The sequence below is a fragment of the Mustela putorius genome, unplaced genomic scaffold (assembly GCF_011764305.1).
Source record: "Mustela putorius furo isolate JIRA1106 unplaced genomic scaffold, ASM1176430v1.1 tig00000874_pilon_pilon_pilon, whole genome shotgun sequence".
NCBI classification, from domain to species: Eukaryota; Metazoa; Chordata; class Mammalia; order Carnivora; family Mustelidae; genus Mustela; species Mustela putorius.
In genome coordinates, this window is record NW_025421505.1 from 6,012,717 (window position 1) to 6,250,618 (window position 237,902).

Below are 237,902 nucleotides of genomic sequence, written 5' to 3' on the forward strand. Positions count from 1 at the left end.
GTAGACATGCTCCAAAGCCAAAAGAAAAGACAGAATAAAAACACTAGAAGAATTTGAAGCCTCTGGCTACAACAAATATAAAACACAGTCCAAATCCTCACCCAATTAACATAAAATCTCATGCTAAAGATCTTTTTACTTTAGTTCCTCTTCCCCAATACATGTCCAGCTTTCAATAAAAAGTACAATGCATTCAAAACACAAGAAAAAACAGTCCAAAGAGACACAGAAATCATGAGAACCAGACTCAGATAAAACACAGATGCTGGAATTACCAAGCAGGGAATTTTAAATAACTATGATTGATAATTTAAGGGCTTTAAATTAAAAAAAAAAAAGAAGAAGAAGAAGAAGAGGGGCACCTGAGTGGCTCAGTGGGTTAAGCCTCTGCCTTCAGCTCAGGTCATGATCTCATAGTCCTGGGATCAAGCCCTGCATACTCTCTGCTCAGCAGGTAACCTGCTTCCCCCTCTCTCTCTGCCTTCTTGTGATCTCTCTGTCAAAGAAATAAATAAAATCTTAAAAAAAGAAGAAGAAGAAGAAGAAGAAGAAAACAATATGCAAAGATGGGTCAGGTAAGCAGAGGGATGGAAACTCTTATGAAAAAGTCAAAAGAAAATGCTAAAAATTAAAAACATGGTCAAAGAAATGAAGAATGTCTCTCAACAACATAAAAGTATCAACTGGGACAAGAATTGAACATAGATCAATCAAAACTTCTCAAACTGAAATGCAAAGAGAAAAAAATGGAAAAAAAAAAGGACAAAACATCCAAGGACTATGGGACAATTTCAACAGGTATAACATAAACATAATTGGAATGGTCGTCCAACTCTGTATGAAGGAGAAGAAAAAGAGAGTGGAGCAGAAGAAATGTCTGAAGTTATAACAGCCACAAACTATCCAAATTAATGACAGACAAAACCACAGCTCTAGGAAGCTCAGAGAATGCCACATGAGATAAACAGAAAATAAAAACTGTATTATTATGTTATAGTATATGATCTTCAAACTGAAAAATAAAACAAAGACAAAAAGAAAATCTTGAATGAAGACAGAAGGGGAAAAAAACCTAACCTACAGAAGAATACAGATAAGAATTACTATAGACTTCCCATCAGAAATCAGACATTCAAGAACAGAGTGAAATCTTTAAGTCTGGGGGAAAAGAACACCAACCTAAAATTCTATATCCAGCAAAACTATCCTTCTAAGCAAAGAGAAATGAAGACTTTTTCATACCAAAAAAAAAGAAAGAAAGAAAACAGAAAACTGAGAAAACCTATTCTTGTCAGAACTTCCCTGCAAGAAATGTTAACAAAAGAATTCTTCAGGCAAAGGAAAAATTATGTCAGTCAGAAATTGCATAAAGAAAGAAAGAGTGGGGGTGCCTGGGTGGCTCAGTGGGTTAAAGCCTCTGCCTTCGGCTCAGGTCATGATCCCAGGGTCCTGGGATCGAGCCCCACATCGGGCTCTCTGTTCGGCTGGGAGCCTGCTTCCTCCTCTCTCTCTGCCTGCCTCTCTACCTACTTGTGATCTCTGCCTGTCAAAAAAAAAAAAAAAGAATCTCCTCCCTTTAAAAAAAAAAAAGAAAGAAAGAAAGAAAGAGGGGGCGCCTGGGTGGCTCAGTGGATTGAGCATCCAACTCTTGATTTCAGGTCAGATCCTGATCTCAAGGTTCTGAGACTGAGCCCTGCACTGGGCTCCTTGCTGAGAGGGGAGCCTGCTTAAGATTCTCTGTCCCTCTTCCTTTGCTCCTCCCCTCTGTTTGCTCTGTCATACTCTAGATAGATAGATAGATAGATAGAAAGAAAGAAAGAAAGAAAGAAAGAAAAAAAGAGTGAGTTGGAGAAGGAATAAAGTAAAATATTTTATTTGTTTCATTCTTAATTGATCTAAAATATAGCTGCTTATTTAAATCAATAATAGTAACAACATATTTGGAAATTATAGCTTATAGATAAAAGAAATGAATGACAGCAATGGCACAAGAGATAGAGAATGAAATTGGAATACTCTAAGGTACTTGCAATACCTGTGAAGCAGGATAATGCTATTTGAAAATGTACTTAAATTATCTAAAACTATATACCATAAACTCCAGGGCAACTACTAGAAATATAAAAGATATGCTAAGAAAGATCAAATGGAATCACCTAAAATGCTCAGCTAAAACTAGAGAAGGCAAAAGGACAGGAAAAGAAACAAAAACCAAATGTAATTAATAGAAGACATTACAAAGATTATAGATATGAAACAACAATCATTTTATTGTGAGTGGTATAAAAACACAAGCCAACTCTATGTTTTCCACAAGAAACCCACTTTAAACACAAAGTCAGATAGTATATAAACAGTAAAGGCTTAGAGAAAAATCTACCATACTATCACTATCAAAAGAAAGCTGGACTCACCTTATTAATTTCAAACAATGCAGGATTTAAAACAAGGAAGAGTATCAAGGATAAAGAGGGATATTACACTGTGATAAAGAAATCAATTCTTGGGGCACCTGGGTGGCTCAGTGGATAAAGCCTCTGCCTTCAGCTCAGGTCATGATTTCAGGGTCCTGGGATAGAGCCCTGCATCAGGCTCTCTGCTTGGCAGGGAGCCTGCTTCCCCCTCTCTCTGCCTGCCTCTCTGCCTACTTGTGATTTCTCTATCAAATAAATAAATAAAATTTTTTAAAAAATCAATTCTCCAAGAAGACAAAACAATCCTGAATATGTATGTACCCACCAAAGGAGCATCAAAACACACGAGGCCAAAACTGATAGAACTGGGGCACCTGGATGGCTCAGTGGATTAAGCCTCTGCTTTCGGCTCAGGTCATGATCTCAGGGTCCTGAGATCGAGCCCCACGTTGGTTTCTCTACTCAGTGGGAAGCCTGTTTTTCCCTCTCTCTCTGCTTGCCTCTCTGCCTACTTGTGAACTCTCTCTCTTTCAAGTGAATAAATAAAATCTTTACCAAAAAAAAAGAATTATTAAAAAAATGATAGAATTGGAAGGAGAAAGAAATAAATCCCAAGTTTTAATTGGAGACATCAATATCTCAACAACTGTTACATCAAGCAGGTGGGAAGTCAGTAAGACTACAGATGACCCAAATAACACTACCAAACAACTTGGACTAATTGACATTTGTAGAATACTGTGCCCAACAACAGCAAAGTACACATTCTTCCCAAGCTCACATGGAACATTCTGGGCCAAAAACACACCTTAACAGATTAAAAAAAAAAAGAAGAAAGAAAGAAAGTCAGACAAAATAGGATCTCATACCACACTGGCATTAAATTAGAAAACAATTACAGAAAGAGAGCCAGAAAATCCCCTACCTATTTGAAAATTAAACAACATACTTCTAAATAACTCATGAGCCAAATCAGTCGTTCGTCTCAAGAGACGTTTTTCGAATACGATCAACTGAAAATTAAACTGCAATTTCTCAAAATTTGTTGCTGCAGCTAAAGCAGAGCTTAGAAGGAAATTTACAGCATTAAATGCACATTGTAGAAAAGCTGACCAATCTAATACAAATAGCCTAAGTTTCCACCTTAAAAACTAGAAAAAGAAGAGCCGATTAAAATTAAAGCAAATAAAAACAAAGAAATAATTTTAAAAATTGGAGCAAAAGTCAACAAAACTGAAAACAGGAAAATAGAAAAGAAAATCAACAAACCAAAGACTAGTTATCAGTATCAGAAATTAAGAGGGAATCATCTTTATAGACAGATCCCATGGATTTAGAAGGAGAATAAGGAATTCTATAAACAACTCTGCTCACAAGTTCGATAAATCAAATGACCTGATTCCTTAATGAGCCCACAAGTCCTCTATGCATCTTGTTTAAATAAAAAATTAGGATTAAAAAAAAAAATTAGGATTCATGGGGTGCCTGGGTGGCTCAGTGGGTTAAGTCTCTGCCTTCAGCTCAGGTCATGATCTCAGCTTCCCCCACTCTCTCTGCCTGCCTCTCTGTCTACTTGTGATCTCTCTCTGTCAAATAAATAAATAAAATCTTTAAGTAAAAATTAGGATTCAGAAGATTTAGGATGGGGCCTCAAACTCTGCATCTCTAAGGCCTTCCCGGGTGACTCTGATGCTGTTAGTCCGGGAATTACACTTTGAATAGCAGTGATTTAGAAGACCAAAGAGAATGCATTGCTTCATTACACAATGCCAAAGTGATGTGAATACAATCAACTTCAGGAGAAGTTTATTTAAATTGATCACATATTCAGGGTCATGTCTTTCCGGGTCTTTTTTTTTCTGCTTTTCCTGGCTTTCTTTCTGACTTTTTAGAACCTCACCAACAGTAATGCCTGAAAGACAAGGAAGATGGAAGGCAGCCTTACCTTTCATGAAAGCCATACTACCTCTACAGACTGGGGTAGGAGAGGGAGGCTAAAACACTTCGAAGCCGGGGCGCCTGGGTGGCTCAGTGGGTTAAGCCTCTGCCTTCGGCTCAGGTCATGATCCCAGGGTCCTGGGATTGAGCCCCACATTGGGCTCTCTGCTGGGCAGGGAGCCTGCTTCCTGCCTCTCTGCCTACTTGTGATCTCTGTCTGTCAAATAAATAAATTCTTTAAAAAAAGGGAAAAATTAAATGCCTCTAGCTTATAGTCTTACATGCTATTTAAATGCGTCATAATCTGCCTTTAATGACTGTGAACATAACTTTGAGACTACTGCAGAAAAGATCTGTGTCCCATCCATATCTAGTGTTAGTTCACTACCTCAGCAGCCCCTTGGAGGGAAATCTGGAACTGGCCCTCAAACCAGGACAAGGAGACTGGCAGACCCTCCAGATCAGGAAGCCGCAGGTTAGAAGAGAAAGGAACCTTGTCGGGCTTGGTTAGGCAGCCCCAAGAAGAGTAGATAACCCGCACTAGCTACCAGAATCTTGGAAATTTATACAGAAGTCTTACCTTGGTTCAGTCACAGACGTGGTCCTGATGTCCTCAACAGCGCATTGCTCTCAAAGCTGTGGCCCGGGGGGCACCTGGGTGACTCAGTCACTAGGCGTCTGTCTTCAGCTCAGGTCTTGATCCCAGGGGCCTGGAATCCAGTCCCATCAGGGGCTTTCTGCTCCGAAAAGAATCTGCTTTTCCCTCTAGCTCTCACCGGACTCCTGCGTGTGTCTGGGCGCGCGCATGCGCTCTCTTCCTCTCAAACCAAAATCTTAAAAAGAAAAGAAAAAAAAGTTGCGCCCTGGAAAATGGATCCCCCTGTGAGCAAGACATACGTTCCAGGATAGGGGCAGGGACAAAGAGCCTCCAATTCTCCAGGTTCCCAGGGTGAACCCCTCCATGAGTCCTCCAAAACTATACCCCTGGCGACAGGCTCTTACAAACTCAGATGCTCCCCGGTTCCATGGTGCCCTGAGGGTCAGAGAGGGGTTTCATTAGCATGGAGGGGGTTCATTCGGCACAGTGATTTGGCTGCACAGGAAGCGGATACTCCAGCAACAATACAGGCAGGTGCAAGAAAAAACACAGGTTATCATAATGGTTCCTAAAATAAGTAACAATGTGCCACCAAGTGCCCCATGATCTGAACCACTCATTCAGTAGGTCCCCTGGGCTGGGGATTGGATCACTCAGACTGTACACTTGTGTTCTCATGTGATTTAATAAAGATGATACACCAGCAGACTCATCAGGTATGAACACACAAAGTTCTATTTCGATAATGGCACACGTGCCTCTCAAGGCAATAATAACATCCAAGGTCATTCCATTTTGGAGGACAGCTTTTCTCAGCAGACACATTTCAGTGTTCAATCAAGACAGACTTTGCTGACTACCAAATACATGGCTCTCTCAAGACCGTGTCCTTGAAAACCAGCTCCAACCTTGAGAGCGGTGGGCAGAACATACAATTTACAATTTTAGTCATCATTGTATTCACCCCTGAATACCCCTGGAGCTCCATTCGGGTCCAAGTTAAGAAAAGAAAAACTCTAAATAACCCCTTCATTGTTCAGAAGGGAAGGCAGATGGATTTTTCCAAGGCCACACAGTATGTAATGGGCACAGCTGAGGAGAGTACATTCACTCAAGCTCCAAGGATTAAACCAGCACCAGTATTCTCCAACAAAATGGTAAATGAAACAATTCAACCAAGGAAAACTGACTAGAATAATCAAGAGCTGAAAAAGTACATTAAAAAGTACTTACCCAAGCTGGGCTAGGTAGGGAGAGACAGGGGGCCACATGATCAGGCTCACAGAAATCCCAAAAATTTCTGGGGAAAGCAGAGATAAAGGGACAAATCAACCACCCTGCCCTAGGTGTGCGGAGTGGAGACCATCCTGCCCTAGGCATCTGTGGTGGGCCCTGTGGGGTGGGTGTCTTTATGGTAATCACCTGTGACCAACAAAGTATAACCAGACCCTAAAAAGGAAGTAAGCCATTGAAGGTGTTATGTTATCAAGATATTAAAGGATTGAAGTTCCCTGGTTAGCTTTCCATAAAAGACCAACCCTAAAGGCCCTTGCTGGCAATGCTGTCGAGACCCCTTTCACTCTTGATAGCTTTTTATTTATTTTTTTTAAAGATTTTATTTATTCATTTGATAGAGATCACAAGTAGGCAGAGAAGCAGGCAGAGGGGGTTGGGAAGGGGGCGGGGAAGAAGGCTCCCCGCTGAGCAGAAAGCCCGATGCTGGGCTCCATCCCAGGACCCTGGGATCATGACCCAAGCCGAAGGCAGAGACTTTAACCCACTGAGCCACCCAGGCGCCCCTTGAGAGCTTTTTCTATATCTTCACTTAATAAACTTCAATCACTTTACTCAAAAAAAAAAGTACTTACCAATGAATTCTGAGTAATCAGATTTGTGAAATACAATCACAAAAGGCAAAGACTTCTCTCTCATCACTTGTCCCCTAGAAGCTACAAGGGCATCCAGAGAAGTCACAAAATCCTAGCGCTTTGTCATTGGAAAAGCCTTTAGAGATCTGGCAGACCATTTACAGATGAGGACAAAAAGGTTCATTGGGGGCGGGGGGTGCAGGTTTGCCAGGCGTGCCTGGGTGGCTCAATTGGTTAAGCATCTATCTGCCTTTAGCTCAGGTCATGACCCAGGGTCCTGGGATTGAGCTCTGCTTTCGACTCCTTGTTCAGCAGAGAGCTTGGGCTTCTCCCTCTCCCTCTGCCTGCAGCTCCCCCTGCTTGAGCTCTCTCTTTATGTGTCAAACAAATAAAATCTTAAAAAAAAAAAAAAAAAAAAAGTTCATAAAGGCAGTCAGATGGAGACTAGAGGGAAAGATTTCCAGGCAGAGGCAGAGCCCAGAGTCAAGTGTGGGGCTGGTATGCTCAGAGAAAAGCAAGGAAGCCAGGATGGGCTACATTGGAGTGAACTCCAGGGGAGATGGCAGGAGAGTTCAGAAAGGTTCAAAAATTGTCTTAATAGCCAATAAAGGCTGGAGGGACATTGCATTAGTTTTCCAGGTCTTTCCTACACCACATTATTTTGCTATTGCAATTTATTTTACTTTTTTGTTGTTCTTATAATTTAAGATACTAAAAAAGAAATTTTGCTCAAGTATTTTTCAAGGGGAAGTTTAGTTAAAACCTTCTCAGCAAGATCAGTTTTCAAAAGGGAAATTTTAAAAATACACAATAAGTTCATAAACCAAAACTTTGAAAGGCATAGGAAAAATTGTCAGTTGTGTAAGTTGTGTTTTATATTTACTATTTATGTTATATTTATTTACTATGAAGTTCCTATACTTCATCCTGGACAAAAAGCATTTCTTTATAAAAAGGAGAGGAGAGGGGTGCCTGGATGGCTCACTGGGTTAAAGCCTCTGCCTTCGGCTCAGGTCACGGTCTCAGGGTCCTGGGATCGAGCCCCACATCGGGCTCTCTGCTCAGCAGGGAGCCTACTTCCTCCTCTCTCTCTGCCTGCCTCTCTGCCTACTTGTGATCTCTGTCTGTCAAATAAATAAATAAAATTTTAAAAAATATATGAAAAAAAAGGAGAGGAGATTAGAATTAGGACATCAAATACTAAGTTAACCTAATACATTTCTAAAAATTAAGATTTGAGGGGTCCCTGGGTGGCTCAGTCAGTTAAACATTTGCCTTCAGCTCAGGTAATGATCTCAGCATCCTGGGATGAGCCCCCTGAAGGGCTCCCTGCTCAGCGGGGAGTCTGTTCCCTCTCCCTCTGATTTCTGCATGCTCTCTCTCTCTCTCAAATAAATAAATAAAATCTTGAAAATCAGTAATCAAGTAAGCAGTCTTGAAAGCCTTCTCAGGAAAGCTCGATAAAACCGTCATGTACCTATTCACTTGTGACAAGTGAAGTTGAACATTAAGATGTGACTTTCAGTCTGATAAAAAATCTTTTGTCTATTTATGTGGACTTTCTTAAGTTTATTATGCTATCTTGAGGAAATAGATTCCTTCTATACTTCAAGTGCTTTTCAAGGAAGACTTAATGTACGTATAGTCTCCTCCTTTTTTGGTGAAAGATATTAAGCTTTAACATGAAGCCTCTGCATTTCATTTCTCTCTACTTGCAAACCACTAAAAATGCCTATGAACAACACAGCAGTTGGTGATCACTGCAGCTACTGTGGCTTGCTTTAGAGACCTTCCTAAGAGGCAAGGCAAAGCTCCTTCCCAGGGTTTTACAAATTTATGTCAAAGGTTTAAAACCCCAAATCCAGGGGCACCTGTGTAGTTCAGTGGGTTAAGCCTCTGCCTTCGGCTCAGGTCATGATCTCACAGTCCTGGGATTGAGCCCCACATCAGGCTCTCTGCTCAGCAAGGAGCCTGCTTCCTCCTCTCTCTCTACCTGCCTCTCTGCCTCCTTGTGATCTCTGTCAAATAAATAAATATCTTAAAAACAAAACAAAACCCAAATTCATTAGTGTTTGAAACTCTTCCCTGCCATATGACCAATCCATAGTAGCTGTATTTCTCAGGGTAGGCTAATGGCTGTAACAAATAACCCTAAAGATCAGTGTCTGAACACAAGAGAAGTATCTCTCGTTTATGTAAACTCCAAAACAAGTGTTTCCTATCATCAAGCATCTCTACTCCAGGTAATCAGTCCTGGGCAGGGGAGAGGTGGGAGGTAGGCATAGTCATCTCTGTCATCTTCAATATCCAGTTATTTGGGGGTGGTCGCCACTCCAGCCAGCTTACTAGAAGGAAAAAAACAAAAACAAAAAAACCCATGGTATTACATAAAAGGTGTAGACGTATCTCCAATTGGCTTCTCCATCAAATTCTTTCCTACAAGACCTTCATCTGAGTGACTCCTCTGTTGAAACCCCTTCAGTTGCTCCCCATTTCCCACAGGAAAGAGAAAAGTCCACATTCCCCACCACAGCCTATGAGTCTGGCTCCTGGCCCAGCTCCTGGCCCAGCTCCTGGCCATTCACACCTCACACAGGGCAGCTCGCCTTCGCTAAAGCTCCCCAGCTGATACACATCCCCTCAGCAAGGATCATGCCATCACCCCTCTTCCTCAAAACCCTACTTCCTATCCAGTGGCCCTTCTTCCACCAACACCCCTCCATTCTTCAAGACTCAATCCAGGTCACTTGGGCAGGAGCCCTTATAATCCTCCCCAAACACTAATGGGGATTTTGCACATCCCATGTTGTATAGGAAGGGTCTTCTGGGCCAGATTACCTCACAAAATGTCTGAGTTAGCAACAGTAATGATAGAAACAATAGAAATAGCTACCCCCAAATGGCTAACGTGCCAAATATCATCCAAAGTACTTTACGTAAATGGATTTGTTTAATCATCACAACATTCCTATGATGGAACATCATTCCCGTTTTACAGATGAGGAAACGGAGGTCATGAAGGAAAATATGATGAGACCCTCAGCCAGTAAATAATACGGGCACGATTCAAAGCCAAATCCATCTCCAGAGTTCCTGTCCTCTTCATCATACCTACTTGGCTTTGTAGCCATTTCTAAAAGGTCTGGTACCAGGAGGATACCAGAGACACATGGAAGAAACTGACCCAAAAATGTACCGCTCAGAGAAAAAGGCATTAAGTAAAAACAAAGGAAATCCAAAACAAAAACAAACCATAGACTTTAGTTACTAATAGTATTGAACCAATAGAACCAATATTGGTTCCTTAGTTATGACAGATGGACCTTAGTAATGTAAGATACTAACAATAGAGGAAACTGCGTGCAAGGTATACAAGATCTCTCTGTGCTATCTTGGCAACTTTTCTGTGATTGTAGAACTATCCCGAAAGAGGGGTGCCTGGGTGGCTCAGACGTTAAGCATCTGCCTTTGGTTTAGTCATGCTCCCAGAACCCCGGGATCAGTCCTGCATGGGGCTCTCTGCTCCCCGGGAAGGCTGCTTCTCCCTCTCCCACTCCATCTGCTGTGTTCCCTCTCTCGCTATGTCTCTCTCTGTCAAATAAATAAATAAAATCTTAAAAAAAAAAACTTGCCAAGTTAAGTTGGTAATCGCAGAATTTCTACAAAGGAAGGACACTATTTCTTTGGCTTAAGACTTCAACCATTAATATGATTAAAAGAGGGCTTGAATGAATGAAATTAAAAATAAAATTATCAATAATGGTCTTGTCTGTCACTGACTCTCCTTCTCCCAATTTTCTTGGTTTCAGCTCTTGATATGAATCTGTTTATAGACGTTTTCAAAAGGAAGAAAGAGACAGAAATAGTATGATAGTTCAAAATGAGTCTACAGATTCTTTGATCCTTGAGATGGAGCTCATTCCTTTCCCTTCATTTCTAAGAAATATATGTGACAGATGCGATGGTGTGACTTCAGAGATCAGATTGTAAACGGCATGTGGCTTCTCCTTTTCTCTCCCTCTCTCTTAAGTCACCCATTCTCAGGGAAGCCAGCCGCCATGTTGGGAGGATCCTCCAGAGGCCCCATGACCAGGTCCACGCTGCAAGGAACTTAGGCCTCCCATGCACATCAATGTGAGCGCACCATCTTAGAAGACTTCCCAGTTCAGCCCTCAGCTAACTACAGCCCCTGCCAACATCTCGACCACAGATTCATGAAAGTCTCAGAACCAGAACCACCTGGCTAAGTCACCCCCAAATTCCTGACCCACAGAAACTCTAAGATAATAAATGTGTATTGTTTAAGCTGCTATGGTTTGGGTAATTTGCTATACAGCCACAAACATCTCCTTATTCACCACGGACCTCCACCAAAGGTAGAACTGTCCTTAAGTGATCCTTAGTCTTGACACAAGGTCTCATAGATTTGTTTGTGCCATAGACCTCTTTTTCCCTATATTCGCTTCCTATTGCTGCTATTAACAAATGACCACAAACCTAAACCCTTAAAACAACACAAATGTATTGTCTTACAGCCTCTGCAGGTCAAAAGTTCATACGGAACTCACAAGGCTAAAACCAAGGTGTTGGCAGGGTTGTTTCCTTCTACAGGCTCCAGGGGAGAATCTGTTTCCTTGCCTTTTCCAGTTGCTAGAGGCTGTTCACATTCTTCAGTTTGGGGCCTCTTCCATCTTCAAAGCAATCCCTTTCCTATGTTTTGATCATCACAAAGTCATTAACCCTCTGACTCTGATTCCAACTCTGACTCCCTCTTTCACTTACAAAAACCTTTGTGATTACTTTGGGTTCATCCGGACTCTCTAGGATGTTCTTCCTATTAAGGTTAGATGATTAGCCACGTTAATTCTACCTGCAACCTTAATTCCCTCTTTGCCATGTTGCATGACATTTCACAGGTTCTAAGGAGTAGGTTGTGAATGTCTTTGGGGAGCCATTTTTCTGCCTACCATTAGTCAGTCTGGTGGAATCCATAGAACCCCTCTCAGGATGATGTTTTTAAAGGCATTCCATAATATGCATACGACTACCAAAGAAACCAACCCCACTAAATATGATTATCAAAATCCTTTCAAAGTAAATGTGTGATACAGAAATATATGCACTTCTCTTCTAACACATGATAAGATCTAACAGTGAATCTAGTAACAATGAAGTATATATGCTACTTCAAAATCTACAATCGTGTATTATAAAAACTGTGATTTCTATTGGTGACAGAGTCCTAGGAAGTACAACTACTACCTACATTTATACCTACATTTATACTCAAAGGTAATGCTACTTTTCTGTTGGGGTTAGTGATTTTTTTTTCCCTACTCAAATTCACACCAAATTTGGATTAAGCTCTGGTTGAGAACCTGGTAGAATCAAGGAATTTACTTAATTTAAAAGAAATAAATAGGGGGGCACCTGGGTGGCTCGGTTGGTTAAGCATCTGACTCTTAATTTTGGCTCAGGTAATGATTTCAGCATCCTTGGATCGAGACCCTCATGGGCTCTAAGCTCAGCACGGAGTCTGCTTGTCCCTCTCCCTCTGCTTCTCCCCTGCCCCTCATAACTAAATAAATAAAATTGTTTTATTACAAAAATAGTACTTCAGAAAATTAAAGTACTAGGACACTATCTCCTCAAATTTCTGGAAACTGTCCCTTCCAATTCAATCCAAATTTTATTTAGTACCTACTTTGCACAGAGACCTCCACATACCCACTACGAGCAAAAAAAAAAAAAAAAACAACCACAAACGTAATGGAAAGTCAGTGACAATATACAAACAAAGCAAGGATTCTGATAATTTATTGAGACAAATCTGCCTTCTAACTTAAAAATGGGCATATTTGGGTTCTCAATCTAATGAAATCAAACCAGGGTGGGGGAGGGGTGGGAGGACTCAGGAGGTAGAGGATTAATGAACATGACAACAGTGACATCTAGTGGGCTTCATGTGCTAAGGCACCTCAAGTACCTACCAAGAAATGCTACAGATTTTGAAAGCAAGAACAGAGAGCCACTCTTTAAACATTTATTGAGCACCTATTATAGATTAATATCTCATTTGGGCCAGGCCATCAGCCTACTTGTGTTCTTTTCCAGCCCCTGGCTCTATTCCACACCATAATAGCCTCACGTATACATACCTCAGCCAAGTCCCAGACACAAGGTAGGTAAAGAAAATGATTCTGGCTATTCTTAACCTTCTAAAATGAACTGACTGTAGAGTCAGTGCCAAAGCAAAAACTCATGTGGGTTATGAGACTACCAAATCTAGGCAAGGGATATTTGTTCATGGGGACAAAGAAAAACATGTGCACTCAGGTCGATTATAATATTGACCCTAGGGGTGGGGTCATTCACTACTCCACAAACTACTTCCATGCTCTGTTCCCTGTGATCATTCCTGTGTTCTTCCTCCAACAAACACAAAGCACCCTACAGACAATACAAGGGCTGTGAGAGAAGAAAGGAAGGGGAAGAAGTAAACAGACAGGGTTTGGAGGAAAGGGAGGTCCTTTGGCCCTTGGACCTAAAGGTGCACACCCTTGTGACAGATCCACTCTGCAGAGAAAGGGGAGCCCCAGGCACTGTTCCTCTTGTGCTGAGGTCCTACACCTCACAGTGGGCTGGAGACCCATTGGAAGCTGGGTGTTCAGAGTCTAATGGCTGGAGGAGAGGCCCATGCAGAGATATGCTTGGGACCATCTGTGCAAGGAATTCCTGAGTCTCAGGTACCCAAAACAAGGTCTACAAGGGCAGGGGTGGGCTCCAAGTGGACACTCCTCTTAGCCTTCATGGACTCCTCAGACAGTGAGAAGCCAAAGGAGAACCATGGGGGAGGAAAGGGAGCTCTTGCCAAGACTTAAGGGTACTACTGCTCTTACAGTGAGAGTTCCCAGCTGGGACCATTACCATGACTGCAACAACTGTTTACACATTCATCTAGGCACTGCAGAAGAGGAGTGGGAGAGAGTAACCACACCTCTCTTTCTAAAAGCCCTCTGGAGTACAGCTCTTCTCATACATCACTGGGTTCAGGAATCACCCGGAATCTTGTCAGAACACAGATCCTGATTCAGTGGGTCAGCAGGGGCAGCAAGAACACGCATTTCTAACAACTCCCAGGTGCTGAGGCTGCTGCTCTTCTGTGGGCCACACTGCAAGTAGCAAGGCTGTAGGAGAGAGACATCATTTTCGTCTGCCTGGCACTGCATTTTCTTGGAGAACCCATTTCACTCCCATTCCATAGGAATCTGCCTCATTCCAAGTGATTCACTTAAGGCTGGTTCTGCCCTCCCCAAAACAGGCACATGCCCCAAGCCAGGCTTATGGGCAGCCTTCCCAGGACACTGTCAGAACTACTCAGCATTGCCAACTGTGCATTTGTAATGAACACAGTGAAGGTCATCCTCTCGCCAGGTTGAGTCAGCCTGAGAATGACACCATTGCAGAAGAAAACATAGCCAAGACATGATGAGAAAGAGGCAGGACTCTGCTGAAATTCTGCATCTAGCGATGCCTCTAAGCTTCTCAGTTGCTAAGTCTTCCTTAGATGCCTAGTCAAGACAAGAGCTAAACTGCCTGAGTTCAAATCCTACCTTCGCCACTTCTTAGCTGTATGATGTTGGGCCAGTTACTTAACTTCCCTGTGCTTCCATTTCCTCATCTGTAAGTGGGGATAATTATAGTTCCTTACTCCCGGGGCTGCTGTGATGTTTGGTTGATTAACGTATGTTAAATTCTGAGTACAGTGTCCAGCCCATGGTAGTTTCCATAGAAGCATCTACTATTACCACGACTATCATTATTTTTCTTATTATTTTTTCCCCAAGACAACCTGCCAGGGAAGGTATGACTTTTATCTTCATCCCCATTTTGTAGATGAGGAGAAAGAAAATGATTGTGAGGCATAATCATTTACTGGGCAACAGTGCTGAGATAATGTCAACATTCTTCCTCAAACTGTACTGTGGACTCTTCTAATGCTATCTTGTATTATTTAGCTATTTCATTGCAATGCCAACGCAAAACAGTGTTTATATATGAAGTTCTGTTGTCAAAAATACTTTTCTGTGTACACCTTTCTACAGGTAGACAAGAAAATAATGACTGCAGAAATTTATATCCAAATGTTAACAAGGTTATCATTGCTGAATAGAAGCTTATAGCTAACCTTTGTGCGTGTGTCTGGGATTTTAATTAAGAGACTTCCAAAGACTCAGTAGTTGACAGATGTGGGGTGTTGACAGAGTTCTCCCCCCCATCCTCCCCTACTGCTACCTGAGAGCTGTCAGGCTCCTAGGAGTCACCTCAGCTGAAAATGGACTGAGGGAATCTTCTTGAATCTAGAAACAACATTAGTTAATACCCTCTTGGTGTGGCCACCTGTCCCAGTTTTCCCAGTGGGTCCTAAGCTGCTAGAGTGAAGCCTCCCAGAGGTGCCATCAAATTCCCTCTCACTTCCATTTGGTGTCTCCTCAGTCAAGTGTTGTCAGAGGGGCACTCACAGCTTGGCACTCTCTTGGGATCTCTTCCATGTGAAAGAGCCCATGTGGTCCTTTGAGGTGGAAAGAGTGAGGTTCCACACAGGGGCTCTCCTTTCTACATCTTCTACCATCATCATGCATCTTATAATAGAGAAAAATGCATTTTTAAAGGCAAATGTTTGTTCCACCAAAGCATTAAACATATGTTGGAAATATACTCAAAGAAGTGGTTTGCATCCTGTCAAGCTTCATAGTGCTGAGAATATTTTTTCCCTAGCATTTGTTTTTGCTCTTTGGGATCCTTCGAATTCAATCAGCTTTGGATCATCTATTCAGGATTCTTTAGTCCACACATCCTCTCAGTTTCCTGGCTGCTTTCCTACCTCCACAATGGCTGGCACAGAACAGTTGTGAAATTTATAAAGTTAGTACTAAGATCTTCCCTAATTTCTTTTTAAAAAAGAGTCTTTAAACATTCCGATGGGTCAAAACTCAAGTCTGATCCCTCTTTATCATTTAGCGACTATTTGCTCAGTGCCTTCTACATGACAGACCCTGGGGGTAAAGTGATTAATTAAAACCACTCTTCCTGCCTTAAGGGACCTTAGAACATAGTGGAGTTAAATCTCACTCACCTCTAGAAATTATTTCCTTTTGTCATCTTTCTATGCTAAATGCTCTGCAAATGTTCCAAAATCAAAGCTTCCCACACTGAAGAGAGAGAGGCACCAGGGGGAAAGGCATTAGGAGAAGAGAAGTTGTTTCGTATTTTATCTTCCTAATTATTGGTCTAAAATCTACCTTTGCAAGTATATGTCAAGCTCCATGAGAACAGGGGTCATGTCTTTTAATTCACTGCTTTATCTGCAGCACCTAGAACAGTGCCTGGCACCTAGGCGGCACTCAACAAAGATTAACTTACTGAATGAATGAATAAACAAATGAACCTAGAAATATTGCCTGGTAGAAGGTAGGCGCTGGTTTGTGGAAGTTAGATGGATGAACAGGTGGTGGATAGAGGAGTGGATGGATATGTATATGGGTGAGTTAATGGCGGGTGGACAAGGAGAAGGTAGGGAAGGTTAATGTGACATGAATGAGCGGGTGAATAGATGTGTGGTTGGGTTGGTGCTTATGTGGGTTGGGTGATATTAAAAAAACAGCAAAGTTTCAGTAGAGTGGCCATGATACTTATGATAATGTTCAGTTTGTAGAGTTTTTAATTTGCTCCAATCACAGAAACACCATCAGAGTTTGGAGCAGCCCATGGCCAGGAAGTGACCTGCACATTGCTGAACTGTCATCCCAGGTCATGGGGCTCCAGCAGCACACATGGGTCAGTGTCAAGAGTACCTCCTGTTTTTGCTCTCCTCACCATTTTCCCTACTCCTCACAATAGCATCTCTTTACCATTGGAAGAATTACTTCCTCCTCCCAATATGATCTCCTGAGAGGTCACATGATATAAGCTAAGCTACCCAGATGTTTGTCTCTTGGGATTTGAACTTGGAGCAGAAGAACACTAATCATTTCCTAGAGCTGCCATAAGCAAGCACTACAAACAGGTGGCTTAAAGCAACAGAAACTTTTAATCTCACAATTCTGGAAGCTACAATTCCAAAATCAAGTAGCTGGCAGAGCCCACCTGCTCCCTTGGAGATCTATAGGGGAGAACACTTCTTTGTCTCTCCTAGCATCTGGTGTTTGCTGGCAGTCCTCATTGTATTTTGGGTTTTGGATGTATCAACCCAGTCTCTGCCCCATTGTCACATCATCATGCCCTTGCATGTCAATGTCACTCCTCTTATATGGACACCAGGATTGCTGTATCTACTGGATCGCTACCCTACTGGCTCACCACTGGATGAGCAGGACCTCATCTTGAGTACATCTACCAATATTCTTCTTCCCAATTAGATCCCATTCACAGGAATGGAGGGCCAAAATGTCAACATATATTTTGGGGGGGACACAATCCAACCCATAGTAGACATGAAGTCTAAAACCATATGGAACTCATTCATCCAGAGAGGGGAGCCTGAAGAGACTTCCTGGATCCCTGGTGTGCCTTGGTCTTTCTGTTTTCCAAAGTCTAATGGGGAGATTTTCCTTGATTCAATGAACTATACCTTCATATCCTTACCATAAACTCCTTTCAATTTTGTCTTTTTACCCTTTTAAGACAGAATTGGTTCATGCTGCCTAAAGCCAAAGTCCCTTAACAGCTAAACCCAGTCCTCCAAGACAAAAGGGCTAAGTGTGCTACACACATGCACAGTGTTATTGCTCCCACCTCCCTTCCCTTTGGACTTTGAAAAGTAACCTTGGCAAGAAGAGGCCAAGGGGTTCCTTTGTCAACTTAAATGAAAACAAAAGGATGGGGTGCCTGGCTGGCTCAGTCAGAGGAGCATACAACTGTTAATCTCGGGGTCATGAGTTCTAGCCCCATCTTGGGCATAGAGATTACTTAAATAAATTTAAAAACGTAAAGAAAAAGAAGAAAACAGGGGTGCCTGGGTGGCTCAGTTGGTTAAGCAGCTGCCTTTGGCTCAGGTCATGATCCCAGAGTCCTGGGATCGAGACCCACATCGGGCCCCTTGCTCAGCGGGGAGCCTGCTTCTCCCTCTCCCTCTGCCTGCAGCTCCCCCTGCTTGTTTTCTCTCTCTCTTTCTCTCTCTCTGCCAAATAAATAAATAATCTTAAAAAAAGGGACGCCTGGGTGGCTCAGTCAGTTAAGCTGCTGCCTTCTGCTCAGGTCATAATCCCAGGGTGCTGGGATCGAGTCCCGCATCAGGCTCCTTGTCCAGCAGGGAGCCTGCTTTCCCTCTCTGCCTCTGCCTGTGACTCTGCCTGCTTGTGCTCTCTCTCTGACAATAAATTAAAAAATCTTAAAAAAAAAAAAAAAGAAAGAAAGAAAGAAAAAGAAAACAGAAGGACTTGCCAAGTGACTTTTTTTTTTAATTTATTTGACAGAGAGAAATCCCAAGTAGATGGAGAGGCAGGCAGAGAGAGAGAGGGAAGCAGGCTCCCTGCTGAGCAGAGAGCCCGATGCGGGACTCGATCCCAGGACTCTGAGATCAAGACCTGAGCCGAAGGCAGCGGCTTAATCCACTGAGCCACCCAGGCGCCCACCAAGTGACTTTTTATTTAACAAGGGTACCTCTTTCCCTCTGTATTTTAGTTCAAGAAGCTTGGATGGCTCACCAGCTAGATTGTGTTGAATTCTTGCCTAAGCTTATCACAGGGCTATTGTGACAATTAAACAGGGGAAACAGATTTCAAAGAAAAACATGGGCTACAAGGTGTTACACAATAATGAAGGCCCATATCTTCAAATGAGGAGGCTCAAGCAATACACTTTAGATTGAAAAGACCCCTTCAGTTAAAAATCAATCCCTTATCCTGCTTTATTTTCCTCTATAACCTGAAAGTACACTTTATCTGTATTTATTTACTTACCCACTGTCAGTCTTCTCTACTAGAAGATGAGTTCCACAAAGGCAAGGGCTTGGTTTCATTCACTGCTGAACCCACAGTACCAGAAGGAATAAATGAGAGAATGAAGAAATGAATAAAAGCCACAAGCTTCGAAGCAGCTATACTGTTAGCACTGCAAACAAATTCCTTTATCTGAGCTTTAATTTCCTCATTGCTAAAACGGGAATGCTAAAACCTACTTTGTTAGGTAATTACAGGAATTAAGATGAAGTAAGGCTAACTATTCAAAATGTAGTCTGGAAATTATGGCACTCACACAAAAATGGACACATCCATCCCTGGAACAGAATAGAAAACCCAGAAACGGACCCTCAACTCTACAGTCAACTAATCTTCAACAAAGCAGGAAAGACTTGTCAATGGATAAAGACAGCCTTTTCAACAAATGGTGTTGGGAAAACTGGACAGCCACATGCAGAAGAATGAAACTGGACCGCTTTCTTATACCACACACAAAAATAAATCCAAAATGGATGAAACACCTAAAAGTCAGACAGGAAACCATCAAAATCCTACAAGAGAACACAGACAGCAACCTCACTGACAGAACACTGACAGCAACCCCTCACTGGGCCCCAGCAAATTCTTACTAGATATGATGTCAGAGGCAAAGGCAACAAAAGCAAAAATGAACTATTGGGACTTCATCAGGACCAAAACATTTTGCACAGTGAAGGAAAAAATTAACAAAACTAAAAGGCAGGGGCACCTGGGTGGCTCAGTGGATTAAGCCTCTGCCTTCAGCTCAGGTCATGATCTCAGGATCCTGGGATCCAGCCCTGCATTGGGTTCTCTGGTTCAGTTGGGAGCCTGCTTCCCCTTCCCTCTCTCTGCCTGCCTCTCTGCCTGCTTCTGATTACTCTCTCTGTCAAAGAAATAAATAGAATCATTAAAAAAAAAAAAAAAACCTAAAACGTCTATGGAATGGGAGAAAATATTTGCAAATGACATATCTGATAAAAGTTTAGTATCCAAAATCTATAAAGAACTAAACAAACTCAATACCCAAATATTAAATAATCCAGTTAAGAAATGGTCAGAAGACATGACCAGACACTTCTAAGGAAGATATCCAGATGGCTAACAGACACATGACAAGATGCTCAACATCACTTACCATCAGGGAAACACAAATCAAAAGCATGATGAGCTATCACTTCACACCTGTCAGAATGGCAAAAATTAACAACACAAGAAACAACAGGTGTTGGCAAGGATGTGGAGAAAGAGGATCCCTCTTGCACTGTTGGTGGAAGTGCAAACTCGTGCAGCTACCCTGGAGAGCAGTATGGAGTTTCCTCAAAAAGTTAATAGAGGCACCTGGGTGGCTTAGTCAGTTAAGCCTCTGACTCTTGGTTTCGGCCCTGGTCACAATTTCATGGGTTGTGAGATTAAGCCCCACTTAGGCTCTGCACTCAGCAGGAGCCTCTCCCTCTGCCCACCCCCCTCACACATGTACTCTCTCTCAAACTGATAAATAAATCTTTTTCAAGAAAAGTTAAAAATAGAACTACCTACAATCCAGCAACTGCACTACTAGGTATTTAACCAAAGGATACAAAAATACAGATTCAAAGGGGTACATGCACCCTGATGTTTATAGCACCATTATCAACAATAATCAAACTACGGATGGAACCCAAATGTCCCCTGACTGATGAATGGATGAAGATGTGGAATATATATATAATGGAATATTACTCAGCCATCAAAAAGAATGACATCTTGCCATTTGCAGTGATGTAAATGGAGCTAGAGGGTGTTATGCTAAGTGAAATAAGTCAGTCAGAAAGACAAATACCATATGACTTCACTCGTGTGTGGAATTCAAGAAACGAAGCAGATGAACACATGGGAGGAGGAAAAACAGACAAAAGAGAGAGGGAAACAAACCATAAGAGACTCTTAAAGATAGAGAATAAACTGAGGGATAGTGGAGGGAGGAGGGTGGGGGATGGGCTAATGGGCGATGGGTATTAAAGAGGACACTTGTGACGAGCACTAGATCTTATGTGTAAGTGATGCATCACTGAATTCTGCTCCTGAAACCAATACTGCACGGTATGTTAACTAACTAGAATTTAAATAAAAATTTGAAAAGGAAAAAAAACCATAGTCTGGAGACAACAGCATCAGCATCACTTGGCAGTTTGCTAGAATGCAGATTCTCAGGCTCCAACCCAGACCCACTGAACCAGAGTCTGCGTTTTAACAAGAAACCCAAATGACATGTAGGCACATTATAGTTTGAGAAGTCTTGAACAAAGGTATATAAAAATGCTTTATAAACTATATAGCAATAAGCACATATTATTATGACTGTACAGCTGTTTGCGATAAGTACCTTCGCTATTTCACCTACGTGTCAACAGCAGGTTTCCCAAGGCCCTGGTAGAGCACTTAGCACAGTTTAAATATTTAACACAAGGCACTGCCTGATAACAATAAATAATAATCTTAGAGGAGTTCTGATATATTGCTTAGAGTCTATTTATGGGTGCAATCTCTCTGGAAAAAATACTCTTTAAATTTTTGTGTGCATGCACTACACTTTACCAAAATGTCCAGGACAGCTTTAAGTTAGGGAAAGGACAATTCAAAACAGTAAGTTTACAGGATTAAAATAAATTATGTATATACAGATAACAGCATGTGGCTGTTCAGATATCAGATATCACAAAGTTTACTGAACAGAAAGTCCTGTTCAGTATTATGGAAACATATGTATCTCTACTCCATTAACTAAGCAAGATTTATGCAGTGTAATTTTTTAAAAATTATCTTATTTGTTTCCCATTCTGCCTATTGGCATGGGAGGAAGGGTCCCTATTCAGATGCCATTTGCAAGAATTGTGTCCCCAGGGTACCTATACTCTGATTTGGCCACAAAACCAGGGGTTGCCTAACCCTCGAGGCTTGATAATTTGCTGGAATAACTCACAGAACTCAGAATAATGCTGTATTTATTCTATGAGTTACTTATAAAGGAAACAAATGAACAAAAAGATGAAAGAGGTAGTTTAGAGTGTAGTTTTAGATGGATCCCAAAGATAGGGACATTTGTCCCCTTGGGGTTAGGGTGCACACTCCTTCTGGCATGTGGATGTGCTCACCAATTCAGAATACTCCAAAACCCACATTTAAAGGTTTTTATGGGGGTTTCTTACCATAGGCAGGATTATAGCAGTTAGTGATTAACTCAATGACACACCCCTCTTCCCTCCCCGGAGATTAGACAGAGGTGCCGAAAGTTCCAAGATTTTAATCAAGGTCTGGTCTTCTGGCCACCAAACCCCCTTCCTGAAGCTATCTAGAGCCCCACCAAGAGTCACCACCTTAGAACAAGAGACACTCCTGTCATTTGTATCATATGGGAAATTCCAAGGGTTTTCAGAGTTGTGTGTCAAGAACAGCGGAAGACCAATATCTTCCTTATTATACCATGACAATGTTTACACTGTTTCATAACTATAATCCGTATTTGCTTTGTTTATAGATTACTTTTTTGAAATTGAAAGAGTTATCATTTTGTATCCTTTTCTTACAGCCTTTTGCTTTCCTGAATTTGCTGACTGACTTTATTATTTTTTTGCTGTATTTTCCTTTCACCATATCCCAGGTTTTTTCCCTAACTTCTCATAATGCCAGATTTTCTTTGAGGTCTTCATTTGCCTGGGAGACCTCTCCCCAGGGCCTTTGATTCTCCCTCTCTCCTCATTTTGGATTGGATTTACTATTTCCTGCATCCTGAGTTTTCCCCTTTCTTGATTCACTTGCTTGTTTTTGAAGATGTTTTAGAAAACATTGCTTGTTTTCTAGGGCAGGTTATGTGGGAATTGAATTTTCTGAGTCCTTGCATGTCTGAAAAATATCTTGACTGATCATCTGGGTACAGGATGTTGACTTGTGTTCTTTTGTAAGTAACCTGATTTTTCTTACTTAAAGTTTTTGAATTTTTATTTTTTTTTCCCATGGTGAGCTTACGTTTCACAATTCTGTCCTTTGGTGTAGCTGCTTATTCATTTGTTGGGTATCCAGTAAACTCTTTAAACTGAGGTTCATGTTCCTTATCTCTGGGCAGTTTCTCATATTAATTCTGTGATAATTTATTCCACTCTGTTTTTGTCTCTTGTATTAATCTTCCAGGTTTCTTATCTTTTTATTCATTTATTTCTAGGTTAAATTTTGTCATGTTAATTTTACTTCATAAAACCAGAAAAAAAGTAAAGCAAGGATTCAAAAGAATTTTTTTGTCTCTCTTGCATATTGGAGGATTTCGTTAAATGTTTGATAATGTTTGAGGATGGGGAATTTTTTTTTTTAATCTGTTTGGAAGTTCAGTGTCCAAGGCTCTACCGATAAGGTATGCTTTAGAGTAAATGAGAGGAGAGTTAGCCTTTAAACCAGGTAACCCTTCCAAAGAGATATTTAACTTCTATTGAGTAGAGCCCCCTGGATTTGGGCTAGCAGGGTGGAGTTCTAGCATTCACACACTTAGCCTATATGTGATAGTGGGGGATTGACTGTCTTGTAGAGAGACATTCTATTCATTCCCTTTTTTTTTTTTTTTTTTTTTTTTTTTGGCAACATATTTCACTTCCACTGTCTGCCTTACCCGGCATTTCCAAGTCCTGAGTTTCTCTGAAAATATTCTGGAAAACCTCAGGGACATCCCCATTTTCATAAACTCCTAGCCTATAGATTGTACTACCCTTCTTCATTGCCAAACGCTTCTTCTTCAATTTTCTATCCTATAGAAAATCTTTGAAATCTCTCACTGACTGATGACCTTTCTCCTGTTAACCTTTGTCATGGTAGATTTAGACCTTCTTATTCCGATTTTTCTTTTAAGATTTTATTTGTTTATTTGAGAGAGAGAGTGAGAGAGAATGACAGAGAGGGAGAGCATGAGAAGGGAGATGTCGAGGGAGAAGCAGACTCCCCGCCAAGCAGGGAGCCCAATGTGGGACTCAATCCCGGGACTCCAGGATCATGACCTGAGCCGAAGGCAGTTGCTTAACCAACTGAGCTACCCAGGTGCCCCGAGACTATTATTTTAACAGAGAACTCAATAGGGAGAAACAATAAATAGGAGTAGCCTATCAACCATCTTTAACCAAAAATCAATCAGATTAAGTTAGATTCGGAAAAATAAAGATGACCATTCTCACACTCAGCATTCTAGATTTTTTTCAAAATCATGCCCGCTACCATATAAATAACCAGTGTTTACTGAACATCCATTGCCAGGAAGTAACATAGAAGTCATTCCCACATTTCTGGAGCACCCTGCAACTGCACTGGGATTTGGAAAGAGTTCACTGTGACCCTTTGCTACTAACCTGGATGTAATCTCTCAGTTTCCCTGTGGTGCACTCTACACAGGTTCACCTGAATGCCAGGTCCTCCCCTTCTTTGATCCATTACATGTGAGCAAGAAAAGAGGAGAGGTGAGTACAGTCCTACCTCCCTGAGAACACCCTCACTCCTTCTTATTTTTTGACTTCTCTAAATTAATTATTGAACATTTGCCATGTTTCAGGCTCTGTGCTCAGTGCTTTACACACATTCTCTCATCTCATGGCACCCAACAAAGTAGGTATTACTATGCCCAATTTTACAGAAACTGAAGGTTTCAGAGAAACTAAAATATGCCCAAGCCCTCTGATCTATTTAAAGTCAGCAGTACAAGTAGGTAAACTCAGACTGGTCCGTTTCCAAAAGTCTGATATTCTCTCTCTGCTCCAGCATTCAGTCCAGGGTCTTGTGTGGCATTCAGTTCCCATCTCTCCTCAGTCTCTTCTGATCTGAGAAAGTTCTTCAAGTTGTCTACTCTCAGGAGCCTGATACTTCTGGAGAGTATTAGCAACTGTCCTCCCATTTGGGCTGGATCATTTCTCACGGTTAAATTGAAGTTATATATTTTGGACAAGAATACCACGGAAATGATGCTGTGTCCTTCTCAGTGTATCCTATCAGGAGATGGGGGAGGTCAATTAGCATCATCACCAAAGATGTTCATTTTGATCACTTGGTTAAGGGGATAGCTACCAGTTTTTTCCATGCTGGTGTTACTATCTTTCTATAGGTCATTGACATTTTGTAGGAAGATATCTTGAAACTGCCAATATCCTGTTTCTCATCATATTTTTATTCACTAATTTTTAAATCTATCAATGATTCTGGGCTGCGATGACTGGGTGGAAACCACAAATGCATCCTGTCTCCACATCTCACTCACTTCCAAATTAAAGTCTAACTGTATCTGAGGGACAGAGTCCAGGTTATAGGCCTGTGCCCCAGCTGCAGGGGAGGTTGGGAATGTGAGTTCCAATTTCTAGATGGGGATGCTAACATAAGGATTTCTACAAACATAAAGAGGACTTTCCAAGGATGGTCGGTAGTCACGATGCCCACGATACTCACCAAGCTATTTTAAAATGAGAAAAACAAGAACACAGAACCGTATATATAGAATACAGTCACTTGTATAAAAAGCAAAAATAATCTACATGCATAGACTATCTCTAGAAGGTTCTAGAAGAAATAGGTAACCATTTTCTCTGGGCAAGAGAACTTTATTATCAAAGAGGAGGAAGATTTGATTATCAGTGTATACTCTTTTGTACCCATTGATTGAGATGGATGTAAAGGAAGAAAAGTGAAAGAAGGGAGAAGAAGGGACAGAACAAGGGAGACATTGACCATCTTCCTTGCTCCTCTCATCCTTGATAGTCGGATCTATTGTGGCCTCCAGCAAGGCCTGCTTACTTTTCTTTCTCCATCTAGTGCCTGGAGATACATCAGGACACACCCTCTCCACCCTCGCAAAGAGAAAATTACAGAACTTGCCTGGGCATAGAAAGTGCTCATTATCCATCCAGCTGGAAAGGAGGCACATTTGGATTCTTTGCGCTGAACGGAAGATGTTCGCCACAAACATGAACGTAGCTCCTGAGTCCCAAGGACTGGGTGAAAATAAAAACACATTTTAAGGACCCATTGTCATTTCTTAGTGGCTGGACATTTAGCCCGTTGATAATATTTAATTAAGAAGTTTATGTTGGACAACATCCTGTCTGGTCAAATAAAACCATCAATCCAGAGAAACCCCGCCCCTTTTCTCCTCCCAGCAGCTTTTTCTCATTCTCTCTCAATTATATATAATTTTTTAAAGCTCTGAGGGCTCATTTAGTGGAAGTGGAAAGGTGCTGGAGGAGGGAAGTTGCTAGTATTTAACAAGACAACTAGGACCTTCAGAGGTCCTCTACTTGTTTACTTCCCCTTCCTGCTCAGTGAATAAGAACAGGGTCACAGCTCTTACCCAGTCCAATCCACTCATATCCCATATGATAAAGTAGACGTGACTAACTTACAACTGGAGGACACTAATCCCAACGTCAGTTTTTCAGCATACGGGTGTCTGATAACAGTTATTGTTTCAATATTTATTTGTACCGTGAACACGTAACATTTTGAGGTCAGGAGACCTCCTCTTTATCCTCCATATTTTGCCAATGAAGCTAACAAGAACTATTTGCTAACTTAAAAACATCTTAAAACAGGGTGCCTGGGTGGCTCAGTTGTTTAAGCAACTGCCTTCGGCTCAGGTCATGATCCCAGGGTCCTGGGACTGGGGCCCACATCAGCTCCCTCTGCCCCACCCCGGCTTGTACTCTCTCTCACTTGCTCACTCACATTCTCTCTCTCAAATAAATAAAATCTTTTTAAAAATCTTAAAACAGTTTTCTAGAGACTACAGGTTATTATAGGCAACTATCAAGCTTTTATCCAATGCTTCAAAATCCATCTCAAAAATCATCTCCTTTCCGAAATATTTTCTCACACTTCTCCCAACTCTGCAAAGTTGATTGTAGTAGATATCCCTCTTCTGAATTCCCTGGCATCATAACTGTGATCTGAAGATAAAGTTTCTGTGCCTCGATAATCTGAGTATTTTCAGCACATGTCACAGCATCTAGCCCAAAGGAACACAATGACTGAATGATTTATTAAACTAATTCATTACTTGATCAGGATGTGTAAATTAATTAAATAACTGATTCAAAGTGTTGATTCTGCTTGTTTTTTAAGAGACAGAAAGGGTGAGTATTGCTTGTTCATATATATATATATATATATATATATATATATATATATATATATCTTGTTCATACATATATGTGTATTCTGTATTAATTCATTTCTGACCCAGGACCTTAGGGATGTGTTAAACCTGTGTCTCGAGAATCGAGAATGATGATGACCAGGGGTTCCAGGGTGGCTCAGTTGGTTAAGGGTCAGATTCTTGCTTTTCACTTGGTTTATGATCTAAGGGTTGTGGGATCAAGCTCCATGTTGGGCTCTGTGCTGACCATGGAGTCTGCTTGGGATTCTCTCTCCCTCTGCCCCTCCCCTACCTACTACTCTCACACTCTCTCTCTCTCTCTACACACACACACATGCACAAGAATGATAATAACCAGATAGTAAAAAAAAAAAAAAAAGCAAGCTTAGGACACACAATTGGATGAAACTCAAAAACATAATATAGAACAAAAGAAACCAGACATTAAATAGTACATACCATCTGGTACCATGTATATACAGTATAAAGATTAACAAAACCCAAGTAAGGAGTTACAAGTCAGGACAATGTTTATGTTGGTGGGGGGTGCTAGTAACTAAAAAGGGGGACTAGGGAACTTCTGGGGACTGGTAAGTTTTGTTTCTTGACGAGGATGCTCATACACAGGTGTAATCAGTATGTGAAAACTCATCAGCTATATAATCATAATTTGTGCTCTTGCATATATAGTATTTTAGTTAAAAGCTGAAAAAATAACGTAGACCAAGCGTAAAGCTTAATGCCAGTTAAATTCTTCAGTAAACTCCAGATATTTTCAACTAATATGAGACACCAATTTGGTATAAATAAAGCCGTTAGTACTTCAAGTTCACACAGGAGATCTTAAAGAATGTCTGTGTTCTAAGCAGCCACGAACAGTCTCCACAAAGCAAGGCTTTAGACACTTTCTAACTAAGATAACATAATTGTGCTGTTGGTATTGGGCCCATAGGGAAGTGGGACCAGATGATAGTTGACACCCTTCCCATAGGTGACAAAATTTACCAAATCAGGAAATTCAGTTTTGTGTTTTAATTATTTTGGTTTAATTTTAAAATCCCACATTTGCTAACAATTATTCAACTTATCCTTTTATTTTAAAAACTTTTTAAAAGATTTTATTTAGTTGAGAGAGACAGAGAGAGGGAGAGAAAGCAGTCTCATGAGCAGGTGGGAAGGGTAGAGGGAGAAACAGACTCCCTGCTGGGGAGGGAGTCCGATGAGGTTCTCCATCCCAGACCCTGGCATCATGACCTGCCCTGAAGACAGATGCTTAACCCATTGAACCATCCAGGAGCCCCTCAACTGATCTTTTTAAGGATGTTATTATTTTCTTTTAAGTAACTTGTACACCCAAACAGAGGCTCGAAATTACAACCCTGAAATCAAACTCAACTAACCTTTTTTAAAATTAAATGTAAAATATTTTAAAACCATTATAATGGCTGACTATGGTAATGTGCAAGAAATACAAGGATTCCATTTCTAAATTTGATAGCATTTTAAATTATCACACGCCTTATGTACTTGGTGTAAATCGCTAAAGTCTATATTATATTGCAGGAAGTTCTGCCATGGACTAAATGAAATCTCACACTGGTTGATGGTGGACATTCCACCTCTACCCATTTCACAGATGAGGAAGATTATCAAGGCCCTGACTGTCTCATTAAACCACTGAATCCATAGAACTCAGCCCGATGCCTGGCATGTAGTAAACACTCCACAGAGGTGTGTAATATGAACCAAAGAGGCTTGGACAGGTTGTGTACATTGGCCAGAGTCACCCACCCTTCCAGGGTGGTCCAGCCTTCTTTGGGAGGAAATCCGACAGGAAGGTGACCCGCGAGACCAGACGGTGAATCTGAGGCAGGCCGCCCAGTTCCGGACTGGGGTGTGTCCTTGAGTTGCCCTGGTCTCACATTGTACATATTTTGGGCCGGTCTCACATTCTACGTATTTCGGGCGCCTCGCCCTTGTCGGGGGTTTACATCACCCTCTTACTCAGAGATGAGCAGCTCTCCTTTCTTCCACCCCGCGCTCGCAGGTCCCCCAGGCTCTTTAAAGGGGAGAAGGGAGTCTCCGGACCCGGACGCACACGGGGGTGGGAGTGATGGGTATACCTGGAGGGCAGGGCACGGAGCCGGACCTCAGCCACCTGGGCTAGGCCCCGCAGGGTCTCGGGAACCCCAAAACAGGAGGCGGCCTGCGAGGGGCCGGGGGAGAGTTCGCTCGAGGGGCGCAGGCTACGGGCATCCGCCCCGGTTCTCCCCGCCCTCCCGCCGCGCCGCAGCCCTGCGGGCACCCTCAGCCGTCCCGACTCTGCCGCCGAGCGCTTCCCCTCCCCGCGAGCGAGACCCAGCAGGCCCGGGGCTGGGCGTGCCCTCACCTGCCCCGCCGCGCGCCCGGCCTCGGCCGGGCCTCCGGGGTCTGCGCAGGGCAAAGACCGCGCACCCCGCGCCCAGCGTGCTGCGGGGGGCGGGCGCCGAGCGTCGGCGGGAGGTCCCAGGCGGCTTCCCCGCGGGCCCAGCCTTAACCTCGAGCGGCCGCCGCGAGCGCCCACCCCCGCCCTCCACTTCGCGCGCCCGCCCGCCCGGCCTGGGGCGCCTCCGCCTGGACTCCGGGGGCGCAGGCGTCCACGTGCGCGTCCGCAAAACTGCGCGCTACCCGCGCCCGGAAAGCAGGTGGGTGCGGAGGGCTGGGGCTGGGGTTCGGGGCGCGGGGAGGCTGAGACAGGCGCCGCCCTGGCTGGAGACCCCTTGCTTTCCTTTCTTCAGCCCCCCTTGCACGTAAATAGCTGCGGAATTAAAAATACCGTCGGTGTGGCCACTTTGTCTGGCGTTGTGTATCTGGCCCGGCAACGTAAACTCTCCGTTTAGCCGCGGGGGCCGCCCTATGGGTAAAGGGGCAGGTTTCTGTCCACCCACCTCACCCGCTCTGGCCCCCAGGACCCTGCAGGACTGGCAACCGACAGGTGGAGTGGCCTTTGGACAGGCACACTCTCTGATCTTCCAGGAGAAGCATAGGGGCTATTATATCCCTCATCTTTCTGTCTGCCTGGCTGGCTGTCCTTCGTTGCATTTTCTGCAGACAAGGAGGACAGGAGGAGGTGGACTGCAGGGCTTCACCCAGGGAAGGCAGGTCAACTGGCACTCTTGGCTTTCTGTTCTGGGCTCCTTCGATTTGTTTTCCCAGTTGGAGTTTGCTGCTCCCCTCAACAAGTAGCAGCTTGTTGCGAATGAGAAGTTCACTCAAAACTGAAGGTGCAGAAAGATAGGAGAGGAATGCGGGGAAACCAGATCGTCCAATTTAAGCCTGAATTTCGCTGTAAGGGAATCACCGTATATTATTACCTGCGTGAGAAGTGGGTTTTCTTTTTTGTTGTTGTTTTTGTTGGAGAAGGGTTTTGATTGCCCAAGTTAGGAAGAGACCAATGTGGAATACTGCAGAAACAAGCAGTAAAGAGTCACTTTAAAGTACAAATGTTTAAAATAACTACACATTGAACCGTAGCAGTTTAGAAATTGTGAGGGTCTTAAAGTCAAATAGTTCAATGCCACGTAATGGAGTTATCTTTATTGCTTCCTCACTGGGAAGGATATTAGTAGAAATGCTTAGTGAAGCCTCCTGAGAGTTTAACTAACGTGGTTTTAAGAGTTTTATTTCATACTGGTGTTTCAATTTTATGAAGGACCTGCCCCAGGGTAGAGGCTAAGAGTTTAGAGTTGGAAAGACTTGGATTTCTGTCTGGGTGCCGCCATCTAATTTGCTGTGTGGCTTCCCACAAGTTGCCTAACCTCTCTGAGCCTGAGTTTCCTCCTTTCCAAGGGGACTGCTGAGCCGATGAAAGAGATAACACAAAATAGTGGTTCAAACAGAGTATATCACACAGTGATACTTGAGCCTGATGATGACAGTGATGCAAGTGGTTAGGCCCAATACAGTCATTATGTAGCCTTCACTTGGCCATGCAGGAGATCTGTGCATGGGGAGGTACAAGCATTACATCCCTTTTGGTCATACAAACACACAAGGAGTTACTTCTGAACTCTCGAATGCGACTTGGACAAATAAAATCTGTCCTAAACCCATTCAGATTTGCAGTGTATTTTTTGTGTATTTTGAGATTCTCTTATGGTTTCTTTCTTTCTTTTTTTTTTTCCATAAAGATTTTACTTATTTATTTGACACAGAGTGAGTGAGAGAGACACAGAGCAAGCGTAAGCAGGGTGAACGGCAGGCAGGGGAGAAACAGGCAGGCAGGGGAGAAGCAGGCAGGCAGGGGAGAAGCAGGCCCCCTGCTGAGCAAGGATCGTGGTGTGGGACTTATCCCAGGGTCCTGGGATTATGACCTGAGCCAAAGGCAGAGAGGCTTAATGGACTGAGCCACCCAGGTGGCCCCCTCTTATGCTTTCAAATGTGAATGGTTTCAAATGCAAACAACACTGGTATACCACTGGGGGTGAAATTAATATTAAACATAATGTGCCTGGGGTGCCTGGGTGGCTCAGTGGGTTAAGCTTCTGCCTTTGGCTCAGGTCATGATCTCAGGGTTCTGGGATCAAGCCCCACATCGGGCTCTCTGCTCAGCAGGGAGCCTGCCTCCCCCTCTCTCTCTGCCTATCTCTCTGCCTACTTGTGATCTCTCTGTGTCAAATAAATAAATAAAAATCTTTAAAAAAAAACAAATAATGTTCCTCAGGTGTCACCACAGTCCCTGGCTTAATATTGATTTGGGTAGATTGAAGGGCAGAACGGAGTCCTGAAGCTAATTTTTCATGTGGCTGTTTGGACTCAAAACTGTGAGCCACAGACCAGTAGTACCTGGTGCTTCTTATAAATTCTTATAAATAAAAAATTTAGGTGCACCGCATATTTGCTGAACAGAATCTGGGGTGAGGAAGACCCCAGGGGACTCATGCACTTTCCCTTGGAGAAGTCCCTTTTTAGGAGTTTGAGTGCACTGATGTTTCTCAAAAATAGGCCTTATGAAAACATGGGCATCTCATAAGATGTCTTTACGTAGTGAAGTGAAAAAGATGTGTTACCGTTTAAATGACTGATTTTTTTAAATATTAAAATAGTCAGGAGTGGTAGTATCATTTGTTTTCTGTTTAGAAGTAAGAGCCCTCATTTTAATTCTGCCAATTTCAGATTCCAGTGTTCCTATTACCCCCGACACATTTCAGTCTTGATTCTGTGTAGCTTATTTTATTCTTGTTCCTCCACTAAGAGGAAAACTCTGATTTTGAAGTTCTCACCCCATCTGTATTTTGAAGAGTGGGCTTTGTATGTCTCTCACTCCTGTTTTAAATATTTTGCCGGAGCTATGTCCACAATTTTAATTGATGCACTTAATTTATTAACTTTTATATATCATAAATTGGTAGCTCAAGTAAGTCAAATACATGACAATAATTATTAATGACCTTTATCTTTATATGCATTTAAGGTAAAACTACTGAAATAGAAACTATTTACCTATATTTCCATTTTTTGAATTTTCATAGCAGAAGATGTCATCAGTATTTATCGGAGGAGGAGTGCCTGGGTGGCTCAGTGGGTTAAGCTTCTGCCTTTGGCTCAGGTCACGATCTCAGGGTCCTGAGGTCTTGCCCTGTGTCTACTCAGTGGGGAGCCTGCTTCCCTCTCTCTCTCTACCTGCCTCTCTGCCTACTTGTGATCTCTCTCTCTCTCTCTGCCAAATAAATAAATAGAATCTTTAATATATATATATATATATATATATTTATAGGAGGAATATAATAATGTAGATAGAGGAGGATTTTAATGGCATCCTTTTCTAAAATAAACCTTATTAAGGCATAATTTGCATCAAACTGCAATCAAATTATACATTTAAAATCTGTGCATTTTTGTGATGAACACAGCATAACATATGGAGTTGTTGAATCATTATACTGTACACCTGAAACTAATGTAACATTGTATATCAACTATACTCACAAAAGAATCTGAGCAGGGGTGCCTGGGTGGCTCAATTGGTTGAGCATCTGACTCTTGATCCCAGCTCAGGTCTTGATCTGAGGGTTGTGAGTTCAAGCCCTATGTTTGGCTCCATGTTGGGCATGGAACATGCTTTAAAAAAAAAAAAAAAGTCTATGCATTTTGTCATATGCAAATTACACTTCAATGAAGTTGATTTTTTTTTAAGATATGAAGGATTCCCATGATTTATTGCCTATTGCCACAATAAGTCAGAGAACTATTCAAAATAGTTCAGAGAAAGTCAAGAGAAGTCAATGGAGACAGCAAGTGAAGATTGATGCATTGGGCAGGCACAGAAAATAAATAGTCAAGTCCCTGCGGAAAGACAAAGTTACATAAATTTAGAGACTTGAGACCATTTTGTCTTTAAAGTTAAGATGTTGAATAAGGGGTGCCTGGGTGGCTCAGTGGGTTAGGCCTCTGCCTTTGGCTCAGGTCGTGGTCTCAGGGTCATGGTCTCAGGGTCTTGGAATCGAGTCCCACAATCACCTCCCTGCTCAACAGGGAGCCTCCTTCCCCCTCTCTCTCTGTCTGCTGCTCTGACTGCTTGTGACCCCTCTCTCTCTGTGTCAAATAAATAAATAAAATTAAACTAAAAAAGATGTTGAATCAAATATGGAGCACTGGACACCCTGCTGAGTTTCTGAAGAAGAGGCTAACATGAGAAAAAGTTTTGCCCTGCAGAATCTACTAACAAGCTCCAGCATCCTTCTCACATTCTGATCCGTGTCCTCCTTTTTCTGTGGCAGACGCCTGCATTTGCCATGATGCTCTCATCCAGCGACTTTGCGTCTGCTTCTTGGGAGCTCATCGTCAGAGTTGACCATCCAAACGAGGAGAAGCCCAAAGAGGTCACACTGAGAGTGTCTGGAGACCTGCATGTTGGGGGGTTGATGCTCAAGTTAGTAGAACAGATCAGTAAGTTATTGTTTCTTTATGGTTTCCCTGTATTTGAAACCCTTTCTCTTGCATCAACAGTCAATGGCTGATCTAGGTTGTCTGATTGTCAAAGTTTTTCTACTTATTTATCTTACCAATCAGAGAACAAGCTCCTTCCCACAGGAAGAAGAGGAATAGAGGATCCTGCAAAAGCCATAAACGGAACCCTTCGGCCACCCTCATAAAAAGTTGAGTCTGGTGGCAAACTAAAGCTCCCCAGTGGGTATGAAACCATGTCCCCACAGGCTCATCCCACTGGTGGCATCTCAGGTGACTTTAGGTAGCATGACTTTAGATGACTGTGTTGATTCTGTTTGTTAAAGTTTGATTGCTCAGGGAGAAAGTCATCTCAGTGCTAATGTGTCTTCTAATACATATCCACCATTTGCTACTCTCCCTGTTTAAATAGAGGAAGAGAAGTCTTAAGTGACAGTCTTCACATCAGGAATCAACATGATCGACCTAAAACTTAACAGTGTTTTTCTTTTCTCTTATTTGTTTTTACCTTCTATCCAAAATTGTCCAGATGCTGACTTTTCATTTACACTAATGAGCTGGAGATTTTTTTTTTAAATAAGTCTTCATTTAAGTATAATACGTACAGAGAAAAGTGCACTTATCATTCAGTGTACTGCTCAATGAAATTTCAGTCATGTAGCATCCGTGCAGATCAAGAAATAGAATATTACTGACTTCCCCCACCCAAGTATCACATCAGACACCCCCCTCCCCAAGTCACTGCCCCACGAAGGGAAACCACTATCCTGACTTCTAACACCATGGGAATAATTTTACTTGTTTTAAAACTGTATATAGGTGCACTTACATAGAACATACTTTAATGCATCTGCTTTCTTTCACTTAACGTTATATCTGTGAGATTTACCCATATTGTTGCATATAGTTTGGTTCATTTACTCTCATTGTTGTGTGATATTGCATCATGTGATTAGGCCACAATTTATCCATTTACCTATTGGTGGGCATTTGGGTTGTTTCCATTTTCGGGGTCTTTGGTGAGTAGATAGAGGCATTTTCATTGGGGTATAGCTCAGAGAGGAATTACTGCACAACAGGACTTTCTAAAATAGTTACAGAATTTATACTTCTACCAACAGCATTGAAAGAAAAGTTTTCTAACAAAGTGAGAGAATAAGAGAAAGAGAAACATGTTTTAAAAAACAAATAAAGGATGGACTGTTGGCTCCAACATTGACAAAGGAAGAAGATTCAACTTTGATGTCAGCATTGAAGGAGGGGAAAGAGTCCACACTGATGCTGACTTTGAGAGAGAGAAAATACTCAGTTGATCTCAGTGTAGACACTTCAGAAACTGGGAATCTGGTGGCAGTGCTAAGAGAGCTGACATTATGGGGGCGGGGAATGTTGGCTTTATAGTCCTTCTGTGCAGATTTTGGGAGATATTGATGTTCCTCTGCAGAGCAGTGATGTAAGGATTCATTTCTAGTAGGGAAATAATCTTGGTTGAAGTCGAAAACTCCTGGCTTTCCCAAAAAGGACCATGCCCCTAAAGGACTTTAGGGAAAAGAACTCCAGCTTTTTTATCAAGAACAAAATGTGTATGTTTCCGTTCTTTCACTGTGTTCACATGTAATCAGGATAAGGTTCAGTCTCTGTTTTCTACCTGCCCCACCTTAGAGACTTTGAAGACTGTCCAAGGCTTGTTTGAGCCTCGGGTTGTAAAAGGAGATGGGGAGCTGAAGACCATTTGTAGGTTTCAGCTCTCACATACAATGAAGACTCTAGAGTTCTCTCTCATTTCACTTCATGGTATTTTCCATTTTTGCAGACGTAGCCCAAGACTGGTCAGACTTTGCCCTCTGGTGGGAACAGAAACATTGCTGGCTTCTGAAAACACACTGGACTCTGGACAAATGTGGGGTCCAGGCAGACGCAAAGCTTCTCTTCACCCCTCAGCACAAAATGCTTCGCCTCCGCCTGCCAAACGCAAAGACAGTGAGGTTGCGAGTCAGTTTCTCCGCTGTGGTTTTTAAAGCTGTCAGTGATATCTGCAAAATCCTGAGTGAGTACCCTAGAGGGGCCCTGTGCCCTTTGGACTGTTGGTGAAGGAGGACAGAGAAATTATGTGTGCTTACTGCCTACAAGCGGTTGGCTTTACAGAACACTTCCTTTACTAGGAAGCATACTTTTCAAGTTTTTTCTGGGGACTTTCGCCGTGCAAGTAGAGTTAAACCAAATGGAACATTATTGGAGTAAATCAGATTCATTTCCACAAAGCTTAACACTATTTCAAAAGAGATCTGTAAACAGAAGAAACAAACCCATTAAGATTATCCCCCCCCCAAAAAAATTAATTATTTTAAGCTGTGCTAATATCATCATTATTTTTAAGGCAAACCAGGAAGTTCCATTCAATCATCATCACCATAGAGCTGATGTATCTTTATTGTTTTTGAGATAATGGTGTTTCAGTGTCTTAATTGCTTTACTAACACTTCACTACAGCAAATACTCCATCCACAAAAATTATCTGTGTAATTTATTTAAAGCCAGAAGTTATACTTCATTATGGATTGAAAACTAATCCTTACAGTTTTAACAGTCTTTAGGGACAACACCGCACAAACCATGTATTTGGGGAACTTCTATAATGGAAGTGAACCCTACATCCTTGTTTAATATTTTCTTGTTTAATATTTTTCTTGTTTTCTTGTTTAATATTTTTTTAAAGTGTATAGGTGCATTCTTTGGTTCTAAGGCTAAGATTTGGCATTTGAATACAGTATTTATGATATATGAGTGAGTGATCTCTCTTCCCCATTAAACTATAAACTGCTCATTCATTCATTCCTTCAACAAATATATCCTGATTAGGCAGGCATTGTGGTGAGTGCTAGGGATTGGTGAACAATAAAAACAGTACCAAACCCCTTCCCTTCTTGAGCTGATATGCTAAGATGAAGAGACAAGAAAGAATGAATGTAAAAGTAATTTAAAAATAAGATGTTAAAAGGAGATATTTGGTAGAGAAAAAAAGAAAAGTTCTAACAGTGTATGCAGGATTGGGAGTTCCAATGTTGGGCAGTTGGGACTACTATGGTATTAAATAGGGTGAAGACAGAAACCATTACTTGAGCATGCCCGAGTTCCTAACACCTAGCACAACACCGGGCACACGTTTGCTGCTCATTAACTATTAAGTGAACAAGTGAATGGAACCTTCCATTTCAGAGCCTTCCATTTCACAGCAGTGCCTCTGGTACATGGTGGGAAAATGGCGAGCACCAGGGCATGTTGTTTCCAGCAATATTCCAATGAGGATTGGAAAACAAAGGAAATGATAAAGCCCAGTCCACAGTAGATGAGAAAGACACATCGTGGCTGGGGCCAAAAACTTGAGGTTGCCACATATATAGATCTGGAAAAGAGAAGAAGTCAGACATTCTTCTCTTTTCCAGAATATATCTTCATAGTCGTTCTAAAGGGCTCAACCTGGCATTTCTGATTATTGTCTTTTGTATCCATTCAACTGAAGCTAAATAATATTTAGCAACATGATGGGTGTTCTCACAAAGAAAAGGCAAGATGCAAATCTTGGCCTTAGAGATGCAGGTTTGGTTTGGTTTGGTTGTTTTGTTTCTAATGCTCCTACTGGAAATTCTGATTCATCTCCTGGTCTTATCTATAAATTATGCATTTGGAATGGGCACATGTGTGGGTTGCAACCTGACAATCAAGCATCCTTGGTTACAGGGGAAGAGGATGAAGCTGAACTGCTAGCCTCAGCCTCAGCACGAAGCAGTGTTTGAACTGAAAAATGGCAGGACCTGTGGAGTGGGTGCATCCGCCTCCAGGAAAGCTGCTTTCAGATTCTAACCTGCACATTCCCTGGCTTTTACTTGGAATCACAAAGCAGCTCAGTGTGGTTAATGGTCATCAGGTGTTCTGATTGGCAATGGCAATTATAAATATATTTGACTAATGGAGAAAACTGGGAATCCTCTTGGTTTGAGTGCTCCAGAAGCAGACCCTGAGACAAGAATTCAAGGACAAACAATTATTTGGGTGAGAGGGAGGAAGATGATTCCAGAAGACACTGGTTGGGGGTGAGGACATAAGACTGGAAAGAGAATGCCATCCATAAGAGAGTGTCACCAACCCAGTCGCATTTGGGGCAGTTGGGGGCTCCTGGGAGACAATGTAACATGCCTCGAGCTGGCCTGCCAAGGGGTGAGGGACCGGGAGGGTTAATATACCACCCCTAGTCAGTCATTGAGGGCTGCCCTCGGGGAATGTTAATTCCCTGAACTCGTGCGGCCTCTGCACTCATATGTAGACTATGGCACCTCCGTGGCGCAGACACACTTGTCCTAGCACCCACCGGAAGTTGCGTCAGAGCGCGCAGAAGTGGTGAGGGCGGCGAAGAGATGCGCAGGGCACCCGGGCTTCCTGCCATAGGGATGAAATTAGTGATCGGGCACAGTGTAAGAGAAGGGCTTTCAGGATCTATGTTCTGTAAAGAAAAAGGGGAGTTCTTGGTTGTTATTTTAGAAGAAAACACTGAAAAAAGAGACAAAAGAGAAGGAGGGAAAAATTGGTAGTGAACAGATAATGCGAGAACTGCCAAGTGCTGATGATGGTTGAAGCTGGCTGATAAAAACACAAGAGGCCTATTATACTATTCCCTTTATCTTTGAAATATTTTCATAATATACTAAAAAACAACTAGGACTTTTATTAGACTAAATCTCCCTCCTCTTGGACATTCCCCTCCCCCACACACACGTGCCTGCACCTGTTTTAGGAGTCTCTGGTCCCCTTCTGTTTCTTCCAAAGAGGTGTAATTTAGTTCCATTGACTTCTCAGGAATTTCCTGAGAAATGATTTCAGATGCCCAGCATGACTCTGAGTCTTAGAAGGAATTTCATTTTACTTTTTTTTTTTTTTTTAAGTTTTATTTTATTTCTTTTTAGTAATCTCGATGCCCATTGTGGGGCTTGAACTCACAGTTCTGAGGTCAGGAGTCACCTTCCCCTCCAACTGAGCCAGCCAGGCACCCCCTCTTTTTCCTTTTTGATAGTTTTTCATTTTTCTTTATATTTATTTGTTTGTTAGATATCAGAAGATCAGAAGAACTTTCCTTGTTAAAGCCATCTGGTGACTATTTTAAAAAGAAGAAAAAAAAAGACAAAAGTAACAGGGAGCCCATAATTGAAGATATTTTGAACCTGGAGGGTTCTCCAACGACTTCAGGTCCACCGGGTATGATTCGTGTCAGCTGTTTTATTGTTGTGTTTCATTCTTAAATACAAAGATTTCTTAAATCCCAAGACATTTCCCTCCCTCTGCTCCTCTTTCCCTCGTCTGCCCATCCCTCCCCTCCCTTGCCCCCAAAGAAAGAAAGAAAGACTAAAATTTCAGGATTCCTGTGATGAAGAAAGGATATGCAATTAATCTTAGAACTCACAGAATATTTTTAATCAGGTTTGTTTTATGGCTCGTTACTTTTTGAAGTGAGCTCTACACCCAGCGTGGAGCTTGAACTCACGACCCTGAGATGAAGACGTGCTCTACCCACTGTATACATTATTGGCTTCACTGTGTATATTAAGTTGTTGATGAATGCAAAACTTTAGGGGAATTGGCTGTGTGTGAATCTGGGGGAAAATAGATTAGTTGGATCACTCAAATAATACTTTCCCTGATTCTATCTTCATGTGACTCTTTCCTGAATTCAGTTTAAATTTTGCATTGGGCGTTTAACAAGTGGGCAGGTAAAAATTCTGGAAAGACACTATCCTTGTCTTTTTACATAGTCATAAATCAATCTCTATCTTGCTTGCAATAAAGGTCTTCTTGCATAGTATATCCCAATGCAAAGAATAAAAACATTCTTTGCGTTTTCCTTACACAGACCATATGATTTATAAACCATCAACTAGCTGGATTCTTAAAATTGGCAGGTACTATTATTTGCCTAAAGGATTTGCCCAAAAATAAAGTCTGTACATGCACTTTTGGGGGACCTTCTGTTCTCTGATGATGCCAAAACTCACTGCTGAAATAAGATTTTGAACTGACAAAGAGAGAGTCCCCAACATTTGCCTGGGTTGGTTTTAGGCGTTTTTATGGACTATGAGTTCTCTGCCTTTTCAGGAGCTAAAGTGGTACAAACATTTAAATTCAAAATCCATTTGGGTATAAGCAATGTCAGCACCTATTTTTCTAAAGACCCTTCCTCCTGAATCTCGTATCACAGTGCATGCTTCCCTTTGCCTTGCAGTAAGTCCTGGCTTATACAGTAAAACCATGACTCCCACGTACGACCCCATCAGTGGAACGCCCGCATCCTCCACCATGACTTGGTTCAGCGACAGCCCTTTGACAGAACAAAACTGCAGCGTCCTGGCATTCAGCCAACCCCCCCAGTCACCAGAAGCACTGGCAGATATGTACCAGCCTCGGTCTCTGGTTGACAAAGCCAGGCTTAACGCAGGGTAAGGACATGGCTCCATTTCGTTTCTCGGTCACCACGTTCGTCTGTTATGAGAGTCCCTCTCCCCCACTGGGCCTCACTCCCCCACGACACCGGAGATTGCATCTCAGCCATCCTTATTGCCTCCCAAGACCTGATAGAACAGACATTCAGGCCATCTTCACTCCATGGGACTGGATGGCATTCATCCCCATCTCATTCTGTTGCTCACTTTTATTCTCCACCTCTCCACCCCTTACCATGACCCAGTATTTATTTTTCAGCTCTAGAACTGTGCCATCCAGACAGGAGTCACTAGCCACAGGTGGATACTTACATTTCACTTTGAATTTTATTAAAATTAAAGTGTGGCACTAGCTACACTTAAATCTTCATTAGCCACATGTGACTAGTGGGCAGTCTGTCAGGGCAATACAGAATATTTACATTGTTATAGAAAGTTCTAGCCAATAAGATAGACCCAGCGTTGAGTCAGACCAGACAGAGGAGAAGCAGTGCGGGAAGTCAGCAAGTAGAGATTTTCATTCTGGCTCCACAACAAAGCACATGACCTTGAACATAGCACTTAATGTCACTAAGACTCCATTTTCCCACCCATAACACTGAGAAAATAGAAACTGCCTTGGCTTCTTCACTGGGTTACTTTAAAGTATCAGTGTAAACAAAATATGCATACAAAAAAACACTTGGAAAGTTATTAAAAGCTATAAAATAAAATGTAGATATAAGATATTATCAAGTCCTCTCCCTTACAGATTTTTGGTTATATTACTTACTCAGACATTGTTCAGGGAAATACATACACACGTATGTGTATATCTACATCTATGTGTATATAAATGGAAATGCATGTATATAAATGTAAATATGTATAGAAACATATTAGGTAATGCTATAATAGGTGTGTGTAAAATTGATTGACTATTAAACTCATCCTAACTCATCCCACTCTTTTCCAGTTGGCTGGACTCCTCACGTTCCCTTATGGAGCAAGGCATCCAGGAGGATGAGCAGCTGCTGTTACGATTTAAATACTACACTTTCTTTGACTTGAATCCCAAAGTAAGATACTGTTTATCTTCTTCATTTTTTTAAAGATTTTATTTATTTATTTGAGAGAGAGAGAGAGAATGAGCAGGGGGCACGAGGGTAGAGGCAGAGGGAGAAGCAGACTCCCCATCAAGCTGGGAGCCAGACGTGGGACTCGATCCCAGAACCCCAGGATCATGACCTGAGCCCAAGGCAGACGCTTGGTCAACTAAGCCACCCAGGTGCCTCTTCTCCCTCTCCCTTTTTCAATGTGAAGGCCTAGAAGTGGAAGATCCAGTCATTTAGTTCTCCAAATTAGGGTTAATTTGTATAATCTTCTGTTTAGCTCTGCTAAACTCTCTAGTCTTTTTACATAAAAGCAATGATGTGACCAGCTGCCCCTGAGTTAATGGAAGCCTCTCGGGGCCTTCCCTCCCAGTGTGGTGTGCGCTGCCCCTCTCCATCCCCACGAACGGAGGAACAAGAGGAGAGTGGCTCACAGAGCTGGACTCTCCTTCTAGGAAGGAAGGAGCATCTGAGCAAGGTTAAGAGCCGGTTCTCATGAACAAGCCAGGACCCCATGATGGTGCACACCACACTCCCCACTGCAGGGCCAGATAAGACTTTGGTGATGAGAAAGAGAGATCATCTGTATGAATAAAGACCCCAGCTGGTCAGCGACTCCCATTAAGTGTCCATCTGCCTCCCGACGTTTACTAGGACAACTGAGGGGTGAAATAAATCCTCTGAATTTCTGCCCCTTCCTTGGCCTGCTTGGCCTGTTTGTGGAGTTGTAAGTCAGCACTTAACCTATCACATGTCAAGAATATAAACGGGCCCTCCAAGTGCACAGGGTGATTTTATCCCAGGTTGGTGCTTGTTGCTTTCTTCCATTCACTGGCAGGCCCTTCTCACCCACAATAGTGATTCTGCTTCTCATGGCACTGTCTTCTCCTGGATCCTGATGTTAAGTCTGGTCTTCAAAGGTGCAACTTGGGTCCTAGTGCTTCCTTAACTGGCATCTTCTTCAAAATAAGTCAATCCTTGGTTTAGATCCAACTTAATGCCCCTGGACCTCGCTTGTGTCTGGAGCGCCTAACTTCCACTGAATCATGGCAAACAAGCAAATTTTGGCTCTTTGATAAAACCTTCAGGAGAAACTACTCTACAGCTTCTTCCAAAATAGAGGGGGTTTTTTGGTTTTGATTTTTTTTAAGGGTGCTTTGAATGATCAGATTTGCTTAATTGCTAAGGAGTTCTCTCCACATGGCTCATGAAGGAAACCTGTTTGAATCTAACAGACAAATAGAAGCTGTCAACCCAAACATGGCCAGAAGACTCGGGCTTTGGGGATATGGCTTTGGGGCACAGGAAAAACCACTTCAGAGTTCCCTTCTCCCCTCTTCTAAAGTATGAAATGTTATAAATATAACCACGTTTAGTTCCAACTTTCTACTAGATACTGAGTAGATAGAGGAATACAGAAACTTAAGATGCAGTTCATGTTTTTATAGAATCTACAATCAAAGCAAGAAGAGCAAAGATAGCACCCATGAAACCAGGTAAAACAGACAGGACACCCCACAGAAGAGAACAAGACTGTATAGTAGAATGAAGGAGCTTCTCCTCTCCAGCTTTCAGAGGAGAGATGTAGGCAGGCAGTTGCACTAGGGTTACAAGTACTGATTAAAATCTCAGATACACAAAAATACTAGGATATACAAAATTTCAAAAATAATATACTTTAAAAATACAAAATCCAGAATCCATAAAAGATTGATACATTTTCATAAATTAAAATTTTATGCATGACAAAAAACTATATACACAGTGAAAAAATCAGTCTTTGCAACACATGCGACAAACAAAAGGCTAATTTCCCTAATAAAGAGCTCCTGAAAATCAATTTAAAAAAAGAAGAACAGGGAACTTGCTTCTCTCTCTCTCTCTCTCTACCTACTGGTGATCTCTCTCTCTCTCTCTCTCTCTCTTTCTCTGTCAAATAAATAAATAAAATCTTTAAAAAAAAAAAAAAAGAAGAAGAAGAAGAAGAAGAACAGCAACCACCCAGTAAGCTAATGAGCAAAGGATGTGAACATGTAGTTCATAGAAAAGGAACTAGACTGACTTTTAGCCTTATACTAGCAAAGATCAAAAAGTTTCATATACCGTCTTAGCAAGAGTTTGGGGGAAATGGCTCTCATACCCTGCTTGTAGTCCAAAGTATAAATTAATCTGATCCTTATGGAAGGTAATTTGGCAATATCTATCAGAATTACAATTCTACATAGCTTTGACCCAGCAAATCCACTGCACTGTATATATGCCACAGTTATACTCAAATATGTCCTTTGATATGTCTGTATACGAGAACAGTTATTACCAAAATTTGCTCATTTGCCATGATTCAGTGGAAGTGAGGCACTCCAGACACAAGCTAGGTCCAGGGGCATTAAGTTGGATCTAAACCAAAAACTGACCAGAAATAAGGCTTGAGGAAGAAAATTGGAAACTACCTAACCATCCATCAATAGGGAAGTGGTTAAGTATATTATGATATATCCATATAGTGTTGTTGCTAAGAAGAATGAATCAGCTTTCTTTTGATGTGGAACCCATTCAAGGCATATTATAGAATGAAAAAGAACAAGGTACAAAACAGTCCATAGAGAAACTATCATTTGTAGGGAACAAGGAAGAGAAAGAGACTTTTTGTTGTCCGTTCTTTTGTCCCTTTAGAATTCATGCAAACCAAATTCCTTCATTATCTATTCATTTGCCCCATTTCAGTTGTGAAGAAAAAAACTGTTACAACTCTAGTAATTCATAGTATTTTTTTTAATGTTCAGTAGAGAAAAGGTGCACATCAGTTTTAATAAGAGTCCTAGAGGGCACTGAAAGTTCCTCCCAGCTAACTGGGAACCCTTTGTGAGGAGATCTCTATAATGAGCCTTTCTTGAGGGAGTGAATCTCTGGGAAACAGGTCTTGGTACTTGTTTGTATTGGTGGCTGGTAGATGGAGTGAGGCGTTAACTGAATTGTCTGGATGAGAAGAAACAGGGATTCAGGCAATGGAGGTGGCAGAAACCATGTGCTTCCCAGTCTAGGATTTCTGTTTTCACTAAACCAGAAGACAAAGGAAATCAAGAGCCAAGGAAGGGTAAGAACAGCCAATCCCCACCAAGGGAAGAAAATTTGTCTCTTGCATCAGGGAAACCACTGACAGAGTTCTCAGAGAGAGAAAGATCTGTTAGGGTGCCTGTTAATAAATGACCCACCAAAACCTGGGAACTTTCGATGTTCTAGAGCCTCAGGGGGAACATGAACAAGACTCCAGAGAAGGAAATCCGGAGCTCTGCTGGCTGTCAAAGAGCAATCCAGTGTTCCTCAGTGGGAGCCAGGGCTCATCCTGTCCATCATAACATCTTGTACTAGAGCCTGTTCTCCTACTGCCAGTCTGCAAATGTGGGCCAACTTCTGTTTGGCCAATGTTCTTCCACCATATTGTTTTATTTGGTTTTGTGGGGGGGGTGGGTAGGGGAATTAGGTTTGTTCGGGTGTGGAAGCTCTGATTCATTTTTGTAAGTCTTTACTGACTGCATTTGAGAGAAAAACCTGATCGGGTGATTTGACTTACTCTCACCAAAACTCCTACAGCATTAGGATTGAAGACACTGTGACTGACTGGGGGACAGACCGAGACAGACAGACAGTCCAATTCAAATTTTAGTAGCCGCACATACTATTTGGATTTTGCCTATAAACTGTTCATGAAGCAAGGGTCTTTTTGTTAGGGAGAGGGGCAGGGGTTGCCTCATTTTTGGTGTGCATGGTATGTGCTTTTTCAGTTGTTTTTATCTTGATTGCCGTGTCATTTACATGCCATAAAATTCTATTATAATGATTGTAGTGCATTCATATGGTTGTGCAACCGTCACCACAGTCCAGTTGTAAAACACTTGGCATCACCCAAAAAAAGTTTTCTCATATCCCATCTATGGTCAGTCCTGGCTCCTAGCCCCAGCCCACCACTTGGTCCACCTTCTGTCTCCAGGTTTGCCTTTTCTGGACGTTTCCTATGGATGGACTCATACAGTATGTATGAGTCTTGTGCCTGTGGATCTGAGCCCCCTCTGTGTTTTCACTTGTATCCATAGCACATTCCTTCTTACTGCCAAGTGGTGTCCCCTTGTTCACGAGGCCCACATGTTTAGCCTTTCACCAGTCGAGGGACCCCCCTGGAACCTTTCTGGTTCAGAGCTGTTATAAGCAACGCTGTTGTGAATATTCTCACGTGTGTTCTGTTTTGGTTTGTTTGGGGCAAGTCCTGGGCCCAGCTCCTGAGGGGTGTCCCACAAAGTTCACAAAGCAAAGACAGACTTTCTTAATGTTCTCAGTCCTCCAGCTTCCCAAGGGCTACACGTGTGGGCTCGTGTTTGTCTTGCCCTGCCGGCAGCTTCAGCACTGCCAGGAAGGACTGTGCCTCTACGGTGGGTTCCATTTCCGGCTGACCTGATAGCAATGCTCTTTGCTGGTTTGGGCTCGCTGTGGATTTTTAGATCCCCTATCATCTTTTTTCCTAGTGTGTACAAGGTTAATGCAAAAGGAAAAATAAACTAGTGTTAATCACCCTGTGATAAATCTGTTTAGGCACTCTATCTTTCTATTCCTCCTCCATATTTTCCTCACCTTTTTTCTTTAAGGAAACAGTAAACTGTATACCGTGGCGGGGGGTGGGGGCAGAGTAGGAGTTATGGTTTAATGGGTACAGAGTTGCAGTTTTGTTAGTTGAAGAGAGTCCTGTAGGTAGGTGGTGACAGTGATTTTTCCTATCAGTGGAAGTGTGATAAAAGAGAGGGAGAAATAATGCAATCAGAGATGGGTCAATTTGGCCCCTTGAAGAAGCTCTAGAAAATATTTTGACAAAGCAGTTTCTAAGTTCAGAAGTAAAAGGAGCTGGGGCAGTGGAAAGAGAAGTATTTCTTTCACTTACCTGAGCACAAGTTTTCTGCGTTAACAAGGAATGGCCTCCATGTTTCCAGTGTTTTCGTACTGAGGAATATAAATATGTCCCCTCCCCAACACATACACACCTACCTGTTTCTTCCCTTAGTACGATGCTGTTCGAATCAACCAACTCTATGAACAAGCCAGGTGGGCCATCCTCTTGGAAGAAATTGACTGCACGGAAGAAGAAATGTTGATCTTTGCAGCACTGCAAGTATGGGACCTTCAGTACCTTCTCTCTGCAAGAAAACAAAGCAAATTTGTTTTCTTAAAGTTTCCTTTTCCTCATACTGTTTCTTTTCTTTCAAGAAAGAACTGAAAGTGAGGGGAACCCATTTCAATTTAAAATATTCCTCATAACCCACACATGCGCCCATCTTCTATAAGGCGTTAGTCTCGTAATTTTTATCTCATCCCTACTACAAGCTCAACCAGTGCTGGAGAAGAACCAAGTTTGAACATGACTAAGCATCCTTCTCAAAATAATTCAGATGAAAATGTCATTTTCCCTTCAGAGGAGGGAGACCTCCTTCTAGGAGACGTTCAGAAGAGATTGTCTTCAAAAAGAGGAAAGTGCTGAGGGATGCATGTGTGTTTATAACGTTGCTGAAACCTCTGTTTATATCCTAGTATCACATTAGCAAACTCTCGCTGTCAGCTGACACACAGGATTTTGCAAATGAGTCTGAGGTCGACGAAGTAGAAGCTGCACTCTCTAATTTGGAAGTGACCCTAGAAGGTGGAAAAGCAGACAACGCTTTGGTATGAACTTTTCTGGTAACTCAGAACCGTGGCTGCGTTCTCATGGGCTGACACATCTAAATGAGCTCTTTTTTATGAGAAATAAGAGAATCTTGTGTCTGATTTTGAAAAAAGAAAACATACTTTTCACCAGCTTAAAGCTAGCAAGACCTGACTGGCTTTTCTCAGGTCAGTTCCGGAAGGGACTATGAGATATGTTCGGTGCTGTTAAGGGCAGTACTTTTATATGTATTTCTTAGGGAGAAGCTGGGGAGTAGGAGGCAAAGACTGCCACCGCCAAGGACTTTTCTTTACTGAGGCAGTCCCTCCCCTCAGATGTGGAGAGAACCACCCAGTCTGTTGTACAGCTAGCTGTGAGAATGGAGAAGATGCTTCACAGATACAAAGCCTATTATCTACTGACCTAGCCATGCACTGCAACTGGGCAAGGTTGACACAGTGAGGGCGTTTATTCTGGGACACTCGAAAAAGCTCCTAAACCCTTTTGACTTCAGGAAATAGACAAAAACCTTCCAGTGAGACATAAAGTAATACAAGTATTTTATCATCTCCTTATCCATGAAACGTGGCAGAATGGTGGCTTTATAATCGGAATATCTCTCCTGTTTGATTCACCTGTTGAGTTCCACCCTTTTGTTTAACTAAGTACCTCAGTCATGGGAGTAATTATTGGTTTAATGCACACTGAATCAGAGGTGGATCTATTGTCATTGGATATAAATAGTAAGAGATAAAAATGAGTCACTATATTCTTGTGGATTTAATGCATGTTTCCCTGTAATTGATTTCCTTAAAATGGGAAGTTGGTATTATGCAAAAGCAAATACTTCACACAAACTAAATGCCAAGATTCTGTGGAGATTCAGAGCCCTGTCTCAGGTTTATAGGAGACACAGGACTCATTGTTTTGACTTCTCTTTTGTCAGCTTCCTTCACTGAATAGGTAGACCGTGATCCTTCTCAGAATAAATGAAAAATTCCCTCCTCCCACTCTGAATATTTTCACGTGATGCTAAACAATAGGCTTTTCATTTAGAAAGTAGGCACCGGCCTACACCGCAGAATGAACTCTGAACCAGGTTCCTTTTGAGAAGTTAATCAGTGAACTAGATGTAACTAGATTTACCCTTTCTGAGGTAAAACTTGCAAAATATTTTGCTAAAAGTAGCAATTTCTAACTCATATTTTTACCTTGAATGGTAGTGTTTGGTCAGGTTTTTTAATCTCTTTTCATTTTTATGACCCATGACCCATACAGAAAGTGGGGGAGGAAATGTACGACTTAACAAACTTGTATTGTCATCCAAGTCACCATCCAGATCAAGAATTAGAACTTTGTCAGCCACCCAGAAACCCATGTTGTGCCCCTTCCCACCCCCCTCTCTTGCCCACTCCCCATCTGCTGGGGTCACTACTAGAAATGTGGCTCATGTGACTGAGGAACTGAGTTTCTCATTAGTTTAATTTTGATTAATTCACATTTTCATCACCCCATGTGGTGAGTGGCTACAGTATTAGATGGTGCAGATATAGAGGATCAACGCCACCTAATTAACCACTTATGAAATGTTATCTGTTTTTCCTTAGGAGGACATTACTGATATCCCTAAACTTGCAGATCATCTCAAATTATTTAGGTAAGTCACCCTTAACGGGGAAAGGGATTTCTCCTAACAAAGCCTCACAGGTCAACTGTGCAGGAATTTAAATTGAACCTGCCGCACTAAGCAAGTTCCTGGTTCAAAGGTGGAGCTCGAGCTTTGGCATCAGACAGACAATGGGCTGAATCCTAGCTCGACAACCTGTACTAGCTGGGTCCCCTCGGGCATTGTCATGTGTCTGAGCCTCAGTCTCCTGATCTATAAAATGGGGACATACCTCTTCTTGGGTTTATTGGGGAGGTTGAAGAAGATAACATATATGAAGCATTGAGCATGGTCCCTGCTCATAGTATGTGCTCAATAAATGGTGTAAACATGGCCTGTGTCTGCGACTAGTGAACGCCTATGCTAGACTGGTCATCCGCAAGGCTCAGGACTGGGCATCATTCGAAGGTTCTTTCGTGGTTGAAAAGTCAGTTGTCTCTAGAACTTTGGTCCTGGGCTTATACAGAAGTAGTCTCCTTGGTTTATCAACCTTTGCCTATGACAGTGTTTCTGAGAAACTCCCCAGTCACCTCAGATCTGAGACTTAAAAAGACAGAGGAGTTTTTTATTTCATGGAAAGAAAAAAAACATTTGTGATGGTGCCAGGGTGTGTTAAGATGAAAAGAATAAGGCCCCTTTGAAGTTCTATCAATTACTCATGTCACTTTATGGTTCGTTGACTTTTCTTAACACACCGACACTTCAGCGGGTCAATGACTTGAAAAGAAACACGAGTTGTTTGGGGAACATATGATGCAAAGAAAGACTTAGAAAGAGAGAACAGCGAATCAGGTATAAGTGAGAAGCATCTAAAGGTAACGATTTTTATCACTGGGTTTCTATAAGTTGCTTTTTTCTTTTTTTTTTTTTTTTAATGTTATCTCAGACAATGGGTGGCTCAGTCATTAAGCATCTGCCTTTGGCTCAGGTCATCATCCCAGGGTCCAGGGATCAAACCCCGCTTTGGGCTCCCTTCTCGGCGGGAAGCCTGCTTGTCCCTCTCCCACTCCCTTTGCTTGTGTTTCCTCTCTCGCTATTTCTCTCTGTGTCAAATAAATACATAAAATCTTTAACAAAAATTTAAAAAATAAAAGGGATGCCCAGGTGGCTCAGTCAGTTAATGGGCTGCCTTCGGCTCAGGTCGTGATCCCAGAGTCCTGGGATCAAGCCCTGCATTGGACTCCATGCTTAGTGGAGAAACTGCTTCTCCCTCTCCCTCTGCTTGCCGCTCTGCCTACTTGTGCCATCTATCTATCTGTCAAATAAAGAAATAAATAAAATATTTTTATAAAATAAAAAATTAAAAAAACAGAAATGCCCATTTTTTAAAATTAAGTCAATTTCATTAATTCTTATTAATTAAATTTAACTTTTGTGGCATACATGGTTGCAACCACATATATTGTTACAGTCGGAGCTATAGTAGTAATTTGAATCCACAAATACATCTTTATAATTTTTAATAATCATTCTATGAAGAAAGTAAGTTGCCATATTCTCTGTCTAGAGCAAATGCAGCGCTTCACAAACCAAAAGGTGACCTTTTCCTTCCTCTAGATGTTTCCAGAGAAGGAGAGAACATTCCGGGGTTAAGCCCTCCATCCACTTCACTTTAATGTGATTGCTTTGCTCAAACACACAGAACTGTCTTCTGTTTCATAGCAGTCACTGTATCTACCAAAGGTCTAAAGAGGTTGACTTTAATAGATAATACAGTTCATGGAAGGGAGAGATGAAGGAGGAAGGGAAGGAAGAAGGAAGCAAAGAAGAAAGGAGACAGGAAGGCAGGAGAGTCGAGCTGCACCCCTCCTACTTTTTAGCGTGTGACCCTTAAAGACCCTTCATTTCACTTCCTTGGGCTTCCTTTCCTTATCAGTAGACCAACAGTAGAATGAGCAATAGAACGAGCCGTGCAACTTCAGTCTTGCTCTGAATATGCATGAGTGCTAGATAAAGTGAAAATAAAAGCATTGTGAATACAAAATTGAGGTGAGACGGGGAGGTCCAGCTTGCAGGCGATGCAGAGGGAATCTGATTCTACAAATGAAACCTCAGACACACAGAGGGATTTGGGCCAAGACCACATTCCCATGAGAATCTGGGATTTTAATCCCCGGGAGAGACAGGAGAGGACCCTATAGGCCTATATGCTGGCCCGAAGCCCATGCCCAATGGCAGAAACTTGCTAAAGGTGGCCTTCTCTGTTTAGCCGGGGGTAGAAAAGCTGTCCATCTGCCCCAGGAAGCAAGGAGGAAGTTCTTCCCGAGTGGGGTCCTACTTGGGGAAATGAAAAGTCTCTGGAGAAACAAGAGTCAAACCCTATGTCCCACATGGAGGTAGATCTAAATTTAAATGTCTTATATGAGAAGTGAATTCTGAAAAAAAAATAAAGAAAATAGAAATGGGCCCAGGACCACAAAACCCATGAAGCCCTGGCAAATGAAATTACAAAAATACCTGGAGGGAAATATCCACAATCTAGCATGCATGGGCCTTCCAGAGGAAATAGTAACCCCCTAAAAACTGACCTCCCGGGACGCCTGGGTGGCTCAGTTAGTTAAGCAGCTGCCTTCGGCTCAGGTCATGATCCCAGCGTCCTGGGATCGAGTCCCACATCGGGCTCCTTGCTCCACAGGGAGCCTGCTTCTCCCTCTGACTCTGCCTGCCACTCTGTCTGCCTGTGCTCGTTCTCGCTCGCTCTCTCTCTGACAAATAAATAAATAAAATCTTTAAAAAAATAAAAATTAAAATAAAAATAAATAAAACCACTCAATTATTCAAAAAAAAAAAAAAAAACTTACCTCCCTGTAAAAATGACTAGCCACGTGAGCTCATGAACCACCATAAAGGAAAGACAACAGACCCAGCAAACAAGAAGATTAGCAGTTTCAGTAAGTTTAGATAATAGAACAATCTGAAAAAACAGTAAAATGAATATGCTTAGAATCCTTAAGGAAACTAACAGATAAAAATCCTCATGAAAGAGAAGAGATAATATTGAAAAGGACCCAAATAGAAACTCTGGAAATGAAAAATTTAGTCATAGGAATTTAAAATTGAATAGGTGCTCTGAATATCAAGTTTAAAAGCACAGTTAAGGGGCACCTGAGTGGCTCAGTCGGTTAAGCCTCTGACTCCTGATTCCAGCTCAAGTCATCATCTCAGGGTTGTGAGATCGAGCCCTGTCTCAGGCTCCACACTGAGCGTGGAGCCTGCTTAAGATTCTGTCTTTCCCTCTCTCTCTGCCTTCCCCTCCCCCACCACTCACACATGTGTGCACTCTCTCTCTCTAAAAAGATAGTAATAATAATTAAAATAATTAATAAAAATGAAAACACAGTTAAATAGAGAACACAGGTAGAAATGGAAAATGTTATAGGTAGAATGAAAAGTTTCAATATACACCTACTAGGAGTTCTAGAATATATGGGGAAGAGGCAAGTATTCAAAACAGAAAGCTTGAGAGTGTTCCATAATTGTTGAAGCCAAAAATCCTTAAGTTCAGGAATCATAAATTCCAATCAAAATAAATCACTGTAAATGTACATCTTAGTAAGGCCAATAATTGATAAGAGAAAGTCTTTAAATCAGAGAGAAAAGACAGATTTCCTAGCAAGGAAAAACAGTTAAGTGGGCAAGACAGATTTCCTAGCAAGGAAAAACAGTTAAGTGGGCAGCAGACTTCTTGTTGGCTAGAAAATCTCTTGAAAGTGCTAAGAGAAAATAACAGTCAATCTAGAACTTCGTGCCCAACCAGGCTTTCAAGATTCTACTTTATGCAAACCCCTAAGTACAGATCAGACAAGTTATAATCCTACTGCTAAGTTACATACTTGATAAAAACAGTTATTTATGTCCAAACTATAAGGTGCGACCACTGTTGCAGAGATTACTTTGGAATAAATAAAATGGCTCCTCTAGAGGATTACAGAGAGAGGAGCACATGTAAAATTCATTCATTGCCTCATTCACAGACAAGTTTACTGTAGGTGAATAGGCAAACTCTACTGGACCAAAGAAGTTCCAGGCTGACTTACACAATGTCCATGGGAGATTATCAGTGAGATTCTTGATAAATAAAAGACACCTAAAATACAGTGGAAACTTCATAAAGAGGGAGTGACCATTAAAATCTTTAGTCCCACTAAGACACCCTGGTTATCACATGGAAAAATACCTTTAAGAGGAGTCGTGCACTCTTGTTTTTTCAAAAGAATGTGTTCCGAATTTATGACCTCTCTGTGATGACAAGTGGCTGTCCGTGGTCAGCCTGCAGATGCTTTCAAAATAATGAATACACTTCACCTCTCCTTCAAGAAAAAGGTGAGTGTGAAATAAGTGAGAACACAATTGGTATTCTAAAGAGATTAGTGCTGCGAAGAGAGCGTTTTGGAAAGCACTTATTTGGAAATGTTTCCATTGTCACACTGTTGCCAATAATGATACCGCCTATTAAAACTATATTCTCTTGCCCTGAATTTTGATCATATCTCTCAGTAAAGCTGAGAGTCTGTTCAAAATGGGAGAACTGCAAAAAAGAAAATCACAAGCTCAAAACAGCATCACTTAGATCCCATCTCCAAACTAGGACTTAACACCTAACCTAGTTGCAATTTCAGCTTCCCCCAGAAATGAGTCCTAACCAATCAGAAGGGAATTTTCTGATCAGCACCAATGAGGTCATCTGTCACATGGGCCCTCCATCTCCCAAAAGATGAGGTAATCACCTAGTAAGACCTCCTGCCCTTCCCCACAAGGAAGGTGGCCTTGCCTGGGATGGTCCTTTCTTTTACTAATAACTTTCTCACCCCACCTTCCTTCCTATGGCAACCTTCCATTTTGTACCCCTCCCCATAGCTTCTCTCTGCTTGCCAGGTGGGATGCTGCCCAATTTATGAATCACTTAATAAAGCCAATTAGAATAAAACCAATTTTTAGTTTAAAAAATAATAAAACAATGTTATCTGCACACCTTTAAACCTGGAAACAGAGTTTTAAACTCTGTTAAACGTCATCTAAATGAAGTTCTAGTGTGTTTGAAACCCACTTACTAAATACATAAAAATGCAGCCTCTTCTGATTAATTTGCATAAGTGAGTGATTGAGATCAGGGAAGATGGAACTCAGTAGCTTTGTTGTAACAGAAACCTTTAAAATGAGGTAGATGGCATTCTACCATGGACACTGTGATTTAGTGAGCATAGCCAATAGTGTATTTCCTCAACTGGGATTTATGTCACTGAGTAACGACCTCCCTTTTTGAAACAAATTGAACTTTCCATGTTCATTTTTAATTTATTTGTATAGGATTACAATGTACATATATTATAAATATTACACATAAATATAAATATGTTAAGGGATGGGTATTTATTATATTCACCTAACATATATTGGTAACATTATATTAAATATTAAAAATATTTTAAAGTTTGAGTGTACCCAGTTTTAGTTTGGAGATTACTGGCCTAGACTCGCATTTCTCAAACTTGGAAATCACCACAGGAAAGCTTACTTAAAATGCAGAACCCTGGGTCCTAACCTGGACCTGCTGACTATGAGTCTCTGGGATTAGGGCCCATGCTCAGGTACCTTTAACAAGCTCCCTTCTAATTCTGATGGACACCAGATGTCTCCAGATCCCTAGATGTTTCTCTAATAATAAATAATTTATCATTGTTTATTTATTATATTACTTATATTATATATCATTATTATTATTTATTGAATTATGCTAAGCCCTGTGATAAGCACCCTCAGAGATTACCTCTTCCCACTCTCACAGAAGCCCTATGAGCTGGAGGCTGGTACTGTCCCCATCACACAGAGGCAGGACATGTGGGCAGGCAGAGCAAGTGTCTTCCTCAGGGACACATGTCAGGAGTAGCAAAGCCAAAGTGGTCGAAACCCTGAGATTCTGAAGTAACTACCACGTCTATTAAAAACCCCATTTTCAGTTTTTAGATATGAGTTAGTAATATGAAATTTATTTTCAACAATACAGACTGTGTTATTTGAACAGGTTTCCAGAACATCTCGAGCCACGTGAAATTTGCATTGTGTCCCTCCATTTCTGGATAGCTGTTAAAATGCTTAATTTACTTTAATTTGCAGGCCCAAGAAGCTGATCTTAAAGGCTTTCAAACAATATTGGTTCATCTTTAAAGACACATCTATAGCCTACTTTAAAAATAAGGAACTTGAGCAAGGAGAACCAGTAGAAAAACTAAATCTTAGAGGTAAGAAAGTATTATATCTGGGTATGGCTTGTCATCACCCAGCCAGGAAAGACCAACTCTTACCCCCTGAAGGAGGGGAGCCCCTCTATTTCACTGGTTCTCACATGGCAGCCTGCCTTCAGCTTCACTTCATGGAGCATGGGCCTGAAATGTGGAGCGATAAATGGGATTATTTCCATTCTGCTGTCCCTTCTTCCCCGGCGTGTCCAAGTCCCTGAAGTGGTGACAGTTGGTGCCATCCGCATAGTACATGAGGGACTGTAGGGTCCTGAAAAGCTTCCTGCATTCCAGAAGGGTTATGTTTAATTCAATGTCACTTTAGTTTCTGTCCTAATTTCTGAAAATGGCCATGATTGTGCTGGTAACTCCATGAACTGAAATATTTAATTAACCGGGGCACTCAGTTCCCTTAGCATTGTGACAGTAAGAGAATTCCCTCTATGTGGGTTTATTTAAAAGTTCATATTCATAACTCCATGTTACAATGAGTTAGCATAGCCAAATTGACCTGGAAAATGAATTCAATTGATGACATATTTAGGAAAATCATAACGGAAGATTTTTTTTTTTTGTTATCCACATGCATTGTTCATGAGTCTTATTTAGTTCCTCTTTAATTAATGTTGTCTGCTTGTCCTCAATTTTTCAGAAAAGAAGCAAATGCCAAGGGCTTATGTTCAAAGTGTTTCTTTTAGATGCACATCTGATTTACAGACCACATTTCTCCGAACTCAGTTTTGTTCCTGCCTTTTATCATTCAGGCTGTGAAGTTGTGCCAGACGTCAACGTAGCAGGGAGAAAATTTGGAATCAAGTTACTAATCCCTGTTGCCGATGGTATGAATGAAGTGTATCTGAGATGTGACCATGTAAGTAAATTAAAAAAAAAAAAAAATGCTAAGTCCCTTTACTTTTCTTCAGCCTAAGGACAAACCAGCTGAGATGTTTTTTTCCAATCAGAGCACTCATCAGTCAGTTACTGCCTTGTAACAACCAACCCCAAAATCAAAACGTCATATACCAATAAACATTTGCCTCTGAACCGAGGGCGAGTAGGCTAAGGCTTCAGTGATCCAGCCACACGTCCCCTGGACAGATCTGCTTCTAGCTGTAGGCCTGGCTAGGCTTGGCTCCTTGCTGGAAGTGAAACTCCCTTGTATTTATGCTGGAAGTGCCAGGCTGCCTGGGGAGGCTCTGCTCATAATGATGGCAGAAATGCAAGAGAGGAATTACAAACATGGCAGATGACCTAAAGCTTAGGCCGGCAGGTAGTACTCTGTTATTTCCACCCACGTTTTGTTGGCTAAAGCATGTCCAAAGACAAGAGGTGGGAAATTACACTCTGTCTCTAATGAGACAGACTGTAAAATTCCATGGCAAAAAGTACGGATACTAGGAGGATGAAGACTGAGGTCAGTAATTCAGTGCACCACAGCGACTGTTGCTCTGAAGACTTCCTCTCTCCAGTTACATCCCCTCAGCTTCTAGAACCACGCCCCTTGGCTCCCTGAGGTAAAAAATTACACAAACGTTCAAGAGCAATAGATACCACCACTGACTGGTTCAGAGCCCAGCAGTGGACCTGATTCCTCCCTTGAGATCAGAATCTTTACTAAGGATAGGCCAGGGTAGACAAAATATGGGAAATCAGTTCATTTTTTTTCTCCTCCTTTCCTTCTGTCACAGATATCCGACATGATATGAAAATGGAAACAGGTATCAAGGAAGGCTGTCAGGTAGCTTGGGTTTTCACCTGCCTGTCTTCCATGGTACACCTGTGTCCTGGGTTCATCTTTCAATGCAAAATTCTCTGTGTGGAATGGGTCACAACTGACATTCCTATTCTCTAGCCCCTTAGCATAGAGAAACTCCACAGAGGACTCAAAACACCCAATTCCTGTTGGGTATTAAAGTAGGTGATTGACAGCCACTCAGAACATGGGGCACTTCACCTCTTGCCTCACTCAGTAGCTGACAGTTTTGTGTACTGTAGAGCTGAGAGCTCACGTCCTGGTCGGTTCCCAGCAGGGGGGCACTTTGCACTTGAATTTGTGTCTCAGCCCTCTGATGTTTGCTTCAGGAGAACCAGTATGCGCAATGGATGGCTGCCTGCATCCTGGCATCGAAGGGCAAAACCATGGCAGACAGCTCCTACCAGCCAGAGGTCCTCAACATCCTTTCATTCCTGAGAATGAAAAATCGGAACTCGGCATCTCAGGTGGCTTCCAATAACGAAACCATGGAAATGAACCCTGAAAGTTTTGTGTCACCTCGGTGTGCAAAAAAACACAAGTCAAAGCAGGTACCGCCAATCTTGTTGGAGCAGACTGTTTGCAGTAAATGCTGTATTTTCTGAGATAAAATGAGGAATTAAAATGATTGAGGCCATCAGCATGAAAAACCGGCTGATGGGGATTTCTGCCTATGGACTGGGTATTAGATGATGTTAAGAAATTATTTTTCCCAGAGCACCTGGGTGGCTCAGTGGGTTGGGCCGCTGCCTTCGGCTCGGGTCATGGTCTCGGGGTCCTGGGATCGAGTCCTGCATCAGGGTCCCTGCTCAGCGGGGAGCCTGCTTCCCTCTCTCTCTCTGCCTCCCTCCCTGTCTACTGTGATCTCTCTCTGTCAAATAAATAAATAGAATCTTTAAAAAAAAAAAAAAAGAAATTATTTTTCCCTTTGGTAGAGCTGATTACTGCTAACTGAACATGGCAGCATTCCCAGATTTCATTAAAATCATTGAGTCCCCACAAGTTAAAAATTTAAATGATGCTTCCATGAGAGGGGGTTAAAAGTTATACAGATAAACTGATTCAAGAGAAACCATTGTCCATGGACACCATACAGAAGGAGGGAGCCAGAACCCTCCATCCCCATGAACCTCAGGGTTTATGTGTTGGCTGATGCTATTCCTTCTTCTCCCCAGTGAATTACAGAGGATGAATGAATGGGAATTAATTGTAGAGTTGCAGTTGGGCCTTGCATTTATGTTTCTCCCTGGGGACCTGAGGTAAAAGGATGATTACAGAACAGTGAGGGTATGCTAAGAACGGTTCAATGTTCTCCACTTCTGCTCAGCTGGCAGCCAGGATTCTAGAAGCCCACCAGAACGTGGCCCAGATGCCGCTGGTCGAAGCCAAGCTGCGGTTCATTCAGGCGTGGCAGTCTCTTCCGGAATTTGGCCTCACCTACTACCTTGTCAGGTATCACACTGTTCACCAGCCCCTCTCACTTCCTGTTTGTCTCCAGGTGCCTTTCTCAGAGCCCAGTTTATTCTCAGTCTAGAATGTAGAACTCTTTGTAATTTTAGAACACTGTCCTCTCGGGTGCCTGGCTCAGTCGGATAAGGATCTGCCTTTGGCTGGGGTGATGATCCCATGGTCCTAGGATCCAGCCCCATATCCGACTTCCTGCAGGGAGCCTGCTTCTCCCTCTCTCTCTGCTCCTCCCTACAGCTTGTGCTCTCTCTCTCTCTCTCTCTCAAATAAATAAATAATAAAATTTAAAAAAAAATAAATAAATAAAAGAAGGAAAGGAAAGAATACTGTCCTCTCACAAATGGCCCCAACACATCATCTGCTCGTAACGATCTTCCATACCTTCTCTTCACAGTACTTACCCGGGCTCCCTACTTCTCTCCTTGTCCCCCTGAGTTTCCAGGTTGGCTGCTAGAGTGATCCTTTTAAGACCTGTGTCAAACCACAGCAGGCATCTGCCCAGAACCATCTGAAGGCCTTCTGGCTTACTTGGCACACAAGCCAAATCCTTAACAATGGCCCTGTAAGACCTTAGCTCTGGGGATTTCACATCCTCTGCCCCTCCCTCACTGTGCCCAGCCACAGTGGCCTCCTGGCAGGTTCATGAGCATCCCCCCACCGCACCCCCCCCCCAAAAAAAGAAAGCTGCCGCCTTGCACTGGTTGGGCCCTCTGCCCCCCAGTCCTCTTCCCCCGACACCCATGTGGCTCGTTCCCTGACAGACATCTTTAATCAAATGTCCTTGCTCACGGCCGTCTTAAAATGGTAACCCCCTCATTGCCAATATTGCCTGTCCCCCTCCTATGCTTTATTTGCCTTCGTGATCTAACCTGCCATATCTTTTTCCCTTATTCATGACCCGCTCGCCCCTAGAATACAAGCTCCAGAAGTGAGACACTGTCTATCCAGTTAGGTCGCTAAATGTATTCCCTGTGCCTAGAAGGGTGCCTGGCAGACACGGTGGATTTCAAATTCATTGACTTGACCCTCTCTTACTTTGCTTCCCTCTGACGTCAGTTTCACATAAAGGGTGTCTGCAGGACAGCCTTAATTCTCTCCACTCTTCATATTCTCTTCCTATCACAATAAAAATGCTCTTACTGTGGAAGAGTTAAAAACCCTCACTGTCCATTCTTCGGATGTCATTTAGAAATGTTCCTGTTATCTTTAAGTTGTGTATGAATGAACCTCATGTAGCAGTTGCTTTTCATTCACTTTTTTTTTTTTTTTTTTTTAGATTTAAAGGAAGCAAGAAAGATGATATCCTGGGAGTTTCATATAACAGGCTGATTAGAATTGATGCAGCCACCGGGATTCCAATGACAACATGGAGATTCACAAATATGAAACAGTGGAACGTAAACTGGGAAATCCGGCAGGTATAACGTTTTCGGTGTATTCAGTGTCGAGGCTATAAATGTGTCTTCCATCCGAATTGTAGATTACTCTGTTCATATATTTAGAACTCAGAAACCACAAGCCTGTGCTCATTGTCTGCTAAACTAATCACATGCAGGTCTGGGCAGTTTGCTAATAAGCACAGGCCAAATGGTCTCAGAATCAACACCGCGAGTTGGTTTAGTCTCCATCCAGACTTTCCATACAGACTCTAAACCGCCGAGCAGTTCAATTAGTTTCCTTCCACTCAGCACAGGCTTATATAAGACACTGAAAAGTGCTTCACAGATATCACCAGAGTCAGCGCTGTCACCCAAAAGGAGTCCAAAGAGGCTGCACTGACTGGCTGCCTGGAGGTCTAACCGGTTGAGGACTGAGAGGCTCAACTGCCCACCTGAGGAGCATTCCAGTCCCCACAGGGATAGGCTGCCAGAGAAGCAAGTGAGGGGAGCAGGGATGACTGAGAAGAACTTTGCCTCCTGAGTTAAGTAGCCTGCAAGCTCTCTGTCTCCCATCCATTGCACTTGCACCCGGGGAGCTAAGTCCAAGCCAAGGCTATAGCATGGGAAATTCTAGATCAAGTCAGAGGCACCTGAGCGTCCAGCTGATTTAAGACATTCTGATGTTGCTGATCTAGAATCCGTCCTCCTTCGTTTTCTCGTTTTCCCAGTAGAAAGCCATCCACCTTAGAAGGAGGGGAATGGACTCCCACCTTTTTTTTTAAACCGTGGAATCCTCTCAGCAGGGCTGTTAACTCATTTATAGAATAAAAGTTTGAGATTAGGTGACCTCTAAGGCAGTGGCTCTAAAACCTTGCATATTAGGATTGCACAGGGAGCTTTAACACACGGGCCCAGGCCACACCCTAGACCCCTCAAATCCCAGTCTTTGGGAGTGGGCACCTGGCAGCAATTTTTAAAGGTCCACCGGTGATTCCACTGGGCAACCAGGGTTGAGAAGCAGGGAAATCTGTTTCTTCTAGAGTTTAGAGTTTACGACTTTCAGCTGGAAAGTGGTGCAGGGCTGTTGGGGGAGAGGGATAGGAAAATTCAGGTGAGACTTTTTATTCCATTCAAAAGTCTGCAGAGCACCCCGCCCCTTGACAGAGGGCATGCTTAGGAAGTTCTTTTTTTTTTTTTTAATTTAATTTCTTTTCAGTGTAACAGAATTCACTGTTTATGCACCATACCCAATGCTTCATGCAATACATGCCCTCCGTAATACTTACCACCAGGCTCCCACACCCTCCCACTCCCCACCCCTTCAGAACCCTCAGATTGTTTTTCAGAGTCCATAGTCTCTCATGGTTCATCTCCCCCTCCAATTTCCCTCAACTCCCTTCTCCTCTCCATCTCCCCATGTCCTCAGTGTTATTTGTTATGCCCCACAAATAAGCGAAACCATATGATACTTGACTCTCTCTGCTTGACTTATTTCACTCAGCATAATCTCTTCCAGTCCCATCCATGTTGCTACAAAAGCTGGGTGTTCGTCCTTTCTGATGGAGGCATAATACTCCGTAGTGTATATGGACCACATCTTCCTTATCCATTTGTCTGTTAAAGGGCATCTGAGTTCTTTCCACAGTTTGGCGACTGTGGCCATTGCTGCTATAAACATTGGGGTACAGATGGCCCTTCTTTTCACTACATCTGTATCTTTGGGGTAAATACCCAGTAGTGCAATTGCAGGGTCATAGGGAAGCTCTATTTTTAATTTCTTAAGGAATCTCCACACTGTTCTTCAAATTGGCTGCACCAACTTGCATTCCCACCAACAGTGCAAGAGGGTTCCCCTTTCTCCACATCCCCTCCAACACACATTGTTTCCTGTCTTGCTAATTTTGGCCATTCTAACTGGTGAAAGGTGGTATCTCAATGTGGTTTTGATTTGAATCTCCCTGATGGCTAGTGATGATGAACATTTTTTCATGTGTCTGATAGCCATTTGTATGTCTTCATTGGAGAAGTGTCTGTTCATGTCTTCTGCCCATTTTTTGACATGATTATCTGTTTTATGTGTGTTGAGTTTGAGAAGTTCTTTATAGGTCCTGGATATCAGCCTTTTGTCTGTACTGTCATTTGCAAATATCTTCTCCCAGTCCGTGGGTTGCCTCTTTGTTTTGTTGACTGTTTCCTTGGCTGTGCAGAAGCTTTGATCTTGATGAAGTCCCAAAAGTTCATCTTCACTTTTGCTTCCTTTGCCTTTGGAGACATATCTTGAAAAAAGTTGCTATGGCTGATATCGAAGAGGTTACTGCCTATGTTCTCCTCTAGGAATCTGATGGATTCCTGTCTTACATTGAGGTCTTTTATCCATTTTGAGTTTATCTTTGTGTACGGTGTAAGAGAATGGTCGAATTTCATTCTTCTACATATAGCTGTCCAATTTTCCCAGCACTGTTTTTGAAGAGACTTTTTTCCACTGTATATTTTTTCCTGCTTTGTTGAAGATTATTTGACCATAGAGTTGAGGATCCATATCTGGGCTCTCTACTCTGTTCCACCGGTCTATGTGTCTGTTTTTATGCCAGTACCATGCTGTCTTGGTGATTACAGCTTTGTAGTAAACAAGAGCAACCAAAAATACCTCTGCGTGCTGGGAGTTAGAATGTTTTGCCTGCTGTATGGCATAGTTGACACAAGAGGGCGCGCAAAGAGCAAAGACTTGTTTGCTGGAAGCGTTCAATGGAAGAGATGCGGGTGTGTGTGTGTGTGTCTGTGTGTGTGTGTGTGTTTGTGTCTGTGTGTGTGTGTCTGTGTCTGTGTGTGTCTGTGTGTGTGTGTGTGTCTGTGTGTGTGTTGGTTGTTTTTTTGTGCAAATTTTGGGGGCCAGGAGGGGGACGGAAATCAACTGTAAGTCACCTAAGCAGTCCTCAGCTCTGGGGGCCATCCCAAGGCAGTTTTTCCCTCATTTTCTTTGAAATGTTTAAGCTTACCTTAAAGCTCAGAGTTCAGGCTCACCTGTGCCTTCCTCTTCCAGGTGGCAATCGAATTTGACCAGAACGTCTCCATTGCGTTCACCTGCCTGAGTGCAGATTGCAAGATCGTGCATGAGTACATCGGTGGATATATTTTCTTGTCTACTCGGTCTAAGGACCAGAATGAAACCCTTGACGAGGACCTGTTCCACAAGCTGACTGGCGGTCAGGAATGAAGCAAAACTGACCTGCCCACACACAGACGGTGAGCCAAGGATGGTCCTCCCTGAACAGATGGGCTCCTTGGCTCGCACAGTGTGCACTGCAGCCTGACGGACAGCACGTACTCACCACTGGTCCGTCAGATGAGGACCTCATCTCATTCCAGATACCCTGCCCGCTACCTCCTTTTCCTTACTTTCCTCTATCCTACCAGTGACGGAAGGGCCCTCAGTTGCCTTTTCTGCAAAATGGGTGGGTGGGAGACAGGCTAGAACTCAAAAGATTACTCTATGGCCCAGCCTGCAGCCACTGTTCTCTGACTTGCAGAACCTGCAGGTCTATGGCTAGAAGCCACCATTGTGCTTCTCCGCTTCATTGCTAAATCAGCAAAAGACAGAAAGGTCGAAAGCATGGGTGGCCAAGGACAGATCTTATTCCATAACTGAGGTATAAAAAGTAATTAGTCTTTCCTAACAGAACTGCTTTTAGCTCCCATCCTCTGAAAATGACAGAGGGAGTCCTCACGTACACACAGACTTGTTCCCTATAGGTCAAGGCCTGGGGGTGGGGAAGGGAGAGGTGGAGTTACCTCGCGCTGGTTGGTGACAAGGCGTCAGAGCAGTGGCCTTCAAGGTCATCAGCTCACAGTGATTTCTGCAGAGGTGACTACAGACCCATCTGGCCTTGGACATTGGCCCCCTCAGGTTATACCGCGAGTCCTATTCCATTCCTGGAAGGTCCCTCAGCCACCTTCATGCCTTTCTTGATGATGGGGTGACTCAAAGGCACAGGGAAATCCATTCCTCAACCCAGCTGCAGATCTCAACTGCTGCTCCTTGGAGCGGGATGGGTCCAGTTTTCTCTGTTCCTAAGAAGCACGGCCCCACATCTGGGGTTACTGTGGGGTCTTTCTCCCAGCTGGTCAGGAAGAGAAGGACAAGCCCATTCTCAAAAACCACCAAGTTCAAGGGCTGGTGGCTTCCCTTCTGGCTTCTGCGTGTATTTTGTAAATCAGGAGCCGATAACAGACTTCTGTTTTCTCTGCTTTTCGCTCTGTCATCTCTGCCTCAAGCCACGGGCATGAGCCAGGTAACCGCTGCCTCAGTTGTCATTTTCTGCTTTGGTTTGTCACCTACGAGAGGAGGGGATTTTGAGAAGGAAAGAATCGATATCCAGGATAGAGGGAAATACCAGACAGTATTTAATTATGTTTTGATAAATGTTCTGTCCCAGAAAGGACTTTGGCTGCAGGAGTAAAGCACAGGCTCCATTTCCATTTTTAATTCTTTTATGATGCAAAACTCTGGAGGCCTGGCCAGGGCTCTGATGCCCCAAAATGTCACCTGTTGCTTTCTTTTGAGAAACTGAGATCTTCCACCGCTCTGGGAGCCGCATTAGGACAGCCTGGTCTAGGGAACCCCGGGCCCTGGGCTGGAAGATGTCCCTGGAAATTCCTCTTTTCAGCCTCTCCTTAGAGGCGCAGGTTCATGAAAACCCAATGAATTTCCGAGGCACCAAATGAATTTCCGAGGCCTCACTTAAACTCGGAGGCGGCTTAGGGCACTTGGCAGATCTGGTCCACATCATAAAGACCTTCGTTTGAAATGTTTGTATAGAAACTAGTGCTGAGCCTACTGTTCATCTCGGTGTTGGTCATTTGGGTATCGCCTTGGGCTCTACTATTTTAGAACCTAAGTCAGGTCTTTAAGAGAACATCAGGGGGCACCTGGGTGGCTCAGTGGGTTAAGCCTCTGCCTTCAGCTCAGGTCATGATCCCAGGGTCCTGGGATCGAGCCCCACATTGGGCTCTCTGCTCAGCAGGGAGCCTGCTTCCTCCTGCCTCTCTGTCTGCCTCTCTGCCTACTTGTAATCTCTGTCTGTCAAATAAATAAAATCTTAAAAAAAAAGAGAATATCAGGCCCTACATGAAAGTGATGCTCCTGGACATCACACTTTACCTGTCTGCTGCCCGGGACAGCTCTGCCTCATTTACCAAAGCTAGACCTTCGGTGGGACCCTCGTCCTTAGCTCTTCACGGGTGTCTGACAGTTCAATGAAAACACTCAAAGGAGTGGACTGGTTTTAACCAAACTTTCCGAGGAACGTTTCTCCCTGAACACACCACCACATCCCAAAGGAATAAACAAATGGGACAAGAAAACCTTAAATGCTGCTATTCCAAAGAGCAACTAAGGACTTTTTTTTTTTTTTAACATTGGTTGCAAAAGGTCATCTGACTCCCTATGATGAAATTTTAAATTAATGTGTGCCTTTCAACCTCCTATTTTTTCTTAGCTACAATAGATGGGGAAATCTGCATTTATTATTTTATAGGACTTTTTTAAATAAAAGTTTTATATGGATTTGAGTACGGTCTGGTCATGTCCTCTCTACTTTGCTATCTCTGAAAAGGTGAATGTTTTCTCCCCCTATGAAAAAGGATTGCAACTTTCAGGTTTAGGGCATACTTACCCTCACAATTCCAAGATCTGAGCTCATTCTTCTCAGTGAGATGGACTTAGAAACCTCACTTAAATGCTGGCTTCAACTCCTTTCCCATTGAAGGTCCCTAGATTTCCTGACATCATGAGTTGTTTTTTCCCAGGTCTACCTTTTGGAAAAAGCACCAGAAATCAAAGAAATAGCCAGAGGCAGGGGAGCATCAGAGGGCCTCCGATTTGATGGACGGATGTCTAGGACAGTTCTTTGATTTAGTGGTAGAGGATCTGTAACAGATAGTGACGTACACTTTATAGATGTCCCTTCACAATTCTCACAACAACCCATGGGGGGACAGGAAGGGCTTGCCTTCTCATTCCACAAAGGAGAAAACAGGCTCAGAAGGTGAACCACGTGCGTAAGGTCACACCGCCAGGAAGCAGCAGAACCAGAATTCGAAGCCAGCTTCATCTTATTAATACTATCCAAAGACACACATTGTTGGCATTTTGGGTTGTGTTGTGTCTTTCCAGCCTTTATACCATCTCATGTACTGGTTTTTGTTTTTATGTTTTAAGATGACATCCAGTAAGTCATTCCATATTCATGGAAATTGGCTAATTCATGAGACAGTCAGTAAGAAAAAAAAAAAAAAAGGTAGCTATTTAAGCTGGCTGAATGCAAAGTATGGGGCTATGATGCTGCCCAAAGGCAGCTTAAAACTTCTAATGTGGAACATGATGCATCCTCTTAAGACATTTTTTCCCCCACCTTCACCCATTTCCTCTACCCTCCATCTTCCACATCTGGCAACCATCAATCTATTCTATTTCTAGGACTTTGTTTCTTTTAGATTTCACATATAAGTAAGATAATACAGTATTTGTCTTTTTCTGCCTAACTTACTTCACTTAGCATAATGCCCTCAAGGTCCATCCACGTTGTTGCAAATGGCAGCATTTCCCTTTTGTGGCTGAATAATATTCCACTGTGTATATACACATATATTTTATCTTTATCCATTTACCCATCAAAAGACAGGTTGTTTCCATATCTCGGCTATTATGAACAATGTTGCAGTGAACATGGGGATACAGATATCTCTTCCAGACAGTGTTGCATTAGCCTGGTCAAAAAGGAAACTGGAAGTGTACCTGGGTGACTCAGTCCATCAAGCATCCAACTCTTGGTTTCAGCTCAGGTCATAATCCTAGGTTGTGGGACTGAGCCCCATGTTGGGTTCCACACTCAACATAGAATCTGTTTGGGGGGACGCCTGGGTGGCTCAGTTGGTTAAGCAGCTGCCTTCGGCTCAGGTCATGATCGCAGCGTCCTGGGATCGAGTCCCACATCAGGCTCCTTGCTCGGCGGGGAGCCTGCTTCTCCCTCTGCCTCTGCCTTCCACTCTGTCTGCCTGTGCTCGCTCTCTCCCCCTCTCTCTCTCTCTGATAAATAAATAAAATCTTTAAAAAAAAAAAAAAAAAAAAAAAAAAAAAAAAAAAAAAAAAAAAAGAATCTGTTTGGGATTCTCTCTCTCCCTCTGCCCCTTTTCTTGCCCTTTCCCACTGTATGATCTCTAAAATAAATAAATCTTGGGTGGCTCAGTGGGTTAAAGCCTCTGCCTTCGGCTCGGGTCATGATCCCAGGGTCCTGGGATCAAGTCCCGCATTGGGCTCTCTGTTCAGCAGGGAGCCTGCTTCCTCCTCTCTCTCTGCCTGCCTCTCCACTTACTTGTGATCTCTGCCTGTCAAATAAATAAATAAAATCTTTTTTAAAATAAATAAATAAATCTTAAAAAAAAAAAAAAAAAAAGAAGGGATGCCTGAGTGGCTCAGTTAATTGTGTCTGCCTTCCACCCAGGTCATTAATGCTGGTGTCCTGGGATCAAGCCCAGGGTCGGGCTCCCTGCTCAGTGGGGAATCTGCTTCTCCCTCTCCTTCTGTCCCCCTCCACTCATGCATGCTTGTTCTCTTTCAAATTAACAAAACCAGGAAGGAAGGAAGGAATGAAAGAGTGGGTGTGTGGGTGGAAGGAAGGAAGGGAGAAAAGGGAACCTGGAGCAGCAATAGCGGAAGAAAAGCCAAGCCCTCATCTGAGAGTGTATGTCTCCTCATCTATAGAACAAGGGTTTGGACTGTGTGGTCTCTTATAGCCCCTTGTACTCCAGCACTCTCTCGCTGTGGTCCCTCTTCCCCACAGTCGGGTTGAGGCACATCCCCCCTCCTACGCACCATGCACATACTTTCCCTCCGAAACTCTGGCCTCACTCTGCCACCATTGGCCCATTATCTGAGTCGGTTCACATAGTTCTAGAACTCGAATTTCTGAGGTTAACAGGCTGTCATCACAGTTGAGCCCCAGTGGCCAGACACCAGGAGGCTAAATGGTTGTGTCAACCAGTGTGAGAGCAAGTCAAATCTTGCGCCTGTGCCACCCTCCCCAAAGAATATTCTCAATAGTAATAGAGCTGTTATTACATGGCTTAAAGAATTAGAACACCAGGGGCACCTGGGTGGCTCAGTGGTTTAAGCCTCTGCCTTCGGCTCAGGTCATGATCTCAGGGTCCTGGGATCGAGTCCCACATCGGGCTCTCTGCTCGGCGGGGAGCCTGCTTCTCTCTCACTCTTTCTGCTTGCGTCTCTGCCTACTTGTGATCTCTGTCAAATAAATAAATAAAATCTTAAAAAAAAAAAAAGAATTAGAACATCAACGTGTATTAGGGACTCTCACGTGTGCTTTCCAGGAGTCCTTTCAATTCAACCTCAGGGTGCGATGGGTGTTGTCAACTTCACTGCACAAATGAGGAAACATGAAGCGGTTGCTGGTAAAGGTTTAATGCTCTGTGTGTAAGGGTCAGCAATGGGAGACTTGGTTTGCCAATCTTCCTGGTGTAAAAACTCCCACCATAGCCAGTGTGGCATCAGTGAACACAACTGGGAAGACACCCGAACACCCAGCCCTCTGCCAGGGACAACCCAGCTCCAGGACACAGCAGATCTACTGTGGACGGAGAAGTCAAGCAGCTTGTCAAGGTCACCCAGCCAGAGTGTAGGCAGTTGGGATTCGAACCCAGACCCTCCCAACTTGAGCTGTGCTCTTCAGCACTGCTCTTGATAATTCCGTGTGAATGGCAAGGCCTCTTGAGCCATGAGCCCTAGACTGTCTTTACTTCTAATAATTCTGCTGAGGTGACTTCCGCCCCCTCAACCCCAGTATATTTGGGCAAGGGCTACAGAACTCCATAGACAGTTTGTCCTTCATTTATAATATACCAGATCTCTTAAGTCAAAATAATGACAATTTCTACTAAGAAAATCTTCAGACCCCAACTGCTGGCCCCCTGTCCAATATGACATTTGACTGCAAATCTGGGTCAGAGGTGGCACTCAGGAGGGTGGGAAAGAGTTCTGCCCTCGTGAACTCCAACGAGTTAGACTTGAATAGTTCCAAAAATTGAACCCCCATGAAAGTAATGAAGATTCATCAGCAGTAAGGATATCCCCAATAAGATGAACCAGGCTTGGGGCACCTGGGTGGCTCAGTGGATTAAGCCGCTGCCTCCGGCTCAGGTCATGATCTCAGGGTCCTGGGATCAAGTCTTGAATCGGGCTCTCTGCTCAGTAGGGAGCCTGCTTCTCTCTCTCTCTCTCTGCCTGCCTCTCTGCCTACTTGTGATCTCTCTCTGTCAAATAAATAAATAAAATATTAAAAAAAAAAAAAAAGAACAAGTGGCTACAAATGCTAAAGTGCTTGGGTGGGTCCTGTACGCAGGCACATTCAGCCAGCTGTGCAACCACGAGGATGAAGGAGGCATGCCCTGCCGAGCAGTCACATATCTTAACATATATGAATACATAGCGAATATGTCTGAGAACCTAATGTAGCCTATGGGCCTACAGTTGTCAAGCCATGCTAAGTTTCAGCCAACTGTATTTCAACCAATTCAGTTAAAAACACATATAGAGGGGTGTCTGGGTGGCTCAGTCGGTTAAGTGTTTGTCTTCGGCTCAGGTCATGACCCCGGTGTCCTGAGATTGGCTCCCTGCTCAGTGGGGAAACTGCTTCTCCCTCTCTCTGCTCGTGCTCTCTCTCGCTATCTCTGTTGCTGTCTCTCTCTCAATCTCAAATAAAATTTTTTAAATTAATAATAAAAATAAAAATACATATACACACATATATTTTTTATTTTATATAAGCTATATGACATATAAATATATAGTTGATATAATTTGTTACATTTATTTACTATTTACATATTTTATGTGAACATTATTTTGTACTATTTACATATTATATAAATTATATATGTATCTATATCTATTTCTTCTATCAGTTAGAATTGCTTAGCTACAAGTGACAGAAAATTGAAAATAATAGTGGCTCAAACAAGAGAAGTTTTTCTCTTTTCCACCAGAAACTCCAAAGGCAAGCCCAGGCCAATTAAGCATTATATCCCATGTCAATGACCCAGGTCCTTTCACTGTTTCCATCCCCATTTACAGCTTCAATTCACAAAGTCATCTCATGATCCAACATGGCTGCTGTAGCTCAAGGCATTAAGTTTCATGGCTTCAATGAACTACAAGGCAGACTAAAGTATTTGGTCTTTGATCAAAGTCACCATGGGTTCAATTAAAAATCAGAGTTCCTTTACTGATAAAGAGGGTGAGAATAGATATTAGGAAACAAGTAGCTTTCTCTGCCCATAAACACTTGCTGTGTGCTAGGTACTATGCTACCTGCTAAGGATAATACAATCTAGCAAGAGACAAACCTCTGAGAAAATAACATTGTATATAACAGGCATTATTCTTGACATGTTAAAAAGATATAGAGCAAATGGGAGGGAGTTGTTTTATTAGAGCCAAGAGCAAAAGGCGAAGGATTTCCCAGACAAAGGGACATTTAGACTTGGTCCTAAGGGATGAGTGAGAGTTTTCAGAGTAGGGAGAAGGACAGGAAATGAGGTCAAGCCTAGGAGAGGGGCCATTAGAAGAGAGAGAGCCAGGGAAAGTACTCATCCACGGGGTGCCATGATCAGACTTGCATTTTAGGAGTGTCAGTCTGGCAACAGATGGAGAATGGCTGGAGGAGGGTCACACCAGAAGTTGATGGGTCATTTCAGAGGCTGCCTCTGGTAGTCAAATTAAAAGACCCTGAGGACCAGAGCTAAGCCAAGGGAAAGAGAGGTAGGGAAAAACTGAGGGCTGTTTCAGAAGTAAAACTGGCACGCTGCAATTGTGAGCAACACTATAAATTACCTACCAAAACATTTTCCCTTCTTCCTTGCTAACAGAACCTGATTTTGGCTGACCCAATGTGGCCGCCTCCAATGATGGATCTTAATGATCCACACCTATTGTGACAATCTTATTGCCCAGCTTCTCAGTTTCCTGTGCAGGTAGGGGTGGCCATGTGACCAGTTCTAATCAATGAGTCCTGAGGAAAAATTTGCCATGGAGGTTTCTGGGGAAGATTTTCTGTCCTGAGAGAAGGGAGAGGCAGCTGGCTTCACCTTCCCCCTTCCCTGTTCCCCGTTCTGCTTGCCTTGAATGTCTGGATATGATGCCTGGAGGTACAGAATCATCTTGCAACCAGAAGGCAACAAGATTGAGGATAAAGGAAATGCACGAAAGATGGGAAAGCCTACAAACAGAAGACGTCTGTGTCATTATGAAGTGGCTGAAGGGATACCATCAGCCCCCTAATTCTAGACTCTTTGTTATAGAAGAAAAATAAACAGATGTGTGTAAGCCACTATTAATTGGGCTTTCCATAACTTGCAGCTGAACATATTCCTGATTGTGGTGAACAGTAAAGAAGTGAATTTGTGGAGTAATGGAAAAGAAGCTCAAGTTGATCAGCAGTGGATAAATGGTAAATAATTCTAAAGGTAATTCCAAATGGTAAATAATTCTAAAGGATACCAGGGAGAGGGGAAGTCAGTGGGCACAGCTAGTAAGTTCGGTTTGGGGGACCCTAAGATCTCAATCTCTCCTAACAGTATGACCCTGAAGTGTGTGTGGACCTTTGCAACAGTGCTTCTTTCTAAAGATCCTCAGAACTCCCCTTTGGAAATTCTCAGCAAAGCCTGGTTCATCTTTTTTTTTTTTTTTTTTTAAAGATTTTATTTATTTATTTGGCACAGAGAGAGATCACAAGTAGGCAGAGAGTCAGGCAGAGAGAGAGAGAGAGAAGCAGGCTCCCTGCTGAGCAAAGAGCCTGATGCAGGGCTTGATCCCAGGACACTGAGATCATGACCTGAGCCGGAGGCAGCGGCTTAATCCACTGAGCCACCCAGGTGCCCCAAGCCTGGTTCATCTTATTGGGGATATCCTTACTGCTGATGAATCTTCATTACTTTCATGGGGGTTCAATTTTTGGAACTATCCAAGTCTAAATAAGGTGAGTTACGAGATTGTGACTAATAAAATATTTTGGTGAACAACTGAACAAACAAAAGTAACCCTGGTGATTGGTGTGTGTGTGTGTGTGTGTGTGTGAAAAACTCATTCTGAAAGCAATTTCAGAACAAAGAATTACAAACATATTTTCAACACTTAAAAGCTTCCTTTGCAAAATGACATCATCTACCAAATAAATTTGTTCAAGACCAACCCTTGCCAGATACTTTTTTTTTTTAATTAGTCTCAAGAGTTGATTCAAATATCTTCCTCAAGTAAAACAAACAGGTATTTTCCATATTCTCTCTTCTCCTAAAAAAAGAAATGACCTCAAGAGTTCTAATCTTGGGTTCTTTCTCAGATTTACTTTATGAGATTAATACTAGTTTCTCCAGCAACAAAATGGAAATATAATATCATGTGGCTCCCGCCTAAAAGAATTGCTCAGCAAATTCCTAGAATTTACAGATAGGTTCCATAAACACTCAGCATAATTAATAAACACCAAAAAGCAATTTTGTTATTAATGTGTTATTAAAGATTAATAATCATGTACTTACAATCTATACTATTTTTGGCAATGACAAAAAGCCATCACTGTTAGAATACTTAACATACCAAGTCTCTGAAATTACTATTTTGTACCTTCTTTTCTTCTCAACCCACCTCACCACCTACCCTCAGCTGATGATTTGTAACCTGTACAAATTTGTGACCTGTACATTATAGAGCACAGTGATGTCATCAGATGGGAAGAGCCTCATCTTTTCACTCTTCACCTGTCTTCACAAACGTCTTTCTTCCCTCCTGCCCCAGTTGTAAAAGCGCCTAATCCCCAGCCTTCTGGGTATTGTCCCCTCATGACCTCCAAAGGACTTGATTCCTGAAGTTTTTCTTCTCTCTTTGGCATCATTCACTTCTCTCCGTCTCCTGGTACATACCCATCCAGATTGCAAACACCTTTTGTATCTGTGGAGCTTTTAAAACATAGCTACAAATTCTTTGAGTGTCTTCCCATCAAGAGATGGGATCTATGTCCCCCTCCTCTTAAATCTGAGTAGGCTTATGGCCTTATTGGCTGATAGAGTACAGCTAAAGTAATGCTATGTGACTTATAACCTTAGGTCATAAAAAGCCATGTAGCTTCTATTTTGTTCACAGGATACTCCCTCTTGGAGCCCTGAGGCCACCATGCTAGGGAGGACACGTGTAGGCACTCCAACTGACCGTCTCAACAGAGCCCAGTCCTCTAGTCAGCCGCACCCAGGTGCCAGACCCATGAGTAAAGCCATCCTGAAGCCTCAAAACCAGCCCATTCAACAGCTGAATATTACCAGGGATGCCAGTCAATGCATTTGGAACAAAGGAATCATCCAGCCACAGTATGACCAAATTCCTAACCCTCAAAAATCATGGAATAGAATATAATAATCTTTTCTTTAAGCCACTAAGTTTCGGAGGTACTGATTGGGTAGCCATAGATAACTACAACAATATTTTCCACATTATAAAAGGTTCACACTCTACTTTTCCCCATTTTCTGCTCCCGCTCACAGCAAAAGTTCTCCAAATACTTAGGAAGGCTAGTACCTATTTTCTCGTGCTCTTAATTCACTCCTTTCTGGCTTCTGTCCCTCCCCCCATTAAACCCTACTCTTGTCCCCATCATAAATGTCCTCCATTACTCACTCTGTCAAAACCTGGTTGGCTGGGGTGCCTGGGTGGCTCCATAGTTAGGTGTCTGCCTTCAGCTCAAGTCATGATCCCAGCGTCCTGGGATCGAGCCCCGCATTGGGGGGGGGGGGTCCTTGCTCAGCAGGAGCCCTGCTTTTTCCTCTCCCACTCCCCTGCTTGTGTTCCCTCTCGCAATGTGTGTCTCTCTGTCAAATAAATAAATAAAATCTTTAAAAACAAAACAAAACAAACAAACAAACAAAAAAACCAACAACAGCCTGGGTAGCTGTGCTGTCCTTAATACAATATTGTTCTCTCCCAACTTTCATGGTTCCAAATTCTCCTGATTTGCCTCCCACCTCCCTGGCTGCTACTTCTCAGCCTGCTAGGCTGACTCCTCTTCCTCTGTTTCACCTTCAGATGCCGGTTTGGTCCTCTTCTCTTCTCTCTCTGCACACCTGCCTGAGTCTCAACCAGTCTGCTGGCTTTAAGCACCATCTCTGTGGGGATGCCTTCCAAATGTCACTCCCCCGTGCTAACCTCTGCCCAGAATTCCACAGTTGGATGTCCTGTTATCTCCCTCAGCATCTCCCTAGGTCTCACAGACATCTCAAACTTCACATGACCAAGACAGAGTCTGTGATTTTCCTCCCCCAAATCTGTTGCTCTCTTAGGCTTCCCTTTCCAAAGAAATGGCATCTCAATCCATCCAGTCCTCAGCTCGGAGAGCCTAGGGATCATCCTTGATAGCTTTTCTCTCATCCTTCATGTATTAGTTTCCTACGGCCGCTATAACTAATCACCACAAATTTGGTGGCTTAAAACAACAAACGATATTATTCAGCCTTAAAAAGGAATGAGATTTTGATAAATGCTACATGTTGGACCTTGGCATAAACATCAAACCTAATGAAATAAGCCAACCCAGGACAAATACTACACAATTCCCCTGACAGGAAGTATCTAGAATAGATAAATATAGAGACAGAAAGTAGAAAAGAGGTTAGCAAGGGGCACCGGGGTGGCTCAGTGGGTTAAATCCTCTGCCTTCAGCTCAGGTCATGATCCCAGGGTTCTGGGTTCAAGCCCCACATCGGGCTCTCTGCTCAGCAGGGAGCCTGCTTCCTCCTCTCTCTGCCTGCCTCTCTGCCTACTTGTGATCCCTGTCTGTCAAATAAATAAAATCTTAAAAAAAAAAAAAAGAGGTTAGCGGGAGTTGGGGAGGGGTATTATTATTAGTTAATGGGTTATTATTTAATGGGTAGAGTTTTTGTTGTGATGACGAAAATGTTTCAGGCATAGATAACAGTGATGCTTACACAACATTATGAATGTATTTAATGTCACTGAATAGTTCACCTAAGAAGTGGTTCAAGTAATACGGTCATTCTTTATGTTTTACCACAATAAAAACACCAACGATGTACCCATTTATTCTCTCAGAGTTCTGGAGGTGAGAATTCTGAAATCAGTTTCCCTGAGCCAACTACAAAGTGCCAGGAGAGCCATACTAACTCGGGAGGGGTTGGGGACAACCCATGCGCTTGCCTTTCCAGCTTCCACACTGCATTCCTTGCATTCCCAGGCCCCTTCCTCTATCTTCAAATCCAACGACATAGCATCTTCCTACAGTCTCCACATGGCCTTCTCTGTTGTAAACTCTCCCTCTGCCTTCATCTCATAAAGATACCTGTTGTTCTAGCCGGGGGCCCAACCAGATAATCCAGGATAATCTCCCCATCTCAAGATCCTCACCTTAATCCCATATGCAAATTCCTTTTGCCATATAGTTTCTAGGAATTGAACTATGTGTATCTCTGGGGGCCCTGATTCAGCCTACCACACCTCACTTCCAATCCATTAACAAGTCTTACAGATTCCACTTTCACAACATGTTTCAGATGTGAACGCTTATCTACACTTTCACCATCATCACTCTTTAACTGGCATCATCTCCTCCCCCAGGGACACTTTCAACATCTCCCTCATGGAGCAGTCTAGCTTTGCTCTGGCCTACAACAGACAAAGAAACTAGAGTGACCTTTAACACAACCCACTTGTGTAATCACGTCCCTGCCCTGCTATCCTCCAGCCACAAAGATCTGCTTCGTGGCTCTTTCCCTTCCAAACCTTTGCTCATGCTATTCCCTGGAACATCAGTCCCCTGGCCCTTTGCATGGCCCCCATGGCTCCATCTCATCCTCAGGCCTCGGTGCAAATGAAGCAACCCTTCTCCAACACCACCCCTACACTCCTCCCCAAGTCCTTTATATGACATCAGCCTTTTGATTTCTTTTATAATTCTTTTTTTTAAAGATTTTTTATTTACTTATTTGACAGAGAAATCACAAGTAGGCAAAGAGGCAGGCAGAGAGAGAGGGAGAAGCAGGCTCCCTGCCAAGGAGAGAGCCCCACGTGAGGCTCTAGGACCCTGGGATCATGACTCAAGCTGAAGGCAAAGGCCCAACCCACTAAGCCACCCAGGCACCCAGGCACCCCTGATTTCTTTTATAATTCTTTTTATAATTCTTTTTTTTAAGATTTTATTTATTTATTTGACAGAGAGAGATCACAAGTAGGCAGAGAGGCAGGCAGAGAGAGAGGAAGGGAAGCAGGCTCCCTGCTGAGCAGAGATCCCGATGCGGGACTCGATCCCAGGACCCTGAGATCATGACCTGAGCTGAAGGCAGCGGCTTAACCCACTGAGCCACCCAGGCGCCCTCTTTTATAATTCTTAATTGCAATATGTAATTATCTTATTCACTGACTTCTTGTCCATTTCCCCATACAGGCACAGCAGCAACAAGGGAGCTCCAGTCTTCCCAGGGAGCCAGGCTGATACAGCAACCACTTTCCCAAATATTTCCAATGCCCAAGGGGATTGCCCTGGAAGGTCTCACACCAGCAATTAAATGCATTGTTTGGAAGTGACAAACATAGCTTCCTGTTACCACTCATTGAGCAGAACAAAATATGGAAACATTCAACAATAAGGAATTAGGAAGCACAATTCTGAGTGACCAGAGAGAGAAATGTTGACATATGTGGCAGATAGCTCTAATAACCACCACAGGGTCTTTCACAAAATAAGCCCAAGTAATGTTTCCAATGTCTTCTCCCTACACTACTCCACCATGGCCCCCACTAGCCTCCTGCCATATTGAACTGCCTGTTCCTTCAATCCACCATGTCTTGTCATACCTGCAATTCACATCTACTGGACCATTGTACTTGGGATGCTCTTCAAAAATAACCACTGTTCTGACCATGGATTAGTTTTGCCTGTTCTTGAACTTCACATAAATGGAACCATACAGAATGTATTCTTGCGCCTGCCTTCTGTTGTCCGTGAGATTCATCTGGCTGGTGGTGGTTGTTGCTTTGTGACTGTGTAGTAGTCCATTGTGTGACTCTGCCACACTTTTTGTATTCATTTTCCTATTTACAGCCCTTTGGGTTATTTTCAGTTTGGGGCTTTTTTGAATGGTTGTTACAAACATTCTTTCGGTGGATTATACGCTCCTTTCTCTTGACTATAAAGAGTGCATCTGGGGCACCTGGGTGGCTCCGCGGGTTAAAGCCTCTGGCTTCGGCTCAGGTCATGATCCCAGAATCCTGGGATCAAGCCCAGAACCGGGCTCTCTGCTCAGTGGGAAGCCTGCTTCCTCTTCTCTCTCTCTGCCTACCTCTCTGCCTATTTGTGATCTCTGTCTGTCAAATAAATAAGTGAAATCTTTAAAAAAAAAAAAAAAAAAAAAGAGTGCATCTGCTGAGTCATTACATAGACATATGCTTAGACATATGCTTTGGAAAACGGACAGTTTTCCAAAGTAGTTGTACCATTTGACACTCCCACCAGCCCTGTAGTTGCTCCACACCCTTCCCAAAACTTGGTACAGTCAGTCTTTTTAATTTTGGCCATTCTGGCAGGTGCATAGCAGTGTTTCACTGTGGTTTGAATTTACGTTTCCACGGTAAGTAGCGCATGCCCATACACTCATTGGACAGCAGGCATTTTCCTTTTCAACAAAGTCTTACCATGTGTGTAGGTCACTGCGGCAATGGGAAATAAACATCACCCAAGCTCTGCAAGATTAACTTGAACGCTTTTGCTTTGGGAAGGATTTTCTTTTCTTTTCTTTTTTTTTTTTTTTTGTTTTTTTTTTTCAAAGATATATATATATATATTTTTAAATTTTTTATTTTTTATAAACATATATTTTTATCTCCAGGGAGGATTTTCTTTAACGTACTAAAAATCTACATAAATATGCAGGCAAACCGTTGCTGCTCTGTGCAAAACCCCGATCAAGGAAATATAGCTGATCAGAAACCAAAGAAGGGGAGGACACAGTTAATAAACACTCATTCACTCAGCAAATATTTCTTAAAAACACGCGTTGTATCTAGGCACTGCCAGGCGCTGAGGTTCAGCAGAGAACAAGCTAGACACTGAGTCAGCCTAGGCCAGAGCTTGCATCTCAGCCTCTCAGGACAAGACAGCATGCTCACGCTGCTGGTGGCTCTTCTCTGTCTTCTGCCCGTCCTAGCCTGAGAACTGCCCCTTCTAGTCCAGGTCCCATTCATCTCTGAGTCCCCATTTCAACACTGCTCACCTGGGGCATGCTCGGTAGCTGAACCCATCTGTTGACTTTATAGATGAAAAATAGGAGATAGAAGCTTCAGAGTACAGATACTGTACCCGATTTTAAAAGTGAAATGCTAACCTGGCATCTTGTCCCAGTTTCAGGACCTTTCCCCTCATGTGCTGCCTCAGGCTGTAATAAATTCCAGAATGTGTTTTATAATAAAGCCCAGGTACTGTCTTGTTCCACGTGCTACCTGCCAAATAAAGCGGCAGATTCAAGTCTGACCTCTCATTTCAGGCGGGATTTTATCACTGTGGATTTTTCCAGAATTGCAAATGATATATATATTTCTAATTCTAAGCATTCTACTAGTCGTTATGCTAAAAACCTAACTGCTCTTGAGGGTTGCCTCGATAGGAAACTACCATGAGTCTCAACCCATGACTATTTTATTCCCTGAAGATCATTTCCTCATAGGCAGGTGGGCCACGTCAGCGGAGTCCACACGGACGTCTTGGTCCCTACCACCTGAAGGCCTCTTTTCTGCATACCATTCCCTGAGAGCTGGCTGCCCCGAGACTCCATAACCTGGTACCGACTCCTCCCTCAAGCCCCCTCCCATTCCTCCAGCTTATCTCTGCTGTCAGAGAAGAATGCAGCCTCCGGCGCTCTTACACTTTTACATTCCGGCTCCAGCACTCAGGGGAAGGGCCCTCAGCAGAGCCGTCTGGCATCTGGAAAGCAGGGCAAGGGTGGCTGGCTGAACCTGCCGCCCAGACCAGCCCCCCTCGGGCCATCCCAGGCTGCTGCCGCTGCGAACAGAGCTGGACAGGACCCCTGGGAAAGCACCAGTTCTGAATCTCAGGGCCAACATATATTATTGGGCTTTATTTCTGGAGTTCTGGGGATGGGAAAGGGGAGAGTAGGATCAGAACGTCCAGAGACTTTGCCTAGCAACTCATCAGGTGTGTCCACTTAGCCATACCTTTGAAAAGGTGAGAAAGACCCACAGTGCTAATGCCAGTGCTGATGAGACCTGGTCCACTATGCAAATGAGCCCAGAGCCCGGTCTAGAATAATGAGAATCAGGCCACCCCTCCTTCTCACTGGATTACTGGGATTCACCTCTGTGACCTCAGGCAATTCAATTGTCCTCCCTAGGGCCCAGCTTCCTCCCTCTAAAATGGACAGGGAAGAGTGGAACCAGACAAGTTGTAAAAGCACTTTTAAGGCCAAAAATCCACATGTCTGATTTTGAACTAAGCCCAGAAAACAAGTGTAGCCAAGTGTATAATTAATTGCTGGCTCTTTTCTTTTTTTTTCCCCCTGCAGGATTTGGTTTCACTAACACTCTGACCTTGTGATCTACTTCCATGAGATCTTTCCTCCCCAAATCCATAAGCGTGTGGGGAATCTGGATTGGAAAAATCTTTATGACTCAGTTCTCTCCCTCCACCCCCATCCCACCCACCAGACCCCTTGTCCACCCTAACCTGAGCTCTTTTGATGCTGGGATGCTGGGGGGGCCTGGGGATTCGGTGTTTAATGTTTGGAGTCCTGTCCCTTCCTCTCCTGGTCACTGCGGAGGACACTGTGACTCGCTGAGTAGTCTTCCTACGCATTTGTGCAATGTTTCTCACACGTGCCAGGTTCAACCCTGGGCACCAGGGCTACTGAGAACAACAACGTGGCTCAAGTCTCAGGAAGTTTAATGCCTATATTAAGGAGACTTGCCAACCCACCTGATGGCAGTTAGCCTGGGTCACCTGGGAGAGGCCCACCAAGGGAGAGCCTGCCTGGGCAAAATCATGAAGGGTGCTGTTGCTGACGTTGTAGACGCTCACTCCTATCAGATTTGTTCGACTCGTGCTCAGGACAAACTAGGAGTGTCAGGGACTTAAAGCCACAAGAAAGAACCCTTGAGCCAACAAGAAGCAGAAGCTAGTGAGTAAATAGCCCCAATTTCTCACCACTTCCTCCTGCGGGGTGCTTCCCCTCATGTTTCTCGGGGGGTCCCAGTGGGATTGACTGAGCTGTTCGTTAACACAGCTACAGTGCTTTCCCTTCCCTGTCTCACTTCCTGCTCCCCTCCATGCTCCTCCGGGTCACCTCCCAAATAAACTACCTGCCCCTAGGTCCTTATCTCAAAAATCAACTCTTTTCTCTCTCTTTTTGGAAGATTTTATTTATTTATTTGAGAGAAAGAGAGAGGGAGCAAGCACTGAGGGAGAAGGAGAAGCAAACTCCCCTCGGAACAGAGAGCCCCTACATGGGGCTCAATCCTAGGACCCTGCGATCATGACCTGAGCCAAAGGCAAACACTCAACTGACTGAGCCACCCAGGTGCCGCTCAAGGTCAACTCTCAAGAGAACCCACAGTAGATATAGAAGAGTAAGCTTATACGGGGAGTCAGGTGGTCAAGGCGGAGAGCATCTCGGCAGAGGGAGCCACCTGGGTAAAGTGATGGAGGGCAGGACATTGCGTGGCATTTGGCATGGCATGGCAAACTTGTTGGTCTCAGGACTTTGTTTGGGACCTTAGCATCCTTGTCCGGGGGGGAGGAACTCTTCAGTCATCTTTTCCTAACCTCCCAGAGGTGTTAGAAGAGAAGGGGTTGAAGAAGAAGGCCGGGGCATCCTGAGAGGTACCCAGAGGCCCTGGCCAGATGTCTGCCTCTGTCCTGGGCCCTCAAGGGTGCAAGAATCTGGCTCTGTTTCTTCTGAAAATGAGCTGCTCACCTATGAAAAGGAATTTCCCACCTGTCCTGGCTTCTTGCATGATTTGGGGCTATCTAAATATTTGGAAAATGTTCTCTTGTGCTTACAGGGCATATTACATGGTCAAATGCTGAGGCCTATGGAAGTCAATATAAAGCAGTGGTTAAGCCAGACAGACTAGGTAGTTGTGTGCTCCAGAACCTAGGCAGCACCTGTGAACCTCAGTTTCCTTATCTGTACCATGGGAATAATAGTACACGCATATGGCACTAGGCTCTGACTATAGTAGATGCCGGATTTTTTTTTTTTTTTTTTTAGATGCTGGATTTTTAAAATATGGCTGTGGTGACAAGCTGAGTGTACCCACTGGGGCAAAGCCAACTGGCTACCTGGGCAAGACCAGGAAGCAAATTCTGCCATGAAGAGTCTGCCACCAACCTCGCCAGCCCACCAAGGGTGTGTTTGCTTGGGTTGGCTATGACAAGAGCAAACCAGATGGCCAAGCTCAGACATCAAGTCATCCTGCCCAGGCCGGGCCTTTGCCACCATGGGTGAGCTAGCCAGCAAGCAGCAGGGAGAAGACATTGGCTCAGAAGGCCTGGGGTTCTGGGCAGTACAGGGAAATTACCTCAGTGGGGTTCCTCAGCCCCCTTGCCCCACTGGTGTGCAGAGGACCCAGCATTGCTCCCTGGGATCCTCTTCTATAGGCTTATGGGAGGGGGGCAGCTTCTTTTCTCTTCAGGGTCTCTGTTTCAGGGTCTCAGTTTGACCCCTCTCGTCTCTCATCTGAGAGCCTTGCCTGTGCTCCCCAAACCCCTGCTGGCCTAGAGGGTTGACCTGGCTGGTTTAACAAGAGAAGGTTAGCAGGGAGGGGCTCTGGGGCCTGGACCCTGGACTTGCATTGCTTTAGGCAGTGTTGTGTAGAACAGGCCTCTCCCCTCCCCCACCTAGAGCAGCTGAAGGAATGCTTCTGAGCAGCAAGACCCGGGCTGGTACTTGGGCTGGTATTTTGAGGCTTTCGGTAGAGAAGTCCTCAAAGGAGATCCCAGGGGACTTGCAATTATCCAATTAGCACAACATGCCAGTCTCCGAGGTGTCCTGGAGTTCCTCAGGGCTGCTCAGATAAGGACTGACGGGGCGGAAAGATCTATGAAGTAAGTTCTGGTCCTTGTCTGTGTACACAATGATGGGGATGATTAACCACCGGCTGGGGCGGGGGCGGGGGTGGGGAAGGTACAAGGAGGGAGGTCAGAAAAAGAGATGGGGGATGGAGCTCAAAGGCTCTCAGACAAAATGACCAGTCTTGGATCTCTGGGGAAGGAGGGCTCTGTCTGCACTAAACAAAGCATATTTAACATCACTGCTTTGGGGAGACCTGGGTAGCCTGGGAGACCTCTTGGTAGCCAGTATCAATCGCCCCAGCCATGCACAGGGCAGCAGCCTTCTTGCTGCATTTCCGCCATCTTTATTTCTCTTCACAAGATAAACAGAGAAACGCACACCCATGCTTTCACCAAACTGGGACCCAGAGAAACCAATCTAACGACTCCTGGGAACGCCTGATCTGGTTTAGTTGCGGGATTTCTCTGCCTTTAGAGTCCATGGTTCTTGGTCCCACTGCTTTGAAGAATGAAGAGGTCGACCAGATGAAGTGTAGTGGGCAGCAAAGCTTACCAAGCGATAGTACAAAGCTCCCAGCGAGGGAGGGGCGGCCCCAGTGGAGCTTCCCCTTGGGGTTCCTAAGTTGAGGGGTTTTCATCAGCTGTGTTAGGGCAGGAAGATCAGAGTCCTCTCCCTCACTGCACCCCTTAGCACCCTCTCCTTGGCCAGGGAGAGCTGCCTCCCTCCCTTTGTCAGGCTCTGGAAAGGCAGTGTAGGGAAAGGTAAAGATGGGGGAGGGCGGGAAGGAAGTGCCAGGCCCAGCGCAGGGGAGGAGGGAAACAGGCCTTGAAAGTGTTGGCTAAGAACCACAGTCTTGGTGGGGAAGGAGGAGCTGCAGAGACTGGAGTATCTCAGGCCCTCTCAGTGGGTGGGGCCTGGAGCAGGAGTACCTGGGAAACAGGCCTCCCTCTGGAATTCGGAGCAGAGCTGCTGTCTAAGTCACGGACCTCTGGAATCTATAAGATAGAGGACTGCAAAGGGGTGCCACACTCCAAAAGGACAGCTTAGGGTGAGTATGACATATTGCCAGACGCATGGACTCCTGGCCCCAGCTTCCAGGATCCTTCTCATTGCCTGGACCCCCAACTAGCAAGAGAGAAGCCCCTCCCCTGGGTGGTTGCTCAGAAATCTGGAGGTCGGCAGAGACAGTGGTAGAGGATACACACCTGCAGAGATGGGGCCATGTGAAAGGGTTTTTGATCTACCCCTACCTGATCTCCCAACTGCCCTAAGAAATTCTGAGGACTCTAGAAACTCCACACCCAGAAAGCTTCACCCACCTCTCCAGGGCAAGGGTGAGCTCAGGGGCTCTGGCTTTTGTTGCTATGACCACTGAACCCAGGTTTACAAGCCTCCCAGCTTTCTGGGGGCTCTTTTCCTCCCAAAAGGCAACTCGGAGTACCATCTCAAGAAAGAGCCCTCTGAAGAGAAAGTTCTGCCCTCAGAACTCATTTTAAACCATGACCTGCAAACCAGGTCAAACGCAAATCCGACTCACCTGTGGCTGGCCCATTAGTTCTAAGGGGAAAAACTGAGGCAACAAAATCTTCCGTAAGTCCCATGTTCCTGTTCCAGCAGAGCTTCTCCTGACTGAGGTCGTTCACCGGCTCATTATTAATAGACGTTTCTGGGGCAGCATCTGTGCACCTGGGGAAAGTTTACGGCAATAAAGGACACAGTCTCTTCCCTCCAGAAGCTCATGCAATGGGGACAAGGGAGGAGGTTACTTGGACGTTCGGGCCCGAGGGGACAGACGTAGGAGGCCTTCTGCAAGAAGTCACTCGTGGATGCTAACCCACAAGTGAATTAGAGGGAGAGGCATCTGGGAGCGGGAAGGTCACAAGGTGCTACAGGAGCTCCCCCCTCATCCCTGCCCCGTCCTTCAGGGAACAGCCAGCCCTTGTGCTTCTCCGCAGAGCAGGGGGATAGAGAGCCACGTCTGCCCCTTCGTTCGGGATTTCTGCGCATTGAAGGGACTGTCTCGCTGTTCTCTCCGCAGCCACGCACCATGTGGTGGGCCCTGCTGGCCCTGCCGGTCCTGCTGCCCACGGCGCTGCGCCTCTGCTTGGCAGGGCCTCCCCAGGAGAGGGGCCCTCTTTTCTGGCTGACTCGGCAGGACTCTCGGGAAAGCGGGGCCGCCAACGCCACGGTCTCGCCCTGCGAGGGGCTGCCCTCCGCGGGAGCGTCGACCTTGACCCTGGCGAACCGCAGCCTGGAGCGTCTGCCCAACTGTCTGCCGCCCGCGCTGCGTAACCTAGACGCCAGCCACAACCTGCTGCGCGCCCTGAGCGCGGCAGAGCTCGGCGCCCTGCCGCAGCTGCAGGTGCTGATGCTGCGCCACAACCGCATCGCCGAGCTGCGCTGGGGCCCCGGCGGGCCGGCGGCGCTGCACACGCTGGACCTCAGCTACAACCAGCTGGCCACGCTGCCGCCGTGCGCCGGGCCCGCGCTGCCCGGCCTCCGCTCGCTGGCGCTCGCCGGGAACCCGCTGCAGACGCTGCAGCCCCGGGCCTTCGCCTGCCTCCCGGCGCTGCGCTTCCTCAACCTCTCTGGCACCGCGCTGGGCCGCGACCTGGGGGCGGGCATCGCCGACGGGGCCTTCGCGGGAGCGGGAGGCGCGCTCGAGGTCCTGGACCTCAGCGGCACGTTCCTGGAGCGCGGTGAGTCCGGGCGGCGCCGGGAGTTGGGAGCCGGGCTGGGCGGGCGCTCCCGGGGCTGGGCCATGAGCTTCCTCCGGGGTGGGGGGTGGGGCGGCGACCAGGGCACCGAGCTCCCCGTGCGGCTCAGAAAGGGCCCCACCTCAGTTTGCAGAGCGCAACAGCCCGGTTCGAAGGGCACAGGGTGGTTAACTTCTGGAGGCCCGAGAGGTGGGGACTGTTAGTAGGGATCTCCGCTTTCCTTAGGAGGGAACCAAGGCGCGCACAGCGGAATGAGCGGCCCGCGGTTTAAGTGGTGATTCCAAATCTGAGCCCGGGCATTTGGGCCCAAAGCCCAGCCTTAGCCACTCTGATTACTGCTACCTAGCGGAGCTGACAAATGCTTGTAGAATGGGGAAGTGGGATCGCTTCGAGGCTGAGTAATGAATGAAGTTAGCACCAAACACTCAGTTTAACCTGAGCATGAATTGGTTGATCTTTCTACTTGGTTTGGCTCAAGTGGTTTCTGTGAACGTTGAATCGTCAAACAAGACACATGCACTTGGCATGTTTTAACTGATTCACTAGGGTGGTTTTATTTAAAAACAACAGCAACACTATATATGCCTATAATCACCTATTTCAATGTGGACAGAAAAAAAAGAGCGAGAATGGAAAACAGGGAAAGTAGCACATTTTCCACTTGTTGGGGGAGCCACAAAATTAGGTTTCGGCCTTGATCTCATCTCCCCCTTCCTTACCCCTCTCAAAACCACCCCCACTTCTGGTAGCCCTCAGAGTGAAATCTGGGGTAGTTCCCTGTGAAGTTTAACAAGAGGATGGGCAACAGCAGCCTTGGAGACAGTGTCCTGGGTTCAAGTCCTCATGCCATCCCTCCCCAGCTGAGTGGCCCTGGACCTGTCTTTGACTTTAGCTGCCCCAGGGCTGGAAGAAAGGAAGGCAGGCAGGCAGCCTAGTCTCTAAGGGCTCTTCCAACTGAAACGGTCTATGCTTCTGAGATTCCCAAAGCTGTTAATTGTCCATGCTCATCAATGACCTTTATGACTCACCTCGTCCATCTCCTCCTTTCCTTAATGCTGTGCTGGCCTCACGGGTTTGTGCCTTCCTGGGTAGTGGACAGTTTCCCCCTCTGTATTTCAGTTCAGTCAGGGTGGATCAGAGACCTGCCGAAACTCACCTCTCTCCACCTGAGGAAGATGCCCAGGCTGCGGACCCTGGAGGCAGCCATTTTCAAGATGACCCCCAACCTGCAGCAGCTGGATTGTCAAGACTCGTCCGCCCTGACTTCTGTCCACACCCAGCTCTTCCAAGACACTCCTCGCCTACAGGTCCTTCTATTCCAGAAGTAAGTGGTTTTTTTTCTTCTTCTTCTTTTTTTTAAAAAATATTTTATTTATTTGACAGATGGAGATCACAAGTAGGCAGAAAGGCAGGCAGAGAGAGAGGAGGAAGCAGGCTCCCTGCTGAGCAGAGAGCCTGATGCGGCGCTCGGTCCTAGGACCCTGATATCATGACTTGGTCCAAAAACAGAGGCTTCACCCACTGAGCCACCTAGGCACCTCCCCAGAAGTGTTTTAGTTCTAAGACACATGTGAATTCTGTAACTGATTTCTGCCCACTACACTAAACTGAACAGATGTAACCATTTATAGCGCTAATCAGACCTTCATTCCTCTCCCTCTTCTCCTTTGCATCCTCGCTGGACTTCTGTTCTTCTTCCTCCTTTGGGTGATATCTCGGCCAGGTACCAGATAGTCCAGTGGCCTAATAGCCATGCAACTCAGTCTTGTCCAGAGTAAGAGTAAAACCCCAAACTCTCATGCGTGTAAAGTTTCCTTTAAGCCCAGGTTGAGAAACTTGCTGTGGGAAGAGGGCAGGAGGCATCAGGGTCTTCTGTTACTGGATCCACCTGCTCCCCCCCACCCACCTGCAAGAGTTTATGCAATTCGGCCCTTCCAAGGTTTGAATGGGTCTAGGGAGGAAAGGTGAGAGGATAGAAGTATCCTACTTGCAGTTGGGGTCCAGGGTCTGTCCTTTCAAGCCTGGTTGTCCAAAGTGTCACTGTACTCCCCCTCCTGACCTGACTTCCGCAGGAAGGGCAGCATACCTACCTTTGAAGGTGAGCCCAGACCACCTCCTTTCCTAGGGGCCCACATCTGGACCCATGAAGCACCTTTGCCCCTCATCACTTTCAAAGTAGCCACTTTTCTCTTTTCTCTGCTAGCACCTGCCATAACCCGAGTATTCACTTTGGGGTTTGGCGTGGGAACAAAGGAAACAGAACACGCAGAGCACTTAGCTCAGTGCCTGACATATTACGGTACTTGCTGTACCGTTCGTGATGATACGGTGGTGGTGAAGAAGGTGATGGGGATGATGGCCATAACAGTGGTGGTGGTGACGGTGATGTTGTTGGTAATGATGGTGAGTTGGGGACAGTGAGGGTAATCGTGATGGTAGTGATGTTGGTGAAAGGGATATTAGCCTCTTGGGCTCCGACTCCTCTTCTGAGCCTCAGACTCCTATGGAAGGTATCAGATGTGGAGCCATGCTGCCCCGGCTCAAATCCTGACCCCATCCCTGGTCACAACACCCCGCCTTCGCAGACCCCAGGGTAAGAACACTTACACCATCCAGTCACCACATTCAGCCAAGGGGTCTGTCTAAATCATAATCTGATTGAGTCTCCTGCCAAATGAAAACCTTGCGGTGACTTCTGTGGTTGAAGGAGGAGGTTTAATCCCTTCTGGCTCATCTTAGGCTTCCCCACCCCCAGTGTAACACCTGTGTTCCAGCCAGGGCGTGAGGAAGGAGCCAGCCACTTGCTTTCTTGGTGCTCTCAAGTGTCTCCATCTGCCCTGCTGGACCCTCTCCCCCCTTTTAGCCTGGCCTACTCTCTGCTCTCCTTAGCTCACCCACAGCCTTCCCTGGGGGGCCTGTGTTAAATAGTCATATTGGGTTCCCTGGCATGGCCACCTCCCACCAGTGAGGGGATGGCCACCTTCCTGGCTGTTCTGCCCACCCAGTGTGCCCAAAGCCTTCCACAGTCCCCTCTGACATGCAGGAGGGAGGGGCAATAGTTCAGCAAAAAAGTGAAAAGAGGGGGCACCTGAGTGGCTCAGTTGGTTAAGCATCTGCCTTCAACTCAGGTCATGATCCCAGCAATCCTGGGATTGAGCCCCATGTTGGGCTCTCTGCTCAGTGGGGACTCTGCTTCTCCCACTCCCTGCTGCCCCCCCCCCTGCTTTTTCTCTCTCTCTTTGCCAAATAAATAAATAAAATCTTAAAAGGAGGGGCACCTGGGTGACTCAGTGGGTTAAAGCCTCTGCCTTCTGCTTAGGTCATGATCCCAGGGTCCTGGGATTGAGTCCCACATCAGGCTCTCTGCTCAGCAGGGAGCCTGCTTCCTCACCACCCCCCTGCCTGCCTCTGCCTACTTGTGATCTCTGTCTGTCAAATAAATAAAATCTAAAAAAAAAAAAAAAAAATCGAAAATAGGTTATTTAGGAGAGCAAATGAACCTTCTTTCACACTAGGGCTCTGTAAGTTACAATGTGACCCACACCAGGATGTGAGCCAGGCCCTCCTGTACCTCCATGTAGGTGGTGATTCGAATTGATTTCATCACATGCAAGCCACACTGGTGGCAGAAAGGGACACCGGATAAGGAAAGGATTCATTTTCCTTATCTGTAGAATGAGCAGAATATCATTCTCTCACTGATTTGTCACTGAGATAATGACTGTAAAGCCCTGGGGAACCTTACCTGCTCAAAAAGAGGACAATCCTTTCCCCCTCTCCCCCTTCAGGCAAAATGAAAAATATTTCCTTGGGATGCTGAAGCGCTAAGTGATCTCTGATTCTAAGATTTCCACTCTGGCTCTGTGAAATCGGCTGAAAGCAAGCATGCATATATGTATATATTCATTTATGTGCTTTACATTTCCATGTGGACACACCTCTTTGCAATGTGACTTGGCAGCTCCTCCCATCAAGAACTGGAGTCTATCCTCCACCTCTTGAAGCTGCACTTGGCCATGTGACTTGCTTAGGCGAGTGGGACATTAGCAAAAGTGACCCAAGCAGAGGCTTGAAAGCAGTTGAGGATTGGAGCTTTTCCCTTCCTGGGAAGCCCACCTGGGAGCCCGCCTCCCTCCCCGCCCTCCACCACCCTGTGCACTAGGCTGGGCTAGCCTCCTGAATGATGAGGAGTGTATGGAGGGAGGCCCCAGCAAACCTAGTTGAGGCTCCATATATGTGAGGCTATCCTAAATCTTCCAGCCCCAGCTGAGCTCGCTTGGACCACAAGAACCACAGAATCAGGAGAAAGAACAGATCTTTGTTGTTTTAAGCTACTAAGTTTTGGGGAGATTTCTACTCAGCAAGAGCATGATACACTCCAGCGAGGCATCTTCCAAAGGACTGGTGGTTGAGTACCATCAGCAACAGCTCAACTGCAATAGCCCATATTCCAGAGTGCTCTCATTAAGAACTTCTGCCATTTCTTGTGACTGGTCTATTATAAATGGTGTCATTGTCATAGACTCTTGGCGATATAACACATGGGCAGGGGAATACTGTCTCCATTTAATAGGAGGAGTGAGAGTGACTGAGTTGGTTGGGATCTCCGCTTTACAGATGACCAAACAAAAAAAAAAAGGTAGTCCAAGGTCCTTAAAGAGTTTCGTCCAAAGTAGTATCCTCTAAGCCCTAACAGAATGGTTTTGCAGTGACACCACCATGGCTCTCTGGATATTGTTTTGACTAGGTTTTTAAAGCCTGACTTGATTTTTTTTTATGTTTCAGCTGTAACTTGAGTTCTTTCCCTCCGTGGAGCCTGCATTCCTCCCAAGTCCTGTCCATCAGCCTCTTTGGCAACCCCCTCATTTGCAGCTGTGAATTGTCCTGGCTCCTCAGGGATGCAAAGAAGACTGTCCTAAGCAGGTAACATACTTACAAAGCAGATGACTAAGAGGTGAGCCGAAATTCTCACAGCTTATGGCTTGCCCTTCTTGAGCAGGTTGGCATAGTGGCAGGGAGAGCATGGAGGAACAGACAGGATGGTTTTAATGGGTCGAGACAGGAGGTGGGGCCTCTCATCTCCACTCGCATCTCATTGGCCAGATGTTGGTCGCAGGCCACACCTACTACAGGGGAGGCTGGGTAATGTATTCTAGGTTTGTGCCCAGTATGGGGGAAAATGGGCTAAGTCAACAGCTAGATTGTCTCTGCTGAGACAGGCTTATCTGTATTCCATTTTACTGATGGGTTGGGTTGGGGCCCAAAGAGATGAAGTGTTTGCTTGGGTTCATGCAGCTGTTGGGTGGAGGAGGCAGGATCTATTTGCCTCCACTACTGGGCTCCACTAGGGAGTCCCCAAGATGCAGCCTGGTCCCCTGCATCATTTAGTCCAAGGCCAATGGGCTTACAGAGCTCTTGTGGACAGGGAAAAACAAGTCCTTCAAGGACTTCCCATTGACTGTTGGCTAGAAGGGCTGTTTTTGCCATGGGGAGCCATGCTCAGGCTGGCTACCAGAAAACACTCAAACCAGCTCCACCAGCCCCTCTAGCTCACTTTAGGAGACATTCCCTCCATCCTCTGTGAAGTGGGGATCAGTCTACCCCCCACCTCCTCATGTTATCTCCAAAGATAAGGACCCCGGCCCTTTGCAGGGAAGGGTCTCATTACAGTATTAATGAAGAGACTGAGAGTGTAACCTCTGCACACCACTACTACTCTTGATTTTGGCTGCATTACTGAACCTCTCTGTGCCTCTGTTCCCCACCATAAAATCGGGAGAATAGTGGCTACCTCATAAAGCTCTAAAGATTAAATTAGTTGATACAGTAAAGTGCTAACAGTAGTCACTGGCATATGGCAAGAACTTAGAAAATGTTAGCTGGTATGAGTATTACTACTAGTACTCAGCCCGGAAGTAGATAGGTGACAACAAAATGGCAGACTACACTTGGAGAATCAGAGCCACCATTCACAAACCTGCCCTGGGTTTAGGTTCTGCCACTTGCTATCTTGGGCAATTAGTTCCTTTTTTTTTTTTTCTTTTTTTAAAGATTTTATTTATTTGACAGACAGATCACAAATAGGCAGAGAGGCAGGCAGAGAGACGGGGGAAGCAGGCTCCCCACTGAGCAGAGAGCCCAACATGGGGCTCGATCCCAGGACCTTGAGATCATGACCTGAGCCAAAGGCAGAGGCTTAGTCCACTGAGCCATCCAGGCGTCCCGGTTAGTTGCTTTTGCTGAGCTTCTGTTTCTTTCTCTGCTCAATGGAAATGATGAGGGAAGCCTACTCCACTGGTTGCCCTAGGGGTCAGAGAAGTGAGGGATGGAGAGTGTGTGGTCGGTGGGACCTAGCAGACATGTTTGGGTTTGAGAGGGATTGTCTGCACTGAGGACTCAAACACCTTCTAACTGGTTGGTCTCCCCTCTAGGGCAGCAGACACTGTGTGTGTACCGGCTTCAGGATCCCAAGACCTCTTCTCAGCCCCTCTTTCGCTGTCCCAGCTGCCCACTGTGTGTCATCTGGACCAAAGCACCACCCTCAATTCCAGCTCGCCCCCGGCCGTTCCCCTCACCCACCAACCGTCAGCGCAGGGTCTCACCACCCCATGGAGCACAGCTCCTTCCACTCGACCTGTGGAAGCTGGACAGAGTGTCACCAAGCCCCTCTCCTTCTCCACGGATTCCACCACACAAACCGCATGGTCCCACAGTGGCATCAAAGTGGGGACCACCCGCTCCATGGCCATCCCCACAGCAGATTCTAGCACCTCCAGCGCTCCGCGCAGGGCTGCAAACACAGCTGGGGCAGAGCACCAAGAGCACGCTGCCACGCTGGTCCATGCGCCTCACGTGTCAGCTGCTTCCACCCCCTCGGCCGGCAAACACCCTGGGCTCTTCCCTACCCCCTGGAGCCAGGTGCAGACGCCCCAGCCCGACTACAGGGCACAGGCCACCCTGCAGGCGCCTCACCCGAGTCCTTCTGAGGGCGGGATTCCAGTCTTGCTGTTGGACGAATCTAGTGAGGAGGAGGAGGAGGAGGGGCAGAAGGAGGAGGTGGGAGCACCTCCCCAGGATGTCCCCTGTGATTACCACCCCTGCAAGCACCTGCAGACCCCATGTGCGGAGCTGCAAAGGCGCTCACGGTGTCGATGCCCCGGGCTCAGCGGGGAGGACAGCCTCCCGGACCCCCCCAGGCTGCAGGCAGTGACCGAGACCACTGACACATCGGCCCTCGTGCACTGGTGCGCCCCGAACTCGGTGGTGCACGGCTACCAGATCCACTACTCTCCTGAGGGCTGGGCAGAAAACCAGTCGGTGACCGTGGTGGCGGACATCTATGCCACCGCCCGGCAGCACCCCCTGTATGGGCTCTCACCGGGCACCATGTACCGCGTGTGCATCCTGGCCGCCAACCGCGCGGGCCTGAGCCAGCCTGTCCAGGCCTCGGGCTGGACGCGGGCGTGCGCCGCCTTCACCACCAAGCCCAGCTTTGTGCTGGTCTTCGCGGGGCTGTGCACTGCCTGCGGCCTCCTGCTCATCACCACCCTGCTGCTGGCATCATGTCTGTGTCGCCGCAGCAGAACGGTGCGCCTGCAGTGCTACAACACGCACCTGGTGGCCTACAAAAACCCAGCCTTCGACTACCCGCTGAAGCTCCAGACGCTCAGTTAGCTCCGCGCCCCCTCCTCCACTGGAGCTTAAGAACTAGCCGCCCATGTTTAGAAAAGAAGAGACAGAGGGTCAAAGAGGACCCTGTCAGCTCAGAATGCCTCTGTGAATTTCTGCGAAGCCAGCACTCTTGCGGCACAAAGGGAACTTGCTATGCAGTTTCTCTGTCCGGGGAACCACTGCTTTCCCTGCCGTGTTCTCTGCCCAGAAACGTTACAGTTCACACCAGACCACTCCCGTTGCCATAGCGCAGCCTTGTGTGTTGTTGTTTTTCAGCAGTCCATGCCCCTTGGAGTCCAGTCGAATAGATTGGGTGTGTAAGTAGGAAGAGATAAAACAGTTCACACAATTCAGTCTCTTTTGCCATTCTGGAAGTGACATCCTCAAGTCATTTCAGGGACGTTCCCTCTGGTCAAGCTTCTGGCTAAAGCACGTGGTATTCAAGGAATCAACTCCTGTGGATTCTTAATCTGAGAACTGGGGTAAGGGAGAACTACTGGTTATGTTTCCTGAGGCTGCCTGGGGTTTATTGCGTCTCTTGGCAAAAAAAAAAATGTGCTTTTAGCTTTGTAGTTAAAACTGCAGTCTTCTGGGAACCTCTGTGAAACACAAGGACAAGCTGTCCTTTTTAAAGTCATTGTCTACTGGACTTCTCCAGAGTGTAAGTGGTCAAAGAAACTACGAACTCCTTTTCTTAAAAAAGCGCAATAGGATCACTTCCGGGATTTGGTCTTTTAAGAGAAGAGATGAACAAAAAAGAACGTCAAGGCTCTAGCTAGAAGCCAAAGCATTTGCTCTCCATTGCATCAAACAGTGCCTTCATGATTTGTATCTGAGTGTGGGCAACGCCTTTCAACACCTTTTCACTTGTATACCAATGTTAAAAAAAGCATTTTTTATAAAATTACAATGTGTATCATTACTTCTAGATTTTAATTTTCTAAGTTAGTACTTATTTCACTTTTCTGTGACTACTGGAACAATTACCACAAATCAGGTGGGTTAAAACAACAGAAATCTGTTCTTACAGTTCAGGCCAGAAAACCACAACCAAAGTATCAGCAGGAGTGGTTTCTTCTGGAGACTCAGAACTATTCCCTGCCTGTTCTGGTTGCTGGCTGTCCTGGGTGCTCCTTGGTTTGCAAATAAATCCAATCGATGCCTTCATTGTCTTATGGCATTCTCTGCGTCCAAACTTCCCTCTTTTAAGAAAGTATTTCTCCCCCCATCTTTACAGAGATATAACTGACATATAAGTTTGTGTAAGTTCATGGTGTGCAATCTGATTTGATACACGTATATATTGGGAAATGATTATAAAAAAAGTTCCCTTCACTTCACATGGGTACCTTTTTTTTTTTTTAAAGATTTTATTTATTTATTTGTCAGAGAGAGAGAGGGGGAGAGAGCGAGTACAGGCGGACAGAATGGTAGGCAGAGGGAGAAGCAGGCTCCCTGCTGAGCAAGGAGCCCGATGCGGGACTCGATCCCAGCGTCCTGGGATCATGACCTGAGCCGAAGGCAGCTGCTTAACCAACTGAGCCACCCAGGCGTCCCACACATGGATACCTTTTTGTGTGTGGTAAGAACTTTGAAGACCTACTACTTTCTAAGCAACTTTCAGGTATACATTATTAACTATAATCATTGTGCTGTCTTCTGGGGATCATTGTCATTTCCAGAACTTACTCATAACTGGAAGTTTGTACCCTTTGACCACATTCACCCATTGTCTCCCACTCCTATGAACCACCAATCTACTGCTGTTTCTAGGAGTTGGGTTTTTTATTTTTAAGATTCCACATATAAGTGGAATCATACAGAATTTGTTCTACTCTGCCTTATCTCACTTCAGTATAATGCCCTCAAGTTCCATCTACGTTGTTGCAAATGGCAGGGTTTCCATTTTTATGGCTGAATAATAAACATCACTCTGTGTCTCTCTGTATTTATACCACATTGTATCCATTCATCCATTGACACGGGTTCCTTCCATGTCTTGGCTATTGTAAATAATGCTGTGGTGAACATAGAGTGCATATCTTCAAGATGATTTCATTTCCTTCCGGGATATACCCAGAAGTCAAACTTCTCTTTTTAAAATTATTTTTATTAACATATAATGTATTATGTGCCCCAGGGGTACAGGTCTGTGAATCATCAGGCTTAAACATTTCACGGCACTCACCATAGCACATACCCTCCAAATTTTTGTCTTCTAATAAGGACAACAGGCATTAGATTATGGCCTACACAAAGCCAGTAGGACTTCATCCTAACATGATTACATCTGCAAAGATCCCATTTCTAAGTAAGGTCACATTCACAAGTACCAGGGCTTAGAACTGAACATTATCTTTTGGGGAGAAACAATTCAATCCCAAAGACCATTTATTTCTGTTTAAAAAAAAAAAAAATCAAGTTTGGGCACCTGGGTAGCTCAGCCGGTGAAGTGTCTGCCTTTGGCTCAGGTCATGATCTCAGGGTCCTGGCATCCAGCCCCAGGTCAGGTTCCCTGCTCAGTAGAGAGGCTGCTTCTCCCTCTCCCTCCCTCCCTGCCACCCCAGGCTCATGCTCTAATAAATAAAATCTTTAAAAAAAAAAAATTAAGTTTGGGTACCTGGGAGGCTCAGTTAAGTGTCTGCCTTTGGCTCATGTCATGATCCCAGGGTCCTGGCATTGAACCCTGTGTCTGGTTCCCTGCTCAGTGGGGAGTCTGCTTCTGCCCCTCCCCCCGGCTTGTGCGCTAATAAATTTACTCTTCAATTAAAAAAAAACAAAAATCAAGCCTGATTCCCACATATCTTGCTTCCAAAATGTGCTGAGGCACAAAAACCATGCTGCAGAAACTCAATATACCCAAATCTCACCTCAATAGGTGTTTAAAGTTTTGAAAAGGCTTTCCAAAATTCTAAGATGGATCCCAAGTTTCATCAGGTATGTAACCAAGAGAATTGGACTAAGCAATCTTTTAAGATACATACCAGCTCCTGATTAAAAACTGGAAAGCAAAAGCCAAAAATGTGACTACCATAGACTTCAGACACGTAATCATCTCAATGCCTTTTTATTATTTATTTATTTAAGACTTTTTATTTATTCATTTGGCAGGCAGAGATCACAAGTAGGCAGAAAGGCAGGCAGAGAGAGAGAGAGGAGGAAGCAGGCTCCCTGCTGAGCAGAGAGCCCGATGCGGGGCTCGATCCCAGGACCCTGGGATATGACCTGAGCTGAATTCAGGCAGAGGCTTTAACCCACTGAGCCACCCAGGCGCCCCTCAATGCCTTTTTAAATTTACTATCAGGATTGAATCCATTCTATGGAGGCACCGAAATGAATTTGCCGTGCTTGGCTCCGTACGAATATACACTCAAACAAGCCTAGTACAGTTCCAGTGTTTTGTAAACTAGCAGAATTCACATTGTATAATAGTCCAATATCCAAAACCCTCAAGAAACTTGTACCATTTTTCTAAGGGTTGAGGTTTATTAACCAGAGCCAGATTAAGACCTTCATACTATAGAGATTATGAGCTCAAGACATGAGTAACTCCAAATAGCATCAACACTGAACGAGGAAATAAACATAACAAAGTACAAAATCCCAATTTTTCCCCATAATTACTTTATCTTGAGTTCTCTTCTCTCATTTTAAATCACCTTTGTGCTCCCACTTTACTGGTGCCAAGATGTGTTCAATGTGCCTCTTGGGTGGGTATTCCAGCTCCAGCCTGACCGCCACCCACGCTATGAGACTACACAGGGGGTTCCAGAAGGGGAGAATGGCCAGCCACAGGTCATCCTCCTCTTCCCTCATACACCCTCCATTGGATTCAGTGACACTGTCCCTGGCTGCAGGCTTTGGTGCATTTCAAGCCTGGGAACAAGGAAGCCAGGACAAATGCAACAGAGGGGCAAGCTGATCCCAGGATGCCACTACCAAGAGGCATGTATTTTGCTTATAACTGCGTCTTAATTTAACACAGCTTAGACAAGCTCACTGCACAATTCCACAGGACACCTGGGACAGTGGGCAGCAACAGGCCTCCACAGTTAAGAGGAAGCAACCAGCAAGAGCCATCGTCTTCCTCGTCCCTCTCTCTGTGTCTCCCACCCTTCCAAACAGGACGGTGGAGTGAGAGTAAGGACTTTAAGTCAGATGGTCCCAAACAAATGATTTTTACAATGCCAGGGCAAGTGATGTACTTGAATGGACTTTAGGAATCAAAAAACTTCAACAGTGAGGATCACAGCATGTTAAACAGACCACCAGCACTGAAGGCACTTTTCCAGCTCTTTATTCCTTTAATAATCTTAACAAAAGATACCCAAAATTTAAAAAACCTTTGAAAAATATACAGTTTCATATTATTTACAGAACATGTAAGTACAGGTTCCAACATCATACAAACGTTGCTACGTTAGAAACGGCGAAAGGCAGGATATAACTCACTGCCTCCTGGCTGGTGCAGCCTAATGGCCACGCTTTCCTATTTCAACCCCCTTGTCACCTGCTAACCTGATACACAGACTGTTAGGCACCTGAGAGGCTGGAAGACTACTGAACTTGAACTTCAATACCTTCTGCTGTGACCTTATTACTTTCAAATTTACTGCATTTTAAATCTCTTTACAAGTCTATTTCATCCACCACTAAGCTACCTTTATTGTCATTATCCTAAATGATCAAATAGTAACCACGCCAACTATTAGTGTGTACACAGTTCTAAAAATCAAACATAAGACTGTGTGGCCAAGTTGTATCCAATAGATACTTAAACCCAGTAAATTCCTTGGTGCTTTGTAAGCAATCTCAACTCTGTTGAACAGAAGTGGCATCTCTTTAGTTTCCATGCTCTGGACTATGTTTCTTAAAAAGGTATTAAAAAGTGTCTGACGGTAATTGGAATAATTTGGTACCTTAGAAATTAATCTAGAACCCTAAGATACAAAATTCTAGTTTTATTTGTATTTAAAAATACATCGGAAATTCTGCATATGCCCATGATCAAGCTTATTTTCAATGCACATTACTTAAATTTTGATGACATGGTTTGTTCTGACAGGTCCTTTTTTCAAGGTGAACCCCGAATTACGGAAACTCCTGTAGATTTCCACTTGCCCTGCCACCAATGATGTATATTGCTTCCTTGCTAATGATGATCGGTGGCTTTCATCTGCCTTTGATCACCTGAACAGTTTTTCGACCATAATGATAGTAACTGTAAGCTGATGCAGCTGTGGTGAAAGCCGTGAAACACCTTTTTTTGGAAGAAAGAAAGAAAGGTTTAGTGGTCAAGTCTGAAACACAGTAACCATGAGAATCACAAAGAATACATGTAATAGAGTTATTTAAAAAGCAAAAAGGCCATGCGTGTGATTCTTTTTTTATCTTCAGGAATCTAAAGCTGCTGCTTTTAAGATAACTGTCAAACAGAATCTAGTTAATGAGCCCCAAAAAAATTACTAGCAATTGTCACATTTACCCAGCCATTATTCTAGGTGTCTTCTGCCATCATTTTATGTTCATAAGAACCGTCTCTTACAGAGCAGCAGACAGAGCCCCAGGGAACTTTGCTGAGGGCCACAGAACCTTGACTGAGCCCTGTCCAGAACCCTGTGCTCTTTCCACTGCTCCATGCTGCTGATGGTACTGGGCTTTTATTTCCTGCAGAATTTAAGCATCTGAGTCATTTTAAAGGAAATCCAGCTTTTTTTTTTTTTTTTAATGAATTTTCCTTAAATGAACTGCCAGACTCACCAGATTCTCTTGGAAGCTCCATGAGTCATGCTCATGGCTTTCTGCATGCTCGTGGCCCCCCAGATTACTTTTTGGTGCACCCATGCATGTCTGCTCCCACCAGCTGAGCAAAAGTCATGGAGACTCTGTTTCTGTTTGATCCCAAAACTGTCTGTGTCAGTTAGATCATCTGAATTCACACTTGAACTAGTGCAACATCCATGTAGGAAGAGCTGCTATTTCTGAGAACTAAGTAGAATACTTTGGAAATAATTTATAAATCAAGGTGAGTTGCTAAGAACTACTGTCAAAGGCAATATGATTGTTGAAAGGCTAGAGAAAAATGGTCAAAATCTAGAAAGTTTCTATACTTAGATTGCTTTGTAAATGTCTTAAGTTCTTATATCACTTTAAAGAAACAGAAAATAAAAGTCAGAGAGGTTGTATTATGGATGTAGTTTAGTCAAGAAAGCGAAAACTCCCAGTTAGACTGATACTCAAAAAAAAGGGCATTGGTCCTCTATCAAAAGATGTAGCATGAATCAGAAAAATGTATACACATATATTTTAGAAAATAAAATGTTTAGCACGTGTATCATCTTTAAAGCTTCTTTGGCTGAACTGACTTTCGTTAACTAACCATTTTTGGGCTCAGACTGCATCAAGTAAGGCTTTAATTAAAGTGATTAAAGTGCACTAAAATACGGTGCTTCAAGTTCAGTGTGGTGCATCTGGACTCTGACAGTTTGAATTTGATGTATTTTCAAGGAGATACATTTCAAAGCTATAAGGATAGTAACATAAAAATCAAACTCCTTTCTCAAGTCTTCCTCCCATTATGCCCTTGCACCACTAGGCTGGATGCACTTTCCCCTCCCCACTCTCCTACACCCTACCTTGCTCGGGGTCGATCCTTCACCTCAGAGGCCTCCCCCAGTCTCTCTCTGTATAAACGGACTAGGCCTCCTGCTCAAATGCCACTTCCTCCCTGAAGCTTTCCCTCTTCTCCCTACCCGGGATCAAGTATCCTATCCTTGCCTCCTCCAAAACCCCAATACTTTATACGTCTCCTTCCTTTTAATTTGCATGAAAGCTCCTGTAATTTCTATATCCCATGCATGGTACTAAACTTCAGAACAGTATCAGTCATAAAATACAGCTCCCAACTTTACCCAGCTGGTGCTCCTCAAACACGGTAAGAACCAAGTAAATTCTAAGACCGTCGCAATAAGCCATTTTGCTGACATTCTCAGAGAGTAATTCTACACTTAGCTTACCACAGTATCTGAAGATAAATGCTGTCAGCGTAATTGAAAACTGGAGCTGCCAAAGAAGCAGCCACCAAGATTAACTGGACTGCTGTGTTTACCTTAAAAAAAAAAAAAAAAAAAAAAAGTCATAAATGAGCAGTGCCAAGGAGATCCTGTTTCAAGCTAGAGAAACAAAGGCACAGCCCATCATGCAGTAACATGACATCCTCGGCATGCCCGGTGTTGGAATAGCCTTGCCAAAGAAGCTGGCGTTCACACCCAAGGGGGAACTTCACTAACCGGCTCATCTGTCTGCATAGGTGCCCCTTACACTGAGGCTAAGGGGATGTCAGAAAATACCACTACCTTGAATTTCCATAGCAATTCAATAATGCTGCAGTGTTCTTGGCCTTTTTTCAGCTGTCTTTAAAATAGCCCCGCAGAATAGAAATAACAAAGCTACCTATACCATTTTCACAGGTGAAAATGTCACGGGCTAAGTGACTTGCCTGCAGTCATAGCAGGTTACAGGGCCGAACCCAGAACCCAGACTCGCTAGCCCTTCATCCAGTGCCCTTGGCTTGCCCAAATGTCAAACCCTAAGAGGTCAGAAAATTGAAATGCATTCATCTCCACGAGAAGAGGCTCGGGAGGCAAGGCGTATGTTCCCCGACCCTACAAGACAGCATGGAGGGCAGAAGGAAGAAAATAGAGCCAAAAAGGCGCTGGAGACTGCCTACTCATCCTGAGAAGCACGCTGGGGAAGAGGGTGTGAAGGATGTAGCAGGGGGACATGTGCACAGAAGCACCCCTATCGTCCATTCTGCAACCAAAAGACAAGAATTCCACTTCATCTTTAAGAAATTAAATAATAAAATTGTATCAAGAACTTCTTACACCTCCTTTGAGTTCCTTTCTAAGTACTGCTACACTCTGTTATGCTTGATACAAATGTAAATCACTGGAATCTAAAGAAAAACAGAAAAACAAAAATCCTATAACTCCACCTCAGCGAGTTTTATGTATAATGGTAACAACCCATCTGTCCCAAAGATGATCTGTGTCCCTAACCTACTAAAGTACTGTCACAAGGGACAGGACAAAAGGATGATAACAACAAACTTATCAAGGCTACTAGGAAAACAAACGTGCCTTGAGAAGCATTAATGAATGGTGTGTTCTCTGTATGCAAAGACTGGCACAGTTACCGTACTGAAAGGGGCTGAGGAAAATAGACAACAGACGGACAACTAAGAGAGTAGGAGTTGTTTATTACTAAGTACGTTTTCCTATCCTTTCCACGTAATCATCACTGGTGAAAACGAAGGGCCTGATTTTATGGTGTTTTCCCCACAGAAAGGAGGGTAACGAAAGGAACCTCCATAATTTCTCTGTAGCTCATCAAGATGCAACTGTATTTCACCTCATCCACCTTCCCAAAACACTGACCCTAATACCTCCTTCGGATGCTTAAAAGCTCAGGCCACCAATGCAAAACATATGCATTTACTAAGGACCCAAAAAAGCTCAAAAGACAAGAGAATTGGGTGAATGACCTCACTCTCTATCTCCTACAGTCAGCACACTGAAATAAATCTCGCTGGCAGCTGCTGCAGACTGAGGCTTATATTCATTATAATAAACATTTACAAGGGAATAACTTAAAAGGATGTGTGTGTCTTACCTTGCTGATAAAGGTTGGTTTTAACCTAGCAGTGGCATAGCAAGGATTAAAATACTTAGAAAGTGTTCGCTGGAAGAGGACAAAAAGATAAAGTTGATTCAATTTATCATTCACGTTTAAAACAAACATTTTATTATTATATGTAGCTAACAGTTACTGAATATTGACCATATTGCCTGGCTCTATGCTAGATAAGCCCTTTATCTGCATCTTCTTTTATCACCCTAAATGAGCAGTGTCTATATTCCTTATAAATCATATACAGGTTACTAAAAACAGATTTTTTTTTTTTAAATTTATAGATTACTCAATCCCTAGAAAACTCTAGGGACAGTAACTATCCTGAAATCTGCCTGATGACATCTGTTTTCTAAATAAACTCAATAAATCTCCCTTATTGCTATTTTCTTTCACAGACTAAAACATGAAATGAGTAAGATCCTGCTGTTTTCTCTGGATTGAGAACCAAAAAATGAGGTGATTATCCTAGGCCTATGTGCTCAAGTATCTGTACAACAATGAACAAATCTGCAAACAAACCATTCTGCATTCATACAACTGTGATTTTATAAAAATCTAGTTCCAGACAATCCATGGTTGAAGCTAAATCAGGCAGCAGAGGGACTTGGTCACACAAATATTCCTAAGAGTTTGCTGCTAGGGACAGGGCAATTCATTGTGGGTGATTCAAAGAGCAAGAGGACAGTTATGTGTGGTTTTAAAAAATTCTTGAAAAAAGTATAAAAAAATTAATGGCCATAAATTACTCCCATGAAGTGAAACTCAAGATACAATAGAGTGGGTCTGGTTTTTTTTTTTTTTTTAACATTAAGTTATAAGTAATAATAAAAGAAATTCTTTTTAAACAGACTCACCGGTGTTGGAAGAGTTCGATACCTGACGTAAAAAACAGCAGCAATCAGCATTACATCTCTTGAAATTATCATGTAAGTAAGTGGAACTGAAAATCAAATATAAAATAATTTTGAATGGGATTTTGGAAAATTACTGATATTACACATACAATAAAACCTCATTCAGCCTTATGAACTGGTATTTCACAGAAGCAAAAATGTTGTAAATAAATACTTATTGATGGTTTAGGGTCCTTATAGTGAACCACTGATTTTTATATTCTTCTCTAACCCACCCTCAAACCAAGTGAAGAACTACGCCTGCCTTTGAGAATGTCAATCCTCTTGCCTTTTTTTCCTTCTTGCCCGTGTTTTTAAGCTGTAGTTATTAATATTAGTGTCAGCCCTACTCAGCCCCTACTAACTCCTTTGTGACCTCTCAGCCTTGTGAATTTGGAAAAATGGTCACCAGGCTCACTATACTTACACGGAATTAATGAGATGGTACAGACTGGAAAAGATACTGGAAGACCCGAACTATTATGCCAACTCCAGAGCTCTGATGGCTTCCACATTCTAGGCTATTTTATAAACAGTAAAATTTTCTGTATGTAACACTTGTGAAAAAAACAAATATTTTCATTCTTGTCTGGTCAGTTCCTATCCAGGCAACTGCTATTTTTTTTTCTGCTGCCCCATTCATTCAATTCTAATTTAAAAAAAAATCCAATCAGTTGATAATTTTCTCATTATTCTTAAGATTCTATAGCATGGGGGTGCCTGGGTGGCTCATCAATTAAGAGTCCAACTCTTTTTTTTTTTTTTTTTAAAGATTTTATTTATTTATTTGACAAGCAGAGATCTCAAGGAGGCAGAGAGGCAGGCAGAGAGAGAGAGAGGGAAGCAGGCTCCCTGCTGAGCAGAGAACCCGATGCGGGACTCGATCCCAGGACCCCGAGATCATGACCTGAGCCGAAGGCAGCAGCTTAACCCACTGAGCCACCCAGGCGCCCCAAGAGTCCAACTCTTGAGTTTAGTTCCAAGTCATGATCTCAAGGTCATGCGATGGAGCCCCATGTTAGGCTCTGTGCCGAGCCGGGAGGCTGCTTAAGATCCTCTCTCCCTTTGCTCCTCCTCACCGCCTCCAAAAGATTCTATAAAATGGCCCCAAAGCCAGAGCCAGCAAAATATAGATTAATACTCAAAGAATCACTGCTCCCTTGTTGAGTAACAATGGGAGGGCAGAGGTCCTGTTTCATTTCACATCCTTCTACACTACAGGAGGTCTTAACTATGAACATATATTGCTTCTAGTAGAAAAAAATCCTGACAAATTGTTTCAAACTAAAATAACAGGGTCATGTGTATCCCCCTTCCATAATACTTTCAAACAGCTCTTTTATGAATTACTTTTGAGATGATATTTATGGTCCTCTCCAGTTCTGAAATTCTTTTTTTTTAATTAAAAAAATTTTTTTTAATTTTTTATTAACATATAATGTATTATTAGCATCAGGGGTACAGGTCTGTGAATTTCCAGGTTTACACACTTCATAGCACTCACCCAATGTCCATAACCCAGTTCTGACATTCTATTCAATGCAACTCCAGCAAAATCTAATTAGAGATTACAATTTAAATCTGTGTTGGTTATGGCTATGATATAAGTGTAGCTCCTTGGCCCAGTCCTGGATGACAAGACTACTTGAAAGAGAAAACACTTATCTACCACTCAAGTAATAGCATTTGGAAGACACAGAAGATACAGCTGTATGAGCCAAGTAACAAAACAAGATAGCCATGATTTTTAGGAGACTTCTGTGTCTGTAAAACATATTTTTCTACAGCAGTCATTAGCTGGCAAAATCTAACCATCAGATTTTAAGATGCAGCACACTCATGCAAATTACATACAGTAAACCTCCTAAACACAACTTTAGAAGAAACACTTGTTAGTGTATTTCATCATCACAAGGGAAAAGAGACTAGGACTTAGTCTTAAATAAGAAGTTTCTGCAGAAGAGATGAGGCAATTCAATACACCGCAAATCCTTGAGTTCTTGTTCTAACTAGTAACACCCACACTACCATTTATTGAGTATCTGGCACTCTTGTAAGCACTTCATACATACTGTCAATCGATTCCACAAAATAGGGACCGTCATTATTGCCATTTTACAAATAAGGAAAGTAAGCCTTAGGCAGATTATATATAATCTGGCCAAGGTCGGCAGTTACTGAGTAGTACAGCCAGTACTAGTACTGTACCACTAGTCAACAGTACAGTAAGCAGTACGGCTGGAGACCTAGGAGTGGAACCTAGGCCTATGAAATTCTCAGCCTATGCTCAGGCCAGAGTGCGAGGCTCCAGCCCAGCCATGTGAGTCATGATTAGCACCTCCAGACTCCGTGTACCATCTGTAACAGTCTGGCGGAGGAAAGGAAAGTTAACAAAAATCAAGTTTTCTCCAAACTGCCCGCCACAGAATCACCTTGGGAGAGCTTCACAGAAATACAGATGACAGCTCCCTGGGGGATTCGCATGCACAGCCAGGCTGGGACCCTGCCTCACCAGGTGGTATCTAAGGCCTCTGCCAACTGACAGTATACATACAGGCTTTTACTCTGGTTCTTTGGGCAATTTTATTGGGTTCCCTGGCTTCTGCATTTTCTAACTGCTTCCCCTTTCTCTCCAGCCTTCCCTTTCCTTTTCTTCCAGGGCTAAAACAGCTTTCATTTTGCTTATCAGAGTAGAACAGTGTGCTCGTGAGGGTAGAAGCGGGTAAAATATGTCAGCGATTGCACCAAGGTTTTTTCCCTACTTGCTAACCCTATCTGAAATAGGTAATGTCTGCAACAAAGAGGCACATTACAGACTACTTTTATTAGGATTCAAGAGAAATAAATAAAACAGTTACTTTTACATATCACAAGCGGCCATTTCAATATCATAGGTTATTTCACTGAGAATAACAGAATAATTACAGAAATTGATTCAAACCAACAATAAGAATTTGCTATACAGTAAACCAGAAATAATACACAATACAGAAAAGAATCGTTATTTAGTAAATGCGGCAGAACAAATGCACCTAAGTACAAATTAACTTAGACTCACATCCCAGACTGCTACAAATGTAACAAACCAAATAAGTTGTTTTCATCCTTATCTCTCCTCCCATAGAGAGCAAGAAGAAGAGCAGAATTATTTATTATCCTAATTGAGGAAGAAAGCACATTTCTTACTCTTGAGGAAACAAAGCTGTTCAAATCAAGGTGGATGGAACTTTTACAAAAATGCAGGCAGTATAAAAGTAAGAAGATGCAAGATAGCATATATACAGCTCTCCCCCTAAATCCTGCCTAAAATGACAGTGAAGGAATGAAAAGACAAAGTCCCAAAGAGAATGAGAAGACAAATTTCCCAGTTTCACATTTGTTAATAAGAACTACTTTAATTCAAACTGATTAAAGATACCTTAAAAAGCCCAACAAATCCCAAGCAAGATAAATAAAAAAGAAACTCATATCAAAGTGATCCGAAGGGGGCATCAACAGATGAATGGATAAAGAAGATGTAGTATATATATACGATAGAATACTATGCAGCCATCAAAAAACCCCCCGAAATCCTGCCATTTGCAACAACGTGGATGGAACTAGAAGGTGGTATGCTAAGCGAAATAAGTCAATCAAAGAAAGACAATTACCATATGATCTCTCTGATATGAGGAATTTGAGAGGCAGGGGAGGGGGTCATGGGGGGAAGGGAAGGAAAAAAATGAAACAAGATGGGACTGGGGAGGCAGACAAACCATATGAAACTTAATCTCAGGAAACAGACTGAGGGCTGCTGGGAAGTGGTGGGGGAGGGACAGGGTGGCTGGGTGATGGACATCGGGGAGGGTATGTGATATGGTGAGTGCTATGAATTGTGTAAGACTGATGATTCACAGACCTGTACTCCTGAAGCAAATAATATATGTTAATAAAAAAAAATAATAAAATAAAATAAAAATAAAGAAACTCATACCAAGATATATTACTATGAAACTGCAGAAAACCCCAAAGACAAAGAGAAAATCTTAAAAGCGGCCAGAGTAAAAACAGTTAACTTCAAAAAAGAAATGGATTAGCAGTTGATTTATTTTACACCAACAACAAACATGAAAATTGAACGATATGTTAAATGTGTGGAAATGACTACCAACCCAGACTTCTAAACTCAATAAAAATATCCTTCAAGAACAAAGGCAAAATCAGAGAAAGAAATATACTGCCCAGTATCATTTATATGTAAAATTTTAAAAATAATAAAAATATAATAGAAGTTGAAATAGAAATAGCAAGTAAAAAAGTGGCTGCCAGAAGCTGGAGGATGGGAGAAACAGGGAGAGGCTGGTAAAAGCGTGCTAACTTCCACTTTTAAGATCAGTAAAGTCTGAGGATCTAATGTATCATACAGTGACTATAGTTGATTACACTGTATTGTATTAATTGAAATCTGCTAGGAGAGTAGAACTTAATATCCTCACACATACAAAAGAATAAAATGATCTCATAATACAAAAGGATAAAGGCAAAATAAAATTATTTTCAGACAAATAAAAACAAGAATGTACCACCAGTTGCCCAATATTAAAAGGACTTCTAAAGATGTACTTCAGATAAAAAAAAAGTGATCCCAGATGAAAGGGTTTAAGATACACCAAACAATGTAAGCCAGAAAAAAAGTAAATACGAAGATACATCTAAATGAACACTATTAAAACAATATCATGTGGGTTTAAGAAGTATATAAAATTAAAGCATGGCAACAATAACCAAAGTTAAGAAAGGAGTAAATGGAGGTCAAACACCAAACTTTGATAAGGATGAATAATTTTAAGAAAAACCCAATGGAAACAGAATATAACACAGCCAAACTGGCACACAGGGAAAACAAGTATGATGATAAAAAATCTATACAGATGTAGAAAAGCACGTATGAGCCAAATGAAACACATAAATGGAAGACTGCTATACAAATATTAGTAATCACAGTAAATGTTAATGGAAAGATAAAGTATTTTTAGACTGGATAAAAATAAAGAAAACCCGGGACGCCTGGGTGGCTCAGTTGGTTTGACGACTGCCTTCGGCTCAGGTCATGATCCCGGAGTCCTGGGATCGAGTCCCGCATCAGGCTCCCAGCTCCACGGGGAGTCTGCTTCTCCCTCTGACCTTCTCCTCGCTCATGCTCTCTCTCACTGCCTCTCTCTCAAATAAATAAATAAAAATCTTAAAAAAAAAAAAAAGAAAACCCAACTATCTTCATGCGGTTTACAAGAAATACCTAAAATATAAAGACACAGAGAAATTGAAAGTGATTTATCCATCAGGCAAACACTGACTTGATCATTATTGAAAATATGGAGGGTCACACTTCATAATAAAACATTCAATTTATCAAAAAAGACAAAAACATCTAATTTATATACACTTAACAGCAGGACTTCAAAAGGCACAAAGCAAATATCAGACTACAAAGAAAAATAATGGAAAACTAAACACAAAGGAAACTAACCTACTCTTAGTATCTGACAAACAAGCAGACCAAACAAAAAAGAACTCAGTAAAGATTTAAATATCAGGATTTAAAATTTGACCAAATGGATATATAGAGAACATCACAACCAACCACTACAACTTCAAAAATTCATTTGAAGCACATGTAAAATGTTTATAAAATTTGAATGTAGGGGTGTCTGGGTGGTACTCAGTCAGTTGAGCATCTGCCTTTAGCTCAGGCGGTCCTGGGATGGAGCCCCAGGTCTGGCTCCTTGCTCAGAGGGAACCTGCTTCTCCTTCTCCCTCGCCCCTCTGCCTGCCACTCTCCCTGCTTGTACTCTCTCACTCTCCTCACTCTCCCTCTTTTTTTTTTTTTTTTTAAAGATTTTATTTATTTATTTGACAGAGAGAGACACAGTGAGAGAAGAAACATAAGCAGGAGGAGTGGGAGAGGGAGAAGCAGGCTTTCCACAGAGCAGGGAGCCCGAAGTGGGGCTCGATCCCAGGACCCTGCGATCATGACGTGAACCGAAGGCAGATGCTTGATGACTGAGCCACCCAGGTGCCCCACTCTCACTCTTTCTGTCAAATAAATAAAATCTTAAAAAAAAAAAAAAATCGACCCTATACTTGCCTGAAGGGCTAAAATCAGAGCATGTTCTCTAGATATAAGGTAATTACGCTTGACATTAGTAATAAAAACATACCTAGAAAACCTCACAAATTAAGAAATAAATTTTTATTAACCCCCTAAGTCAAAGAAAGAATTATAATGGAAACAGAATATTTTGAACTCAATAATGGCAAAAATACTTCTATTGACACAGGAAATTCAGTGAAAGGGATACTTAAGACAAAATGTACAACCCTAAATGCTAACTAGAAAAGCTGAAAGGTATGAGTTAAATATTCATCTACAGTTGTGCTGTTGTGGGAAAATAAAGCACCTAAAATGTGGCTGGTCTGAAAGAGAGATGCTGTAAAATGAAAATTACACTGGCTTTTGAGAGCATAGTATGAGGAAAAACTCACTAATTTTTTATTACACATTGAAATTATATTTTTGATCTAGTAGGTTAAATGTTACTAAAATTAGTTTCACCTGTTCCCTTTTATTTTTAATATAGCTACTAGAAAATTTTAAGTTAGATATATGGCTCCCATTATATTTCTACTAAACAGAACTGATCTAAAGAATTTGGAAAAAGGACAGGAAGGGAAACCTGGAGAAAGAAATAAAAGAGCAAGATTTAATGAAGCAGTAAGCATATCAGACAAAGCCAAAAGTTGGTTCTTTGAAAAGATTCATAAAACTGATATACCTCTGTTAAGACAATTCAAGGGAAAAAAACAAAGAAGGGACAAATAACTAATAATCAGGATGAAAAGGGGGACAGCACTGCTACATATCCTAAGAACATCAAAAAGTTAATGGGGATACCATAAATAGTTAATGGTAAATCTTTATAAATGTTGTTGTAATGGACGAGGTCTTAGAAAAACACCATAACTTACCAAACAGACAAAAGATGAGCCAGAAAATCTGAATCATCCTATAACAAAAAAAATGAATCACCTATTTGAAAGCTCTTTCCTAAACTCCAGTCCTCAGGGTTTCAATAAGCTCTACCAAACATTTAAAGAAGGAATATTGCAATTTCACATAAACATCTCCCAAGAATGGGGGGGGAAAACCCTAGACTTCCTAACTCTTATTATGTGATCAGTATAAATTTAATAGTAAAACCTAATATATCCTTGTTGGATAACCTTCAACAAAATATTAGAAACTAAATTCAGCAATATTTTCATAATCTATCATGAGCAAATTAGATTTATACCAGGAATTTCAGGTTGATTTAACATGAGAAAATCAATAATGTAATCCATAACACATTAAGAACTTAAAAAAGAAAGTACATGACTAATACATGAAGAAAAAGAATTTGATATAATTCAATATCTAATTGTAATAAAAACTCTTAGCAAACGCCCAACAGAAGTGAACTTCCGTAACCTAAAAATATATATATAACCCTAAAGGAAATATCTTATTTAATAGTGAAATGCTGGTAACTTTCCTTTTCAAACTGGAAACAAAACACAGACACCATTCCTATTCAACACTGTACTGTGCACTATGGAAAAGGAAGGGAAAAAAAAGGTAAAAGAATTGGAAAAGAGGAAATACACTATCATTAATTATAGACAATACTTAATTAAGGATATAGAAAATCCAAGAGAATTTACATTATTAGAGTAAGAGTTTTAAAAAATATTTTATTTGATAGAGAGAGCAGGAATGGGGGGGAGAGGGGCAGAGGGAGTGGGAAAAGCAGACTCCCCAATGAGCAGGGAAACCCGACATGGGGCTCGATCCCAGAATCCCAGGATCATGACCTGTGCTGAAGGCAGATGTTTAACTGACTAAGCTACCCAGGCACCCCGAGAATAAGAGTTTAACAAGTTTTGCTAGCACAAAAATCAACAGAAATAGAACTGACTTTAGTTATTACAAAATGAAATCGTAAAAAGCTACCATTTAGAAAAGCATCAAAATTACCAAGTAATAAATACCATGTAATAAATCTAATAAAAAATTGTTTATTACCTCTCTGAAGAAAACTAACATTCTGACATTTTTTTAAAAAAGATTTTATTTATTTATTTGACAGAGATTACGAGTAGGCAGAGAGGCAGGCAGAGAGAGGAGGAAGCAGGCTCCCTGCTTAGCAGACAGTCTGATGTGGGGCTCGATCCCAGGACCCTGAGATCATGACCTGAGCTGAAGGCAGAGGCTTTAGCCCAATAAGCCACCCAGGTACCCCCATTCTGACATTTTAAAAAGACTAAATAGAGTAGATGTATCATGCTCATGTACTGGAAGATCAATATTATAAAAGTAACAATTATTTCAAATAGAGCTATAGACTCAATGCAATCCCAATTAAAATTCCAACAGGCATTTCTGGGGAACTTGAAAAGCTGATTTTAACATTTACATACAAGGGGCGCCTGGCTGGCTCAGTTGGTAGAGCTGGGGGCTCCCAATCTCAGGGTCCAGAGTTTAAGCTCCATATTGGGTGTAGAGATTACTTAAATAAATAAACTTAAAATACATTAAAAAAATAAAATTTACACACAAAATAGAAAGGGTTAAGAACATCAAAGGTGGAAGGACTTGCTCTACCAGGTATTAAGACTTTTAGTAAAGGAGTAACAATTAAGGATGGTATTAGTATAAAAACAGACAAATCAACGGGGAACAACTAAGACAACCCCAAAACGGACCCATGTATATACGGACATTGCAGTGAGCCTGGAAATACAGACTTTTCCATAAAAAATGCTGGGACAGGGAACCTGGGTGGCTCAGTTGATGAAAGAGTCTGACTCTTGGTTTTGGCTCGGATTGTGAAATTGAGCCCCAAGCTGGGCTCCCACACACAAGAATCCCCATGTTCCTCTCTCTTTGCCCCTCCGCCTGCTTACCCTCTCTCTAAAGAAAAGAAAAGAAAAAATCTGTTTTTAAAAAGTGCTGGGATAATGTGATACCCACAGAAATAGCTAGAAAATTAATTTTTAGGAGAAATAATTTTTTTCTAAAATATCAACTAGAAAAAATGTAAACAAAAAAATCTAAAAACTTTCCAGTACAAAACAATCACATATAGGAAAAGGTACCCAAATGGCATGAGACATCTCAACAGCAAGATGGAATCTGGAAGTCTACAGAACAGGGTCTTCAGAATTCTTAGTGAAAATCATCTGCAACTGAAAATTATGCCCAATTCAAATCTCAATCAAGTATGGAGGACAGAATAAAGACATTTTAGCTGTCTTTAGAATAAAGACATCATGAACCTCTGAAACTCTGGCTGCCATAGTACATCCTTACAAAGGAAACAACAGAAGTTTGCACTCCACCAAAAGGAAACTCTCAACAAAGAAGCCACGGAAACTTGGAAAAATAGACCCAACACAGAAGAGAGACAACAGAAATTCCCAGAATAATAGCAAAAAAGAATTCTCAGCTTACAAAACAACATATACTTATTCAGGTAAGGAACATTATCTATTATGCTAAAACCTGGATACTACTTCTTTGTTCAAAAGGGAAATACCTGATCAACCTTTGTAAAGTAATACAACAAAATGCAAAATAACTCTAAAAAATTGGAGGCATGAAAGTATTTGCACACATGCACACACATACAAGATCATTTGGATCTTGAATAAAATCAACAGAATGTTGGTTAGGTTCCTTTCCCCTCCACAAATTATATTAGAATGAGAGTACCCTTGCCCCTTCAACATCCCCAACCGTATACAGACCAAAATTCTGAACTTCAAAGAAACACATAAATATAAACATTAATCCATTTTATTTTTTAATTTGGCATGGGAATTTAAAAGCCTAAAAATAAAAGAGAAAAAGAACCTCTAGATTGAGGAGACTATACTAGACTGAAATGCCATTACACTTCTTCCTATCAAATGGCAGTAACAACATGCTATGGAAAGACCATGCGGCAGTGTTTGCTTTATTCTCAGATTCTATTTCTAAAACTTGGAAATTAACAGTTTAGTCTAAACCAAGGGAGAAAAATTAACAAATACAGCTTAAGTAGAAAATGAACAACCAGAAAAGCGCATGCAAAATAAAAAGCAAAAGATTGTAAAATTTAGTTAGAAAGAGTATTCAGATAATGTACAAACTATACATATTTTAATATATATTATATATATATGATTTCAAGTTGCATAACAATGTCTAAGTAAAACTAGTAATGTGAAGTTTTATAAACATTTTCAGGATTTCAGAGCTCTCTTTTTTTATGATTAAACTGTACTAAATAAGCAACAGACTTAAGAAAACTTTAAATTGCTTTCAAAAACCAGGCACTAAGTAGGAATATAAAATACCATTTCAAAAAATTCTAAATATGAATTAGCAATGCGAAATATTTGCTTAAATTTAACTTTAAACAATCTAAAACAACAGATTCTGCTAATAAAACAAGGACATAAATTCTAAAGTAAAATAACAGCTTGACAATCAGAACAGTTCAATGGTTTAAAATCAGGGAAACAGTTTAAAGTTGAAAAATATATTTTTAAAACAAAAATTATTTGTCTCTCAATCAAGAGAAATTCTAAACTGACTAATATTATTCTTCCCTATGCTATTTAAAAGTACGCAGGATGGCGTTCTTACCTGGAATAAGATCTGCATAGGTCAAGCTAATATATAAGATGCTGATAAGTATTTTATCAGCAAGTGGATCAAGAGCACTTCCCAAAGCTGATTTTTGATTGGCCCAGTTTCGAGCAATAAATCCATCCAACTGAAAATAGAAGTTTTTTTTTAAAACAAATGTCATAATAGATACAGAGTAGATATCTTGAAGGTTAATAGATACCAGAATAACAAGTATATTTTCATAAAATGTTAATAAAACCTCTTCTGTTTCTTACCCTCAAACCTTCTCATTCTTTCACTGGTTTGGTCTAAAAACAATTTCACTTTTCTACAGTACTTTTCTTTCTCTAGGCCTTCCAGTATTTCTTTTATTTTCATAAGGCCCTGTTGTGGGTTGAATCCAAACACAAACTTAGAGATTTAAAGGACCCCCAACAAAGCCATAGAAAGCATGGCGGACAGAACACGGACTGGCAGCCACTCCTTTGAGCCCTGGGTTATTTCACTACAGCCAAAATAGCTGCTTTTGCTTGCCAAGGACTACCTGTTAACTCTTAAGACTTCGATTTTCACTCCTACCTACTTTTCTATGGTAAGAACCAACACGACAGTTCTCACTGTTATTTTTTGTTTAGTGCAACTGTTAATTCCATGTTTGACTATATGTGAATAAAAAACTCAATCCTCAGGGGCGCCTGGGTGGCTCAGCTGGTTCAGTGTCCAGCTTTTGGTTTTTGGCTCAGGTCATGATCTCACGGGTCATGAGATCCCAGCCCTGTATCGGGCTCAGCATTCAGCTCCACATTCAGTGGGGAATCTGCTTAGTAAGACTCTCTCCCTCTGTCCCTCCCCCCTCACCTGCATGTGTGTGCTTTCTCTCTCTCCTCTAAAATAAATAAATCTTAAAAAACAAACAAACAAACAAACAAACAAACCCCAATCCTCTGTACCCGGCCTAACTGAAAATCTTCATATGAAAATTACTTACTCACTATTCCTGGAAGCCAATCCTATTTTAAAGCAGAAGTCATACATGGTTATCAATGGGCCAAATGGAGCCTGCAAGCAGCTTTTTGCTTCACCTGTCCGGAGCTTTCCAAACCATAAATTAATTGCCAATATTTAAATATTCAAGTCTTACCACAAAAGTCCCGATCTCTAATTTCATTTGAGAAATGGAAAGATCTGATTACCCTGGGGCCACAAGATGAATTGAAAGCAACTATCACCTATTCCCATTAAATAAGGGAGGTTATTTTCTGGCTTTCCAAGTCTCTACCTGACTTTCATTCACTTTATTTAATTTCAAGCTTCAACAAATGTTTGAATTTTCTAGTCCTATTTCCAAGGACAAAGAACCAAGGAGAAATTAACTTAGACATAATTTAACATGTACATTTTAAAGGATAAATAAGTCCTCTGTATCTCAAGTACTCCAGTGAGTGAGTTAGAGGTTTATGGTTAAGAACTTGCCTTTGGCAGCAGAACATAACTGGGTCAAGGCCTGGCTCAGCCCTTTACTATGTGACCTTGGGGAAATTATTTGGCCCAAGCTTCCCTTTCCTCATCTGTATAACCTACCTCAAAGGGTTTATTGTCTTCAGCACATAATGGAATTAATACTATTTAGTACTCAGTAAATGCTCAAGGAAAAAAAAACAGTTACTAGCTTTTACTACAGCCACTGAAAGAACCTATTTTCTTGTAAATATACTACATGTAACAATGTCTAGAACTGGGCACTGGGGCCTTGGGAGATTCAGGTTTCAGTTCAGCTTTTGATCTCAAGGAACTTAACCCTCCACTTTTTCACTAGCATTCTGGTCTGGTCCTCCCTGTTCTTCTACTTACATTAGATTCCAAGGTTGACCAACATCACCGCTCCTTTGCAGACATCTGTAACTCTCTCACTTCACTCTTTTTTTTTTTTTTAAAGATTTATTTATTTATTTGACAGAGAGAGATTACAAGTAGGCAGAGAGGCAGTCAGAGAGAGAGGAGGAAGCAGGCTCCCTGCTGAGCAGAGAGCCCGATGCGGGACTCGATCCCAGGACCCTGAGATCATGACCCGAGCCAAAGGCAGCGGCTTAACCCACTGAGCCACCCAGGCGCCCCTCACTTCACTCTTTATCCGCTCAAAACTATCCATGTACTTACTCCAGGCCTGCACCTAATCAACCGACCATTGCTCAAGAACACGTAAGTGAGCTAAACTGATCTCACTTCAAATTCGGAATCATAAATCTCCCATGGGCGCTCAGTACTGCCTGGCAATCCCACACCTGCCTCTTTACCTTTCCTTTTCACACTGTCTGTTCGCACTTCAAGACTACTTCTCCTTCACTCCCAAAGCCTCTCACTCTAACTCATGATCATATCTATACTTTCCTTGAAAAACAGGAACAGATTGTTAGCACTCCCTTATATTCCCACCCACAAATCCACCACCTACCTCCTGTACCCAGACACATTCTCTGCCTTCCCTGATTCATGATCCTAGGCCCTCTCACCTTCTCTGAGTTGCCTCTCTTCTCCCCCATCTCTCTTGTATCATCAATCTCCTCCTTTCTGTCTGGTCTGGTCTTTTAATTAACCAGGTAATTAAAAACAAAATTTCCCCAGTGCTACCTTCCTTGACCCTACTTCCCTATACCCCTATAAAGCAAAACCTTCTCAAAGCCATGTGTATGGTCATCATACCTCACATTTGTTGCCAAACCACTCTGACTGTCCCCACTCCTCTAGAGATGGTGCTCATGAAGATTGCCAATGAATTCAACATTTTTGGCATACTTGACCTCAACACAATTGAAGCACACTGTCTTCACTTAACTTTTGGGACACCTGATGGCCTAATTTTCTTCCTTTCTCAACAGCTCTTTCTCAGTGTCCTTCACGGGCTCCTTTTCTATTGCTTCACCTACTGCTCATTTCTCTGACCCCTTCTCTTCTTTAATCTAGCCAAAAATCACTTCACCCAGACTTGACCATCCATATGCTGATAACTCTCAAATTTATCTCTAACCCTGACTTCTTCCAACTCCAAACTACTACTACCAAACTGATTACAGGCACAACAACTCTTGGTACTTTTCTATTCTGTCCTACCCTGAATGTTGCTCATCACAGAAACTGTTACCTTCATGCACTAGTTGTTGAAAAGAAAACAAAAAGTAACAGCCTTTTGGACATATTTCTCTCACTGCACATATGCAATCCACTGACTATCAACTCAATCTTCAAAACATATCCCAACTCACTCATTTCTCTCCAAACTCCCACCCAGACCAAGCTACTACCACTGCCACTCCCCCAGGTAACTGTAAGCCTCCTAACCAGCCTCTCTGCTTCCATTCTTGCCTTCCTACAATCTATTTCCCATATACAACATCAATCAGGCCTTGTCATTCCCCTGCTTAAATTCCCCACGACTCCCACTATCTGCCCAGTGGCCAATCTAGAGGCATCAAAACCTCCATGAAGTAAATGTGAAATATGGTGCCAGATAGCTCAGGTTTTCACATACACTGTATATTTAGAAAAATGTAAATGAGGCCTGAGTTCAGGGAATACTACAATCTCATGTAGCAGCTAAAAAAAGGTATGAGCAAAAGAAGAGCAAATCCAGTAACTAAAAAAAGATCTTTTTACATTAAAAAAAAATCCATTATCAATATAACGGCCTTTGACAGACTTGGAGTGTGTCTGAGTAGAGACCTTCAGGCTACAGAGATAAAAGCAAGGACAAAAAGAAAAAAAAGAGAGAGAGAAAAGAAAGAAACTGTGAGAATGGGGAGAAAGAGTGACAAATAGGAGCTAAACTGAAAAAAAAAAAAGTGGGAACCATTCTGAGATGCTTATTTGGAAATGCTATATAATGCACTTGTCCTCCTTTGCTTACCCTGCAAATTCTTCACTTAATCCTGTATTGTTCACCAGTGCTAATGGGCAGGTGGAATTTTGTGTCTGTGAACCTCAGACGGAATAGCTGACATTACAGATACTATACAACTGTTATTTATAGAAAATTAGTTTATCTTCACTCTCACTAAATAAGTATCAAGCAATACTTTCCAAACATAAATCAGTCTGAAGAGGCACCAAAACATTACTGCCTGTCTGGTGCTCACACAGATCTCAGACCAGCCTTGTCTGAGGATATAATGTATTTATTTCTACATGAGAACTCTGCTCTCAAACTTCTCCTCTATCTTTCCACCACTTTCCTCAACTGCGTTTTTAGAGAACGTGTAATTTTAAAAGTCATTTTAAATCCCTTATGCAACAAGGCGGGTGATAAATACAAGTAATGTCTCACATGCTGATGGCTGGTAGTACACAAAAGCCTCTTTCACACATATGCTGCCTTCCATTATAAAATTGTTTTCCAAGTTCTAATTTGATATAACCCAAATAAATCCTCTGAAACTGACACAGTGATATAAAAGGGCTATTTTTTTCATCTGTCCAACTACTGGGGGAGTGGAAGAAGGAAGGATGCCTAATGCCTGGCCCAGGGCAGGACCTTCTGCTGGGTTAGTCAGAGACATTGCAGAGCAGGGATCAGAAACCAAATCTGTGTGAATGCTTATAGCCTCCCACCAGCAAAAACTTGAGTAGAGCTCTGACCTCTACAAGCTCCCTGGTCACAATAACAGACCCACTGTTTCCGCCCCCCACCAGCCAAACCAATTGTTAAGTTGTTAAGATCAGAGTATTTCTATTACAATAAACAGAAAAATAGTCTCATAACTTCTCTCCTTTATTTCTATTCCTAAAGCAAATACTTGGCTTCTTGGGAATTTCTAAGGGTTTTTCTTTAACTAAAAAGTTAAAAACCAAGAGTAAAAAGCACTCCTCCTATGCCTCCCAATACCTTTTACTTCCTTCTTTACATCACTTAAAAAATAGAGTTCCACACAGACGTTAAAGACAAGTCCTTATACAAAGTACTGGGTCAAATACATCTTGAGGATTTCCTTCCAGGAAAAAGCGGACTAAGTCTGTGCTATTTCCAGTGTACCAGAGACCCTGGGATTTGAAAGGGGAGCAAAACAGGGGAAGTGCATTTACAACTTACCAAATCAGTTAGCCCAGCTAAAGCAAAAACTCCTAGTGCAATATTAAAATCCTCTTCAATAATCAAATAGCCCAAAACTGGGGCCAAGCCAATTCTTGTCATTGACAACATATTTGGGATTGTCCATGGGTTTTCATACTGAAACACAAAGACAACAAAATTTAAATTAAATGCTAGGAATTCATACTTTAACCATATTAGAAAAATATGCTTATACCAACTTAGGAGTCAAAAACTATATTAACTTTAAATTTAATACTTTGACTTTTAAAATCCATTCTGTTGTTTACAGACCATAGCACTAAACTGTCAGAAATACAGAAGATGAAGATATGTCATATGCCCATAAAGTATCTGCTATATAGAGAGTGTGTGTATGTACACGTACACACACACACACATTTCCTAAAGAAAGAAAAGAATATGTATTATTTACCATATAGGTCAAGGCTTTAATATAGGACTTCAGGATTAGAATTCAAACCTTACAACACTCTGCTTTTAACAGTGTTAACTTCAAGAATATCTTATACTTCAAGTAGAAAGCCTAGATGAAGTATCAGGGAAAAACAAACAAATAAACAAAAACAAGCGAAATTACCAACCCCAGGCATTTTGGCCTAAAATGCTTAGCAAATAACTTCTCTCCCTCCCCTGCACATACCCATCAAAGGAAGGCTAAATGCTATACAGTATATTGGACATATGATGAAGAGGGAAAAAAAATTTAATTCCATGATCTCATCACTGAATGGATAATTGCTGGAAGAAAATGGAGATAGAAATAGGGATTGAGACCTTTAGGAAATAAAGAGAAATTATGTAAATCTGCTCAAAACAGCCATGAAAAAAAATGTTAAAATTTCCACCTAGAATCTGAGGGCTTTAATATTCTTTGAAACTTCATTTGGAGCCAAGCTGTTTGAAGTTGGCACTAGCAAAAGGGCTCTTTGGCAGCTACTATGAAGAACATTACTTACTTGCCAAACAAAATCTGTTGCATGAGAATATTTCAACTTTAAAAAGCCCCACCCTAGTGGAGCTAAGATACCCTGCCCAACAGATACAGAAATAATACCAAGAAAATGTCTCCCTAAAGCCTGGACTTTTTCTCTACTGGTGAAGGTTGCCAACTCCTACCCCATGGGACTATCTCCTCACAAGACTAAGCCTACTCTTAATTAGTAACCAATTAATCTGAACCTTAACTTTGATTTTTTTAAAACAGTGACAGTTTCCATTTCTAAAGAAATCTTTTAAAATTCCATGAACCATCCCATAAGAAAAAGCAGTTCTCTAACGATACTAAATCTGTGTTTATAAACAAACGGGTAAGAAATGTTTACCTTAATTTGAAAAGAGAATGGGGTTGTTAGGGCAGAATACTGCCATTTAAAGCTACAGAAAAAACTTCAAATTCTCCGGAAACAAATCACCAAACAAGAAGCAATACAAACCTCTTTTCAAGGACCCTTTATTGAAAGTAGAACACATTATGTAATGAAATGGGAAAATTCTGGGAACATATTCCAAATTCAAGTTCAAAGGTCAGAGTGTTTCAGAACCCAAAGAAAAAACTCTGTTTACCATGGTCTGTTAACCATAATGTGGTACCGAGTAAGTCAAACACTGATCCAATATTACAGCAAATGAGAGGGGGGGAAAAAGTTCATGACTGAGAAAAAGGAATCACAAAACAAAAGGCCAAAATAGAGTCCCAAAATCAATGTCAGAAATACCCACAGGGCAAAATTAAAGACAAAGTTGCAAACAGCCAGATCATTTCATTTGGCGAACTAATCAACAGAACTATAATGTTGTTGGAACAGTGAAAGAGACTTCTTTTTAGCTCCATATAAAATATTTTTAAGTACCTCATTAATTTCTAATCATTACATTTGCAAGTTTCTAAATTACAATTAAGAGAGCTAATCTCAGATTACCCAACCAGATAACCTGTGGCATACTCGACCAACTACTGCCGCTCTGGGAAGGACTTCAGCCACCATATGGCAACCTCAAAGCATCCAGCATTCAAACCCCGACATACTTTAGCTATTAGTGGAGCTGAGACCCCGGCCAGGAGGTGGCCACCTCAACCCATGCTGTACAACTGATGAAAGCAGTACAGGGCCCACTGAAGACATAACAATTGAAGATGTAATAATTGCATGAGCCTTGCTAACATGACATCAAAAGCTCTCCCATATTCATGCTCTGGTGTCTTCTGCTTGGGCAGTATTTCAAAAGGTAAGCAGACAAATATTTCGTTCTATTACCTCAAAAAAAGAGTTGTAATCTTCTTCAATAATTAGAGGTTAAAGAATCCTTTAATTACGATTATTTAATTATCCTTCATCTTGTAATACATAAGGTTACCAAAGGTCAAATGATAGTGAACCAAACCTGCACAAGCCAAAAGGCTTGTATACTCTTCTGAAGATTCCTACTGACTTGCCCTAAACATTGGGGAATGGCTTCAGAGAATTAAAAATAGACTTAATAAGACAAGTGAAGGCTATTTTTACCAATGCAATATCCTGTGGCCGATCCCGCTTAAGGTGCGGACAGAAAGCGGGTAGGGAAGGAGGAATTCTAACTCGACCGCCGAGACTAAAGGTGGACTCGGCTGGCACCTCTGAAATTCATCCCAACTGAATGACCTGCCCGTTACTCTTCAGGGAACGGTTTACAAGTTCTGGAACGGAAATGTCTGACTTGGGGCAGTCAGAGCACGTTATTTTCCTCCAAGTCCGACCTCCGTGAGGGCCCGCAATCCCGACCCAGGGCTGCCCCTCCGCCGCCGCCTCTATACATACCAGGCTGGTGGCGCTCGCCTTGCCCCATCGGCCGCCCCGGGCCTCCGCGGCGGCGTCCTCTCCGGCTGCGGGCCCGGGAGCCGCCTTCCCCGCGCCGGAGCAGTGGCCCCGTGGGCTGGCCCCAGGCAGCCGCAGACCGAGCGCTGCGGGGCGCAGCCACCAGCGCTCCACCAGGCAGCCTAGGCAGCCAGGCACCGAGCGCAGCAGAGCCCCGCGGGCGCGCCCCTTGCCCGGCCGCACCCCTGGCGCCCATGCCGCGCTGCGAAGGAAGCCCCACGAGCCGCGGGCCACGCGCGAAGCCAGCATGACCCTGCCGCCGCGCCGCGAGGACACAGGCGGCTAGAGCTCAACAGCCTGGGGCACCGGCGAGCCGCCTCTCCATAGAGTGCCCACAACGTCGCGGAAGCTCAGCCGCCTCCATAGCAGTTTTCAAACCCCAGCACGCTTGGCTTATACAGGTGGCCCGGAGCCGCCAAGGACGACGCCTTCGCGACGCTTTTGCGACACCGTCGACGCTAGCCTTCCCAGCGCCCCCGGCGGTAGCACAAGGAGCGTTGCGTTGGGCCCCGTGGGCTTGCTGGGAGCCGTAGGTTCGTGGTGCTGTGGCTTTCTTTCTGCCTTGGTCGGGAGCTTAGGTCCGCCGGGAGGGGAGCACAGGAACTGTAGGGCTGAGTGACGGCGGGGCCGATGTGGCCCGAGAGCGTTGGAGCCGTTTCGGGTCTCGGCCTGAAGCCCTCCGAGGCCCGTGACCTGCAGAAGACCCCCCCCCCCCACTCCGAGGTGTGTGCGGCGCTCCGGGGGTCCTCGTGGGAGGTTTAAATATCAGTAAAGCGTCTGGTACAGAAGTCGTTAATACAAGCTCCCTGCCTTTTTCCCTCTTCTGAGCGTTTAATACGCCAAAAATGTGGGTATTAGAAAATGACAGTTTACCAGGAAAGTGTCAGCTTTTACAGCTAGGTTCTAGTGCATTCTCCCGTTTAATCCTTCCAGCAACTCCAAAATAGGAAATTTAGGATGAGAGAGGTTAAGAAACTTGCTTATTAGAGGAATATCCAAAATAAGAATGAGCTCATCATTGATTAATATTATTATACATTAATTATTAATATTGCAATTATATTAATTGCTGACAGATTTTGCATTAATATTGCAATGTTGCAGAACTGTTTTCTTAATTGACTTCTGTGTCAAATTGGATTTGAATGGGTCTTGCTGCCTCGGCACTGTTTCGCCCCCACCCCCCACCCCAGCCCTGTCTGTGATGACAGACCCACTTTAAAGTTGATCTTGAACTCTTAATTCAGGTAGTTAGGAGAGGAAAAGACCACCTGAATTTGAAAATCATCGTAGATCTGAGTATTTATCAAAAGAAATCTTTAATGTCTTATGTGCATATTGAAATACTGACATTGTGAGAAAAGTTAAACTTTATGATCTAGCAATGTGAAAAAATTTTTTTAAACCATAAATAAAAAAATTAAAAAAAAACATTGGAATCAAATACCTACAATTCTCATAGACATTGGATAATCCTGTGAAGTGAGAATGGGCAGTATTTCAATCTCTCCTTTGCTTTTCACTCACTAAATTGCCTTTATTCGTTCTTTCCACTTCTTCCTAATTTAAGACAGTTTCTCACTGTTTCTTGGAAGTTTTCTTCTCTATGCTGCGTCTGCCTGTAATAGTTGGCACTATGTGGTCTTTTATCGTGGCAATCATTTTCCAGTATATACTTGTTTCGGATCATGTTAAGTGTATACAATGATGTATATCAATTACAGTTCAGATAAAACTAGAAGAATTTAATACCTATATATTATATATATAAAATACATAGATATTAAGCCAACTTTACTATGAACTACTGATAGTACTGTGAAATATAAAGTAGGACAGCAAAGGGTCTGGCATTTTGGCCTAAAGGACAATGACAGGCTAATACATAGGACTAAAAAGTAGGAGTGCTTGGCTGGCTTGGTCAGTGGAGCGTGCGACTCTTGATTTTGGAGCTATGAGTTTGAGCCCCATATTGGGTATAGAGATTATTTAAAAATCTTTGAAAAATAAATAATATGAGTAACAGTGCTTCTAGCATTGCATTTCCCTAACATTTTAAGACAGGAGAATATCCAAATATTAGTCTCTGATTTCATTTTCTAGAACATGACAGGTGTCAATAAGTTAACAGGTTAATCTGGGATGAAGGATGTAGAAAATGCAGAAACCCCGGAAAACAATTTCAGGTATAAGATAGTAGGTACATAAAGTAAATAAAGAGTGTAACATATTTCCTAACATAGTTTGGAGGAGGGCAAAGGAAACCTTAAAATTCTACAGTTAGTATTTGTTTTATAGTAAGTTCATTTAAATCTGTAATTGTTCATTTCTATCCAGTAAGATTAAATAGGTGGGCAGCTTACATGTCTGAGGGGATTGGGAATCTCTGTCACTGAAATTTTCCCCAAAATTGGGAAAAAATAATTAGAGAAGTCTGTAACATAAATCCAAATAAGAGTCCATATGTAGGGGTGTCTGGGTGGCTCAGTCAGTTAAGCGTCTGCCTTCCACTCAGGTCATGATCTCAGGGTCCTGGGATCAAACCCTGCCTATTTGGCAGGCTCCATGCTCAGCGGGGTGTCTACTTCTCCCTCTGCTTCTCCCCCCCTCTTGCTCTCTCTCTCTCTCAAATAAATAAATAAATAAAACCTTTAAAAAAATCCACATGTAAACCCTAGTTCTCATGCTTGAAATTAATTTCAAATTTTTATCTCTCTACTCTTGTTATTAGAATTATTTTTTTTAAAGAGCGAAAATATTCTGGTCAGGTATCTTATCCCAACTTCTCTAGTCAATCATGCAAGTGCTAACATTAAGAGAAACAAAGAATATGAAAAGAAAAAGGACTAAATAAATAACCTTGGATAATTAGCCAAGTTGACAGTGTACTTTAGTTCTATGAAAACATAAATGCTTTTAACAGCCACTAATATCTATAGTGCAATCACAGCGATACTGTGTTTGGCCCTTATCCTTTAATTGATCCTTTGCAGAGGAAGTTGTAAAAATAAAAATCCCGCCCTTAGAGAGTAGTAGTATCTTGCCACATTTATGCTTTCCTTGATAAGTTGCAAAGCACTAAAGGTCTGGCTGTGCTAACTATCAACGCATCTGAGGCTTTTGAAAAAAAAAAAAAAAAAAGACTCTATTCCAAATCTGTTAATATTTTCTATTGACAAATTGAGAAACTAGAAATATGTTTGCCTTCCCCTTATATCAGACATATGATGAGGCATAGGTTTGTTATTTATAATAATTTTTTTAGTCTGGGACACACTAAACTTGAGCCACTTTCTGTTTCTTGGGACCAGAAGAAAATAGTGATAATGCAAAGAAGTAGCTTTGCAAATGGATCTTATATAAATATAAATAATAATGATTGGAAGTTAAACCAGAAAATTGAAATTGTTTCTCTAGGAATCAAGTTAAGTCTTGTAGGAGTGAGCCATTAAGTATTGACAAAAAAGCCAGTATCTAGTAACTAGTAAGGCACAGGTTTCAATCATTGTAATAAATATACCAACAGCCTTAAATAGAAAGGAATAAAATGATTTGATTTAGAATCAAAACACAAGAGAGGGAATTCATTGTAAGGCCAACCTCCTCAAGACTTGCAGAGATTAACTCCAACAAAACTCTGTAATTTAGCTCACCCTTTAATTTATTAAGAGATTAAATTATTAAGAGATCTAAACTAGGGGCACCTGGGTGGCTCAGTCAGTTAAGTGGCTGCCTCAGCTCCAGTCGATCCCAGAGTCCTGGGATCAACGGAGAGCCTGCTTCTCCCTCTCCCTCTGCCTGCTGCTCTGCCTACTTGTGCTTTCCCTCTCTCTGTCAAATAAATAAAATCTTTTTTAAAAAGAGTGAACTAAAGTATTTTTTGTCAACTTCTAGTGCTAATTTTTCGTTATTCCTTCCTGCAAAAGTACTGCTGTTACTAAATCTATCAAGGCTTTACCTAAGAGCTTTTAGGCAGTCCATTCTTGTAGGAACCTCTAAAAGAAATAAAAATGCTCACAAAGACAGGCATTATCTACAAACGAGGAAGTAAAAAAGGTTGGTTTCAATATATTTACCCTCTTCCCTTTGCAATAGTTTAAAAATAACAAAGGGATTTTTAACATTATTTAGTGTATGACTTGCTTTACTTTCCATTCTAGTCCTCCTTCCTGTCAAGAATTTAAGAATCTTGTTGTCCTTTTTGTTGCTTAGGGTACCCTGTTTTAATGTTTTTATCTATCCTTTCTATTTCAGGGCAAGTGGCTGAATTTTGGAAGGTAAGAAATCACCCTCATAAACCACCAAAAAAAAAAAATTAAACCAATGCTCTGGACTCTTTCAGTGATTTTCTTCTGAGAAAAGCCTTCAAATATGAGCACAAGGTAATTTTTTTTTTTCCTCCACAGAATCCTAAGCATTTTAGTTCATTTTAAAGGGGTCCATGTAGGGACACCTGGCTGGCTCAGTTGGTGGAGCAAGTGACTCTTTATTTTGGGGTCTTGAGCTCAAGCCCCACGTTGGGTGTAGAGATTACATAAGAACAAATAAAGGAGTTCATGTAATTACTGAAAATGGAATGCAAATAGAATTTTTCAAGTGTTTTGTGTTTTGGGGGGCACTTGGGTGGCTCAGCCAGTTAAGCATCTGCCTTTAGCTCAGGTAATGATCTCAGGGTCCTGGGATCGAGCTCACACTGGGCTCCCTGCTCAGTGGGCAGTTTGCTTCCCCCTCTCCCTTTGCCCCTCCCCACCCACTCCTGCACTCTGTGTGTGTGCGCGTCTCTCTCTCTCATATAAATAAATAAAATCTTAAAAAAAAGTGTTTCTGAATATGGTACGTATTCTTTAGCTATTAATTTTCTGCACATACTTCATAGTCCTTAAGAATTGAGCAGAGTTATTATTCATATTTTTATAAACCATGTCTCCGTGTAACTCAGCATTAATTTTTTTCCTGGTTAAATCAGGTTATTTAATAACCTTATTTCTGGTGCACAGGCTGATACATAGGATAAGAGGGGACAGAGCTGGGCAGCTCAGTACTGATAGCGTTAAAAATAGTTGTGTTTCTTGGCAAAATTGCAGTTAGACTAGGCCTCTTTGGACATTATGAACAAAGTACAGGGCTAGATCTCTTTTGGAAGAGATCACTGCTTTCTTATTAAAATGCATATTTTACCCAGTAAAACTAGATATTACCAAAGTAAGGTCAACTTGTGCAGATGTCAATCAGAGTTTGGGATGGATTTTCTGGTACTAACGCCAACCCTCTCTTCTGTTCTTTTCAATTCCAATCCCATTTCCCAGGAGGCAAATTAGCCTAAATGTATTCTTTCCCTTTTTCCACAAATACTTAGAAAACTGTTGTATACCAGTCATGTCCTAGATTCTAGGTAACCTGCACACGTCTTAGACAGAGTCATCTGTGTAAATAGATGATTACACAATCATGTAAGTGCAAACTTACATGATTGCACACTATCTAGACTCCAGCCCCTAAAAGGTAAAAAAAAAAAAAATGTCTTCCAAGGAATGTTTTCCAGATCTCCTATAGAATCTGGTAAAAGCTATAAAACATCTGCAACACAAATTTTGTGTAAAATTTAAAGGATTCCTGTCACCCAGGAGACCCACTCACCAACCCTAAGGTAAGAACCACTAGGCAGTGCTCACTCGATCCTCTGAGCTCAGAGTTCAGGTGGTCTTATGAACTGTTTGCCGTGTTCCCAGGAGTCAGGTCTTGTGCTTGGTCTCTGCAGCGCCTAATCTCATATATTAGGTGGAGAAAACACAGAGCTGTCACCTCAGCTTTTCTTTTAGAGCCATTGATTTAGCAACCCAGAGGGGCACCTGGGTGGCTCAGTCGTTAAGCATCTGCCGAGGTTCTGGGATCAAGCCCCGCATTAGGCTCCCTGCTTGGCTGGGAAGCCTGCTTCTCCTCTCCTACTCCCCCCTGTCGTGTTCCCTCTCTTGCTGTCTCTGTTTCTGTCAAATAAATAAAATCTTAAAAACAACAAAACAAAATTTAGCAACCCAGAAATTCTCCCTTTTTATTCTTGGCCTTGGTGAAGGCATGTGACCTTTCTCTGAGAACTGCCCGAGAGGCATCTGGTCCCTTTCAAGAACCTCTAGTCTTCTTGCTGTTTAGGTAACCTCTGATGGCACAGAACTACAGCCAAAGGGCGGGGGGTGGGGAGGTGGGAAAGTGGCATCTCATGGTATCATAGGGGAGGTGTCAATAACAAAATATTTAAAAAGCCTGGGTGGCTCAGTGGGTTGAGCCTTCAGCTCGGGTCATGATCTTAGGGTCCTGGGGTCAAGCCCCGCATTGGGCTCTCTGCTCAGCAGGGAGCCTGCTTCCCCCTCTTTCTCTCTGCCTTCCTCTCTTCCTGCTTGTAATCGCTCTCTGTCAAATAAATAAATAAAATCTTTTGAAAAAAATGTTAAAAACTTCCACAACTGAAATTTTAGCTGAGATTTTTTTTCACTGAGCAATTATTCAACATTCAGAGAGCAGGAGACAACAGAATGACATGACTTGCCTTTTTTTTTTTTTTTCCTCTAGCAGGTTTTCAGCGTCATGACTACATTTTGGCCGCTACTGTTAGAATACCACGTACAAAATGTATTAATGTCCTGTTGCTACTTGCAATACATTGCCACACGCTTAGTGCCTTCACACAAATTTATGACCTTAGAGCTCTGTAGGTCAGAGTTTGATGTGGGTCTCCCTGGGCTTTAAACGTCAAGGCACTGACAGGGCTGTGATCCTCTCTAGGGGGTTGTTTCCTTGCCTTTTCCAGATTCCAGAGCCCACCCACATTCCTTGTCTGATGCCTCCGCCCTCTGTCGGAAAAGCCAACGTGTTGCATCTGTTGTGTCTTTCCTGCAGTCTTCCTCTCACTGACGCTGTCATTTTGCCTCCCTCTGACACTTTCAAGGTTACGTCTGATTATATCAGGCCTGTCTCCCAATTTTAGGGTCAGCTAACTAGCAACCTTAATTTTCCTTTGCCATGTAAGCCAACATAGTCATAGGTTCTGGGGACTAGAACCTGAGGATGATCGAAGCTGTATCTATACATGGTAACTAATTCCACCATGGAGAAAAGCTGATGATGGAAATCAAATAGGTACACTCTACCTTTCCATCCCCAGGCGGACTTTCTAGAGCAAACTTAATACATCTTGTCTGTTTTTAGTTCTGATGGTTACCTCCATAACTTTAAATAAAGCCAGGGGGCGCCTGGGTGGCTCAGTGGTTTAGGCCTCGGCCTTCGGCTTGGGTCATGATCTCAGGGTCCTGGGATGGAGCCCCACATCGGGCTCTCTGCTCAGCAGGGAGCCTGCTTCCCCCCTGTCTCTGCCTGCCTCTCTGCCTACTTGTGATCTCTCTATCAAATAAATAAATAAAAATCTTTTTAAATAGATAAATAAATAAATAAAGCCAGTATGCAGTTTGTGTGAATTAATATTGCCTTCTAACCATAAGTATTATGTAATGATCTTGGTGGAATGCTTTGGATAAGGATGAATCCGTGAGGGCTTAGTTGCTGGAAACAGAAACGACGGTAGCCACAGGAAGGAGGATTGCACAGTGGAATTGGGTGCTTGTCATATTGTTGGAAGGGTGGAGGCGTGGGCACTCTGTGCTGGGTCTCCAGAGCTGACTCCCAGGAAAAGGTTGAAGGTCTGGCTTGCTGCAGGAGCCACTAACCCCATGACAGTGAGGAAGGTGGAGAGTGGGGACTGCTGCCATCACCTCACAGCTGCTTCGCAACTACTGCTAGGATTCTGGTGCAGAGAAATTAAATGTCTCGACTGCATATGCCATGTTGGAGGAAGATGGCTCTCTCCTGCTTCCACCTTCCAAATCCCACACAGGACGTCTCATCAGTGCAAGCCAGCTCTCACTCAGAACGCTAGCTGCAAAAGGAGTGTGGAAATGTCAAGTTTCTTTGCTTCCTAGTCTCTGTGTGATAGGAAAGCCTACCAGGAGGTAGGAATGAAGTTTGGATATCAAATCGCTGTATTCACGACCTTCACCTCTTTGGCTCGGCAATATGCATATACAAAATTCTACCCATTCATAACCTTCTGTATAACAATAACAACTATAATACATTAATGCAAGAACTCTTTTTCACTCCTTTATAAAAGGAGAGTTATTCACACAGGCCCATCACTGACTATGTGGTACACGTTCCTCTTCTGTTTCAGCTGCATTCTCATCTTGATAACCTCTATCCTTAGGACTAAATTGTCAAATTAATTATCACCAATCCATTTAAAACACTAGAGAAAAATAAGAGGGGAAGGTAAATTGGTCAATGTACAGTACAGAGCTCTCCCCAACTAGTCATGAAGGCCATGAGGTTGTTGTTAATGTTTAGAACTATCTTCCTCCATTCCCATTCCTTACTCCCATTTTGCTCAGTCAGCATCTCAGCTGCTCTGAATTCTTTACCTTGTGGAGTGACACAAAGCTTCATTCCTGAGGAGTTTGAGCCTACAGAGATCTTACCTGTAGCCTTCCATCATCCCTTATTGGTGGATGTGAATATAGTAGGAGCTTCCCCAGAAGATTCTGAGATTCAGAAATGTCCCCCACGCCCCATTTAGAGGAGTGACTCAGTTTCCCCCTCATTCTCAGGTAAACCCATTAATCCTCTGTTTTCTACTCCTGTCTCAACTTCCAGTTCAGTGGGCCCATTGCTGTGTCCTCTGACAGACGTATTCCTCCTTCAGACAGTAAAACCTCTAGCTAGGAAAGCCCAATTTTTTGAGGATGCAAAACAAAAACTTTATGAATGGTCATTAGAAGTAACAGTAAAACTATTCTAAAATTTGTACCTTGGTTCCTAGGCCCGTGTCTTCTGGCTGTGGGAGAAACAGAACCATAAAGTGGGCACTAGGTTGAAGAAGTTCACATAGGATGGTACCCCAGACTTGCAAGGTATTGTCACCTAGCTGGTACCGTAACTGAATCTTCATGGTCCATTCCAATGTTCCGTAAGGCCAGATACTTTGGGGTATCTGCTATAGAGACCGGAGACTTAACAGTGATGATAATAGTAAAAAATTCCTATCCCTTTGGAGCTTACATTCTAGCCAAACTAAAGAAACATAAAAAAAAAAGAATAAACTACATAGTGTATTAGATTGTATTGATTGTTACAGGAAGGAAGGTAGGGTTGGTGGGGGAGGGGGCAGAGTGCAGTTTTAAACAGTGTCTAGGAAAGATGGCACCACTAAGGTAACATTTGACCCTGATGAGTTGGGAGGATGAGCCATGTGGCTCTCTGGTGGAAAGCATATTGGATGGTAGCAACAGCATGTGCAAAAGCCCTCAGATAGGAAATGTGCCCAGGATGTTCTAGAACCAGCAGAGACCATCATGACAAGCAGACTGAGTGAGGAACAGGGGAGAAGTGGGAATCAAGGCGAGAGTGTGAACATGGGGTAAGATGTGAAAGGTGTTGTTCTGTTCAGTAGCTACTCCCCATAGCTCCACCACTCCACTCTAATCTACAGTGGTATTCTGAGTTTCCCAGGATTATAGTTAGCTTGCAGATAATACATGACATTTATTTAGGTATATCTTGCTTACAACAGTTTGTGAACCCATCTGAAAATCTTTTTGTTTCAATAGATGAGTCTATTTGCATTTATTAATGTGACATACTTAGGTTTAAGTTAACATCATGATTATGTTAGGCTCTTATTTTAAATACTTTTCATGAGGGGCGCCTGGGTGGCAGTGGGTTTAAAGCCTCTGCCTTCAGCTCAGGTCATGATCCTAGGGTCCTGGGATTGAGCCCCGCATCACATCGGGCTCTCTGTTCAGCGGGGAGCCTGCTTCCCTTCCTCTCTCTGCCTGCCTCTCTGACTACTTGTGATCTGTCAAATAAATAAAATCTTAAAAAGAAAAAAAATTTCATGATGTAATGTTTTTTGCTGCTTTTGTTCTAAAATTTGTACCTGAGATTTGTTTTAATCAGGTATGAGTTGACAAGAGACAACCACTTTTGGAAAGCATTAATTACATTTACTAAGAGAAGGGGGCATACCATGTCACAAAGGGCCACATGGGGAAGCACCCAGGTTGGTCAGGAGACAAAAGTGAGGGGAACCCTAGGCCTTTATTGATATAGTTGTGGGAAGTTTTTAGGTGGGGATGTCCTTTACTGGGGAGGAAGTGAAACTCAAGTGTTGGGGTTTGTGGTTGGAGGCTGTTAGTTGCAAAAGCTGCGATCACAGAGATGTAAACAATTTTGGCTGCCAGTTTGGCCTTGTGATTAACTGAAACAAAATAAACAATACAAGATGGGAGAAAACCAGATTCTTCTGATAATTTATTATTTTTTCCCCTATAACTTTCTCCCTATCATAGTTCTCACCTTTGACTTTTTAAACAGTATTTATTTTCTTCTTCTTTGAACAATACAATGTGTATATTTATATGGCTATATATACTATATATTCTAGAACATAGCATAGGCTATGTACTACAACCGCTCTTCATCAATTTCTGTACTCCAGCAAGATCCTGAGAAGCTGCTGCTGCCCACCTATATGCCATATCTACACTACTGAAAACGGTTTTTTTTTTTAACCCCAAAAGGTGTGTAAAGTACATTTTAAGAAATATGCTTTGTTGGGTTTCTTCTACAGTATTCACCACCAGGCACCATCTCAGCCTCTTCCCCTTGGAAGGCTGTCTGGGTCATCCTGATAGCTTTTGGCAGCTTTTCCTAGTGTGTTGGGGTTTGGGGATTAGTTGTCTTCTAGTTCACAGAAGATGGACTATATATTTTTATTTTTCAGTTTCCTTTTTGTTGTGAGCAACTTCACAGGAGAGAAAGGGGAGAATGCCTCCATCTCTTGCTAGAAACCTCTTGTATTCTCTTGAAAATTTTCATATTCTTAAATCAAGTTGCTTACCTACTTTGGTTAAGTTCTGTGTCCTCATTTATAAGAGATATAATCACCCATATATGTGTATTGACTTCATGGTGTATGTATCAGAATCTCTTTTACCTGTTGGGGCAGCGGTTACAGAATGAAGCAAAGACTTTGTCCTTACAAGGTGAGATGAGAGATGTGGTTTGGTCCAGAATAATGGAACTAGAAGTAATTAAAAGTGCTGAGTGAATTTTTTGATGGACTAATACAAGGGTAAGAGGAAAAAAAGAGTAAAGATAACACCAATATTTTTGGCATAAGAAACTACCAGGATAGCTATGAAACATAGTAAAATTTCAGAATACCTGGGAAAAGGGAAGACCCCAGTACCTTCTCAAGGTAAAAAAGATCACATGGCAAGAATAAAAACAATTAATGGCCTTACATTTCTAAACAGGAACACTGAAAACTAGAAATAATAGAGCAACACCTATTTTTAGTTTTACAAACTAAAATTTTATGCCCAAACTATCAATCCAGAGGGAAGGGTAGAATTTGCCTAATGAACTGTTCTCAGGGAGCTACTAGAAGATGGGTTCTACCAAAAGAAAAAGACATAAAAGTTAGGAAATGAGACAGAAAATGAGAAGTCCCAAAATGACAGTTATATAGTTCAGACTGGAAAATGCTAGAACCAGGAGAAATGTCCCCAAGAAATTAAAATAGACTATTTGATTTGTTTGCATCTTTTTTTTAAAAAGATCTTATTTATTTGACAGAGATGGTAAGTAGGCAGAGAGAGAGGAAGAAGCAGGCTCCCTGCTGAGCAGAGAGCCCAATGTGGGGCTTGATCCCAGGACCCCAGGATCATGACCTGAGCTGAAGGCAGAGGCTTTAACCCACTGAAACACCCAGGTGCCTCTTGTTTACATGTTCTAAGAGGAGACATAGACTTGCAGTGGAGCCTCTGGGCCAAATTAGTGGTAGATACAGAGAAAGCTAAATGGTTGAAAAACTAATTATTAACTCTAAGGAAAACAAGTCTGGTACAAGAAAGGAAAAGAGTAATATTCAATAGTTGTAATAATGTTGAGGCTAAATGTAGATTTAACATAAGATCATGACTTATAACTAAATTCGAACGAAATGGGAAATTGTGTGCATGCAGAAGGGTTTAGAATAGCATTTTCACTTTCTGTGTAGTAAGTAAGTTAATGAGGTTGCTTGGTTTTTTAATATAAGCGTTGTACAGCTACTGACTTAAAACAGGTACATATTTAACTTGGGTAATAGAACATATCATTTAAAATTTTTTTCAGTAGCTAAGATGTTAAGTTAAATATGTCAAATAAAATATTTCTAATTTGTTTTGGAAAGTTGGTTTCAATTTATTTCTGAAAGATATTCAGTATTTGTATGTCAGAACTATTTAAACTTTAAGATGTAACTTTGCAAATACCCAGATGGAACACTTAATATAAAAAAAAAAAAAACTATGAAATATTTCTAAGAATAAAAGAGGTCAAAAATAAAACTACATATCATTTAAAAATATAACAATTTATTTTTAATCTTTCAGAAAAGCTGTAAAAAATAAGCACCCGACTTTGTTACTTTTTAAATTAACACTCTTTTCCTATTACTTTTAGCATGTCATTTTCTAGAGAACGGTATTTTTTTTTAACATATTCTTTATTACTGAGATGGTTTTAAACTGCTAATAATCCCTGGAGGTGCTGGTTTGGTAGTCCTTTTACATAGTTTGAAGCTGGTAAACCTTTGGGCCTTTTTTTAAGAGGTAACCTTGGTCATTTAGTGATCCAATAAAATTTTCAAAATCAGCAACCTGGAATAAAATATAAAAAAACAGCCTATTAAGTAATATGCAAAAATATGATTTATAAAACAAATCTCTCAGATATATACAAATCTCAAGTTTCTTGGGCAAATAAATTTATTTTTATTTCCTCAGAGAAAACTGCTTACATATGAGCTTTCAATTCTATTATGAGATTCTATTCTAATTAATTAGCTAAGCCAATAAAAAATAAAAACACCAGGATCCAAAGTATTTTTAAGATTTTATTTATTTATTTGAGAGAGATAGCACAAGCTGGGGGAGAGACAGAGAGAGAGGGGGAAGCAGGCTGCCCGCTGAGCAGGGAGCCCAATACAGGACTTGATCCCAGGACCCTGGGATCATGACCTGAGCAGAGGCAGATGCTTAGCTGACTGAGCCACCCAGGCACCCCCAGAGTATTTTTTATTTTTGTTTTAGATTAGCTTCAAAACAAAAATTAGACTAGTTTCAATTCTGAAATCAAGTGGGCAATTTTCTGTGTAAACTTTTGTGTGCTTACATCCATTTTCACTAAAACTTTTAAGTACATAGAGCAGGTGGAATATGTCTATTTAACAAATGAGGAAACTGAGATTCAAAGATGTTAAGATGGGGGCGCCTGGGTGGCTCAGTGGGTTAAGCCTCTGCCTTCAGCTCAGGTCATGATCCCAGGGTCCTGGGATCGAGCCCCGCATCGGGCTCTCTGCTCAGCAGAGAGCCTGCCTCCACCTCTCTCTCTGCCTGCCTCTCTGCCTACTTGTGATCTCTGTCAAATAAATAACAAAAACAAACAAACAAAAACAAAGATGTTAAGATGACTTGCCCACCTGGGACGGTCAGAGAAATATGGAAAGTGAGCCATGTTTCTCCCAATTGTCAAGATACTGAAAAAGAGGTAAGTGTGTGTTTTAGATAACTTTTTTAAAAAGCTCTGAGCAGCTCATTTCATAGCTTAAATAAAGAAAATAAGCTTATATTTTGAAATTCTCCAAAAAATCCTATTCCATTCTTTTCATCCAAATATTATTTTTTTCAATCTCCATTTAATTTTTTAAATTTTAATTCCAGAAATAGTTAATAGTGTTATATTCATTTCAGGGGTACAGTAGAGTGATTCAGCAATTCCACATATTATTTAGTCCTCTCATAATAAGTGTACTTTAAAAAAAGGATTTATTTTTATTTTTTTCTAAAGATTTACTTATTTATTTGAGAGAGAATGCACCTGTAATTGAGCACATACGGGAGTGGGAGGGACAGAGGGAAAGGGGGAGACAATCATTTTTTTTTTAAAGATTTTATTTATTTATTTATTTGACAGAGAAGAGAGAGAGAGACAGTGAGAGAGGGAATGCAAACAGGGGAAGTGGGAGAGGGAGAAACAGGCTTCCAGCGGAGCAGGGAGCCCAATGTGGGACTCGATCCCAGAACTCTGGGATCGCGACCTGAGCTGAAGGCAGACACTTAACGACTGAGCCACCTAGGTGCCCCAGGAGACAGAATCTTAAGCAGACTTCCTGCTGAGTGCAGAGCTAAACTTGGGGCTCAGTCTGAACACCCTGAGACCATGGCCTGTGCCAAATCAAGAGTCACATGCTTAACTGACTGAGCCACCCAGGTGCTCCTAAAGATTTTTATTTTTAGGTAATCTCTACACCTAAGTGTGGGGCTTGAACTTGCAACCCTGAGATCAAGAGTTGCATCCTCCACTGACTGAGCCAGCCAGGTATACCTGGTAACGTGTACTTTTAATCCCCTTCACCTATTTTACCCATCCCCTCCCCCTACCTCCCCTCTGGTAACCATCTGTTCTTTACAGTTAGGAGTCTGTTTTTGGTTTGTCTTTCCTTCTCTTTTTTTGTTTGTTTCTTAAATCCACATGAGTGAAATCATATGGTATTTGTCTTTCTCTGACTTATTTCACTTAGCATTATACTGTCTAGCTCCATCCATGTTGCACATGGCAAATGTCATCTTTTTAATGGCTGAGTAGTATTCCAGTGTGTGTGTGTGTATACACATAATGTTTCTTCTTTATCCATTCATCTATAGATGGACACTTAGGTTGCTTCCATAATTTGGCTACTGTAAATAATGCTGTAATAAATATAGGGGTGCACATATCACTCTCAATTAGTGTTTTTATATTTTTTGGATAAGTGCACAGTAGTGTGATTGTTGGATCATAGCATAATTCTATTTCTAATTTTTGGGGGTAATTTTGTACTGTTTTCCATAGTCATCCAAATCCTTTGAAAAAATTTTTTTTAAAAGATTTTATTTATTTCACAGAGAGAGATCACAAATAGGCAGAGGCAGGCAGAGAGAGAGGAGGAAGGAGGCTCCCTGCCGAGCAGAGAGCCCGATGCGGAGCTTAATCCCAGGACCCCGAGACCATGACCTGAGCTGAAGGCAGAGGCATACCCACTGAGCCACCAAATCTTTTGAAATTTAAAAGCTCAGGCGCCCCAAATCTTTTGAAATTTAAAAGCTCTATACTTATTAAAGACCTCATGAGATTGTCATAAAAAAGATGTATTAAGCATTTGGTTTACCATACCTGAATGTTTAGTTCTTTGGCAATCTGCCGAAGTTGTTGAAACTGAAATAAGTTATTGTAAGTTCTTTCAGCAATGTTGTTGAGAGCAGAAATAAATCTTTTTGCTGTTGACCTGTTGCTCATTCCAGAACCGTGCTGAGATCGCTCAAAATCTAGGTTTCCAAATTCATCAGAATAAGTTCCTAGCATACTTAGTGAGAGGAGAGAAAAACAAAGTTACACAATGTGGCATGGCTACAAAATTTTTTGTCTCAGGTTATAAGAAGAAAAATGTGTACATAACCATGAGGCTCATGTAGCAAAAATTTAAACATGTACTGACTAAATGGCCACCATGAAATTCACTATGGTTTGAACTATGTAGAGATAAAGACATTTTTAGACTATATAGTTACCACTTTTAAGAAACTTGTACATTTGAGAAGAGAAAAGCTTAAGAATACAAAGTTGATAAACTGTGATATAAATACCTGGAACATTCTTTTTGATTCATGAAAAAAAGAAATTCTGAACATATTAAATTTAGGCTCTAGAGGATAAAGATATGTTCCCAGTTCCTAGGGAAGCATCTGACAAATGAAAGATGTTTAAAAATACCATGGGAATGAACTAGAAGGGTTCTGCAGACTTGCAGTCACGACAGAAATGAAAGGATCCACTAGTTCTCTGCTGCTTCCTCTTATTTTCACAGTATCATCAAAGAAAGACATATGTACTTTATAGTAGATTTTAGCCAGAAGTCTGAAAACACCAGAGATACATTTAGCCATCATCCGTAATCCAGTTCTGTGGCTGATTCCCTGCCTGTACAATGGAACTGACATGGCATACGGCAAAAAAATGTTATTTAAATCCAGAATTGGCTAATCAAATACAAATTGGTCACCTGCTAGGCAGTAGATCTGTAGTGGTGAATGAAACAGTTATAATTCCTGCCCTCAAGGAGCTTACAGCAATGAATTTACAGGGTTTCTAAAAACATAGCTTCATTTTGATCCCTGAACAATTAAGAGCCCACATGAAAGAAAAAGCTGTACAAGTAGGAATGAATCTTCCAAATAAGACTGTAATAAATAATACATGTAATTTAATTAATGTAAATAAATATAATGAACTGATAAAATCTCTGTTCTGAGGTGACCCACCAATCTAGCAAAGGAGTCCCAGTCCCGGCCCCAGGGGCATTCCAGGTCTTCCCCTAGCCCCACTGGCCACAGCCACAAAAGTGGCACAGATACGGAAGTGAAAGTGTACAAAATAACCCCTTTGTTTGTGCTTGGGGTTAAGACCTTGTGAGATTACTCTCCTCTGAGCTTGCCGGTGTAAAATAAAGCTCTGATCCTCCAAGGTCTCTGAGTTTCACTTGATTTTTTGGCCAGGATCCAGTCCGTGTTCTGTAACATTTGGTTCCCTCACTGGGAAACCCAACCGCACTGGCCCATTGTTGCCACAAGTTTGGGGGCAATGGTGTGGCAGTGACGGAACAAGGGGTTGTAACGGAGAAAGCGCACCCTGCCTAATCTTTGGTAGTCTCCCACCTGGTCACCTTGGACCGGCCCCGCTCTGCTGTTCCTGCCAGACTCAAAAGAGACTTGTCAGGTGAGGACCTGGTCCTGCGGGCCATCAATGAGGTAGCTGTCCCCCTACAGTGGTCCCAAATCCATGCACACTCCTCCAGTATGTGGATGACCTCCTCCTTGCCAGTGACACAAAAGAAGACTGCACAAAAGGCACAAAGGCCCTCCACAGCTCCTGTCAAACTGGGGATACCTAACCTCATGGAAGAAGGCACACATCTGCCAACAACAGGTCCAATCTCTCAGTTTCCTCCTCACCAAAGAGAAGAGAGAACTAGGGCCAGAGAAAAAGAAAGTCTTCATCAATTTGCCATAGCCCTAGAAAAAAAGGGGGGCCTACAAGAATTCCTGGGGGCTGCAGGAGTCTGCTGCATCTGGATTCCTGGGTTCTCAGCAATAAGAAGACCTCTCTATGATCTCTCAGGGGGACCAAATTGAGAACCTCCTGGCTGGACTGAGGAAGCAAAGGTTGCCTTCATAGAGATAAAGGCTTCCTTGAGGTGGGCTCCAGCCCTGCGCCTACCAAATAAGAAAAACCCTTCAATCTCTTTATACACAAAAAAGAACTCGGGGTACCTACCCAGACTGTTGGGCCCTGGCAGAGGCCAGCTGCATATCTGTCAAAGCAACTGGACTCTGTGGCAGCAGGATAGCCACCGTGCCTCAGGGTGCTAGCAGTCACAGTCCTACTCATTAAGGAGGCAGACAAGCTCACCCCAGGGTAAGAACTTAATGTCAAGGTTCCTCATACAGTTGCGACCCTCATGAACACATAGGGACACCGCCTCCTTTCCAACTCTCGGCTAACACAATACCAAGGGCTCCTCTGCAAGAATCCAAAACAGTAAGGACATTAAACCCAGCAACCTTTTTCCCCACGGAAGAAGGGGAACCAGACGATAACTGTTACAAAGTAACTGATAAAGTCTATGCAAGCTGTCCAGGCTTATAGGATCAAGCCATAAAAAATCCAGAGCTTGTGCTGTTCAGTGATGGCAGAAGTCTCCTACAAGAAGGTGCCCAGAAAGCAGATTATGCAGTGACCACAAGCACTGAAGTCTTAGATGCTAAGGCATTACCAGCTGCACAGTCAGCCCCACAGGCGGAACTATACACCTTAGTCGGAGCCCTCACTTTCAATGAAGGCAAGTGGGTCAACATCCACACTGACTCTTGGTTCGTCTTTGCTACTGTGCATATACAGGGGGCCATCTACAAGGAGAGGGGCCTTCTAACTGCCGCAGAAAAAGCTATCAAAAACAAAGAAGAGATACTAAAACTCCTCGAAGCCATCTGGCTTCCAAGAGAAGTAGCAATCCTGCACTGTAAAAGACACCTGAAAGGAGACAACTCCATAGCACGGGGAAATCACCTGGCAGATGAGGCTGCCAAGACCACAGCCAGTAAGGACATGGCTGAGGGGGCCACCTGGACTAAAAAGAGTTGGTGGAGGATGCCAGATGGGCATGTCTTCATCTCAACAGCAACAGGAAGACATCTAGTCAAAAAATATCACAAACTCACCCACCTAGAAAAAACTGCTTTAGAAGCCCTCCAAAAAGTACTACAACATCAGCCAGCACTATGTCGAGCAGCCAGTGAGCAATGCATAACATGTGCTAAAAATAATGCTCGACCTGCACCGCAGCCCCCGCCTGCCAGGTGTCCTGGGATGGAAGTAACCCCTTTCAAAGATCTAGAAATAGACTTCACAAACGTGCAGCCAAGGGATGGGTCAAAATCTTCCCGACCAGGATGAAGTGAAGCCGGGAAGTAGCCAAAGTCCTCTTGTGGAAGATCGTGCCCCAGTTCAGCCTGCCACTAACAATCCATAGTGACAGTGGGCCCACACTGTAGCAGACATTGTACAGGTCTTAACCAAGTCTTTCAGCATCACCTGGAGACTCCACACTGCCTACCAGCCCCAAAGCTCAGGGAAAACAGCAAATGAATCAACACCCTCAAGGGAACCTTAGCAAAGTTTTGTCAGGAGACTAGCCTTCCATAGCCAAATCTGCTACCCCCACTCCTACATGCCTGCTGCACACCTGGGACTCTACATTACTCCCCTTTCAAATTAGCATATGGATGGCCTCCCCCATGCCTGGGGAGTCTTCCAGGAAACTTCCATCAAATTGGAGATTAAAACAAAACAAAATGAAACAAAACAAAGCAAACCCTTCAGGCCCTGGGACCACCTTAAATAATTATAAAGGCCCTAAGAGGGCCCCAACCTCCTTAGGGTCCCAAGTACACTCCTTCCAGGCAGTGTAGATCAAAGATGAAAAAAAGGACCCCGTCAAACCACAGTGGACAGGGTCTCACATTGTTGTTCTAACCACCCTTACTACCCTTAGGGTTTCTGGTATCACCCTATGGGTCCAACACTCCAGAATGAAAAAAAGCCCATCACTCCGATGAAGAGCCACACCAGTGGAAAGTCCAGTCAAACCCTACAGATCCGCTCTGGCTTCATCTCTGACGAGACCCCACCAAATAATGAACACCTGCTTGCTGTGGTCCCTCGCTCTCATCAGCATGATATTCCTCATCCTAGGGGCTGGACTCTATACTGTTGCCCCTTCTGACTGGACTTTCCCCCAGAGACTTGCCATTATTGTTGTTTACTGAGTAATCCTAGGGTGTTTTACTGCCCTTACTTGTCCACAGGTTTTACCTGCTATCCGGCTAGCCACAATGGCTCCCTCTAACTAAGGTTGTGGACCCACAACTGAGGTCTACTCCTAAGCACATTTCACCATAGTTTTCCTGACCCCAGTCAGTCCTGGTCTTCTGCTACGTGGTGTGCTGTTCCTCCTCACTGCCATTAGCTTGCCTGACCTGGCATTGGTGGGGGCGGGGGGGACCTCTCAACTCTCGCATTACCGTTACTAGCAAATGGTTCCCTTGGTTCAGTCCCCTCATCGGCCCCCTCCTTATGCTCCTCCTCACAGTAGCATTTGGTCCTTGTATTTTTAATGCCCTTACCAGGCTTATCACACATTGCCAAGATCAGACTCCAGCTGCTCCTTACTATTGCCCATAGATAATAAAAATGATGCCCTCTAAACCAGGCATTTAAAAGGGCATCAAAGGGGGGAATGATAAAATAAATCTGTGTTCTGAGGCGGCTGACCAATCCAGCAAGGGAATCCAAGTCCCGGCCCCAGAGCCATTCCAGGTTTTCCTCTAACCCCACCTAGCCCCACAGGCCACAGCCATAAGAGTGGCACAGATATGGAAGTAAAAGTGTATAAACTACCCCCTTTGATGGAAGTAAAAGTGTATAGACTACCCCCTTTGTTTGTGCTTGGGGCTCAGACCTAGAGAGAGATTACTCTCCTCTGAGCCTGCCAGCATAAAGTAAACCTTCATGATCCTTCAAGGTCTCTGAATGCTGCTTGATTTTTTTGTCCAGGATCCAGTCCCCATTCTGTAACAGAACAAGAGCTTATTTTTCATAAGATACTTTTCAAAAATGCTTTATGCTATTATGTTAATTATTAACAACTTATGTTCGCCTTAATTATATTTAACCACCATATCCTATCCCATTTAGCCCAACAATCCTCTGATTCAGGGACTATTCTTATTCCCATTTTACAGATGAAGAAGGAAAGTCTAGTAAGGTAAGTTATTTGCCAAAGGTTACAGAGCCAATGAGTGGATATGAATCTGAGCTATATGGGGTCAGATGTGAAGATTTATAAATATCTGAGCCACTTTCCTGAAAGAGAAAAAACTCAATTTTCTTTCATCTTTCAAGATGGCTCTATTCTCCCATACTTCCTAGTATATTTTTTAAAAAAGACTGATTGATTTGAGAGAGAGAGTGAGAAACAGCATGAGGGAGGAGAGGGTCAGAGGTAGAAGGAGGCTCCCTGTTGAGGCAGGAGCCCAATTCGAGACTCAGTCCCGGGACTCTGGGATCATGACCTGAGCCAAAGGCAGTCGCTTAACCAACTGAGCCACCCAAGAGTGCCCCCTTCTTAGTATATTTTTAATTTTAAAGAAAACTTATGTAAACTTTTACCCATAAACATTTAGTTTTTATAAAATAAATATAAATTTACAAGATTGCCATTATAATCAACTGTATCACAGTTTAGATATTTCTTATTTTGACTACTGCTTCCAAGTTAAAATGTAATTTTACAGGTTCAAAAACACATTAAGGGCAAACATTCAAAAACTCAAGAGAAAGAAACTCTGAAATGAGTTAATGACTGAAAAATGATTACTACAGTTAACTTTACTATCAATACAGTATATTTACTGAGGGCATACTGTGTGGTAGGTATGATTCTGGATCCTGGAAGTAAGTACAGCAGATAAAGTCTCTGCTCTTACAGAGTATAGACTAAGGTCAGAAAGTATGGAAAGTTTAATTCACAATCTAGTCTCAGTGTGTTTAACTGAGTCTTGAAATATACTATGGAAATAACAACAGGTAATTCCAATCACTAGGAATCAGCCTATTCTCGTTATCTGAAAATTTTTATGAAAGCCAGTAAAGCATATTCAATTCACAGAAACAATCTGGTAATGTCACGTAGGTACTGTTTATAGTTAACAATGAGGTAACTTTTTTTGAAGCATAGAAGTAAACTGACAGCCTAAGGCTAATTCAGAGTTACCAGCAAGGCAGTTTTGAGAAGTAGAAACAAACATAAAGTTCTACAAGAAATGCCACAGAGTTCCTCTTGAATGGATAAGTACATGTAAACACTGTCCAAGATGAAGATTCCGACATGCAAAACCAATAACAAATTAGTAATATACCATTTTTATCAAAAAGGTTGAAAGAATAATTTATCTTAAGTGTAATGCTCAGATATGAGAACAAATCAGACCAGTGGATTTATTGTGGAGAAATACCAGATGGCTGCTTGCGGCAATGTCTGGGGTCTGAGGCCTATGGAAACTAAATAAGGGTGAAGCTTCAAAAATAGAATGTTACAGGTAAAAGAAGGTGACAAGGTAGTCTGATCCCTGATTTGCTTGATAGCCAAAAGTCTATGAAGTAGAAGCACATGACACTGTTTTGCAGAGTCAGGCCAGAAGGCCCAAAGGGTGAGAGATCATTAAATGGAAAAGGAAATGTTAGCCCCACCCACACAGATGGAGAGTTTAAGAGCAAGATGCTCAGAAAGAATGTAAACAAAGAGGCAACTTTTTGTCATTAAACAAGAAGTCCCTACTGCTTGTCCTTGTTTTTAACTGGGGGAAAAAAGTTTAGAATCCAGATTTTCTGTAAGTTTGGTTAGATTCACTGACTTAGTTTTCTAGTGAGAAAAAAGGATCTCTGTTAGGGCAATCTCTAGGTTTCTTACTGGTCTGGTCTACCAGAAGTCAGGCAGACAACCGGTATTTGTTGGGCACTCTTCTATGTCATATGCTAGCACACCGAAACTCCGGTAGCACGTTGTAGGAGACAGTCTTGTAATTCGTAGACTACCTGGTTGCTTATAAATGGCAAATGGAGAGTCTCCAACACAATGAAGTCAACTGGAGAGGGAATGAAGCCAGCTTGGTAAAAAATTTCATCTACAAGATCCCTCAAAACCAGTACTGAATCATGTAAAAGAGAAAATGGACAGTGCAGGCACTGTGTAATACTAAACCGACGCACCAGACAAAAGATAATACGTTAGGAATTGGTTGAAAGGGTTAGTAGTCATTAAGTGCTGATGATTTTACCTATTATGACGTTGCTTTTGAGCATTCTCAAAATACGTATTCTTTAATTTATTTTAGAACTATGTGAATGTATTACCCATTCAAAAAAACACATTTTTAATATAAAGATTTACACAGATATTTTAAACCAAGAAAGTATAGTTTGTTCAGAGAATCAAATGGGCTACATAAAAATAATTTAGCTTTGCCTAATTAAATATATAATTTGAGATGAAAAGATAACTGGTATTTCATTTAAAACAGCAGCTAATCTTACCTATATTTCATAACTTCAACTATATCCTCAGCATCTTCTTTGGTTGCTTCCTCTCTTAATTCCAACCTTGCTCGTGCCTTTGAAAGAAAACAAGCATTTTTACATAACAAAAGTATATTTACACTGAGCAGTTAGTATATCAAAGTTTATTTCATTTATTCATTTTGCACAAAAACTGATGGGGGGGGACTAAAATATGAGAAGTCGGAATAAAATTATCTGAAAATTTGAGCATGAAAACAATCACTCGTTTAAAATCTGGATGAAAATCTGTTTGTATCTACTAACATATATCTTTCTAAGTGTTCATTTCAGAAAAACTGATTATGAAATACATGTGGTTTTTCCTTGCCTTTTACTTTCAGGAAATCATGCCTAACCAATCTGTTAAAACAACACAGAAGGATAATCTGATTTTAAATGCAAAAAGCCCAAACTCCAGCTAATTTTAATTGCCAGAGTTTCCTAGCATTCCGAATCTGTGAATAAATGTTACTGCTGTTAGAAAAATAGGTACTATCCTTATGGACCTGTCATGTATCAAATCAAATACTGACACATTCCATGTTTCTATATATTCAACTTAGAATCTCAGAATCCTTAATAAACCTAACCACTTGTCATACTCCAAGAGTCTAAAATGTCAATTAAAGGGGGAAAAAAGAAAAATTGCATGGGAGGTGCTAGTCTCATGCCTAGAAAGAAGTGGCTATACTTTGATTGGTTATGAAAGAGATATGACCAAACATTTTTTTAAATGGTTGTGTGGAAGTTTTGTTGCCTTTTTTTTTTTTTTAAAGATTTTATTTATTTATTTGACAGAGAGACAGCGAGAAAGGGAACATAAGCAGGGGGAGAGGGAAGAGGAGAAGCAGGCTTCTTGCTGAACAGCAAGCCTGACACGGGGCTTGATCCCAGGACACCGGGATCATGACCTGGACCAAATGCAGACACTTAATGACTGAGCTGCCCAGGCGCCCTTGACCAAACATTTTTAAGAACTTTTATACATCCATTTCTAATGTCTTTTAGTTTGAAGAATAATTGAGTTAATTATATGCAGGAAATGGAGAGAAATCACATCACTTCTTCCCCTTGTTTTTAAGTTAAAAAAAAAAAAAAAGGCATGAACTTAAACCTCTGTTAGACGAATCAGAGATTCCAGCTGCCTAGTGGTGATGGGTGAGCTATTTAACCGCTGGCTCTGTTTCCGAAGCTCAAGGTAAAAATCCTGAAGAATCTGAGCAGCTTCTGTGGATAGCCTTGGATAGACATACTGCCGAGCATAACCAATGTACTTTCTCAATAGCTGGTGGGGAATTAGATCTATTGTTTCTCCAGGAACTACCTAAAACATGATAAAAAGGCCCAACATTACAACGATAGCAAATAAAATCTTTCTGTTAAAATAACTTGTTTAGATACATAAAAAAATTCTAAAAGACTTTCCAAATAAGACAAACACTGTAGTTCTAGCTCTAAGTCTAGCTGGCTTAGATTATTTCAATTAAAGTTTACATGAACCCTACTATTGCAATATAAAAGGTTTCAGTATGAAAGCAACATACCAAACTCTGACATTCAAATACAACCAATCTGAATGATTAAGAAACAGAAGCTTACCTTTAATCTTTCTGATAAGGGCTTATCAGACACCACTTCAAGTACAGAAGTGTTTGAATCCTGACTGTTTATGCGAGCTACGGTGGCACTGCTAACAGTTCTCTGCTTTCCAGCCCTTATTGCAATCACATGTTCAGAGAGTAAGTGATCATGATCCTCATTTGGGGTATCTAACAGGATAAAGACCAAATCAAATCGGGACAGTAGGGCGCTCCCCATTCTAAGAGGTATAAAGAAAAGAAGAAATTGATTAGAATCAAAGCAAATAGAAAATGGTTTACTATTTAAGTTGTTTACTTGTTTACTATTCAAGTTCCATGTCAATAGAACTTTTAAAAAATGAAGTTTAGGTTGAAGAAACAAGCAATAGCTTTTGGACTCGATAACACGCACCAACTCTGAAGAGACACCAGGCCACACACCCTTCAACATGTAAACAAGCCATATATGTACCTACTTTTCATAAGTTGAGGTAAGGTCCCTTCTCAATCTCTGTTTTTTTAAAAAATTTATTTATTTGTGTGTCTGTCTGAGAGAGAGAAAGCACAAGCTACAGGCAGAGGGGGAAGCAAGCTCCCCACTGAGCAAGGAGCCCAATGTGGGGCCCAATCCCAGGACTCCAGGATGATGACCTGAGCTGATGGCAGATGCTTAACCGACTGAGCCACCCAGGTATCCCACAATCTCTGTTTTCCATATTACTACCTAATGGTGAGCTTCACAATGACTTTGAATTCTAAGATACCTGGTCTGTCATTCACCAGAGGTTTTCTAGTTGTACTTTTTCTCTCACCAAAAGAGTCTCTCAATGCATCCATGATCACTTAGAAAAAAAAGCCCACTTTTTCTTAGAAGTCATTATAATCAGGACACCTGGGTGCCACCTCGATTTCAGCTCAGGTCGTGATTTCAGGCTGTGAGATCAAGCCCCACATCAGGCTCCATGGGCATGGAACCTGCTTAATATTCTCTCTCTCCTCCCCTCACTTAAAAAAAACACCAAGCCATTATAATCATTATAATAAAAATGCTGTGTTCTGTCTAGTCATCTTGTCATCTTCCCTGATACCACCAATAGATAATCCTTCTATTTGAGACAAGAAAACTAAAATCCAGAGTGATTAAAGAATTGGCCAAGGCCCTAAAGCAGGTTTGGATACCTCTAAAAACCAGAATCCAAGTCCTTGTTCAACAGGATCTTTCTGATTTTTCCAATATAGCAGTTTTTCATTTTATCAAGAAAAACCAACAGATGGACTTTTTTGGTGGGGTGGTATAGCTTTTCCAAGTACAACTGTACATTTTGCTATGTATCATTTCTATAGTAAAGGTATGTATTATCATCAAACATTAGGCATTAGGAAATCTGCTTTTTTCCCTCTAGAATTTAAACTTCCATTTTTTTGGTCTTTTTTCCTTTTTTTAAATTAACATAGAATGTATTATTTGTTTCAGGGGTACAAGTCTATGATTCATCAATCTTACACAATACACAGTGCTCACCACAACACGTACCCTCCCCAGTGTCTATCACCATGCCACCCCATCCCCTCCCCTAATCCCCTCCCCTCCAGCAGCCCCCACTTTGTTTCCTGAGTCTCTTATGGTTTGTCTGCTCTCTGGTTTCATCTTCATTTTTATGTCTCCTCCCCTATGATCCTCTGCATTGTTTCTCAAATTCCACGTATCGGTGAGATCATATGATAGTTGTCTTTCTCTGACTGACTTATTTCACTTAGCAATAATACCCTCTAGTTCTATCCATGTCGTTGCAAATGGTAAGATTTCATTTTTGATGGCTGCATAATACTCCACTATATGTAGCTATACCACATCTTCTTTATCCATCATCTGTCAAAGCTTCCAGTTTTTCACATGAGGTATCCTTTTGTCCTTTTTGTCACTTCTGCATCATTTCAATCTATTTCCCCCTTCCTATACTTTTTGTCCAATGTACACAGAAGAAATTAGAAGAGAAAGCATATACAAACGTTGTTTTTGGAAGTGGGATCATACCCATTTATAAGAATATAATGTGTTTTTTTTTTTTTAAGATTTTATTTATTTGAGAGACACAGAGAGAGAGCATACATGCACAAACAGGGAATGCTCAGAGGAAGAGGAAGAAGCAGGCTCTCTGCTGAGCAGGGAGCCTGACACGGGGCTCCATCCAAGGACCCTGGCATGACCTGAGCTGAAGACATGCTTAACTGACTGAGCCCCCCAGGTGCCTCTATAATGTGCTCTTTTAACAGTAAAGCACAGAGCTATCAGCACATACAGAGCTACTTCCGTTTTTGTAAATGTTACTTTCCACCATACAGCCTTGCCATAGTTTAACCACTTCCTTTTCAAAGGGCATTTTAAGTTGTTTCCGATTTTGGGTTGTGATAATGCCATCATACCCCACCTGTAAATATATCTCTGTACACTTTCATGGCTATTTCTTTGAGTATTTTTCCTAAAAGTAGAACTGACTAAAACAAAGTGAATGTACATTTAAAATACTGATAAACGGGGTACCTAGGTGGCTCATTTGGTTAAGTGTCCAACTCTTGATTTTTGGCTCAGGTCATGATCTCAGGGTTGTGAAATCAAGCCCTTGGTCAGGCTCTGCACTGGGCATGGAGCCTGCTTGAGCTCTCTCTCCTCCTCCCTCTGCACCCCCTACCACTTGCTCATGCTTGCTCTCTCAAGAGAAATAGTGATAAACATGCCAGTTGTCCTTCCGTATGCTAACTTGAATATGTGAGAACCCATTTCTCCAATCCTTTGTCAATGATTATAAATATTTGAAATGTCTGACAATCTAAGAGCTATCAATGGTATTTCATTGTTTTAATTTGTGGTCCTCAAACAGTACATTTACTGGAAGGTTCTATTTCTGTGAACGATTATGTCTTCTGTTATCTTTTTCTTATTGATTTATAAGGATTCACTATATTAAAGATATAAATATAAATACCTGAAGAGACTTACTTTAAATTCTCAGAAACTGTTCGGGCTTTATTGTAGTGTCCTCCAACTGGATTTGCAGCAGCAATGATGGATGTTCTTGCAGGGAGGCTACAAACCATGCCAGCCTTAGCAAGACTAATACTTTGCTGTTCCATAGCTTCTAACAAGGCTTGATGTTGATTCCCCATCTTATCAAATTCATCTATCCCACAAATACCTATAATCACAGTAAAATAATACAGACAAAAGCTTTCTTTGGTCAAGCTCCAAATCTTACAGGATGGAAACTGTTTCATAATAAAGTATTGAATTGTTTCCAGCAGTTAAAATTATGAACTGTCAAGGGTGCCTGGGTGGCTCAGTCATTAAGTAACTGCCTTCAGTTCATATCATGATCCCAGGGTCCTGAGATCCAGCCCTGCATCAGGCTCCCTGTTCCGTGGGAAGTCTGCTTCTCCCACTCCCACTGCTTGTGTTCCCTCTCTGGCTGTTTCTCTCTGTCATATAAATAAATAAATAAATAAATAAATAAAATCTTTAAAAAAAAATTATGAACTGTCATACACTTAAGAATTTGTGCCTGTTTTACAGCAAACAAAACACTCCTCTTAACTAACTTTTATTCAGTATTTTCTCATTCAGCATTTTCCATAGGCAAGTGTTGTGAGGGCTATAAAAATGAAGATATGAGAGTGACCCTCAAAAAGTTCAAATACTCCAAAGAACAAATAATCCAATCAAGAAATGGGCAGAGGACATGAACAGACATTTCTGCAAAGAAGACATCCAGATGGCCAACAGACACATGAAAAAATGCTCCATATCACTCGGCATCAGGGAAATACAAATCAAAACCACAATGAGATATCACCTCACACCAGTCAGAATGGCTAAAATTAACAAGTCAGGAAATGACAGATGCTGGCGAGGATGTGGAGAAAGGGGAACCCTCCTACACTGTTGGTGGGAATGCAAGCTGGTGCAATCTCTCTGGAAAACAACATGGAGGTTCCTCAAAATGTTGAAAATAAAACTACCCTACGACCCAGCAATAGCACTACTGGGTATTTACCCTAAAGATACAAACATAGTGATCCGAAGGGGCACGTGCACCCGAATGTTTATAGCAGCAATGTCCACAATAGCCAAACTATGGAAAAAACCTAGATGTCCATCAACAGATGAATGGATCAAGAAGATGTGGTATATATACACAATGGAATACTATGCAGCATCAAAAGAAATGAAATCTTGCCATTTGCGACAACGTGGATGGAATTAGAGTGTATCATGCTTAGCGAAATAAGTCAAGCGGAGAAAGACAACTATCATATGATCTCCCTGATATGAGGAAGTGGTGATGCAACATGGGGGCTTAAGTGGGTAGGAGAAGAATCAATGAAACAAGATGGGATTGGGAGGGAGACAAACCATAAGTGACTCTTAATCTCACAAAACAAACTGAGGGTTGCTGGGGGGAGGGGGGTTGGGAGAAGGGGGGTAGGATTATGGATATTGGGGAGGTATGTGCTTTGGTGAGTGCTGTGAAGTGTGTAAACCTGGTGATTCACAGACCTGTACCCCTGGGGATAAAAATATATTATATGTTTATAAAAAATAAAAAAAAAAGCTCAAAGACTTACATTCAAACAGGTGAGATAAGATACAGTTATATTCAAAAGATAGTATTATTTTAAGAACTGCAAGACATAGGCATAATTATGTAAGATCAGTTTTCTGGGTAAGGAGAGGACATTTGAGCAAAAACTTCAAGGTAGAAAGGGACCAGGCCTTGCAGATCCATCTGGGGTAAAGAAAGCATGAATACAAAGGCCTAAAGTAGGAATGTGATATCCCTGGAGTGCTGTTGTGTTCCAGGCATAGCCAGAAGGCTATGTAGTTGGGAGAATAAGAGGGGAGAAGCAGATGATGAGGCAAAAGAGGTGATTTGAAGGCCAGAATGTGAATAGCCCTGGACCACTGTCAAGCCTTGAGCTTTCACTCTGAGTGAGACAGGAAGCCACTGGAAGGTTCTGAGCAGAAGAATAAACTCGATCTTTTTTTTTTTTTTTAAGATTTTATTTATTTGACAGACAAAGATCATAAGTAGGCAGAAAGGCAGGCAGAGAGAGAGAGAGGAAGGGAAGCAGGCTCCCTGCCGAGCAGAGAGCCTGATCCGGGTCTCAATCCCAGGACCGTGTAATCATGACCTGAGCCGAAGGCAGAGGTTTTAACCCACTAAGCCACCCAGGCGCTTGATCTGAGTTTTAATGGGATAGCTCTGCCTTGTTAAGAACAACAGGAAGGGCAAGGGTGGTCACAGGCACTATAAGATTGCACTACTAATTCATGTAAGAGATGACAGCAGCCATGGAGACGAGGCTGGATAGTGGACATATACAGAAGATAGAGCCCACAGTATTTGTTGATAGACTGGATATGGGGTATGAGCAAAAATCAAGGATGAATGCACATTTTCTGATTTGAGCAAACAGAAGGATGGAATTATCACTGACTGAGATGAGAAAGCCTGTAAGAAGAATCAATTTGAAGGGGAACATTAGGATTTCAGCTTAAGACACGTTAAGTTTGAAGAAGAGATATAAATTTGGAAATTTTCAGCAAATAGCTAGGCAAAGCCATGAGACTAGATAAGATCAAGAAGGTAAACACAGACTAAGAAAATAAAGGCACAAGAAAGAGGCATCTGGAGGTGCCAACCAGTTAAGGCTGGGGAGATAAAAAACAAGACTGAGAAGGAACAGTCAATGAAATGAGAAGAAAACCAGAAGAGTATAATGTCCTGGAAACCAAGGAGGTAAAGTATCAATGTGGGGGGGGGAGTGGCAGGCAGGTGTGGGTGCTGAGAGGATTCAGAAATGTGGAGGTCATTGACAAGCAAAGGAATGAAAGACCTTGACTGGAATCTGCGTACTGCCTGACACATGCAAGGGAACATGCTTTTCAGTAGGGTTAGAGCATCACCAAGAGAAACTTGGGTAACAAAGCTCAATTCTTATTGAGCCCTCTAAGTGGATTTCTTATAAACTAGCAGTCATATCCTGAAAAACATCCAATGAAATGGGCTAAAAATATAGCAAAACCTCTAATTATAAAGTAATAGCTCTAAATTCTTATTTTAAGTCTTGTCTGTGAGTAAAAGGGTAACATTCACCTTATCCTTGAACTATCATAATCCAGATGATATGCTGGGCTAAGTAATAGTCAGGCACTCAGCAAATATTGACTATGCACCTATGTATTGGGCAATGTGAATATGGCAGTTAATAGGATGACGAAATCCCCCCGCTTAATGTAAAGTTTTAAAACAGGCTTTAAATAAATGATCACAAATGTGATGGTTGTTATGAAATGGGAAGTACAAGGAGCAATATATAATTGTGTCTGTTGCAGGATTCTGAAAATGAATGACAGTAAGTACCAGTTTCAATTCTGCAGTATAAACTGTATTTCCAGTTATTCTTTTCTGGTACTCATTCTCAACTCACTGGTTGATACAGTGCTATCCAAATGCCTCTTGAACAGAATGTAAAGAAATTAACTGGAAAGAGAAAGTCTTAAAAAAATAGCCCAAAGCTCCAGAACTACTAATTACTTAGATCTGGAATAATGCCTTTAAAACCCTTGGCTCAATTTAAAAATAGAAGCTGTAATATTAGGGAAATTAAATGTTGTCAACAGTGGAGAGTTTGGTCTCTTACCTTGATCGCCAAGTACAAGGGCACCAGCTTCCAAAGCAAAATCTCCAGAGGAACCATCTTTTGAAAGAGTTACAGTCAAGCCAGAGGTGGTTGTGGTATTACCACAAACATACACACCACGGGGAGCAACATTGCATACTGCCTAGGGAAACAGAAGGTTTAAAAGAATCAGCCAGGGCTGTCTGGGTGGTGCAGTTGAACATTGGACTCTTGATTTTGGTTCAGGTCCTGATCTCAGGATTGTGAGATCAAGCCCTGCATTGGGCTGCACACTGGGCATGGCATCTGCTTGGGATTCTCTCTCTGTCTCCCTATGGCCCTCACCCACCGTGTGCTCTTTAATAAATAAATCCTTAAAAAAAATTAGAAAAAGAATCAGACAAAGTAAAAGGGAAAAACAGCTAATAGTGACTGCTCACAAATGTCAGTTATATGCCAAGTACTCTTCTAACAGCTTTACTGTATAATCTTTACTACCACAGTTAATAGCAAGGTATTATTACATCCCCATCTTGTGACAGAAAACCAAGGCCTGCAGAGAGTAACTCACACTGCTATGAAGGTGTAAACCCAGGCAGCCTGCCTCTGATGTCTGTGGTCATATGAACACACACAGTTTCATTTTATGCTTCATTTTCAAGTTCAAATAGAAAATACATGAGAGCCAATTTTAATTTCAAAGGTTTCAATGCTTCTTTGTATAGCAGGTAATAAAATAGCTCAATAATGCTGACCTTGTGAGTAAACAAGCTATGGCAGGTCAGAAAAGTGGTTAAATAGCATAAGAACTAAAAGCCTGGACGTCCAAAGTCAGGAAGACTGTTTAAATCTTGGCTTTACTGTATACTGACTATGCTGCTCTCAGATCTCTCTGAGCCTCAGTTTATGTTTTATCACCTACATCCCTGAGGAGTAAAAGTAAGATCATGTATGTAAGGCACTTAATCTGGTACCTGACACACATATCCAATGAAAGGCAGTAAACAATTCGTAACTGTTAATGTTAACCTAATTTTTAAAAACTCTGGTTTAGCAGGGCTAGAACACTTACATACAACACACTCCACTGTCTACAACATTTAATTTCTATTAATATTACAGTTTCTATTTTTAAATTAAACTAAATGGCATTATCCCAGGTTTTAAAAAACATGAAAAAACTGCCAGTGTCATTCCTTGGTATTAAATTTTTTTCAGTACCATTAAATCTATTTTGAAACCATCATCTGCCAAGAACTATTTCTTAAATTAAAAAGGAGTATGAGAGGGGTATTTGGTGGCTCAGTTGGTTGGGCTTCCGACTCTTGATTTTGGCTTGGGTCAAGATGCAGGATTGAGCTACATGTCAGGCTCTGCACTTGGACAGGAGTCTGCTTGGGATTCTCTCTTTCCCTCTGCCCGTCCCTGCTGTGCTAGCAGGTGCACTAGTTTGCTCTCCTCTCTCAAAATTTTTTTTTTAAGTCTCACTTATGTATTTGAGGGAGTGAGCAAGAGAGAGCATAAGCAGGGGAAGGGGCAGAGGGAGAAAAAGCAGCACACTTGCTGCTGAGCAGAGAGCCTGATGCGGGGTTTGATCCTTGGACCCTGAGATCATGACCAGAGCCAAAGACAGACACTTAAGTGACTGAGCCAGCCACCCCTAAATAAGTAAATTTTTTTTTTTTTTAAAAAGATCTTATTTATTTGACAGAGAGAGTGAGAGAGAGCACAAGCAGGCAGAGCAGCAGAGAGAGAGGAAGAAACAGACTCTCCACTGAGCAGGTAGCCCGATGCAGGGCTCGATCCCAGAACCCTGGGATCAAGACTCAAGCTGAAGGACAGTGGGCTTATAAATGCAGTGGTGAAGTCAGAGCTGTTCTCAATACTGGCTGCCCAGTGCAATCACCTGTGGAAGATTATATACACACAGATATACTAGAACCCTAATCCAGAGGTTCTTAATTTAGTTGGACTAGGGCATGCCCTAGGATTTTCAGAGTTCCAAAGATGATTCTGATATGCAGTCAGAGTTCCCCTGAACAAAGATTCAGTAGCCACAGGACTACTTACAAAGAGATCCCTAGTCTGGTCACATTTTCCTTCCTTCCTTTTTTTTTTTTTTTTTTTTAAGATTTTATTTATTTATTTGACAGAGACACAGCAAGAGAGGGAACACAGCAGAGGGAATGGGAGAAGGAGAAGCAAGCTCCCCATAGAACAGGGAGCCTGATGCAGGGCTCAATCCCAGGACCCTGGGATCATGACCCGAGCTGAAGGCAGACGCCTAATGACTGAGCCACCCAGGTGCCCCTCTGGTCACATTTTTCTACACTGGGGCTGGTCAGAAGGAATGGGACACATGGGCATTCTCAGAAAGGACATTATGACTGGCTTACCAGGTGTCATTCCCAGGCAACCACAAGAATTCCAATAAGCAGAACCTACTAGGGCCATCATAAGCCCTGGTGGGAGACTGCTAAGCTCTGACTGGCAGAGGCAGAACATTCTTGGGCACCAACAAGAAGTTGGTCACAGAAGTTGCCTTACTTAAAACTCACAGAGAAGCAGTGGAGATGTACACAGATCTCTTATCTTTATCAGACGGTTCCTAAAGCTCAATACAGTGTTTATGTAGTTTTGTGAAGAAAGAAGGCATGACCCTGTTTCCCTGCTCTTTACTTTCTGAAACTATTCTGTTCATAGGTGAAGCCGCAACAAAATAGACTAGCAAAGCTGATACCAAAAAAAAGGAATTAGAGAAATGGTTAACACTTCACAATAGCTGACATCTCAACAGACCACCATGTCTACACAGCCTGTATGACAGAAAGCGGACTCTATTTGAAAGGACAGCCAGAGAGAAGTGACACATTACCCACACAAACCCCAATTCACTTTTACCACCAGACTAACTCTATCCTCTGGAACACAGATATTAGAAGCTTTGAGAAAATCCACTTATTAATCAGTCATACATTTCATAAGGAATATATCAAATATTAGATGACTGATTTCCTACCTGTAGCATCTGACTCTTTCCCAAGCCTGGATCTCCAACAACAAGGACATGTGGATCTCCTCGAATCGGAATTCTGTTTTTGTCATCTGCATATTTTTGGCTTCCTCCGAAAAGTGCTAATGCCAAGCCTGCTTTAACAAGCTCAAGTGTGAAAGGGGGGTGTGGGGGGGGGGGAGGAGAAAAACCTCAAAACTGAGACACAAAGATGAACAGCAAAAAAGGGATGCTTCTCCTTCCATATTTACATTTACTTGAGAATTTTTTAAAAAACGTGATTGAACTTTACTTTTTTCCCTAAAGAAATTAACTTACAATACAAACTTCTATAAGGTAAATGATTAGAAAGCAAGAACTAGTAAGCACATAAAACCAAAGAAGTACCTTTAAAAGGCAGTGAGTAAAGACCTACCTTGCAAGGCATGAATCTACTCCACAAAACTGGGAAATTCTTGCTAGCTTCTGCTTTAACACTTAGTGCCCCAAGTCACTTTAAAGGTACCTCATTCCTATTAGCTCAAATTAGTAAGAAGCTTGTTCATACAATGAAGCTGTAGTTTGCTTTTCATATCATTCGCTTATCAAGAGCAATGACATATTGAAATACAAATAAATGGCTTATAAAAATTAACTCTTTTTTGCCAACTTTATATATTTTGGGGTAAAGATGAAATACTTACTTCATGACCAAAAATGACAGGGCAAAGTGAGCTGAAAAACAGAATACGACTTATAAATTCTTATTTATGCTTCATCAATCCATTAGAAGATCTGCTTTATAACTTGCTTCACTTGCTTTTATTTAGCATCAAAAAAGGGAAAAGGCAAACATAAAATTTAAATCCCTCAAACAACTCAAGACATTTTACTCTGACAGCTTCTCGAAATTCTGGTTAATTCATAAAGGGAAGAATGCTTTAAAAATTGTGGCTGTGTAAGGGAGACAATACTTGTAAAGCATTTTACTTTTTCGAAAGAGTGAGCAACAGCAGGGGAAGGGAGGGGCAGAGAAAATCTCAAGCAGGTTCCACACCCAACATGGGCTCAATCTCAGGACGCTGAGATTATGACCTGAGCCCAAATCAAGAGTCAGATGCCTAACCATTAGGCTACGCAGGTGCCCCTGTGCAAAGCATTTAAAAGTTCTACTGTGGATCTATCACCAGCCTTTAAAAGACCTCATAATCACAGTCTTCTACTTTAGGCACCATACATGGATTACCACCCCTTCTCACTCTCCCATTCCCTTACCAGTATTCCTGGGGATTACCTCCCAAATAAATGCTTACCCAAATTGTTGCTTCTGAAGAAACCTAAACTAAAACAACCTTCCACTGTCTTCTCCATTCTCCTTTCATGGTCCTCCACTTGCTAATCTAGTAAAGGTGGACAAACTTTTTCTTAAAAGGCCAGAACGATATCTTTTCAGTTTTACTGTCTGGGTCACAGCTACTTAACTTGTACGAAAGTAGTTACACATCGATGAATGGATGGCACTGTGTTCAAATAAAATTTTATTTATAAAACCAGGCAGACTGCCTAATTTGCCATGCCCTCCAAGATTAACAAATGGACAACCATGAAAATTCTAGTTTTAATGCTGAAATCCCAAATATAGAACTAAAGGGTAAAAACAACCTGTGGGAAAATCTTTCTAGTATGGCAGAAGGATCACTGCAAAGGTCTTTCTTATTCAAAATGGGTAAGAGGGACCAATCAAAGAGGTGTTTTGATCTTCAGCCAGGTGGCTCCTCCCCCTCACCACAATGTCCATGCTCCACAGATCACACCCTTACTCTAGGTCAGAGCACCCCTTCTCCCAGGGTATGTATGGATGGCTGTCTATTCAGAGAAGTCTCTGAGGGTTTAAGGACAAAGACCCCCTGAGGAACTCTATACTTTTCTCAGCTGACTAACATATTAAAGAAAGAAATGGTCAAATTCTCTTAGTGTCCTAAGCCCAAGTAAGGAAAACACAACGGGGTTATGTGTTCTAACACAACGCATTTCAAAACCTCAGTTCTTTACTACTGTTAGGTACATCTGTTTTTCAATCTCTCTTGTTTTCCTATTTCTTCAAAATCATCCAAAAAATTGTTTAAAAGCTTTTAAAGTAACAACATGCTGTGTTAACTGTGTTAAGTATGTTATAAAATCTCATGTAATCCTTGGAACAACCTTCTGAGGCAGGAATTATTTCTATTTTAAGATGAGAAAAATGAAGGAGGTAATAAGTAACATGTTTCCAACCACACTGGAAGTAAGTGCTTGAAGTGGGATTTTAATTTAGATTTAACTAAAATTAAAAAAAGGAAAAAAAAAGCTCTTAACCACTAAAGCAAAGGTTGCCTCAATTTGCATCTTTTTATAAAAGAATATTACGAATATTTACTGAATATAAGTGACTTCCATCTGAATCTCTTTCTTGCTTTTTAAAAGTAAACAACCCCTTATGTACAGCTAACTGAAATGACTGGAGTTCAAAGTCCCATGACTTCTTCTGTTCAGTAACCAACTTCTAGTGTGAGACAGTAAATTTCCTTTATGGATTAAACACGGGGATCAACAAACTTTTCCCTAGAGGTACAGACAGTAAATATCTGTGAGCCATTCCCTGCTGCAACTACTCAGTTCTACTACTGCAGCTGGAAAGCAGCCAGGCACCTCATAAATGAATGATTATGGCTGTGTTCCAATAAGTTTATTTGTAGGAAGTGAAATTTGAATTATATATAATTCTGTGTGTCACAAAATTGTATTTTTTTCAATTATTAAAAAATGTAAAAACCATTCTTAGCTTATGGGCCATAAAAAAAATGGGCAGTGGGCTGGCTTTGACCTATGAACTGTAATTTGCAACCATTTTGACTAGTTTTTTTTACTTGTAGCCAAGAGCACCCCTATGGGGTACATAACATAACAAAACCTCAGATAATCTCATACATACTTGACAATGAGTTTAAACAGGTTTTCTTCAGCTTGAATCTCTTGGATGGCATAAAGGTCTTTAAGTGAGAACTCCATCAACACTCCATGCTTACACCCATCCTCAGAAGTCTTTGTTTTCTGTCCTTTGCTATTACTAACAGAATTTGCTTCAATGTACAACAGGAACATGCATTTGTCATTCTTATTTCGAGAACCTGTAAATTTCAAAGTATGAAATACAATAATTGGTATCTTCATTTTCTCTACAAAGAAACAGAATGAAAAAAAAAAAGGTACTCTAAGCTACAAATAAACCTTTATTTTAAAGGAAAAGTTTCACCCATGTAAGAAATAAGGAATTCCCTGTATTAGTGGAGATTCAAAGGTATCTTCAAAAAAGATGCTGGCAAATTTTTAAGAAACAATCAAAATGAGAAAAGATTTATATAATACCTTCTTCAGCATTTGAGACTTTGACAACTCCAGTAATGGTCACTGTGTCTCCTGGGACACAGCTATCCACAAGATCGTGAACAAGTTCACACTCTATTGTTCGTGGAATCCGACCTGCTTCTCGCTGATCATCAGACATCAGCTCCTGGATTCTAAAAATTTAAACAATTTTCAATGAGTATAGATACTGACTTTAATTTTTTCAACATGTTATCTATTCACACCCACAAGGTACCAAGCTAGATAAAGAGCAGATTAGTTGGGGGGGGGGGTGGGGAAGCTCAACGGTGTATCTAATATTACTTCAGCAGTTTCCTATTAAGGATGGCAGGATAAGCATATACACTTGCCTACCCTCTCTCCAAAATGTCCACCAAAATGGCAGTTACTACATAGGTAAAGAGAAGTTTTAGGGTGTGCAGAGGTGTTACCAATAAACAAGACCTCCTGACATTTTAGAAAACAGCAAGTGGGAAAGTATAGATAAATAAAACAAAGTCCAAAATATACACAGGAAAAAGTTACAAGAATCTAAGAGAAGTGGGAGCCTCTAGGTTGGAGTTGGCAGGAATGGAGAGTAGGGAATTCTTGTTTCTTACATAGGTGCAACATCCTTTCAGTGGCTGGCTAAAAAGAAATAGGATAATCAACTGAAAGACAAGTAACAGAATAGCTGTTCAGAATTCTTTGGTAGGTGGGTAGGTAAGCAAAGAATGAGAGCATTCCACCAAACCAGGCTTTCCTGTTTAACAAAACCCAGAGCACTGTTCTAGAGTAATGGATTCATCTATTGTGAGGGGAGTAACAGCATCTAATGAGGGCATCACAGATCCAGAACAAAGCCTCCTCATTCTGGCATCTGAGAAACCCAACTCTGATTCAAAAATATATTCACTGAGTAAAATTTGATAGTCAAAACTCCTAACTTCTTACCAGGAGGCATGCCTCATGAGGAAAAACTCCTACTTATAATATAGCAAAAGAAATCTAGCCTACTTAACCCCCCAAATTTCTCATTGCTCATCAGATATTTCAGGATGAAAGGGCAATAATTCAGGGAAAAGAAGAACATTAGAAACAAACGAAAAGCTGCCTAAGAGTTTCTGAGAAAATCTACCATTATAAAACAATAAGTGGCTATAAAAAGGGAACTATGAGAAAACAAGTGTGAGATCAGGAAAATTAAAAATATGTATATTGGGTTCCTGGGTGGCTCAATGGATTAAAGCCTCTGCCTTCGGCTCAGGTCATGGTCCCAGGGTCTTGGGATCGAGCCCCACATCGGGCTCTCTGCTTAGCGGGGAGCCTGCTTCCTCCTCTCTCTGACTGCCTCTCTGCCTTCTTGTGATCTGTGTCTGTCAAATAAATAAACAAAATCTTTAAAAAATATTTGTATATAAAAATCAAATATTTATAGGAAACAAACAAAAAAGCCAAAGAAATCTAGAAAATGGCACAGAGAAAGCAAAGGGTGAAAAAAGTTTAAAAGACAGATGAAAAGTCCAATCAATATATCTGATAGGAAGCTCAAAGACAGAAAACAGATGTTCTAGAGTCCAAGACAACTCCAGAAGAACTGATCACTGTCCAGCAGGATGAAGACTCTCATTACTTCAGAACACCACAGACAGAAATCTGATTTCAAAAGGTGGGAAAAGCGCTAAACAACACAGTCCAAATATGAAGCACACTAAAATAAGGAAGAATGCAAGAGAGTAGAAAGAGAACTTCCTTTGATTTTGACACATGGATCATTTCTTTTAAGGGAAAAAACAAAACAACACAATAACATAAATTACATTTCCTTTTCTTGGCATTTGACCGCCTTCCTTGTTTCTTTGTTAAACAAAGATGATCATAAAAATATAAATGCTCTTCTTTTTGTTAGATATGACCTATAGATTAAACAAGGAAGACAGTTATGATTGGAATAGAGAAGTAAACCTTGACAATGTAAAATTAACATCATGCTGAAAGAAGTCTAGCAGTAGAAGGGGGAGTAGTAAAGGCACGTGCATTACCTCTAATATCCTTGGTTCAGAGAGTGAGTGAGTAAAGAGAGGGAAGCCATGAAAAGATGTCACCTAAAGTTATGTATAACACAATAAGCAGTTGTGGGAACTGTGGTCTACTACACTGATTTTTGAAAAATATTTACAGGCATTACCTTAAAACTTTTTTTTTTTGCCACACTCACATTCCAATTTAATTATATAGCAATTATATAGCACGAGGTCAGGGGCTTAGGGCCTCTCCACCTTTTCACCAACTGAATTAGCATCTCCCCCAGCAAGTGCCGCTTGGCCCCTAACCCCTGGGGATGGCCACCTGGAGTCCATCTGCTGAAACCAGTGGCACATGTATTTTCTCATTTCACAGAGCCATCCTGATGGCTTCCACAGGACTTCATAAAATCTTCTGGGTCAATGGATTTTTGTTGGCATATGATGGGAACCAACGCTTTAAACCAACCATGGCTTTGAAAGCCCAATAGTTACCAGTCCGGCATTTGTGACCCCCCCCCTTTTTTTAAATTTTAATTCCAGAATAACATACATTGTCATATTAGTTTCAGGTGTACAACATAGTGATGCAACCATTCCATACGTGACTCAGTGCTCATCTCGATGAGCCCTATTTCACCCATCCCATTCACCTCCCCTCTGGTAACCATCTGTTTGTTCCCTATAGTTAGGACTTTTTTTTGGTTTGTCTCTTTTTCTCTTTGATCATTTGTTTTGTTTCTTAAATTCCACATATGAGTGAAATCATATGGTATTTATCTTTCCCTGACTGACTTATTTCACTTAGCATTATACTCTCTCAATCCTCCATGTTATTGCAAAAATCACATTCATTTTTATGGCTGAGTAACATTCCATTATATTTATACACACACACAGACACCACATCTTTATCCATTCATCTATCAATGGACACAGGCCACTACCAATTATTTTCAATTCTCTAACTTACTTCATAATGGCAGTGAGCTGAATTATAACTCCCAAAAGGTATGTCTGGAAAGTTTCTGTTCAACAATCAACTGATAGCCTTATGAGGTTTCCCTCTGTATGTAAATGTTTTCGTTCTTTTCTCTCACAGCTTTTAAAACTCTCTTTATCACTTTTTTTTTTTTAACCATTTTAACTACTGTGTGTCTTGGACCTCCTTAATTTGATTTTTTTTAGTTCATTCTGTGCTTCCTATTTCTTTCCTTCCCCAGATTTGGTAAGTGTTGGGTTCCTATTTCTTCAAGTAATGTTCTGACCCCTTTATCTCTCTTCTTCTTCTGGGATCCCTATAGTAAATGTTACTATGCTTGATGGTGTAACTGAATTCCGTAAGTCTATTCTCATTTTTTATTATTTTTCCTCTCTACTGTTCAGCATGCTTTTCATTACTGTCCTCCGACCTGTTCTGCTAGTCTACTATTTATTCCCACTAGTGTATTTTTAATTTCAGTTATTGAGTTTTTCATCTCTGATTTACTCTTTTCTATGTTTTCTCTTTGCTGAGGGTCTCACTGAGATCCTCCACCCTTTTCTCTAGTACAAGTATCTTTATGACCATTACTTTAAACTCTCTATCAGGCATATTTATCTCCATTTCATTTAGGTCTCTTGCTGTGATTTTCTCCTGTTTTTTCACTTGGGACATAGTCCTCTGCTTCCTTATTTTGACTGACTCTGCTTCTGTGTTAGAAAAATCAGCTATGTCTCCCACTCTTGAAAGTAGTGGCTTTACGAAGAAGGGGTCCTGTAATGCCCTGCAGTGCAATGGCTCCTATTCTTAAGAACATGGCCCTTCAGGGGTATGTGTGTGTTCCATGTGCCCTATTATGGCTGAGACACATTTTATCTTCAGTCCAGCAGTCTATAATGGTTCTCTTTTGCCTCTTGTGGGCAGGGTTTGGTCCCTGTGTTGTTAGTGGGCCAGCCTGGGCCACCCCAGGCTTGAGTTGACTGAGGCCAGGTGTTTGCCAGAGCTGCAGGAACACCAAACTTCAGGGTGCTCTCCCTGTATTATCCCCTGAGAAGCTTCTCTTGGTGGGCATGGCCTACAGTCAGACCAGATGTCTGTTCCAGCCCACTGCTGGGGACACAGCTGGATTGGTATGAATGGTTATCTTCCCCTCTCCCCGGGGAAGGAGTCACTTTGGAGTGCTACTGGCCCTTGTCAGGGCTGCTTGCTCACTGCCACACTGTGGTGCCACTCTGGATGCTCTCCTGCAGGTGAGTGCAGGGAGTTATGTGCACAGTGCCAGCAAGGTCCACACCAGCTGGCTGCACGAGGGGAGCTGTAGTCACTGGGAAAACTCCTGCTCTACTTGGAGGGGCTGAGTCCACATAAAAGTATAGGGGTGGAGTGTGCCATTAGCAAGCTAGGTGGAAGGTGGAGAGTACTGCACTGTCCTGGTTCCCATAGGTGTCTCTGTATCTAGGCTGGGGATCGGGGAGGGGAGACAGCACCCACCAGCTCTTTTGTTCTTCGATAAGTCTCCCAAATGCGCCTGCCCCTCCAGTACATGCTCGGAGATTAGTAAACAAATCTCCCTCCTGTATAACAAGGAACTTTTTTTTGAAGTTCCTTTCCGTCTATGTTTTTTTTCAATAATTTAAAAAAAAATTTATTTTTTTAAATTAACATATAATGTATTATTAGCCCCAGGGATAACCAGGAATTTTTTAAACTGCTACTTCTATGCTGCATCTTAGCAGGGCTGTTTGTTGTGCTGTCTGTTTAAAGGCAGGGACTCCGCTTCCTCTCACCATACAGCTCTCTCAGAGCTGAGCCACTGATTTTTAAAGTTCAGGTGTTAAGTCCAGCTGATTGTAAGAACTCACAAAATGAAGCCCCTCTGGTTTTCAAAACCAAAGGTTATGGGTGTTTGCCTTCCCCATGCAATTTCCCTGTACCTGGATGCCTGCTGTGGAGGTCTGCTTCTCTCCCCTCCCTACAACTGCTGCTGAGTCTCTCCCCCACAGGAGACTCCTGACCATCTCTTCACCCTTTCTACCCTCTTGTGTGCTCTTCTCTATATTTAGCTGTGGAGAGTCTCTTCTGCCAGTCTTCAGGTTGCTTTTGGGGTTATTTACACTGATGTTGGTGTTACCTACTTGTATCCATGAGACCAAGTGAGCTTAGGATCCTCCTACTCTGCCATCTTCCCCAGAAGTCTTTAAAACTTCTTTAAATAATGAATGTAAGTAAAAACCCTGAATGTTCAAATAACAACTTTGGAATACATTCATTATATGTCTGTATTATCCTTCCAATTTAGACTCTTCTTACTAAAACAGATAAACAGAAAGAAAAATTAACAATTACTCTAATCTCATTTCCGAGAGTATCTTCTCAACATATTTTTTTATTTCTTGCCAGTTTTATCACTAAAAACACTGTACACGTTTTTAATGTCATTTCAAAATATTCTCCTGCAACATCATATTTAATAGCTACACAATACTCTTGTACCATCCTACTTAAAACACCTTCTTCAGATGCTTAGGCTGTTCCCTATTTAAACACACACACACACACACACACACACTGAAAACATATACTTTCAGCAACTATTTCTTCACATACTGTGACTGTTTTCACCAGGTAAACCTTTAGAACTGGGACTGCTTCAAATGCAAAGTTTCACTTTGATGCATTCAAATATTTCAATGCACTAGCTGAGAAACAATAATTCTTTATGACCATTCCAAACTAAGCCTCAGAAAAAAAAGAAATTGAATTTACTCTAAGTGCAGGAAGACCTTTCACCTAGGGTACGTAGTCATTTTATATATCTATACATTAGTAGAATAAAACCATAATGTAAGCTAATACTGTACTAACAAAGTGTTACTATAACTCAATCAAAATGAACTTTAGCAATACTTTACACTTAAAGATTCAAGAAAAGGGGTGCCTGGGTGGGTCAGTTGATTAGGCATCTGCTCTCAACTCAGGCAATGATCCCGGAGACCCAGTATTGAGCCCAGCATCGGGCTCCCCACTCAGCGGGAAATACGCTTCTCCCTTTGCCTTCACCCTGCTAATGCTCTCTCTCAAATAAATAAATAAATAAAATATTTTAAAAAGAAAATGATTTAAAGATTCCAGAAAAGGATTTAAATAGCCTCCATTTTTCTTTAAAGTTTATTTTACAAGGTGGGGAGAGACCAAGGGAACTAGGAGAGAGAGAATCTCTAACAGACTTCCCAGTGAGTGTGGAACCTGACTCAGGGCTCATTCTCATGACCCTGAGATCATGACCTGAGCCCAAACCAGCTTAACCAACTGTGCCATTATGCACCCCTACATGGCCTCCCTTTCTAAATCTGATCTAATATCAAGAGATCATTCAAATCCAATTAAAATACTTAAGCCTATTTTCTTGTCTGCTATTTTTACCAAAAAGCAACAAGATTTTGTTCAAATAAATGAATTACCATGGACCTTCTATGCACCTATCCTATTGTGAGCCACAGCTCCTTTGAGGCCCTCATCACTCCCTTCAGTGGTGAAAGCCCTACAGTCTTTGCAGACCCCTGTGAACTAAAAGGGCACAAATCACGCTCAAGAATCTTAAACGTAGCCCTAAAAAAGAATGAAATCTTTCCATTTGCAACAACATGGATGGAGCTATCTGGTATAATGCTAAGTGAGATAAGTCATTCAGAGAAAGACAAATACCATACGATTTCACTCAAATGTGGAATTTTAGAAACAAAACAAACAAAGGAAAAAAAAAAGAGAAACAAACCAAGAAACAGACTTTTAAATACAGAGACAAACTCTTGATTACCAGAGGGGACATGGGTGGGAGATGGGTGAAACAGGTGAAGAGGATTAAGAATACACTTACTGTGATGAGCACTGAGCATCACTATAATCGTACATCTGAAACTAAATATAACTGTTATCTACGCTGGAACTAAAATTTTTAAAAATAAAATGTAAAAAAAATTCTCAAACATTTCTTCTTTTATAAAATGGAGAATTTGTGAAGATCTCAGCATACTGTAGAATTACATATGTTGGTGTTAGTTTTTACAGAACAGAAAGAGGTGAAGGGAGGTAGGACGGGGCTTTATAGCAATCCATCTCACTTTTTCTGTAGGTTCTTAGTATTTTTAAGACCACCTGTTAAAACAAACAAACAAACAAACAAACAAACAAAAAACCATCACCTGTTTTAGCTAGGTTTCTTGGTAGCACTCGGACTTCAAAACTACCTATTATCAGGGTGCCTGGGTGGCTCAGTGGGTTAAAGCCTCTGCCTTCAGCTCAGGTCACGATCCCAGGAATCTGGGATCGAGCCGCACATTGGGCTCTCTGCTCAGCAGGAAGCCTGCTTCCCTTCCTCTCTGTCTCTCTGCCTGCCTTTCTGCCTACTTGTAATCTGTCTCTCTGTCAAATAAATAAATAAAATCTTAAAAACAAAACCAAAAACTACCCATTATTTCATATTCAGGGATGAGTTATGGGACTATAGCCAGATAAAATGGAATAAATTATTGGGTTAAAAATAGACACACACACATCTATATGATCTGCAAAAAATAGCTTAAAAAACCCAAACCTATAGTAAAATGCCTCACATAGTGAGAACATGAAATAAAACACATCCCCGTTTCTAAGGGATTCTTTATTTTAAAACTTCTAAACAACATTTCTATCACAGAATGGAAAGAAAAATCATACAACTTTGTTGGTATACATCCAGTTCAATGAATCACATAAGTGAGAAATAAACTGAACTATCCCTCAATAGTAAAAGGACATGACACTTGTACTTAAAATCTTTTTTGGAATCTAATATAAAACAAATTTCAAATAAAGGCATTAATTTCAACATATAAATCCTTAACCAAATAAATCCTTTATTATATACTTTATCATTGTCTATAGATAAGACTCACTGTATAATACAGGAATATTCTAGATTACTTGGCAGTATGAGAGATCTAAAACCTGTGTCTTATTTAGTCTGATTACTTACTTGATTGACTGCCAGTCCATCGTAACTGTAAGAGGTGAGCTACGGAGAGCAGTGAATGACCTTCCTCGACATGTGGGCACAGGACACTGCAACAAGATTCATTCACATCCAGATTTTGATAAATTACAATTACATCTCAGGAAAACGCATATTAAAATGCTTCATTTAATATTGTTTTAAGTTGGTCCCAGAAGGGTGTTATAATAATATGCACTACAAGCTTAATGACTTTCTATATCCACCTGCACCAATTCTATATTGTAAGCTTTCGAAGCATTTTTTCAGCTGGTCCCTCTTGATCACTGCTCTTACTCTTCCGGCTGTGGGTGTGCAAGGCTCCTCACAAGCCTCTCATACTGAGCACATATTCCTTCCTTTGTGTGCAGTCTCCTGATCCTTGAATGCCCTCTCGCATCCAGTCCCACATATCCAGCCCAATCCTCACCTTTTCCAAAGTCTTCCTGGGTCTCCTTCAATCCCTAGCTCTCCTATCTCACTTCCTTTTGCACTGTTTGTATAATATTTACTGCACACAGAGACAATCCTCAAAAAGCAAGTGAATTGTGTTCAAGTTTTTAAAAGTCACTTGTTTGCTATTTGGACCTCAAGATGCATTTACAAATTCAGAGATTGTGGTTGACTGTATTTTCCAAATATGGTTGCAACAGTATCTCCCCATGAGCCTTTCTAGAACTCCCACTCCCCCATCAAGAAATGGAGTCTAGGGCGCCTGGGTGGCTCAGTGGGTTAAGCCGCTGCCTTCGGCTCAGGTCACGATCTCAGGGTCCTGGGATCGAGTCCCGCATGGGGCTCTCTGCTCAGCAGGGAGCCTGCTTTTCTCTCTCTCTCTCTCTGCCTCTCCATTTACTTGTGATCTCTGTCAAAAAAATAAAATCTTTAAAAAAAAAAAAAAAGAAATGGAGTCTAATTTCCCTCTTCTGGGATCTGGACAGGCTTATGACTCACTTTGTAACCAACAGAAGTGATGTCACCTGATTTCTGAGGCTAGGTCAAAAGAGGCAAAGCCATTTTTTTATGAGAGCTGGACCCATTTCTTGAAGCTCTCAGCAGTCATATGAGCAGACTAAGTTGCCATACTGTGTTCCAGAAGCCAAAACCAACCCAGAGAAACTCATGGAGAAGACATGCCCAGCTAGCCCCCAGCCTCTTGCTGTTCTGCTTTATCCGCCGTTTGACTACAACACCGTAAGAAACCTAGATGCAGAACTAGCCAGCCAAGCAGTTCTTCCAAACTTCAGACTAACAGAAACCATGAGAAATAATTAAATGACTGTTGTTATTTTAAGCCACTAGGTTTTAGGCTGATTTGTTATACAGTAATAGTGACTAAAACATGGATCACCTAAACAACCATCTTTCTGGTCACTTCAATTCATGGAAGTTTAGACACATGCAGAACTCTTTTCACACTAGTACTCATCTTCCCAGTCAACATTACTACCCATTATATTGGGAGGCCTGGAAATACCTTGATCAAATAGAGTTAACAGAAATTACCCAGTAAGTCAGGATTGAAATTCTGGCCTCTGAACTAAAGGCAGAGCCTGAACCTTAAGCCCAGACAAATAGTAGACGACACTCATTTACCAATACCATTGATTATTCGGAAACAATAGCCAAATCTCACATACCCTATTCTTCCTGTAAGAGAAGGAACCCTTAAAAATTTCAATTTGTGTAAAAATGTAATAAATGTAAAATTTATTAAAGTCCAAGGCTGATAAAGGCAACTCTGGAAAAGAAGAATAGATATGGTAAGTCTCCCTGCCATTTCAAAAGTTTTAATGAGATCAATGTAAATAGGACTGTATAGAGCTGGTATAGGACCAATGAAATGAAATGCATTCACATGTCTAAGGACAGTGTACCACAGAGAAAACAATACACATCTGTAGGAATACAGGGCTTAATTAATAAATAAATGGTGACAACTGGCTTTTCATTTACAAGAACAAAATTAGATCCTCAGCTTTATGCCATTCCTAAGATTAAATTCCTAATGGACAGAAATCTAAATACAAAAATGAAACTTGGGAATTTAAGTGGCTCAGTTAGTTAAGCATCTGCCTTCGGCTCAGGTCATGATACTGGGATCCCAGGATAGAGCCCCAGGTCAGGGGCTGAGCAGGGAGCCTTCTTCTCCCTCTCCCTCTGCCCCTACCCCTACTCATGTGTGTGCTCTCACTCACTCCCTCTTAAATAAATGGATAAAATCTTTAAAAATAATAATAAAAATAAAAATGAAACTTAAAAATATTAAAAGAAAATACAAGATATGTTTACAATGCTCAAGCAAAGAAGGCTTTTTAAGCAAGGCTTTTTAAAACATAAAAGTTATAAGGGAAAAAAATATGATCAATTTAACCACATCAAAATATAAAACTACAGAACAAAAAATACACCACAAGGTTAAAAGATAAAGTAAATACCGCAAGAAGACATCCATAATATATATAATCCATGGTTAGTATCTAGAATTCATAAGGAACTCCCATCAATAGTATAAACAGAAAAATAAGATATTAAACAGAAAATTCAAGAAAGAAGGAAATTCAATGGCCAATAGAGATATGAAAAGATGTTCAACTACAATAGAAATTGGTGTAAATACTACTTATACCAATCAGCCTGCCAAAATCTAAAGAGTCTAACAATACCAAGTGTTGATGAGAATACAGAGAAATGGCAATTGTTTAACACTACCAAGAGGGGTGTAAGCTGGAACCAGCAACTCTGGAAAGTTTTTTGGCAACATCTCATAGTTGACAATAAGTATATCCCACTACTGAGAAAGTCTTCTGCCAAGGAGACATGTGCAAGAATGTCTCTGCATCATCATATAACTGTAAAAAACTGGAAACAATACAAATGTCCACCAGGAGAATGGATAAATAAATAGTGGCTATTCATTCAATGGAATACTCCACAATAGTAAAGATGAAAGAACTAGGTGTGTATTAAGATAGGTAAAATCCAAAATAACCAAGTGAAAAAAAATTGGCAGAATGTTACATTCAGTCTATCATTTTTGTAAAAACAAACACAACAAAACAAACCCTCCAGGTATATAGTCAGGTATAAGAATGCAAACTGGAAGAATTCATGCTAATTTCAGAAAAGTGGCTCCCTCTGAGGATGGAAAAAAGTACGTGGAACTGGGGAGTGCAACAAAGAAGAAACTTCAACTCTAATACTTGGTATTTTATGTTTAAAAATTTAAGCTAAAATTACAAAATATTAATATTTGTCAATTCAAAATGGTGGGTATACAAATATTCTCTCCACTTTTCTATGGCTTTAAGATCTATAGTCTAAAAAAAGTTAATAGGGGAGCCTGGGTGGCTCAGTGGGTTAAGCCTCTGCCTTCAGCTCAGGTCATGATCTCAGGGTTTTGAGATCGAGCCCTGCATCGGGCTCTCTGCTCAGCGGGGAGCCTGCTTCCTCCTCTCTCCCTCTTTGCCTGCCTCTCTGCCTACTTGTGATCTCTCTCTCTGTCAAATAAGTAAATAAAATCTTTAAAAAATAAAAAATAAATAAAAAAAGTTAATAAAAAAGGAACACCTCACTTTCACACAGGAGAATAAAGAAAACTTGATGTGTATACCTATTCAAGTCAAAATATAGAAATGTGAATAGAAAGAATACACATTAACTTCAGGATAATGATTATCGCTGGGCATGGTACAAGCAAGGGTTACAAGAGACACTAATCACCATCAGTAATGCTTTATTTATATCTTTAAAAATATATCTGGAACTGGCAAAATGTAATTTCTGGGTAGTGATTAATGTTTTATTTCTTTATTTTCTATACCCTGAAGTATTTCATAATTTAAAAACTGAAAGTTAAAAATAAAAATAAACTCTGTGTTCAGGAATACTGGAAAATGTTTTCTGTGAACTGATCTGCCTTCTTTGCCAAAATAAATAATTAAGTTAAAGAACATATTACCTTTGTGGGAAGATTATATTTTCCATCTGGAAGAGAAAAACCTTGAACTTCTCCACATGCAGCACAAAGAAAAGCCATCTTGGTGCAAAGAGGCTTTATATTACTGACTCGAACCACTGTCCCTCTCAGAGCAATGTATTTTCCATAGTAATTTGCCCGGACATTCTTGAGCTGTGTCAATGGCTCATAGTTATAGACCCTAGAAACAAAAACAAGAATGTATCTATCTGTGAATTTACAAATGAACCAACAGTGGACATTATCTCAACCTTCACAACTTCCTTTTAGGAGCAACTGGAGTACTCCAACCATATCATCCCTTTACATCAGAAATTTCACAAGAATTAAACCATTTTTAAAGATTAAAAAATGCTAAATCTTCCCTTTTCTTATTTCATTGGCTGTTCTCTAAGGGAAAAAGGAAAAAAATAATACCAACAGAAAAATTTTGGCAACAAAAAAGTGACTTTTCAGTTTCTAACTTCTTTTTCAAAAACTGTTAACACAATGTCTTCTATAAATTCTGGAAAAGAAAAAACCCTGGTAATTATCTTGTTCATTTCTTCTAATGAGAATTTAAAATCTTAAAATAAAGATGAATTAAAGAAAAACAAAATGTAACTAGAGCGTATCATGCTTAGCGAAATAAGTCAAGCGGAGAAAGACAACTATCATATGATCTCCCTGATATGAGGAAGTGGTGATGCAACATGGGGGCTTAAGTGGGTATGAGAAGAATAAATGAAAGAAGATGGGATTGGGAGGGAGACAAACCATAAGTGACTCTTAATCTCACAAAACAGAGGGTTGCTGGGGGGAGGGTGTTTGGGAGAAGGGGGTGGTATTATGGACATTGGGGAGGGTATGTGTTTTGGTGAGTGCTGTGAAGTGTGTAAACCTGGTGATTCACAGACCTGTACCCCTGGGGATAAAAATATATGTTTATAAAAAATAAAAAAATATATTAAAAAAAAAAAAAGAAAAAGAAAAACAAAATGTAATTTGCTCTGTGTCTAACAGAAACAGCAACAAAATATAATCACACCACTTAGTGTATTACATAAGAGTATTAAATAGCAGGGACTTGATAAGTATACACCCAAAATCAATGTTTATAAAAATATGAAGATTGGGAAAACACCTTATTTAGAAATGAAAAGTTTATTTTTGTCATGATCTCTTAAGAATGCTCAGGGGGTTCATGCGGGTGTTATAACCAATGAGATAGCAAAGAACTCATATCCTTTTTACCAATTTCTTTGGCTTTATAAAACAAGGTTCTCATTCTTAAAAGTCTTAAATGTGAGATTCTAAATAATACTTCAATACTAGCAAATCCTCACCTTGCATGAATATGTGGCACATTTACTATTGTTTCCCCATCCTTAGACAATCCTTCCTGGGCTTGTAATTCAGCTGCATGCCTTTCAAGGTCCCTTGTTAACACCTAAACAGGACAAGTATTTACTTAAAAGTTGGAAAACAAAACATCCTCTTGAAGCAGAACTCTTCTACAGAAAATACAAATTTTATGAATATAAACAGTTCAGAGCAGAATATTAACAGAACTCTAACAGCCCTTTAAAACTCTGATACTTAATTATGACTACTTATTTTATAGTGGATTGTTTTACCTGGGATTTTGTGGTCCCTGGACTGGAAAACTCCAGCATCCCTATCTACTACTTTCTGTTCAAACTAAGCTTAATAGTAAAAGTCGTTACAGTGGGCCCTAAAGCTATTATTACCTCCTGGACAGGCTCTGGTGATAACATTTTTCTATTTCTCCATATTCAGTGATTTATTAAGACAGAGAAGATAAAGATGACTTTTGAAATACTCAATAACTGCTCCCTTGGCATCAACATTAAATAAGTATTTAATAACCTCCTGTATATAAAGCAGTATGCTGACAATCTGTGAAAATGAGATGCACATACATAACTCTGATTGTTACAAAGACCATAAAGATTTAGAGACAAAATACTATGCAAATTTTGAAGAAAAGGTCATGAGAAAGGTTTCATGGAGAGACAATAGCATCACACAAATTTTGACATGCAACGCAAGGGGCATTCCATGGTTAAGGGACAGCATGTGTAAGAGATCAGACTATTGAAAGAATCCTGGGAAGAACTCAGCTTAGCTGAATGGTAGTGAGTGAAAGTGGAGGAGGAAGTTGAACTAGATCATGGAAGGCCTTCAATGCCTCAGAGTGGATTTAGATTTCACTTTGCAGAAAAGTCACCAGTTTCCAAAGACAGATCATGTTCTACCAGGTCTAGCAAGTTTAGGAAACATAATGAAGGCTTAAGACTGATGCAGTAAATGTGGAAAAGAGGTGGATTTAAGAGAAGTTTCAGAAATAGAAATGAAAGAATGTGGTGAATTGGATACAGAGAACAAACGAGAGGACTCTGAAGACAACACCAAGGTTTCTGGTCTCCAGTAGCAGCAGTGTACACATCTTTGTAATAAACTATTCCTTGCACCTGGCTACCATTACTTCCTCTGCACTGTGTGCACTTCTCAGTAACCTTTAAGACCCATTGTAACTGTACCATCTCTACAAAGTCTTCCTCTGAGCTTTCCCCATTCCTCCCCACTCACTGAGGGTCTTATCTCTATCTCTGAATACAGCCAGTACTTTATCCACAGACAATACTTTATCTGTGCCTGTTCTGAGATTTACTACTCTTTACTTTGAAGCATTTATCTCTTTGGCAGCCTAAATACTTTCACATGTGTTCTGTCAACTAGCCTGAGAAAAAGTCAGGCAGACACTGCACATATTATCATTTTCAGTTTATATATGGAGACGCTCAGGGAGAGTAAGTGACTTGCCTCATGTCATAGAACCTAAATCTGAGGTTGCTTTCCAAGTTCGTAACTGATAACACGATCCTTGTCTTATCTTCCCTATGAGACTGCTTCCAAGGAGCTCTTTAATTTCTGTATTATCTTCAATAGACTAAGCTAAATCAAATAAAATAAATGTTATATTTAGATAAGCTGTTGTATACAGAATGAATGGTATCTTGTAGAAAGTGTATTGTTATTGTAAAATCTTCCTTTAAAATTTTGACAGAGTCCAGACAAAATAAGTCTTTCTTTACCTGATGTATTGCCAGACCCATGCAAGCCAAGGTTTCCTCAGGTGTATCCCTCAACTCATTTGCTATATTTGGTATCAAGTCAGCCATTTCATTGTCTTCTATCAGTTCTTTAAAATCCACCAAAATACTTCCCTTTCTTTCTATTTCATCCTAGAAAATATTAAGGCATGAAAGCAATGATGGTTTTTTAAAGTTAACTATTGTAACTAAACATTCAATTACACACTTTGAAAAAGCACGTTTATACAGTGGTAACAATGAGTAAGTATAGTAAGCTTTGTACCGCTTAAAGCATTTAAAATATATCAACTTATTTATGTCTTTTTTTTTTTAAGATTTTATTTATTTATTTGACAGACAGATTACAAGTAGGCAGAGAGGCAGGCAGAGAGAGAGGAAGGGAAGCAGACTCCCTGCTGAGCAGAGAGCCCAATTTGGGGCTCAATCCCAGGACCCTGGGATCATGACCTGAGCCGAAGACAGAGGCTTCAACCCACTGAGCCACCTAGGCGCCCCTTATTTATGCCTCTTAATAACCCTTGGTGGTATTAATACTATTATGCCCAACTGATACATGAGAAAACCAAGATACAAAGAACATAAGTAATACACTCAAGTCCACACCGCAACTAAGTGGCAGAGCTGGGATCTGGATCAAAGCAGTCTGGCTGCAGCATCTACTCATCACTAGCACCTCAAATACATCGTTCAAGAAAACAACACATAAATGTGGACTAGTAGCTTTGCAGTACAGGAATCTTACCTTATCATATAGATCAATACGCTTTGTGAAAAAATGTTCAAATGCTTGAATCTTCTTAATCAAAGGAGAGCTACTGCTGTAAACTAATCCAACAAAATGGCATTAGCACTAATAATCACATGTGTACAGATATATTTTTCATGAGATGGAAGAAACGTGGATACATGCCAAAGGACTTTTCCCAATTACTTTGCCTTCTGATAACATTTACGTAGGAATATAGGTAAGTACTGAGTGAACAGTTAAGATTCTAAAACAAATTTAGGTCTGCATAATCTTAAACGCAGATAGGAAGTGACTCTCTCTAAAAACACCAACATCTGGGAACCTTTGTACTGAACCTTTGACACTTAATAGGACCTAGTAGTTCAAACAGCTTACATAATAAAGCTTAAAATTAAAATTATAACAATTATAACAAATTATTTTATAATTATATATATTAATATATATAATTATAACAAAGCCAAAGCTAGACACATGATTAATAAATTCTTATTCAGAAACAGAGATAAAGATAGGAAGTCTTTACAAAGTAAATTCTACTAGTCCAAACTGCCACATCCTAAATCAGGGGAGAAAGATCACTACACTTCACTCTGTTCCTAAAACCTTTACAGGGTAAAGTTCTAGAACATTGGGGCGCCTGGGTGGCTCAGTGGTTTGAGCCTCTGCCTTCGGCTCGGGTCATGATCTCAGGGTCCTGGGATCGAGCCCCACATCGGGCTCACTGCTCGGCAGGGAGCCTGCTTCCCCCTCTCTCTGTGCCTGCCTCTCTGCCTACTTGTGATCTCTATCAAATAAATAAATAAAAATCTAAAAAAAAAAAAAAAAAAAAAAAAAAAAAAAAAAAGTTCTAGAACATTTTCAAATTGGTCTTCCACAGAGAAATAATACTGTGAAGCAGTTTGTAAGTACAGATGATTAAGCCTAAGGCATCCCCTGAACTCATCTTTAGGACCAGTCTAAAGATCACTTCTAGTGTTCTGGGCTAACTGCTAGGCACATATTGCAGGTGCTGGTAGCAAATGCATCCTAAAGCAACAAAAAACAGACTACCTATGAAACACATGTGTGTGTATATTAGGGGGAAAAAAAAAAACCAACTCTCAATACAGAAAACATTTGTAAAGTGCTTTATTCATTCACCAAATGAATACTGAATGCTTGCTATGGGCCAAGATCCTTGCCTTAAAGAAGTACACAATCTAGTGGGAAAATAACCCACAGATATATATGACCATGTAACCCATAACTAATAAAAGATATAACATAGAAACTCTAAGAATGCAGAAAAGGCTAGTCTCCAAACCAAAAAAACAGGTATATGATGTTAGCTGATGTTCTTGATTATTAAAAGGGAGATCCCTTAAGTGTGTTTCTACACAAACCACTGTTGATGGTCTCTCCATTCCAAGCCCGCTGTTCTATTTTCTGCTCTGTGATGCTATGATCGAGATCTGCACAGTGCATTTCCCAGATTTCCTCTAGGTTCTGCCAACTGAAGGCACTTTAAAAAGACTGGAAGGTGGCAACAAAAAAGGATTCTATTTTTGTTTCTAATTCTTTTCAGCATCTCTCCAGCTGCAGAAAATAGCTGTAGCTCCAGCCTCCAGCTCTGCACATCAGCCATGTAGTCCTCTCACCAGAGCTACCAGCCACAACCAGCTTCATTCACTGCAGGGGTCTGAGCCCAGGTGTGAAGGGTAACCTTCAGAGGTCCAAGTACAGCTTTGTAGGGTGCCCTCAGAGGCTGAAGTAACAGCCCTTCCTTTGAATTCCTACGTCCTGGCAACCTCAGAACTTCTTACCTTTTGTACCCTCAGCCATAAGGATGGTTGCTGCTTCCAGAAGCTACTATTATCTGGGGGCTTACCTCAATGTTCCCCTTTTGCTCTTTTAGACTTCCATCTGTATATTCAATTCCCTGTATTATATCCTCTTTTTGAAATACTTAGAGTGGTTTCTGCTTTCCTCATATAAAACCTAAAAATATTCTTGAAATAAACATGATTTGTTTGGGTGAACTAAAATGAAAGAAGGTGGTACCTATCAGTAAGCTAAATGAATTATAATAATATGAGCTGTCCAAAGACAAGTTATGAAAATAGAACTTATGGTACTTTTTGAACTTTTAACTCTACCTTCAGAGAAATAAAGCTTCCAGCCTTTATATGGTATTAATTGGTCCAATGTTGATTGCAGTAGCAAAGACTGTGGGGTTTGTTCTGAAAAACAAACAAACAAAAAACCCTCAGAATACTATGTTAGCAGAAATAGCATATGTGCTGTCGAAGCAAGTGCTATGTCAGTAGAAATATATTACATTTTTTCCAATTTGCTTCTCCTTCCAGCAATGAAAAGCTGACAAAATATATAGTAGTTACAGGTTAAGTTACACGTTTCAGTAAAAATATTTTATCTTAACATTTAAATGCTACTTTAGTGAATAACATCAAATAAGACTGAAATTTAAGTTAAACTACTTTGTAGGACAGGCATAGTTTCCCTCATGAGGGGAAAAAAAAGTTGAACAATATTTGATCTCCCCTACCAGGAGTATGTTTTCTTGTGGTTTTATTCAGGTCAGGTCTACGTTCTCTCTCTCTCCATTTTCCTGTGAAACTCCCACCACCTCTTCCTCTTTTCCAGCTTTGAAATCTTCCTCGTCCAAATCCTCTGCCTCTATAGTCTCCATTCATATTTTCTAAGATTAAGAAAAAAATCTTCATCAAAATAACAGTGAAAACAGTGCTCAAAATGTATTAACATAGTAAATAAGAGAAAATTAATGTATTCTAAAACTTAAAAAAAAAAAAAGATTTTATTTATTTATTTGACAGGCAGAGATCACAAGCAGGCTGAGAGGCAGGCAGAGAGAGAGAAAGAGAGAGAGGGGGAAGCAGGCTCCCCTCCGAGGAGAGAGCTGGACGTGGTGGCCAATCCCAGGACCCTAAGATCATGACTTGAGCAGAAGGCAGAGGCTCAACCCACTGAGCAACCCATGTGCCCCGAAAATTAATGTATTCTAGTTTGAGATTAGCAAACAGGCCTGCAACAGTGTACACTATGGTAATATGAGATGTAGCTTCAAACACTCTGCAGATATCCTTCTAATTCCAATCTCTCTCTTTTTTTCCTTATTTATTTATTTATTTGACAGACGGAGATCACAAGTAGGCAGAGAGAGAGAGAGGAGGAAGCAGGCTCCCTGCTGAGCAGAGAGTCCGATGCGGGGCTCTATCCCAGGACCCTGAGACCATGACCTGAGCCAAAGGCAGAGGCTTCACCCACTGAGCCACCCAGGCGCCCCTTTTTCCTTCTTTTTAATTCCAATTAGTTAACATGCAGTGTGATATGTTTCAGACGTACCACACAGTGATTCAACACTTCCATACAGGCCTGGTGCTCACCACAAGTGTACTCCTTAATCCCATTATCACCTATTTCACCTATCTCCTGACCCACATTCCTCAGGTAACCATCAGTTTGTTCTCTCCAGTTACTATGAGTCTGTTTCTTGGTTTGTCTCTCCCCCCCATCTTCGCTCATTTGTTTCTAATTACACATATGAATGAAATGATATTTGTCTTTCTCTGACTTACTTTGCTTAGCATTATACTAACTCTATTCATGTCATTGCACATGGCCCCATCTCTTTTTAAGGTATATCTATGATGCTTCACCAAGTATACTGTACCTGTTTGCAAGGAGTGCCTATTATACAAGTGAAAATAACACAATAACTCTGAGATGACTTGTTTATAGTGTTTTAGACTTATAAAAGAGCAGCACTGGCTGAACATATCCTGACCTGTGACACTAGGAATACATCACCATCACAGCCCCTTATACATAGTCAATCCTGCATGCCGTATCCACTTTTATCAGAGATACAAGGATATTCTTACATAGGCAACTAATGTAGACCTTTCTGGAGAAGCATAGGAGTGGGACATGGTACATACACATTTCAATCTTTCCTCTCTGTAGGGGTGAAATGGGAAAGAAGTTAATTTTCTGGACCTTAACTTCTTAAAAAGACAACATAAGAAAGATCATTTCTAGGTGAATATTGACTAGACAAATTTAGTTTTTAGATAAATTTGCTGAAATGCAATAGTTTTTTTGACAGATACATCTGTATCTGTCAATATGATCCTTTTCATTTTGCTAATTATCTCTTCACATTTTGTTTTGTACACAGCAAGATACTTTTTTTTTTTTTAACTCAAAGATAGTTCTGGCTAAGTATCAAAAATTCAAAATGTAAGTGACCTATAAAATGGGTTTTGAAATAACTCATATGGGTGGAGCACAGGGCAAATTTAGGGCCGTAAGATGATTCCGTATGATCCTTTAGTGGTGGATATACAATATTATGCATTTGTCAAAGCCATGGAATTGCACTACAGAAAGAGAGAACCCTAACATAAACTCTGGACTTTAGCTAGTAATAATGCACCAATATTGGTCCATTAATTGCAGCAAATATAGCACACTACTGCAGGGTGTTAACAAGGGGAACCTGGGCTGAGGGGAGAGAAGAGAAAATTATAAGGAACTTTCTGCAACTTGTGCCATTATTTCTATAAACAAAAACTGTTCTAAAAAATAAAACCTATTTTTAAAAACAGTTCCTAGGGGCACCTGGGTGGCTCAGTGGGTTAAAGCCTCTGCTTTCCGCTCAGGTCATGATCCCAGGGTCCTGGGATCGAGCCCGGCATCGGGCTCTCTGCTCAGCAGGGAGCCTGCTTCCCTTCCTCTCTCTCTCTGCCTGCCTCTCTGTCTACTTGTAATCTCTGTCTGTCAAATAAATTAAAAATAAAAATAAAAACAGTTCCTATCCCAAGGACTTAAAAAAGAAAGAAAGGAAGAAATATAAAGAAAGAAAGAAAGAAATATATCCGAACACTGGGGTGCAATTCTTCACAAAGGACTGTATCCAATCTGTCTGGCGGGATTTAATTGATAAATAAGTTAATACCCAAACAGTTCACGATGTTGGGACAAGACAAAACTGAAAATCGTCCAGACCATATGGCAAGTTAGGAAACTGAAGCCCCCCAAACTGATCAAGGTTCAAGTTGTCTGGTGGCAGTAGTGAGCTTCAAACTCCGTCTTCACAGACGCAAGACGAAGCGCCCCATCGAGAACGCTCCATACCGTATCTTCCCCAAATGAGAACAGAGTGAGCACAACTAGTAAAAATCCCAACACAAACCAAGAAATACGACTGCAGAGCTGAGTAAAGGAGCCACCCGGCGTCTGCTGTGCTTCGTTAAATATCCTACTTCATTTAGCTCTCCTCACGCTGTTCTTACTTGCAAAGAATAGAGGTCCCAAAGCTCTCTCGGTTTTCAGCTGGGCAGGGCCCTGGGTGGCAGCTGGTGCGCCCCGCCTGGCTCTCCCCTCGTTCCGGAGAAGGGTGGGGGGAGACAGACGGGGACACGAAGAGTCTGAGGTCTGAGCTCCTCAGGTGACTTCTGGCGAAGTCCCGTGGGTCGCAGTCCTCCTAACGTCCTCGCGCAGGGGCCGAGTCTCATCTGTTGGAGCAGCTCGGGGATCTGTTTCCCCCTACACCTCAGAGGCTCGCGGGGAGATGTTTAGCTACTCAACCTGAACTCGTCGGCTTCCAAATTCTTTTTTGGCGCGTCTGTGACGCAACTTCCGTCCAAGGAGCGGCGAGACTAGAGGGGCGGAACAGAGTGCAACCAATGAAGGAGTTCGGCCAGGCGGAAGCCGTGTTGCTGCCGGAAGCCGTCAGGAGGTTCCGACCGGAAAGCGGAAGCGGCGCGCAGCACGTGGGGGCGGTGCCGGTCGGCGGGTTCTGCGTCCACTCGGCTTGTGGTAGTGAGGCTGGCCGCGGCTACAGCCGAGCACTAGGGGCGGGGCGCTGGGGGCCGGAGAGTCGCTGCAGAACCCGGAGACCGGCTAAGCTCCATGGAGGGCTCAGGAGAACTGCCGGACCCACAGCCACCGCATCCCGGGGACCACCGCATCCGCGACGGCGACTTCGTGGTGCTGAAACGGGAAGATGTGTTCAAAGCAGTGCAAGTCCAGCGGAGAAAGTAAGTCAGGTCCCTGGCCTTAGGGCTCCCCGTCCCCATTTTCTCGTTACTCCTTCCCTCAGGTCTTGCCACAGAGCCCTCTTCCACCAGAGTCCCATTCTTGATTCTGGAGATCCCCAACCTCCTCTTTCGTTTTTTCCTTTTGGTCTTCCTACAGAGGCCTTTCCCCCCAACATCCCATTCTCGGCCCTTGGGGTCTCATCTATCACTCCTGTCTTCCCGCAGAGTGCTCCTTCCGTGATTTCAAATCTGGCCTTCTGCCCTCAACATCCCTGTCAATCTTTCCACAGGGTCCCTTTCCCATTCTTGCCCCTCGGGCGCTCAGGTGCCCTCCCCGCTCCCCACGCTTACGTTTCCATCTGTCCTAGGGTTCTTCCAAGTCCGTGAGATGTTCTCTCTTGTTGCCTCAAAGAACCCATCAATCATCCTCTGATATCCTTGCCACTCAAGGTCCTCCCCTCCCTTGCCTTTTCCCTAAAGACCATCCTTTCTTCCTATTTCCTGAGCAGGATCAATCCCACAAAAAATGAAACCTCTCCGACCTTTTCTGTCCCTCAGGCTCTTCTCTCTGTCCAAACTGGGATAACTGTTAGACGTAATAATGCTGGGGAACAACTTCTCATAGCCCATAGGATCACTTAGCGTTCCTTCACTTTCCAGGAAGGGATGCCAGGTCTGGGAAAGTTACATTTCTCAAAAGCAGTTGGCTCAAGGTCTCAAAACTTGAGATTATGCTTGATTTTTGATCCTGTTGATTAGTTACAGCTCTGTTTTAATATTAGAAAAGTGGGAATTTTTGGTAGCTTCTTGGCAGGGGTGGTGAGACTGTTACACCCTAACAGCTCATTAATGCTGAAATGTATTGAGATGTTTCGGTTCATTATCTGAAAAGTGCAACCAAACTTTCTTTTGAGTTAGGTTATTACAGTACTTTTGACAATGAAATAAGTTGAGTTCAGTGTCAAGAGAACAGCTTTCTGCAGACCATAGGCCACGTAGTGGTAGATTGGGAGTTTCTAAGTGCGCACATGAGGTGAATTATTTTACTGCTCTGTGAATCAAACTGTTGATTGGTATTTAAAGTGAAACAGGTGTCATTAGAAATTAGTCAAGTAACAGTCCCCAAAGCAGCATGCTGGTGACCGCCAAGTCTTATTGCACAAGAATCAATTTAGGAGGGCACCTGAGTGGCTCAGTTGGTTAAGCAACTGTCTTCTGCTCAGGTCATGATCCCGGAATCCTGGGATGGAGTCCCACATGTGTATCCCAGCTCCACGGGGAGTCTGCTTCTCCTTCTGATCTTCTCCCCTCTCATGCTCTCTCTCCAATTTTAGTATATGTGCTGCCGAAGCGAGCACGCTCTCTCTCAAATAAATAAATAAAATCTTAAAAAAAAAAAAGAATCAATTTAGTAAAGACAAAGAAATATTGGGGGGGTTCCTTTAGTCCACAAATATAATATCTGCACCATTTTCTCTTTAAAATTTCTGATTAAAAATATGGGCCAGCCTTCAAGTATATACTTTTTGGAAAGAGCCAGTGCTAATTATTTAAACTATTTAATTGAAGTACAGCGGTGCAGCACAGTCCTTGTAAGTTTGATGAAATGATACCAAAGTTTACACAGCTGTATAATGACCATGCAGGTGATATTTTGGTTTTTCTTCCTTTTCTTTCTCATACTTTTAAGTTGCTTAATTTTAGAATGTGGTTGTTATTTATTTATTTTTTTTTTTAAGACAAAGCTTTTCCATTAACAATAAGGCAGGTAATAACATCTTCATTTCAAAAAGTACTCTGGAAGCACTCGAGACATACTTATTTGGAAATACTTTTCATTACTTTTCTTGGCAGAAGCCAGTGCATTAGTTGCCATTTTATTTAGTTTATGACCTTCTGAGCTCATCTATATCCCAGGGCATATTCTCCCTTCGCTTTTTTGGGGGTCTGTATGCATCTGCCTGGGCAGAAGCAATCTGACTTTTTGAGAAGAAGACTCTGCAAATCCCACTCCTTCTCAGTGAAGACATGGCATCACATTCTTCTGCCTGGCCCAATTTTCCTGACTGGGACAGTGACCTCTTGCCACGCATCAATTTAAGTGACCCACCCTTCTTTGAATATCAGACCAGCCTCGAAAAGGGTAAACCCAACTCAGCTCAGTGTTTCCTGAGCACCAGGGTGCTCAAGGGGTGAGCATATGGAGTGCACATCTGGGCTGAACTGAGTTTCAACTGAATTGACTGGACTTATGTCAGCAAATATTTTAAAAATCTGTTATAGTCTGTTATGTTATAGAAACTGGGAACCTAGCAAAGAATAAGAATTGACCCTATCTGGATCACTTAGGATCTCACAGGAGTTTGCTCGGATGATTCAAGTGAGGAGATTTAAAGATTTTATTTATTTATTTGACAGACAGAGATCACAAGTAGGCAGAGAGGCAGGCAGAGAGAGAGAGAGAGAGGGAAGCAGGCTCCCTGTGGAGCGGAGAGCCCGATGCGGGGCTCGATCCCAGGACCCTGAGATCATGACCCGAGCCGAAGGCAGCAGCCCAACCCACTGAGCCACCCAGGCGCCCCTCAAGTGAGGAGATTTAATGAAGATGTGACACATACACATACAGTGGTGTGGAAAGGTTTAGAGAACCAGCAGAGAATGGTGATGCACCCAGGGTCTAGTAATGGTGGGAAAGTTTTGGTAATGGAGTCTGGGTGATGTGGTCTATGCATCTGTCATAGACTCCTGGGGCACAGAGAAAGGAGAAGAAAGTGTAGGTGGGGGACAAACAAAATTAAACAGTATGTGTCTTCCAGGATGCAAAGTTCTGTAGACGTGGGTCATGTCCTAAAATTAGGCAGGGCTTCCTGAGATCCATTAGCCTTTTCTGGAGCAGACTGTGTGGTATGGTAGAAGGAAGCAGGCTTTGGGGTCAGGCAGACCCGGATTTTAATCCAGCTTCCACTTTGTAACTGTGAATCTTGGACAAGATACTTTTCCCTAAGCTCAGATTGCTCTTCTGGAAGGAGCTATGTCCTAGGATTACTGTGAGAATTAAATAAAAATATGAAACACAGTGGCACATACTGTGTAGCCATTGGTCAACATTCAGTGGATATTAGTTTTCTTTTTGGGGAAAAAATTTTTTTTTGTTTTTGTGGGATTTTCCTCTTAAATGATAATATAAAAATCCAGGTAATGGGGAAAGCTGATGTTGCCCAATCCTCAGTAGAGCATCGTCAGTGTTAAGCACCATTTTGAAATGTATAGATTGTCAGTGATATTTACTTGTAAATATAATTTGCCTTTACTAGATAATTTTGTTTGTTTGTATGTTAAGTAGGCTCTATACCCAGTGTGGGGCTTGAACTCACAACCCTGAAATTAAGAGTCTCATTCTCTACTGACTGAGCCAACTAGGCAACTCTGTTTTTACTAGATAATTTTGAAAGAAAATAGCCAGTTAGACCAGGGAATTTGCTGAATCCCTGTCATCCCAATGATAGTTCAGTTTCAAGAGTTTTCTAGTTAGAGTTCAAGTAGTGTGACGGTGTGTGTCCAGTGGCCTGGCAGTTTCAGTGACCCTTTATGCTGTACAGGAAATTTACAAAGCTGTAAGTCTGGACATCCTGTCATTGCAAATTGGAGCCAGACCAGTGCCTCAGAAGAAGGTCTTCTTTCCTTGTTTCTCCTTCCAAATTCAGTGTTTTTGTGTGTTCTTACTAATTTTATGTCTCTGCCCCAACCCAGTTCTCTTTAGTTCATTTGTCAGTTTATGTCCAGAGGTAATGCTGCTGATCATTCTTTATGGAGACCAGTTTTGAAATAAACTTGATTAAACCTTTCTTTTTTATACTGAATGCAAATGAGATTCAGCTAATTGCATTTTCTTCCCTAGAAAAGTAACTTTTGAAAAACAGTGGTTCTATCTGGATAACGTCATTGGCCATAGTTATGGAACCACATTTGAAGTGACCAATGGAGGAAGCCTTCAGCCTAAGAAGAAGAAGGAAGAGCCTGCTTCAGGTGCACTACTTTGGGTATATGAAATAGGTGCTCTCGAGCTGGCTGGTCAGAAACCTGTCGACCCCAGTTCTAAAATGCTAACTCAGGCTATCCCGAAAGAAATTTAAACTTGTAATCTAAGAACTGGAGCTTGGTGGAATGAAGCAAGGTCTGCCTTTGGCTTTGGGAACCTGGATTCTGGCTCCAGCCCATCATTAACTGGCTTTCTGACTTTGGGACAAGTTTTTAATCCTAGAAGAATCCTTGCTATTTCAGTGTAAGGGCAGGTAGACTCGTTTCAGTGCCCCGAAGTTCCATAACAGCTGGAGGCAGTTAAGAGTCTGGCTTCGAATTTAACTGACTAGGTTTAATTCCAGTTTCATCACTTGCCTTGTAATCTTAGGCAGGTTACTTGATTTCTCTAGGTCCTCTATCTGCATTTGTAAAATGGAGCCATAAATACATTTAATGCCTAGGCTGTAGCCAGTTTGAGTCACATAACATATAGGAAGTTCTTAACAGTGCCTTGCCTATAGCAAAGACCCCATAATTTTAGTGGTTATTGTTAGTTAAAATGAAATATTTCAATATTTGTTGAAATAAATGTATGTAAAATAGTTTATTAGTAAAAATAAAAATAATTTTTAAAATCAAATAACTACAATGCTGTTGAAGTTTTGGTTCACACCAGTTAATTAAGTGCTTTTAAACTAACCTCCATATTTTTATTGAGCACCAAATCTGTGCCAGGCATGATTAGGCATTGTCTAAATCATCTCATAAAGTGTACAGAGCAGTGGGGAACACCAAGAATAAGTAGAAAAGCAAACAGCACACTTGTAGATAGTGATGTGTGCTGTGAAGATGGTAAAGCAGGGAGGTGTACTGGGTGAGACGTGATTGAGATGATGAGCTCAGTCCTGAGGGCTGGAAGGGACCTAGACCTCTGTCATGAGGGCACTCACAAGTGGAGGGAGCAGCAGGTGCCAAAGCCCCGCAGTGAGCCTGTGCTTGGTGTGCTTAAGGAACAGAAGAGCAGCATGGCTGAAGCACAGGGGCCAAGAAAGGAGGTGAGAAAAGGTCACTGGGGTCCAGAGCGTGTACGGGATGGGCTGGATGTGGACATGAATTTAGAAGAAGAAAGATTTTACATAATTTCAGATCATCAATGTCATTAAGCAATTTCCTTCCTTAGAGACCAAAGAAGCAGGCACTGATAATCGAAATATAATTGATGATGGGAAATCTCAGAAACTTACTCAAGATGACATAAAAGCTTTAAAGGACAAAGGCATTAAAGGAGAGGTAATATTCAAAGGATGTTGTGTTTTGTTTTTGTTTGGTATTGAGGAAATTGCTTGGATTTTAAAGCAGGATTTACTTAAGGTGAGATGTAAAAATACTGCTTTTCTTTTAGCAATAGCTTGACCTGTACATGCCATTCAGTAGATGAAAGATTTCATTTCTTATATACAGGAATTTATGTAAGTGAGTGACAACTGATATTATTAGCAAAAGAGAATTTAATAACTTCGTGACTATCAGAGCTTAACTTGGTTCATTTTCAGTAATGTTTTCAGCCAGTGTCTTCAGGAAGGACAATTTCCTCTATATCCTTTCTCCTTTTATTATGCAGTTCTTTTTTTTTTTTTTTTAATCCTGTTTTAAGTACAGTTACAAAGTACTTGTATTTTAGGTAGAGGTAAAAAAAAAAATGCAGTTTATTTATTTAGACTTCTGTGGAAAAGGGACTGGAAAATCAGACCTTTGGATACATTCTAGGGTAAGAAACCTCTGAAGTTATCATTTCCATGGAAATAAAGTTTCAGGAAATCTGCTTGCTCCTTTTCTTATAGGAAATAGTTCAGCAGTTAATTGAAAATAGTACAACATTCCGGGACAAGACAGAATTTGCTCAAGATAAATATATAAAAAAGAAGAAAAAGAAGTAAGTGGATTTTGTTCGAAAAGGATGAAAGTGTTATATCTTTATAGGTTTATAAAATGTTTATTATTAAAAATAAAGTATTTTTAAACCAGTTTTAAAAAACTGATGTCTTCTTTTTTCTTCCCCCAGGTATGAAGCCATCATTACTGTTGTGAAGCCATCCACCCGCATTCTTTCAATTATGTATTATGCAAGAGAACCTGGAAAAATTAAGTACGCTTTGTTTCCTTTCAAAAGTATAATTGGGGGAAAATATATCTTTAAGAACGGTCATGATTTTAAGTAAAATGAAAAACTTGCTCACCTGCATAAAGTGTCCTCCTACCTCATGAATTGTAAGTTCTTTTTACCGTTGCCTCCAAAACAATCTATAATCTTATCAACATAATTTTTATGAAATAAACAAAACTTAAAAAAATGATTAAGATAGCTGCTTCTGCTTAGCTAAAAATAAACAAATCATTCTTTTTTCCTTAGCCACATGAGATATGATACACTAGCCCAGATGTTGACTTTGGGAAATGTCCGTGCTGGTAATAAAATGATTGTAATGGAAACCTGTGCAGGCTTGGTGCTGGGTGCAATGATGGAACGGATGGGAGGTAAGATTTACCATTTTTAGGTTCATTAGAGCACTACCATGATATGAGTAGAAGGGCTTAAAAATGTAAGGGTACAGAAAGTGAGGCTGAATTACTGCAAGATTCACAGAATGGCTTGGGTGGGCCCCCGCCGCCCTAGTCCCTGGGACCTTCGTGCAGTCCACATCTCAGCCAGTGCTATGTCGGTGCCGCTGGATGGCAGTTGCCCTTTCCCCAACTTCTGTATCAGTGGGGGTGTTTAAGAAGCCTTTGGCCGGCTTGGACCTCCAGGACAGTGATTTCAGTAAATTCTTGGATAGCTGGTTCTCATTTTATTGGCCAGAATTGAGGGGATTGGATGAGAAGACTATGTGGGGTATATTTTGTCCTGGAGGAATGCACACAGTTTGCCTGCCCTTCCTCTAACCTGGTTTGCCTGCCCTTCCTCTAACCCTGTGGCAGGTAAGAACTTCGAGCTGCCCTGATTGAGGTTCAGACTGGGGGAAGGCTGAGAGCTAATCGCCAATCACGAGACACCCAGATTTGCAAGATCATACGGTTTTATCATAGCATCACGTGGAGGTTCATGTGTTCTGGAATTGTTTTTCCTTCCTTGGGAATATTCATGGGCAAACGACCGCCAGGGGGAGCTGCATTATCCCGCAGCCCCTACAAAGAGTAGAGACATTCAGTCTTCTTACAGTGGAGGACCCTAAGGGTGTCCTGAGTCTAGAATCCCCTCCATCCAGCAGATCTTTATTTTTTTAATCTCTTCAGGTTTTGGTTCCATTATTCAGCTGTACCCTGGAGGTGGACCTGTTCGGGCAGCAACAGCATGTTTTGGATTCCCCAAATCTTTCCTCAGTGGTCTTTATGATTTCCCACTCAACAAAGTGGACAGTCTCCTAAATGGAACATTTTCTGCGGAGATGTTATCTTCAGAGCCTAAAGACGGTGCTTCTGCTGAAGAAAGTAATGGCACCCTGGAGGAAAAACAGACTTCGGAACAGGAGAATGACAACATGACAGAAGCGCAAGAGAGCCATCACCCACCGGAACAGGAAACGATGGAAATCGTCTCGCAAGATCCAGACTATAAGGAGTCTAAAGAGAAAGGAAGCAAAAAGGATTATGTAAGTGTTAAGAGTCCCACTTCCTTCATAATATTCCTCTCCGAGTTTCATTTGGCACTGAGGTTTGGTGTGGCTTTGGAGCATCAGTGCCCAAGATAATAAATACCAGAGCAGACAGAGAAAATGTGTGCATGGATGTGCACACGTGTGTCGTGTATTCTTTGGGACGGAGCTTTGGGATCCAGGAGCATTGTGTAGGTAGCTTACTGATGGTTCTGTAACAAACTGGTTTGTGTGTTTCCAACTTCCTCATGAATGACCTTCTGTTGCTTTAGTCCAGGTTGATAAATACCATTGAAATTTTTGACAGACCGTCATTTCCATAAACCTGATTGAATGACTGCAGTATGCTAGTTTCTTCTTTTTCTTCTTGAAGATTCAGGAAAAGCAGAGGAGACAAGAAGAGCAAAGGAAAAGACACTTAGAGGCTGCTGCTCTGCTGAGTGAAAGAAACTCAGATGGGTACGTTGATGAAGGAATACAGATACCTGGGTATCCGTGGGCTGTGCTTCCCACGGAATTCCTCGTGTGTCTGCTTCGATTATAGTGGGAGTAGAGATGATGAATCTATCTTGTTTTTTAAGACAGGAGGCTGCATCTGGTGGATGTGGGAAATTGTGTTGGTTTCAGAGTTCTAGAATAAATTTGAAGCGTCTCCAGTGATAGTGTATCAGATGAGTCTGTGTGGTCCTGCTATATGCAGGGGGTAGGTCATTCAAATTGATACCACTGTGGCTAATGGTAAAGGCTGAGGAAAACCTGACAGGTGACGTAGATTCTGATATCTGCAAAGGTAGAATTACAATGTTGGATTTGTTTCCAGATGATTTTTTTTTTAAGTCAAGAATGTCATTAAATGCTATTTAGAGTTGCCAAGCACCAAGAGAGCTTTTAGTTCATTTTGTGTTTCTTAGAAACACATGATTTTATTTTGGGGGGGGAGTTTGTAGAATGTGGTATTTAAAGCTCTTCCTTGCGTGAGTCATGGCAAATGAATAGATGATCATTTTTTCTGAAGATTTTACTTACTTGAGAGAGAGAGACTACAAGCACGGGTAGTGGCAGAGGAAGAGGGAAAAGCAGGCTCCCCGCAGAGCAGGGAATCGACACAGGACTCAATCCCAGGGCCCTGGGATCATGACCTGAGCCAAAGGCAGGTGCTCAACCAACTGAGCCACCCAGGCATCCCAGTAGATGGTCATTTTAAATGCATTTTAAAATCTATGCTCTAACTTGCCAAGGAGAGAAATAATTTGTCTAACTTTTTTTTTTTTTTTTGCAGTTTAATTGTTGCTAGTCGTTTCCATCCCACTCCACTCCTGCTGTCTTTGCTAGACTTCGTGGCCCCTTCCAGACCGTTTGTGGTGTACTGTCAGTATAAAGAGGTAATGCTGACGTGGAAGTGCTGGGAGTTCTTACACTGTGTGTTAATACTCAAATCACAGCCCTCACAGGCATTCTTAACAGAATTCTGTTTATGCCTTTAGCCCCTGTTGGAATGCTACACAAAACTGCGGGAAAGAGGAGGGGTCATCAACCTCAGGCTGTCGGAAACCTGGCTCAGGAATTACCAGGTACGTGTTTTTCCAGCTGGTTCCAGGGGGCTGCTCTTCTGAGTTGCTGGCTCTCTGCAGTGGTGCCAGAAGCTGTTAAATAGATGCCCATATTTCCATCTACAGATGAAAGAATCTCCTGCTTGTAACTCAGACAAAGTGCCCTGGCTCTTCCTGACCCTTTTTCCTCCTTCACGTCAGGGTCTGTTACTCTGAAACTCCAGTCCAGAGCCAATTAAGATGCAAACAGTTATGGTTCGTGTTTCTCCAAGGCCTCATGATCACTGTGGAGGGAATAACTGATGATAGCAAAATCCCTAGGCCAACAAGAAAGTGACTCTGCTCCCTCAGCTGAGATGTCTTTGCAGCAGATTTTCAGGATTTACTGGTGGGTCCAACATCAGTTCAGGTCCTCTGGAAGGCACACGCTAAGATAGAATTAGAAGTATAAGGGTTTTATGGGGGAAGATGCCTCTGAAAGAGGAAAAGGAGAGGGAGCAGAGCCAGGTAGGAAAGTCCTCAAACCGTATTGGAGGTCTGACTGCTGCAAAAGGAGGGGGAGAATGGGAGATGGGGAGGAAGAGCCTGCAGTGCTCCCTTCAGAAAGTCTCAGCCAGGATGATGGGGAACCCCAGAGCAAAGTTTGCCCAATAAAGGAGCCCTGTCTTGGGCAGAAGTGTTGCGGTCCTGGGTACCCATGCTCAGTAATCGACTTGGAGCAGCCCATGGCCTCCCTGTGTATGAATGCTGCTCAGGATCCCAAGGAAGCAGCAGCGAGAGGCTTTCTGCTCCTCGAACTCCTCACAGCTGGTTCCCTCTTGAAGGGAGAACTGAGGGAGTACCTCCATGGCCGCCACAGGCCCTGCCATGCTGCTTGCACATCTACTGCCTTGATCCAAGATACTCAAGGCCCTGAGCAGACTCCGCCCTACATGGCAGTGATCTTCTTAAGCTATGGTAACAGCAGAGAAGAAATTGTGTCAGAGTTAACAAGGTATCAGGGGAGGGAAGCTCTGGATATGTCCAGTAGCTACTTCTCCGTGGACCCACACTCCACTATTGGCTGTGAAGCTTCCTGGAGCCAGTAGGAAGAAAGCTATGTGCAGGCCCAGAGTACTACACAGACATTTGCTTGTTTGCCACTAGAAACTTGCCTCTGGTTTGAGAGCAGCAGCTTCAATTTTATTTTTCAGAAGAAAATCCTTAAAACCAGATTAAATCCTTAATCTGCACGTGAAGGAAGGCACTCTTTAGAAATTGGTCGGATTAAATCTTCAAGAGAATCTCTGTCATTTGCATTCTGATTTCTGGCATGTGTATTGTTAGCATGTGCTTTATCTGCTTAGGAAAACATGAATGTCTTTCTGTCTTGATTAGGTTTTGCCAGATCGCAGTCATCCCAAACTACTGATGAGCGGAGGTGGGGGGTACCTTCTCTCAGGCTTCACTGTCGCCATGGATAACCTTAAAGCCGACCCCAGTCTCAAATCCAATGCAAGCACTTTAGAATCACACAAGACTGAAGAGCCAGCAGCTAAAAAACGGAAATGCCCGGAGTCTGACTCTTAACCTTTCAGAAATTGCTCTGATTTTTTTCGTCAGGCGCTATACAGTTAGTAATTAAACTTTAAATGCCATCACTAATTGTTTTCTCATCTTCTAAAAGTAAGTCTATATACTTGTTCCTGGGAAGGACGAGTAAGCTTTTTGTCCGCCTCTGGAACAGATAAATTTGGTCTATGAGAACATCGAGCCTGGGGTATACACAGTGGACTAGTGTGTATGTGGCCAATTCTGTTTATTTCACAAAATCCTCTAAGTACTTGTAGTACTCTGTGAAAATATCTTGAGAATTTAGAAATCCTAAAAATATCTTTATACAAGACTTCATTTATACATTAAACTAAGTGGAATGACACAACATATCCAAAACTTGGGTACTGACAGAAAGAATCTGTGGAAGAGATTTCTTGTGTTCATTCCACTCTCTTCAACTGAAGCAATATGGATGTGTGAGTGTATGAGATTGACAGCACCAAAAATACCCTCCTTGCTCCCTCCAGTGGAATAAACTTTTTTAAAACACTAGATTTTTTTATTTTAATAGTGGACAGCTTAGGAAAGTTCTGAGTATTTATTGTACTGCTTTTTTGGGTCAATACACAAAGGGGTAGTAGGGTACTTTTTTGCGTTAATTTGCCCATCTCCTCATTCTTTGTTCCGAGTGAAATGCCTAGAATTTTTGTGTTTTATTAAGTTAAAGGAAACAGCAAAGGTTTTTTTCCCCCATCCAGAGACTTACAGAAATAGACACACACTCGTGTTTATGGCTATTGGTATATACACACATATATATTTATATATACGTATGGAAACAGAGAATGCACTATTTATAGGATCTATGACAAAGTTTAGTGCAGGGCTTTGACCAGTTCTCATTGCATTAGCATCACTCCTTGTCAAGTGTATTTTAAAGTGCCTTTTTTGGTGATTATTAATGCTGGTCTGTTGAGCTCTGGCATGATTAGGTGGTTAGTCTTTCTAAGCTCTGAAAAATGTATAAATTTGGTCATCTGCTACAGCCAAGGAGAGTATTTAGAATAAGCTGTGGCCCTTGTCTTGCTCACTAAATATGCTCGTAATGTGTATCGCGACATCATTATAGCATAGATGCTGATCAGCAAGGAGCATCTCAGACAAAAAGAAATAACATTTTCCTAATAGCATGTACTATCCTGATAATGGTCAATGTGATCACCAACCAGTACAGTTTTGATTCCTTTTTCTTAAAACAATGGCTTTTAAAGAATAAAAGTGTTTCCTATTACGATTTGTCTGATTTACATTAATGATGGGGTCAGTGACACTGCATTCGCTGGCTTTCAGCTGATGGTGACACGTGGTCTATATAAGAAAACAGGCCCACATCAACACCTCACTGAATATGTCCTTACAAACAGTCGCCACCCACATACGACCTGTCCCAGTTTGTCCAGGAGAACACGTGTGCACAGACTGGATTCTGTAGTGGCTGGTCTCCACTGGTTACTCTTGTTTAAATCCTCTCCTCGGGATTCATCCAGTTTTCAAGGCTCATCTCATTTCATTCATTCTGGATGTCGGCACTATCAAGGCATGTGCCCATGGATCCACCCCTGGAGCTGACTTGTGAACTCCTGTCCTGCACCAGCAGCAAAAGTTGCCCTTAACCTGTGTTATTTTTTTTTTCTCTTGCATATAATGTACTTCATCTTTAAGGACTGATGCTTAATTCAATAACTTGAAAACTTAGTGTGTGCCAGAATTCCCTGGTGGGCTTATTAAATCCAGATTGTTTAACACCTCCAAGTTTCTGATTCAGTAGTCTGGGGTAGGCAGAAGATTAGCATTTCTAGGAAGTTTCCAGGTGATGCTGCTGGCCCAGGAGCCACTGCCTGAGAAACACTCCTGTGTGTGCACTCACATCAAGAATGCGGCAAAATACATGATGCTGTTGTCCTGTTTGTAAAGTGGACATCCACCTTTGGAGCAGATGAATGGGTAATTCTATGACTTCTGGATATCAAGCCACCAGGAGAATTATGTGAAATAACACTTTAATGAGTGGCAGTCAAAAAAATAAAGACAAAAGTCATTTAGTGATATGTACCTTATTTCTTCACTGGATTAAGATACTTGGAAATATACAGTGGTGCCAATTAGATGATTTTTTAGCTTAGAGGTGCACTAAAATTGTGTGAAGCACACCCCTCGCCCCAGTTTTATTGACTTGTCATATAACATTGGATAAAGTGGGACACCTCGGTGGCTCAGTTGGTCAAGCATCTGATTCTTAGTTTTGCCTCAAGTTGTGATCTCAAGAGCCTTGAGATCGAGCCCTGCACTGAGTGGGGTGTCTGAGATTCTTCCTCTCCCTCTGCCCTTGTCCCCACCCCTGCTCATGTATGCACACGCGCTCTCTCCCTCTCTAAAATAAATCTTTTTAAGAAAAGACAATATCATGTAAGTTTAAGGTGTATAACTTGTTATTTGTTATATTTATATATTGCAAAGTGATTACCACCATAGCCTTAGCTAACACCTCCATCCCAGCACATAATTACCATTTCTGTTTATGGTGAGAATGTTTAAGATTTACTCTACTAGCAACTTTCAGTGTATAATGCAGTATTGTTAACTATAATCACTATGCTGTATATTAGATCTCCAGAACTTACTCATCTTATAACTAGAGGTTTATACTCTTTGATCAATATCTCCTCAGTAACCACCATTCTACTCTCCATTTTCATGAGTTTTGTTTTTTTGTTTGTTTGTTTGTTTTTTGTTTTTTAAAGATTTCACATACAAGTAAGTTAGCACATTATTTGTCTTTCTCTGTTTGGCTTATTTCACATAGCGCCATGCCCTCACGGTATCCAAGTTGTTACAAATGGCAGGATTTCCTTCTCATCGGGCTAATTAGTGTTGCATTGTGTATAGATACATCTTTATTCATTCATAAACAGACACTTAGGTTGTTTCTATATCTTGACTATTGTGAATAAGGCTGCAGTGAACATGAGAATACAGATACCTCTTTGAGATACTGAGTTTGTTTCCTTCAGATCTAATCCATATACAAAAAGTCTATATGTTTACACTCCCTGTGTTTTATTATTTTGATGGCACAATTTTTTTCATAATGTGTATATTTGTATTTACAGTTATTTTTAATCCTTTTGTCTTTTAACCTTTGTACTGGAATTATTAGTGATTTATCCACCACCATTACAATATTGTGAATTTAACTATGTATCAGTGAATTTCATACTGTTTTCATTTCAGTTACCTGATTAGTAGCTTCCATTTTAGTTTAATGAATTCCCTTTAACCTTTCTTGTCAAGCTAGTCTAGTGCTGATGAACTTCTGCTTTTTGTCTGGAAAATTCCATTTCTGAAGGACAACTTAGAGGATTCTTAAGTAGAGTATTCCTGATTGGCAGTTTTTTGGTTTTTTTTTCAGCACTTTGAATATATCATCCCACTTTCCTCTGATAAGAATTGGTGATGAAAAATCCACCAGCAGTCTTAGAGGGGTTCCTTTGTAGGTAACAATTTGCTTTTCTCTGGCTCCTTTTAAGGGTCTCCATATCTTTAATTTTTAACAATTTAATTATAATGTGTCTCAGTGTAGATTCATCTTATTTGGTACTCTTTGGGTTTCTTGGATGTGGATGTCTGCTTCTTTTTCCAGGTTAGGGAAGTTTTTAGCCATTATTTCTTTAAATAACTTTTCTTCCACTTTTTCATTCCTTCTGGGACCCAGATAATGCATATGTTTGTCCACTTAGTGGCGTCTCATTAAGTCCCTTAGGCTATCTTCGCTCTTCATAGTTTAAAAAAATTTTTTTGCACCCCTCATTGGATGAATTCCACTGCCCAGTCTTTGATTTATTGATCCTTTTTTCACTTTGATCTATCTGTTGTTGAACCCCTGCATTGAATATTTTAGTTCACTTATTGTGTTATTTAGCTCTATGATTTCTTTATGGTACTTACTTTTATTTTCTGTCTTCTGAAATTCTTACTTTGTTCATGACCTGACCATGGTGAGCATTTTTATGACCATGATTTTGAACTCTATAAGATAAATCTCTTATCTCTGTTTCATTAAGAGCTGTTTCTGGAGATTTATCTTGTTCTATTGTTTGGAACACATTCCTCTTTATTTTTTTCTTCACTCTGTATGTTGGTGCTTACATATTGGATATGACAGCAACCTCTCCCAGTCTTGACAAATTGGTCTTGTGTAGGAGATAAGCCTCACCAATCAGCTCAGTCTGAACTCCTGGTTGTCTGTCAACCCTTTGTGATTGTCAGGGTGCCTGGATGGCTCGGTTGGTTAAGCACCCAACTCTTGATTTCAGCTCAGGTCATTATCTCAGTGTTGTAAGATAGAGCCTCACATCATGCTCTGCACTGGGCATGGAGCATACTTAAGAGTCTCTGTTTCCCTCTGTCCACCCCCCACCCATACACACAAAAAAAAAAAAAAAACAACTTTGTGATTGTCTAAGCCACCATCTTTGTTCTTAGTGATACCCAGTAATTGAGGGTGTGCCAAGACCTGCTAGTATCCCAAAAGGAAGAATTAAATGTGTTGTCTCACAGTCCTGGAGGCCAGAAGTTCCAAATCAAGGTGTCAGTGGGGCCATTCTCCCCCTGGTAGTTCTAGGGAAGAATCTTCCTTTGCTCTTCAAGCTTCTGCTGACCCCAGATGTTTCTTGGCTGGTGGCAACCCAGCTTCAGTCTCTGCCACCATTTTCACGTGGCCATCTTCCCTCTATGTCTTCACATGACATTGTCCTCTGTATCTATCCACATTTCCCTCCTCTTTTAAGAACACTGGTCATATTGGATAGGGGCCCACTCTAACAACTTCATCATAACTTGATTGCATCTACAGAAAATCTTCAAATAAGGTCACACTCACAGGTGCCAGGGGTTAAGTCTTCACCATGTCATTTTGGAGGACACAGTTCAACCCACTATATGCCTTTCAGGACTACTTGATGTTTTTCCATCAACATACATGACTTTGATCAAAAGAGGAGAAAACAATGGCCTGGGTGGTCCTTGAGTTCATCTTAAAGAAATGGTGGCATGGCATCCCCAGAGATCCTAATTGCACTTTGCTGGCACCCTGGGTCAGGTGGGATTTCTTGAATGTCTTCTGTATCCTTGATAGATCATCTGTGCATACACATTGCCCTGCCCTCAAGTGTTTTCAAACTAAACCAAAAGGGTGTGTTAGTGCACGGGACATCACCAGGAGACCAGGACCATGCAGTGTTATGCTCCACCTGCCAGCAGCCAGCAGCTTCTCAGGAGCAGGGCCATGTGCATGTGTGCGTGTGTGTATGTGTGTGTGTGTGTTGCTTGCCAGGCTAGCATTTGGTGCATTGCAGTGTTTTGTCTTCCCTTAACCAGTGAGTAAATCGCTATTCATCTTGGGCCCTTGAGTCCTTTTTATTAGGAAGGGATTTTGTTTTCCGCAGAGCTGCAATAGAAAAAAAGGAGAGATGTGTCTACTGCCATGTATTAAGCATTTCTTAGTAACTTGTATTAAGATGTGGTAACACAGAGGGTTATAATGGCCATACATTAAAAACATTTGCCATAATACAAGCCTAGCTTTGGATGGTTTCTTGGGTTGGGGTCCCCCAGAAGCAGACCCTGAAATAAGAAGTTGAGGACAAGCTGTTTATTTGGGATCTGATTCCAGGAAATACCTGCTGAGATTACCAGTAAGAAGTAGTACAGGGAGACAAAGATAGCCTAGAAAGGGTATATTACCAAGCAGCTCACTGCTGTGGCACCTGGGGCTCAATCCCTTGAGAGGCACCGCTGGTGAGGGATGAGATGACAAGTAAAAGGAAGGAGAAGAGGACACTTTCCACTTGTCTTGCCATAGGAAGCGAGCTGCGGTGTTAGTAATGGTAGCGGCCAACATTTCCTGCACCATGCCATATGCCAGGCAATATTCTAAGTATTTTGCATACTCATTATCCTCGTAACAACCCAATAAGGCGGGTATCCTTATTTTACTGATGAACCTGAGGTCTAGAGAGGGAAAGCAACTTGTCCGAAGTCCTACAGCTACTTAGTAATAGAGCCAGTGTGCCATCTTCTTCCACATCATCAAGCAAAACATCAAGTAGTCCTGAAAGGCATATAGTGGGTTGATCTGTGTCCTCCGAAATGACTTGGTGAAAACTTACAAGAGACCGGCCCTGAGGGTCGCTCCAGGAATCTGTTTGGATCAGCCTACCTGTTCTGATTCCCAGTCCAGAGTTTTTCCCATTATCCAGACTCTCTCCTCCTTAGCTCTGAAAAATGACCTGTGGCTGGCTACTCCCAGAGCGTTCCAGATAACAGGATTTTAAAAAGTAAATGTCTTATGGTCATTTTTGAAATAGGTTCTTCAAGTCTATTTAATAATCTTTCTTTACCCTGGGGGAACAGATGTCTTTTCCTGTACTCTTTTGCTTTATATCCCAGACATTCTTTTACTTCAAAGTTTTTTTGTTGTTGTTTTATTTTCTTTTTTGCCTATTCTGCATCCAAAGACCAACAAAGCCTAATGCTGTCTTTTAAAATTTACTTTAGAGAATGGGTTTGAAAATCACACTCTTCCCTGTTAGCCCAAAGGAAGCTAAAAACATGAAACTTTGGCCTTAGGTGAATCTTTTATTATTTCAAACCAAGACAAATGTATTTCTTTTTCAAGGATTATAGCACAGTCATTGTCACGAGCATGTTAATGTGTCTATTTTGCGAGAAAGGATATATTACAAGTCATGCTATTCATATTTTCAATAGCATTCTGGCAAAAATTAAAGTATTTCCAATTGTGTCAAACACTGAATGAACAGAAAATTCTACTTTCTGCTTTTGGGTAAATAAATGGTGCCTTTTGGTGAAATGGTGGAAAATAGATAATGTGAGGACTGCTTCTTAAAACTGCCCTTTGCTCCAATGGCCATCAGCCCCTTCGGTTACCACTGAACTTCTCAGCTATTTTCTGTAGTTCTAGATCCATCGCAGCCAAGTTCTCAAGTTCCTTTTCCTAGAAAATACAGAAAAGGAAAAGTGGAGGCATGAGGTCCCAGATCGATTAATTTTATTGTGGTTTGAGGGAACTGTGGTTTGAACAGAAGGGAATTTTTGATATGTTAGAAGCCATACGAGACTCCCTACATCGGTGGTTCTCAAAGTGTGGTCTCCTGACCAGAGACATCAGCATCACCAAGGAACTTACCAGAAATGCATATTCTTGGGCTGCACCCAGGATCTACTCAATCAGAAACTCAGAAGCTAGGAATCTCTTGAGATTCTGCTGCACATTCAAGTTTGAGAAATGCCAGTCAGCATAATTCAGTATTAGGAAAAAATGATTGTTTAGGCAGGTATGGTTCTGATCATGTTAACTTTTTGAGATGTAAACTAATTTTTATAGTCCTGTAGCTGAAAAAGATAGACTGAAGCAGCAACTCATTTCTATATCATCAGTTCCTACCCTGGGAAATAGTGATGAAAATTTAAATGACCAAGAAGGCACCAAAAGAATGATTGTCAACCTTGGCTGAACACCTGGAAACCACCTGGAAGCTTGTAAAAATCCTGAGGCCCAAGTAGCACCCAGCACCAAAGATACAGAATCCCTGGAGGTGGATCCTAAACATCACTAATTACTCAAACCCTCCAGGTGATTCCAACATGCAGCCAAGGTTGAGAAGCACTGCAGTAGGGTAAGTGGGTAGGGATATGGACAATGGAACTCCAGCCCAGAGGTGGTCGGCATTCTCTTACTAGGGCTGTATCCTCATGGTAATCAATTCCCACCAGTTTCTCCACACTACTTTCAGATAGTCTGAAGATATTAACATTAACCATTTTAATTTTAAACAAAAGCCCCGCACCGTACCTCTTCCTCTGTCAGAACTCCCTGGCCAGCCCTGTCCTTTTCATTCTCTGCTGCACGGCGTGGGGTTATCTGCTCCTCAGAATCATAGAAGTCTGGAAATTCGGCTGACTTCTTCCGGTAATGAAGAAGCTGGTCTAGTTCAGCCACTCGGTCATACTGCCTTTTCAGATCCAGTTTGGGGGACAGATTTCTCTTCTCGTATCCCCAGTTCACGTCCTCCTCAAAGGGCTTTTTCTCCCACAAGTCATAGTTGTATTCTGGGAAGAAATTCTTCTCATTCAAGGTCAGCCCATTTTCCTCTTCCCCCTCAAGAAAATTGTCATCCATGTTGTCTTTCCTCTCAAAACGGCTGGTCTTCCACTGGGAAGGGTCATAGTATGGGTTGAGCAACTCCCCTAATCTCTTCCTCTTGTCAGTGGTGTAATGGGGACCATACTGTTTGCCTTGAAGCCTAGCTTCCTCCCTGCTTTCTGTAGCATCTTCTAGGTCCTCCTGCTGTTGCCATTTCCCTTGGGCTTCTTCCTCATCCCTTTCCTCGCCATAGTTGAGGTAATTTCTGTCCTGCTCCCTCCACTCGCCTTGTGGGCGCCTCCTTGCCTTGTCCATCTGGTTGTCTTGGACATGGTGGTGTCCTTCACCCAAGAACCGTTTTTCTTCTTTGTTGTCTGGAATGGAATATGCACCTGGTTCCCCTCCCCTGGCTCTGTGGAGATGTCCCCCCTCACGGCCCCTCTCTTCCTCACTTTCTTCGTTATATCCCTGTGCTATGTTGTCAAGCTCTGAGCTGGGGCGATTTCTCTTATCCTCCTCCTGGCTCTCCTCACTGGGAGGTCTTGGAGCCCTGTACTCCTCACTTCCTCTGCCCCCATATCGTCCCTGCTCCAGATCCTTGGGAGCATGGACAGCCTGGTAACTCCTCACTTCTTCCCCATATTCAGGTTCTTCCTCTGAAGCCCTATAGTGGGCTGGATGGCGGTCCCTCTTTTCCCCTAAACTGACTGTGCCCACGTTTGAGTCCTCAGATTCCTCACGGAGGTGTCCCTTTTCCTCGGAGGGAGGTTTCCCTTCTTGAGAGGACCTGTCAGGCCTGGTCCTCCCGTGGTGGTGTCTTGGCTTCCAGCGTCGTTTGTCCACATCAGGCTCAGCATCTTCCTCACTTTCCTCAGATTCTTCCTTGCTCCCAACTTGGCTTTTAGACTCTTGAGTGTGTTTCTCCTGGCTTCTTGTATCCTCTCCACTCTCCTGGCTGTTCCTCTCCCGGCTGTGTGTCTTTTCCTCAGGGGGCCCAGCAGAGTGTAGACCATATCTGGCCTCTAACTCTTCTTTTTTCTTAGCTGTAGCCTGGTTTCTTTTGTTGAGAAAGGCATTCTGTGTCTCTCCTAGGTCTTCCACATTTTTCTCTTCACTGCCATCTTTCCCATGCTCCCTTTTCTGATATTTCTCCCTCCCTTCTTCCTTCCTGTCCTCTTCCTCGATTTTCTCAGAATGGTGTGGGTTTGCTTCTTTGGAGACTTGTCTGTCAGAGGGGAAGAGGTCCCCTTGGGGTTCGCTCGCTCCTTCTCGGCTGTGCCCACCTTCCTCTGTGTCTGCCACTGTGGGGTCTTGGGTGTCCTCCTCTCCTGGGGCTCTTGCTTCCTCCATCCCAGAAGGCCTATGGGCTTCTGAGGCATCAGCTGGGTCTCTTAACAATCTTACTTCAAACCGTGTGTTTTCATTTTCACTTTTCTCTTCATCTTTGACTTCTTTTCTACCTATAATGAGAATAAAGAAGTATAAGTATAACTTCAGAATTGCTTGTGGTTCAACAGGCACCAATGTCAGTGATCACTACAAAACCAAACGGCCTGAATTACTTGGATAATTTTTTAAGTTAAGAAAAATTATACTCAGATTCCTTTTAAAAGAAAACGGTATGAAAGTTCCTTGGCTCTGTTTAACTATAATTTAAAAAAAAAACCTCTATTCTTACTTTTGTCATAACAGCCAGCCAGCATTTCTCATTGGTATGATTTTTTTTTTAAGATTTTACTTATTTATTTGAGAGAGAGAATGAGAGAGCGCACAAGCAGCAGGGAGGGGCAGAGGGAAAGGGAGAAGCAGAGTCTCCACTGAGCAGGGAGCCTAATGCAGGCTCAATCCTGAGCCAAAGGTTGATATTTAACCAACTGAGCACCCAGGTGCCCCCTCACTGGTACTATTAATGATCAAATTAAAATCCAAATAGAGATTTGTGAAATGTTAGTATTAAGAATCAGAAGAAACCTTAGAATTCATCTAATTCAATCTCCCCTTTTTACAAACAAAGACATTGAGACTTAGAGAAATATAATTAGGGACACTTCTTTCCATATTTTCTCTAAGTGAGGACAAAAAATTAGCATTATGTGAATAGTTCTCCCATCCAAGTACTAACCAGGCCCGACCCTACTTAGCTTCCGAGATCAGAGGAGATGGGGCATGTTCAGGGTGGTATGGCTGTAGACGAATAATTCTAACTAGAATCCAGCTAAATAAAGTTAAATAGCTAAAATGGGAAGTATCAGGATTCAAAGGAGGATTTTAAATTTTTAAATTATTAGTTTATCAGCCTTTTTAATCCAATCCACTGTGTAGACTCAATGTAGCAGTGACAATATAATTTAGTAACCGGTGTTAAGAAGGATGTGTATTTCTTCCCTGAGAAAACGGCACAGCAGTAAAGAAACATTTCTTCCATCACTCAGGTCCCATCTGCCCAAGCATCTCACATACTGAGGTTGAAGATCAGTATACTGAGTTATCTTTGTGTTTCATTAGCCAACAGTAGTACTTTAATTGAATGTGTTCTCTCCTATCTTTTCCAAATGTCAATAGCTCCTTTACTAAACCCTCCTTAATTCAAGGGCGTTTCATGAAAGGAGATATGCAGCTAGCATTGCCTGATTGTTAGCCAGAAAGGCTTGGATTTCAACTTACGTCACTGAGTTCAGAGAGAACTCCTGAAGCCAAGGTCTCTTATAGCTCTGGGTCCAGATCTATACTGTCTGTTGTGGGAGCTGCCAGCCCTTTGTGGCTACTGAGTACTTGAAATGTGGCTGGTCCAAACTGAGATGAGCTGTAAGTCTAAGACACCCACTAGATTTTGAAGACTTTGGATCTTCAGTCTAACGCTCTCCCAACTGAGCTATTTCGGCTTAGATTTTGAAGACTTTGTATGAAAAAAATGGAAATACTTCAATTTTTCCTATTGATTATATATTGAAATAATATTTTGGATGTATTAGATGATATATATTATAAATATATTGGTTGTGGGTGCATCTGGCTCAGTCAGAGGAGCATGTGACTCTTGATGTTGGGGTTGTGAGTTCAAGCCCCACATTGGGTGTAGAGATTACTAAAAAAAAAAAAAAAAAAGATAAACTTTATAAATAAATACATAAATAAATCTATAGGTATGTATATAAGTATATAACTATAAATAAATATGTAAGTATTATATATTGAATAAAATACATTGGATACACATAAAATATACTATTAAAATTAAATTCTCCTATCTCTTTACTTTTTTAATGTGGCCACTAAGAAATCTGAAATTATATCTGTGGCTCACATTATGTTTCTACTGAATGGCACTGATGAGTCATTTTGAACTGACATTTGCAAAATGGAAAAAACTGGTCATTGTAAAAATGTCCAAGAAATAGTGGATGGTCTGTACCTTTCTCCTTAAAGGGTAGCCTGGCATGATAACATTCTCATGTTTCACGGATCAACTGAAATATCTCTACCCTCTCACACCCAGAGACACCTGAGAGCTGGTCCCTCCCCAGTGACTTTGTCTTTTAAGAGCCATTGCAACATTGAAGCAGGTGGGGCCATCGATCCAGGTAGGCACAGGTGAGCAAGGAGGCTTTGGGCAGATACTGACCTCATTCTGAGAGGCAGCTGACATAGCCCTAATCATACAGGATCTCAGCTTTCCAAGGTGGGGGCTGTGACACCCCTTTCCTACTGCCTACTGGTCAGGAACAGAGTATTTTTATTTTTTCCCAGTTAAATGTGCGCTCCCTGTAGCAGCCTGTGTGTGAGTCTTTGCACTTCTTCCTAAATTTAGCTTTAAGTCCCCGCAGGTGAGATCAGAGGACTGTGATTAGCAACACATAGTCATTGTCAGTCTGTAAAACCAAGGTGTGGAATGAAGCTCATCCTTAATTTCAAGTAAAAAAGGGGGAAATGTACCTTCCATCCTTAACTATCCATTGCCAGGATGACCAGATTAACCTGGACAAAAAGATTCTTGCACCTATTAAGAAATTGGGTTAGGAATGCCCTAAGGTCTCTTCAAGCCAGAAAACAATGATTCTCCTCTATTCCCCAAGTGCTCATTCACTCAACAAGTGTATGCTTGCTCCACCAACCCTCTGGAGAGAATAGAAAGTGGAGATGAAGATGCCCCAGGGGCAGGAGGGAGATTTCTCTTTCCAGTTGGCCAAAAAGCTCCACCAGTATTGGGGTCAGTTTAGGACATATGAGCAGGAAAGAAAACTAGAATTGGGAAGAAGCCACAAATTGGTAGCCCAGAGGTGAGTTCTGCATGGCCTACATAGCATATTATTATTTATACCAAATATAAAATTATTATATATATAATATATATTATTTATATAATATAAATATATTATTTATACCAAATAGCTTATTATTATTAGTCATTTCAAATTCAGAGGCAATGCTTAAATACCAGGAGATACTGCTTACAAATTCAAATTTTAACTTCTTTTGAAAAATCCCCAAATCTGATAACAAAGTCTGTATTTCTCCACAGTGGGGCTAGAACTGAGAAATTAGCCCTCCCCCCGCCCTCCCTCCCCCCCCCCCCCCCGGACTTGTATCCTTCCAGTTTGTGAGTTACTTCCTATCCTCCTATCCTGCCTTACTCCCTATAGGGTGTGTGTCTGGCCTTGGCTGCTGTCTGAGTCTGCCACCAGGGGACGCTCTTAAACCCTCCCGATCTCAGCATTGTATAATTCTCTGGGTGGAGTGTCTCCAGGGTCCTTCCGGAAGACAGGAGTCATTTGATTTTAACCAGTTTCCCTGGGTCTCTCTGAACAGACATCAAAAGACTCCAGGGCACAGTCAGTGTTAATCAGAGGCTAGAATCACTATGGCCTCAACCGACCTAAAGGCTGAATCTGATCTTGGCAGGCAAGCAGAGCCTTGCATTCAACAGCTCTTCCTAAGAAATCACAATTCTTCAGTGACCTACTATGGCAGACCCCACACTTTTGCATCCATCTGGTAAACGAAGGAAGGGAAAGGGAGAGAGTGAGACAGGCTTGCCCAGAGGAGCTCCCTTTAGTCTCTGCCTGAAGACTCATTCTGTCTGTGTTCATTCCCTGTAATGGCTGGAAAAGAAAGTTGGGGAGAAATTCGGAAAGACGTGTAAGCTGGGATTGGTAAGGAAGTTTCCACCCACTGTTCATGGGGTGTGTAGAGGTTCAGGTCCCCATATCTGTGATTACCCTGAAGCCCCCAACGGTGGACTGAGTCCTGCCAGGTTAATCTTTTGTTCAATTGCCAATACTTACTTTTACCATTTTATGCACAAGGGCTCATGTGTGTCACTAGCAGGAGAGTACTATCTTGCAATGAGAATTTTAGAGGTGACAGGAAAAACAAATCCGCTATTCCCAGCCTAACTAAAAATTTAAAAGCAGAGAAGGTGTTGAAGAGAACAGTGGTTCTTGGATTCGATTGAGTCAGGTTGACTTCATGCATAAGAGACGGCAACTGATCTCAATATCAACCCAACGGATACTGCTTGCATTTCTCTTCAAGTTTTGTCTTGAACAGAAGTTGATTGTATAGAGAACACATCCCACTCTAGATGCAGAAGGTCACTGCTCTGACTCACTGGCTGCTCTACTTCTACCCTCCCTCTTCTAGTTCTCTGCCATTTGGGAATACCTCCCATTCTAATCAGCTCTAAATTAAGATGGCTTGAACAATCTGTCATGTAAAGGGGCCAGAAGTTCCCAAGTCATTCTTCGAGCTTCTAACATCTTACTGTCAGAAGAGCAGAAGGCAAAGAGAAGAATAATTTTAAGGTCTCCTTCTAACCTTTCATCCTCCAGCATTCCCAGAACAGTTCCACCCAAGTGAAAGCTGTTCTAAAAATCCAAATTCTGGAACCAAGAATTTAAGAACTGATAGCTAACTCAAAGGCTATCATTGAGTTCAACTCCCTCATTTTTACTTTGAGAAAATAAGCCCAGAAAGGCAAGAGGTCCTTCCCCATAGCCACATAGCTGTGAAGTGGCAGAGTGGGACTAGAAGTCATTATCTTCGATCTCCCCAGATCCTAGTCCAGTCTTCACTCTTCCCATTGCATTATGCCCTTCCCGTGCCCTTTCATTTGGAGGTAAATTGGAAGGTAATGGAAGCAGGAGGAAGGACAAAGATTTTCTGCAGTGTAAGACACACTTACTCTTTTTCAGGACTTGGCGACACTCAGGGGTGATGGGTGGAGCGTTGGACTTCGACAAGGCATTTGAGAGAACCTCAATGATGCAGTGAGTCACCTGGGGGGAAACCCAAGAGCAGGTTGGCAAAAGCTGATGTCACTGGGATGACAGACTAACTCAACCCAGAGCTGCTATCGCAAGAGGCTCGGCTCTGTGGCCTATATTGGTGTGGGATCCTTGGGGCAGAAATGTAGATTTACAGGACTACAGTGAAATTTCATAGGCTTCTCGACAGAACAATGCAAAATAGCATGGGTTGAGATTACACAAGAGAGGAGACATAAATACCCATTTCTTGCAGGTTGGAAGGAAAATGGTGATCACAGCTATCCTCAAGGGCACTGAAGACACCAGGAAGGAAGGGAGAGCCCAGAGCAGAAGGGACATTCTTTGCCTCCAATTCCCTCAGGGGTAAAAACCTGGCTTTATAAGACTATATTGTAGGTTTCCTGCTGCTGTATTTGTTTTTGTTTGTTTGTTTGTTTGTTTGGTTTGGTTTGGTATGATAAGGAGTGGGAGAATCTAGAGTCTAGGTAAAAGTCTAGATTCTGGACGTCCAATTAAACTTACCATTTCTTCATTGTGGTTCCTGTTATCCACTGGCACAGAACTGACTGCTTTGAAGGAGAAAAAGAAACGGGAAAACTTTAGTTGATTTTTGGAAGCTGGGTAGCCCCAAACTCACAAAACCACCCCCCCTTGCACGTTATTTGGAGAGAGGGGCAGAGTCACAGCTGAGCAAAATGGAAATGGTTGAAGAAAATTGATCTAGGAGTCATAATTGCCTGTGCACGTGCACACACGCACATGCACACACACACACACACACACACACACACACACATACACACACTGCTGTTTTCCTTAGCAGTGTCTTAAACATGATTTGGAAATGAATACTGTCTTATATAGAGTATAATTCAAATCCAGACCAAGACACAGAGAGCTTCTGAGATGTTGGCTATGTTTGCTTTCTTTCTTTCAAGATTTATTTATTTATTTGAGGGAAAGAGAGAGAGGGAAGAAGTTGGGGGAGGGGCAGAAGGAGAAGAAGAGAATCTCAAGCAGACTCCCCCACTGAGCATGGAACCTAAAGTGGGGCTTGATCCTAAGACTCTGAGATCATGACTGAGCCAAAACCAAGAGGTTCATGCTCAGCCAAGGGAACCACCCAGGCACCCTGGCAAATTCTGTTTCTTGATCAGAGTAGTGCTTACACAGTTGTGCTCAATGAATGAAAAATACATTAAGCTGTGTGCTTATGATCTACGCAGTTTTCTTAAAACTTTAAACCTTCAATAAAAGGTTTAAAACTTAGTTTAAATGAAACCAGTAAGAGTGAAACTCTCAGACAGCAGAGATGAAAGCTACTCAAATGCAGTTTATTTTTAACTGGCGACCTGACCTCTTCTCACGAAATGTTTGCTCTCCAAGTATTTTTAACTGCCTGCCTCTAATCAGTTACAGATCATAGGGCTCAATCTCGAAGTACAACAATCTTGAAATACAACACCTATTTCACTCACCTTACTGAATTTTCCTTTTTCAAGCATGGCCTACGATCTACTTCAATTGTTTCAAGAAGCCCAAAGCTATCCAGCATGTTAAATTCATGTGTAAACTATTTGAGAAGTGGTTAACAAGGTAAGAAGACCCCACAATCTTCCTGAAATGTAGTTCAGACAAGATCCAGATGGCCTACCTTTGGCACCCAGGGTCCATTATGCGAGGCCATTATTTTATCCCCCAAATGGCTGTTATTTGGGAACATTTCCACTCTGGCACTTATTCTTTGGACCTAAATCTGTAAAATTCCCCAGAAAGAAATAACTGAGAGAATTACTCCTCTAATGAACTGGAAGTTGCCTTTTAAAAATCTAGCTTTACTAAACCTTCTTTGTAATGCATTTTCTTGCTAATAACTTTTTCCCCCACAAATGTAAAAATAGGTGCTTTTATTAACTACTGACATTGCCAAAGTATTTACAGTTATCAGATTTTGGTGGAGAGAAATATTTTTCTTTATCATGCTAAACAATTTATAGCTCATGTTTGTTATTGCAGGACAGTCCTGTTTCTCTGACTAAGGCTCTTCCAATCTGTTTCTGTTGGAAAGGAGCTAAGGTCTCCTTATATAGGTGCATTATGCATCTTCCAATAGAATCTGTGACAGCAAAGTAATAACCAAAGATGTGTTGATCCCCCTAAGATAGTTTTGACTTATTTTTGTATAAATTAAGATTCAAGAGGCACCAAAGAAAACCCAAAGATTATGATAGAAGTGAAGTATTCAGATGGTAGAAAATCTTCAAATCGTATTGTATGATAAACCTGAGAATGACTTCTAAAGTATTCTATATCATAAGACTATCAAACTAAGGTTTGATTCCAGAATAAAAATGCAGCTATAATTTTAAAAGTTAAGCAACCTCATCTGAATGCAGAAACTATTTCACCCAGTATATTGTGGATATCACAGAGTTGCTTCACTCATATTAATTTTTTAGAGTTCCCAGTAGCTACTGTAGAAAGGTATGGATCTCCCTTCAGAAGCTCTTAAGGGTAGGAAATGAACCAGATGGTTTCCTGAGGCTTTTCTTCAGCCCTATGATTTTGCTAAATAGCAAGTTTTGCTGGAAGGCTACCATGTTTCATTTCCAGGCATTTGTGGAAGGTGGGAACAGGAAATGACTGCTAACAGGTATAGGGGTTTCTTTCTGCAGTAATGAAAAACTTCTGACATTTGATAGTGATTACAGAATCTGTGAATATACTGTCACACGCTTTAAAAGTATGGATTTTATGGTGTGTGAATTATAGCCCAATAACTTTTAAAAAGAATATAATGTCTCAAAAAATAATGTCTCAACTTTAGCCAATACTAAAATGTGAACCCTTCTTAAAATATTCTCTTGCATAAAGGAGCTATAAATATTTTACCACTATAGTTAAATAAGTCTCACAAATGACACTGTTTTTTAGTCCAAAGTCAATGTATAGCATAGCTATAGCACTTTAAGCAATCTCTTTCTGAAAATATTTTTGACTGGAAAAGACTATAAATATTCATTTAGTTTTCTTTAGATTAAGAACATTTATAGACAATTTATAAGAGTGACAAGAATGTTAGAAAATTCTGAATGTATGTAGCTTACAATAAGATAAATTATCATTGGTTTTCATCTTGTGTCTTTATATTTGGGATCCAGCATTTGCTGTCAATGAAAGCTTCATATTCATGGGTGGCAATACCTCAGTTCCAGTTAGGAATTGCAATCTCGGATAAGAACAATATCCTATGAGATTATTAAAACAGCCACAGAAAACCTCCAGTTTAATCTGGTAATAGCATATTTACTTCCCAATGATCTAGTGATTTTACTTCAACACACACACACACACACACACTTTTTAAAATCTTCAGAGATTATTTATTCAAGATCCAGAGTAGTTTGAAAGATTAATCCTATAGTCTTCCACACATCAAGAGACACTCTCAAATACCTGCTACTTAAAATTTCATTCTCCAAAATTGGCTGAAATGATGTTTTGGGTTTAACTTCTTCAAGGATATCTTTGTAGTTATTTTATAATTGTTATTTTCCCGGAGTACGAAAGTCAAAATATCTACTGCAGTTTCCATTCATAACTTTAAAATGCATGAATTTGGGTATGGAATTACCTCTCCCCAGAAATGGAATTATAAAATGCAAAAAAAATTAAACTTGTACATACATATATGTGAACACATAGAGGAACATGTTAAAAGAAAGATACCTGATATACATAGAAGACTTAATTCCATCTCATCATATTTAAATAATAATAAAGGAAATTATGCAGGTGCCAAGTAATACCATAATACATGTACTCTTGTGTCTCCATAGTCCTCTGGCTTTGAAAAACCAAACAAATTCTTAATTCCAGTTACATATTAAGATTTTAGCAGGTAGAGAGAACGTGACATATTAGAAGTGAGCACAAAATGTGGGGTTTCCTTAGAGGTACAGGCACGTTTCTCTCTATCTACAGGAAAACTCAGATATGAAAAGACTGAGACTCTTCTGGTTGGGCTAGGAAGCCCTCTGGCTTTTTCCAAGTCAGACGATGAAGCAGGGAGTTTCAGAAATTAAGACTGTCAAGCAAAAAGGAGAACGCTTTCACTCAACCTTCCTCTCTCCCCGTGTATATACAAGCCAAGCTTTCCCAGGGGCCAGGAAGACCGAGGCTAGCGCTGTCCACGGTGCTGAACAGCCGGCTGAGCCCACTCACCGGCCACCACCGCCGCTCCCAGGAAGCCGAGAAACACGGCCGGCTGCATGGCTCCGATCGCTCGAATCTGCACGGAGAAGAGGATGGGAGCTGGACCGGTGAGTGAGATGCAGGCCGAAGGCGAGATAAAGGTGCTCCGGAAAAGCAGCTGCGGGTCCGGGTCCCCACGGTGTGGCGCGGTTGGCGCAGGCCCCCGCTCTTTTAAAGGGCAAGCCGGGCCTCAGGGACAGGAGGGGTGGGAACCCAGGAGGCGGCGCCCCCTCGCTCAGCCCTGACGTCACGAGGCGGCCCCCCGGGCCGCAGCGCAAGTAGGAGGAAATTTACGCCAGTCCAGTCTCCTGGGTGCTTGGGGTCTGGAGCGGGGGTGGGGAGTAAGGCGGACTTAGGAATGAAGGGCTAAGCGGGAGGTAATGCAAATCTGACGTGAAGGGAGAGACTGAGGTCCCTCTGAGATTGCTCAAGCTTATTCCTCATCTCCTCCACCCCACCTCCAAATCTGAAAGCGTGTGTTAGTGTGTATGGCTGTGTATGGTGTGCGGTTTTGCTGAGAGGGTATCTGGGACTGAGTCTGGTTTGTGTCTTCATTACCCAGCGGAGGATAAAATTGCTAATAACTAAAGAGGACTAAAGGGGGGAGGGGGACGTGGAAAAAGGAATGATGGCTTTAAAAATAAAAGGTGCAGCTGGAGAATATGTAGCCTGCTGTTCCTTCAAATTTTTAGTCTTATATTTGTCAACCTACCCATTATTCTATCTGTGTCTCTCTACCTACCCATGTGCTATTCGTGATTTTCTTTCTCTCTCTGAACACATAACATATAACACATGGTAAACAGTTTTTAAGTCAGATGGTACAAAAGGGTTTACTATAAATGTCTCCCTTCTACTTCTATTTCCTCAAGTTTTCTAATTGCCCTCTGCAGAGTCTGTACTACTTAAGCACTTTCTGTTGTTTAGGCTTAATTTATTTTGAAACATACATAGCTGCATCTTCTTTTGAAAGGCTGCACTATATTACATTGACTGTATTAATAGAATTCATTTAACCAGTCCCCTTTCTGACTGGCATTTATTTAGGTTGTTACCCTTTGGCCTTTAATTACTCCTTTATAACAGAGCCCTAGTGTCGGGTGTGGGTAATGGAATAACCTGTTTGTAGAATCTAGTACATCCTGTAAGCACTGTGCATCCTGTCTTGCTTTAAAATTGAAATAGGAAGGTTGTTATGTGTGAGAGAAAAGTAAAAACATCTTCCAGGATATTTTTAACATGAGCTCTCTCAATCTAATGAGGAATCAGGAAAAAGAAGCAGGCAAGTGCCCTGCAACAAAGAGAAGCCATCCAGAATCTTCTCTGATAATACAGGCTTTGGGGAATAGAGTGAACCTTCATTTGGGGTCTTTTTTAGGGAAGGCAGATGTCTGTTTCAGTGTCTTTTTCTGGAAAATCAATGATGCTCAAATCCTTTAAGCATGCACTACCTCTTCCTGAAAAGGTGGGGAATTATTTCACCAAGACCATGGCCACAGAATATTTAAAAGAATAGTCTTGAAAAGGATATTAGTGGGACAATTGGTAAAATTTAAACAAGATCTAAAGATTACATAATTAATATTGTGTCAGTGTTAATTTCCCAATTTTGAGGATTGTACTGTGATTATGTAAGAGAATATCTTTGTTTTTAAGAAATGCATGTTGAAGTAGCTAGAGATAAAAGGGTATCATATATACAGCTTACCCCCAAATGTTTTAGAAAAAAACACAGATAGAGAGAGGAAAAGAGGCAATATTAAGGTAAACAGGGCAACATTTGGAAATCAGGGTGAAAGGTATATGGGAATTTTTAATACTCTGCATTTTTCTGAAATCTGATATTATTTTAAAACAAACAGAAAAGAATGTTCTTGCACAAAAGAGTCCATATAAAATCTCTAGAAAGAAAGGGCTACAGACAAAGAAGATGTTAAGGGAAGGCCCTTCCTTGGATGCTGATCTGGGGGAAATTCTTTAGCTATTATTGAAATTGTATAAGGGTTCCAACTGCTGTTTAAAATACACTGATTGCCAATAATACTTAGAAATTGGCACCTTCCAGGACAATCTAAATTCTGTGTTTCAGCAATTTCCCTTTTGTCTTGCTATCTTATAAAGCACAGGGTTAAAAATGTTAATGTCATCTCATGGCCTCTCAGATAGGATTTGGGCTGAGTTTATTACTCATCAAGAAAATTCTTTTCATTATTGTGAATTGGCTCACAACCAGTTCCTATATTCAGACTGACCTTTCTTTGTTCTCATTATTTTACAAACTTTTTATTATTTTACCTTTCATATTTAGATCTCAATGTACCAGGGGGAAAAAAAGCTTTTGGAAAGAACATTTCTAAGGAATTCTTTCAAAGCAGAATGACCAAGGAAAACCAATATTTTCCTTAGGAACCAGAGCTTAGAATAAACCTGGCATGAGTTAGGGGTACAGTTGCACTTTTTACCACATTGCTACTTAATAGTCCTGAGAATTTTTTATTGAAGTGATCATCCTTTCTCACCTACTGCATAGTGTCACTGAAAACAACAACAACAACAACAACAAAACCCTAGAATTCATATGCGCATAGGTATGTTTCTAGATTCTTCCATAATACTGATCTGTCTCATTCGTCTATTTATTTATCCTTGGAGCAACACCACACTTTCTCTATCACCACAGCCTTTTCTTTTTTTTAAAGATTTATTTGTTTATTTATTTGACAAAGAGAGAAATCACAAGTAGGCAGAAAGACAGGCAGAGAGAAAGGGGAAAGGAGGCTCCCTGCTGAGCAGAGAGCCTGATGATGATGATGATGATGATGATGATGATGATGATGATGATTCGGGGCTTGATCCCAGGACCCTGAGATCATGACCTGAGCCAAAGGCAGAGACTTAACCCACTGAGCCACCCAAGTGCCCTTCACCACAGCCCACAGCTTTTTAGTAAGTCTTGATATCTGGTTTAAAAATAAAAGTCTTCCTACCCTGTTTTTCTTCTGGAAGGCATTGGTCATTCTTGACCTTTGCATTTTCATACAAATTCTAGAATTTGTTGCCAATTTCCATGTGACAAATCTGTTAGGATTTTGAGAAGAATTGCATCAAATCTATGGATCAATTTGTGGGCAGCTGACATCTTTACAATATTGGTAAGACTTAGCTTTTGATTGCTGATAATGTTTTGGATATAATCTCTTTTCAAGTAGTATAAAATACGATTACCATAGGAAAAGAAGAGAAGCCATGGAGAAGAGCATTTGTCAGGAATGTTCTCCAAAAAAGAAAAAAAAATTTAAGAAGGAAAACAGGTCTCCTTTAGGAACCAGGGTCTAGAAAAAAGCATGGTTTTGTACATGGCTCCTGAAATAGATTATCCATGAGCGTCCAGCCAGGAAAGTGAAACCACTATAAGGAATTTAATAAAGGAAATAATACACAGGGATTAGAAAAGCTGAAAGAGCAAATAGGGGAACAAGAGGAAATGCAGAGATTAGTAAATGCAGGCAGCTGCTTCACCTCTAGGGAATGGAAGGATAAAGAAATGTATCCTCACTGGAGCCTAGAAACATGAGCCACTTGGTAAGAGTGGGAAATTCCACAGGCTAGAAAGGCGGAATTTGGGACCGTGGAGGGAGAGTTGTCTGGTAAGAGCCGGAAACACAGAAGAGAAGCAGCCACTTCTATCAATGCATCCTCTACTTCCCAAAGAGAGAAAGGGGGAGACCTCTCTTGGCTTCTCTTTTCTTTCAGTGCCTGTACCTCTTATTGACTAACATACCTGGATATGACCAGCAGGGAAGCCAGAGCAATATGGTTTGCAAGGAACAGCCCCTCCAATGATACAGAATAGAGCAAGGAACCGGAGAGCAAACAAACAAAAGAAGGGCATATAGGTCAAAACCACCTAGCAATACAGGTACTGAATTTAGCTTTTCTCTCAACACTCATCAATTTCATTTGCATCTATAAATGCTCACTACATATCAGGCACCGTGGTTCATGCATATTTGCCTACAACAAATTACACAGTCAATCCCAACATTAACGGTGAAAGGAAATATACCCCATCTACTCTAGCAGAGTTCATCAGCCAGCCAGGGAGGAAAGGTGGGAGCGGTGTGGGGTAGACTCCAGGGCTGCAGAGGAGGGTGAGAAAACATGGCATGTCAGGAAAATGGCAATACCATGGAAACTGCTGCCCTGCAAAGATACCTCTATAGAGTGCTGAGACTTCTCCCAGATTCCCAGATCCCTCTGAGGTGTGTGTTCCACAGAAGCTCTGAGAGGTTTCCAGTTGGACTAAGCTTTAGTGACCCACAATGGAACGTTCCTGATACCAAGCTCCTTGGACCTGCCTTTCCTTCCTGTTTTGCTTCTCCACCCCTTGTCTCTGCTTCTTAGCATTATCTCCAGAATAAATTATTTCCAGTCAGATTTTTGTCTCAGGGTCGGCTCCTGGAGGAAATTGAATGATGACACATATATTCACAAACCTATTACTGGCTGTTAAATAGAATTTTTCTTATTATGTCTGACTTTTGGCTGGAGCCTCACAACTAGAGAACATGGGTTTTAAGTGCCCACATGTTCCAAAGAGAGGAGTCAGGCCCCTCTCTATGAGATTCACTAACCCAGGCACAGTGGCTGTCAGAACTAAGAAATGCAAAGGGGACTAGTTGGAGAAAGACTCTAGTTGATAGGGAGCCCTGTACTGTTTCATGATGCTGCTTCCTACCTCTGCCAAGTGAGAGGCCCCTTGAGAGCAGTTCACAAAAAGTGGGGTTGTTTGCAGGAAGGGAGACTGACATCTCATTTCCTGGCTGGAAGCTTGCTAAGCTGCAGATAACAAAGACTTCCTATAAAGCTAGGAGGAGAGGGTGCCTGGGTGGCTCAGTGGGTTAAGCTGCTGCCTTCGGCTCAGGTCATGATCTCAGAGTCCTGGGATCGAGTCCCGCATCGGGCTCTCTGCTCAGCAGGGAGCCTGCTTCCTCCTCTCTCTCTCTCTCTCTGCCTGCCTCTCTGCCTACTTGTGATCTCTCTCTGTCAAATAAATAAATAAAATCTTAAAAAAAAAAAAGCTAGGAGGAGAAAAGGAAGGAGACCAAAGGGCAATTTTAGTCGACAGTTCAGGAGTTAAATGAAGATGGAGACAGTGGCAAGTCAGTTGGAGCAACTTGCAAATTAGGGAGAAGGACAATGGCTGGAGCATGTGTATCTAGAGAGCTTCCCTGGGCCAAGTGGACTGCATGAAATGTTACTGGTCTTGAGTCACCTGCAAAAGGATCCTGCTTGATGGAGCAAGGGGATCCAGGGATGTACTCATGATGGTAGCTGAGAGGTGTTGTGAAAGATCAAATAGGGAGTGTCACGCCTGTCAGGGATTGGTGGAGTGAGGAGGTTACCATGGAAAAACTCTGAAGAATCGAGAAAGATCTCTTGTGAAAGGGCAAGCCAGCATCTGGAGGTCCCCTGGAGAACTACAGAGAACACTGGCGAACTCTGATCCCATCTCCGTCTTCTTTGATCTTCTGCCTTGTTCCAAACCAGAAGGAGCTGGGTGGAGGGGGTTGGGAGAGGGGGTGGTCATGATAGGAAAGAAAGAAACAAGGAGAACAAAAGAATGAGCCAGGCTTTTCCTCTTTTCCATGATTGGTTCTGAGTCAGGCAGCAGCTGGGTGCTGGAGGAGCTTTGAAGTGGGTGAAAAATAGAAGTCTGGACTGTTGTAACGGTCTGGAGTTAATGAAAAGCTGTTGTTCCTGCCTGATAGTGTTCAAGGATCAGGAAAGGAGATTTGACAGAGCATGCCTGAAGGCAGTTGTGAGAGAAGATTGAAGCTGTTTCCTGAGTGTACCTTCCAAGTTCAGCTTGTTCAAAATGTTATATGTGTAGCATAAGATTGAAAAATGCTTCCACGTTGCTTACCTATATGAGTGCTGTGGTATAAGAGGGAATGCTCCAACTGGACCAGAGATCATGAGGAATCTCCCAAAAATAAAAGCAGATGGGTTCTGAGTGAAGGAGAAGATTCACAGCCCCTAAGACAGAACTAATGGGAAAGATTGGATGAATTTCGGAGTTCCTCCAAGCCCATAAGCAAGAGGGAATCTGTGGGTCACCCCTAAGGGTATTAAGGGGGGCCCCTGGGGAAGCACTTGGGTTATATGGCCCTCCCTCCAGCACTTATGTCAGGCAGTGGTAGCAGAGATGCCGAGACCCACACCCTGTTCTGTTGGGTTGTTCCCATCTTAGTGGCAGCTCCCCTCTGCCCCCGACGCCTTGATGCCCACAGCCTCTTTGTCCTCTTCCCATTGAAAAGCCTTCTCTGTGGTACTCTTCATAGGGATTTGTGAAATTTGGTCTCATTCCAAAACATGTATTTCAATTTGTGGAATTTTCAGCACCTAGCCAGACATGGTGGTCATAACCTTGAAGTCACATCAGCTTCAGGCCAACATGGCTGTCACTGGTCCAGTCCTGTGCAGGGTGTTCTAAGGTCTCCCTCTTGTGCTGCCTGCTGAATTCCCCTGGCGCTTCTCTCTGCAGCTCATCCTCAGGAGTCATGAAATGTAAGTTGGTTCTGCCTCTGTGATTCTGAGCGGTCTGGCAGACTGAATAAAACCCTCTTTGCTCTAGGAGGAGGCTTTCTTCTGCTGATGGTGAATTTTTAATTATTTATGGGGAATATTAGAGCACATCAACTCCCAGGCAGGTCTCTTCTCTACAAAAATGTATTCTGTGGATGTAAACTCTGGGAAAACTCCATGTAGGCTAATTTCAGTTTTACACCTATGAATATTTTATTTCCCAGTCATTCATAATGGTCCTTGAGGAGCCATTTCTATTAAGTAAATATATGCAGTCCCAAACCTCCCAAGATGTAATTGCCCATATTTTTGTTCTGGGTAACAAAGATATATATGTATGGTGGGCCACTTCTCGTAAGTATTACTGAAGGCTTGCTCTCTCTCTCTTTCTCACTCTCCCCTAGCTGCTTTTTCTCTCTTTTGTACTCACTCACAAGGCTGAGGTAAGAACACCAAATAATATATTGCCGTATAAACATGGTACTCCCTGAAACTAGAAATAACCAGTGAATGAGCCACTCTCAACTCAATCTTTTTGTCTTTCAGAAGGCATGTGACCCTATCAGGTAGGAAAATAAACATTGGGACACTTATTGGATTTGGTCCTTTCCCCCTAGAAGTATAGTGGAGGCAGGCTTCATAGCTAACTTAGGAAGAAAGTACCTTTGCTGGAATATGACCGATGGGGAAAAGTGGTTCCCTAGATCCTGCAGACTAAAGGCAGAAGGCTTGGGGTTCATTGGAAACTCCTGAACCTCCTGGAACATGGGGCAGTTTCCAGCCCACAGATGGAAGAGGAAGCAAAAGGGCATCCAGAAGACCTCACTGAATCTATATAGCCCAAGGAAATGGTGAAGATACATCAGAGCAGCACAGGAATTTTCTCAAAGGAGATGGTTTAGTCACTGAAAAGTGAATCTGAATCCCTCAGTTCCTGAATTCACCCAAGGACTCTATGAAATGGACAGACAATAATCTTCAAAATCTAGAGCAATGGCTTGTTTGCATAAGAATTCACTATTTTATTATACTACCCAGGACACTGTTTTGACAGTGAGGATGTGGAGGGAGAAAAAACCCAGGAAGAGTATATAAGAGGCAGAGTATCATACACATACATTCTTACTCTCTGCTCTCTAAGTCAGTCCTCACGGTGGTTTCTTGGATGCTGCTACCTCTTACTTTGGGAGAAAAGGGCACATAGGAGGTAATAACACAAGCCTCGGGACAGGCATCAAAGTGCCAAGTCAGTCGATGGCCCCCAGTCCCTTCCTTCCCATGTCCTTTTCCATTTCTCCTTGTCCCTCCAGATGAAAGAGAGAATCCAAAAGAACTTTGGGAGGTAATACCCCATGCTCTGCCTTCTTGTCATTCCACTCTAGAGTAAGCATCTAGATGGCCTAGTTTCCATCATCTGCCTGTGTTTCCAGGGTGATTAACATCCCAGCATACCAGATCTAAAAGTGAAGAGTGTAATTTGTACAAAATACGCTATTATAAAGTGGTAATGAATGCTGGGAGACTCCAAACCAATTTTACTCCTGGAACGATTTCAGAACAACTTGTCCCTGAAGGTATCTGAGGAGAGGGAGTCCATGAGTGGAATTTCAGCACAGTGCAGAGATTCCCCAGAAACCCACTTCAGTTACTAATCTTCTTAGGGTCCCTCAGCTCATACATTATCTTGTGAGCCAGGGCCCACTCAGTGGCCAACTATGCTCCTGGTGTACATAAAAACAGTAAGTCCCATGATAACCTTCTTGGGATTGGGGGCTGCTGCTGAAGTGGACATTTATGTGAACATTGCAGAGTGCGTGGTGGTTTGGAAGACCTTCCAGGACTCCTGGAAAGGGAGTGCAGGTCTTTTTTTTTTTTAATCTCTGTACCCTGACAGCATCTGGCCCAACCTCTAGTGGGGGTGAGAAGGTGTTGATCTTGAAATATCTTTTGACTGCCACTGTTGTTCTCCTCTGTCTACAACTCACATGCTTTACCATGTGTTCAACTTTGAGCATCACTCACATGCTTTACTCTGTGTCCATGGACTGAGCCTTGCTGAGGCTTTGGATCTCCCTTAGCTTCTGTTAAGAGAGATACAGAGAGTTCAGCGTCAGGCCACATTTCTTACTGGTTGGGCCCAATCTCCAATCTGACTTCTTGTGACTGGTCTTATTTCTGATTCATCTTTGACCATCCTGAGCCACCTCTACTCTAGCCCAAGGTTGTATAATGTGTGGTAAGAGTTTGGGACCTCATACCAGTCAAGGATGTCTCCCTCAGCCACAAACCTTAGAGTCACCCTTCACTCCTCTGTTCTCTCACATCCAATAGTTGGTCGTTTGGCAAATCCCGAAGACTCAAAAATATATCCAAAATCTAACTGCTAATTTCCATCTCTAACTCCTACCGCCACTGCCGCAAGTCACCATCTTCCCTCAGCGAGGTAAATGAACAGCCTCCTCACTGGTCTTCCTGCTTCTCCCCTTGTCTCTTGAGAGTCCATCCTCCATACTGCAGCCAGATGAGCACACTAAAATGTCTGTTCAACTCATGCCACTGCTCGGTTCAAAATGCTCCAATGTCTCCCAACTCATACACAAAACCAGAATCATTACACTGACCACCAGCCCTTTAGGATTTGGCTCTCTTTACCTCTCTCACTTCTTATGCCATGCTCCCCTGTGCACAGTGCTCCAGCCATGCAAGTTCCTGTGCTGTTCCCAAAACATGTCAAGCATCCTTCTGCCTCAGTTTCTTTTGCATTTACTGTGTCCTCATGCAGAGCCAGAGATCCATATGTTCCCTCCCTCCTTGAGAACTTTGCTTCAATGCCACCTTTTCAGTGAGGGCTTCCCAAACCTTCTCCCTCCCCTGTTGCGGGCATTCCCTACCCTTCCTCCTGCTTTATTGTTCTCCAAAGCACTTATCACCACTAGTAAAACAACATACACATTTTTCCTTATTTGTATGCTGCCTACCTCTTCTACTAGAGTGCAAGCTCCATGAGGGCAGGGCTTCTCTGCCTGTTTCATTCTGTACTCTGTTCCTAGTGCCTGCAACAGTGCCAGCACATAGTGACTACTCACAGCATATTGTTGAATGAATGAGTGATGCATAACAAGATGTGGGAACCATTGTGGGAACCATTGTTGGGGAAGCCAACAGGAAGGTAGGTGGTCTGCTTTTGGAGGTATTAAAACTACAACACTGTTTGATTCTAGGAAGGATATACTGAATGTTTGCTGTGAACATGGCACCAAGAAAGACAAACCAAGAGAGAGGCTCTGACCCCTTTCTTCAGTTTGACAATGAAGTCTCTGCTGGGTCTGGCATTATGTGAGTTGTTGGGACTCAAGGACAGTTAGGACATATCATAACTGACCTCAACAAGCCTATCAGGAGTTCAGAGGTACAAATAAATAATTATAAGCCAGATACTGAGTGCTTCTTTAGAGGAAATATAAAATAGGACCAGTACAAAGGTTGGCAGGGATGTCCCAAGGCTTCCACTGGAGCTGATTTTTGAGCTGGCTTTTAAGTAAACATATGCCAGAGAAGCTTATTATTTCCTAGGATGATGAATAACATTAAAGACAAAATAGCAGTTACAAGGCAGTGTGCCACTCATGCTGGAGCTGGCTTGTACTAGTTCATGAGAGTTGACTGTTACATTTTCAGGAATTTCAAGAGAGTTGGCTGACATCACATTGGCAGCTTGAACTCAGCCATCGTGGGAATATTACACACAGAAACCATATGTATATATTGTATATATTATATATATATATATATATATTCATATTCTCTCTCTCCCTCTCTTTATATATCAGGTCTTTCCCTCCCCAAAGAACTGGTTGCTAAAGACTCATGAACATACCACCAGCTACAGAACAGATATGATCCTGTGATTCACATGACTGGATGGTCAGAGTAGCTATCACAGTCAAGGACAATACACTTCAGTGATGGTAAAGAGCTAGGTCTTCCTAGTGGGTGAGATTTGGATGCGCCACAGTGAATGTACTGGGTGAAATAATGTCCCCCCACCAATTCATTTTCATGTGGAACCTCAGAATGTAATCTTATTTTGGAAATAGGGTTTTTGCAGATGCCATTAATTAAGCGAGGTCATGCTAGATTAAGATGGGCCCTAAATCCAGTGACTGGTTTCTTTATTAGAGGAAGGAGATTTGGATACAGAGACAGAGGAGACCTGGGACAAGAGACTCAGAAATTGAAGTGGTGCAAAGAGAAGCCAAGGAATGTCAAGGATTGCTGTCAACCACCAGAAAGTAGCAAAAAGCAAAGAAAGAGTCTTCCCTGTAGGATTCGGAGGGAGTATGGCCCTACTGACCTCTTGATTTTGGACTTCTAGTTCCAGAACTGAGAGACAATGGATGTCTCCTATTTTAGGCCATCCAGGTTATGGCAATTTGTCACCATATTAGGAACTAGGCTACCATATTGGGAAACTAATGCAGAACTTCATAAACAAAGAAAATGAGGGGGGATATGTATGAGATGACTGAAGGAAAGGAAAAATAAGAACTGTTGTCATTTGCTTATTGAGGGTCTCCTTCATTCCTGTGATGTGCTGACTGTGTGGTCAGTATCATTTCTGTCCTTCTCCCTCTGTTTCAGGCATTCCCTATCCTTCCTCAGGCTTTACTGTTCTCCAAATCATTTATCTTCTGGTTCATCATCCTCATTTTGAAGCGAAGAACACCAAAGTTCAGAGAAGTTAAGTGACTTGCTCAAGGACACACAACTATTAATGACTTAAAAAACAAGCTTGTCTGGCTTTTAACACTCACCTTCCTTCCCCTGTGACACTCTCTCTTCCAGCTGGGCAAGAACCATCCCAGTGTCTCAGGACGCCTGGGTGGCTCAGTCAGTTAAGCGTCTACTTTGGGCTTAGGCTATGATCCCAGGATCCTGGCATCAAGTCCCATACGGGGCTCCTTGCTCAGCAGGGAGCCTGCTTCTCCCCCTGCCTGCCCCTCCCCCTGCTTGTACTCACTTTCTCTCTCTCTGACAAATAAATAGATAAAATCTTAAGAAAAAAAAAAAAAGAACCATCTCAATATCTCAAGTGAAAGAGACAGTAGTGATATTAAAATCCTTAATAGGTACATTAAGGAAGCAGGGCAAGGAGATATTTAGGGTACAAGTAGAGTTCAACACTTTTTTGCCCTGCAAAGATCACCTCAATCTGATAGAAAGATTCAGATGTCATTAAAAAATAAAATTTTAAATACCTACAGGCATGAAAAATGCTATGAGAACTGAGACATTTATATGGAAGGAAACCATCATCACAGTCAGAAGAGATCTAAGCAACTGACATTTATGTTGGTTGGAATTTCTTTTTTTCCCCCAAATCTAGTCTTTTATTTGGCATCCTGGTCTGAAGTTGAAAGAATAAAGATCTGGCTGTTAGAATAGCAAGCAGGAGTCACATACCATTCTACCTGTTTGTATACTTTAGAGAAGATTTCACTTAAAAATAAAAATAATCCAAAAAAAAAAGAAAATAAAAATAAATCCACCAGAGTTATAAGGGAAGATCACATTGAACAATTATGGTTATATTGTCAATGAGTCCCCTTCCCCCTACTTCCAATAGATTCATGAGTTATATAATTTTAGGATTGTGTTTGAATTTGCTTATTGATAAGGATAATCAACCAATTATATAATAAAAGGAAGCATTCCTGACATAAGTGCAATAATTGAATGGTGGATAATAAGATGAGTCGTATATATGTTACCTTGCTTACAAAAGCACAGCCTTCACATGAGATAGAATTTTCTTTCTCATATGATTACTCAATTTATAAAAGTCTAACATTAGAAATATTGTCATTTTGCCTACTTGGTTTTTATTTTTTAGAAAGAGAGACAGAGCACATGTGGAGGGGGTTGGAGAGGACAGAGGGAAAGAGAGAATCTTAAGCAGGCCCCACTCTCAGCACAGAGTTGGATGTGGGGCTCAGTCTCACAACCCTGAGATCATGACCTGAGCCGAAATCAAGAGTCAGACTCTTAACTGACTTAAGCCACCCAAGGGCCCCTTGCCTACTGGTTTTTAAAAATCATTATTATTTCTTCTGAACTGTGATTAGTTAGCATCTTTTTTTTTTTAAGATTTTATTTATTTATTTGACAGAGAGAAATCACAAGTAGATGGAGAGGCAGGCAGAAAGAGAGAGAGGAAAGCAGGCTCTCCACTGAGCAGAGAGCCCGATGCGGGATTCGATCCCAGGACTCTGAGATCATGAGCTGAGCTGAAGGCAGCGGCTTAACCCACTGAGCCACCAGGCACCCCCTAGTTAGCATCTTTTAATCTGTGATTTTAACTGTTGATTTAACTGTTAGGGTCTGAAGTTGGCCTAGCAATTGGAATTGGTTTCTTTTGGGCCCATACCTAGCAAAAGGCTATGTCTGTACTTCACTGACTGTATTCTAGCCTTTGGGAAAACACTTTCCTCAATGTTCTTTTAAGGTGTGACTGCATATGCAGGGTGCACCTACCCCAAGCCATCTAGATCGTCTAAACCGCAGGCAGCATTCAATGCAGAGATCCCAACGTGGTAGAGCCTGGCCTTCAGTGGCTGGTTTGGTTGGTAGTTTTAAATACTTGAATTTGAATGCTTTTAATTGAGGCTTGCACTCTCCTGTCTGGCCACACTAATCTCCACCACTTTTGCGGTCTTAAGATTTAGCCGAGTTCCCACAGTTTCTCATTTATGTGGCCCTTGGAAGCATTTGCTTCTATGACCCAGGGAAGGAATGCCTTGGACTCTTTTCCACACTTGCAAACATGCTTTCATTGTCTTGATTATGCTTCTACTCCCCACGGGAGTCGTCATAGTTCTTCTACTCAATCACATTGCTTCCCTCCTGAAACCTAAAGTCAATGCAGAGAGAACCGGAGTCTTGCTGGCGGGGAGTGTGTATCTTTGAAGCTTGAAAGGGCAGTTTTAGTGGAACCGAGTAGCAAGGGGCTTTGGGCAGAGAGCATGCGAGGTGGTTCCAGATGAGGAGCTGCTAAGGAGTGTCTCCATGAGGGAATTGCTTCCCAGTGTTTCTTAGATAATTTATATACTTTGCAGATACCAAATTCTGAGACAAATTGAGAAATCGGGAAAACAGGAGAAGGTATTACAATTCTCCAGTGAGAATCAAAGCTGACCCATGAGCAGAGAGATACCACTGGTCTGAAGGGATCTGTTGAGGGGATCCACTGAAGGAACAAGAAGCGCTAGCCCTGGAGGTGAAGGTTAAAGTAGACATTTCCCAAGCGTGTCGCGGAGATGATTTGCCTTCGTGCCTCTAGCTATTACCATATTTTAAGTATGTGTTCCTGGTCCTATCTGCTGCTAAGGGAGAGACACTCCTTTTTTTTTTTAAAGATTTTATTTATTTATCAGAGACAAAAAGAGTGAGAGCGCGCACAAGCAGGCAGAGTGGCAAACAGAGGCAGAGGGAGAAGCAAGCTTCCTGCCCAGCAAGGAGTCCGATGCGGGACTCGATCCCAGGACCCCCAGCTCATGACCAGAGCTGAAGGCAGCAGCTTAACCGACTGAGCCACCCAGGCATCCTAGGGAGAGACACTCTTGCAAACAAAATAAATATGAATACCTATATACTTTTATGTTCGGATATTTGCTACAGTCTACAATTTTTTTGTATACATAAGCTGCATATTTCTCATCTATTAAAAATATTTTAAGAAATAGGAGTATCTGCCTGGTTTAGCCAGTAGAAGGTGTGACTCTTGATCTCAAGGTCATGAATTCAAGCCTCATGTTGGGCATAGAACTTAACTTTAAAAAAATATTTTTTAAGAAATCCATAGGGGCACCTGGCTGGCTCAGTCGGTTAAATGTCCAGCTCTTGGTTTTGGCTCAGGTCATGACCTCAGGGTCCTGGGATGGAGCCACCCCCACCCTGCTCCCAGTCAGGCTCCATGCTCAGGATTCTCTGTCTCTCTCCCTCTGCCCCTCCCCCATTTGTGCAGCTGCACACACGCTCTCTTTCTCTCTCTAAAATAAGTAAGTAAATAAATAAATCTTTGGAAAAAAGAAATCCACAATAATAAGTAAAGATTTTCTGATTTTTTTTTTTTACTTCCAAGTCCCAAACATTAATATGTTTTTGAGACTTTAGAAACAGTGCAATGAATGAGGATTTAAATGGGTGGTGAGAGACTGTTTTGAAATTTTGCCTAGGGCCAATCTTATTCCTGGAGGAAAACTACTGGTCTCCAGGAGGCACAGGCTTCTGCAGGGAAGCAAAACTATTTGGTAAATGTCACAGGGTATGGAAGACACAAGACACAGGGATTTGCTATTGTTTGTCTTATCTCCCACATTCTCAATTTCCCCTGGAAACATCATTTCATTTTTGTCTTGACTGACAAATCAGCTTATACGGCTAAGGAGGCTTACATGAATGTCGTAGCTGAGGTGCTGTTTTGGTCCAGAATCCGAGGTCTTTTAACTACTCTGTGGCGTATAGCACTTGGCCAAATAGTGGGATCTGTGGCTTCCCTTGTGTCAGACCAGTTCAGGTGGAACCAGATGTGATCAAACCATGCCACGGTCTCAGTAATGATTGCTCTTTTGAGAAGAAATTATTCTCTATCACCCTATGAGAGACAATGCTGTCTGTACAGATTCCCTCTGGTTCTGGGAGACTGGCAAGCAAAGAGAGGGCATGAATGAAATCCAACAGGCCCATGCTTCACTTCTCATTTCAGTCCAACTCAAAATGGGAGCCTCTTTGGCTTCCATTAACAGGAACCAAAATTGCCCTTGGAGACCGGGACAAAGCCAGTAAAGAACTCTTTGCCTCTTATACTTTAAGGAGTGTGATCGACAATGGTTGACCTCTGTTCCACTCACATTTTTGTATGTGGCCAGAGGAGGGGAGAATTAAAATTCTCATTCTGATATAACAACAAGGCTCTGAGCTGCTAATTAGGTATACAAGTAGATGCAGAAATAAAAGACGAACATCATAGAGATGTAGATGTTATCTGTGGTGAAGTAGGCGATGTTGATGTAGATATTCTAAATGTTGTGATGGAGTTGTCCGTGACACTGAAATAAGTGCAGATGTAGCGATACAGATATAAATATAGAGTAGCTGCCAACAGAGATGTAGATGAGACTGGCATAGCCGTAAATGTGGATGTAGTTGATGTGGAGGACAGATTAGAGTTTCTCAAATGTCAGCACTATTGACATTTTGGGCTGAATTATTCTTTATTTTCGGAGCTGTCCTGTGTATTGTAGGATAGTAGCATCTCTGGGCTCTACTAACTAGATTCCAGGGGCACGCTTTTCCTGCTGGCAGTTGTGACAATCAGATACATTTCTGGAGGTTGCCAGATGTCTTGTGGGTATGAAGTTGTCATGGTTGAGAACCACTGCTTTAGACAATGTGGATGTAATGTCAGGTAGACATTGATGAGGATGTGAGCATAGATGTAGACAATGCAGATGATGAACAAGAAAGTGTAGCTGTAGGTAATATAGATACATTGATGTTAGAAAAGTATATGTAAAGACAAGCGGCCGAGATGTAAATGCTCTCACTTTGAACATGGATGTAGATGACATACATGACATGGTTAATGTTGATGGTATAAATGTAAGTTGTATGATCTGGGCAGAAAAATGCTGGTGTTGGTGATGCAGATGAGAGATTAGGTAAAACCAGACTTCAGGTATATGAGATAGATATCTGGATAGATCACTATAAAAAGAATTTTCCCAATGTGAACTTAAGTTTTTTGAAGATGAGGATCATATCTATATATACGGATACCTCCCAGAGCAATTTGGAGGTACTTATGAATGATCTATTGATTGTTTAATTAGTTCTACCTGTTAAGAGCCAATAAAGTTATCTCTTATATTCAAGTATATTTTCAATTAAGTAAACAGATTGTCTTCAGGAAAGTTTGTGGTTATTTAAAACTCCAAGTTATAAATAAAAGTATGTGGGTAGACATTTAAATACTCAAAACATATCCTGCATGTATTTTTCCAACATTTTGTTATGAAAATTTTCAAACATACAGAAGAATTGATAAAAATCTACAAATAAGACCTATATACCCACCACTTAGAGTTTACCATTAACATTTACTTTAATATATATATATATATATATATAAAATTTATTATACATTACTAGGCTATACTATACTATATACTTATACAACTCATGTCTATCCATCTGTCCATCCATCACTCTGTCTTATTTGTTGATACATTTCAAAGTAAGTCTTATATGTGTTTTTCACTGATTCCCTAGACAACTAAATTCCCCCAGATACTACTTTTGACTTCCTGTAATTACATATTATCACCTTGCCTAGGGTGGTCATAGATCACCCAAGATGCTTTTCAGAATAAACCTTTGTAGGACTTAGGAGATCATCAAGACATTAGTTAAAAATTTGAAACTGAAATTCAAGCCAGGACAAAACCAGAGTTTATTAAGGAGAGACACTGAGAACAGGCAGGCTGTGGCATTTCTCCCACTTCTTTGGGAGAGTTTCCAGACCTCGGGTAAGCAGCATCCTGTCAGGAATATTTTTTTAAGTATGGTGTTGCCTGAAGCAGAGAAACTGTCCTGTGATCTATTAAGGTCCTTTTCAATAGAGTCATCTGATTCTGAGGTCTCTCATTCTCAACTAAAGACTGATACTAACATTGAAAAAAGACAAAAAAAATGATGAAAACCAGAAAGACATTAGATTTCAAGAAATAGATAGCTTCGTTAGTACAAGATCACCTGACAAGTCTCAGATGGTCTCTCAACTCATTCAGTAAACCTTTTTTTATTTTAAGATATATGTATTTATTTATTTGAGAGGGAAAGAGAGAAAGAGCATGAGCAAGGGTAGGAGCAGAGGGAGAGGGAGAAAATCTCTCAAGCAGACCCCCAGGCTGACCGTGATGCGGGGCTCCACACTGGGCTCGATCCCATGACCCTGAGATCATGACATGAGCTGAAACCAAGAGGTGGATGCTTAACCGACTGAGCTACCCAGGCGCCCCTTCGGTGAACTTTGGTAGTATGCTCATACATCAGACAGCAACTGCGTCAATGGTTCTGCTTTCACAGAGGTCCTAGCCTTTCTCGCAGACATTGCCAAGTGGTCAGCTCGCAGCTGGCTGACCCACAGTTTAAGCAAATGCTATTCAGAGTCCTGAGGAATCTGACTTCTTCCCCCTAAAGAAGAAATGACCAACATGAGACTCTTCAGAATCACAGTTCTCTACATCCCCCAAACTCATTTGCCTAACCAAATTTGGAAATCTCTCCAAAACATCAAAGCTGACAAGAACCCGCTGAAAGTCCATTGGCTGTGGACTATCCCATTTCCAAATATCCAGTAAGACATTTACTGAGTGGAAGGAGTGTCTGTCTGTCAAGTCTATTGAATTGTTACAGGGCTGTGGTCAGACTGAGCTGCCAACATGTTACCAAGTTGGGCTAAAGAGGGCTAGATATGGGACCCTGTGACATGGGCAGAGAGCTACTGAATAGTGAATAGTGAAATGAACCATCTGCACCAATTAGAAGGAAGTGTACCTTCTACTTGATTCTGGGAAGGTTTTCTCTGGGCTTTGAGGGTGGGGAACAGAAAGTTTGTCCTCGAGTCTGGAGGATGGGAGAACACAGAGTAGCATCTACAGGCTGTAGATGCCCAGCCTGTATCTCCTTGGGCTTTGACGTTGCACAGATACCAACATGACTTTGAACAGCGAGCATCTGCTTCTGTACCTGGGGGCTCTGTGTGGTAGCCGGGGTCTGCTCTGCCCATGCACACAGCAAGCCAGACATGCTGGAGCATCATTGCCCTCCCAGGTGCAGCCTTTGACAAGAGTGATGGGAGCTGGTGCTCACATGCCCTCACCTCTTGCTCCTCATGCAGGATAACTCTGAGGCTTATGTTCTGCCCTGGTGCCCCAAGTTGTGCAGTGGGATTGAGTTCTGGTTGTCCACAGCAGCAACTTGCTTGATGATGCACCTCCTATTGGCCCCTTTTTCTCCTATCTCAGCTCCCCACTTTCTCACTCAAGTAAGCTATTTGCACTTGAATTTGTGCCCCAGAGTCTGTTTCTGAGGGAACCTAAACTAAGCCACACAGGCAGCAAACAAAAGCTCTGAAGGTCCCTCTGGCTCCTTATTTTCCATCCTGTAATCCGTGAAGGCCATCAGAAAGCAGAGAAGACAGAGCCGGCCAAACTCTCTTACCTCAGCCCAGAAAACTCAAGGGCATCTTTTCCTAGTAACAAAGAAATTCTGTGCCTTTGGGAACAGCTGTCACAGTGTCAGCTCTGGCTTCATATTACTTAACCACGCACCACCACCTCCCTCCCATGCAATCTGAGAGCCATCAGAAATACACTGAAGGAACAGCGGCACAATCCTGGCCATGGCAGCAAATCTCCCACGTCCCCGTTCATCTCTGCCCCAGCCTGATACATAGCAGCATGGAACACTTTCAAGTACAAGTCCCATCACTAATGGAACCCTTGGAGAAGAGGTTTTAATGGCCCTGGAAGCCACTGTGCTTACACTGAGCATCTGAGTGAAAGTCAAGGGGACAGATCGATCTTTGGTTTTCCCCTAGAGATTAGGCCAGAAGAAAATCACTGAAACACCAAGACACAAAAGAAACTGTTACCTCTTCAATGAGGTTGAAGGCTTTGCAAACTCGGTGCTTAAAGGGGTGCTGAGCCTGGGTGGCTCAGTTGGTTAAGCGGTGAACCCTTGATTTCAGCTCAGGTCATGATCTCAGGTTATGATCACAGGGTCCTGGGACTGAGCCCTGGATGGGGCCCCATACTCAGTGAGGAGTCTGCTTGGGGATTTTCTTTCTCCCTCTCCCTCTGTCCTTCCCCCTTCTTGCATTTTGCAAACCCCCCCCCCAATAAATAAATCTTTACCAAAAAGGAGTGTTATTCTGTTGATGTAATCCAATTTGCAGGTTGGGAAATACCTCCATATTTTGTTGAAATAAAATAATTACTGTTGTCTATGTCTATACACTAACAGAAGTTCAAGTGGGGAGATGGGCAGGTCATTTACTGTTATGAGGAATGCTGAGCATCCTAATTCCCTTTTATCTATGATGTGGGAAATGGTGAGAAGCAGGATTCATCCCCGACTACAGAAGCCAAATCAGATGGCCCTTTCCCTGACCCCCAGCTACTAGAGGACAGTCACATGATCTAGTCTCAGCAAATCAGACGTTCCCATGCAGGACTTAATTTAGACTCGGGAACAATTTAGAATCTAGTACAGCAGTGGCACCTAGGCTCCTGGCCATAGCTGCAGTGGTATTCAACAGCCAGAGTGCAGCAAGGCCAGAGTCAGGAACATTCCAACCAGACCATCCCTGCAGCATGACCTCAGCTGCATTCCTGCCGCCCAGCCTCCTTCAGATCCTGCCTGTTTTCAAAACCTGATTATCCAGATTTCTGGATCAGTTCTGTTTGCTACCCATTTGCCTTCTACTAAAGTCAGCTGAAGTCCACTTCTGTTGAGTACAATGCAGAGCTCTTACTGGCACAGAAAGTGACATCCCCTAGTATACAGAGTCACCCTGGAGGTCGGAGATGTGGGTTCTTGTTCGGGTGGGGGTAGGCATCTAGATAACTAGACAAAGCGGTCTTTATCTCCTTCTCTGCAGAGGGCTTGACTGCATAATTGCTAAATTACCCTTACTCTTCAAACTCTATGATTCTACATGAAGTGTTTGCCAGTGAAGACCCAAAGATACTTGAGTTTCTCCCTCCTTAGTGATAGGGGAAGAGTGTCTGGGAAAAGATGTCACTGTGTGAAGCCCACAGATAGATCTGGTCCAAATCAAATAATCAAAGAGTATCTCAAGCCACTCTATGTGTGCATAGGTCCCCTGAAAGGGTGAATGTACCTGGTAAACACTGCTTTGGACATCTCAAGGCCAGGAATATCGATGGTTCATTTAATGGTGTCCCTAAATGTCTGCTATATGAGAGGTCCCATTGGAGACAAAGAAAGTCAGAGATCAGATTGCAAGACTGACTGTCACTTTTATGTATGCAGTAATCTAAATGATCTTGTAGCCATGAAAACAAGTGCAGGGAGTGGGAAATGCAGTCATTACATGCATAGACCATAGATTTTTAGGGGGAGAGTAAATGTCGCTTGCTTTGAAACACTTCCCGTGGTCACACAATAACAGATGCAGGAAAACCCCATTGGAAACATGGTACGTCAGGAAAACTTTTGCAGTTTAATGACATTGGAATTTATTTGTAGAGTAGTTCCAGTTTTTATAGGAGAGCAGCTAGTGCAGATTGAAAGAGGTTTGAGAGCTACAAATGCAATGGTAGACCCTTGCTTAAATCCTGATTCAAATAAAACAACTGTAAGAAGACATTTTTTCAGACAATTGGGTAAAACTGAACATGGACTGAGTATCAGATAACATTAAGGAATTATGGATGATTATCGTCAGTTATTCAGATGGCCCTTTCAGATGGTGCTTTTGTTTTGTTTTGTTTTGTTCTGTCCAGTCCTTTTCCATTACCAATAGATGCTCTGTTCACAGGGGAAATAAAAGAATGCCTCAGATTTACTTTAAAATACTCTAGCACTGGGACACCTGCGTGGCCCAGACAGTTAAGTGTCTGTCTTTGGCTCTGGTCATGATCCCAGGGTATTGGGAATGAGTCCTGCATCGGACTCCTTGCTCATCAGGGAGCCTGCTTCTCCCTCTGCCTGCTGCTCCCCCTACTTGGGCTTGTGCACTCTCTCTCTCTGACAAATAAATCAATCAAATCTTTTAAAAAAATCATAAAATAAAATACTCTAGCATTGTACTCCTCAGAATATGGCCTGTGGATCAATGCAAATTGCATGCTGTTGGCGTGTGATAAGTGCCTTAACAGTAAGTGTTTAGAAACCGTTATGACACTTGGCGTTGTCATAGCACCCAAGCAGGGTTAGTGGCTTACTGGCCAGGGAAGAGCCTGGTCTGAGTGCTGTTGAACTTGGACGGTGAACTGCATGTGCTCTGAGCACGAGCTGCGTGCTGGAGGGGGCCAGGACGGGACGGACACCAGACAAAAAGGCCCTTCACTATTGATGGCTAAAGAAGCAGTGCTTTAGCACACACACAGAAAGGCTTGGGGGTGGGGCAGATTAATGAAAAAGAGCTGCAGAAAACTGACGGCTGTTGAAGCTAGGTGATGGGCACGTAGCACGGAGCTCTCCACATTTGTGAAAGCCTGGAAATCTCCATCACTTGGTTTACCAAAAAGTTAAAAAGAAATCTAGTCTGTCAAGGGAGAGATTTTAAATAAATACATTTTCAATACATTTCACAGATTTATATAGACACATAGAGCGTATGTGTGATAGGTGTGTGTTTCACATAAACTACTGTAGAAATGACACGCAGGATAATGCATTGTTCACATAGGGATTATGTCATGGTTCAGGTAAGACTTTATTTTACAGAAGTCGTGGTAAACAAGCAAAATAATTTGCTGCATCATGAGCTTGGTGAGCTTTTATTATATAATAAATTCTGATTATATAATACATTCCTTGAGGCCAAGTTTCCTGGGAGATACCCTCTGTGTCTCCATAGGACTCAGCACAGGGGACCGCAGAGTAAATGGTGCTTAATAAACACTGGCTGATAGGCTAAACTCAGGAAATGAATTGCTCTGAACAGTAGTTTAATTCTCCATGCAGTAACGCCACACCGCTCAATCAATTTGAAAATCAGTTTCCCGAATCCACCCTCGTGGGGATTTGTCACAGAATGTTTGAGCCTGAGGGAAACTTGGAGCTTTGCTAATGTCCTCATTCTGCAGATGGAAATGAGGCCTGGAGGAATTAGATGAGCCTCACTGGACGTCCTGCTTGTTAATGGCAGCACTGTTGCCTCGGCCGCCTCCAGTCTGCCATGATGTTTTCCAGAAGGGACAAAGCCACCTCCTGCTTTCCCCCGTCCCTTACTCCTGCTTTAAAATTACATGGTCTCATTTGCAGGAAGGAGAAAGAGTTGTCAAGCCGGCTCTACCAGGAGGCTGAACGGAAGATGGGACCCCTCTTCTGGGGGATGAGACGGGACTCTAGATGGGATGGAAAGAAGATGGGACACGAGAATGAGCTCATGTCCTAATGGGTATTTACCCAGGACTGGTCTGTCCCTAGCCTGGCTGTCCCTAGCCTTTAGGAAGTCTCCATCTCTTTGGGGAAAGAAGATAAATACACTTTAATAGCTATAAGAAGGTCCTGCGATGTAAGATTAGAGCATAAATGAGAGCTTGGGTAGACTCATGGGGGCTAGAGAAGGCATGGGATGTTTGGAGGCCGTGGAGCTTGGGCATAAGGTCTGAGGACCGAGAAGAGGGAAGAACACTTAGGTTAGAATAGCATGGCGCTAGGTTAGTGCTTCCCCCTGCTGGTGTTAAGGAGCTTGGGGAGTTTCTGGGGGGTGATGGGGGAGGTAGAATGGGATTCAGTACTGACTAGATTTAGAAAGACCCCACTGGTAGCAACGGTGTATGGGAATAATTGCAAGCAGGAACCTGAAGAAGGGCCTCAAGGAGATAAAAGCTTGAAGCAGATAATGGCAGTAGGAAGTTAAAGAAGAAGCAGATATAAGAATTTCAATTTTTGAGCAACCTCTCCCTGCTTAAAATACTCCAAAAAAACCGAACACTACTCCTAGGTGCTATTCTAAACACCATAAATCAGAACTTATTCGAGTACTCTGAACTAGGTATGATAGGGTATTTCTGTTTTATAGACGGAGAAACTGAGGCACGGTATTCTCAAGTAACAGGCCCAAGGACACAGGCTAATAAATGATAGAGTCAAGATTCATACCCAGGCAGGGGGCTCCCAGGTCTCAGCTCTTAACAACCACTGCGTGCTATAGTGGAATGCTTAAAAGCATCTCATGCCCCAGAATGTGAACCCAAATTTTTTAAGCCTGAGTGACTTAGCAAATGTTAATGCCATTGATGGATGGCATATATCAAATGGGAGAAACATTAGCCTGCAGGAAAGAGGAGATTATCCTTGACTTTTTATACATTTTGTTTAGGGTGACAAAGACACATCTGAGTAGAATGTGCCTTGGAAAATTGGAACTGCAGGTGGAGCTTGGGAAAGACATGGTTGCAAGGTGGTGGTTGTTGTTTTTTCCCAACCTTTGGAAAATGTTGTGCTACTTTCTCCATGATTTCTAATGAGAAATCTCCCATCATTCCAATTGGTTTTACCTATAACTAAGACGTTCATCATTTCTCTCTGGTTGCTCTTAAGATTTTTTTTCTTTAGTTTCCAGAAGTTTAATTTTGCTGGGTTTTGATGAGGATTTCTTTATTTTTATCCTAGTTCAGGTTCACACTATGTCTTGAATCTGTAGGTTTTGTCTTTCACCAATGGAAGTTTTCAGCCACTATTTCTTTGAATATTTGTTTAGCCCCACAATCTTTCTCGTCTCCTTCTGGGAATCTGATGATATCAGTGTCAGTATCTTTTGTTACTGTGCCACTGTGCCCAGTACCTTTCCTCTTGTCTATCAGACTGAGTAAATTTGATAGAACTGTTCTCAATTCAGCGATTCCATCTTTTGTCCTCTCCACTCTACCAATGAACCCATCCAACGAGGTTTCTTTTTTTTTCCTTTTTTAAATTTTGGTGGCTGTGCTTTTCAGTTCTATAATTTCCACTTAGTCCTTTTTTGTAACTTCTATTTCTTAGATGAGGTTTTATATTTCTTCTTATGTTTCAAGGGATTTCATAATTACTTGCTGAAACCATTTTATGGTAACTGCTTTAAAAATCTCTGCCAAATAGTTCCAACATCTGATTCATCTCACTACTGGTGTCAGCTGACTATCTTTTCTCACTCACATTGTGATTTTCTTGGTTCTTGGTATGACAAGTGATTTTTTTTTCTTACTGTATACTGGACATTTTGCAAATTATGTTAGGAGACTCTAAATCTTATATACATCTTCTATTTTAGTAGGTAGCCACCCTGTTTGGGCTTTGGATTTTTTTTTTTTTAAGATTTACTTTTGTAGGCTGTAGTTTCAGTGACAGTTTTCTGAGCCTTTGCAATGCTGCTTTGGTCTACTTTGTTCTAGCTTTGCTTAAGCTCCCACTGGATCCCTGCATGTGATGCTTACATGATATCACTGGGCAGATGTAGGGGGATGCCCTAGATCACCATCTGCCATCGCATGGAGGCTTGGGAGACCCCAGGCCTGCTGGAGCTACTAGCGCACATGAATGTATCTACATTGTCCATTTTTAAAAGATTTTTATTTATTTATTTGACAGACAGAGATCACAAGCAGGCAGAGAGGCAGGAGAGGAGGAGGAAGCAGGCTCCCCGCTGAGCAGAGAGCCCGATGCGGGACTCGATCCCAGGACCCTAGGATCATGACCTGAGCCGAAGGCAGAAGCTTTAACCCACTGAGCCACCCAGGTGCCCCTACATCATCCATTTTTTATTCTAGCAGTTTTATGATTTTATCTTTTTACTTTTTATTTTTAATCCATCTAAAATTCATTTTGATATCAAGAGTGGGGTGAAGAATTTAACCTTTTTTTACTCTCCTCCCCCAGCTGGGGAACCAATTAAACCATCCGCTAAAAATTCCACCTTCTTACGAATTTGAAAGGCTACCTTCATCAAATTCTTAATTTACATATGCATTTATATCTGTGGGCTGAACTCTTTTTTTTCTTTGATTTGTCTGCTTTTGTTGCTCCTTGAGTTACTATAGAATTAAAAATGTTTTCATATTAGACAAGGCTAGTCCCCTCTCTTTAATTTGCTAGCTATTTATGTATGTTTTGCTTTTAAAGGGATTTGTGACAGGGTTGCAGGTTAAAGAACAGCAAAGGAAGATGTGGCTTGACCTGATAGAAGTTTCTTGCAGTGTTCCAGGAGAGAGAGGGTAGGATACTATAAGGACATATGGCTACCATGTCTTATTTTTGACATATCTATATATTGTCTACACAGTTCTTAACTTTATCGCTAATTCAATTCACTCAAAAAAAAATTTTTATTTATTTATTTAGAGTGAGAAGGTGTGAGGGGCCAGGGAGGGGAAGAGGGAGAGGGAGGGAGAATCTCAAGCAGTCTCTGCTGAGAGCAGAGCCTGACGCAGGGCTCAATCTCACAGCCCTGAGATCAAGACCTGAGCCAGAATCAAGAGTCAGATGCTTCACTGACCGAGCCACCCAGATGTCCCTAATTCAATTCACTTCCAAATTGTAAATATTTATTTTATTTTTATTTTTTAAAAATTTTTAATAAACATATAATGTATTATTAGCCCCAGGGATACAGGTGTGTGAATCGCCAGGTTTACACACTTCACAGCACTCACCACAGCACACACACACCCCAATGCCCATAACCCCACCACCCGCTCCCGACCTCCCCCCCCACCCAGCAACCCTCAGTTTGTTCTGCGAGATTAAGAGTCTCTTATGGTTTGTCTCCATATTTATATTAGGCTTATCCTTTGTGCTATCTGCAAAAGCACAGATTAGATGCAATAGTTATATATTTTCTAACATATCAAACTGAATAGAAAACAATGAAAATAAACATTGTTTGTTCACGTAGTGCCTACAGTATACTACCGGCAATTTGAGAAACAAAGGGTCTGAGCAAACTATTCTCATCTGTTTTCCAGATGAAAAGCCTCACTCAGAAGGGAGTCACCTGGGTTGACTAGTGATCTCTGTCACTTGAGCCGGATTCTGGGTGCACAGGTGGGTTTGGGTTGTGAAAATCATCAGGAGGTTCACTTAGAAACTCTTCTCTGTGTGAATAGCACAATTCAGTAAAAAGTTTTCCAAGTATCTCCGTATTGTTTTGTGCTAATGACTGGTACTAAGATCCGGCATGTACTCACACAGGTCTTGCAAAGCAATGACTAATGAAGTGAGTAGTCGCCATACAAACATAAAACTTAACAATTGTTCTTCAGAGTTCTGATGTTCCTGCAAGCAAATCTACCCTCTTGGAGACTGCTGGAAAGAGCCATAGAGGATATCACAGGCCAGTCAGAACGTTCACGGGATGATAGGATCTTGGTGAAGTGATCTGTAGGGCAGAAACAGATGATAATGCCAAAGGCTAGAGTCTTAATATCCTTATCTCTTGGTCTTTATTAAAGGTAAACAGAGATAAATGGAAAATGCCATTTGAACCTCATGAAGATCAAATTAGAGAGCGAGATTGCAGGGAATCAAATATCTTGTACTGACCTGTCACAAGCACTTACTCAGATACAAGCAAACACACTGCATGCTCTTTTTTTTCTTCTTCATCTTTTTTTTTTTTTTTTAACCCTAAGGCGATCCTGGCTTTTACATTTCTAAATTCCCTGGTTTCAGAGCCTGCCTCCTGCTGAGCTGCCCTTAGCACCCAGAATAAAAAAGGTTATAAAATCACTGATACTAAAATCTCTCTGCCAAACAGAAGTAGCTTCCATTTTCTGTCCTTTAAGAACAGTAGAAAATAATCCAGTCTCCTGTTAGTGGGCATGGAAACTAATTTCCAATATTTTTTTCAGTGGCTGAATAATACTAAAACCCACAGCATTCTTTGGAGGCCTCCATTAATGGGTCCCACACTAAAAAGCAATAAAGTTACCGACCTTAAAATTCAACCTGCACATGTTCAATGGTTAAGTCCGGCTGGTTTCCTGATTATCTGGGGGTTAGTTGAATAGAAGCCTGGGTGGGAGAGATTCACATGATTGCTTGTCTTGTTCCCTCAAGTATCTCTCAAAGACCTACTCCTTTCCTATTTTCTCCCATTTGGGTCTCCCTCCAGTGGTGTTTCTGCACTTCTCTGTGAAACGCTGTTTCTTACCTCTGATCATCTCAGAACTGGAAGCCTCAGTATGTAACTCCTGACCTTTAAAAGTCTCCTCTCCCCATCCGAACGTCACCAAGAGACCTGCCTGAGAGGGCTCCCTCACTCTTCATGGACACTTGAAAGCCGATCTATTTGCAAAATCCACTTTCTGGCAAGTTTCTGGAATCTTCGGCCAACCAACTTTCACCTCAGGTTTCTCAGAATCTTAACTGCACAGGGTTGCCAGCTTCTCTTGTTCTCCCCCACACGAACGACAGACCTCCTTCCGTCAATGTCATGTTTGGGAAGGGCTGTCAAGGCAGGGATTGGCATGAGGCCTCCAATGGCAGCTTCAGAGAGCTTGGTGCCAGGTGATGTCATTCTACTCCCCAAGTCTCGAACGGGGGGTTCAGGACACGGCCACGGAGCAGAGCATCTGCCAGCACAAGCCAGCACTAGCTATTTAAAGCCTCTCCCTGGCACAGCAAGGACAGGGCAGGGGTGAGGGGCCAACTGTTCTGAGGGTGACAGAGGGTGCTGAGAGTGGGCAGGCACAAGGCCACAATGACAGAGAGGAATCCACTTGGGCAAAGGATCCCTTTTCCTCTTCCTCCACCAACGGCCAAGGCCACATCTCAGCAGCACGGCACGGCCTGATGGAGCTTCCACAGACTTCAGTACGTGGTGCCCATTTGTTTTCTTCACACCTTCCACATTGGCAATCTGGTAAAGACAAAGAGCCTTTCTTTTCTTTTTTCTTTAAAGATTTTATTTATTTATTTGACAGAGATCACATGTAGGCAGAGAGGCAGGCAGAGAGAGGCGGGGAAGCAGGGTCCCCGCTGAGCAGAGAGCCCGATGCCGGTCTCGATTCCAGGACCCTGAAGTCATGACCTGAGCTGAAGGCAGAGGCTTCAACCCATTGAGCCACACAGGAGCACCCCCCCGCCACACCTTTTTTTTTTTTTTTCCCCAATTTGCAGGTATTAGCTCTTATTTTAGAGGGTCCAAATGCTCCTTCCACA

The 237,902-nt window shown here is 42.0% G+C and overlaps 6 protein-coding genes and 1 long non-coding RNA gene across 16 annotated transcripts; 4 read left to right on the plus strand and 3 right to left on the minus strand.

Moving 5' to 3' along the window:
• The first annotated feature begins 33,718 nt into the window (after positions 1-33,718).
• FERMT1 (FERM domain containing kindlin 1) lies at positions 33,719-65,218 on the plus strand. The gene is made up of 14 exons (XM_004751536.3): positions 33,719-33,872; positions 35,704-35,937; positions 38,991-39,137; positions 40,159-40,372; positions 41,331-41,433; positions 46,514-46,621; positions 47,038-47,169; positions 48,757-48,806; positions 54,930-55,054; positions 55,816-55,922; positions 57,134-57,355; positions 58,132-58,256; positions 59,548-59,689; positions 62,691-65,218. Exons 1-14 carry the CDS (start codon positions 33,719-33,721, stop codon positions 62,862-62,864), a joined length of 2,037 nt encoding a protein of 678 aa, XP_004751593.1. The 3' UTR covers positions 62,865-65,218.
• A 17,487-nt stretch (positions 65,219-82,705) lies between these two features.
• On the plus strand, positions 82,706-93,351 carry LRRN4 (leucine rich repeat neuronal 4). Its single transcript, XM_004751535.3, has 5 exons — positions 82,706-82,844; positions 83,835-84,495; positions 85,633-85,837; positions 89,299-89,436; positions 90,945-93,351. Exons 2-5 carry the CDS (start codon positions 83,844-83,846, stop codon positions 92,185-92,187), a joined length of 2,238 nt encoding a protein of 745 aa, XP_004751592.1. The 5' UTR covers positions 82,706-82,844; positions 83,835-83,843; the 3' UTR covers positions 92,188-93,351.
• Positions 93,352-96,465: 3,114 nt separating this feature from the next.
• CRLS1 (cardiolipin synthase 1) lies at positions 96,466-120,822 on the minus strand. 4 transcript variants are annotated; one of them, XM_045086014.1, is made up of 7 exons: positions 120,364-120,819; positions 117,545-117,682; positions 112,480-112,609; positions 101,733-101,818; positions 100,858-100,926; positions 99,201-99,292; positions 96,466-97,444 (listed from the first exon to the last, which is right to left on the minus strand). In XM_045086014.1, the coding sequence occupies exons 1-7, from the start codon at positions 120,667-120,669 to the stop codon at positions 97,357-97,359; spliced, it is 909 nt and encodes a 302-aa protein (XP_044941949.1). In that variant the 5' UTR covers positions 120,670-120,819; the 3' UTR covers positions 96,466-97,356. The 4 variants fall into 4 exon arrangements, with proteins under 4 accessions (XP_044941949.1, XP_044941952.1, XP_044941951.1 ...); XM_045086017.1 differs by lacking the exon at positions 120,364-120,819 and adding an exon at positions 119,595-119,648; XM_045086016.1 differs by lacking the exon at positions 120,364-120,819 and adding an exon at positions 119,501-119,519.
• Positions 120,823-132,864: 12,042 nt separating this feature from the next.
• Positions 132,865-179,453, minus strand: MCM8 (minichromosome maintenance 8 homologous recombination repair factor). Of its 5 annotated transcripts, XM_045086018.1 has the most exons (20): positions 179,111-179,453; positions 176,341-176,493; positions 175,931-176,014; positions 173,787-173,869; positions 173,024-173,173; positions 171,251-171,354; positions 169,908-170,106; positions 165,935-166,020; positions 157,936-158,087; positions 157,502-157,697; positions 155,235-155,265; positions 154,558-154,698; positions 151,560-151,701; positions 147,859-148,054; positions 144,880-145,099; positions 144,395-144,604; positions 143,257-143,333; positions 135,724-135,913; positions 133,991-134,047; positions 132,865-133,169 (listed from the first exon to the last, which is right to left on the minus strand). In XM_045086018.1, exons 2-19 carry the CDS (start codon positions 176,486-176,488, stop codon positions 134,000-134,002), a joined length of 2,457 nt encoding a protein of 818 aa, XP_044941953.1. In that variant the 5' UTR covers positions 176,489-176,493; positions 179,111-179,453; the 3' UTR covers positions 132,865-133,169; positions 133,991-133,999. The 5 variants fall into 5 exon arrangements, with proteins under 5 accessions (XP_044941953.1, XP_004751587.1, XP_012911049.1 ...); XM_004751530.3 differs by lacking the exon at positions 133,991-134,047 and having other exon boundaries at positions 179,111-179,452; XM_013055595.2 differs by lacking the exons at positions 133,991-134,047; positions 154,558-154,698 and having other exon boundaries at positions 179,111-179,452.
• Positions 179,454-179,564: 111 nt separating this feature from the next.
• On the plus strand, positions 179,565-202,447 carry TRMT6 (tRNA methyltransferase 6 non-catalytic subunit). 2 transcript variants are annotated; one of them, XM_013055596.2, is made up of 11 exons: positions 179,565-179,857; positions 183,756-183,883; positions 185,058-185,167; positions 185,719-185,810; positions 185,940-186,023; positions 186,288-186,412; positions 187,169-187,524; positions 187,901-187,986; positions 188,807-188,909; positions 189,012-189,098; positions 202,334-202,447. In XM_013055596.2, the coding sequence occupies exons 1-11, from the start codon at positions 179,730-179,732 to the stop codon at positions 202,430-202,432; spliced, it is 1,398 nt and encodes a 465-aa protein (XP_012911050.1). In that variant the 5' UTR covers positions 179,565-179,729; the 3' UTR covers positions 202,433-202,447. The 2 variants fall into 2 exon arrangements, with proteins under 2 accessions (XP_012911050.1, XP_004751586.1); XM_004751529.3 differs by lacking the exon at positions 202,334-202,447 and adding an exon at positions 190,455-191,904 and having other exon boundaries at positions 179,566-179,857.
• CHGB (chromogranin B) lies at positions 197,290-209,461 on the minus strand. 2 transcript variants are annotated; one of them, XM_004751528.3, is made up of 5 exons: positions 209,328-209,461; positions 205,626-205,669; positions 205,019-205,112; positions 198,547-200,297; positions 197,290-197,688 (listed from the first exon to the last, which is right to left on the minus strand). In XM_004751528.3, the coding sequence occupies exons 1-5, from the start codon at positions 209,374-209,376 to the stop codon at positions 197,605-197,607; spliced, it is 2,022 nt and encodes a 673-aa protein (XP_004751585.1). In that variant the 5' UTR covers positions 209,377-209,461; the 3' UTR covers positions 197,290-197,604. The 2 variants fall into 2 exon arrangements, with proteins under 2 accessions (XP_004751585.1, XP_004751584.1); XM_004751527.3 differs by having other exon boundaries at positions 205,626-205,672; positions 209,328-209,436.
• Positions 205,107-209,334, plus strand: LOC106005663. The gene is made up of 3 exons (XR_001179187.2): positions 205,107-205,466; positions 206,606-206,699; positions 209,252-209,334. It is a non-coding gene; the product is annotated as an uncharacterized LOC106005663 (long non-coding RNA).
• Positions 209,462-237,902: the final 28,441 nt, after the last annotated feature.

Excerpts from the sequence above, each read along its gene's own strand:
- FERMT1 (XM_004751536.3), top strand. The coding sequence starts at position 33,719 with ATGATGCTCTCATCCAGCGACTTTGCGTCTGCTTCTTGGGAGCTCATC. Across the intron at positions 55,923-57,133 it reads TGTATCTGAGATGTGACCAT|GAGAACCAGTATGCGCAATG; the intron begins GTAAGTAAATTA and ends TGTTTGCTTCAG. Across the intron at positions 57,356-58,131 it reads AAAAACACAAGTCAAAGCAG|CTGGCAGCCAGGATTCTAGA; the intron begins GTACCGCCAATC and ends ACTTCTGCTCAG.
- LRRN4 (XM_004751535.3), top strand. The coding sequence starts at position 83,844 with ATGTGGTGGGCCCTGCTGGCCCTGCCGGTCCTGCTGCCCACGGCGCTG. Across the intron at positions 84,496-85,632 it reads CGGCACGTTCCTGGAGCGCG|TTCAGTCAGGGTGGATCAGA; the intron begins GTGAGTCCGGGC and ends TCTGTATTTCAG. Across the intron at positions 89,437-90,944 it reads AAGAAGACTGTCCTAAGCAG|GGCAGCAGACACTGTGTGTG; the intron begins GTAACATACTTA and ends TCTCCCCTCTAG.
- CRLS1 (XM_045086014.1), bottom strand. The coding sequence starts at position 120,669 with ATGCTGGCTTCGCGCGTGGCCCGCGGCTCGTGGGGCTTCCTTCGCAGC. Across the intron at positions 100,927-101,732 it reads ATCGAACTCTTCCAACACCG|CGAACACTTTCTAAGTATTT; the intron begins GTGAGTCTGTTT and ends GTCCTCTTCCAG. Across the intron at positions 99,293-100,857 it reads AACCAACCTTTATCAGCAAG|GTAAACACAGCAGTCCAGTT; the intron begins GTAAGACACACA and ends TTTTTTTTTAAG.
- MCM8 (XM_004751530.3), bottom strand. The coding sequence starts at position 176,488 with ATGAATGGAGACTATAGAGGCAGAGGATTTGGACGAGGAAGATTTCAA. Across the intron at positions 171,355-173,023 it reads TGGGTCTGGCAATACATCAG|GTGTTAACAAGGGACCTTGA; the intron begins GTAAAGAAAGAC and ends TGTCCTGTTTAG. Across the intron at positions 151,702-154,557 it reads GAAAGAGTCAGATGCTACAG|GCAGTATGCAATGTTGCTCC; the intron begins GTAGGAAATCAG and ends CTGTTTCCCTAG.
- TRMT6 (XM_004751529.3), top strand. The coding sequence starts at position 179,730 with ATGGAGGGCTCAGGAGAACTGCCGGACCCACAGCCACCGCATCCCGGG. Across the intron at positions 179,858-183,755 it reads GTGCAAGTCCAGCGGAGAAA|AAAAGTAACTTTTGAAAAAC; the intron begins GTAAGTCAGGTC and ends TTTCTTCCCTAG. Across the intron at positions 186,024-186,287 it reads AGAGAACCTGGAAAAATTAA|CCACATGAGATATGATACAC; the intron begins GTACGCTTTGTT and ends TTTTTTCCTTAG.
- CHGB (XM_004751527.3), bottom strand. The coding sequence starts at position 209,376 with ATGCAGCCGGCCGTGTTTCTCGGCTTCCTGGGAGCGGCGGTGGTGGCC. Across the intron at positions 205,673-209,327 it reads GGGAGCGGCGGTGGTGGCCG|CAGTCAGTTCTGTGCCAGTG; the intron begins GTGAGTGGGCTC and ends TCTCCTTCAAAG. Across the intron at positions 197,689-198,546 it reads GAGTTCTGACAGAGGAAGAG|GAAAAGGAACTTGAGAACTT; the intron begins GTACGGTGCGGG and ends TGTATTTTCTAG.